Source organism: Cricetulus griseus, chromosome 7 (genome assembly GCF_003668045.3).
Source record: "Cricetulus griseus strain 17A/GY chromosome 7, alternate assembly CriGri-PICRH-1.0, whole genome shotgun sequence".
Taxonomy (NCBI): domain Eukaryota; kingdom Metazoa; phylum Chordata; class Mammalia; order Rodentia; family Cricetidae; genus Cricetulus; species Cricetulus griseus.
Window position 1 is genome coordinate 75,463,565 of NC_048600.1, and position 285,427 is coordinate 75,748,991.

The window sequence follows — 285,427 nt, forward strand, 5'->3', positions numbered from 1 at the left end:
CAGCCACAGGCTCCTTACTGAAATGGACACAGCCCAGGCCCCAGAGAGACACAACACCAGACAACACTCTAGGCTCAGTGGATGTGTGATGAAAAGGGCAGACAGGAAAGAGGGATGCCATATTTCCAAGTTGAGAAACTTCTGGAATCATGCCAAAACAGGATTATAGATACTGATGACTTGGGCTGATTTCAAAAGCTTGACTGGACCAAGAGATGTCTCGAATTGTAAAGCATAGCTCTTGGTATGTGCAAGGTTGTTTCCAGAGACATAAGGGCCCTGTCCTAATCAAAGGTTTCTTCCATTGATAGAATGTGTTAGAACTGCTGAAGGCAGGACCTGGTTGGAGGAAGTGTGTCACTGGTGGGGTGGCAATCTTGGGAGGTGTCACCTGCTCTTGCCCCTCCCTGTTGGCCTGTCTCATCAAGGACATAAAAACATGGAACTAGTTCACCTCAGAAACTGCGGGCCAAAATAAACCCTTCCTCCTGTAAGTCATTCTCACAGGTAATGAAAAATCTTACTAACACAGATGCTAAGAAATATTTTTAAGTTTAAAATACATGCCCTAAACAACAAAGAATTTATTGGCAACAAAAACTTATGGCTTAAGGTTGAGATCCTTGGTAATTGCCTTAAGACAGTCCTTGTCTAGGTCTCATCAGGCTGCCATAACACAGCACACCACAGGCTCTATTAAAGAAGAGATCCAAGTATACACATGCTTAGTTTCTTCTGTGGTCTTTTCTTGGCTTGTGGTGGCCATCCTTCTCCAGGGTCTTCCCATGGTCCTCGCTGTATATGTTTATGTCTTGGTGCCCTCATCTAATCTAATGCACACAACAGTCATAAAGGCATTGGACCCACGCTCATGACCTCATTTTAACTTCATTACTATAAAGCCCCTTTTTCAAACAGCAGTCTTCAGGGGTATCCGGAGTTGAGACTCAACATTCAACACTGAGGGAAACAATTTAGACAACTGGGAAACTGGTGTGTGAATGTGGAGACGCTAAGCCAAAGAGCTCAGAGTGGTTGGCATGGTCCTGAGGCTGGTTATTAGGCACACAAAACCAGACTCAGTCCCCTAAAAATAACCACAAAGGCAGAATTTGCAGCAGCTTTTAGACCTGGCTCTAACAGCTGGCATGGAGAGTGATCAGAAGGTAGAGAGGCAGGGGCCAGTCTAAGGGGTGGGGGAACTTAGAGACTGGACTCTCTTCTCATTAACCCTCAAACCCTGGAGGTTGCTATTCATCCCCCAATCCATTTCCATGAAAACACTAAGACTTGAAGAGGTTGGGTGACTTCCCTAATCTTCACAGCTTGTTTGCTTTTAGGGTTTTTTTGCTGTTATTACTTATTGTTTATAAGTCAGGATATTGTGGTTTAGAGGTGAAGTATTCCCATTGGATTCTATGTTGAACATTTGGTCCCAGCTCATAATGCTGTTTTGAAAAGTTATGGAACTTTTGGAAGTGGGGCCTAGCTTGAGGAAGTAGGTGACTGGAGATTGAGGACTTTGGGCTTTTTTTTTTTTTTTTAAGATTTTATTTATTTATTATGTATACCGTCTTCTGCCCACCATGCCAGCAGAGGGCACAAGATCGCATTCAAGGTGGTTTGTCTTGCCTACTTTCTTAAAACTTTGGCAAGTGTTTATTGGGTGCCCCAAGTCTGACTGTCATAGCTGCCAAAAGTTCCGTGTGGGGCAGGTGAGAGGGTTCCATGTGGTTGCCGGGAACTGAACTCAGGACCTCTGGAAGAACAGTCAGTGCTCTTAACCGCTGAGCCATGTCTCCAGCCCCAAGAACTTGGGGCTTTTATCCTAGTTCCTGCTGTGTACGGGAATGGATGAAGTTCTGAGTGGATGTATATGGATGTATATTGTTAACTTGAGCATGGCCATTTCGAGGACCCCAATACCTCAGACCCATGGGAGTGGCAAAGCCTTTCCCTAATCCATTCACATGTTGACTTGCACACAAAGTATCAACCACAGCTTCCTCCTCACCCCAAATGAGGCCTGAGATGGCTCCTTACAGAGACCCCTCTGTAGATACTTGCTAACCTGCCTCCTCATTCTGCTGTATAAATAAAACATGCCGAAGTTCCCAGGCTGCTGGTACATCTCCATCAGAGCACACGGCCCACCTGATTCCAGCTTTTCTGTACCTGCATCTGTGGTTCTCCATTCCTTTCATCCCAGTCTGGTCACCCTCAAAGCCGTACAGTACAGGTCTTAGCATCACTGCTTCCTAGTCTGCTGAGTGCCAGCAAGCTGTACTACCAGCTCCCATGCCACAGACAGGGCTGCCATGCCTTCCCTGTCAAGATGGACCACATTCCCCTCACCCACTAGCCACAACAGATTCTTTGTCCCTAAAGTTGTTTGGTCAAGTATGTGTCACAGCAAAGGAAAGGCATTACTACAGAGGAGCTCCCGAAGCTGCCCAGGTTGGTCTCTAACTCCTGAGTTGAAGTGATTTCCCCACCACCACCTCTCTGTTAACTGACACAAGTACGTGCCTCCGTGCCTGGCTTTCACAGCAATTTCTTAAGTGGAACTTAAAACAAAAACTTACCTGTATACATGTGTCTGTGTGAGTGTGATGCTCACAGATGTTTGTCAAGGCTGGAGTAGTGTGCCGTGTCCCCCAGAGCTGGTAAAGCTACCTGGTGTGAGTGTGGAAATCTTCTGGAAGAACAAGAGGTGTTCTTGACCACGGAACCATCTCACCTGCCCCACACGGAACTTTTGGCAGCTATGACAGTCAGACTTGGGGCACCCAATAAACACTTGCCAAAGTTTTAAGAAAGTAGGCAAGACAAAATTCAAGCATTCTCTGCCCACCTTCATAGCTATTGAGTCCAGAAGACCAGTTGTGGGGTAGGGAAGCAGAGGCTGAGAGGAGGGGCACTAATTGATGTTGGAGACAGCAGGAAAGGAAGAAGGAGGTGACAGTGGTGAAGCCAGAAGACAACTTAAGCATCCTTTTGGATATCCACACTGGCCAACCGCAGAGGGTGGGGTGGGGTTCCTGACTGCTGGCAGTCAACCCATTCTCACAGATCATCTCTACCCCCAAGTTAAAGTCAAAGCTTGGCTCCAGATGGCTCCCTTCCTCAGTACCAACTCCATGCCAACTCCCACACTGCCCACCATGACTCTGTCAAGAAAGTCCAAGCAGCCAGGAGGTTAAGAAACATGGTCTTCTGGTCCCTGTACTGAAACAACCCCACAGTTCCCAGCTGGACCCAGGCCCCTGAGACACCTCTGGAGTGAGAGGAGAGCGGATACAGCCGGTCTGAGGTCCAGACAGGCAGGAACAGAGTTGGGAGCTGGCTATGCTCCAGACCTCTGTACATGGCCCCCCTTTGACCAGCTGGCCTGTGCTCGCCTACACGAATCAGAGCAGCAGGACTGTGGGATTCCGGCAGCACCAGGCACTGGCACCAGACAGGCCTCTGTTCAGATACCGGTTCTGTCATCTCACTGGGTGGAGCCATTTCCCCGACTCAAGCTGTTTCCTTAGAGTAAGTGGCCAATGTGATTGCTCTTGCAGGACTGCAGAGAACTGAGCACAGCAGATACTCAACAAAAGCTGTTCTTCACAGCCTGGCAGGCAAAAGTGGCCGTCCCCCACTCACTGTGCCCAGACCTTCCCAGCACCGGTGAGCCTTGCCTTGACTCTCAGACCCCTCCCCATGGCTTCTCTTCTTCCTCTTTATCAAAGGAAAAGCTGAGCCCTAGTGAAGTAGGACCTTGAGGGACAGGCTTAAGGAGACCAGGAAGTCAATTTTCTATAGTTATTATGCAGTAATAACTGTTCTATATATTTACGGGCTCCTTCTAATATGCTGAGTCCTTCAGATGAGAATTTCTAACACCTACCCAGCTCCTCCGAAGGTAGAGATATGGGCTCCACTTTACAGATAAGAGAACTGAGACAGTCCACATAACTCCCAGCCAGGGCCACCTGACCTCACCTGCCTGCCCTCCCTCCCTCTCTCCTTCCCTCCCTCCCCCTCTCCCTCCCTTCTGTTTCTCTGACCACCTGCCCCCCAGTCAATTGCCAGACTCCTTTACGGCCTCCTAGTCCATGACAAGACAGGGTTAAACAGACCCAGCAGCTGTAGCAATCCATGCTGCAACATGCTTGTTGATGAAATCAATGTAGAGTCACTGTAGAGTGAGGTTAGGCAACCAGAAATGAACTCCTGACCCCAGAGGTCCGGAAGGTGGATGTCAAAAGGCTTACAACGTACTTCTGCTTGCAACAGTAGGGCTGGTGGCAGAGAGGGGCTTCCCTACCTGCATCTGGCCCAGCCAGTCCACTGCAGCTGATGACACATGGGCCTCAGAAGAAGGGCACAGCAGCCAAGATGCCTGAGAAGATTTGGATGTGACCCACAGAGTCTAGGCCATTCTCCCTGAGGAGTGGACAAAGGAGCCTGACAGCCCTGGCCACCACTTCCTCCCCAGCCACTCACCAACCTATTTGTAGCCAGCTGGACTTTTTTAGACATGAAAACACATCTCTTCTAGAACAAGAGAGCCTGCTGGAGTTTTCTCTGGGAGTGACTCTCGGGTACGCATGTATGGAAGGACTGGTGCACAGAACCATTTTATGATTGCTTAACTGGTTTCTGCTTGCAGGAAGGTAGAGTGATGTATTTCTTCATTCCATGAGCTAATGACACCTGGCTGGGGAGGTGGCTCAGTGGGTAAGAGCAATTGCTCTGCAAGCATGAAGACATGAGTTCAAACCCCCAGAACCTATGCAAAACACCAGATTTGGGGATACAGACAGGTGGATCCATCAGCTTGTTGGCCTGTCAGCATAGCTGAGATAGCAACTCAGTTCAGTGAGAGAACCTTTCTTAAAACTGAAGTCAAAACCGGGCGTTGGTGGTGCACACCTTTAATCCCAGCACTCGAGAGGCAGAGGCAGGTGAATCTCTGTGAGTTCGAGGCCAGCCTGGTCTCCAGAGCGAGTGTCAGGATAGGCTCCAAAGCTACACAGAGTAACCCTGTCTCAAAAAACAAAAACAAAACAAAATAAAAAAAAAAAACTGAAGTCAAACCCCACTGGGAATCCAAAGAAACAGAATGAGGAACATAGATTCCTACCCTTGTCGGACAGAAGGAAAGCAGTGTCATCCCCTTCTTCTGTGACAAGGGCATCAGAAGAAACTAACTAAAGTGGGTTTAAATAAAATGCATTTTCCTTAGGTCAGGCCGTGGTGGCACATGCCTTTAATCCCAGCACTTGTGAGGCAGAGGCAGATGGATCTCTGAGTTTGAGGCCAGTCTGATCTACAGAACTAGTTCCAAGACAATTGTTACGCAGAGAAACCCTGTCTCTAAAAAAACAAAATGCATTGCCTTAAGCATAGCATTCAATGTCCAGATTTCAATCAAAAAGTGTTTCTTATACCTAGAACCAATAAGATCTCAAACTAATTGACAGAGATTGACCTGAAAAAGACAGAGGTGTGTTAGGACAATCTAACAACAACAACAAAAAAAAAAAAAAATCAAAAATCAAAAGCAGCCATGAAGAACGCCTCAATGAGGAAGGAAACACATTTGAAACAGATGAAATACAGACAGCCTCGGCAAACCCTAGAAACTATATTAAAAAAAGAGTCAAATGGAACTAAAACTACAGTAATTAAATTAAAAGCTCAGTGGACTGGCTTACGAGCAGAACAGAGGGAAGAAAGAACACATTCAACTAGCAGGAGACAAAACAAAGTCATGACCTCACAGGCAGCACAGACAAAAGAGACTGGAGAATGGTATGAGCAGAGACCCATGGGACTGCAGCCAACGAGCAGACACTGGAGTCCAGACAGGAAAGTGGTCAAATCAAATATGGCTGCCACAGGGTAGAAACCTACAGATCCAAGAACGTGAGCACCTAAATAGGATAAAACCCAAAGAAATTTATGGCAAAACACATCAGGATTAAATATATGGAAACTAGACAAAGAAAAAAAATACCATAAAGACATCAGAGAAAAGCAATGCCTTACCTACATAAGTTCAATCATTAGTCCCCTCAAGAAAAAGAAGAGAAAGAAAGAATTATATGCTCTGACCAGTTAATTGGAGGAAGGAAAGACTGGCTTTATATTTGGAAAAGCCATCAATATAGAAACTGGTTAATGAAGAAAACCACAAATTATATAAATTGGTGCAGAAAAGTATTTGACAAAATTCAGTATCAATAAATGATGAGAAAACTGGGGATACTAGAGAAACTCAACTTGATAAAGAACTTCAAGGCCCTGCAACTAACACACAAGAAGGTGAAAGGCCAGATGCTTTCCCTCTGAGATAAGGAACAAGGCAAGGATGCCTGTGGTCCACACTCATATTCAACTCAGACTTGAAAGTGCTAGCCAGAGCCATAAGGCAGGAAAAGAAAAAGCATACAGACAGGAAGCTGTGAAATGAGCCTATTCCTACTTCTATATGGCATTCTAAAGGAATCTACAAAAACAAACGAAACAAAACAAACTGACACGCCTCCAATGTAATTACAGGTTGTCAGAATACAGTCCATGAATGAAACTGTGTGAGATTTCTGAAAGTTTGTGAAGTCCAAGCAAACAAGACAAGGGTCTTGTAACTTCTGTTCCTCCATCTCGTGGGTTGTTCTTGAAGTGTGCTTTCATGCCCTCCCAGGTGTAGTAAATAGGAGTGGGTTTCCTTCAGATTACACACCATCTTACTTCTGTTATTCAAAGATGTTTCCAAGCACGGGGGCCTATTTAACACATCAAAGTGGACCTGACTCCCAGCATCCCTCAGTCCCTATGACTGGCATACCCCACCCTCTACCCTGAACTCTCCAGCCCAGGGCTGCTCTTCCCCCCAGAGGATTTCCCCTATATAATCCAGACATTTTGGTTGTTCTTCCCTTTTGTATCTTCGGCCTCCTGGCTGCTGCACCTGGTTCCCCTCTCTTCCCTCTCCCTTCCCCTCCATCCCTCTGTCCATATGGCCCAGCTCAGGCTGGTCATGTCCAATCTGGACTCTCCCAGATGCCTCTGTCTCCCTCTTTTTCTACAATAAATCACCCCTTCACACACACCATACCTAGGAGCAGGTCTTTTCCGTTTCTTTTCTTCATTCAATGATTCTTTTAAAGGAAGCCTTCAGAACATCAGACTAGGCCACATGTTTTTGGATGTGACACCAAAAGCACAATTCTAAAAGTAATTAGAATTTAAAATGTTTAAAACACAGCTGGGCATAGTGGCACATTCTTTAATCCCAGTAGCAGAAGCAGGTGAATCTGTGAGTCTGAGGCCAGCCTGGTCTACATAGTGAGTTCCAGGACAGCCAGAACTACATAATGAGAACCTGTCTCAAAAAGAAGAAGAAGAAGAAGAAGAAGAAGAAGAAGAAGAAGAAGAAGAAGAAGAAGAAGAAGAAGAAGAGGAGGAGGAGGAGGAGGAGGAGGAGGAGGAGGAGGAGGAGAGGAGGAGGAGGAGGAGGAGGAGGAGGAGGAGGAGGAGAAAGGAAAAGGGGAGAAAGAAAAAAGAAGAGAAAGAAAGAAAAATAAAGTTTAAAACACCTGTTACAAGTGAAAAAAAGCCATCTGGAAAGCCATCTATATGCCAGATTCCAACTGCATGGCGTTCTGCAAAGAGCAGGGTCACAGGAACAGCAAAACACCAGTGGTGTCAGGGAGTGTGGGATGAACAGAAAACACAGTGGATTTCTATGGTGGTGACTCTGATCTTACATTTTTGCAGATTCATAGAGTGTACAATATTGTGATGGTTAATTTTTGGTTTTGGTTTTGTTTTTCCAGGTAGTTTCTCAGTGTAACAGTCCTGGCTGTCCTGGATCTTACTCTCTATACCAGGCTGGTTTTGAAATCACAGAGATCTGGCCACCTCTGCTGGGATTAAAAGTGTGTGCCACCACTGCCTGGCATGATGGTTAATCTTGACTGCCAACTTGACTAGATCTGTAATAAATTAGATTTTTTGGGCAGGCCTGGAAGGGTATTTCTTGGAAGGACTGATTTGGAAGTGAAGATCTTTTCCCATAGTGGGCAGTGCTTTCCATAGGGCACCCCAAATATGAGCAGCTCTGAGGGAAGCTGTTGTTTTTACCTGCCTGTCTTCCCTGCCTGCTGGTGAGCACACCTCCTCTGCAGCTGCTGCCACCACCTTCCATCCTGCCATCAGAGCCCAGCATCTTCAGCCTTCCAGGGATGCTGCAGCCCTTCATTACCACACGGGACTGCTGAGGCTTCCAGCCTCGGGGACTGAGCAGATCCTGGATTCCCAGCCTCTCCAGTGCAGATGGCTACTGTTGACCTACCCAGCCACAATGATGTAAGTTGATCTCATAAATCCTGGAGTGATATATTTGTAGTATCTCCATTCTGTTCTGTTAAACCTGAGAATCACAAGAATCGCCAGTCCCACAATTTTGAAGTCAAATTTGAAGCAAGCTTAATTTAATTAAATAGTGGCCAGGATGATGGGCTCTGGCCAGTACATTCCAGGGTTTCCAGGAAATGGCTGTAAGTCACTTTTTGCAGAACCACAAGGCCACCACATTTCCCATCAGGTCGAATCAGAGACAAGCATATATCCTGATGTACTTCCCACCTACATCCAATAAGTGGCAAGGGTACATCAGGATGTATTCCCTGCCCACATGTGATCAAGTACATCCCAAGCAGTTAAGTCAAAAAATTTGTTTAGGGCAGCAAAAACATGTGATTTGCTATGGCCCATAAACAATAGCCTCCAGCATTCCAGGAACTTATCTGTCCTTGGGCAAATGGGGCTTACAGGTTAACTTTGGCCCTTACAGATCCTCTAGAGCAGCAGTTCTCCACCTGTGGGTGCCAACCCCTTTGGGGTCAAATGACCTTTTCACAAGGGTCACATATCAGATATCCTGCATATCAGATATCCTACATAACATATATTTACATTAGGATTCCTAACAGTAGCAAAATTACAGTTATGAATTGGCAACGGAAATAATTTTATAGTTGGGGGTCACTACAACAAGAGGCACACTGTATTTAAAGGGTTGTAGCATTAGGAAGGTTGAAAACCTCTAGAGAGCACTGACTAATACAAATTCCAAGAGTGAGCCCACAGCGAACAGTGGAGGTTTGGTGATGAAGATGTGTCAGAACAGACACGCTGAGTATAACAAATGTAACCGTGGTGTGATGCCGGTAGTGAGAAAGGCTGTTCATGTGTCTGGCTGGATACGTGGAAAACCCATGTACCTTCTGTTCCCTTTTGCTGTAAACCAAAAAATTCTTTAAAAACAGTCTGTCCTTCTTGAAAAGGAACAGTTTTCAAGTACACTTAAAATGGGTAGATTTTACGATATGTAAAGTGTACCTGTTGGATGGAATTTTTCTGTAAATTGCAACATTTCCTCCAAATTGGAAACAATTGCTCCAGAAAGGAAGGAGATGCTCCATGAGTTAAGTAATAGAAGGCCACAGCTTGAAAGATTCCTGAAGGCTCCTATCCATTGACAAAAAAGGAGTAAATGGTTGCTGGGATAGATACTGACCAGGCAGACTGTGGGGAAGAGAGATGGGTGAATCTACTGCTTAGAGTTGGACAGCTGCAGTTTTTCTGAGTCATCAACTAACGAGAGCCTTTGGGTTCAGCCCCAAGACTCTCTTCAGCGTTCAGACAGGATGCTACAGCAAGCAAAAGGAACTTTTCCTTCTTAGGATATCTGTGGGGCAAAGAGACTCTCTCACACCGTTCTGTTCCAAACACGTCTCTTTATTCTTCTGTTTCTATTCTGATTCTCCTGTCCTAATTCTAATTCCTCCTAGCTTCTTCCCCTTTAGCCTCAGAACTCTTCTTACAGGAGCCTTGAAGCAATAAAATAATTACAAGAGTTACCTCTCATTGGTCAAAAGCACATTCCTAGGGTAAGTGACAGGGAGCTGAGCAATTACCATGGTAACACATGGTTCCAAGATTACAAGAGTAAGACCATGACCAAACAGGAGGCGGGGGGCACAGTGCCCAGTAACAAATCTTGAGACATAGGTCTGTTGTAAACAGACTTGGCAAGCAAAGAATTGGCATGTGTTTCTTAGGGTGCTTTATGTAGCAACCTGGTTAGACATCTGTGACTCTGATCTTGTGCATAGCTGTAAAATTTTAAACTTATGATCCATTTACAAAAAGCCCATAGTCTAGTTTGAACTTGCTTTGAGGTGAAAGTGAGCTAATAATGTGGAGTTAGTCTGAGTGAAAGAACAAAGCAGGCTTTTAAGTGTCTACAGTACTCATGGGACAAATAGATATAGTTATGAAGTATGTCCCAGTATATATTCTGTATATCAAAACTATACAGATAAATGAAAACTTATCTTCCTGATCACCCACAGACATAAAAGCTCATAAGATCGAGACGCAATCTGAGATTGCATTTACACATTACACGAAAATGCATGGTAATAAGAAGACATGATAGCTGTTATTGCCCAAGTAAAATTACAGATGAAATAAACAGTTTTCAGAGTCAGTGATCTGCAGGCCTCGAAGATGGGATACCCCATTAGGGAACACTACCTCTGGTGAGTTGACAACTGAATTATCAATTGCTATAAGCTGTAATTGTGTCGTGACAACCTCTCCTGACAACCATGCATTCTGAAGGGGGCTTTCTGGTGACACAGCTGCTTTTGAGTCATTCCTTCTTCTTGTAAGTAACCCCTCACCCATACTCACGTTAGTAACCCCAGTTAAACAAACAAAAAACCCTCATTGGCTCACCAAAGTGAACACTGATGCAATCATTACTTTGGCCTCTCATGGGCTCCCTTTCTGAGGTGAGTAGATGTGTGTATTGCTTCTCTCCAGGAAAAGTCTGTCACACAACAGTACTCCAAGAAAGTCATTACAAAGCAGCAAGTAGAAAATCAAAATCATATCTACCTTTGTGAGTGTGCACATTCGTGTATGCGTGTGGAGGCCAGGGACCCATATCAGGTATCTCCTTCCACTAAATCTGGAAGTCAAGGATTTTGGAAGAGTGGAGTCCTTCCAACTCAGGGTTTCTCTGTCTCTGTCTCTCTCTCTGTCTCTGTCTCTGTCTCTCTCTCTCTCTCTCTCTCTCTCTCTCTCTCTCTCTCTCACACACACACACACACACACACACACACACACACACCACACTGTGATCACAGGTGCATACCACCAGCCTGACATTTACAGTGCTGGGTGTCCAAGCTCCAGTCCTTGGGTTTGTGGAGCAAGCACTTTGCCATTGCAGTGGTCCATTGCACTATCCCCTTAATGTTTTAGAGAGTAGAAATAATTAGGCATTACACATATGCTCCAGAAACTAGAATTTAAAGCAAAATGATGGAAAATATCAGAGGAAAAATAAAGGGCTATTCAGCATGTCCAACATAAAGTCACCTTACAGAGAACAGAGAAAATGCAGGGAAGAAATACCCATAGAAGTAACGAGCAGTTTTCTCAGAAGTCAGGGACACAAGCCTCTACTGAGTGCCTAACAGGATAATAGGATACAAATCAAGGTTCACCTGGCCCCAGGAAGACGCCTCTGAGTACCCCATTTCCTCAAAAACTATGTATGTATATTTATTTGACCATTGACCCCCATATATTCCTTTTAACTTCACGCCCCCAAGCAGCTACACTTCTGAAGTTAAGTCAAGCACCTAGACTTCACATGTCAACATACCCCACCCCAACACGTACAGGATCAAGTTCATACATCTTAGCCTGACATTCAATCCTGTTTCCCAGCTCCAACGTCTCATTTCTCTAGCTCCAAAAGTTAAACTTGCCCCAGCAGAAGAAGGGGGGAGGAATTGGAGAGAGTACCAAATCCTCCTTCCCCACTTAAGGGAAGGGGGAAAAGTGTGGTCCCAGGGCTAGAGAGATGGCTTATCAGTTAAGAATAATGCTCTTGGGGTTAGGGACTTAGCTCAGTGGTAGAGTACTTGCCTAGAAAGTGCAAGGCCCTGGGTTTTGGTCCTCCTGGGTTGAAAAAAAAAAAAAAAAGAATACTGCTCTTGCAGAAAACTAGGATTCAGTTACCAGCACCCACATCAGACAGTTCACAACCTTTGGTAACTTCAGTTACATCTTCTGGCCCCTGTGGGTACTGCATGTATCTGGTACATGTACAGACAAGCAGGCGCACACACACACACACACACTCACACACACACACACACACACACACACACACACACGCACACACACACACACACACTCAATAAATAAATAAATACATGTTTAAAGAATATAAAAGAATAATGTATCTACTATCCAGAAGCTGGAGCTAGGCCTGAACCACTGCGCTGGCCAGCACTGCCTCCTCAGGGTGGGCCTCTTGCTGCCCCTACCCCATCTTTAGGTTATCACTGTTATTGTTATTGCTCAGCACTTCAGTATCTTGCATTTCCTTGCTAGCTCTTGGAGCATGGAAGAGCCTGCCACTGTTGCCACACACAGGTTAAAGGGCACCAGATGCATCACTGGTCCTTGTTATGGGCTGACTTGGGTCTCCAAACTTTACATCGAAGCTCCAACCCCTACTGCAGAATAAAGTTATTCACAGGGCTTTAAAGAGGTGATAAGGTAAAATGAGGTCACAAAGATGGTCCCTAATCTGATCTGGATTGATAGTCCCCAGTGTCCACTTGGCTCCAAGGGTCACCATATCCCTGCCCTGACAAATGATGGCAATACAGGTGTCTGGCCCCTCTCACACTTACCCCCTCAGGTAGCCCCAATGTTCATGACTGTTTTCCAGCCTGCCACTGTACTGTAGGGTGTTGTGGGATAATTGTTCACACTGACACTCCACTGTGGCAATAAAGTTATACCTTGAACTAAAGGGTAGAGTCAGCAATTGGCTGACTGGAATTAGCCATAGATGTGTTGGAGGACTGAGGAAGTTGGATAGAGAGAGACAGGAAGAGATAAGGGGCCTGATTTTGGCAGCTCTGCCAAAGTTTCTCCTGCTGACAGATGGCCCCCACCTCTCTTTCAGACCCTTCACCATCCACAAGGTGGCTACGTATCCTTCAAGAGCGTCCTCTTCAGCCTTCCTCCATGCATCATAAAAGGGAAGTTTGGCCACCACAGGCAAACCTCTGAGAGCTCTTGGCAACTGTGGAGAGGCCTTATTATCATGCTGTTTTGGTTTTAACCTTTATTTTTTTGTCAGGGTTTCAGTTTTAATTCTAGCTGGCTCCAAACTCAGAGATCCACCTGCCCCTGCTCCTGCCTCCTGAGTGCTGGGATTAAAGGGATTGTACCTTGGTTTTACTCTTTTTTTTTTGTTTTGTTTTAAGATTTATTTTATTATGTATACAGTGTTCTGTATGCAGGTTAAAAGAAGGCACCAGATCTCATTACAGATGGTTGTGAGCCATCATGTGGTTGCTAGGAATTGAACTCAGGATCTCTGGAAGAGCAACCAGTGTTCTTAACCTCTGAGCCATCTCTCCAGACCCTTTATTTTATTTTATTTTTTAAGATTTGGTTTTATTTTTTATTTTATTTATTTACTTATATTAATTAATTAATTAATTAATTATTAATTTTTTGGGGGGGGGTTTGAGACTGGGTTTCTCTGTGGCTTTGGAGGCTGTCCTGGTACTAGCTCTTATAGACCTGGCTAGTCGAACTCACAGAGATCCGCCTGCCTTTGCCTCCTGAGTGTTGGGATTAAAGACGTGCACCACCACCACCTGGCATTGGTTTTACTTTTTAAAAGAGAATTTTACAAAGGCACTGTTGACTTATGTTAAGGAAACCAACATGGGTGTTATGCCATCCTGAGTGTAGTACAGTGGAAGCCCATTACCCTTCACTGGAGGGACTGGTATTCAGCACAAGACACCCCAAGACCAAGTTCTCAGCACAAATGAGATTTATTTACTCCAGAGGGACAAGAGGCAGGGAATACCAGATACAGATGGGAGATAAAGGATAAGGGAGGGGGGAAATTTGGAGTGGGGCACAAAGGACTGACTGGATAGAGAGAAGACTGCTATGGCCTATAGGAAAACGGCAGTTTATAAAATACAAGAGGAACCCCATGTTAGGATGAGGTGTTATGTTAGTTAGGGCAGCCAAAAGGGGGCTTGTGATTGCTAGACTTCAATAGTTGATGGCCAGAACTTGGTAGTCAGCCTTAGGAGGAGGAAGTGGCCAAATAAGGGAATAGACCTTGGTGGCTAGCTTCAGGAATGTAATCTAACAGTTTTTGTTTGTTTGTTTTTTGTTTTGTTTTGTTTTGCTTTTAGCAAGGCAGAGGGAATAGGAGAAGGGCAAGGCCTGCCAAAGCCATGTTTACCATGCTTGGGCTGCCCAGAGACCATTCAGTTACAGGTTGTCAGAGCTAGGGAAGAACACAAGGTCATGGCTGAGCTGTAACCATGAAGCAGTATGGGTAAAGGCACAGCTATTGTTAATGGTGCAGTGCCTGGGAGGTCAGGAGCCAGAAAGAAATCACCCGCACCACCTCTCCTCCCATCTCTGCCAGTACCCTCTGTCACAGAGACCCAGCTATGCCCTTCATGAATCCCAGCACCTGGTACAGAGCAGGATGGAGCATGGACCAGGGAAGGCAGGCATCAACAGAGGCAGGACCAGTCCAGAGACAGGAAACATCCTGCTTAGAAAGGATCCTATCAAAATGCTATGCAGGAAAGCAGGGAGTCCTCAGAATTTACTTAACTTCAGGGCATGGCACCATTATTGTATAGCCAGCATGTTCTTCAGAGGACATTAGTGAACAATTTTGCATGTCCTCCAAATCCTGAACAATCTCCAGCGTTGCAAATGTATGGCATACAGGGTCCCCTGAGCACTCACACCAAACAATGTGAGCAGCATTTAAAGGAAGGACCCGTATCCCCAGGATTACAATGCCATTTCAGTTACACTTGTGACCCAGGGAGGAAGTAGATGCCCACTTTGCTTCATGCCCTGCATTAGCTTGCAGGGACCCAAGCAGAAAAGTGTCCTCGGTGCATTCTCCTGGTTCCCCTCAAATCTCACTGAGGCTGCTCTCCCAAAGGCCAAGCCATGAAGAAAGGCATAGCAGCCATTAAATGTCTGGGTGCTTCCCAGACCTGGAGTGACCTCAGCTCCCACCAGCAGGTCCCAAGTCTCAGTAAAGAGTCAGAGTGAGGGTTTGCCAACTTGCAAGAGACTAAAATCCCAATTAAACCTGATAGAAACCCTGATATAAAAATCTTCTGCGGCTAGAGAGATGGCTCAGCAGTTAAGAGCACTGGCTGCCCTTCTGGAGGACCCAGATTCAATTCCCAGCACCCATATGGCTACTCACAATCATCCATAACATCCCACACTGTCTGTGTTGTTTTGCATAGGTCAATCAAGGAAAGAGCACCACTCCAAAATACAATTCAGGCTCAGCAAAAGCAGCAGGAGGAATTGGTCTAGATGGATTGACAGGCCAGGAGCTCTGCAGAAGCTATTATTGATACACAAAAGGCTGTTTAGCAAGTCAGTTCCCACATACCAAAATCTCTTATCTGAACTAGGAGTTATCTTAAACTAAGCAAACACTGTCATTATAAGAATTCCAGGTTTGCTAGGAAAGTCTTCTGACTAAGGTTATGCTAATAAGGTTCTGAAATTCCCAAGAAAGAGTAACCCCATAAATCTCAGATAACAATCACTGATATTTACAAGAGATGATTCCAAGGCCTAAGTAACCATCATGCCAGAGTAAATGCCAGATGCACTGGTCCACTAAACCCTCTTCTAGCCTCCATGGGCATTACACATACAAGATGCATGACATTACATGCAATCAAAACACCCATACACATAAAATAATATTAATTTTTGTTTTGCCTTTTTATGAGACAGGGTTTCTCTGTGTAGCCATAGTTTTCCTGGAACTTACTCTGTAGATCAGGCTGGCCTTGAACTCACAGAGATTCCCCTGTCTCTGCCTCCCAAGTGCTGGATTAAAGGTGTTCACCACCACAGCCTGATGAGGGATATCCTTCTGAATATATGCTTCTCTTATTTGTTGATGAATAAAACACTGTTTGGCCAACAGAGGCAGGAAGATAGGCGGGGCTAGGAGACCAGGAGAATTCTGGTGAGTGAAGGCAGAGGGAGGCTGCAAGAAAAGATGCCATGTAGCAGTCAAAGTAGTAACAGGTCCAGACATTCTCCAGTAAGCCAAGACCATGTGGAAATACTTAGATTAATAGAAATGAGTTAATACTTAAGACAGAGGTAGCCAATAAGAAGCCCTAGCCATCAGCCAACAGTTTAATAATTAATATAAGTCTCTGTGTGCTTATTCGGGGCAAATCAGCAGTGGGACCAAGGCAGAAAAGAAAAACCAGCAACAACACCCAGCAACATTTTGTTTTTTAATTTAAAAAACCTCAGAAGCTGTCCATGGCGGTGTGTGACTTTAATCTCAGCATTTGGGAGACAGGGGCAAGTGAATCTCTATGAGTTCAAAACCAGCCTGGTCTATATAGCAAATTCCAGGACATCAAGAGCTACATAGTGAGACCCTGTCTCAAAAGAAAGAAAACCTCCTCAGAGCTGAGGCCTTCCCTCAGCAGTAGAGCATCCTCAGGTTTGAGACTCAGGAGCTTTCTTCAAAATGTCTGCATGCATATGAGTCAAGGTCTGAGTTAGGCATTTGTCAGGAGGACTGAGAACGAAGCTTGGGTTCTGTAATCTGAGCCAGCCAGGATCACTTAGCACTGCACTACAAGGCCATCACCAACCAGTGAGAGAGTTTAGGAGTCCCCATGCCCTAAGGATAGATTCACCCTGTTCCCGCTGCCCCTCCTTTTTAACTTGCAAAGTTCTGTGAGTATTCATTGTACAAAACAATGGGTTTCAGAGTGACACACGTTCAAGTTTGCCCTTGACTATACTCACCTCCATTCTCTCTCTTATCTTCCTTCCCCACTTCCCCCAGTTCCCTCCTCTTCCCAAATACTTCCATGGCATAAAATCTAGGTTCTATATAGGAGGGAAAACATGCAATAATTTTCTTTTTTATCCTGACTTATTTTATATAATATGATTATCTTCACTTCTATCCATTGTCTTGCAAATGACATAACTTTATCCTGTTAAATGTCTAAATAACATTCCATTGTGTGGATATGAAACACATTTTCTTTATCCATTTATCTATGGGTGGATGCCTAGCTGGAGTCCTCAACTTGGATACTTCGAGCAACACATTAATAAATATGGACCTGTAGGTATTTCTGTAGTGCTCAGAAGCTGATCCCTTTGGGTGTATTCCCAGAAGCAGTGTAGCTGGACTGTATGATGATGTGGTTTTATTTATTTTTTTTTTGAGGAAATTCCATGCTGATTTCCATAGTGGTGATAAAAGATGTCAAAAGACTATTTAACATTTATTGTCAAGCAAAATCCATGTACAAATATCACAAGACAAATGGAGAATCTGAATTGAGTCACCAGTCACCACTTGAACTCTGCCGCAGCTCCTTCCTCACTGGAAATGGCTTCGAAATCCTCCACTCTACCTTTTTCTGTCACATCCACCCCCCCCCCATGGAAACCCCACCTCTTGGACCAAAACACTCCTATCAACTGGTTAGCAGACCAGTGACAGAATTTCCAAAGTATTTCCCCCTTTTTGTCTAATTAAGAAGGACAAATTCTAATTCTAGCATAATAAAACTATATACAATAAGAATTATTATCAGCCGGGCGTTGGTGGCACATGCCTTTAATCCCAGCACTCGGGAGGCAGAGGCAGGTGGATCTCTGTGAGTTCGAGACCAGCCTGGTCTACAAGAGCTAGTTCCAGGACAGCCTCCAAAGCCACAGAGAAACCCTGTCTTGAACAAACCAAAAAAAAAAAAAAAAAAAAAAAAAAAAAAGAATTATCAAGTTTTGTCCAAATAGAAAGGAAAGGTAATAACCTTAACAGAACAAAACTACATACAAAAAGAACAATTATCAAGTAAGACATACATTCTCAATGTCCAGTCCATAAGTAATTGGCAAATTTATAAAGATAACTCCATTGGCTGTCCTCTTCTGAAGAGTCTAAAATTTTGTATCTAATATGACTTTTGCCAAAATTCCAGAGAACTGTAACTAACTGTCTAGTCTTCAACCCCATCAAAGACCTGAGAAAGATATAATATTACCCGAGTAAGCAGGAACTGCAAGCAAGCGATTTCCAAAAAATTGTGAGAAATGACAGAGACAGCTGACTGCCTGTACAGTCACCCAAGATTCCTCTGAACATTGGGGCATCCATCTTTGGCCTACAGACCTAGAGTATTTGACAGACTTTTTTCAGAAGCAGGAATTTTTGAAGCACTGTCCTACCCTGTCTTGGCAAAGTTCAGCAGTCACCTTTCTTTGTGTCCTGCTTGTCCAGTTTGGGCAGCATACTGTCAGTAGTCAAGATAAGGTCAGTTTCCTGCCCTAATGGCCAGCTTTTACCACAAAGAAAGCAGACTCCACATGGAGCTTTTTCAATGCCATCATCCTCTTTAGAAGTAGACCTGTGCCACAAGGAGCAGACATGTCTCATGTCAAGGAAAGTCTAGGTTATTAAAACATTTTAAATGACATATTCTGTAGGTCTTTAAAGTGTTTGAAGATTATCTATTTGAAATATATCTCTGTATACCTAGAAAACCTAACTAACATGACTATAAGTTTGATAGTCATGGGTGACTATTAACCTGTATTTCTGTCTTATCCTGTATAGCTGTCTGGGGGGCCAGGCTCCAGCAGTGCAGGGCTTTGAGAGGAATCCATAGACTTGGCATAAACTAGACTTTTCTATCTGAGGGGTCTTAGGGGAAAAGTATATTTCTTGATGGCTTCCTTCTTTATTCTCTGTTCTCTCGTGTTCTTTCTATGTTCTTTCCTTCTGCTGTATACTTTTTTCCTACAGCTTACATATTCCAACAGTTTTTCAGTTAGTATGTGAGTTTCAATGTGGTTACATTCTGTTTTTCAAGTGAATGATTATAATGAATACAGGTAGAAACATGTTTTTCCTCTCCTTTATGTGATTAAGGATTTTATGTATTACAGATGAAAAACAAATTATCCCCAAAACCCACATACATTCATAACTAAGCAACTTGTTATAGATTAACTGTGTGGGCAAGCAAGCTATACTTGTCAGGTCTTTTACTGTAAGGCTTCATTTTGCAATTACCAAGAAAGGGCCAATTACTTTACTACTTATCTTGAAAGGTAATCTTATAAGGAATTTTAAAGGACTCACTGTGGTGATATATTATTTATGATTTATTAAAGCTTGCTAGAGGATTCAGAAAGCAAAGTCAGCCACAAGCCATAGAAGCCAGGGACACACCTTTAATCCCAGCAGCCAGAGGCTAGGAGGTAGTGGTACACACCTTTAATCCTAGGACTCAGGATTAAGAGGTAGATGGGATGGATCACCCGGTGTTGGTAGCGTGTGCCTTTAATCCCAGCACTCGGGAGGCAGAGGCAGGTGGATCTCTGTGAGTTCGAGGCCAGCCTGGTCTGCAGAGCAAGTGCCAGGGTAGGCTCCAAAGCTACACAGAGAAACCCTGTCTCGAAAAAAACAGCAGAAAAAAAAGAAAAAAAAGAAAAAAAAAAGAGGTAAGATGGATCTCTCTGAGTTCAAGGCCACCCAGAAATACACAAGATTGAATCAGTCTAAAAGAGTAACAGATCACACACCTTTAATCCCAACACTATATCGGTATAAAAGACAGGAGCAAGGAGTCAGTATGAGAAATTCATTCTCCAGCCACACTGAGGAGAGTTTATAGTCTGAGTTTTGGTGAGAGCTCCTGGAGACGGGACCAGCTCATTCAGCCTGAGGTAGAGGTAAGAAGCTAGTAGCCAGCTGCTTTGCATTTCTGATATTCAGCTTGAATTTTGAACCCAATGTCAGTCTCTGGGTCTTTATTAATTTGTGTTACAAATCACAAACCTAAACTTTTATATATGAAAAAAGAATCAGTCACTTCTACTTTAAATTTTAGGGTACAAAAAAAATCTTTAGGGTACATATCCACTCATCAATAGTTTTTTTATATCAGGAGATTGAGGGCAGAAATGGGTATAAGGAATTAATTATCACTAGACCTAGCAAGGGGAGCTAGCAACAATCAGGCTGTTTTGTATTTGCAATCTTAGCCTAATGAGTCAGACAGCTCAGCTGTGTGTCCTTGTGAACTTTAGCTTGTTTTCTGGGGTTATATATCTTAAAACTATTAGTAAGGTATCTGGTCTAACCTGGAGTTATTTTGAAGCTTTCTTTTAGCTAGTGGTATGTGATTGCCTCTTTTCAGCATTAAGAGAATTAGAGCTTGCCTGGCTCCTGGACTCAGGTGCTTTCCTTTTAATCATTAACTTGAGCATCTCCTAAAGTGGAACTCATAAGCCTTAGCTGTGAAACATATGCTTGTATTTATTTTTAATCTATCCAAACTCTGTATAGGCTATTACTATTGTTATCAAATTAGGCAATACAGCTTAGGGAGAGGTCATCTTCTTGACAATCTACCGGTAAAAATGCCCAGTAGAATGTGATGTTTCCAAGAGATAAACACACTATGTTACAAGCAATGGAGATCTCCCCATATCCACTCACATTCATACCAGAGAAAGAGCTGCAGCTGGGCCTGAAGAATCAGCTGTGATTAACAAGATATCAGAACTACTAAAGCGAATCTTTGCTTTGCTGGGATACTTGATGGTTGAATAGAGCTAAGAAATGAGCAGTGATTAAGAAGAGACCAGCGCCAGGCAGTGGTGGCGCATGCCTTTAATTGTAGCACTTGAGAGGCAGAGGCGTGTGGATCTCTGTGAGTTCAAGGCCAGCCTGTTCTACAAGAGTAGAACCAAGACAGGCTCCAAAGCTACACAGGGAAACTCTGTCTCAAAAAACAGAGAGAGAGAGAGAGAGAGAGAGAGAGAGAGAGAGAGAGAGAGAGAGAGCAGCCTCACTGAGGTGAAATCTTCTGGGAAGTGTTTTCTGAGAGCACAGAGATGCTGTGTTCCAGAAAGGCGGCCAAGGTTTTGTACCTTGCACTAACAACTGGACTTGGTAATGTGTAAGGGTCACCCAGGTGGTGCTGCTTTTGAAGACATGAAGAAGTCATGGAGAGCAGCTGAGGCTTGGCACTGTGAGAGACCAGGAGAGGCCACTGGTGAAGGTGCAGCCACAGTGGCAGTTGAAGGCCCAGGACTGAAGAGATCATGCAAAGAAGTTGAGTTTGGCACCATGAAGAGAGCCTGTGAGAAGCTATTGGTGAAAGTGCAGCCCAGTTGCAACAGAAGACCCCAGAATTTGAGATGCCAGTATCATGGGATGACCACCAAGAACAGCAGCAGTGGTGGAGTGGAGCCAGCTGGAGCCTAGAAGACAAGTTGTGTGTGTGGCGGAGGGCAGAGCTGGAGAAATGACCCAAGAACCTTGGAGAGTTTAGAAGATTATGAGTGGATCCCAGTCATTGATTGGTTGGAATTTTGGTTTGATTTGGTTTGATTGTGACTGTGCCCTGATTATTCCCTCTCAAAGTAAGCAAGTATCTTACTGGAGCCTGTAGTTGAGAGATTTTGATTTTTAAAAGACTTTATTTGGATTTTAAAAAAGATTGTCTTTATTAAGGGGACCGAAATTCTAATGTTTGAATTTGTAAAGACTGGGCTTTTAAAGGTATTTCTGTTTTTAATGTGAGATCTTGGGGACGAATAAGAAAGGAAGGATTGTGGCTTAATAGAGATGTGTTTGTCAAGTTGACGAGGGGTCAGCTGTTCTGGCTAGTTTTGTGTGTCAACTTGACACAAGCTAGAGTCATCGGAGAAGAAGCCTCAGTTGAGGAAATGCTTCTATGAGATCCAGTTGTAAGAAAGGCATTTTCTCATTTAGTGATCAATGGGGGAGGGCCCAGCCCATTATGGGTGGGGCCATCCCTGGGCTGGCCCTGGGTTCTATAAGAAAGCAGGCTGAGCAAGCAGAGGAAGCAAGCCAATAAGTGGCATCCCCATGGCCTCTGCATCGGCTCCTGCCTCCAGGTTCCAGCCCGCTCGACTTCCTCCAGTGATGAACTAAGACCTGGAAGTTTAAGCCAAATGAACCCTTTCCTCCCCAACTTGCTTTTTGGTCATGGTGTTTTGACTCGGCAATTGGAACCCTAACTAAAATACCTTCTGAAACTGTAACCAAGACCCCAATCAAATGTTTTCTATTATAATTTGTGATGGCCACGGTGTTTCGTTACACAATAGAAACCAAACTAAAACACACACTAACAGGCCACAAAATGATGTGCAGTCACTATGCAGCCTCTGATGAGTTGGAGTGATTTTTTTTTTTTGGCATTTCTTTTTTGTTTTGTTTTTAATTGAGAGGCATAGTGACTTACTTTATTTTTATTTTCTTATTTTGATGTGTATGGGTGTTTTGCCTGCACGTATGTTTGTACTCCATGTGTGTGCCTGGTACCCATGGAGGCCAGAGAAAGCATCAAATTCCCTGGGACTGGAGTTACAGACAGCTGGGAGCAGGGAATTGAATCTGTAGCCTCTAGAAGATCGGCCAGTGCTACTAACTACTGAGTTATCACTCCGGTCCTCTTTCTTTCTTTTTTTTTTTTTTTTTTTTTGAGACAGGGTTAAACAGCCATAGCTCTTCTGGAACTCTCTGTAAACCAGGCTGGCCTCCAATTCATAGTGATCTGCCTGCCTCCGCCATTATTCTCGAGTGCTGGGATTAAAGGCCTAGACCACCACGCTCAGCTTCATTTCTTATTTTTACTTTAATATTTTTATCAGTTGAAAGTTTCATACATTCATACACTATACATTGGCCATGCTTACCTACTACTACGTCACTCCCACTCTCCCTAGTTTGCCTCTGTCTGTCTCCCAACTTCATGTCATCTTTTTTCTTTTCTTTTTTTTTTTAAGATTTATTTATTATGTACACAGTTTTCTGTCCGAATGTATCCCTGAAGGCCAGAAGAGGGCACCAGATCTCATTACAGATGGTTGTGAGCCACCATGTGGTTGCTGGGAATTGAACTCAGGACCTCTGGAAGAGCAGACAGTGCTCTTAACCTCTGAGCCATCTCTCAGCCCCTTTTTTCTTTTTCTTTTTTTTTTTTTTTTAAGCCATCATTAGTAATCAGAGTCCAATTAGTCCTGCACATATGGGCTTGGGACCATCTACTCTGGCATGTGAACCTGCCAGTGGCTGGGTAATTCTTCAGACTATCTTCAGAGGAAGGGTACCTCAAATGTGCTCTCAAATTTCTTTTCAGAAGAAGTTAAACTAATTCCTAAAGCTAATCCTTAGCATTTGCTTGGAAGGACACCTGCCAGGAGAGTGCCGGCATGGATACCACCAGTGCATATTATCATCAGAAAAAAACTACACTGATTTCCTTATTTCTGCTCCTATGTTAGTTATATTCTCAAAATTCTCTTACTTAACTTTGGACATGTTATATTTGTTGTAATGATGTGTCCCCTCCCCATTATTTTCCTTTTTGTAGCTTTGTGCTAGTGTTTGCTGGAGGAAGAGATTAGGCTTAGAAACAGCTGTGTTACAGGAACAATCCAGAGGCTTAAATTGGATGAAGGTTTCTCTCTCTTTCACATAAGGTTTAAGAGTAGGCAGTGCAGGACTGGCCTCCACCCACTCCACAGAGCAGGGAGAGACTAGGCTTCTCTTGGTCTCTCCCCATCCCACCCTAGCCCCATGAGGCCTCATTCCCATGTCTATGGTAGCAGCTAGGTCCCCAGCCATCACCTTCAGAGAAACAAAAGGGAAAATGAAGATCCATCTATCCTCTTTTTGCATCATATTGGCCAAAATTCAGACATGTGACCTCACCCAGCCACAAGGGAGTCTGGACAATGAGCCAGCTAAAAATCTGGACTAATGTAAGAATGATTAGCATGGAGTGGCCAACTCTGTCTTCCACAGACAAGGGTGAAAACTGTTGAATACGACCCACTCATCTGAGAGCAATCATGATGTTTATGATGATGATGAGCTAATAATCTGGGCTAAATCATTACTGCAGTCCACTAGATAGTGTTCATGGGAGGCCACTGGTTCAGCTTCAGCTCCTGTGATGAATCTGACTTCAGTTAACTGCAAGCGGCTCTGAAACCAATTACCCAACTAAGCTGGAACTAATTAAGCGGTCTCTGTGCACACTTGTTTCCTATAAGCACTGTCAGATCGTATTATTCCTGGGAGTTGTCTGACACTGCCTTGGACTGCCCAGTTCACAAATCACTTTTGTTTTGTGTTGCTTTGTTCTGTGTTGTTTATAATCGCTTGAATAAACGAGAATTTAATCAGGTTAAGATTTCTCCTTTTGACAAGTAGGTGTGGGCACTGTTCCTGATACTTGTTATGTGGTACTTGAACCTCCAAGTAGATATGATCATCTTCATTCCACAGAGGAAGAAACTGGGGCACAGAGGGATCTGCCCAAGTTAGCCCAACTTCACAGATATGGCATATAGGTTTCAACGCTGGCAGCTAGCTCTGGAACCCCAGGGCTCAACACAACTAGACATAGAGAGGTCTCTAACTAACAGTCACACACCATGTCAAGGAGGCCCAGTGGGGTCTGTCCTGGGTCTAAAAGAGGATCTAAGCCAGAGATTCCTCTTTACTCTGGACATCTCACGTGCTTACCTGTTTAATTTGTGTCTTTCCAGGCATAAGTGATATTTGTGGTTCATTGTCCAAAACACGTTGGCCATTCCAGGGGCTGATTTTGCATCTCCGGCAGCCAACACATTGTATAACACATAGTAGGTGCTCAAAAAACTTGTCCTTTGTGAGTGTTTTGTATGGGCTTTGTGATGGGAGCTGAGTGTGGAGAAATGGGAGATAGGAACTTTGCCCACTAGCACTCATGGGAAGAAGAAAGACTGGTGGGTACAAGGAATAGCCCAGGCAAAGGCCCAGGAACCGGCTAGCCAGAAGTCTGGCTAGCTAGACACAGTTTAAGAGTCTCAAGCAGCAAGGAACATGGTCTTGAAGGGAGGCTGAGACAGACTGATAATTCCCTTCAAGTCCCAGGGGGAAATGTTGGCCTCGGCCTGGAGGCCATGGAGAGCCACAGGAAGCTTAACCAAGAGAACACAGACCAGGCACCTGGAACAACTCTTCCAGAGGATGGAAGGAGAGAAAAACAAAAGCAGGAGGGGCTGGGTGATAAGGATGGCAGGAGGGACACAGATACCAGGCATGCTGGGGACAAGGGAAGCAGCAGTGGGCTCAGTCAAGACAGAAAAGGAGAAACTGGTTGAGCTATGAGAGCAGATGGGGTTGGAAGGGAGGAGGGGCAGGACAAGGAGAAACAAAAGCAATCCAGATGGACCAGGGAACTGTGGGAGAAAGAAGGGTGGGGGTATAGACACCCAGCAGGGGAGGGGGCCAGGAAGGAGAGGGCCCTGGCTCCAGTCGAGGCAGACAGAACTGTTGGCCGCCTGTAACTTTGTGCTCATGACTCAGAAATGTCCCAGGCTTGCCAAAAGACTGCCTGGCCCCTGCTGGCCCTGTCTCCTACCAGGCCAGGAGGCTCCCACATCAGGAGCTTTGGGGCTGCCTACCCTACCTAGCCTTCCCAAGTAGGGACCCCTCTCTTGGGCCTGTGGACATCTCCACCCCATACCCTCCCCAAATGGCTGATTAAACAGACTAGACAGGAATGGGAGAGAAGCAGACATCTGCAGAGGGCCTGTCAGAAAGCAGAGGGTGGGTAGAGGCCAGCTGGGGTTGCCAGGGGGCCCACAGTCCAGCAGGGAGGGAGGTGGAATGGGGTTCAGGGAGCAGTCACAGCTGGTAAGGAGTTAATGTCTGGTCCACGCTGCTTCCCTGACAGGCCTAATGAGACCCAGGTGGTCGCCTGGCCCCCTGACAGTGTAAGTTGATGCTGGGGGCTGGTTATGGGGGTGGGGGGGCATTCTTCAGTTCCAGGAGGCGGGGCTGGGTCTGTGGGCTCAGACCCAACACATAACTGTGGGCGGTTGCAGTCTGGGGCCCCAGACAGCCTGCCTCTCTGAACTGAGCTGACAGCATGAAGGTACTGGCCTGGGAGACCAAGACCTTTTGTGGAGACAAGCCACTTGCCAGATAGGGGACAGAGAGAGACACATAGGGGGGAATTGCTTGAAACCTAAGCTCTGGGGATACTGAGCCTCTCCCAGAGAATAGAAAGGGGAAAAAGACAGAGGGCAGGGTTTCAGGCAGGGGGAACCCTGGGAGGTACCTGGCCCATGCTGGGGGCTACATTCAGCCCATCTCCCAACCCCAGGCTCTCCTGGCTGTGCCACTGCTGCTGCTCCTGCTCTCTGCACCTCCCTGTGCCCCACAGGCCTCCGGGATACGGGGAGATGGTAAGTAGCCCCCATCCACATGAGGTCATTTAAGCCAGGCTCTGCAGGACTATTTTCCCCTCTACAAATTGGCAGGTGGCCCCTAGAGAAATCTCCAGATTTCTCATGACAGGGTCCCTTAGTCCTGGGGGAAAACTGGGGTGCCAAGGTGTCCTTTATGCTTTAGTTTTTCTCCTTGCTGTCCCCACATTGTCATTCTCAGCTCTGGAGAAGTCCTGCCTTCAGCAGCCCCTAGACTGTGATGATATCTACGCTCAGGGCTATCAGACAGATGGTGTGTACCTCATCTACCCCTCTGGCCCCAGTGTACCAGTGCCTGTCTTTTGTGACATGACAACTGAGGGTGGCAAATGGACGGTGAGTAGGCAAAAGGACCTCAGGCCAGATGTGGTCCAGGCAGCTGCATGACTCTGAGTGTCACCTCTGCAAACTGGGTTCCTCGTCTTTATAGGGACTGGACCCAGGACTGCTAACACTTACACACACTTGAGGACTAGTGCATGCTGTCCTCACAGTGGTCCTATTAGGTAGATGCCTTTTCTAAATGAGGAACTGCAGACCCAGAGAAGTAGCGTTGCTCACAGCCAGGTATTCTAGATCCCCCTGCTCCCTTTTATCACGAAGTGCTGGGATGGAATCCAGGGCCTCTAAGCTAGGTTGGCACTTTGCCACTAAGCTATGTCCCCAGCCCCCAAATTTCCCTTAATCTTTCCCCCTTCTTGTCTCTCAGTGGACAAGAGGCCAGGTAGGTACCCCCTTTTCAGCAGCAGATGTTCAATGAGAGGCCTGGAGGTGGTGTGTGTTCTGTTTTAGCAACTCCCCAATACTCACTATAGTCCTTACTAAACTGGCTCCGCAGTGCCAGGCCTGGGGGGCAGGGCAGGACCATGCAGAGCCCCTGAGGGTACTGAGCCTTCATCATCCAGTCCCTTATCCTCTTGCTTCTAGGTTTTCCAGAAAAGATTTAACGGCTCAGTGAGTTTCTTCCGGGGCTGGAACGACTACAAGCTGGGCTTTGGCCGTGCTGATGGGGAGTACTGGCTGGGTAAGGTGGGGCCACAGGGTAGGGGCTGCCCCTCAGCCAAGTTTTTGCTAACCAGCTGCTACCCATCCCTAGGGCTGCAGAACCTGCACCTCCTGACGCTGAAGCAGAAGTATGAGTTGCGAGTGGACTTGGAAGACTTTGAGAACAATACAGCCTATGCCAAGTATGTTGACTTCTCCATCTCCCCCAACGCCGTCAGTGCTGAGGAGGATGGCTATACCCTCTACGTGGCTGGCTTCGAGGATGGCGGGGCAGGTACCCCTATCAGCTTCTTCAGAGGCAGTGGCAGGGCAGGGGGCGGGGCACAATAACATAGGATTGGCCCCTGCCCCATTGGCTCCTTAAAGATCCTCCTTCAACCCTTCTGGACTTGGAAGAGCCACAGCTCTCTCCAGACTAACTCCAGCCACCTGAACCCCAGCCCTAGGGAACAGCCACCCTGGCCTTGCTCCAGAACAGCTGTTTCTCTTTGTGGCTCAGGGAGGGTGCCTCCATCCCAACAGGATGCCACATGATGTTGTTCTGTCCCCCAGTGTCATCCATCAACTGCTGTCACTTAGACTGCCAGCACAAGGCTCTGCTCCTGGCCTCAGTAGTTCTATCCTCTCTCCCTCCTGCCAGGTGACTCACTGTCCTACCACAGTGGCCAGAAGTTCTCCACCTTCGACAGAGACCAGGACCTCTTCGTGCAGAACTGTGCAGCCCTCTCCTCAGGGGCCTTCTGGTTCAGAAGCTGCCACTTCGCCAATCTCAACGGCTTCTACCTGGGTGGTTCCCACCTCTCCTATGCCAATGGCATCAACTGGGCCCAGTGGAAAGGCTTCTACTACTCCCTCAAGCGTACTGAGATGAAAATTCGTCGGGCCTGAGGAGCTGGCTCAGGCAGGCCCCATCTCTCCCCTAGAAGCCCCAAGTCTCCAAGATATACCCACAAGACACTGCTTCTGCTGCTTTCTGAGCACCAGCAATGCCCTGGCAAATCCCTGTCCCATGTCCAGACCCTATTGCTTTCCTGAGGCTAGGCTGTCAGCAGCCCATTAGTCCTTTCTGTGGCCCAGCCATCCCAGCATGGATCTGGCTGCACCCTATAAAAACTCCAAGTTGCTTCTACTCCTTCCTGACAGCTGGAAGCCAAAAGCTACCTTCTAGTTGCCAGCTTTTGCATTCCACCACAGCCAATTCCCTTACTGCAGACCCATCTGTTTGGGGCTACCCTAGACGGCATAATGCAGCACCTATGGCATTTGCCACTATTACACCCCAGCACTCCCACCCAGAATACTTCCCACCCTTGGTCTCCCCCTCACCAATTCATTCCCTTATAGTGAGCACCATGGAGCCCAACTCCACCTGCCTTCACTAGTTATTCAGAGTTCAATGCCAAAACAACATTCACCACCACTACTCATCAACCCTGAAGTAGCCACCGGCAAGATAGGCATGTTAACTAGGTCCCTTACTTGCCCCAAGGATTGTCATGAAAGGCAGCAGCAGGGAATAATTTGTGGGGCTGGGAGTGGGTGGGAAGTGGAGGTCTCAATAAACCTTCAGGATCTGATGGAGTGACCTTGTGGACAAACACTTACTTGGCCCCAAATAATGCGGGCACCTGGCTCTTCCTTATACGCCTACTGCTGGTGTTCTTACCCCAGGTCCAGAAATGACACACAGTCAGCTTAAAAGAAACCTTATATTTCACAGACCTCATTTTGATGGCAAAACAAATGCATATTACAACAATAAAAATACAATACTGGAGAAGACTGCTCAGGGGGAGTAGTCTCCCAATCCTGTTATGGCTCGGTGGTGGCTCAGGTGGCTGCTTAAGGCTGAAAGGTGGGTCTGAGATGAACCTGCAGAGTAACTCAAGCTGAGCCTCACCTGCCAGTGCCAAGGCTGCAGGCCTCTGGATTGCATCCCTGGACCTTGAAGCTGGGTCTGTCCTGACAGCAAGGCACAAGCTGTGGGTTTCAGGGCTCCTGGAGGTCAGGCAGGTCAGCCAGCAGCATTGGGGAGTCCATCTGGATTTCACGCTGCAGAGACTCGATGTCAGCCGGGTTCATGCCGTGGCCCTCAAGCCAGTCAGCCAGGAGGGAGGCTGAGAGTGAAGCTGAGTCTGCCTGGCTGCAAGAAAAAGGAATTGGGATGGGTGTTCTCAGCCTGAGCCAGCTGGGCAGCCATCCAAGGACCCTGCCATAGCCCCATTCCAGGAGCTCAGTCCAACCATCTTACCCATCCTGTGGCCCATCAGCCACACCCATATCGAAAGATTGGTTTAAGAATTCCTCTAGGTCAAAGCCAACACCGTAGCCAGCCCCACTGCCCTTTGGAGTGCCTGAAAACACAGGAGGCAGGGGGTCCTCCACCTGCAGGGACAATAACAGGTTACAACACAGGTTCCAGGAAGGACAAATTAAGGTCAGCAGGACACAGCCTGCTATTACTCACCACTCTGACCAATATCCCAGAACATGAACACGATCTCAAAATCAAAAATCAAGTACTAAGACAACTGGTGCTGTCTCTAGGCCACTTTCTAGAGTCTACTTCCCAACAACCTCTTCACTGTGATAAGAGGGCAGGCTCAAAGAGGTAACAATCCCTTTGCTACTTTTTTCCATCCAACATGGTAACCCAAACCCACCTTCCAGGACCCAGATCAAGGTACCCAGGCCTTTGTCTCTCTTCTCACCTGAGACTTAGACAGTTGCTGGGTCACCAGGTTGACATCTGGTGACTCTGATGTAGAAGGCTGAGGGGGGCCCCCAGGATCTGGAGGTGGTGGGCCAGATGGGAAGTAAGGCAGAACTTCTGGGGCACTGGAGCCAGGCAACCCACTAGTTGGCACAAGTGACTGAGAGGCCAGAAGGCTAGTGGAAGGGGCAGTTTGGAGTGGGGCAGGGATAGGTCCAGGAGGGCCAGAAGGCTGGGGAGCAGGGCCAGTGGGTGGGCAAACAGGCTGGGAGGCAGGACCAGGAATAGAGCCTGCAGGCTGTAGAGGAGGACCAGCAGACTGAGATACAGGGCCAGTGGGAGGACTAGCAGGTTGGGCAGGGGATGGAGCTGGGGCTGGGGCTGGAGTTGGGGCAGGAGGCCGAGCCATGCGAGTCCACCGCTCTAGCAGGCTTCGGTCATTGTCACTAAGCACCAGTCCAGCCAGAGGGTCAGTAGAGGGCCCCCCCAAGGCACCAGCTCCTCTCTCCTTGCGTTCCCTCTCTTGTCGTCGCTTCTCCCTCTCCTTGGCTCTCTCTTGTCGCCTCCTACGCTTCTCTTCTCGCTCTCGCTGGCGTTCCTGAGCTGTCACAGGCTTTCGAGGTTCAGGTGCCTCCAAGGGTGCACTGGGGCCATCTGCAGGGCAGTTGGACAGGGAAAGGTAAGGGCTTACAATTCTGTTCAAGAGTCCTTGTCTACCACTCCACTAGCCAGCCAGCTGCTAGACCCATGAAAGCACCTCTGAGTCGGCTCCTCAGGGACTTGAGCAGGGCAGCTTTGAGGGCTGCTTTGGTGTTGTCTGAGATGGCACCCTCTCTTTTTGGTGGGGCAAGCTCACTGGCTGGGGGCGCAGGCTTCAGAGTCAGATCAACAGTGTCAGGTGCAGGGCCAGAGCATGGTGGTGGTGCTGGAGGAGGTGACTCCATGGCACAGTCTCCACTTGGAGCCCAGGGACTGGGCATCTCAACATCTGGACACACAGGCTCACTAGCCACAGGCTGCAGAGAAGGCTGGAAGCGGATTTGTTGGCGGATGCCCTCCCGTCGTGCATGGAAGTCCTCAATCTCAGCCACAATGGCTTCCTTAATGCGCTCCCTAGTAAGGGCTTCACGGTCAAAAGCAAAGTCAAAAGGTGGGGCACAATCAGGCTCATCATCAGGGTCATGGTACTTAGCCAGGAAGGGGTGACGAAGGGCAGCAGCAGCTGAGATCCGGGCACTGGGTTCAAATCGCAACATGCGGCCCAGCAGTGAGAGGGCCTGGCGGTCAGCACCTGGGTATACTGTCTCCCAGGGTACAGGCTGCCGTGGTGGCAGGCTCTGGATATATGCCCGCACCCTTTCAGCCCCCACAGCCTGAATCACAGCTGGTGATGGGGTTCCCAACACCATCATGATCAGCTGTAACTGGTGCACATAGTTTTTGCCTGGGAAGAGTTGTCGCCGAGCCAGCATCTCACCAAAGATGCAGCCCACAGACCAGAGGTCAATAGCCTGTGTGTACTCATGCAGGGAAAGCATGAGTTCAGGGGCACGGTACCAGCGAGTGGCCACGTACTCAGTCATGAAGTACTGGTGTTCAGCAGGGGAGGTACACAGCCCACGGGCCATTCCAAAGTCACCAATCTTGAGCTCACAGTTCTCATTCACCAAAAGGTTAGAGGGTTTAAGGTCACGGTGGATGACCTGAGCAGAGTGCATATACTTGAGGCCCCGAAGCAGCTGGTACAAGAAGTATCGCACATGCTCCAGTGTGAGTGGCTGTGAGGAGTGGATGATCTGGTGTAGGTCACTCTCCATGAGGTCCAGTACTACATAGCTGGAAATGGTGACAAAAGGTGTGAGCTGGTCTCATATTACAGGGACAAGCACAATCCTCACTAGCCCTCCTCTCAATTCTAGATATTATGGCCTTACACTGAAACCCTAAAGGACTAGCAGATGATATAAAAAAAAATAGCATCAGGTTCTAGATTTTTCTACATCACAAAAAGCTTAAAAGTTGGCTGGGCGTTGGTGGCACACGCCTTTAGTCCCAGCCCTTGGGAAGCAGAGGCAGGCGGATCTCTGTAAGTTCGAGGCCAGCCTGGTCTACAGAGCAAGTGCCAGGATAGGCTCCAAAGGTACACAGAGAAACCCTGTCTCAAAAAACAAACAAACAAACAAATAAAAAAGTATTTTGTGACTAATTAGTTATATCTGCCATAAGAATAGGAAGGTATCATGACACAACAATGTCCTGTGTCTGCTATCTTATAAAATCTGGACCTGTTCTGTTTCTCTCACTCTCTTGTTGTTGTCTGGGTCTTTTGTTTTGTCTTATGAGATAGGGTCTCATGTAGTCCAAGCTAGCCTTAAACTTACTACATAGGCAAAATTGGCATGCCCAAATAAAGAAATATATCCCCTCCCTTTTTTTATTCCAATACAGAAGAGTCAACCTGAAACCTCAAAGATGTGGGCCAGGTGGTAGTGGCACTCGGGAGGCAGAGGCAGGTGCATTGCTGTTTGAGGCCAGCCTGGTCTACAGAGTGAGTTCCAGGACAACAAGAGTTACACAGAGAAACCCTGTCTTGAAAAACAACAACAAAACCCCCTCAAAGATGCTCATGATTCTACCACTTAGCTACATCCCCAGCCCTTGTACTCTTCTTGAGAAACAAGAACCATCCCTACCAATGTTCTACAGGAACACTCACTGGTCCTTGAGTCATGGGACTCTTCCCAGCCTGTCTCACATTAGGTTCAGATGCCCTTCCAGAACATCAGTATTGGCCCTGGGCTTCTAAACTGGCCCCAACAATGTCTCCTTCTCCTTCCCCACTCCTTACACAGATTTGAACTCTCCATAGGGCACAGTGGGCCTCAGGATGTCCTTGATGGCGATGATATTGTCATGTTTGAAGTGTTTGAGGATCTTCAGTTCCCTGAGGGTCCGTTTGGCATTGGTCACCACATCAAAAGCATTGGGTATCTTTTTGATGGCCACCTGCTGGCCTGGAGAGCATGAGAAAGACATATACCAGAGAGTACCTTGAAGTAATTGCAGGCCCCTTTTAACACCGCTCTTCTAGAACCCAAGTAACAACAGGTACCTACGATGTGCAAGACCCTGTGTGTAACATATACCAAACTTTAATTTCACAACTACCTCATGAGGCAGGTACTAATAGCTCACATACAGAGGAGACACAGATAGTTAGCAGTGGCCTTGACTGTACTACCTGAGCTCACTCTCCCTCCTCACATATGCTCTCCATCCCAGATCTTCCCCATTCCATCACCAAGCCATTGTGCCAATCTCTGGCTCTAAAAGTTATCTTTCTGGACACCAAGGAGCACCTCTCTATTCTGGCTTATAGGGATATCATTATCCTAAGGAGGAAGTATAGGCTGACTGGGAGAAGCAGGGTCCCTGAGAAGGGTACCTAGCGGGGAGCTGGCACCTAGTCGGTAAGTGATGAGTGGAACCAGAGTCCCCGGCGCAGCTGACCCTCCTGGGACCCCTCCTGGGACCGTGCGGGTTCCTCACCGCCTCTGGAAAGCAGTCCACACATGCTGAGCCTCAGGAAGCCAGCTCACCCGTGAGGCGGCGGCGCGCCGAGGACACCACCCCATAGGCCCCATTGCCTATGGTCTCGATGATCTCGTACTCGTCCCCCACGTCAAAGGTCACGTCGAAGGAGCGGGCTTTGAGCAGGGCCAGGTTCTTGGCCACGACAGAGGCCGTCGTGTGGACGGGTTCTGCCTTCACCCGCCCAGGGGGCTCCCCAGAGCCGTCTTCGCCGTCCTCCTCCTTCAGCGGTTCAGCCATGGTGTATGTGGAGACCCTGGTGAGGGGACCGCCCTGACGGCCTCAGTTTCCCCTCTGTGAGCTAGGAGGCAGAACCTGCTCAGCAGGCGAAAGGGGGCGGCTGGCGCGGCGAACCCTGTGTCCCGAGAGTAGGGGCTCAAGGGGGTGCGGCGCGGCCCCGGAAGAAAGGGAGGGGCGGGGCCCTGGGGCTCCCGGGACCGCACTCACCGACCCGCCGGCACCTCGCCGCCACGCCTGCCGCCTGCTCGGGGACTTGGGGTTCCCAGGTGTTGCCAACGTAGCGACGAGAGTGTTCCCCTGGCCTCGGTCACTTATCAAGGGCCACAGCTACCACCTCAGCCTCGCGCGCGCCGGGCCAGACCACCCCGCCGGCCACCCCGGGACCACGCTCCTCCAGTCTCTGGCCAATCATTGAGCGATCCCCGTAGAGGTTCCCGCCTCTTCATTTTACTCTATCCAATCGGAATTCACCGGACGAGGAAGCCGCGCCCTTGTCTCGCACGCACGCGCGCGCGCGCGCGTTCCTCGCTGTCCAGCTCGCGGCGGGAGCCGCCCAAGGGGTGATGCGCGCACCTCAGGGATGCGCGCGCATCCCCGCAACACTGACGCATGCGTGCTAGCAGCCTCTGGAGCTGGGAGAAGGGAGGGCAAAACACTGCTACGTTTGCCTGGACGTCAGGGCCTACGGGCTCCATAAACCCGAAAGGGTGGAGATACGGGAAGGGGCGGGGGGGGGGAGCTGTTACCTAGACAACAAGCTCCGCACCCCTCCCTTTCCTTTCGGCTCCTCTTGTTAGCCTCATCTCCTAAGGGATTTGCATCGTACTCTTTTGGCGCCGGAAGTTCTGGACGCCCGGTCCCGGAGTAGTAGCCACGGAGACCCAAGTCCTCCGGATTCTAGAGCGTCCCAGGCCTGGATGCACACGCCCTCTGGACCGCGACAGAGCCCTCACCCTATGATTCCTTTCCTCGCCATCCCGCTACGGATGGGTCATCCGGAGAAGGCAAAAGTGAGCGCTGTTAACCCCAGCGCTGGAAAGGTTCTCGGTAGCAGCTCGGGTGTTGCCCACTCCAAAGAGGTCTGGGTTTCTCAGTGAGACAAGAAAAATGTGGAGGGAGAAACTGGGATGAAACTAAGTAAATTCTGAGTGCCCGGTTAACATATATTACGCAGTTCTCAACTAAAAGCTGAAGGTTGGGTCCCGACCAGAAATGAATTTTGGCAAGTGTACATACATAGGTGTTTATGTTTGTACTTTGTAACAAAATACATGCAGAAAGTTTCCCACATCAATACATTTTCACAAACTTATTCCACGCATGTTTGATTTAAATTAAATGTTTTTAAAAAGTTGGGCATGATGGCTTACACCCTTAGTCCCAGCACTGGAGATGCAGAGGCTGGCGAATCTCTGTGAAGACTAGCATGGTCTACATACTGGGTTCCAGGCCAGCCATGGCTACACGGTGAACCCTGTTTCAAAACAGTAAGTCCTTTCGGTTTCTAGGACAGATTTTTGGGTCTGTGGCTGTTGTTACTCATTATCTATACTTAGGGGTTTCAGGAGTTTTATTATGAAATGTACATCAAAATAGAAAAGTAGGCATTGCATTTTGTTTTACTACACCCATGGATATTGAGGAGGAAGCTGGGGAGACAGTGCTTGTGTTCTGATCCCCAGCACCCATAAAAAAGCCCAGCATAACTGCACTGGTATAATACTCACTTCTGGGAAGTAGAAACAGGAGGATCCCAGAGGCTCTCTGGCTGGACAGTATAGCCAAACTAGTGAGCTCCAGGTTCAGTAAGAGACCCTATTGCAGAAATTAGGTGGTAATCGATGGAGGAATACACCCAGTGTCAACCTCAGGCCTCTGCATATACGTGCATGGGTATGCACACACGTATGAGAAAAATAAACAATAGAAAAAAACTATAGTTAGGTATATTGGTATAAGCTCCAGGACGAATACAAATTTAGAATGTGTAGACATATAATCATAGACACTTGCTATAAATTTATTTCTAATTTTCTTGACAGCATAACCCAGACTAGATGCTTTTAAATGATTTGCATTGATCATTAATTAGTGAATCATATTTGTGGAAAATGGGCATTCTGTCTCTGAGGTCTAAGTTCCTTGGTGAACTTTTTCTAGGTAACAAGGCAAACAACCTTTCCTGCCTCTGAAGCATATGCAGGACAAGTCAGAGTGTCCATGAACAGACCCCCAGCAATTCTACCCTCTGTATATACTAGAACTAAAGGTCTATGTCCTTGCAAAAATCAGTACACAAATCTTAGGAATATCCATTCATAACACCAAAAAATGAAGCTCAAATACCAATCAACTGATGAATGGACAAAAAAAAAAAGAAAAATTATTTAGAAAACTTTTAAAAAGCTGGGCATAGTGGCACACGCCTTAAATTCCAACATGGGAGCAGAAGCAGGTGGATCTCTATGAGTTTGAGGCCAGTCTGATAGAGTAAATTCTAGGCTCGGAGAGATCCTGTCTCAAAAATACAAAACTAAATAAAATAATTGGCATATTAATGCATAACACAATGTGAGGAGACCTTTAAAACATATTGCTAAGTGAAAAAAGTCAGGTACAAAAGACTACTTATTACATGACTTTTTTTTTCCCTAGGTAAAGCTTTTCTTTATGTAGCCCTGACTATCCCAAAACTTGCTCTGTAGACTAGGCTGGCCTTGAACGCAGAGATCCAGTTGTCTCTGCCTCCTGTGTGCTAGGATTAAAGGTGTGCATCACTACTGCTTGGCTACATGACTCCATTTTTACAGCATGTCCAGAGTAGGTAAATCCATAGTGTCACAGGTCAGTGTTACCCAGGGCATGGGAAAGGAAGTGGAGAAGATGCAAATGGTTCCTCTAGGGATGTAGGGTTCCTCTTAAATTCAGCATGTTCAGCTGAGACCCTACAGGTCAACTTTGGTTGAAATGCTCTGTTCAAGCAGTGTTGCGGTAGATTTGCTGTGCACCACACGCATATCTGCAGGAGAGAAGCCCTGAAGCAGCAGAGCTGAGAGAGGACTGTATCTCATGTTGCCAGATTCTTATCTGTAGGAGCTGTCCAGGATAGTCAGCACTGGTAGTGTGGAAGAATAATTCGGGCAGTGGTTTGCCTGTGTTTCAGATGGGAGATTTCCCATCAATCAGCTCTGTCACTGTCAGGCCAACATTTCCACTCAGCAGCCATGGGCTGGAACCCACCCCTGAAGGATGTAGTTTCTTCAGTTCATCACGGCCTTCACCACTCTGTCACGCCTCCCAGCCCAGGCTCAATGAACGATATCACTTTGGTGCTTGTACCTCTGTGTTCTGCATCTTATGGAAGCCAGGAAAATGAACCAGCTGAGAGGATTATGGTTTCAAAACAACAGTGAGCCCAAGCACATTGGGAGTTGGTAATGAAGACTGTAAGTGCAGCATTACACAAAGCTCACCTCTCTTGGCTACTCTCTCCTGGTTGGCTACTGGGGCATTTAGCTCAGAATTCCCAGGCTGCAGCAAGTCACTAGGAAGTTTGTGTGGGAAAAATGGCTCTTTTGAGCTGTGGTTCTGAAAGATGCTTCTGACAAACAGCTTGGGGAGCGAGTGGGATGGAAAGGCTGGAGACAAGGACGTGGTGTTCAGTGGCAGGTCAGCCCCCATGGGAGTGTGGACTGGGTAGGTAGAGAAAGTGTGAGTACAGAGCATGGCTCCATAAAAAACGTACGTGGGGAGTAGAGAGGTTCTTAGTTAGCTGACGGAAATGTCCCCAAGACAGATTCTTGGGAAGAGGAACCCACTAAGGGTGACAATGAGCAAGGAGCTTCATAGTGGAGGCCCAAGGCTGCTTACTGTCTCTGGTAATGAATCCAGGCTACTCTGAGCCTTGTCCTGCCAGCTCTTCCGAGGCTTGAGACCAGTGTGATCCCCGACTGGACACTTACCTGCCATCCTTCAGGGGCTCCCAGTGGCAGATAGTCTGCAGCCCTGGAGTCTGCTGTTTTTCCAATGGGCTTCCATTTCTGTCAGTGTGACACACCTAGAACAACATGCCCTAACTCAGGAATAAAAGTTTATCAAACAGAATTAATGTAAACTTTTTAAGTAAAGAATAGACACTGTGGACAGAAACACAGTACTTGAATTTTGAGAGCGGGCAGTGGAGGGAATATAAAACAGATACACACACACACACACACACACACACACACACACACACACACACACACACACTCAGGGAGAGTGGGACCTTTTAGAGTTAAACTTGGTATTGTGATGGTTTAAATGAAAATGGCCCTCATAGGCTCATATACTTGAATTCTTGGTCCCTAGTTGGTGGAACTATTTAGGAAGGATCAGGATCAGCCTTGTTGGAGAAAGTGTGTCACTGGGGGTGGTCTTTGAAGTTTCAAAAGTCCATGTCATTCCCAGTTCTGTCTTCCTGTCTATCTGTCTCTGTCTCTCTCTCTTTGTCTCTCTCTCTCTCTCTCTCTCTCTCTCTCTCTCTCTCTCTCTCTCTCTCTCTCTCTCTCTCTCTCTGTGTGTGTGTGTGTGTGTGTGCGCGTCTACCATTTGTGTTTGTCTCTGTTTCTCTGGGCTCCCTTGCCTGCTACCTTTACAGGAAAGCTGAAACCTCAGAGGTAAATGCTTGTTCTAAATGCGTTGTAAAAGAGGAACTAAATCTAAATTATATTTATGAGGGAACTGATACACAGGGATCATCTATAGACTGTAGGTTGTCTTTGTAGGCATTTAAGCAAATCAAACAGATTTTAAAATGACTTTTTGCTTCTTCTAGTCTGAAACCTTTAGAGTTAAATCTTATCTAGGCTTGGCTAAGAAAATAACTTTTTAAAAACCTGTTTTTCAAAAGAGACAATATCAGTCAAAGTCATCTGTGACATGCTTACACTTATACACACATAACACCTTAAGTTGGCATGCTAAGTGTGATGGCTAATGTTGACTGCCAACTGACAGGAGCTACAATCACCTAGGAGACAAGCCTCCAGGCACACCGAGTGATTATCTAGATTAAATTAGCCTCTGACCATCTATGAAAGATTGTCTAAATTACATTCATTGAAGTGGGAATATCCACCCCCAAAATGGCAGCATCATTCCCTGGGCTTGAGTACTGGCTGGACTACACACAAAGGAGAAAGCTTGCTGATTCTGCCATAGTAGTCATTCTCTGTTTCCTGACTGGATGCAGTGTGGCTAACTGCTTCCAGCTTCTACCACCCCCCCTCCCCCCCCATGGTCATGGAATAAACCCTTTAAATTGCTTTGGGCTGGTACTTTTGCTGCAGCAACAAGGAAAATAACTACAGCAAGTAACTACACAAATATAAGTCAACAATGAAATTAACAAACTAAACACCAGAAAACAAAAAATAAATAGAATGACTAAAATAAAAGTGGGTATCTTAAAACCAAATGCTCTGAAATCACAACACAGTATCCAAATAAAATCCTCAGTCAGCTAAAAATGAACCAGTGGGGTCCAAGAGATGACACAGCAGTTAAAAGCATCTGCTACTCTTTCAGAGGACTGGAGTTCTGTTCCCAGCTTACAGATGCCTGTAACTCCATTTCCAGGGGACCTAACACCCTCTTTCTGGCTCCCAAGGGTTCAAATATGCACAAACCCCTCCACACCCTCAGGAAGCCATCAACCAAACTAAGGGAGGTATGAACCCCAGAATCACCAGCACCCCTCAAGAAGGCAACACCCAATGTTTGGACACAGGGGACCTGTGCTTGCACATGGTGCTGATCCAGGTGACTTCTCCGTGATCCTTGATATCCCATGTTGGGTATAAAAACACAGCGCTCACCTTAGAATTAAATTTATTCTAGAACCATGGCCCAGTTACACAGATTTAGGTCACCCCAAATACTGTGTTCTAATGTAGTAACACTTTCCTGAAGTTTTTATAGTAATGTAAATATCTGGTATGCAGGTTATCTGATACATGATGCCTGTAAAAAGGTTGTTAATCCCCCAAAGGGGTCACAGCCCACAGGTTGAGACTGCAGGGCAGTCTCTTCTGTAGACATCAGGTGTCATCTGATAACACTCTTGACCTTTGGGTCAGTGGATGGATATACTTGATAGAAGGACAGATGTTAGGTGTCACAGCTGGACCATGAATGGCTGTTACGACTTAAAGCTAGCCTAAGATAGTTTGTCTCAGGATCTACACCCCAGCTCTCTATAAGCACAGACACTCTAACCAATCAGCCGGCATGTAGAATTTTTATACAGGTGCAGCTTTCTCCTAGGGACTTCAATTCACAACAGTTTAGGGAGGAGAGTTTAGAACCAAAAGAACCACCCTCCACCATGACCCTGCTATACAGGCAATGCCTGAACTGTAAACCTCTTAGCTGGTGCTCTTGGCCAGTCCTCACCCTATCAGCCTGGCTCTTACTGGCTACATACTGTTGCCTGTCATATAAGAAAGAATCACTCAAGACTGAAAATGGGGGCTTAAACTAAATCTGACTCCAGCTGAGATTCAAACAAGGGCCCTACTATTAACCATGCAAATGCTAGGGAGCAGGGGTACAGACCTCAGAGATGGTGTGAGAGGGGCTTCCCAAGACTGCAGTTCCTCTAGCCCTGCACTGAGAGGACCAGTCAGGACTGCATCGGGATGCAAGTGACAGAACCCCACCAACCATGGCTTAAAGGCTAGATTGAAGATCGTCATAAGAAGGCCGACCCTAAGCATGATGTCATTCACCCCCTTCCAGCTCTCAGGGAGCAGAGGCAGAAGTGATGGGGATGTCTTCTGTACATGTTTCTGCTGGGCCAGAAAACTCATGTTTGCACAGGAGGATCTCTTAAGTTTGAGGCCAGTCTAGAACTGGTGATGAAATGGCTCAGCAGTAGTGGTGCTTGCCCATAGGCCTGCCAACTTGAATTCTATCCTCAGATCCCAGGAGATGGCAAGAGAGAAACAAATTCCAAGAGTTGTTCTCTGGTTTCCACATGTGATATGCATATGCCTGTACTCATATACACATACATAAAAAGGTAACATAAGGTGACGAATTTGCTGGCCCAGCTGCTCTGGTGGAGTGCCTCGGTTGTAAGACAGGATCCTGTAAGATTACAATGGCCTTGCTCAGGCATTAACAGTCAGCCCAGAAATGAATGTCTGTGGGACAGTCTGTCTCACCTTGAGCAAAAACAATTTTGGGAAAGAGTGACTTGAGGAGAGAAATGTAGGCTATGGCTGCAGCAATTTCCTCATTCCCAAGCCCTTCTCCTAGCCCCTATACAGGGTCCCAGCCAGCCTTTTTCCCTCACAGGCATCCCTTTGCTCTTGGGAGAGTATCCAACACTGTTTGAAATCAACAATTCCATCTACCAAGGTCAGAGTCTGGTCTCTGTCCTCCTCCTGTCTCTTTACTCTGCCTCAGAAATCTAATACACTTAACAGAGTTTGTGAGGGACTAAGGCTGTCTTCCCACTTTGCTGTCATTCTCCCTTCATTTTACCTGTCTGAACTCATGGCTGCTGCATCCAGCCATCACATTCTTGCTTCTGGCAGAATACAGGTACAAGGAGATGGGCTGGAGAGATAGCTCAGGCTGTTCTTCCAGAAGTCCTGAGTCCAATTCCTAGAACCCCAAATGGCATCTCACAACTGTCTCCTGTTGCAGGGGATCCGACACACTCACACACAGCTTCTGTATGCAGATTCTCAGGAAACACCAGAAGAGTCCACCTCATTGATGCTGACCTCAGTCACAGCTGATTCTTCAGCCCCAGCTGACCAGCATCCACTGTCCCAGCAAAGCAAAGGTTTTACTTTGTGGTTCTGGTCTCTTGTTAATCAGAGCTGATTCTTCAGCTCCTGCTGAGCAGATTCCACAGATTCTTCATACAAAAGGCCTGTTACAGTCTTTACTTCCCTCTGAAACTTCTTCACAAGCCAGGCCTTCATCATCTGCATTGGTCTCAAAAACATTGTTTGTTTGTTTTTCAAGACAGGGTTTTTCTGTGTAGCCCTGGCTTTACCAGAACTCACTCTGTAGACCAGGCTGGCCTCCAACTCAGGGATCTGCCTGCCTCTGCCTCTGCCTCTGCCTCTGTCTCCTGAGTGCTGGGACTAAAGGTGTGCACGTCTACCACCCAGTGCTCTCAACATTATCTACCACCAAACTCCTACAGAACAGCTCACTGAACAATCAACACTCAGTGGCTTTTCTGGCCTAAAGTTCCAAAGTCTTTCCACAATCCTCCCCAAAACAATATGATCATGTCTGTCACAGAAATATCCCCACAGTCCTGGTACTAGCTTGTCTTAGTTAGGGTTTCTATTGTTATGATGAAACACCATGACCAAGCAAGTTATGAAGGAAAGGGTTTATTCAGCTTACACTTCCATCTTACTGTTCATCATCAAAGCAAGTCAGGACAGGGACTCTAACAGGGCAGAGTCTGGAAGCAGTAGCTGATGCAGAAGCCATAGAGGAGTGCAGCTTGCTTCCCATAGTTTGCTCAGCCTGCTTTCTTACAGAACTCAGGATCACCTGCTCCGGTGGTCTCACCCACAATGGGCTGGGCCCTCCCCCATCAATCACCAATTAACAAAAAGCTCTGACAGGCTTGCCACAGCAGATCTTATGAAGTGTCATCCCCTTCTCTGATCATGGCTGAGTCTGTAACTTTCCAACTCTTCCAGTTGAGACCAGCAGGTGGCAGCCACCAGCAAGGGGAGAGGGGCCCAGAGCCATCGGTTTTATGACTCTTGGCTGAAAGCTAAAGAATTCGGCAGCTGGGAGGCTATGACCGCACACCTTCCCTCTTCCGTACAGGTGACTGTGGAACTTCTGAGAGTCTTCCAGGCTGGCAGCTGCTGTGATGACCAGGACTCCACACTGCAGGCTGAGTGCCCTGAAGTGTACACCTCTGCATTCATTTGTTTCTAGGCTCTCCAATACTTAATGTGGTCTCTAATGATTCCTTGTGAAGTTCTGCAATGCGAAGCCTAAACTGCTGCAATGAATATGACCCCTCTGGTTCTGAATTTTCAGACTCTTCCTCTAGCAAACGGAGATGTATTCAAGTAGTAGTTCCCAAGTACACTTGGGAACTCAGGCAAAGGCTAGCTAGCATTAAGCCACCTTGCATTGGGCAGTGGTGAGAGAAAGAACGATTGGATCGAAGTGAGGACAGCGGCGTCTACTGGGGAGAATGCTGGTGGCTTGGGGCGGAGCTCTAACATCTCCGAGCTGCCAGTAAGTCTCCAAAATTGGATGACTGGTAAGTGGGTGGCATCCTCTTCGTGGGCCCCAGATTCACACACGGGGGTTTGGACGGAAGGATTCTTGGGGTTTCGAGGACCAGAGTCTCAAAGGCCTGAAGGGCGTACCCTTCCTCCGGGGAAGGGCGCTGGGCCACTGCAAACCAGGCCTCCAGCTGAGCCGCCTGTGGCCACAGCGTCCCCTTCTGGCTAGAGGTAACTATAGCACGTGACTTTGCGCGGGTCTGAGTCCCGCAGCTGCTTCTCATCAGCCAGCTCTCCAGCCTGCGAGCTTCAAGTATGGTCAGACTAGTGCAGTCACACGAGGACCCGGCCCTGGAAGTTAGTTTCACGCGACGGGAACGAAAAATGGTTTCATAGCCGGCCAAAACTACTGCGCCTGCGCGCTCTAGTTCTTGCGCGAAATCGTCGCCGCCCAGAAATTTGTCCCAGATGGCTTGCCATCCGTTTCCAAGGCAACCCGGGAGTCTCCTGGCAACGGCGCGCGGCCTGCGCCGGTCTCCTGGTCCAGTCGTGCCATGGCTGCTGCAAGTCCCAGCGTCTTCCTGCTCATGGTCAACGGGCAGGTGGAGAGCGCCCAGGTGAGCTGCCGTGGGCCCTGACCAGGATTAGCCCGTTCCCTTCCCCGGATTCTTCCCTCAGTTCCTAGAGAGCCAAGCTATTGATTGCCCTGACCTCTCAATTCGCTGGAAAGGAGAACCAGCGTTTGAAAGCCTTGGCGCCTGGTTGCTGGGCCAGGACAAGCAGGCGTGAAAACAGAACTCGAGACCTTGAGCTGGTACCAAAATCACACTATGGCCTCCAGCTTGGATCCTGTCTACTTGGTTGAGTGATGGGCTGGAAAGGCTCAGCTGACCCATTTAATACCTAGGAAAACTTACCAGAAGGCAGTGGCCAAGTGGGATTCGAACCCAGATCTGACAGAACTTTGTTACATTATTTTTCTGAGCTGCTTACTGAAAATGCTCATTATTCCTACCTATTCTGTTTGGCTAGATGATTTGCATTCTGCCAGGCTCTAGGTTCAGTAGGTGTTCTGCCTTCCATCTTCATCAGGTACTGCATCCTCTCCTGTTTTCCTCTATCCAATAGAAGGATGCCCAGCTGAGCTGAGTATTCTAGCCACCTCCCTCCAGCTTCTGCTCCAGGCCTCCCTTCTCCCAGGCCCTCACTTCTAGCCATAGAACTGTAGCTTCCTAGGTTTCACGTCGGCATGATTCCTGTAGAATCTAATTTGTGCCCAGCACTGGGGACCCACAGAGGCATAAAACCTGTTCCTTCCTTAGTCAGATAGGGTTGTCAGTCATAGGCATTTGTACCTGGATGCAGAAATACAGAGGATGAAAGAAGCCAAACAATGATCCTTAACCAGCTAAGGAGTGTGAAGAACAAGCTCCCAGAGGGTGGATTCTGAAGGATGGGCAAGGGGCTTGCTAGGTGATGGACTGGAAAAGACAGACAGAAAGCAGACCCTGAGCAAAGCAGCCAATGAGTCCTGGCAGTCTGGAACTAAAGGGTTAGTACTCATTTCTGTCCCCTGCTCCTGCCGAAATTCAGACCGTCCATCCCTGGTGCCTCATGTTGCTAATTCCTACTGCACCTGGCTAGCTAATGTGTGGGCTCAGTTTGCATTCACTAAACAGGATCCTGCTTGCTTTTCCCTCAGTTTCCAGAGTATGATGACCTCTACTGCAAGTACTGCTTTGTGTATGGCCAGGACTGGGCCCCCACGGCGGTAAGTTGAACTCACGGGCCTCCCCTCCTTAGAGCTTTAGCGATTCCTAAACTATCTGTCACACCCTTCTATTCCAGACCCAAGAGGTAGCCACTAAGGTCGGAGAGGACCCAAACGTGAGTTTGTTCCTGGCAAAGCTAGTTTACCGAATACAGCACCACTGGGCTCACTGATGCAACCCTGAAGCCTGTGCTGGTGGCAGCCAAGAGGGACAAATGGCAGCATAAGCTGCAGGCCCTGAAAAACTGCCTGCTAGTGGCTGCAAATGCTATCAGCCAGTAGTCCCTCCCCACAGAGAACACCCAGAATCCAGGACAAAATGAAGGATCTCCTCTTCACGGGAAGGGGCTATGGTGCAGACCACCACCACAGCATGCTTTTTGTTAGCACAGCACTTATGTAACACAATAGTTTAAAAGGGGGAAGCTAGCCAAACATGGTAGCATATGCCTATGATCCAGCACAGAGGCTGAGGCAGGAACATCTCTGGGAGTTGAAGGTTAACCTGGGCTAACATACAAGACCCAAACAAATGGGAAAAATAAAAAACACAGAAGCCCAATTTCTTTGAGCCTGAGTTTCTTCATTTGTGCCACAGACATATTAGTACTTTTCTGTTTTCTTTTCCCCTTTATATTTTAAAAAAGATACTTCAATGTTTATTTGAGATTTTAAGCTGTGTATGTATATATATATATATATATATATATATATATATATATATATATATTTATGTTTGGGTGTGACTGCAAGTAGTTGTGGAGACCAGAGGTCAGATCCCCTAGAACTAGAGTTGCAGGTGGTTGTGAGCTACCCTTGGGGCTGGAGAGACAACTAAGCAATTGAGTGGATACTCTTGCAGAGGACCCCAATTTGATGCCCAGCACCCATATGGCAGCTGACAACCATCTGTGACTCCAGTCCCAGGGGATCTGATGCCCTTTCTGGCCTCCATGGATACCAGGCACACACATAGTACACAAGAATGCATGCAGGCAAAACACCTTAAAATGAAAAATGGGGGGGGGTAGTTTTGAGACAAGAATTCTTTATGTAGCCCTGGCTATCCTGAAACTCCCCTTGTAGCCCAGGCTGGCCTCAAATTCATAGAGATCCAGCTGCCTCTGCTTCTGCCTCCCAAGTGCTGGGATTAAATTCATGGGCCACCACTGCCCACATATAAAATTTTAAAAACTAAGAGGCAGGTGGATCTCTGTGAGTTCGAGACCAGCCTGGTCTACAAGAGGTAGTTCCAGGACAGCCTATGAAGCCACAGAGAAACCCTGTCTCGAAAAACTAAAACCAAAACAACAAAAAAAATTTTTTTTAAATATTTTAGACAGTGATGGCGCATGCACGCCTTTATTCCCAGTTTGGGAATATTCCCTCCCTACTTGGGAGGTAGGGGCAGGTAGATCTCAGTGAGTTTAAGGCCAGCCTGGTCTACACAGTGAGTTCCAGGACAGCCAGGGCTGTTACACAGAGAAACCCTGTCTCAAGAAACAAAAACAAAAAAGATTTCGTGTATACAAGCACATGCACACACATGCTATATTCCACATATTGGGGGACAGAGGACAACTTTTCTGGAGTTAGTTCTCATCTCCCACCTTGTTTTAAGGCAGAGACTATCTTGTTTCTTGCTGCTGTGATTTGTACTTGAAGGTCGATAGTTCAAGAGCACCTGGCATTCTCCTGTCTCCATCCCCCTTTCACACCACCACACCAAGGTTGTTTATAGGTTTGAGTTCCCATGGTTCTGGGGATGGAGCTTGGGTTGTCAGTTTGTCCAGCAAGTGTTTTCACCCACTGAGTTATTTTGCTGGCCCAGCGTTTTCATTATGTATTATTGAGTCCTCTGGGAGTGACCAATGCCTGACACAAGTCCCCATCTTTGTGGAGTCGATATTCTTGTAGAGGAAGCCCATACAATAAGTAGAACACATTCTAGTCTGCTAGCCAAAGATGCATGGAATGAAGAGGGCAGTACATCAGGAGCTAGAGTGCACAGGCATCGGGAGGGTGAGTGCAATCTAGACCAAGGCACTTTTGGATAAATATCTAACATGCCACACAGAAAGAATGTAAATGGCCTTCCTAACCTGCCTATATAAGTGAAAGGGGCATGAGTATCTGGAACTCAGACCAGCTGTCTCTGTCAATGTCTATACAGGGTCTGGAGGAGGGGATCTCACAGATCGCATCCAAGAGCCAAGATGTACGGCAAGCACTGGTGTGGAACTTCCCCATCGATGTCACCTTTAAAAGTACCAACCCCTATGGCTGTGAGTCTGTGGGCCATGATGGGAGGGGCGGATCCTCTCTCTGCTGCACCTACCACTCTCCTTCAGGTGGCCACTACCAGTGTCTCGGTTTGTGCCCCAGCCCTTGATGCTGCCTGTTTTGTTGATTGCCATTTGCACACGGAGCCTGGTGTACAGTGCTGCAGCCACCTGGCTGGAGGGTCTGACCCCAAGTTGCTCAACTTCCCGTTGCATAGTGTTCCAGTAAGCTCCAGTACCTGCTCATCCTGTGCTGGTTGCCTGGGACGCTCTTCTGAGTCTTGCTCTCTACAAAGCCTCCTCGTCATCCCACAGCCACCCTTCTAATTGCGAGCTCTCGAAAAGCTAGCAGAGCAATGGAGGCTGACCAGTCAGGTTAAGACTGATCTGCCAAAGGTTGACAAGTGTGTAGTGTAGAGAACACTGCTGACGGAAGCACCCACTGAGGAGTGCAATGGAAAACTGTAGAAGGGAATGGAGACCTCCCTGTCAGTTTGAGTCCCTTCCTGAGCACATCCCCAGCAGTGTGCTCAGGAATGAGGACACAAGTGTGTCAAGAACCTGTATGTGGGTAATCTAAGATTCACTGCAACATTCTCCAAGGAGGAACAGCCCATGTGTCCACAACCACGAACAGTTGGCTTCAGGAGACTATGGTGATCAGGTATTTAGTGTTGAGAATGAACAAACCACTATATAGGACTACCCGAGTCACTCACAGGTAACTTTTGGTGGCAAAGTAGTAGTGGGAAGGGCACAGACTTCATTTACCTTTACTGAGTGTCTCTTGTACTTGGTACTATTCTATGGCTTTTAGACACAGGAAAGCTGAGGGCAAATTAGTTGGGAAACTTGTCTGAGGCCATTCAGCAGTAACCATAGAGCCAGCTTCCAGTCCTCACCTGTCATCTGGAGCTGCAGTAGGTCTGTCTGCTACAAATAGAGGTCAGACACTAAGGAGGTAGAGGCCTGGCTGGATGTGATCAGGAAGCATATGTAACTATCAGTATGTTAAGGAGAAATACATGGAAGGCCATGATTTCTTTAACTGCGCTCAGAACCCTTAGGACAAGCCCCTCCCACAGGGCATCACAGCCTGGTAAGACTGAAGCCATCAGAGAGGAAGAAAGCAGGGGCCCAGGGTTGGCACAGAACCTCCAAAGGACTTTCTGTATCTACCAAATGTCTTGGCTCTATCTCCCCAGCTATGAGCAGAGATATGGAGAGTACCCCCGGGGCACCAGCAGATAGAAGAGGACAGAAGCCTTGGGTGCTCAGGGCTTTGGCCATCATCCTGAGTCCCTGCTCCAGTCCTCACCTAGGCACATCATATACTATACCCCTTCCCTTGTTCCCCCACATGCCACCCTTGTCCCTCTCAAGGGCCACAGATCGTGCTCAGTGTTTATGGACCAGACGTGTTTGGGAATGATGTGGTCCGAGGCTATGGAGCGGTGCATGTACCCTTCTCTCCTGGACGGTAGGTGCCCACTCTGACCTGGTCTCTGGCCTGAAGTCTGCCCCTTACTGGGCAGGCAAACCTTGGGGACAGCACTTTTAGACAGCAGGCTTTCTGGTCAATGCTCCTTCCTTGGACTTGGGCAAGATATATTCAGGGGCCTGGGTGGCCTGGGTGGCCTGGGTATAATCTGCACCTTGAGAGAGACTCACATACGTGGACAACTCGTGCTACTTGAGCAGAAAGGAAGTGGGTGTAGAAAGAAAAGGTTCTATGTGCATCCACACACCTGCATCTGTGAAGGCTTGCACCCTGGCCTGTAGGTTTCCACAGGGCTAGTACTGTTCCTCAGCACATATCTGTATGAAAACTGTTTCAGGCACAAGAGGACCATCCCCATGTTTGTGCCAGAGTCTACATCTACACTGCAGAAGTTCACAAGGTGGGTTTTCTGATTGCGGCCCTGCTGCCTCTTGAGCTAATGGGTGACTAACTTGCTAGCACCTTCCATCCTCCTGAGACCTGGAAACCTCACAGGTCTTCAAGTAGCTGCACCTAGAGACAGGTATGCAAGCAGGAGCATTGCCGGGTCCTTGGGCTCCCATGGGCCACTTTCTGGCAGCTTAAGGCTGAGGCTTTCTTCTGTGCCATCAGTCTTTGTCACATGGAAATGATGCTTGTTGGGCTGCAGCAGCATGAGGCAAACTTATGACAGTCACAGTGATCCTGTATTATGAGCATCTACTAAACGCCTTCACATGTGGGTGCCTCAGGGAGACCATTTTAGGTAGGAACAAGAGCAGAGGCAAGTAGCAGCCATGAAGAATCTGGGAAGTGCGTTCCACACACAGGGCCCTGAGAGCTCTTGCAGGCCCCAGGAAGACTTAAGAATTAGGAGCAGCCAGAAAACTGTGGCTGCCAATTGGTGTGAAGGGATTGGGGTGGGGGACAGGACACGGCAGCAAGGTCCCAGAAAACAGAAGCCTTGGAGATGACTCGGAGGGAAGGCCTTCTCGACATCCATGTAGGTGTTTGAAGGGTCTGCTAGCCCAGGTCTGCTGTGTGCCACCTCTGCCTCAGTAGGTTGACAAGGATGAAAGGAAGTGAAGGGACACTGGGTTCCCCCTTGCAAGCTAGTATGAGGCAGAGAGAGGGACCTAGTCTGAGTCCTGTAGCCCTGGAGAAGGGAGCCTGGACCCCAGTTTCAAGAGGGCTGAAGAAAAGGTTCTGGGCTGTAGGAGGATGGACTTAAGGCTGGCTGCCTTGGCAGCACCTTGTCTATGCCTACCTGGGTAATCCAGGCTAAGCCCCACCTTGCAGCATTCTTAGTAACTCCTACAAACGAAGCCATCTTCAGTGTCTTCGGTCCTTGCTCAGTATCCCTAGAGTTGTTACTCAGCCCATTGCAGCCTCTTCACCCTCATCTTTGCAAAGACCGCAAGATGAAGTCACTTCACTTCTGGAAGCTGCCTTGGCACACCCTCTGCCTTTAGGAGTCACTTGAGCCTCTTGAGCTAGGATGCCAGTAGCCTCATTTTTTCTTGCTTCTCATTTGCCTGGCCTTAGATTTTTGAGCCCACTAGGTTCTATTCTGGAACCTCAGCCCTTGCCTGGTACATTCTCCCTCAACAGTCTGTCTCTTCTCAGATGAGAAAACCACCCATAGATTAGAAGAGAACTGGAAACCCGATGAGGGTGGGATGTGCCTTTACTGCCAGGGATTACTCTCTGAGACTCCTCACAGAACTGAGATGAATACAGTTAGAGCTTGCTCTATGATAGGGAAACAGGAAGAGGCACATGCACACACACTTCCAGATTTTTCTGGAATGCATAAGTACAGGGATCCTGGTTTCCCTAGCCCCCACCTTTGGTTGTCTGAACAGCACTCCTCACTGTTGTCCCTTCAGGACCTCCTGCCCAGCAGTCCAATAGCCTGGAAGCCCAAATATCCATCCCACCATGTCCTCAGCATAGTTATGGGTGGTGGATGTGTAGTCATGGGTGGTAGATGCGTAGTCATGATTACCTTTCAAGCCTGCCACAAACTGCCCAGGGAAAAGACAAAAGAGTCACCTCCACAGGCTAACAGGAATGCTGGTGGTGTTCCACAAAGTCTATGTTAGTCCTGGGTGTTTTGCTTAGGCAAACCCTGTCTGCCTCAAACCCATGGTTTCCAGCAAGATGCTGGGCCTGTACATCCTGTCCATGTGCCTTAGAGCCCTGGGTGGGGCCCAAGATCTGAAGTTAGGGTGCAGTGGGATTGTAGCCTGTGAGTCACAGTACATTTGTAAGAAGTGCTTCTGAGTTTGCCAGCCAGAGCCTGGGGGCTGAATGGTACCCTTAGCTAAGTAAGACAAAAAATCAGATGACCTGTTTGCCCAGAGTCTCCCAGGGCCAGATCCTCCCTAGAAAGGGTAATGCTATGTGGCAGCTGATAGGGTCCCATGAGGTAGGTGCTATTATCTTTTACAGTAGACAAACAGGTTCAGTGACAGGGTGTGGCTTGTTCTGGATCCCATACAAGGAGGCAAAGCTTGAGGAGCTAAGTCTGACACTTCTTAAGATTGGCTTCTCCCTCCTGAGGACACTAAGGGTCACACTGTCTTCTTGCTTCTCCTCTCCTGACGCGTCTGTTTCTTTGGGGGGTTTCCATGGGGTCAGGTTGGACTTGGCTGGGCAGGTTGGACATTGCTTGGAGAGCCTGGCAGAGGCACTGCCTAGGACTGTTGGCCACAGAACCAAACGGGACATCTGGCACCCTGCCTGGCCTGCCTAGCCCTTAGAGGAAGGACGGTAGGAGGAGTACTTTAAGCCAGGAGCACTCTTGTTCAGTGTCTGAAGCCAGCAAGTTCCAAGTATTCCTCACTGGTGTTTTCCTTTGTCCTCAGCTGGTTCATGGGACGGCGGCCTGAGTATACAGACCCCAAGGTGGTGGCCCAGGGTGAAGGCCGGGAAGGTAAAGCTGACATTCCCAACCCCAGTTGAAGGGAAGAGGTGGGCACCAATCCCCAGGAATCCAGGAAACATGTGGGTGAAGGCTAGCAAGCTGCCTGACAACTAGAACCCAAACAAGCCACCCAAAGAATTTTCTAGAACACCACCTACACAAGGGCTTCAGCAGGTGGTTTGCCATGTCTATCCCTGACAAACCCAACTAATGCTCACCTCATGTCTCCAGTGACCCGTGTCCGCTCTCAGGGATTTGTCACCCTCCTCTTCAATGTGGTGACCAAGGACATGAAGAAGCTGGGCTATGACACTGGGCCTGTGGACACACAAGGAGTCCTGGGTCCCAGCCTGCCACAGGTCAACCCACAATGAAAGTATCAGCCTTTCTGCCTGCCACTGGGCCCCAGGTGCCCCACAACCCACACACAATCAAGGACTCAAGCAGCCTGGCTGGGAAATGAGAGAGCTGAAGGTAGTTTTATATAATAAAGCATCAACATCTTTTTCAGAAATCCTGGGGCCTGGATTTCTTGCTTTCTCCATTAGCACTTCCCCAGCAGGAACTGGGGCTCAACCTCCCAGGACATGCTCCCAGAAGTGTGCCATGCTGGAGCAGAGGCCTCCCCAGGATTGCTAACCAACTTGCTCAAAGCTGAAATCCTATTAAGGATCTAAAACTTGTCTTCTTCCGCATCAGGAAGTTAGTCCCTTGCTCCATGGCTGGCACTGACTGTCACCATATTGTTCACATAATTTGCAAGAAGTGTCCTGGGGTACACCTGTCTCCCATCTTCCATTCCTATCTCTCACTTCCACCCTAACTCTAGTGTGTTGCCAGGAGCCTGTGGATAGTTTAAGAACCATCCCAGGCAGGAGGCTGTGCCACCAGTGCAACTTTCTGGCAAGCCCTACAGCCCAGCACCCCAGTATCCGAGGGAGAGCAACTGGGCCTCCAGTTTCCCCATGCATGCATATTGGTGGCACACAGCCTGGCATATACTGAGGCAGCTCCATCTAACCTCTTCTGCCCAGCAGACAAGCTGACCAAGGACTTCACCATGTTCAAACCACAGGCACATTGCTGCAAATGGCTGAGTTACTGGAACAAATGAGTCTTCACTTGGGCCAAGCCGCCTTTTACAACCCCTGCAACCCCCGCCCCAGCTGGGCTTTTGGAATATTTCACCTGTCAACAAAACTCCATGAATGGCAACCTCCCCTTGCCTTCTGAAGCTGGTCTGTCTCTTTACAACTCTATCCTTTCCTCGTACAGGGCCCACATCAGCTTTCCAGAGACTTTCTTTGCATCTCGACACTTCCCAAGGCTTGCTGGTGATACTTGGTCTCCACCAGCTGTTCTTGTGGATAGCCTCTTCCACAGCCTCCACACTTACAGTGATATTGACATCTGCACCCCAGGCATAGTTGCAGCAACTGCATCACCCAAGCATCTTTCTCTCACCAGTACCTCCCTCACGTGGTCTTCCTTTTGTCACCCACATGTACCCCCCATCTTAAATGCCTCCTCTTATCCCTGGGGATGCCACCTTCCAGAGGCCACACCACAAAAACCCTGCACGGTCTTTTCCCTGATATCTCATTCACAAGGAGCAGTCTGTCCTTCCTCAAGCTCACTGGTCTCTCTCAGCCTTCACTAAGCTCTTAGTTCAGGAGCCCCTCATGTCCCTCTAGATCTAACCCTATTTCATTACAGGTCTCTTGTTCAACACCCATGTCACTGGCCTTTTCCACCTCAGAAGCTCTGTCCCTTTCTAGTCCATTTCTGGCCTCAGACACTATGCGTTCCTCTGCCAAAACTTTTGACACAGCGGGCTGCCTTCTCGTGTGCAAATGTCCCTTTCTCCAATACTATGAAGCTACTTAAACACAGAAAAGTTGAAGTGACTTTACAATGCATAACATAACCAGCATCTAAAAATTGTGGACATTTTCCTGCAGTCAGGGTTCTGTGTCTGCAGGTTCCACAAATAGAAATATGCAGACTCTTCTTGCCCCCACCCCTTAGTGATCATAGCAATCATGCATCATTTTCACTGTGTTTGGTGTTACTAGAGGTGACTTAAAGTACAGGAGGACATGGGGTAAGCACAATGCAACAGGGCATTTGAGTGTCCTCACATTTTGGTGCCCTGGTAGGGCTCTAACCACCAGGGCACCAAAGGGCAGAGACTGTATTTGCATTTTCACATTGGTCCATCCGACCTCTCCTCCACTTGGCATATCACCTGCAGCATGTATATCATTAGCCAGAGTTCTGTACTAGTTATTAATCTTTCAAGTGAACATTTACATTCAACAAGATGCATACATATCTGTGCTGTATGAACATTTTCAACAAATGCATACCCCAACCCTAATCAATGTCCCGCGCGCTCTGTATTTCTCGCCAGCAAGAAATCATACACGGGACACTCGGATCCTTCTGCAGACAAGCTTTACTGCATCTTGAGTGTGGAGAGCATAAGCTTCCCAGAGCGGAGACACTGAGCCAAGAATCCCGTCCCCTAATAAAGGCTGGCAGCCGCCGCCTGGGACGTGTCACCCTATGATTGGCTGTAGCTCATCCGGCCATATGACGCCACGGAATAGGCAGAGATCAAGGAATGGAAAATTACCCAGCGCCTGCACAATAATCTTGTTTACATTCGGTGCCTGCCGGATGCAGGCGCCATCTTGTAATGGAGAATGCAGGGACGGCTCCCTACAAATCAAGAAAGGTAGCATCACCTAAGAGCCTCTGGCACACATGCCATCAAGTTGAGAAACCAAGCAGTGAAGAACTTCGAAGGCCAATGGCTGGAGCATGTCTGAAATGTGGGAGGGTGCCAGCCATGAGACCTTTATGTGTTGTGTTGTCTCCCTGCCCCCAGTGTTTCTCTGCATAGCCTGGGCTGTCCTGGAACTTGCTATGTAGACCAGGCTGGCCTTGAACTCAAGAGATCTGCCTGCCTCTGCCTCCTGAGTACTAGAATTAAAGGTGTGCACCACCGCCACCACCCAGCAACATGTGACTGTTAAGATACATGAAACCCAGGTTTTTCCTCCACTCACTGTCACACAGTGTGTTTACCAGATTGTAAACTTTTTCACAGTCAAACCATTAGCTACATCTCCTAGGTTTCTTGTGTCCCACTGGTAAGCTCACAAAATGCTGAAAGCTTGTTCACCATATAGGAAGCCTGACCCCTTAAACCTCCAGAGTGCCCTGCTCTTGTCCATGAAGCCCTTGGAGGCCCACAATGAAGGTAGCCGCATGATGAGGGAACAATCTGGTGTCAGATTCCAGCCAGAAGGGGTACTGCAAGGACATCCCTGTTGGGCATTTGTGGGGGAATTTTATTGTGTTCTATCCTGAACAGAAGGGAGGCAGGGAACCTATTCCTGAATAGTCTTTGACCCAGAAATTGTTACAAGGAATGAGTTTATGCTGTGATTAAAAACCAGAAACTGCTGGGCATTGGTGGTGCACACCTTTAATCCTAGCACCCAGGAGGCAGAGGCAGGTGGATCTCTTTGAGTTCGAGGCCAGCCTGGTCTACAGAGCGAGTTCCAGAACAGCCTCCAAAGCTACAGAGAAACCGTGTCTTGGGAAACAAACAAACAAATAACAACAAAAAAAAACCAACAACAACCAGAAATTACTGTGTATGGCACAGGCAAGAAGAGTGCAGAACACAGAGTGAATAGCAAAGAGCCACTGGCAAAGCTCAAGGCAGGTTCTGTGGCTGAACCAACAGCTCTGGGGGAGGAGGTAGGATGTGCCAGAAAAGTGTTGTTTGGGAAAGAACAGGCCAGTCTGCAAAAGCAGAAATGAACAGGAACAATAACAGGTGAAAACTTAGCATCATAAGATGAGGAAAGGACAGGGAGACAGCTCAGCAGAGAAACACCGGCTGTTCTTCCATAGGACCAGGACTCGATTCCTGATGGCTCACAGCCGTCAGTAACTGTAGTCTGAGGAGACAGAACACTATCTTTTGGCCTCCAAGGGTAGCAGACATGCACGTTGTGTAGACATACATTCAAACAAAATACCCAAACACAATGAAAATAGTTAAAAAAAGAAAAAAAGATTAGTAAGAGAATTCTAAACTCATGCTAAGACTGAAAATTAAACCATAAAAGCCCAGTCTTGTAAAGAACAAATAAAAGGCTGGGTCTGTGGTGGTGCGCAACTTTAAATCCAGCACTCTGGAGGCAGAGACAGGCAGATCTGTGAGTTCAAGGCCATCCTGATCTATAGAGTGAACTACAGGACAGTCGGGGCTACACAGAGAAACCCTGTCTTGAGGTGGAGGTGAGGTTGGGTGAGAAGCAGTATCTATGAAGCTAATTGAAGCAAAGATCTAAAAGCCTACTAAGGTTCTGAGGTAAGTAGCCTCCTATCAGGTTTTCTATTGCTGTAATAAACAAGTTGGGGAAGAAAGGGCTATTGGCTTAGAATTCCACATCCCAGTCCATCACTGAAAGAAATCTGGGCAGGAACCTGGAGGCAGAAGTCATGGAGGGAGGGGTGCTGCTTACTGGCTTGCTCAACCTGCTTTGTTATAGCACCCAGGACCAATATCCTAGTAATGGCAGCACCCACAAAAGGGGACCTCCCCCATTGATTACCAGATTTAAAAAATGCTAGAGGCCTGCCTAAAGCCCAATCCTACAGAGGCATTTTCTCAATTGAGACTCCCTCATCTCCCAATGACTCTTGTGTTAAGCTGATTCAAAACAAGCACAGCACCACAGGATCAAAAACAAGTCTAGGCTGGCAACAGCCTGTGCAGGCAGAAAACTGGCTCCCAGCTGTTCAAAGGGTGGGCCACCTGCAGAGTAGAGCTTGACGCCATCCCAGGCCCCTTCCTGTACCTCCCAAACTACTCATTAACAGCAGTGTCACTCAACCCACCATGCTGCTGGCTATCAAGAGACACAGGAGCCTGCCTTACTAGAAAAGACTCTGCCCCCATAAACCCTAGATTCTTGGCTGAACACTAAAAGGACCAATGCAACCTCTTGGTCTGAGAGGTAAGATAGGCCTTGGTGCCTAGAGGACTAGCTGCGACAATAACCAGTAAACTGCTAACCAAGCCTGTTTCCTACTATGCAGGACACAGAGGATCTGTGCCCATCTGACAGCCTGAAGCTTCTATGACACAGCATTTCTGGGGGCGGAGATGTGAAAAGTGTGCTGGCTAGTTTTATGTCAATTTAACACAAGAGACTCTTGTGCGGAGGGGGCCTCAACTGAAGGATTTAAAAAGAAGAGGAAAGAAAAGAAAAAAAACCCGGCCTCCATAAGGTCAGGCTGTGGGCAGAAATAGATGGGGAGGGCCTAGCTCAGCATGGGTGGTATCACCCTTAGGCTGATAGTCCTGAGTTCTCTTAAAGCAGGCTGAGCAAGCCAGTAAACAGTATTCCTCTAACCTCTGCATTAGTTCCTGCCTCCAAGTTCCTGCTAGGACTTTCTTTAATGATGAACAGTGAAAGCTGGGCAATCCCAGCTCTTGGGAAGCAGAGGCAGGTTGATGTCTGATTTCTTTTGAGGACAGCCTGGACTAGAGTAAGTTCTAAGATGGCCAGGGCTACACAGAGAAACCCTTGGGGGAGGGTGGTGGTGGATGAGACTGGTGGAACAGTGATGTGTGTGGTTAAGTTTCAAACCCAGGACAAAAGGCTAAGGTGCCTATTTAACATATCAAAGCAGACCTGGCTGCCTGGTTCTCCCAGCATCCCTCAGTCCCTATGTGCTACAGGGTGTGGCTGGCATACTCCACCCTCTACCCTGAACTCTCCAGCCCAAGCTCCTTCCCCTAGAAGCTCTTCCCAATATAATCCAGACTCTCCTCCTCTTGTACCGTTGGCCTCCTGGCTGCTGTACCTGGTTCCCCTCTCCCACTCCTCTCCCTCTCCCTACATGGCCCAGCTCAGCCTGGTCATGTCCTCTGGATTCTCCCAGATGTCCATCTCTGGCGATGCTCTCCCACATATCTATAATAAACTTTCTCCTCCAGCATACTAAGAGCAGTCATGTCCTTCCCTTCCCTTTCCACTCCTTTTTTTATTTAATGTGGAAGCATAAACCAAATAACCCCTTTCAAACCCCAAGTTGCTTTTTGGTCATGGTGTTTCATCACAGCAAAAGTGACCTAAGACAGAAATGAATGGGAAACCACTAAAGCACACTGAGAACTGGCCTCAGAATTGAAAGCCACCTGGGCAATGGACTTGGGCCAACATTTGCCCACCCCAGCCCTCAGACAAGCCACAGCAACATCCACCAAGAGCAGATGCTAGGTGAGGGTGGTAGCCTGGCTGAAGGCCACACTGCTTCCCTAGACAGCCCTGGCATCTTGTCACATTGGATAGGTAAAGACAGGATGGGGAAAGGACACAGCCAGAAACCACATCATGATACAAATGATAAATTATATTTATACAGTAAATAAGTATCAACAGTCAACACAAATCCAAAACCAACCACCAGCCCTGGGACTGAGAAACAGCTGGATGACTTCCTTAGGGTACTCATCGGGAAGGGCATGGTGGCATGTGTGCAACACACATGGCAGTGGCCAGTGGCTTCATGATCAGTGCAACAGGTAACAGGGACATGCGCTGGATGGCCTGTGGGAGGAGGGAACCCAGTGGCTAGTAGGGTGGGGCCTCAGTCAGAAGGGCTCTCATCTTCTGCAGCAGAATCACCGGCCCCCAGCAGGCAGATCTGGACCTGGCCTGTACAATCTGAAGGAAGTACAATCTGAAACACTGCCCCGCCTCCCCTGTCCCATGATGTCTCTACCTCTCCCAGGCAGGAGCCTAGTCATCAGCCTTCCTGATTAGCAGAGCCCAAACCTACCTCTAGGCCTCTAGTCCTGGGGGAAGTAGGTAGTTAGGAAGGGCCCTTGGCTTGTGGAGCCTAGGAGCAGCATGTGGACTCTCAGACTCAAGAGGGGCTTGAGTATAGTTTGAGTATAGTTTGACTACTGAGTCAAACGTGGGTGTTGAGGACCAAAATTCTCTCTGGATGCAGAGAGGGGCTGGCAGGCAGTTGGGTGCCCTTGGAGCTGACGGCTAAATTCATACTGCAAGACAAGGCAGAAAGGCCAACCACACAGACTGCCAGGACCAAGAAGGGGAGGTCCTTTCTCTGAAGAAAAGCAAGTCTGTGGTTTCTAATTCAGGATTTAATACTTTCCTTAACAGTGAGTAGAGTGAGGGTTCAGGAGGTTGGGTGAGAAAAGAGCATCAGTGCACGTCTGTTAAAAATTGATGCCATGTGAGGATTCTTTTGTCTCCAAAGTAAGATATGATCACTTCCTGGTCAACGGCCTGAGCTGGAGCTGGCAACAGACACATCAGGGTCAGTCTCTCTCCTAACTCAGCTTGGGGACCAACCTGGTGACCTATGAGCCCAGAAGAGGACAGCCACCCCCATTTTCACACAATCTCATTAGCCTGAGCATGATAATAGGGCAGCCAGCTGCACTTCTGGTGTGCAGTAAACACAAGTTCCTGGCAATCCCTATGTGCCAGGTACAAAGAAAGGAAGTAGTAGTTGATAAAAACTGGCAAGTCACAATCATGCGTTGTTCGTTTTTCCTTTTAACATTAAGATGTCAATATACTAGTAGCAAAAAGCCTCTCAGGATCTAGGCAAAAAGGCTGAAGGGTCAATAGATTTGGTAATTCATCAAAGAGCTGAAGAAAGGAAAAAGGCAACTAGAGGCTGCAGGTTTTCGTTCCTGTTGGAAGTTTTTGTTGTTTTAATAAAATTGGTTTTGTGTAATCAAATTCTGAATTTTTTTTTTTACTATAAAGAATTTGCTTAGTTTTCCATAAGGCATATTTTTGTCATCCAAATATCTCTTCTTTTAAAGTTTTCTTACAGTTAAAACCATAAATAAGAGAAATTAGACCACTAAAATAATACATGCCAAGACCTTAATTCAGCCAGACTTGGTCAATTCTATCAAAACTAGACAGTTAAATAAGAACCACATTATAAAAATATTAGCCAAAAAAAGACTATTAGATAATTCTGCAAACTCAAATATGAAACTGTACTCAACAAAATGTGCAAACGTGCACAAGCACAGAGCCACAGGGCAGGGCTGTGCTCTGGTCAGCTTGAAGCCCCACACTAGTGGTGTTTACCTTAGACTCCCACGAGTCAAAGGAAAATAAAATATGCACAACCACTTCTCAACAGTCATTGTGGAGTGGGGCCAGAGCTTCACCTTGTCCACACCCTGAGGACACTGGGGGTGGGGCACACATGTGACTGCCCCAAGTCCTGGGCTAGACAGCATCCCAGAATCTTGAGCAACACTGGTAACACCTCCTTGTTCAAGACCTCAATGGAGTACGGCCAGAGCTGAGCACTTAGGAAGAGACACAGGGGCCTGGCTAGGACTGTGAGGCCATCCCACCTGCGCTCCAGTCTGAAGGTCTGGACTATAACAACCACCCTTTCACCAGGAAGCTGGACCTGAAGCTCTAACACCCCTACCACCATATTCTCATCCACTACACAAACCAGAGTGAGACCCCACTTGACGTCCTTGGGCTTGGCACTCTGGGTGTTCACTCAGGCAAGTCCCAGCCTGGGCACTAGAGAAGGAAAGGGTTGGTAGTGCCCGTGGCCTGTGCTGCTGACGGGGGAATGCCAACACTGCCTACCATGTTCATTGCTGTAGGGCCTAGTGGTGTCAATGAAGAGCCACTGGCCCCCAATGCTGAGGGTGGGGCTACTGAGGTCACGGGTGCCACAGGCTCCATCCCTGGACCAGACCCAAAGGATGCACTGCTCCCAAGGACAGGGCTTCCCCGAAGCTGGTTCAGTGTCAGTGGCTGGGGCTGGTTGACCTGGAAGGGGTTGACAGGGGTTGAGGTGGCAGCACCTGATAAAAGAGCAAGGAGAACACAAGATGAGTTCATTGAAAGGGACTATCCCTCTCAAGACAGGTGTACACACACACACACACACACACACACACACACACACGCGCGCGCGCGCGCGCGCGCGCGCGCGCCACTCCAGCATTGATCAGTAGGGTAGACTCCACAGGAAACACTAGAAAACATCTACAGATTGCGTAGGCCAAAAAGACTATGGCTATGAGTTGTGTGGGACCTGCCCAGTGCTATAGAGATAAACAAGGCAGAGCCAGGGGACACAGGCTTGGGTATTCTAGTTCCTCTGAGGGGTGGGTTCCCTGGATGCTGTCAGCTGCCCTGCTCCCTCATTTTGTCTGTCAGTTATGGCTATAGGTGACTGGAAAAGGCCATGCAGCATCCCGGAATGTACACATTGACACTGCATAGGCTTGAGAAGGAAGGGCCTGCTGCTGAGAAAATCAGCTCACCCAGCTTCTCTAAACTCCCCTCAACCAAAAGGCCATTCTAACTGCTGGGTCTTCCCAGCATACATGGCACTGCTGTCAGAAAGTCTCTGTGCTTGTTCGGCCTCACTAACATGGCCTGCTCACAAAGGAACCATGACAAGAGGAAGTTGCTGTACTCTGACCCACTCTGGGGATATACTTCTACCAGGACTGTTATGTGACCCCAAGTTCACAGAAGACAAAGGTCATCTGCAGCCCCTACTCAGGAGTGGCAGATCCAGGTCTACCCGTGTAGCCCAGAATGACCCAAGTCTACCACATCTGCCAAAGCTTCCTCAATCTGGCCATGGCCCCTGAAGTCCATAATACGTTCATAGGCAAGGCCCACCACACTGTTGGAGCCCCTCACAGCTCTTGGACTCTGGCACTGGGCACAAGCGTCTCTTGGCCAACAACGGACACCAGATTAGCCGAGGACTGGGTTCTGCCCAGCTCCATCCATGGGGAAACTTTTCTCTAGAGATACCATGCCTTCAAACATTAGGACCCTCAGGGTGGAGTGGGACCTAGAAATCCCACATATCCCATTTCTGCCTGAAGGCCCCAAACCTCAGCTTCTAGAGACCATACTCCTCTGCTAGGACCTGTAGGAACAGAGAACTAAAGTCCTCTAATCCCTGAGACACAGAGTCAGGTCAGGGTTGACACTACTAGAAATACATTTCTCCTCTTGGGAGGCTTAAGTCTTGAATCTATGCAGAGCAAGGGCGAGAGGACATGCTAGATGAAGAGCAAAGCTGAGGGTATGTGGAAGGGGGTGTGCAAACAGGGTGAGTAGGGAATGTCATAGCTGGAGCTAAAGAGCGGACTCCTAAGATCCTGAGGACTGTTACCCAGCTTAGTATAGTTGAGTGTGATGCACATGGGAATGGAAGAGGGTAAAAATGGGATAGAAGGTTGGAGGTCAGAGCCAGTTCCAGGCTGTGGGGACCACAAGTAGTGGGTCAAGTGACTGGGCCTATCCTCTGGCAGTGCAGGACCTGGAACATGCTGTGTAGAATACTGTGCCAGGCACTATGACAAGGGCCCTTCAGCCTGGAGGAGCAGTTCATGCTAAAGCGCTAAGGCACTCCTTCTCCTATAGATATAGCGATAGATATAGGGCAGCAAACAGCCTCTGTTAGACCCAAAGCTAGCACTAGTAAGAGCATCCCTGCAGGCACAGTTGTCAGACAGCTTCTACATCGTACTCTCTTCCAGGAAGAGGCTGATTTCTTCCCTAGCCTTACCCCTCTTTAAACAGCAGCATCTATACCCATCCCACCAGGCCTAGAGATAAACTGCAGTATGGAATTCCTGAGGGCTCCACCCCTTCCCAGCCATAGGTCAGCAGTCCCTGAAAGGAAAGAGGCAGAGACCAACCGTGGACAGTACAGCCATTGATGAAGCCCAGCATATACCTACCTGGTGCCAGGAAGGGATTGAGGGACTGGGCTGGTGGAGCAGGCTTGGTCACCAGTGAGTCCAGGTTCACCAGGGCTGCATTGGGGCCCAGAAAGGACTCAGGTGTTTTCCGGGCACTGCTGGGCTTGCTTGAGGCAGAAGTCAGGGGTTGAGACTCGAAGAGGTCAGGGCTCGTGGTTCTGCTGTCTTGGGGTGGTACTGAGGCCCCCGACTCTGCTGCAAGACAAGGACAAAGCAAGTTTTGTAAACAGTGCACACACACACAAAACCACTGAACAAATAAATGTAATTTTAAAACACTAAGTGGAAAAGCAAGATTCACACAAATACACACAGCACAATCCTCCAAAAAAATTAAGATGTTATTTGAGGCTGATGGCAGAGCATAGATGTATACTTATTTACATTATTTTTGTTTGTTTGTTTTTTCCAGACAGAGTTTCTCTGTGTAACAACCCTGGTTGTCCGGGAACTCACTTTGTATGTAGACCTGGCTAGAGTTGAACTCAGAGATCCGCCTACCTCTGCCTATTGAGAGCTGGGATTAAAGGCGTGCGTCACCATCACGCAGCTACATTAATTTTCTAATTATTTTCTAACTATTGAGCCAGTGAGATATCTCCATAGGTAAAGCATTTGCTGTACAAGCCTGAAGCTTCAATCACTAGAACCCAAACAAAAAAGCCAATGGCTCACTTCTATAATCCCAACATTCCAACAGCAGACAGGAGGCAGAGAGAACAGAATTTTCTGGAAGCTCACACTGAGATGACAGGAAAGAACCACCTCCCCAAAGACAGATGACTGACAGACAGACACACACATACACACACATACACACACATACACACATACACATACACATACACACACACACACACACACACACACACACACACACCCTGAAAAGTTTGTTCAACCAGGTGGTCAAATGCACAAAATGCTATATAGAAAACATCTTTAACCTACCTGGCTTTTTTGAAGCTCGAAGGTTGTCAAATTCAGAAAAATCATCTTTAACTGTACCATTGAAATTACTGAAGAGTTCAAAGGACCCTGAGGGAACATTTAAGCTTGTGACTGAGGGCATGCATCTCTTTCCACTCCCCAGTAAAACAGGTACCAAATTTGCATGGGGATAGTGGATCAACACAGGCCATAGCGGCTTCTCCCAAGTACCCCACATCATAGTGTAAACTCAGGGCCAAGCTTTATTCAGTCGCTTGGACTAGAAAGGAAGCAGGTGGGATCAGAGACACGACTGCCTACCACTTCCTTTACCATCTTATGTAGGAAGGGCCAGCAGTGTGGGCAAATGTGTACAGGGTCTGGACACTGGGACAGAGTTGTGGGAAGTGCCCCCAGGGAGATAAGAGATCAGCCTGCCACCCAGGGAGAAGGCCAGAACTCATGTTTGGGGCCCAGTGGGAACAGAAATGGTCAGTCAGCTAGCTACTGCCAGTGTAGCAGAAGGGAGGGAAAAGTGATGCTACAGGGACCAGGCTGAGCAAAGTGATCACCTGAGGCAGAGCTGGGCTTGGCAGCTCCCCAGGCATCTGCTGTTTTCCCAGCATTGGAGGCAGGCTGCTGGGAGGCTGCCCAGGGGTCTGGGTTCTTGGGGACAGACTGTGTGCTGGCTGTGGTAGGCACTCCCCATGGGTCCACAGAAGCAGCTGGCTTGGTACCTGCAGAGGTCAGAGTCAGAATTCAGAACAGGAGCTGGAGAGTGTTAATAAAGTTTCCACTACTTCTGCAGAGGCCCAAGGTGTGGTTCCCACCACTCACAACAGCATGCTCATGGTAGTCTGTAAGTCCAGTTCCAGGGAATTTGACACCCTCAGGCCACCTCAGGCATATGCACAAAAATGGTACCCATAAACTCACACAGTTTCACACGCATATACATGAACTTTTAAAAAATCTGCTAAATGCAATAATGAACTATAAACTGGAATTGTAAGCTAAATAAACTCCTTCACCCCAGAAAAAAAAAAAAAAAACAAATAACTTACAAGTAACTTCAGAAAGTTCTAGACAAATGGAGTGAGGGCAGAAGACACAGTGGCACACAGGTCTGTGCCCTGCCACTAAGGCACCTACTCATAGAGTGCTACAGCAGCATGCCAACCAGACTGGGCAGAGTCCAGGGCCTGCCAGACAAGAAGGACTGGAGACAGTCCTCTAGTAAATGCCACAGACAGCAAAGCTGAAAGACCTCCTAAACATTTCCCATTACACAAGAGCCCACAGGGGTCTCCAAAGACAAAAGAAGCTGTAAGGAACAAGTCTACTTCCCCTACAATGCAGGCTCCAACCCAATCAGGAAGCTTGGCAACCCTGTTACTCTGCTTGACTGCCCAGGGGCACTCTCCCATCAGCCTTGGGTGAGCCCTGCTCTGAAGGTTGAGTACCAAGGAAAGGGTAACAGAACAGGTGAATGCTTATCACCAGTTTCAGTGGCAGAATGTTTCCAAACTAGGAGCAACAAGGTCACCTTAGTGGTCACAACTGCCTTTTACAAAGGTCTGCTGGGATAACTCAACCAGTAAATATGCTTGGAACCAAGGTTGACAACATGAGCTTGATGCTCAGGACTCACGTGATAGAAGAGAACCAATTTCTACTAGTTGACCTCTGACCTGTACACATTAACTACCCTATATATACATACACACCATCCCCCACATACACATACACGCGTGCACGCGCGCAAAAAAAATACTTTTAAATGGGGGGTGGGAGAGAATATTTCTGTGTATATCTAATGTTAAATGTCAAGCTTGTGTGGATTTTTCAATAATCATCTTTCTTGTGGAAGACAAGAAATGTTTCAATACTGCTACTTTTTCAGGTCTACCGCAAAGTACCCTGAACCAAACTGAGCTGGGTAACCCCCATCTTGCTTTGCCTTTTAGTTTATCACACCTTGAAACAATGCAATGGATAGCTGTGCTGGACTTCACAATTCATTATATAAATAAGATGTGTATGTGGTCATTCTTTGGTGACTGGCTTTGTTTACTACACATTGTTGACATGTAGCTGAAACTTATCTATAAAAAGGTCACAAATGGTCACTGGGGTAGGTCCTGGGTATTCTTTGTGTAGCTGCCTATTCTTGTTTACAACCCTTTTGTTGTGTGCACAGATGACAGCTACTGGGCAACAGGTCCCTGCACTTTGAGCAAGTAATGCCACAACTCCTTCCACACTGGTTCTAATAGTCTATAATCCTCTAAGCAGGTACTATTGCCCTTGGAGTTACCTCTAACTGTCTAATGTAACCATTTTTTTCAATTTGTGCCAAAGTGGTACATATGAAGTCTATTTTGCAATAATTTTATGTTTCCTTGTTCTTTAATAAAAATGTACATCCCTTTACATATTCAAGGTCCTTTTCCTACAAGGTCCGTCTTTCATCAAGTGTCCTCTAGGGTTTATCTCTGTCTCACTAACTTACCTAAACCATGGATTAAAGTGCCCATTCATTCTTGGGATCTCAGTCAGATCTTCAGGTGTTTATTACTGGGCTCCCTAGTCTTTTCATTGGCCTACTTACTTCTCTGCATGATCTTAATTATCTTCACACATATTATGATAATGAACCAAGAAAGAGTCTCATGTAGCTCAGGCTGGCCTCAAACTATGTAGCTGAGGATGACCTTGAACCTTTTTTTTGAGGGGGTGGAGTAGTCCAAGACAAAGGGTTTCTTTGTGTAGCCTTTGCTGTCCTGTAACTCACTCTGTAGACTAGGTTATCCTGGAACTCAGAGATCCACCTGCCTCTGCCTCCCAAAGGCTGGAATTAAAAGCAAGCACCACCACCTCCATGGCCTTGAATTTCTGATCCTCTGGTCTCTCTGCTCTGAAGTACGAGGATGGTGATGATTCTTAATAACTGATATGACAAATCCTAGTCTGAGTCTGGCTGTCCCTGGCTCTTGCTTTTCCAAACTGATCATAAAAAATCATTTAGTTAGGGTAAAAGAAAGATCAGAGGAAATGTGTACACATTCCTCAACTTACTCTTCTTCTCTCAGAGCTGAATAGAAGCAAGAAGATCAGGAGTTTGAAGCCAACCTGGGCTACAGCAAACCCCTGTCCCAAAAATCAAACAACAAAATGTGGTGGGACTTTGACCAAAACTGCATTGAATTCCTGATCAATTTGGAAAGAATCATCACCACAGTAATAGGGAGTTTCCCAAATCAAAATGGTACCTGTGTATTTACATTTTTAATAAAATTCAATCATTCTTATTTAGAATTTATATAGCACTGTAAAAGATTTACTTTAGTATCATTGCTGGGAACCTGCATTTTTTTTTAAATTTAATTTTGTATACTATGCTTTTATCTAGCAATCTTGCTGAACTCTAAATTGTAGTAAATAGAAGGTATTATATTGAAAGAATTTGATTCTTGGCTGGCATATTGATGCATCCCTTTAATCTCAGCACATAGGAGTCAGATGGATCTCTGAGTTCAAGAACAGCCTGGTCTATATAGTGAGTTGTAGGAAAACCAGGGCTATGTAGAGAGAGACCCTGTCTCAAAAAGAACAAACAGGGAGAAAGAATGAATGAAAGGAATTGATTCTGATGGTTCTATTCTTTTTGTTTGTATGTTTTTGTTTCCTGAGACAGGGTTTCTCTGTAGCTTTGGAGCTGTCCTGGAACTTGCTCTGTATACCAGGCTGGCTTTGAACTCTCAGAGATCCACCTGCCTCTGCCTCCCAAGTGCTTGGGACTAAAGGCGTGTGCCACCACTGCCTGGACAATTCTGTTAATTCTTAATTCAGTTTATTACCTATAAAAGTTCTAAGCATCTGTAAAATGCTAATGTCTTTTAGCCCTCTACACTTTTTTGTCATCCTATGGCATTAGCTAGAACCACCACTCACAATGTAAAGTAGTGGGACAGATCATTGGCATGTCTTGTACTTGACCTGACAAAATCAATTTCCAACATCTTAGTATTTAGTTAGCTTAGAGGTTTCCCTCCATTATTTATCTACTTATTATTTATTTATTTCCTTTGAGTCTGACATCTGCTATCTTCAATTGCTCTTCGCCTTATTATTTTGAGGCAGGGTCTCTCTCTAAGCCTGGAGCTCACCGATTCATACAAACTAAATAATCAGCTCCATGGAGGTATCTCTACTTCCCTACTCCCCAGGGGCTGGATTATAGACATGAGCCGATATGCCTGGCTTTTAAGTGAGCATGTGTGGGAGGCTTGTCATAAAAGCAAAGTTGGTAAAGTATTTGCTGGTCAAAATTGAGTTTACTTTAAATTTAACTTTACCAACTAACGCATCTATCTCCCCAGTCTCAGGTTTCCTCCATTTAGAAGCCCTAAGTTATGGGCATTTCCCCATTATTCTAAGATTGCCAAAAATATTTCTAATAAAAGCTATTTATGCTTCTATCAGAATGGTCTTTAGTAGGGCCAGTTTCTAAGGACTTGGTTCTTACAGAGGAATTTCCACAATACACTATCTTTTAGAAAATTTTCCTGGTTTACATTTCTTTCCAATACATCCATATTCATAAGTGGCCCTGACCTAAAATAGTTGAACCCACACTGTACTCTGTCTAGTGTTGATGTCAAGGTTACCTCAATTTCTGGAAACTGAGTAGGTTCTTATGTTCTGTTCTTTGAAGGAATTTGGAAAAAGAGTAGAACTGCTTCTGAATGCGATTAGAATTTACCTATAAAATCCTCTAGGTGGGGCTGGAGAGATGACTCAGAGGTTAAGAGCACTGACTGCTCTTCCAGAGATCCTGAGTTCAATTCCCAGCAACCACATGGTGGCTCACAACCATCCACTATGAGATCTGGTGCCCTCTTCTGGTGTGCAGATATACATGGAAGCAGAATGTTGTATACATAATAAATAAAATCTTAAAAAAAAAAAAAATCCTCTGGGTGGACTTAGGGGGGAAAGGGTTAAGTACTCTTTTGATTGCTTTCATGGTTAGTAAGCCTTATCTCTACTTACATTTTCTTCCTTTAGGAAGGGGTACAGGGGTTCACGTTACCCTGGGTAGAACTCAATAGACCTTTAACTCTTTTTTGTTGCTTTACATTTTAAGACAGGGTTTCTCTGTGTAGCCTTGGCTGTCCTGGAACTCTAAACCAGGCTGGCCTTGATCTCAGAAATCTGCCTGCCTCTGCCTCCACAGTGCTGGGATTAAAGGCATGTACTACTACTGCCCACAAGATCCTGAACTCTTTAAATCCTGTTCTCTAACTCCCTCATGCAAGGATTATAGGTATGAGTCACCACACCCAGCCAGATTTTCTGTTTTCCATTGGCATTCTGAACATTAAAGTTTTCAGATTTGTAAGCAGAGGTGGCTGCAAGCCCTCACTGCATTAGCAGTGTTTCACAGCAGAAGTTGTTCTTAACTCTTCATTTCTTTTTTGTTTTTGTTTTTTTTTTTAAATTAGTAGAACCTGGCAGCACAGTAATCCCAATTATTTGGGAAGCTAAGGTAGGAGGACTGAAAAGTTAGGTGCCTGTCTGAGCTACAGAGTAAATTCAAAACCAGTTTGGGCACCTAGAAAGACCCTGTCTTGAAGGGAGAGAAAAAAAAAAAAAAAAAAAAAAAAGGTCAGAAAAACTAGTGAAGCACACAGTGGCAGAGTGTCTATCCTGTGTGCACATAGCGGTGAGAATGAATCTACCCAGTTAGGTCCTGTTCATTATCTTGTCTATTTATGTTCTACTTCAATAACTTCTCTTCCTGGGACTCCCTCCTCTTCTGCTTGGCTGCAATGCCATTCTATCCTCACTAACTGTTCATTTCCCCATTGCTAATGTGAACATTTAAAGTTATAAATTTTGTTCTTACTGTGTAATTGTCCCACAAAATCTGCTGTGCATCATTGCTGCCAATTCTCATTACATTCTGCCACTACAAGATGTAGCCCTCCCCCTCCACTTTTGAATTACATTTCACTGAATAAAGTTCGGGACTTTTGCGGATTTGGGAGGCACTTCGGAATTTCAAACATCTTGTTTCCACAATTATCCTCAGAAGAAAGAGGATTTTCTAGGAATAGCTGCTTAGGTATAGACAATGGTTTCTGCAAGCACACTGAAGTTTCTCCCACTGTCCTCAGCACTGTCATTGTCCAGCTCCTTCTGTGGACAGTACTGTTTGCTCACATAGGCTATCTAGACAAGCTGCCTTAGCATTCTTCAGCTTCCTAGACGTAAACAATGACTTTTACAATGCTCTCGGTCATCATCATCTTCAGACATGAACTCTTCAGGAACCCCAAAGAGATCTGAGCTACAGACATCCACACAGCGTCCACGCCTAGCCTGGCCACACTGACCCCTATACTCCTCAGACACACCAGAGAAACTCCCTGCCTTCTGTATCAGGAATCCATCTTCTGCCCCTCCTGTTCTATGCTATCATTGGTAAAGTATTTTCTGGTCACTTTTATGACAAGCCTCCCACACATGCTCACTTAAAAACCAGGCATAGTGGCTCATGTCTATAATCCAGCCTCTGGGAAGCAGGGAAGTAGAGATACCTCCCTGGAGCTGATTATTCAGTTTGTCAGGAATCCTCCACTTACCTTTTTTAGGCCATTTACCAAAACTACACATCTGAAATTTTTCTGGACTGAACTCCCTATCACAGAAAAGAGTGAACAATTCCAGCCCCAACTCTAGCCATGGGGTGGGGGAGGGACCACCCAACAAGGCTGTGACAATCAGGATGTGTCAGGAATCAGAGAAGAACAACAAAGACTTGTCAATCCTAGGAAGCCAAGGACTGTTCTCTGAGACCTGAAAAGGACTCCATTCCCCTGGACCCAACCCCACTTGTGCCCTTCTCCTCAAGTCTACCAGCACTCCTATGAGGCTGTATACTCCACAGGTGTTAAAGATAACCCCGCCATTAGTCTTTCTACCATGTGGTTTTATTCCTGCAAGAGTCTAAAATGCTAAAGAGCTTACTTGGATCCTACTAAGATACTGTAGGCACTATCCCCATGCCTCTCTAACTTCTGTCTAGTACAGTGACCCAGAATAGAGGGCTAGGAATGAATGCAGCCTTCACTTCTCCCAGGGCTTGCTGCAGTGACACACCCAAAAGCTGTGAGCTAGCTGACACCCATTGTCAAGAAGCACTCCCAAATGACACTTTTCCTGTCCTCATGGCCTGCCAACTCCTATTTGGACTTTCCACTTCTGATGCTGCCCCAGAATCATCAGGCTTTCAAAACCTGTCTCCCTGAGAAGTACCTCTGACCTCTTACCCCAGGTCTTCTAGTTTCTCTATGGGCCTGGACCTATGCTTCCAGGCCCTCTTCTGCCTATGTGATGCTTTGCCAGGATTGTGACCTGGCCTCATTTGGACTCACACTACAGGGACTAACCCTTACCCTGCTCACCAAGACGGTACACCTCATCAGGTTATGGCTCTGTCCTGACTGGGGAAGTGACATGGTAGAAATGGTTTGCCAGGGAGAAGGGCAGAAAGCCCAGAGAGCTGTGGTGTGATGACATGGAGATTCCAGGACCATTGTCATATGGGAGCCCTAGGGACATAGCATACTTTCCTGTCCTCTCCTTGCTCACAGGCCCACAAGGAATGTCCATTGCAAGGCTCACTCCCCTCAGCTAGCTGCAACTGAGGGACTCAGGCTGGGGAGACCTCCCTGTCCTGCAGTCCTTGACCATACTGAGCATCAGGCTCCTGGGAAGACTGCTGCTATCTTCCGTTTCTACGTGCCTACATAAGGAGACACACCCTATTATTTCCAACCTCTACTGCCTTTTCTACTACAAAGAAAACCTTACTGCTCCGTGGGAAAGTTTTTCCCCTCACCTACTCCAGACCACCAGAGAGAATCCTTATGGGCTAAAGTAAATCCCAATTCCCAAAAGTCATGCAGGAGCTGCATAGTGAGCTTCTTTATGTCCTAGGCCATGGGGTTAGAACATGCAGGGGCCTTCTAGGGAGCCACTGGGCTTGCAAGAGAACACAACCTTGAGCTCATGGTGATAGAGGTTGGGCCACAGGTAGACAACAGATAATGCAGGCCTGAGTACGCATGACAAGTCCACTTCTTGAGCCAGCAGGTCACACTGGTCTAAAGGCAGCAATCAGGTTCTTACTTCCTGAAGCTACCTGCTAACTCAAATCCTAACAACACTGCCTCAGATGCTACAGCACAGTTCCCACTCTACAGTTTTCATAACATTCCATCCATCATACAGCTCCCCACCAAACCTCCTGGGAATCCACTACAGGGCACTCATACACTGGCCTCACTTATAAGTGAAGGTGCATGCTTCATGTGCTCTGTCTCCACAGGCAGGGCTGGAGCAGCTTCCCATTCCAGACCTTGCTGGTACCATGGCTAATCCAGGACTTGAGAGATCAAGGAGACCAAGGGCTACAAGTACAAACATGAAAAGTCACTCTTACTGGTGTACTGAGAGTCCATCCCAACGGCTTGGCCTTAGAGGGGAGCTTGGGACGAGGGGTATGCAACCATGCTATCTGCCATACCTATCTCTAGGAATCCTCTGGGGGACTTTATCCCCCTAAGCACACAGATTCTGGGAAGACCCAATACAGGCATAGTGTAGGTCTGTGTGAGACAAATAGGGAGCCGGGATGCATACAAATCTGAGCTCCTGATGTACTTAGAGCCCTGCCCAAGCCCCTCTCAGGCAAGAACCACCTAGCTTGGGCACACAGCCCAGGCTTGCTGCATAGCTGCATTATTCTATTCTAACAATTTGCTCAGCAGTCCTCCAGCCAAGTCCCAGGATGGTGGTCCCTGTCTGTAACAAGTCATTGTACTAACCTGAAGATAACAGGTAGCTAAGAGCCAGAACGTAGGGCAGGAGGGGGTCCTGAGAACAAGATGACCACACCTCCAGAGTTAGACACCCAAGCCATGTCTTTAAGAAGAAGCAAGAAGCCAGGCGTTGGTGGCACATGCCTTTAATCTCAGCACTCGGGAGGCAGAGGCAGGGGGATCTCTATGAGTTAAAAGACCAGTCTGGTCTACAAGAGCTAGTTCCAGGACAGCCTCCAAAGCCACAGAGAAACCCTGTCTCGAAAAACCAAAAAAGAAGAAGAAGCAAGAGTGGGGATAGAGAGATAGCTCAGTGGTTAGGAGTGCTTGATGCTCTTCCAGAGGATCGAGTTTGGTTCCCAGCACCCACGTCAGGTGGCTCACAACAACCTGTATTTCCAGCTCCAGCTCTAGGAAATCCAATGCTTCTGGCTTCCATAGGCAACCCTACACTTGTGGCATACACAAACAAAAATGAAAAAAATCTGTGGAGAAATTTCTCATGCAGAGTAAGACAATACAAAGATTGGATATGTGAGGGGGGCAGGCTGCCCACACCTCACAATCCAAGTCCTGAAGCTTTTCCTGGACATCCTGGGTTTTGCAACCCCAAAACATTCCTCCTGAGCCAGCAGGGACAAAGTAATCAAAACTCAAAGCTCTGCAAAGGGAATGAAAAGCATGCTCAGCTCAAACCCTTGCCAATCCCAAATGAGGTACATCATCGGGGACATACTGTTGAGCCCAAATGAGCAGTTGAGTATCCATTCTGCAAGTGACACTGAGGTCCTAGGTATATGTATCTAAGACTCTGCAAGCTGATGGGCTGAATTTAGTGACAAATGAGTAGAACACCATAGACACAGTAGGAAGTCCTGTAGCTAGTACAGACTGCTTCAATCTCTCTGCAAAAACAGTGCCACCCCTTACCCTTGCTCCACAGGAAAATAGCAGATACAGAGATGGCCCAGCTGCCCTCAGGGAGGCCAGGGCTCCTCTGTGGATAGACAGGAGGAGACATTACAAGGCCCTTCTATACCTTCAGGGCCTGGCATCAGTTAAGTCCTGCCATGTTACACACCCAATATATAAAGGCTCATTTAAAGCTCAAATGAGTGAGAAAGGAGAATGGAACCAAGTTCAGAAAGCCAGCAGCTTCCTTCCGCTTCCTCAGTAGATCCATTCACAGGAGTTCAGTGGATAGATGAATATTCATGTGTACAGCCGGCAGTCACAGTCATACAGGGGTCACCAAGAAGCCAGAGCACACCTGCTACCGCCAGGCGGAAGTTAGGCTCAGTCCCAGCCCCAGCCCCAGCCTTGGCTCCAGTGGGTGGGTAGACAGTAAGGAGGAAAAGCCAGCCAAGGCCTTCTGAATTGCCAGGCTGTGAGGCCTCTTCAGACCAGGTGGCAGCTTTGTGTGTCTAGAACAGAGGAGGAAGTGCCCCGCTGACCTGGCAGGCTCCAACTTCCCTCCTCTGGGTTCTTAGCATTTCCTCCCAAGGCCACTTGGCTCAGCAGTCCCCAGTGCTGCTTGGAAAGAACTGGTAATAACAGGACCCACTACAAATGGTGGCTTTCAGAAAAGCATTCCTTTCATGCAGAGAGCAGCTCTGTGCTGTGGGAAGAGGCTTTAATAATTATGAGTGCCCTGGGACTGACAAGTGGCTCTTACACTTGCATTTTAGCAGAGACTAAGTCGTACCACATGCCTGCTCTGGAGTCAGCTCAAAGGTACAAGAAGCAAAACATCTGGCTGGCTCAGGTAGCTGGGATAAAGCTCTAAGAACATAGTGACTTCATATCATTTTCCAAAATCACCTTCACAGGACACAGAGTTACTGAAGAACTAGTGACCCAGCCACACAGTGCCAATGAGTACCACATGAGGTGAGTTCCAATGTACCTGGGCACATACATGGCACAAGCTAGAAAATTTGTGTGGGCCTGGGTGTAACTCTATACACAATGTGACCTCAATTAGGTCAAACAATGTTAGGGGAAAGGAAAGAGACACATAACTAAGATTTTACCAACAGCTGTCTCCATGCTGGAAGGATGCACAGCTTCCCAGCAATCCAGGGTGTACTATCACAAAATGAGCTGACCAGCTCTGAGACCAACCCTGGGAGAAGAACAATCGTTCTGGGCTTTGGTGATCTATGCATTAATCCAGTCCAAGAAACTTCATGTGCCAGGAGTGTCACCCAGAGAAAACCAACTCTGCCATGTTCATGTTTCAAAGCTGACTAAAATTTCTCTCACATTTACCAATAAGCAAAACTCAGAAATAAAACTCATTAAATACTTATACTTTAAATGCCAAATAAAGAGTGCAAAATTGGTGCGAGTGAGCAAGTACACAAAAAGTCACAGGGCTGGGCCCTCAGACAGTTATCCATGAGCAGCACCCATGTTCAGAATAGTTTTAATCCTCACCAACATTTAAACATTAATAGAAAACTTGTGATTCATAATAGCCAGAAACTAAACAAAATGCAAATTTACATGGGGGATGTGAATGATGAACCACATCCACAGGGGATATTTCTGGCCAGGAAAGGACTAAACTGTTGTCACACTGTACACAAAGGCTACAGCAATGTGATTTTGTTCACACAATTTGTCCACAACAAAGTCTTCATGAACAAAAGGCAGAATAGCACGTCAGTGGCTAGGAGCTGAGTACAGGTTCTTTCTGGGTAATAGAAATGTTCTATCTTGTAGCAACAGTTATACAGTTCTATGAATGCGTGGTTTTTATTGTTTTGTTTTAATTTTTTAAATACTCCTGTTTAAAACTGTCAGAATGGCAAATTCCATCTCCATTTAAAGAGTAGGCACAGAAAACATCCCAACAGAGTATCTGGTACCTGTCCCAGTACGCCATGTCCTACTTTATGCTTCCTGGCAAAGCTCCTAGAAGTGACCCTGATCCCACCCATCAGAATTCTTTAGCTGGACTTCCAAGAATGGTCATTTGACAAAGAGACTGTGTTTCAGATTTGGGGGGAAATATCAAAGCCATTATTACCTGAGGGGCTACTGACCCTTGGGGCACCTCAGCACTTCCACATCTGCCTTAGAGCCTATACTCTGCTCTTCAAGAGTACAATCAACACAGGTTTCCTGCTCTCCAGGGAATGAGAACTCAGGTGACACTACCTGGCCCCAGTAAGTGGGCAGGCTCCATGAGGTCACTGTGGCCAGCAATATGCCAAAGGGCATTTGAGGCTGACAAATCTTTTGAACCAAATACAAGCACTTGCACGGAAGAGGCCAGTACCTGAATAGCCTGATGCCACTCCTGTCCTCTCCCCTTCCTGCCTGTTGCCCACGTCACAATGCAAAGGTCGTGTCGGGATTCATTCCCCCTGCAGGACTCCTATGCTTTCTGACACTCTCTTCTACAGGAACTGTGCTTCTTGTTGGCACCCACCTCTAAGATGCTCGCCTCACTGCTCTGACCTGACAGGCCCTCAGAAAAGTCTGGCTCACACAGTACTGCTGCCAGCTATCCCCATCCTGCCCAGGACAGGAACCATTTATTATCTGTGTGTCCCAGAGTCTTCACATGGCAGGACAAAGCCTTGCACTTGGTATATTTTAACAAACATCCTGAAAATCGAGCTGAGTACAAAAGAAGGCCAGTGTAAGGAAACAAGAACCACAAGCCACAAAATACACACATCACAGGCATGTACAACAGGACTCAGACCACCAGGTCAGAAGCACAAAGACTATATAAGGCCAAGCTCTCCACTAGTGATGAAGTAACATCATGTGGTGGGCTGGAAGAGATGGCATCGTGGTTAAGAGCACTGACTGCTCTTCCAGAGGACACAGGTTCAATTCCCAGCAACCACATGGCAGCTTACAACTGTCTGTAATTCCAGATCCAAGAGAAATGACACCCATGTACATAAAAAATAAGTAAAATTAAAAAAAAAAGAAACCTCATGTGTCAGAAATGTCACCCATAGTAAAACAATTCTGCCATGTTCATGTTTCAAATCTCACTAAAAATTCCTTTACCAATTAAATTGCCTTTACCAATAAGCAAAACTCAGAAACAAAATACATCCAACAGACTTACTAAAGCTTTAAATAACAAGAATAGCAGCAAATATGTTCTCTCTTCATTAGTAGTGATGGTAAGCATATCTCAGCTCCAGCTCACTTTAGGTTGCTCTCTCTGCATATTTTATGACTACTTGAGCTTGAGCTAGGTACAACTCTAAGAACTGAAATATGTCCTAGAGTAGGGACAAGTCATTTCTGGTGCATGGATGAGATGGATGAGGCAGTAAGGAAGTCAGCTTTTCTTCTCCCAAAGCAGAAAACCAGTCAAAATAGGAAACTGTTCCTCTGTTCCCTGGGAGGATGAGCTCCTGCTCAGTGTCACACCAACCTTAACTTCCACAAGGAATGGGGGGAGGGGGTAGAAAGGGAGAAGCAAGTCTAGGAAACCAACAACAAGCTATTTACCAAATGATGGCCAGGGGTTGGAAATATTCACAGGAGCCGCTGTTCCACCCCAGGGGTTGGTCTGGTTAGCAGAGGTCCCTGGACCCCAGGGTTCAGTTTTCTGGGTAACAGGGCATGAGCTGGGGAGGGCATCCATTAAATCCAATAAAGTAGTCTGCTGTGAGTGGGAGCCCGGCTGTTAAGACAAACAGAAGGAATGGTTTCACTTGGTTAGTCATAGCAAATATCCACACAGTAAGCATAAATATTAGTTCTTACCTCAGCACAGGCCTTCTGGGCAGAAGTCCTGAAGGACTTGGAAATTGAGCTGAAGTTCCTGCTTCCCAGGGAAGCCAGGGATGTATTACACCAAGGTACTTATTGTTTGCCAGGTGCCCACAAATTTTAAGAGTCCTCAGGGCTCCCAAACTCTCTCAGGATAATGTTGGCAATGGCCCAGACTGTGACTACCCATAGTCATCCCTCTTCACCCACCTTGGATTCCTGACTACCAGCACTCAGTATCCAGACCACCTGCCCCACCCCCGGGCTTCCCACCCCTCCAGTTCCCACATCATCCTTATGGCAATAAGGACCCAGTGGCATCATAGCTAGGGGAGCCACTAGAATCCTGGCCTGAGGGAAATCTCTCTGACTGAAGGGTAGTAAGTTTGTCAGAAGAGAGTCACATCACAACCTAGCAAAGTAGGGGGGCTAAAGACCTGTATAACCAGTGGCTTCTCTGGGCCAAGGAATGTCCCCAAGTGCCACTGGGAGTCAGACCTGCTGCTGCCATCCTCCTTTTACAGGTGGCATCATCAAGTGTCTTCCCTTGGTTGCTGTGTGTTTTTTACTGTGTTCTCACTGATGTTCACCATGACATGAGTTCAGTGTCGAGGCTGGCATCCTACTACATGCCCCACCCTCCAACCATGTGTCCCACCCTCACTGTATGTCCCAGGGGAATGTGAAACAACCACCCTAGAACAACTTCAAACATTTACCTTGCAGCAAGTTTTCACCTCTTTCTTTTTTGGAACTTTAACTGTGTCTCTCCGGCTTTCTTCCAGAGCCATTTGCAATCTGAGGTCATCACCCCGCCTGAGGCGTTCTTCCTGGAGTGGGACAATGGAGCTTGAGGCTGAGGGTAATGTTGACAGCAACACAGCAGGGCATGAGGCCACACTGGCCAGCAACAGGAAAGGCCCTGCATCATGTGGTATTTCAAGGGAGAATATAGTTCAGCTAGAAACAATGGCTTTCCATTCCCAGAGGTTCCTCCTTCAGAGGCTGTCTGAGGTCATACCAGCAACACTCAGGAACCATCAAAATGGGGAAACAAAATACTTAATCTAAAATATTTTCTTGGGGCTGGAGAGATGGTTCAGTAATTAGGAGCACCTGCTCTTACAAAGGACCTAGAATCAATAAGCAGCACCCACATGGTGGCTCACAACCATCTGTAACTCCAGTTTCAAGGGATCCAACAGGCACGCATGTGGTACACATACATGCATGCAGGCAAACCACTCCACCACATAAAGTAAAAGCAGTGTCTCCTACAAAACACAAATCTGACCACCAGGAAAAAGATTAGAAAAGATGAAAATCATACATCATTCCAATCCCCAGAGTGGACAATCCCTGAACAACTGTCCAATTGTATGATTTCTAATAGAAACAATTCATCCTATTTATTTAAGGCAAAGTCACTTGGAAAAGACAGACCTGCCCTAACACCTATGTGATTAAAACACACTCTTGGGTTTTAGCTACAAAGGCTGAAGCCATCCACCCATCCCAGAAACTTGCAGTGAGACGTCCTGGACACCTTGATCCCCTGGAGCCATGCGCTTCCACATGGGCAGATTTAATTAATGGCTGCAGGTTCTCTACAGGGGTGGGGGGCAGAGGCCATGATCAAAACTGCCCCATTGTTGCTGTTACAGACATACCAACTATGCCGGCCAAACCTCTCTGTGTTCACATTTAACACCCAACATTCTTCTCTCCATACGAGGGGTGTACCTTGCTGCCTCTGGCTGTCTGCACGCTTTCTGATGACTGAAAGCAAAGGGACACTGTCTAAAGGTGTTTGAATCGCCCCTTTTGCTCCTCTATTTTAAAGTAATGCATGCTTATTAAAAACAAGGTATAGAGGAAAACAAAACCACACACAGGCTCAATATTAGAGCACTTCCTTACAAAGGGTCTGGGTTTCATCTTACACCACACACTTAAAAAAAAAATCTATGCTGCTTCTATCATGCCCGCATGCATTCTTTCCTGAAGCTTCCCTTCTAGACTTTTCCCACATATCTGCCACAGGATATACTGCCTTGGCAGGGACCAGGCCCACCCCACTTACCCTCTGCCCCCAACCCAGGCCTGTCCTGCCCATTGCCCTGTATGCTGGCTCCTCAAAGAGGCACAGAGCTCCCTCAGGAGTCCCTGGATGGTAAGTCTGCACTGGAACTTCCAGGAGGCACTTAAGGTTAGCTGCTTCTGACCCCCATGAAAACCTTTCCTAGACATAGATCTGCCTGGTCTAGGGGATAAGTATACACTGTGGCCACAAGACCAAACTCATCAAGTAAGTGCCTTAAAGACAGGGCTGTGTGTGTCATCCTCTCTGGGAGCCATGCCCCTCCCCCAGGAGCACCAGGGTGAAGATCCCATGGGCATGACCACACAACCACTGACCTGTTCTGCCACCTCTCTGCTCATGGCAAGTGCCAGTTGCAGCTGCAGCTCCTCTTCTCCACTCGTCTGTGGCCGGGCCTGCTCCAGTTCGGAGGACACTCGTGGGGAAGTAGCTGTGGGGTAGGGAGGCAAATCACCACATGCAAAGACAGGTTTGTCCCTCTCACTCCTAGCACAAGACAGTACTCCATTCTCATCTCAAACCCATGTGGCCGGGGGAGAGGACAGGATCAAGCTACAGGTATTTCAGAATTAAAGTCAAGTGCCAGTCAAACATGGCTGTATGCCTACAGGAGACACATGAAACCTTGGCTGGAGGTCATGCCTCAGGAGAAAGGAATCTCAGTCTTCAGAGCAGATCGCTGCTCCAGAGAAATGGACCATAGAAAACAGAGGTCCAAGGTAAGAGTTCTAGAAAAGCCTTCGATCATGTGAAAGAGCCCAGGGACCAAGGGCTCCAATCCAAACACCAACATCTGGAAAGCATGCTTAAGAAAATGAGGCCCACACAGTTCTGTGTAGACTCTGAGTGCTTGTGTAATACTGTACACAGGTGTGCTTTGCTCAGGTTCCTAGCAAGTTAACAGTGACAATCAGAGGTTCCTGTAAAGACTACTTTTACTGAAGGGGTGAAATATGGAGTCCTAGCTGAGATAACAAGCCCCAAATCTACATTCATACTAACCAGGAATTTTCAGAAGTTGAAATGCAACAGGAGTATGAGAGAGAATGAGCTTGAATGAATCCCTCCTCTGCACACTCTCAGTTTGAATAAAATCTGCAGGTGGAGGCCTACCTACTGAGGGAGCCACTGTACCTGATGGTTCCCGGCTCAGGTCTCCTCTGGGTTACTGTGTATCTCAGCACAACTTCCTGCCCCTGCACTAAGACCCACAGAGTAGTCTTTCCTCACACCCAGGCCAATAAACAATTATTCAGTGAATGGCTGCACTCATGAATAGATGGGGATGGGGGGGTACCCAGAAAGATGGACAAGTTTATTTCTAAGCTTGGGCTAATTGTGTTAAATGTTCTAATCTATATTAGACAAAGTCCTTCCCAAATAAAACCAGGCCTAATTCCATCCTAAAGCATTACCCCAATTATACTTTTCACAGGACCTCTTTAGAAATACAAGTGTATGGTAATAAAACCACCTCAAATCCATTATCATGATTAGATTTAACAGTACACTTTTTAAAAATATACCATTTGGTTGATTTGTTTCCAACCTCACTGATGCCAACCAGAACATTCAGGCCTCCACTTTCCCATGCTCGAGAAGGAAAGAAGGCATTAAATCAAGCTAACCGAGGCTGGACCCCTCAGGCAGTGAGACAGAGACAGCTCTATGGGGCAGACCTGGGGGATTCTAGCCCACTTAGTGAGGCTTCTTTGTTACAAACCGCTAGAACAGGAGCCTCCTGATGAAGAGTGGGGAGTGGTTCACAAACCCCCAATGAGATCAGAGACAGCACTGACATCCTGTTTACAATCAATCCGGAAGGAATAAACACAGAGGCGTCATCAGCATGGAGTGCTCAGAAAATGAGTCTTATCCTGCAGGGAAAGCTGCTCAGTGGCCATCAAGTCACAGTAGAGCCACCAGTCAGGAACAAATGGTGTAGGCTCCAGGCAGAATTGCTGTATGCAGCAACGAGACCTCTCAGGTTTTCAGGGCTGTTGAACACACCTGTGAGATCAGACTGCTTCAAATGTAAATGGAACAGACTACTGTTACCACCACCAAGGCAGTGAGAATGGTGAAGAGTCAGCACTACAAATATGCCTTACTGCATCGGTGTGGAACTCCAAGACAAAGAGCATTTATTAAAGGGTACTGTGGTTTTATAAAGGGATGCACAGCTCTCAGTTCCACAGGTGGCAGAATTCACAGCTACTGTCCGAACAATCAGCTGAGTATGTACAGCAGGCTTTGGCTTTCTTAGAGAAACGATTCTAGCAGAGACACTCTGGCCTCGTGATGGCATCTCAACCCCACAAAGACACTTTTGTACCCAGGCGCATGACAGGGAACACAGATGTTCCTGTGTGAGCCAGGCCTGAATGGATTCTTCTGACCAACTAACCTGACCCTACTCTAAGCATCTGAAGGCTCCCAACTTACAGAGACCCTAGGAAAAGCAAACATTTCCCTCAAAGTCTGTCCCTGAGGATTAGGACATGGGCTCAGTATTTGCTTGCTGAGCAAATACATGGATCTGAGTTCAAATCCTCAGCATTCAGTGGTATAGCTGTACCCTCAGGTAAAATCAACACTGGAGGTTGGGTCAACAAAACACCTGTCTCAACTGAATAAAGTGGAGAGTGATAGAGAGCAGGGCAGGGCACTCAAAGGTTCTTTTCTGGCCCCTGGAAGTTGGTTCCACAGGAAGCCACAGGAATTCTTCCCAACTTGTGCAAACCAGGGTGCCCCAACTTGATTGTGCTCTGCCCACTCCAGATGAAGCCAGGTGTAGTAACATACCTGTACTCTAAGCCCTGGGAAGGTAGACATAGGGGACAGTGTAAGCCACACCTGCTAGAAGCTGGCAACAGGTGTGCCTGACCACGCCTGTCAGGGCGTGGTCAAGGTGAGGTCAGGATGATGAGTGATAGGATTTTAAGGGGCTGCAAGGCACATGGGAGCCAGAGGTTAAGAGCACTGACTGCTCTTCCAGAGGTCCTGAGTTCAATTCCCAGCAACCACATGGTGGCTCACAACCATATATGAGATCTGGCACCCTCTTGGGGCATGCAGGCAGGCAGAATACTGTATATATAATAAATAAATCTTTAAAAAAACAAAAACCTGGCGTTGGTGGAGCGCCTCTTCAATCCCAGCATCTGGAGGCAGAGGCAGGCAGATCTCTGTGAGTGTGAGGCCAGCCTGGTCAACAGAGCGAGTTCCAGGACAGGCTCCAAAGAGAAATCCTATTTCAAAAAAACAAAACAAAACAAAACAAAATCTGGAGGCTCCCAAAAGCGCCCTCAGGTACAGCCCCCTACCTCCCCTCAACTGGGACCTTGCCACTGAAAATTGCTGAATTAGCTGGTGAGACAGTGACTAAGATAGGAATCTTTTTGTTTTGTTTTGAGATAGGCCTCTCTATGTAGTCTCAGCTGTACTGGAACTCACTGTGTAGACCAGGCTGGCCCAGAACTCAGACAGCTCCACCTGTGCCTGCTTCTGCCTCCCAGGTGCTAGGATTAAAGGCGTGTACTACCACACACACCAGCTTCAAATAGGAATCCTTAAGCAGACAAAGTTAGTCTTGTGTCTATAGCTTTTACATCTGTAACTGACAATCTTAGACTGCAAATATTTTGAAGGAAAGATGTACAGACTTTCTTGTCATTGCTCCCTGACAGATACATTAAAGCAATGGTTTCCTGGCATTCAAATCACCACAGTAATCACAAACAATGCTGGGCTATCTTACAGCAGCATTGATTATCAAACAGATACACAACTACTGCAAGCAAATCTTCCAAGTCGCTGGTGGTTCTGGATCCAATCCTAAGGATAACCAGGCACAACTATGATGTGTGCAGCTGTTAAAATGCTTACAGGCTTGTGTGGGAACCCAGAGAAATGCTTCTGTTAAGACATCATGAGATGGAAGCTACCATGAAGTTGCATATATAGAATGATTTGGAGAGATTGAAATTTTCATGAAAAAATTCAGTAAGAGCATATCAACTAAGCCAACAGCTGCCAGCAGCAGGGCTGCAGACATGCTGTCTTCATTCTCTATCAGAAAAAGACACACACCCACATACAGAAAACTGAGCAGACTAACTTACCTGGGCCCATATCACACCCACTAGTTACTACAGGAAAGATGAGCCTATGGGAAGGAGCTGACCTGAACAATGAAGGAGAGTGACCACCTGCAGCCCCTAACTCTCCAAAGGGCCTTGACTTGACACAACACAGGCCATCAGAGAAGAAACGTGCAGCTTTAGTGAAGCCTGACATGGACTCCAACCCACAGCTGAACTTTGCAGCCTGGCAGCACTCTCTCACAGCACTCTGACAGGGTTTCTGCTTTGGGACATTTGGGGCCATTTAAAAGTTCCTGAACAGGGGCTCAGTTTGGCAGTGTTTACCTGGCATGAAGGAAGGCCCTCAGTTTGAACCCTAGCACTACATAAACTGGGCACGGGTGGCACATGACTGTAACCCCAGCACTTGAGAAGTAGAGGCAGGAGGATCAGAGGTTCAAGGTTATCCTTGGCTACATACTGGTTTTTGTTTTGGGTTTTGTTTTTTGTTTTTTTTTTTTTTTTAAGGCCAGTCTGAGCTACATGAGACCCTGTCTATAAAGGGGTAGGGGTTGGGAGCTACAGAAACAGTGTAGCAGTTAAAAACACAGGCTGCTCTTCCAGAGGATCTAGGTTTGATTCCCAGCACCCACAAGATGACTCACAACCAACTGTAATTCCAGTTCTAGGGGATCCGATGCCTCTTCTGACCTTTGCTGGCATCAGGCATGAATATGGTGCACACACATGTACTCAGGTATACACATATGTATAAAATATTTAAAGCACACATGTTTAAAAAAGAGACATGCTCATTCAAACAGCTTTAATTATATTCACCCAATATGTCATGCCCCACCTCCTGAAATAACTGGAGGTAGAGTTGGGAGGAAGAAGGGACTTGGTAGAAGAAAATGAGAGGATATAGGGGAACTTTGATCAAGTGTGTCTGTGCGTACGTGCGCGTGCGTGCGTGCGTGCGTGCGTGCGTGCGTGCGTGTGTGTGTGTGTGTGTGTGTGTGTGAGAGAGAGAGATTATAAAATAATACATGCAGAATGACTGTGGAAGTGGGTGCGTACAGCTCAGGTTAGCTAACACTTGGGAGCTTAGCCCACAAGCCTGTTACTGCTTTCTATTGGATAGACACAGGTTCTAGGGACCACAAGCCCTGCCCCTAGCTGAGACTCAGAGGAAGAAGCTGCTGAGACCCTGCTATGCCTGTCCAGAGACAGAGATACTTGCATCAATCACTGAAAAAGAAGAACACTGTGGACTTCTAATTGAGGCTCACAACAAGTACATGAGAGTACTGGGATTTAAGATATGACATGATGGCCTACCCTGCTTATGAATAATCTCTGAAGAATGAAGAGTAAATATTCTGCAAGTTCTTTGATGAACTTTGAAAAGTAGATTAAGTATTTATAACCTATTACTGAAACAAAAAGGAACAGGAAAAAAAAAAGAATTATGTTGAAATCAAAGTTTCTGCACACCCAGTTTAAAAGCTGGTAGCACAGGGAGAAGAGAGAAGACAAAAGCAACAAGAGTCACACTGTCTCCTAACTCAACCTTGGTGAGTTTGGGTTTTGTTTTTTGAGACAGGGTTTCATGTAGCCCAGATGACCTCTAGTTCTCTATGTGGCTAAAAATGGCCTTTGAACCCCTGATCTTCCTGCCCATTATATCCCAATTAAAACCAAAATCCAACTAAGATCTACTTACATTTATGAAGTATGGGAGTTGAGTATATTAGACATGTCTTCTCTCTCTGTCTGTCTCTCTCTCTCCCTCTTTCCCTCCCTCCCTCCCTCTTTTTTTTTCCCTCCCTCTTTCTGCTGTGAGGGAAACTCAATGACCACACTGACCTCAAAAGAATCTGGACTCCCTTTGCACTCCTGCTGGGCCACCAGAGAGTAAAGAGACAGTTCAGAGAGTTTGCAAGACTCCAGGGTTGGCAGAGCTGTGTGGTGACAGCCATAGCTACAGAATGGCATTTCCACAAGGTGGTGCAGCGTCTAGGGCAGCTGCTCCCTAGCCCTGCCCTCCTACCTGCACAGGCACAGTAAACACCAGGTTTTCTTGGACTTCCTTTGAGTCCTGGACCCTTGTTCAGAAACCCAAGAGAGAATGCCCCCACTTGGTGACGGTGGCTAGGATGTTCAAAGCTAAAATTGGATCCAACTGTATGTCTCATTCTTATTTTCCTTTTCTCCCACTGTCTTCTAGTATCTAGCTAATCCTGTGGCTCTGCATGCGTTTTGAAAGCCAATTCAAATCCTCTGTGAGGTGGGCCCAGCAAAGACATGGAATAGCCATAATCTTCCATAATCACCTGGTAAGCCTGCCAGTGTATAGGAGAGCAGTCCGTCTCTACACAGACCGCTGAAGCTCAAGAATCCCCAACATTTCCTTGAGGCTTCCCTAGAATCACATCACAATCAGAGTACTAAAGGCCTCATCTAGACAGGAGGGGCTATCAGGTCATTCTGGGATGAGGTGAGTGACAGCACTCACCTAGGACAAGGCCCACCACCAACACTTTGGTTCCTGAGCTACAAAGTACTCTGAGGCACTACAGCAAACCCTGTGGGCCATGAGCTCCTCTTCTGCTTTCCTCTCCTCCCTTCCCTTCCTTTTTTTTTTTTTGGGGGGGGAGGTCAAGACAGGTTTTCTCTGTGGCTTTGGAGGCTGTCCTGGAACTAGCTCTTGTAGACCAGGCTGGCCTAGAATTCACAGAGGTCCGCCTGCCTCTGCCTCCTAGGTGCTGAGATTAAAGGCATGTGCCGCCACCACCCAGCTCCTTCCTTCCTTTTAAAGAACAGGAACTCTGGCAGTTAAACTCTCCCCAAGACACCAAGCACCAAGGAACCGCTTCCCAGCTTTTATTAGAATGCAGCAGTAGCTCTGGCTCCAGAGGCTGATTCAGGAGATCAGCAATGACACCAGTGGACTGGGAACCAGAGCAGGCAGGAGAAGGGAGGAACACTGGGTGTACATGAGCTGACACTATCAGATCAGAGGACAGCCGTATCTTCTTCCCCAGGCCTTGGCTTTGAATCAAGGAGGATTCTCCCATGGCCCTCTGACACCTTTGATGCAGATTCTCCACCCTCCCCCAACAACTTGCTCAATTTCTTCACAGCTGTAGCTTGGCAAGTCCCACCACACATTGTGGCTAATGCGTTAGGTAAGCCAGCAGTTGGGCTGCTCACATCTGCACTCCAATATAAGGAGGCTGTCATCTCTGTGGTGTGGACCAAACTCCAACCTTCTGAGCCTGAGACTCCTCTGGACTACACAGCTTCTGTTGGCACAGCAGTCTCAAGCACCAGCTGCATGCCTGGGCAGGTGAAAGTGGCCAACAGAGACAGGCAGAAACCCAGCCTTTGTTGGGGAACAGCCTTTACATGAATATGAACATGAGAGGATGCTAATAGTGCACAGCTGGGAGCACTATCTGGGATAGAACAGTAACTGCCTGTCCATCCAGAACTCTACCCACACCTGCACGACATTTCACTAAGCATTCCCTAGACTGCTGTACCCACAATCCTATTCCCCACTTCCTGAACATTGAGTTCTGAAGCCTCAAATCTACTTCATCTACTCCCCCACCTCAGTGTGATCCAGGCTTCCAGTAAGTCTTCTTGGCTCATCTCTAGAAAAACCCAAGGACTGGTTGCTTCCCACCTATCAAGCTACCAGTCACAGCATCTCCCACCTAGCCAGGCAGAGATGCTACCAACAGGCTCTGCCTGCCTCCAGCCAGAAGAATTCTCCCAACCCTTCTCAAATGCCTCAGGTTAGGGGCCTGACCACTGATCTCTTCCTCACTGTATAAAATGTCAAAGAAATTTTTAATACAGATGCCAGTCCACCAAGCCAGGTATGTGACCTATGACATTGTCGGTCAGCACAATGACAGTATTTAGAATTTCCTATCAGGAGTTAGGAAGACCCAGTCCTACAATCCCTCCAGGCCAACTCACTTTGCTCCATCCAGACTCCCCCAGGACCTCTCAAGGATATCAAAAACTCAGGAACTTTATGGAACTTTAAAACCCAGGACCAGAGTTTATAAGAATGAAGGGGGGGGGGGCTGGAGAGATGGCTCAGTGGTTAAGAGCACCGACTGCTCTTCCAGAGGTCCTGAGTTCAATTCCCAGCAACCACATGGTGGCTCACAACCATCCGTTATAAGATCTGGTGCCCTCTTCTGGTGTGCAGATATACATGGAAGCAGAATGTTGTATACATAATAAAAATAAATAAAATCTTAAAAAAAAAAAAAGAATGAAGGGTGGGTGGAAAAGAAGAGGTTGAGGGCAAAGAAACCAAACAGAAGCTAGCACTGAACACAAGCGATGGACAAGATAAAGAACAGAATTTCAGATTTCCAAGGTTTCATCTACAGATTTAATGACAGTGAGGAGAAAAGGAAAATCAAAGACAATTTGGCTTGTGAAAGAAAGCTAGCCTCAAACACCATCTTGCTACCATCCATCAGGACAACTATGCAAGGTCTTCCTTTGCCCTTGCAGGGTCTGGGGACCTAAGTATAACTCCTCATTTAAAAAAAAAAAAAAAAAAACCAAAACCACCTCACCTGAGTCACAGCCTAGGACAGAGGAAAAGAAGAGGAAGCTCCATGGAGCTCTAGGAGAACCTGCCAGAACAGATCCTAAGTAAGTGGTGGCAAAGAAATGAGTATGCAACTTCCATGTCACTGGGAAACCCCTCCAGACAATTTCTGACCTTGACATCAGTTACTGTGCAAAGCTAGACCCCTCCTTACCTTTTCAAAAGTCAGAAGAAGCCACCACCCCATATGAACTCTTAGAAGGCAGGACATAATGGAAAATATCCCAGAACTAAATATAGTGATCACCACATACACAAGTCAAACAAGCCGTAATATTAATGAGGCATGAATGAGCAGGAACTGTCTCCAGGGCTGAATAGAGGCTAGCCACCTTATCAGGGAAACTGCACAAAGGCTTGCTGTGGGTGCCCCTTGGGCAAGAGTAGAAGAGAGCTTTCTTCTCAAGTAGGGAACCCAATTATGACCAAAGGGAGATTAGACTGAGGGCATTTTCTTGTGAGCAACAGTGAAAATCTGTTTCCAGTTTAACCTGCAACAGTGTAGCTCTGACCAGGATGCATTATTAATTAGGCAAAAGAGAAGCCCCATTTTTAGTTACCCATTGAATTCAGCCTCTTCAAACACAGTGACCTAGAATTGACAGTACAGCTAACTCTCTGTTTATTGTGGCAATGGGGATTTCAGCAACGATAGCAGCCATTGGAAAGCAAAAATAATCCCACTGGATGCTCTACAAGGTATCTACTCCTACACTGGGAATAATGGCTTCCAGTGGCCACTGCTACTAGTCTAGCTTTCAGAAATTGAAAGCACACATTTCCATCTCAAAAAGCCAAGCACTTGGGTCCACTACCACTGGTGGCCTGGCAGGCAGCAGAGCACCCTCTACTCTGTAGAACAAGGGATTTGGGGAAGATAGGGTCATTGCCCATACCTACCCACTAAGCAGCTCCCCTTTAAGCAAGTGGGATATGACTGCAGGCAGGGGAGCACAGGGCAGCAAGCTCTGGGAAAGAGAGGCAGAAAGGAGTTCAGATACTGGAAGCTGGACAGGAAGTCCAGCAGGAGACAGGGAGAGAGTTGGCTGTACTGGCATGAAAAGCCCCACCCCTCAGCAAACTGCATGGCATTTCTAGGAAGAAAAAGCAAACCGCTGTCCCACCTCGGGCTGCACGGTCACAAGTGAGGCAGGGCTGGGCCCAGTCGCCATTTGGACGAGAGGCTAGCCCCAGGTGCGGCAGGCAGGGGTGGCGCTGGCTCAGTGGCTGCAGCTCCTCACTCTGACCCAGCATGGCCCCTGTGCGGTGCTGTGGGCACAGCGAGGCCTCTGGTGCTGTTGGGCAGGGACACACACACACACATACACAGAAAGAGACACACCATTAGAGGATGTGCAGCAGCATGTAAGGGAGATAGGCCAAAATCACCCAGGGTCCTGCCTTATCCTTGCAGTCAGTCCCCTGTGCTTGGAAATTACAAAGAGCCTGTGGCCACATTCTATCCCTGGAGTGCAGCTCAAGATCAAAGTAAAGGAAACAGGAGTATTCAGAGCTAGAGCATCAGAGCCTTAGAAGCAGGCAGGGTCTATGGCTAAAGAGCTCAAGCATGGCATAAGAAGAACCTGATGAAGCAACCAGGCTCCCACACTCCCATCTTGCCCCTGTACCGTGTTCTACCCTGTTCATCAACTATGGTGGCAGTAGCCCCTTTGTATCTGCCACAGGAGGGTGGCAGAGAAAATAAAACAATTCTCTAGTAGGCTTGTCTTTAATTTCATTTACTTATTTACTTTGGGATGGAACTTAATCCTTAATCCAGGGAGATTTCAAAAGGTTTAAGGGTATCTTTGGGTATAAGTGATCTCACAAAAGTCATCACCATTACTTAAGGAAAGCAACTCAAACTCAAAAAATAAAATTACAATAACCAGAAATATGACAAGGAAATGCTAACCAGCTCCAACCCTAGAGGTGGGAAGCCTGACTCTGATATGTAAGTCTCTCGAGTAATACATTTCTCAAAAATCTAACAGTAGTCCAAAGTCAGACTGAAATTTATTATACAAAAGCAGGAAATGCTGGCAAGTAGCAAAACTATTAAGAACAAAAAGTGTTCTGCCATAGTAGTCATGCAAATAGCACACACCTGTCACCCAGCACTCTGAAGGCTGCAGAAGGAAGACAGCAAATTTGCAGCCAGCCTGGCTACATAGGGAAACTCACCAACAGAAAACAAAATGCTGACATTCTGTACCAATTTCAAAAGGTATTGCTTTGGAAGCCTGTTTCTGTTGTCAAAAGATAAAGCTTATGCACCCAAGGGCTACCAGAGCCACCTTTCTCTCTTGAGTTCAGGGTCCTCAGGGCTACCCACCCCAAGAACAGAGAATTAATACTGTGCCTTGGATCACTTCCTGGCAGAGGCCAGGAGGCCAGCTGGATCAGAAACCAGCTTCTACAAGGCCCCAACATCACTTCCTCTCTCTGAAACCTCTTCAGAATACAGAACAAAGACCCAACGTGATCCATCACATACAATCAGAACATAGATCAGCCCTGTGTAGTGCAGACTCAGCCATGCAAATCCCGAAGACTTTTTCCATATGTGAGGAGGTCTTGCTGATGCTAACCTATGGAGTGTAAAACAGAAACATCCAACTCTGAATAATGAACAATAATGGTAAGCACTGAACCATTCCAGAGACCTGCAACTCAGTCAGCAGAAAGACACTTAGTGTAAGATTCTGAAGCAGATGATCAAGCCTAAGCCTGTTCCTAGCTACCAGGTATTTGGCTCCCTGCAGGTTTGAGCACCAGGACAATTGCTTTGCTGACAGACATTCTTCAAAGAGAAAAAAAAATCTGGTGAGACTGGCCTTAGAGTCCACTTTCTCCCAAGAACCTAAGAAGCATGGGCACAACCTTGCCTAGACCCACAGAGCAGCCTGAGTACCAAAAGCCCCCCTGTGACTTACTCAATTCAGATCAAAGCTATCACGTGGATTATCAGAAGCTGAGATCTGAGGACAGAATGGAACCTTGTGACAGCAACTATTTTCTCAGCCCCAGCACTTGCCACTTAGTGCTTGAGAAAAGGTGGGGTACTTTGATTACTCACAGCCATGGTAGGAGGCCGGTGAGCCCCCGGCCTTGCCATACTCCTGCTCCGAGTAGCTGGTAGAAAGGTTGGGCTGGCTGGAGCCACGGCCAAAGGTGATCTGGTTGCTGCCCACGCCAGTAGCCACCTGAGCCATGCGCTCTTTGGTTTTGAGAGCCTGGACCCTCTCAGCCTTCAGCCGCTCATCATCCTTGAGAAGGGCAACTAGCTGCTTTGATTTCTCTCGAACATTGATACCCTGGTCTTTGCCATCGCGGTCAATGTACTGGAAGTCCTTCAGAGTCTGAATGGCAAAGATGTTCTCACGGCACTGCTGGGCCACACGCTCAGAACCCGTTTTGATAAGGTAGTCCAGCAGTGTCAATGCCTTGTACACGTGCCGCCAGTTCTTGCCATGGTCATTAAGCCGCTTCCAAACCATGCTCATGATCTCTGAGAAGGCCACTACATTGTAGGTCAGGTCAGCAATCTCGGTCATCAGAGAACTGGACGGGCCCCACGGGTCATTGGAGGTGGCTTCCCGAACTTTGATTTCGGCCTCTGAGTAATTGTTCACAATGTTTTTCATCTGCCGTCTGATAGATGAAGTCGTCATTTTTATTGTTTGTTAGACATGTAAAGCCCTTCAAGAGAAACTTTCCTGTCCCCTAAGCCTGCACTCTAGAAAGTTTCAGTGCAGGTAATGCAGATGGGACAAAAAGATGCTCAACAGTCATTTCCTCCTGCAAAGCCTCAAGTCCCAGAAGCTGGAAGCCATGTCCTGGAAAGAAAAAGAAGACGTGTTGCTTTGGTAAGAGCACTGGTGAGGAGGGAAAGCCCAATATAAGCTGTGTGAGAGAACACACCCCAGTTCCATGGATGCAATACAGCCATCCTGCATTTAAAACTAAGGTCAGATCGCAAATGTCACTTGCTGAAGAATAAACCATAAAACAAGTTTAAACCTTAAGCAAACATCATGACCAATGTTTCATCTCCTAAGGCTTTCCCAGGGGTGGGTAGCTTGCAGACTACATGGTCACTAAAACCAAAAGCCAAATGTAGGAAGAGCAGGGCTGAAGGAGACATCCTGATAAATGTATTTTAACCTTTGGTGCTGGGTACTGAACTCTGGGCCACATAAACCTCACCACTGAGATGTATTCCTGTCCAGTCCTGAGAGTTTTACATGTGGGGGGCAAGAAAGTTTCATTTCAGGAATTAAATGAACATTAAAGTGCCTGTCCATGCCTTTAAAATTGGGTTTTGGCTCACAAGACCCTAACTGCCTGAAAAATTCTCCTTAAGGGCCATTTCTCTGTGACCCTCCCTGAATGTGGATCAGTGAAGTCCTGACTGCTCCTCTAGAGCAAGGCTAACAACCTATACCACCACCTCCACTTCCCATTGTTCTACCTACCCCAGCTTTCATGTGACTAGGATTAAAGCCTAACCCCTCTTTCTCTCACAGAGAAGCAGAGAGAGACCCAGAGCTATAGTCACAGGCTCCAAGTGCACCCATCTCCTTCCTCCAGGTGAGAAAGAGCTGGAGCAAGATCCACATCTCCAACATGGGGCTCTGGTCCTACAGTATGGTAACCAACATCTATCCCATCCACAGTGAATACCCAGCAACTAGCACTGTACCCAACATGGAATAAACACCTGAATGAATGAATGATACTACACTTAGAAACAGTATTCCCATCCTCAAAGCCACAATTCAGCAGGAGATAATTTCTCCATTTGTGAAATAAAGAAACGGAAACCCAGAAGATTCTCAGGACAACTGAAAACTGAAGAGAAAGCTAGGTCTCTAGCAAGCCCTGCTATACTCACTCAGTCCCTGTGGCCTTTGTCTATCCTGTGACAGTACAAATGGTTCTTCCATTACAGATGTAAAACATGAGCTATGGAGTCTTATAGTTGGCTGGCTACTGTTAACAGTCTGAGACCCACCTCCCTATATATCCTCATGCAGCCCAGAACCTGGCATCTGCAGTGGACCTTCCTCTCCCTGGATTGCTGAGGTTTCTGTCAGAGAAGCACCAGACAGCCCTACCTTCCTTCTCCAAGAAATTCAAACAGGCAATGGGTGCATCAAAAATAAGCAAACAAAACGGAAACATACAATGGTCAATCATCATATGCACCCACACGGGGCAAGGAGGAGACGGGACATTAAGCTTCAGGTGCCTTCTCTGCTCACTCATATATGCTGAGGAGTCTGCATGTGCTCTTTCTAACGGGTGGCATGTTCTACATCTCTACCCATCTGGTCAGCTTTCCTGAATCCCCCAAACCTGTCAGAAGACAGAGATAAAATCTCTGTGACTATAAGATCAGAGTGACTATACATCTAATTTAATTAAGTTTTTCATTCACAATGTGATATTCATTGCAGGAGAGGGGATAGGCCTCACACAAAATGAAAAAAAGAGACCTTTGATTTTCAGTGGGCATTTATTTCCCAGCTTAACCAGATGTGTCAAAGTCAGTAATCCTGTTCAGATCCACCAAATGCCCAGGGCTCTGGGATATGTCACTTGATTTGGGACTGGGCAAATATGCCTGGCCTTCACTTAAAGGACCCAGGTTTAATTCCCAGGACCCATATGACAACCCAGGAAACCTAAAGGTCTCTTCTAGTCTCTTCAGGTGTGTGCCTGAGAGAGAGAGAGAGAGAGAGAGAGAGAGAGAGAGAGAGAGAGAGAGAGAGAGAGAGAGAGAGAGAGAGAGAGTGTGTGTGTGTGTGTGTGTGTGTGTGTGTGTGTGTGTGTGTGTACAAATGTAGGCAAAACAGAGGCAATATTGGCATATACCTTTAATCCCAACACTTGGGATGCAAAGGCAGGCAGATTTCTGATACAGGCCAGACTGGTCTACAGAGTGAGTTCTAGGTCAGCCAAAACTACATAGTGAGCCCCTATCTCAAAAACAGTAAATAGCTGGAGAGATGGTTCAGCAGTTAAGAGCACTAGCTGCTCTTCCAGAGGTCCCAAGTTCAATTCCCAGCACCACATGGCAGCTCACAACTGTCTGTAAATCCAGTTCGAGGGGATCCAATACACTCACAGAGAATATAATATATACAGGCAAAAAACCAGTGTACATTAAATTAAAAACATTAAATAATAAATATTTAAAGAGAATAAAAGTTTCTAAAGCATGTGAAATAGCCACTATTATAGTCAAAGCAAATGGCTAAAATTCCAACCAACAGCAAAGCTGAACTCACCTGCAGGTCTGAAGAGCCATACCATGAGTTGTACAAACTTTAACCTGGGGCTAAAGTTCTGTGGCACAGGTTATTTAACCCATCCTGGATTCTATCTCTCATTCAATAAAGAAAGAAGGGGGGGGGCAGACATCATGGAATTGCAGCTACTAAGGAAGGGAGACTTGAGTGCCTGAGGCCAGCTTGGGCTACATAATAAGATTAAAACTAATGAGGGAAGGAAACCAGAAAGGGAGAAAAAAAGTACTCAGGTTGTGGGAATTTTAAAGCCCCCAGGACTCACCTGTGAGTAATGGAAAGGTAGGTACATCCCCTTTTTTACACAGACAGGCAATCTCAAAGCCCAGACTGGCCTCAAGCTCACAACTCTCCTGCCTCAGCCTCCCAAATTATGTATGCTAGCACACTTGGCTGCTGAAAACTTACTTTCTAGCCTGCAGCTGAAATATGTAAGCTTTACATGTGAAGAAATCATCCCCCAACTATCTTGAAAGCAGTCTATCAGTATTCTTTGGAAGTGGACAGATGGAGGACAGGGACAGAGGTAGGGCCAATCAGAGCACTGAAAACCAGACCGGACTACCTGGAGATCTCCAAATAGGACTTCAAACTAGTAAAAAAAAAAAAAAAAAAAACAAGAATGCGCTGGGCGTTGGTGGCGCACGCCTTTAATGACAAGGCTGGGACCAGAGACTGTTAAAGACAGAATCAAGAAGGCATTGTTTTTTGTTTTTTAAATACTTAGTCAACATCTAAGAAATTCACAAAAATCACTTTTTTGGGGGGGGGGGGTTAAACTGTGTCACATCAAAGGAAAGCAAATCTTAGAGACCGAAACAAATGTCATTATTCTTTAAGGAAAGGAGAACACAAGTCAAGACATCCCATCATGTGAATTTCTGGGTCCACCATGCCAGTGGCTCTGCTACATGGGAAGTACTTTGTACTCTGTGGGTATGTTGCTGTGAGCAACACCCAAGAACACACGAAGCGCAAAGCTGCCAACAGCAAGAGGTAGGGTATAGAGACCCTTGAACCTGAGAGGGGCCTCAAACAGAAGCCTAGCTTAGAGCCATACTAATGACATAACAATGCCAGGCTGACATCAAGAACAAAGTACTTCTCAAGAATGCAGCACAGCCAACAAAAATGGGGGCTTCTTACTCTTTTGTAAATGATGCACCAGGAAACAAAGTAACCACTACACCTGGGTAGACTGGGGAGGTGCAGTCTGAGATACCTAAAAAATAGCCAGAATTCAAGTGACAGTGGAGACTACAAAGAAACAGAAAAACCTCCATAAAAACTTTAAGGCTAGGATGATGTACCTGAAAGCAAAAATAATTCCATTAAAAAAAAATGAGCTTATTTGTGAAGCTGGGCAAGGAAATGCCTTCCAACCTTGAACTGCACAGCTCTGGGCAGCACAGCAAGGAATCTGTCAAAAATATAGACTGGAAAGATGACTCAGCAGTTAAGATTACTGGCTGTTGAGAGGATGGGGGCTCAGGTCCCAGCACCCACAAGGTAACCCCAAACCATCTGTAACTCCAACTCCCTTCTGGCCCTGTGGGCACCATACATGCTACACATATATACATATATATACACATATATACATAAGCAGGCTAAACGCCCATCTACAAAGAAAGAAAGAGAGAGAGAGAGAGAGAGAGAGAGAGAGAGAGAGAGAGAGAGAGAGAGAGAAAGCAAGCAGTGAGGAGATCCTCAACCACCAGCTGACACCAAAGTAACTCTGTGGGTTACTTTGGTGTATCAAGGACCAATACCTACTCTGAGGGACATAGCAACACCTGTCTGTCAACACTCCCTCCCCAAGACTAACAGACACAGGTCATTCCACAGTGACTCAGGCAATGCAGGCCCAGCTGATTTAATTTCTACATTGAGCATCCTCGCCTCAGATGAAAATTCAAATGGGGGCCTAGCAGCCTCCTGTGACTTTACACATACTTCATCTTTCTAAAAGCAGCTGACAGCCTGTGAAGTGGGTATGCCTACATTTCCACCAGTATTGTGCCAATGTGGTCCACATACTCTGCTTATCAGAAGTTTCTGGAAACCTATTCAAAATCCAAAAGCATAATTGGGGAGCAGAAGGTGGCACACTGAAGGGAAGACAAAGTGCCAATGGTCATGTGATGTGCAGAACTGGAAAGAGGTGTAACTTGGTAATCCTTAATTAACTGGCTATCTCCTGTATAGGGAATCCATAAGAGGAAAGACCTACATCTTCTTCAGAGACAAGTACCATGGTGTTCCTACAAGGAGGGTGCTGAGACCACACAGTTCATGTGACGGAGCCAAGCAGGCCCTCCAGAGGACAACAGCCCAGTCAGAACAATATGGACAGTGCGACATTCTTTTCAACAGTGATCATTTTAGTCTGAAGAGAAAGGGCTATTGTGGCTCTGCCTCAGCCAGGCTAGCTTTAACTTAAAGCCTCATAAACTGCTGCTCTCACAGAGGGGACAAGTGAAAAGGGAAGGTTCTTTATTCCTCTCACACACACACACACACACACACACACACACAAAAAAAAAAAAAAAAAAAAAAAAAAAGTGGAATTCAGCCACAAAGAAATGTCCTCTTCCCTAACAGAACCTACCCACCTTATTCCAGTAGTTTCTGACTGACTAAAAAGGTCAAATGTTTACATCCACAATAAGAAAATGGGCTTCAGAAAACCTTTACATTCATAATCTTGAAGGAGGGAAGACAAACATGTCTGGGCTGATTGGTGGCGGAGCAAATGAAGTCATAGTTTTAAATGTTCCTTCACAGAACCAGAGGGTGTCAGTCAGTCCACCTACACTAGCATGGAGACTGAGAGCTGACTGAGCAGGAAGAACCAACCCCATGTGGCTCAGCACTGTCCTTCAGGCAGACAGAAGGTCCTCCCACAGAGAACCAGACAGCATCACTGAGGATCTAACAAATGCTCTAACAAGCTCAGGAGAGCTGACAGGAGCTACACAGCCTCCTGTGACTTCCATGTCCATAACTTTTCTAAAAGCAGAAATCCAAAACGTGCGCGCATGCACATTCGTGTTTTGTTTTTGTTTTTGTTTTTTCTCTCTTCATTAACAGGTTCCACCTGTTCAGCCTTTAGGAAGAACAGTCAGTGGGCAGCACTTACACATGTAGTGAGACACAATCATGAACTGGGTCCAGAAACCTGGCTGGAGCTGTTGCTGTTGATCCAGCAGAGGATGAGAATATGATGAGCTGTGCCTCCCACTGGAGTCAAGGATAAAACACCCTGACCCCTGTACAAAATGGCCCCATACACACACCTCGACAAGAAACAAGTTCTCTCTTATCTTGTGCCTACACACCTCCCCAGATTCAAGAGTAGTTTTGCAAATACCCAATCCTGGGCAGTATTGTTAGAGCCATGTGAAAAGGCATGCCAGTGGCATGGTGGAGAACCAGGGAACAAGACACTAAGGTTGAAGGCTGTTCTGGCCCAGCAGCTCCAAGGTCAAGGACCAATAGTTCTTGAGTCTAAAACAATGGCATTAGACCAGATGCTCTCTGCCAAACCTCTGGCTAGGCAATGATCTTTTCTGTCAGCCCATAGGCTCCCTGTGGGACAAAGGTAAGACTTCTGCCTTCTGCGAGTACAAAGAGAAGCCCTCAAAACCTCATTTGTCCAGGCCAGCCTAGTCTAGCCAGTAGATTCCAAGACAGGCAAGGCTACACAGAAAAGTCCTGTGGGGGGAGGAGGGATGGATAGGGAGGCAGGATGGGATCACCTCATTCCTCTAAGAATGTGATCAGACTCTGCATTTGTAGCATGCTATGACTGACCCTGGCAATAGCCAGGAGGGATAAACATCCATATCATACACACTTGAACAGGCCTCTCCACCTAGGGGCAGGCTGTAGATGACCACTACTCATACTTCCACAATTGTCCCAAAGATGCTTGAGGAAATGCAGAGCAGCCTGGGAAAATCTCAAGTTCCCATGATTTTGTGCTTAATTTAGACCTGGCTGGTGACTGGGTGGTGCTAGTTTTTAGCTATTGGCATCTCCTGAGGAGCCAGAGCAAGGAAGCAAAATGGGTAAAAAGTAGAGCTCTCAGCCACAAGCCACAGCCTCTAGGCTTCTGGCCCTACAGTGATTTCACACTTTCCCAAAGGTAGCTGATGGTGGGTGCCTGCCCAACTGAGGAAAATGAGTGTTTGCCTCTCTGCTGCCCTGAAACTAGCGCGCACTTCTTGGGGTCAGCTTGGCCACTGCGCACAATGCTATGAGGAGGGGATGGATTCCTGTGGGTGCCAAGGGAGTTACTTACACAGACTGCTGGCATTGGTGGCTGGCATTCCGTGCCTGCAGCTGGCTATGTGCCACACTTCAGCAGCACTAGAGTGAGACAGAGAGACAGAGTCTGGGCTCTCCTCACCAAGTTTAAATGACCTAAAGAAACCATTCAAAAATAAATGTTATGGAGAATGGTCAGGTCTGAAGGTAGCTCTTCCAGTGCCACTGTGTTTAACACTCCCTCTTCTCCCAGCATTTTCCTCAAACAATAAACTGTCATCCAGAGAAACCTCCCTGCCAGACAGGCTCCTGCTTAGAGCCCTACCCATCAGCTGCTTCCCCAACCATCTTCATCCTTCTCAGTTACCACTGGGCTCTTTGTCATTTAGATGTTAGTCGAATAGAGTCCTCTCAAAACTCAAAGGGCTTTATTTATTTTTGTTTATTTATTTATTGGCTTTGAGGCAGGGTTTCTCTGTAACCCTGGATGTTCTGAAACTTGATTTGTAAACCAGGTTGGCCTCGAACTCAGAGAACCGCCTGTCTCAATGCATGTACCACCATGCCCAGCATCTCTTGACATTTTCTTGTTCCCAGACTGCTGAACCCATACCCTCCCTCTATACTGTTACAACAGAACCCCACCAATCTCAACACTGTCTCTCAGTGCCTAGTACAGCACCTGGTGCCTCAATCTCAGTAAGTAAACAACACAGAAGCCAAAAGAAAGTCTAGATGTCTTCATTCTGAAGACTCTTGCTTCTCCCTCGGCTCAATCAATCTGGCCCCTCTGAACTGCTGCACTGCCCAAAGATAAACTGCTTAGAGACAGTAACGCCATCTGTTGAGTATGTACTCACTACAAAACAAACACCTGCTATAACCCTGAGCCCAGGGTCTGAACCTGGGGTCACGCTGTACCCTCCTAGCGTATACTTGGTGGTCCTGCTAGCTGGTCTGTCTGGCAATGTACAGGCTCAGCCAGACAGTTCTTCCTCCCACAACGGACTATACATCTTGATATGTGGCCCAAGGACAGTGAATTTCTAGCTTCTCTGGTTAACAAAAGCAATACCAGCTGCTGCTGAAAGAGGCTAGCAAATGACAGGTATCCGCTGGCCCAGAGACACATGCAGGGTACAAGGAGGTGTTCACAGGTCCTGAAGACACTTGGCAGGAGGCAACATTGAAATTTCTCCCCCCAAAAAGGCAGAGGGAGGCAGCCTGGAGATACCTCCACCCAGACCTGGTATGGCGCATTCTCCTTGTTCTGACTGCAGTCAACAAAACTGGAAGAGTTCTAGAAAGGGTAAATAATTAGCCCCAAACTACATTGCCAGCACTAGCAGCACCAGCATGATCTCCAACCTCAGGTTTCTGGTCTTGTCTCTCCGTCTCTCCAGCCCTCCATCCCTCCATCCCTTCCTCCCCCCTCCCCTCTCTCTCTCCTAAGACAACATTTCTCTGTATAGCCCTGGTTGTCCTAGAACTCATTCTGTAGACCAGGCTGGCCTCAAACTCAGAGATCCACACCTGCCTCTGCCTCCCACCATGCCTGGCTTTCTGGTCTCATGTTTTTATTATTTGTGGCTTTAGACAAATCCACTACTCAGAGTCATAAGAACTAATTTCTCCTGGCTGAATCTGAACTTCAGGCCTAGGAAAAACAGTCTTGTTTGGGTGTTTGGAGGCTGTGGCTGGTGAGCAACTGTTTCCTGCCTAGCCAGGATCAGGACCTGGAATTCCCAGATCCATCCAGTATAGCCAGTCCTGGAAAAGCTCTGACCCTCTTCAGAGAATGCCTTCCCCTGAAGCCGATCAGGTCAGACTACAACACAGTGGGGTCTCAGACCACCACACAGGCTCTAAAAACAATCAAGAATTTTTGTCAAGCCCAGTATCATCTTCAGTTTGACACTACCTAGGCTATCTACTGAGATCATGTTTTTAAAATAATTTGTTTTCCCAAACTTACATTCTTAGGAAATGATTCTCTTTGGCTGTTGTGATTATCTTCTGCTAAAGCACCCACCTGGACTGTGAGGGCCTGAGAAGTCCACATGGCTCCTGTGAAGTTGTCTTTATCATCTAAACATCACAGGGAAACAGGAAGCTTCCAGATACCAGAATGTAAACTTCCCTTTCTGGTACCCAATTATTACTGTTCAGCACTGACTGGCATGCATGAGTTGAGTGCATGCACACATGCAGTGTGTGTCTGTGTCTAGGTCAGAGGACACCTTTTAAGAGTCAGTTCTCTCTACTTCTACAAAGTATGTTCCAAGATTTCAGATTGTCAGAGTTGGCTACAAGTGCATTTTACTTGTTCAACCATCTCATCAGCCCTTCTTTTTATTTATTCTTCTGCAAACAGGGTCTTACTTTTAGAACAGACTGACCTCAAACTGAAGAAATCTCTGCCTCTGCCTCCTAAGTGCCAGAATTAAAGGTTTGTGACACCATACATGGTCTCTCTTTCTTACTGTCAAATATCAGCACTGGTAGCCCCAAGAAAGGAGAGAACAAGCACTCTTATCTTCTTGCTGCTTTTCTGGTTACATAATGTTCTATTAGGTATGCTAGGTACAAACAAGAGCTTGTGGGCAAACCAGATGTGCAACACAAAGCAAGTGAGCCTGGGGTACCATGGCGCTCAAGGCCTAAAGAACAGATCGAAGGAAGACCTGCTTCTCTACCCACTTCTCCACTTTGAAGTAACAGCTTGGGGTCTGGGTCTTCAATCCCTTGCTGTTTATCTACTTTATTATTTGTATGTGTGAGTATATGGGCACACATGCAAAACACACAAGGAGGTCAAAGAACAACTTTTTGGAATTGATTCTCCCCTTATACCATTACATGGCTTCTAGATTATCTACTTGTCGTGCAGCCTTTACTAACTTAACTATCTTGACAAACATACTAAAAAAAAAAAAAAAAAAAAAAAAAAAAAAAGAACCCAGCGGTGGTGGCCTTTAATCTGTGTGAGTTCGAGGACAGCCTGGTCTACAGAGTGAATCCCAAGACAGCCAGAGCTACACAGAGAAACGCTACTGGGGGAAAGTGGAGAGTTTGTACTATGTCACCCAGGCTAATCTCAAATGCCTGTGCTCAAGCTAGATTCCTCAGTAGCTGGGACTATATGTAAGCAGTCCCCACCATGAATGTGACTAGTCCCTTGCTTTATTATAATAACAACTATACCTCACATGGAAAGCCTAAACAACCACTTGTTTGTGTCTAAGCTTCATCCCTGTCACTCCATACATGGTATATCCTTCAAGCAAGTAATTTGTGAGCCTAACACTCTCTCTCTCTCTCTCTCTCTCTCTCTCTCTCTCTCTCTCTCTCTCTCCACTTCTGTCTGTGGATGATACCTGGAGCACTTGGAGCACTTCCAGATCACCACTATCAGCACAGCGCTATACAGTGTGTCTCAAGGCACATCTATGCTGAACATTTATAGGGGCATGTTTCCAGAACTGTTCATTCCTAAGATACAAGTGATTTTGCACTGTATTTTAAACTATTTTTGCCATCCCATTTTACAACATGATGTCATGACATAGATATATTGACAGTTCAGCTGACAGTAGATGACAGACACCTTCTACAGTAGGAGGCAAGGCCACTAAATACAAGGGATTTTAGAGCACGTAAGACATGCCTTTTTCTGGGTTAAGGACAGCACCTCACACAAGACAACAGACTCAAGTAGGTACTCCAGATAGCTGGTGAGCAGACAAGCAGGCAGGGCTTCAAGTACCCCCCTTGTGGTCCTGCCCAAGAGAAAGGAGACTGAGCCACTGTCTCATGGAAGGAGAAGAGAGCTTTGGCAAGGCTTAGAGACAGTGGTGGAGAAAGCAGCCTGGCCAGCCAGCAAGCTAGCATACCAGGGCCCCATCAAGCAGGCTAACTAGTGCTGGCTCACTAGCCTACTATTTACCTTAAAGGACACTTGCCCATTTCCTCCCCTAACAATGCCAATGGCTAACAAAGCAGTCTTAGCCAGCACTGGTCCCTCTTCCAAATGAAAACTCAATACTGCTTAATATTTGAGGTTTTTTTTTTTTTGAGGAATTTTTTTAACAAGTTTTTTTTATATGTAGCAGTGTTTGCCTACATGTACATACATGAACCACACACATATGTGTTGCTCTCAGGGGCCAGAGGCATCGGGTAATCTGAAACTAAAGTTACAGACAGTTCTGAGCCACCATGTGAAAGCTAGGAACTGAAGCCAGGTTCTCTACAACAAGTACTCTTAATTACCAGGCAATCTTCTCCAGCTGTGGTTTTCTTTATTAAATAACTTGCTTTTAAATTCAGATGCCCATTTTGAGTAACAACATATGTGAAATCAGTTATCCCTAACTATGGTATGGAAAGGTGGTGTTTTTATTGAGATATAACTCACACACAATTCAGTTTTGTTTCTAGATTATTCACAATTTTGTGCAAGGAACACAATCTAATTTCAGATCATTTGCATCTTCCTCAAATCTCCTGCATTCATTATTAGTCATTGCCCTCACTGCCCCCTCTAGAATTCCTAGCAACTACAATTCTATTTCCTGTCACTATGGATTTGCTTATTCTGGTCCTTTGTTTCATATATATAAATGGAATCAGACAATATATGGCCTTTTATGTCTGTTATTTTTCACTTAGCATCCTATTTTCAAGACTCATGTAGTCAGGTGTGGTGGCACACACCTTTAATCTCAGCACTTGGGAGACAGAGGCAGAAGGATCACTGTGAGTTCAAGGCCAGTCTGGTCTATACCACAAGTTCCAGGACAGCCAGGGCTACAGAGACCTCATTCAATAAATACTCACCCATGCTGCATCAGTCAATGTAGGGAGTAACCCTGGTTACAGGTATGTAACAGAGGTTTAAGAGCAAGGGAGAGGCTCTCGCTAGGCTGAGCAGACTGGTAAGTATTTCTGGGTCCGTCCTTGCTTGAGTATTTTCCCCTAATAAACTACCATTATAAACTTATCTCTGGCTACACCTTGTATTCATTGATAAGTGGACCATTCTATTTTATGGCTAAATGATTTGCCGTTGCATGGATGTACAACATTTTGTTTATCTATTCATCAGATGATCAACATTTGGGGCCACTATGAAAAATGCTGCTATGAAAAAAAAAAGAAAGAAAGAAAGAAAGAAAAATGCTGCTATGAACATCTATGTTTTCTCCCTTCCGAATATATTCTAAAGGGTAGAATGGCTGGGTCCCCATGTTTACCATTTACCTCTGAGGAACCATCAAAGTACCAGTGCATTTTTAAGATAAAGAACTATTGAAACTACCACTGAACTGCCCAACAATAAAAAGTATTTTAGGAAATACTGCCAAAGACAAAGGTAATAAAGCTGGGCTTGCTTGGTTTAGTCAGAATGGTATTTCTGAAATTTTCATCAGGGAGTGTAAACAGAGGCCAAGTGGGGAAGATGAAGACAGGACACCACCACTTGACCACCACAATAAGAGCTGGATGGGTCAAGAAGTGAGAAAAGGCAGGGAAGCTATCAAAATGGTGAGGAAAGCCTCCTGATAACCAGATAACCATACGCAGTAAGGCCCAAGGCCCCTAACAGCAAATACAGATGGACAGGCTTCAGAGGAAGCAGAAGGTTAGTCTTCACATCAGACTTGCTAGCAATGGCAGGCCTGAAAACAGAGGTAGCAAGTGGTAGCTGGCACTGGGAGAGGCGAGAAAGGACCCTGGGGCCAGCATATTCACCTGGGAGGAACAAGGGAGGACTAAGAGAGAGTAAGGCACCAGGATGCAAGTGCAAAGGGACACACTTTATGTTACACACAGCAAGATATGGATGGAACCTGCCTTCTACTAAGGATCCCCAAGAACAGTGCACAGCAAAACTGCAGCCATTCACTATCCCTCCCTGACAGCCCAACACTGCCAGGGATTCCCTGCCTGGAATCGACCATCTGCTGCCCTGCTCTTCCAGGCCTGAGAAGATTGAGAGGCCCAGGAACTTCCCCAGACTTCCAGCACTGTCTGCATCCTCCCTCTTTCCTCCTGCAACTCCAAAACTGAGAGTATTAGAGGACAGTCTCCACACTGGTACAAACCAGGCCTAACAAAGTGCCTGGCATACATCTGCTACAAGAATGACACAAGACAACGAATCCAGCCTACCTATTCACACCCTTCCCATCCTCCCTCCTATGAGCCTCACCAAACCTCCGAAGCAAGGCCCATTAAAAGCCTAACCTGAGTACAAGGCAATGCCTCTCAAAAACAAAAAACTGGGTGTCTGTGCACATCTATAATCCCATCACTCAGGAGGCTTATGTAGTACTGTCATGCATGTGAGGTCAGGCTGCTCTATATAGAGAACTCCAGGCCAGTCTAGCCTAAGACACACAGATCCTGTCTCAAAAACAAAACAAAAAAGCCTACCATGGTATATGGGTATTTACAGCTTTAAAACAAACCAAGATTACGGTCTATCCACCACTAGTCACCACCAGGAAGATTAGGGGACTTGGAAGCTATGGGGGAGGGAAGACTTACAGCACCTGCTTCAGCTATAGGGATCCCCAGCACCCTGAAGGATTATGATTGGCCTCTTCTGTCCCTTGGCCACACCCCCTCCAGAAGAAATGCAAAACAGAGCAGGCTAACATGGAACAGAATTTTTTAGTCTATTTCACACTAAATTTAACAAGCATAAACAAACAGAAGTTTGCATACCATAATTTTTTTTGATTCTTAAAAGATTAGAAGTATGCTGCCAAATGTCAAAACAAAGTACCAAAAGGAAATGAAAGTTGTTGTTTTCCTTTTGGTTTTATATCCATTGGCCAAATGTTTCTATTCGGTGTTTACACTGCCATTGTCCCAATTTGTTTGGACAAATAATAATCTAGGGGTACATTTCCAGCACTGACAACTGCAAGTTACACAGATCTACACTACACGCCCAGTGGCTTCTTCCTGTGCCCAGAACAAACAAACTCTGCTTTAGAAACTCCAGCAATGAGGCCAACAAAAAAAGGTTGACTTGTCCTCAAAATGTGGATGGCTGCACATCAGCCTCTCTCACTCCAGCTTCCTCTCATTCTTGAGCCATGCTGGGGAAGAACAGGGCCATGAGAACTGAGCTGTCCAGAAGCATCTTCATACGCCCCCCAAGAGAGTGCGAGCCCAAGGCCTCAAGAGTCTATCTACAGCAAAGCCACAGCTCCTGCCGTTTACATGCACTTAGGTCAGTGTCTACTACTACCTGGATGAGTGCTAAACACTATGTGCCCAGAACTGACTCAAGTAGCTCCCAGTACTTCATCAACTAAAAGGAGCCACTGAGCTGGGTGAGGCTCTGTGCTCTTACTAATGAGCCAAGTACAGGATCACCAGTCTTCAACTCCAGTCCAGTACTGACAAAAATCTGTAACTCCTAACACAACCAGCCTACGATCCACAAGTAGAGAAACTGAATGGCTAGAGGTATGGCTTAATTGGTAGTCTGCACCTAGCATGCATGAAGCATAAAACTGGGTATAGTAGAAGTGCTAGGATCAGAAATCCAAAGGACTAAAGAGATGGCTCAGCAGTAAGAACACTTATGGGCTTTTTTTCTAGAGGACCCAGATTCAATTCTCTATACCCACATCGGGTTATCCACAACCACATTTAATTCCAGCTCCAAGGAACTTCAATGTCCAATGGCCTCTTTCGGACGCCACAGACACACATACATATACACAATTAAAAAAATAAATCTTAGGCAGGCATAGTGGCTCACTCCTTCAGTTCCTATACTTAGGAAACAGGGGCAAACAGATCTTTGTGAGTTTGAGCCAGTCTGGTCTATGTAGTGAGTTCCAGGACAGCCAGAGCTACATAGAGAGACTGTCTCCAAAAAGAACAAAAAGAAAAAAATAAATCTTTAAAAATTAAAAGTACATATACAGACAGTCCTTCAACATGTAATAGTATTATCAGCTCAATTTCAGAAAAATGCAATTTAAAACTATATTGGAATACTGTTTACACTTGTCAGGAATCTAAATATGTGATTACACCTGAGGCTGGCAAGGCTGTGGGGAAAATGAACAGCCACACTGCTGGTGGGAAGGCAATGTGGACAGTCTGGAGAAAAACTGGGCCATCTGTCAAATGCCTCAGTAGGTAAAGATGCCTGCCACCAGGCTTGATTTTCTGAGTTAAACTCCCAAGTTGTCTTCTGTCCTCCACAGATACAATCAATAGTAATTGAATAAATAAGGTAGAAAGTGAGGGAAAGACACCAGGTGCTGACCTCTAGCCTCCCTGAAGACATGAGCACACGACTGAGAGCGTGAGAGCGTGAGAGCATTAGAGCATGGACACTACGCAAGCCCTTGCTCCTATCTCATCTCCAGGCTATCCAAGGCTACATATGAGACCCTGTCCCAAAAATACAATGGGTGTGGGGAGTGAGAGGGGGGAAAGTGAGAATGTTGTTGAGGTTTATAAACAATATGCTATCTTTATTTAATAAGAAGGGAGAAAGAGCTGGGCTTAGTGGCACACATCTTTAATGCCATCTCACAGGAGGCAGAGAGGCATGCCTATCTCTATGAGACGAGTCAGCCACAAGGGCTACTCAGTGATATCCTGTCTCCAAACAAGAAAAAAGAATGAGGAAGAGAGAACCCACAAAAGCATGTTATATTTACATGGACATCACTGGAAGGATACTACACCACCAAGTAGTTACCAAGGAAAATAGCAGGCAGAACACAGGTGACCAGGAGTGAAAGAAAATACTTTCTAAAGTATATCTTTTTTTTTTAAATGACATTTATTTACTTATTTGGCAGGCACACAGGCCACAGTGCATATGTAGAAGTCAGAGGACAACTTACAAGTGCTTTTACCCACTCAGCCACCTCACCAGCCTCCTGATGTATTTTAATAACTTTTCAGTTTAGAACTGAGCATTTCATTTATAAAAAAAAAAGGGGGGGGGGCTGGAAAGATGGCTCAGTGGTTCAGAGCATTGGCTGTTCTTCCAGAGGACCCAGGTACCCTCCAGCACCCACATGACAGCTTACAGCCGTCTGTAACCCCAGTTCCAGGGGCTCTGACACCCTCACACAGACACACATGCAGCAAAACATCAGTCAATGTACATCAAATAAATTAATTAAAAAAATTAATCAATGTACATCAAATAAATTTAAAAAAAATTAAAAGCCCTATCTTTTTTGTTTGTTTTTGAGACAGGGTTTCCCTGTGTAGCCCTGGGCTGTCCTGGAACTCGCTCTGGAGACAGACCCACCTGCCTCTGCCTCCTGAGTGCTGGGACTAAAGTCAGGCATCATCACCATTTGACTCCATTTTTTTTTTATTATTGAAAAAAGAAATGTCAGAGCCACATCAAAACCTTTACCGAACAAACCTAGACTCCAGCCCAGACCCTACTGTTATCTCTGCACCCTGCTGTGAAGAGCAATCTAGGCACCAACAATGACTAGCCATGGCAAGAAATCCAGGCTTTCCTTGGCCTGTCTGTCCCTCTTCCCTTGGTGAGGCTCCCCTCCAAGCTCCCCTTCAGCTCCACATTCAGTGGTTTCCTGGCAGTCCACTACAGTCTAAGTCTTCCCTCTGTAGACCCATGAACAAACTCTCCTCAGTGTGTATCCTAAGTAGATCTGTGCCCCATCACAAGGTAACATCAGGTTTAGCCATTCATGTACCAGGTCTTACTTGGTACATATCCCTTATCAGGCCTGGGCACAAAACTGGAGGATGCAGACCAAACAGACACTGCCTACCTCTCCAAGAGCTCAGTAGACACAACACACAGGGAGCAGACAGGACAACAAGGACAACCAGCTTATCCTTCCTTTGAGCAGATGGGGAGGGGCTGCTACCAAGGGCTTATCTGGATACAAAGCCATCCCCATCTCAGACACCCCCTTAGGGAAAGCCCCTAGATAGCAAAAAGACCTGTGGCTAAGGTTCACAGGATGACAGGTCATCAAGCTACTGTAGTCAGTCACCATAAGGTACAACAAAATCATGTTTCCACATCAGTGACCACCAGAGGAGAAAACCTGAGACCAAGCTATTCCAAACTCTTTCCAAGGGCTTCAGAGGGCAGAGAGTAATCACAGCCTGGGCTTTCCTACTAAGGAGGGCATTTACTTCCCCTTTCTGGGCTCTAGATGGATTTGTTTTTCTAAATAAACTTTTATAAAGCTTTTTTATTATAGCTTTTATATGTCTAATGAAAGAGTTTCTGAAATAGTCAATGGGTTTCCAAATGTACCTTCTGCTGGACACACTGTCCATAAGTGCCTGCCATCTTCCTAGTGGTCAGTCTTGGGGAAGATCAGCATCTCTACCCTGGAAGTGGCTCTGTGACTAGTCCAGTGGGCCTAGCACCACTGAACAGTAAATCCAGAATTTCCCCACCACAAAGGCTATTCACAGGAATTCACACAACTCTCATCTATCCACATGCAGAATGAATGCCAAAGACCCCAGAAGGAAAAGACTAGGCACAGCATGTCATGGAGAGGCCTGGTTGGCCCAGAGCCTGCTCCAGCTCCTTGCTTGCACCACAGTTAGCCTCAGGCAAACACATTTCCTAAGCAACAGGCCTGTTTACTTCTGAGGACTCCTGGTTTTTTTGTTGTTGTTGTTTTGTTTTAAAAATTTTGTTTTTGTTTTTTGGGGTTTTTTTGTTTTTGTTTGTTTGTTTTTTAAAAAGACAAGTAGAAAGGACCAACCCCTGTCATCAAGCCTACCCAATGCTGCTCTTACTTGGGACTGGAAAGTCTTTGGATGTACTAGGCACTATGTGTCAAGTAACCTTTTCCTTCACACCATGGAGACAGAAAAAAACGAGTCCCAGTGACTATTTAGTAACCCCACCCAAAGAGCCAGTATGCCACAATCTGGAAGCCTCCAAAAAGTGTGCAGCAGTGCCAACAGTCTGGTTCTACAACCCAGCCTTCATCCTCCACACCCTACGGCTAGCAGCAACATGACAGTACTCCAAATTGCTGCTCATTCCTCCTACCATAACACTTCAAGGCGACTACCAAGTCCTCTGTCTCACCAAGCCTCTCTGCCCCAGGCGTCTCAACAAGGGAAAGGTGGGGCACACATCAGCTCTCCTGGAAAGAAGAAAAGCACTGCAGGCCTCCTCACAGACAGTGAGCCACCAGCACCCAGGGCTAGGAGGGTGGTGATAATAAACAGACTGGCAGAGTAAGCCAGAACTCAGCTAACAGTAGTCATAGTTGACAGCTATCACAGCTGACAGGCCTTTGGGTCAGGTTCTATGTCAGCCTTCCTCACTGTATGTACTTTCAAATGTCTCAAATAACCATTGGGGGCTCATAAAATGATACCACAAAATGTGGTGCTTTGGCATGGTGACCACTTTAAATTGAAGGGCAGCGGATAACCTCAAAACCCAGAGCCACCTGACATTTTCCTCCCTCCTGCCGGTTGTCTCTTTCCCAGAGCAAGTCATGGAAACTAGGATCCTCTTTCCTAAGTCAGATCACAAAAAACGAACCTCTTCTTCCCAATCAGACACACAACCAACCAGGAGGTCACGACTGTTCTGACCCCTTCCCTACTACCAACACTCTATCAAGAAGCTAGCCAAACAGACAATTTGACTTACCTTATCCAACAGAGGGTCCCATTCCAAACCTTGGACCAAGAAATGCCATTACTGAGAGAGCAGGGAAAAGCAGAAATAGGTCTCATTGATTTCACCTAGGTCTTTACTAAATACAAAGACCCCCAGGTTTGCTAAAATCAATACACCCCAGTCATTCTGAAAGCTCGTTGGCACTTAAAATGATGACTGCAGAAGTCAGCTACACTTTTATATGTCTTATTATGAGGATGCCAGCTATGATCCTATATAGGAAGACTCGGCCCCTACACCCTTAATAATCTTAGGGGACTTTGTAAAAAAAAAAAAAAAATACCTTGAGCTAAGAGTATACAGTTCAGTGGGAGAGTGGCTATCTGCCATGCACAAGTCCCTGAGTTCAGTCTCTAGTATAGTAATGGAAGGGGTGGGGTGGGGTGGGGTGGGGTGCTGTAGGGTGGAAGAAGAGGGAAGTAGGAGAGAAGACAGGCAGAGACAAAAGTGAGGGAGAGGAGACTGAAAAAAAAATATATTGAGTATAGAATAAATAAAGTCTATTTCAGCACTGCTGACTTTAATTGTTCCCTGGAAACAACTGATCAGATAGCAGAGAAGAAAAAAAGCAAGATACATGCTCAAAGGCAAAAGAACTAAATGAAGGCCTGTTGTAGTGGCACACGCCTTTAATTCCAGTGCTTGGAAGACAGGCACACCTCTGAGTTCAAGGCCACGATGGTCTACACAGTGAGTTCTAAGACAGTCTGGGCTACATAGAGAGACCCTGTTCTCAGAGAGGAGGAGAAAAAAAAAAGAACTAAGTGAAAACAATAATCTGGGTTTTGGTAGGAAGGGAAAGAAAAGGGGGTTGTTTGTTTAAAGATACATAAACTCTTTAAAGTTTAACTTCTACTTTACAGTCAGGTTACATAGTTAATTATGTTTTTTGCTTTCTCTTATACCAATACTATTTTCTTAATCAACAAAGTGTTTTCCTTGATAATTTATTTCTCTTTAAAGAAAAGAAAATGACTCGGGCGATGGTGTCAGGACAGCTAGGGCATTTGTTACACAGAGAAAGAAACACTGTCTTGAAAAAAAAAAAAAATAGAAAGAAAATGAGGGGTTTCTTTTTTTCCTGCACAATAGGGTTCAGATTAGTTGCAAAGATCATGAGTTTTTGTTGTTGTTTGTTTGTTTGTCTTTGTTTTTTTCGAGACAGGGTTTCTCTGTGGCTTTGGAGGCTGTCCTGGAACTAGCTCTTTGTAGACCAGGCTGGTCTCGAACTCAGAGATCCACCTGCCTCTGCCTCCTGAGTGCTGGGATTTAAAGGCATGCGCCACCAACGCCCGGCTGATCATGAGTTTTTAAAAAGTATTTTTTGTTCTTGTTCTGTTTTAAAGGTTCTGTTTTATTTTTTTGTTTTTTTGTTTTGTTTTGTTGTTTTTTGAGATGTGATAGTCTCCTGTGACTTAGACAGGTCTTAAAATTGATATGCAGTTGGGTGTGGTGGCACATGCTTTTAATCCAGAGAGATGGCTCTGCAGTTAAGAAAACTGGCTTCGGGGGCTGGAGAGATAGCTCAGAGGTTAAGAGCACCAACTGTTCTTCCAAGGGTCCTGAGTTCAATTCCCAGCAACCACATGGTGGCTCACAACCATCCATTATGAGATTTGGTGTCCTCTTCTGGTGTGCAGATATACATGGAAGCATAATGTTGTATAAATAAATAAAAATCTTTAAAAAGAACTACTCTTACTACTGGCTACTCTTACAAAGGGCCCCAGCATCCATGGCAGCTCAAAACTGTCCTTACCTCCAGTTCCTGAGGATCCAACACCCTCTTCTGGCCTCCTCTGGCACCAGACACACATGCAATCGGTGCAGCCAAACATGCAGACAAAACATCCACACATACGAAGTAAAAATAAATCTTTGTTTTTTTGTTTTTTTTATTTTGAGACAGGGTTTCTCTATGTAGCTCTGGCTGTCCTGGAACTCACTCTGTAGACTAGACTGGCCCCGAACGCACAGAGATCGGTCTGTCTCTGCCTCCCAAGTGCTGGGACTAAAGGTAAAGGTGTGCGCAACCACCACCCAGCAAAAAAAATTAAAAAAAAAAAAAAGATGCAGACTAGCCTAAAAAAAAAAAAAAAAAAAAAAAGAGTATGAAAATGACCTTTAACTGATCCTCCTGTCTCATTCTGCTAAGATTACATGTACAGGGTTACAGACTGTGTGCCACCATGTTTTAAATGTCCTTTATACATTAGCTATTCTCTACTAAGCATAAATTTGGCTCCAAGTACAACTCATGGGTCCTGAATAAGCAGGAAGGTCTTGAAACAAAAGCATGCTACCACTTGGGCAAGGACCAAGGATCTCAGAAATGACATGTACCCAACCACTAAGAAGGAGTTGAGCCGCCTATGCTGTCAAACAGACAACTCTTAGAGCTGCCCCACTGGAGCCACAGGCGGGAAATTAGGGTCCTCTTTTCCCAGCTTCTCAACTCAGTCCTTGGTCTGGCTATCCTCCAAACACCACTCTTAATTTGTTTCTCCCTATCCCTGAGAAGCAGCAATAGGCCTTGCTGGAGCAAGGAACAGCTCTCAACCTGGATGTATGTGTCTCAGGGGGCTCTGCAAACACTGCTGCTTAGGCCCCACCTCAGTACCATCAAAACAGGATATGGGAGCTGGGCAGTGGCTCCAGTCTAATCTTAACACTCAGGAATCTGAGGCAGGAGAATTGCAACAAATTCAAGTTCAACATAAACGAAATCAGGGCAGCTACATAATGAGTTCCTGTCTCAAAATAAACACAGCAAGGCATGGTGGCACTAGTTTATAATCCCAGCACTTGGAAGGCAGAAGGAAGAGAATTAAGAGTGCCAGGCCAGTCTCAGCTGCAAGTTCAAAGCCAACCTGGACTACAAGATGCTACCTTGTTGTGGTACACGCCTTTAATCCCAGCACTCGGGAGGTAGAGGCAGGTGGATCACTGTGAGTTCGAGACCAGCCTAGTCGACAAGAGCTAGTTCCAGGACAGCTTCCAAAGCCACAGAGAAACCCTGTCTCGAAACAAAACAAAACAAAACAAAACAAAAAGCCAAAAAGTAAAATATATATAAAGCAGAAGTTGAGGATGAGCATTAGCACTTACAAAAAACAATCTCCCCAGGCCAGTGTCTCTGACTAAATTAAACAAAAGCACTGACCACAAGGTTAAAGAATACTATAGAAGGGAAAACCTGGCTAACAAAAATGGAGGGGAAACACAGACTTTACCAAAAAGCAAGATTAGAAATCAAAGGCCAAATGACTCTGAACTGGGCTTCCTAGAAGCCTTAGGTCAAGCTCACACTGTGTACAAGTGAAAAAAAATCAATCAGATTCATTGGCAATTTTCCTTATCCTGAGGCCTGAGATAAATGAGCCTTTGAACCCTCCAAAAATAGACACATGGTCTGATGTGCTCCCCAACTTTATGAATGGAACTGAGTCCCCAGAGACAGAGCCTGGGGCTTCTGTCTCCCACTACAGCACATTGCTGCCCAATAACTCCTGTGAGAGAGAAGTGCCCACCCAGCATGCTGACCCACCAGCATCATACCCACTTAGCACACATGGAGCTGACAAAGACAGACTTGACCTATCTCTGGGACCCAGTATACAGACCAGGGAAACACAAACCTAAAACTTTGTGGGATATATAAATAAAGGCACTGCCTTGGTACCCAGGTATGCAAGCCTTACCATCACTGGATCTCATGAAAACACAAGTCTGTCCCCTTAAAATGCAAGAGCAGAGCAAAGTCTCAGGCAGCTGAGCATGTCTTCCACCCCAGTGCTGAGAAAGTCCTCACTCACCCTGACCCACAGCTGTGGCCTGAGCCAGGGAAGGGGAGAGAGGCTTTCTACCAGAGAAGCAATATGTTCAGCAATCCTCAGCTAACAAAGAAGCCTGTGCCCCCATGCACTGCCATGCATTTTTATGCACACTACACTTCAGACACAAGTTCCTCCTAATTGTGTTTGTTGAAACAAACAGAAACAAACCACTCCCTACCCTCTCATATGTGACACCTTCTTCTTGATCTATGCATCCTATCACCACATTTCAAATTAAGCAACATGTAGTTAAATTAAAATACCAACTATTTACAATAGCCAAAATTAACCCTTCAAATAACTATCAACAGGAAGGTAAACAAGTTGTCATCTATCCATACAGATATTACTCAATAATAATAGCAATAAAGCGCTGATCCATGCGACAACACAAAAAAACCTGGAAACAGGCCAACCAAAAGGCCACATGATATAAGATGCTAGGCACAGGGAATGTCTGAATCAGGCAAACTAGAGTTAGAAAAAAACTCGGTGATTAGGCAGAGTGACTGCAAGCCTCTATCCCCAGTCTAACATGGTTACAATGGTAAATTTTATAAATACTTTGCAGTAACAAAATTAAAATAGCAATACTCTTATTAATGTTTTACCTTAACAGAAGTGATAGCCAATTCAACCCAAATCAACATTTTTGTATAGAGATAATCATTATTTCACAACTGGAAAAAGTCAGCTTTGAACATGGAGCATACAAAAATCTGCCAGGCATGGTGGCACACACCTTTCATCACAGCACAGATCTCTAAGTTTGAGGCTAGCCTGGTCTAAGGAGTAAGCACCAGCAATGCCAGGGCTACACAAATAAAACCTGTCTCAAAAAAGAAAGGAAGGAAGGGAGGGAGGGAGGGAGGGAGGGAGGGAAGGAAGGAAGGAAGGAAAGAAAACAAAAAATCCAACATTAACTAGGCATGGTGGCATAGAACCTTTTTTACTTTAATTTTATTTATTTATGATTATTTTGAAATAGGGTCTCTCTACAGAGCCCTGGCTTTCCTAGGTTCTGTAGACCTAGAAATCACTATGTAGACCAGGCGGGCCCTGAACTCTCAAGAGCTCTGCCTGCCTGTTTCCTGAGTGCTGGGATTGGAGACATTTGCCAAGGAGCAGAGGCAGGCCAATGAATTTCTGTGAGTTCCAGGCCAGCCAGAGCTACTATAGTAATACTGTCACAAAATTTTTAAAAAATTAAAAAAAAAAATGTGGCTGGAGTGATGGTTTTATGGCTAAGAGCACTAGTTTTAATTCCAGAGAAGCCAGGTTTGGCCAGCTCACAATTGTCTGAGACTGTAGTCCAAGATCTGACACCCTCTTCTGGCTTACAAGGGCACTGCACACAGGTGATGCACAAACATATATGCAAGCAAAATACCCATACACAAAAAAACAATAAAATGAAATCTAAAATAATAGTAACAAATAAATAAATGGAACTGGCTTGAACATATGCCTTTAATCTTTAATCAGGACTACAGACACCAAGAAAGGTGAGTCTCTATGAATTTGAGGCCAATATGATCTACATATTAAGTTCTAGGACAGCCAGGACCACATAGAGAAAAAAAAAAATGAATGAATGAATGAATAAGCAAAAAATCAGCAGGCGTTGGTGGTGCACACCTTTAATCCCAGCACTCAGGAGGCAGAGGCAGGCGGATTTCTGGGAGTTTGAGGCCAGCCTGGTCTACAAAGTGAGTGCCAGGATAGCCAGAGCTATCAGCTGGAGAAACCCTGTCTTGAAAAACAAACAAAAAAAGTAAGAATTCACGGCCCAGCATTGATGGCGCAGCACTAGGGAAGCAGAGGCAGGTGGATCTCTGAGTTCAAGACCTACCTGGTCTTCACAGCAAGTTCCAGGACAGCCAGAGCTACACAGAGACACCCTGGGAGAGGGGAATTAAGAATTTTAAACAGGCCCATAGTGGAAACTGGGTACGGTTGTTCATACTTATAAACCCAGTTCAAACTGAGTGTTTGGATAATCACTGAGTCACAGGCAAGCCTGGGTTACAGAATAGACCCTGCTTCAAATAAAAAGAATGGTCAGTCTTTACCTAATAAGTTTGCAGAAAATCCAAATCCATTAAAAATATACAGCTAAGCTATTATCAATAAAGTTTAGGATTTGCTTTAAATCTAGATTTAAAATGTTGAAGCTGGGGGCTGGAGAGATGGCTCAAGGGTTAAGAGCACCAACTGCTCTTCCAGAGGTCCTGAGTTCAATTCCCAGCAACCACATGGTGGCTCACAACCATCCATTATGTGATCTGGTGCCCTCTCCTGGTGCAAAGATATACATGAAAGCAGAAATCTTTAAAAAAAAAAAAATGTTGAAGCTGACTGATGAGTTTCACTAAATTATGCTATTTTCCCAGCACAAGACGGAACTAGACTCCCTTAATATAGGTGACAATGGTGCGGCTGGGACAATAAATGAGGCCACTGGCAGTGGGTCCAAGATCTAACTCTAAAGCCCGTTCTATAGGGAGAGATACCTTGCCCAGCCTAGACACAGGGGTGTGGGGGTGGAGAAGTGCCTTGGTCCAGCCTCAATGAGATGATGGGACAGACTCAGTAGACTTCCTAGGGGAGGCCTTACCCTCTCCGTGGAGCAGATGGGAGGGGGGGAGGGGGAGTGAGAGGAAAGAAGGGAGGGGGGACTAGGATTGGAATGTAAAAAATAAATTTAAAAAATTATGATGTTTTCATTTACTGAATCCTCTATAATGAAACCAGATTTATAACCAAGTTTCTGGATTATCTAAATGGATAAAAGCATCAAGATGTCAAATGCCAAGGACTCTTGCCAAATGTCCCCACCCCAAGCCAAGAGTTCAGAGTTACTTAATGCTTGTCCCTCTACATGAGGCTCTTCAGAAGAAAATCAGAGTCCCAATTCAGATTGCCAAGCACAAATACAAGGAAGTGGCTAGCTTAAACCCTCTAGAGGCCTGTTGAAATTTCAGTTATCAGCTAGGTCCAGGCAATGTCTGGACACAAGGGGATCTTTGCCGGAAATGCCTTTAACGAGAGCTCCAGAAACAGCCTTTCAAAACAATATAAGCAGATGGGCCTCCAGCCTGGGGACTGAAGGAAGCAGACTCCACCCCCACACACACTAGCACCCTGATAATGTCATTGCCCATTCTCTTGGTTCTCTTCCTTTCTCTTTAGAACTAGTCTTACAAGGAAGGCAGTCTACTAGTTTCCTATCACATTCCCAGTATCTAGAAGAGTGCTTGGCACCAAGATGCCCAACCACAGGCTTGTTGTATAACTTTGACTTCTGGTAGAAGTGGCTCCAGAAGTACCTTATAAGGACTCGCTTTTCATGAACTCCAAGCACCATAACCAGAGGAAGATACCAGAATATACTACAGACTACAGTTGGGTGCCAAAAAAGGAGGGGATGGGAAACCAAGAGTCATAGCACAAACAATACCACCTAAAATAGCATCAGTGACAGTACAGAACACAGGGCTTTGGGTCAGGAGGATGTGGAACAGTAGGTGCCAGGTAGAAAGAGGAGAAACTTCAGAACAAGAGTCTAGGGACAGAAATGAGGTCAAGTGCAGGAGGTGAAGAGAAGAGCTAAAACGAGGTATTGGCAAGCTCAACCACCCAAACAGAGAACACCGTCATAACTGGACCTAATAAGTCCTTGTGTTCCCAGAATGGGAGAACAAGCAGAGAAAGAAAATGAGTGGGCACCATGAGAGAGCTGGGGCCTATAGAGAACTGGTACTCACAAACCCCATCTAGAGATGGCGCCCACACTGGCTCTGACCCAGTGTTGCCAAGCAACAATGTAGTCTCCAACTGCTGAGTGTTCTGATTTGTCCATGAAGCTGCAAGTGTGGAAAGCTGCACAGGATCTGATTTTGATGTTGGCAACTATAGTGAACAATTAATGGCCTCCCAAAGGCCTAATCCCAAAGCCATCCACAGCCTAGTCCAAGATCCTGTTAAATACTAGATTACTCTAGATAGAGAGACACTGAATCACCCAGTGGGTCCTTGAGAGTGGAGGTGAGAAGCAAGTGAGGCAGTGTCACTCTGATACTGTGAAATGGTCTGAATGACCACAGCTGCCTGAAATCAGGCCATGAGCAAAGAAACATGGAAGGTCTAAAAGCTGGTCAAGGTAAGGAAGTGGGTTCTCCTACTTGGCTGCCCCAGTTCACATCAGGACCATCAACACTGTGGCCTGAACCCCCAAACAGCCAGCAAACTGAGGTACCAACCAAAAGAAACACCATACATAGAGCCAGCTCGAACCATGGTTCAATCCTCCCCAATAGCTTTCCTCTTGTCCATACCAAGAACTGCAGGCCAGAATCATCCCTCCCCGATACCCTGAACCCAGTCAGAGGCAGTATCTTTCCAAAGACACTTGTCTCAAGCTTACCAGAAAGCTCCTTATTTTCACATGGTCATAAATGCAAGCTCCGTGCTTTCAACAGAAAGGGCTATTCAGGTAAGGAAGGGGGTAGAGACCTACAGCACTGCCCACTCACCACACCAAAAGACTGAAAATCGTACCAGTCCAATGGTATCCAGTTTTTGCCAGGCCTTCTTCCTCCACTCAACTGGACACCAGGTCCCCAGCCCTCTGCACAGCAGAGCACAGCACGGCACTACTGGCTCTGCCCTTCTCCTCTATCCCCATAACTCCATACTTCAAGATTCAACTTCCAGATGGTTTCCTCTAATGCTTTGTCTGACTCTCAAATTCCACCAAAACTTTTCTACCTGCTGATATACCCAGGGCCAACATTTCTCACTCTGTCAGGAACCAGCATCTAAAGACCCAAAGATATGTAATGTAGGCAGGGACTTGAATTTCAATCAATCACTCAGGCAGGTATCCTAGACCAGGAAACATAGTACATGTGTGTAATAAGCATCAAATAGGGGCATAAATTGAAGTATCTTTTTGTTCAGAACACCATAAATGATATGAAATTCGTTAAATACATTAGGTTAAAAACGTTACTTGTTATTTTATTAGTAACATTAAATATCAAAGTTACAGACTCTTTAGTACAACTATCTAGAACAGACTTATAAAAATATATAATTTGGGCCGGGCAGTGGTGGCTCATGCCTTTAATCCCAACACTCAGGAGGCAGGCGGATCTCTGTGAGTTCGAGACCAGCCTGGTCTACAAGAGCTAGTTCCAGGACAGCCTCCAAGCCACAGAGAAACCCTATCTCAAAAAACAAAGAACACAAAAAAACAAACATTTTATATATATATATATATATATATATATATATAAATAAAATTTGGGGGCTAGAGAGATGGCTCAATGGTTAAGAGAACTGGCTGCGCCGGGCGTTGGTAGCACATGCCTTTAATCCCAGCACTGGGGAAGCAGAGGCAGGCGGATCTCTATGAGTTCGAGGCCAGCCTGGTCTCCAGAGCGAGTGCCAAGATAGGCTCCAAAGCCACAAAGAAACCCTGTCTCGAAAAACCAAAAAAAAAAAAAAAAGAAGAAAAAAAGAAAAAAGAACTGGCTGCTCTTCCAGGAGACTCAGGTTCAATCCCACAACCCACATTAACAGCTAACAACTCTAACTACAGCTCCAAGAGATCTGACACCCTCTTCTGGCCTCCAGTGGCACCAGGCAAGCACAAGGTACACCAAGAAGCAGGCAAAACAGTCATATAAAATAAATAAATAAATTTTGCAAATATTGCCTGTCAAAATCATTAAAACAATCTGGAGCATGAGAAGGAACCCTTGATGGAGAGATAAGAACTGGCTCTGCCTGCTCCAGGCCTGGGGCTCAGGTGGAAGGGATTACCCAACAGGATCACAACCTCTCCCTCCCCCTGCACTCACTTTCTTTACCCTTTGCTAAACTACCCACTTCTCCAAGGTGGCTTGGAGACCATCTTCCTTTCTCCATCTGCCCCACCATTCTTCTGTAGCCCATTCCCAGTGACTAAGAAAGCTCAGGGCTCACTACTCACACCACCTTTAACACACAGGCTTCCTCTTTCTCTCTAGCTGCCATTTCTGGAATTTTCCAGACCCTGATACTACCAGGGGCTCACCTGAGCACAGGGCTCAGCTCTCTATCCATACAATTAGAATTGTTGGAGCACTTATAAAAATCACTGGTCCCTCCCTGATTAGTCTGGGAAGAAGCCCCATCAGATACATGAAAAAAATAAATAGCTAGGCATTGGTGGCACACACCTTTAATCCCAGCACTAGGGAGGCAGAAGCAGGTAGATCTCTGTGAGTTTGAGGCCAGCCTGGTCTCCAGAGCAAGTGCCAGGATAGGCTCCAAAGCAATACAGAGAAACCCTGTCTTGAAAAACCAAAAATAAATAAATAAATAAATAAATAAATAAATAAATAAAATAAAAAGCTTTCCAGACTTAATACTTGTAGGTGTACCAGGAATAAGAACTCCTGGGGCATCAAATCCAAACTCTTTAGCTACAAAGCGTCCTCCCCAGCAACAGAGCACACAACCAAGAGGCAGACACAGGGCACCACACCCAAGCCCACTTCAGGAATCCAATCCTACTGCCCCCATGGGAAATGCATTCCCGTTTGCTTTATAATGTTCCTTGTCCTTCAGGCCCACCTACCTTCTCTCTGACTCTTCTAGATTTTTTTATTCTATATAGTCTTTTTTTAGTAATTTATTTATTTTTATTTTATGTGCATTGGTGTTTTGCCTGCAAGTTTTGAGGATGTGTGTAGGATGTCGGATCCCCTGGAACTGTAGCTACAGACAGTTATGTGAGCTGCCATGTAGGTGCTGAGAATTGAACCCAGGGCCTCTGGAAGAGCAGCCATTGCTCTTAACCACTGAACCATCTCTCCAGCCCCATATTCTATGTTCTTAGCCTCCTGACAAAAATCAAAAATCACAGTTCACACACTGCTGGCTTCTAACTTTCTCACAAATATTAAGTTTGCCCTTTTGGTCAGACTAAGTGTGTCAGCAAAAAACAAAAAAACAAAAAAACCTTCACTTACACCCATCAATCTGATCCCAGACTTCAAATATCCTGCCTACTGTTACAAACTTTCAAATGTTCATACCTCTGCACCTCTTGGTTGCTACTCAAAAGGTAGTATAGTTTTGTTTTGTTTCGTTTTTCCTGAGTGGTGTAATGAAGTAAACTACTTCCATAAAAATGACTTCATAAAATTTCAAAATCAGACCAGTGTCAGACTAAACTCAAGCACATAGCCAAGCTCCCTCTTCCAGACTGAGAGCACTTAATAGGTGAAATGCCACTCTTAGGATTGCTATGAGGAAACAGCAAATTCATTAAACACACAACACACCTCAGAGTGAGAGAGGGAAAACAATATGGCTGAGTTCCACACGAGTGGCTTTAAAGTATCAGCTGGAGCCATTGCTCAGTGGACAAGAACATGTTCTACTAGCATGAAAACTCAAATCCAGAGCCCATGTAAAAAGCTGAACACAGTGAGTACAGATCCTTTCTCAAGACAAGGTGTAGAATAACAAAGAGACACCAGAAAAGTCCTGCTCTGGCCTCTATATGCACTCCCACCAGCACATCACATGCATGGACCACACCACCACCCTATACATACCAGTCACCCCACACACACATCATAGACAACACACACTCCACACACACAACAAAATGCCACTCATTCAGAGGACAGGTACAGGTTAACAAACCCTTCTGAGTCTTGGGTTTTGTTTTTTACTCAAAATGCAAGAGAAATGGTAATAGGAGGAAAAATTATTTTTTTCTCTCCAACTCTAAACACCAAAGAATATTAAATCAATCTGAATTGAGTGACTTTCATTAATTAACACCAGGACTGAGGGGTTCCACCCAGATAGACCAACAACAACCTCTCCAAGCTGCATTCCTAAAAGGTCTAAACAGCATCATGCCAGCCATGTAGGGATGATGAACCTGCTTTTCCAACAATATCTACGATTTACTGCCATTCTGAAGGCCACTGCCATCTCACATAACTGCCTGTTTAAAGAAAATGATCAACTAACTCACATAAGAAAAATGCCTGGGACCATAATCCAAATCATGATCAGGAAAAAACAAAGAACAGTGCTCAGAGAACCCAAGTTCCTTTCCAAATACCACACTACCATCTTCAAGAGCAGTATTTAGAAACATTTTGAGTTTCCTCTGCACGGCCATAGGGTGCAAGACACCTCACATGCCTTCCCTTTCAGCCCTCAGGCCAGGGCTCCAAAAGATTAGTCCCCAAACTGGCAGCATCAGTAATATACAGACACTGGTTAAAAATGTATAATCTGTGAGCTGATAGATAGATGACTCAGGAGATAAAGGCACTTACCACCAAGCCTGACAACCTGAGTTGTAGTCCCAGAACCCACATGGGAGAAAAGAACGGACTCCCAATAGTTGTCCCCCCTCCCCCTCCCTCTTTCTCCCTCTCCCTTCTCTCATGCACACACACTATGGTGTATGCACATAAACAAGTGAATAGGTGGGCGGACGGATGGACCGACAGGTGCTGCAGAGATGGCTTGGCAGTTAAGGGAACCATTTGATGCTCTCCCAAAGGATCTGAGTTTGGATTCCAGCACCCACGTCTGGTAGCTCACAACCACCTATCACTCCAGCTCCATGGGATTCAATGCTCTCTTCTGGCTACTGTGATAACCCACACAGCACACACACACACACATACACACAGAGAGAGATGCAAATGAATTTATATAAATTGTGTATATATAAATATAAGATTATACACATTTTTTTTTTAAGACCAAGCTGGCCTCGAACTCACAAAGATCCGCCTGCCTCTGACTCCCCAGTGCTGGGACAATAAGTGCGCACCACCACCACCCAGCCACAGACTTGACTTGCTTTTAAGAAAATAGTAATAGCTGGGCATGGAGACTCACTCAGGAGGCAGAGACAGATCTCCAAGTTAAGAAGCCAACCTAGTCTACCCAGCAAGTTCCAAGTCAGCCAGGACTACATGGTGAGACCCTGTCTCAAAAAGCAAAAGAAAACTAATAAAATAAATATACTTTTGGTTGTGAGCCTAGCCTTTAATGGCTGAGCTATCCCTCCAGCCCTAAAATAAATGTACTTTTAAAAAACTGGAATGTACACTTCTCACGGTTGTGTATGATATAGTTCAGTGTTTTGTCTAGCATACTCAAAGCCCTGCTGGGTTCAATTCCCAGCACCACATAAAATGGAGCATGATGGCACATGCCTATAATCCCAGAATTTTAGAAAGCAGAGGAAAGAAAATCATAATTTCAAAGTCATCCTTAACTACACTTCAAATTTAAGTCATCCCAGGCTACACAAGACCCTATCAAAAAAAAAGAAAAAAATACACACACACAAAAAAAGTGCTGTCAGGCTTTATCTACTGAATTGGAAACACTGGGGTGGAGCCTGGCAACCAGCTGAAACCAACCCTCTAGGGAATCCTGATACACAGCAAATTAGAGAGTCGATGAGTGTCTTTTCCATGGTCTCACTTTAGGAGCAGAGCAAATTCAAAGCTCAATGGTGGACAGCCCCCACCCAACCAAGTCAGGAAGCCCACTAGATCCCATGCCCAACTCCAAAGCAGTCTGCCACGAGGATGTGGCAGCCAAACTATGCCATTAGGTTCTCTCAGCCACTATGAGAGTGATGTGACAATGACATTACCTAAGAAGAGTGAGAGCAGAGGAAGGATGCGGCTTGCATTCAAAAGTGATTAATTATAAATGCTTTTAAATTCACATCATGCATTAGCCCTAGATGGCCAGCCATCCCTCAGGAAGAGCTTGTTTCTCTCAATTCCATTTGTCAGCTGAGTTACATGACCAAGAGCTAGAGCCCCTAAGGACCAACTCCTTGTTGTACTGCTTTGAACCGAGAGAGCTTGAGTTACCCGTTTCTTTCCCTAGAACACCCTTAAATGCACTGCCTGGACTAGGATCCAGAGGAAGGGAAACCAGGAAAAGGCCTTTCTGAACCCAGGAACAAAGCCCAATCCAGGACCCAAAAGAGCTGGGAAAGTCACCAGAAGAATCCAATGCACTCTAGGGAAATACAGACCTGGCTCAAGGAAGCATACTTTGGGTTTTGTTTGTTTGGTTTTGGTCTTTTTGTTTTTAATCAAACCTAAATAAAATACCTATCAAATAAAGTAGCTCATTCGAATACTGACATTTGAATCACAGTACTTCCACAGATCCAAAGGTTTGGAGAAAGAAAGCCAGGAACTTTAATTCATTCACAATTCCCAGCCTTTCAAGGAATCAGCAAGGTAACCTCCTCTATGGGACTTTTTACACTAGGGTAGCTAGAGTAAACAGAACCCAGGACTGGGACTCACATACCAGTGTGAAGACCAACTACCTGAGTCCTGTGGCTTAACTTAGCAGGTCTCAGTGTTTCCACTGATCAAAGAGGTTCTGTTTTTAAAGACTGCTCAAAGAGCTCACGATTTTAGGACCTGAACTTTCTCAATGATCAGACTAAAAACAGGTATGGTCAAACATACGTCTAGATAAATTGGCTAAATACACACCTTACTGCAGACATTTGTTTCTCTATACTTGCTTTTCTAAGTTTCTATTTTTAGGCACTATAAACAAACTAAGAAAGAAAAGGTCAGGCATGGTGGCATATACCTTTAATCTCAATACTTAAGAGGCAGAGGCAGGCAGATCTCTGTGACTTTAAGGCCAGTCTGGTCTACAAATCCCAGAACAGGCTCCAAAGCTACAGAGATAACCCTGTCTTGAAAAATGAAAGAGAGAGACAGAGAGACAGAGAGCGAGCGAGCACGAGCGCGCACGCATGTGTGCTCTTTCATAGCATTCAAGATCAGTTCTCAGTACCCATGTCCAGAAGCTCCTAGGTGCCCCTAACTCCAGCTCCAGATTATCCCACAGCCCCTCTGGCCTCTAAGAGCACTGCACCTACATGCACATAAAAACACACACACAAATAATAAAATAATAAACAATCATATAAATCTCTTTTTAAACTAAGAAAGCTTGTCATGGTGGCAAATGCCTTTAAACCCAGCACAAAGCCAAAGCATTCCAGGCCAGCCAAAGCTACATAACCACTGAATGACTTATCAGAAAGTTTGTCAGTTTTCAAAAACTCAATCAGCTGAAGGGCTGGGAATTTAACTCAATGGCAGAGTACTTTGCCAAGCATGTGTAAGGCCTTAAGTTCAATTCCCAACACTGCAGGGGAAAAAAAGAAAGAAAGAAATCAGCTGGACAGTCATTTCATGATACAGCTGGGCCAACAGTAGTGGTTTATACCAGAGCAAGGGTACACAGTGGAGCCTGTGGTACAGAATCATAAAAACTTTGTCCTGGCCAAAGGACTACTTATTACAGACCTTTACTGAATACTATTTTGCCACAGACTGAACTGGGCCCTTCAAAAAGTAGACAAGGCAACCATTGGTCTCAAAGATGTCAGTCTCAAAATGCCCAGAGTACTCTAACAGACTGTGTATGGTGAGGAGGCAGGGAGAGTAGAGGAAGGGCCTAAACATTGGTAGCTGGCCAAGGCTTGAGAGAAATTGCTTAAACCCAAATACACTTAAGTTCAAGGACCAGCAGAGCAAGGGCCATGCATGGTAGCCCAGCCCAGGCGGGAGTAAGGCAGGAGAATCAAATTCCAGGCCAACCTGGATAACACAGTGAGTCCCTTTGGGGAAAAAAATCCTCCGAATTCAGCACTCAGGGTCTCATGCCAGTCAATCACATCCTATCAACAAGACAGGAAGCTCTACAACCAGTGTGCAATTGAATGAAATTCATTCTTCCCATGCTTTAGTCCACAAAGAAATGAAAGTTACCACTACTAGTGAAATTAAAAACAATGTTCTTTTAATTTCCAGAAAGAAAAAAAAAAAGTCATTAAAATAAATCAGATTCTCCAAAACTTTTCAGCTACTTTCACAGGACTCTTATCAGTCTCCACTCTTGGGAAATCCACTCATTATGAAAGATTACGTAAGAGACGGCCATATTTCAACAGAGAGTTTCTACAATGATGGGCCATTTTTCAAGACTATAAACACCATGCCAGCCAGGTATAGTCACTTTGAAGCTTCAAATATATGGGCTGGAGAGAATGCTCAATGGTTAAGAGCACTCACAGTTCTTTCAAAGAACCAAAGCTACATACAGCTCACAATCAAATGTAACTCCAGCTCCAGGGGATCCAACCCCCTCTTCTGCACTCAAGGGGCACCACCACTCACAGGTGCACCACACACACACAATTTTTTTTTTTTTAAGTTTCACATTTCTTGGTAACCACATACCCTTCAGGGAAGAGAGATCTCAACAGAGCCCTCCAATCCTTCCATCTCAGGGCTCAGAATTCAAAACCCCACAAAATTACTCAAAGTTGGTCCTGATCCAGCAGCCCCATGCCGTACATTACTTTGCAACTAATGTTTACAAAACAAGAGCCCAGTCAGACAGTTACAGATAATTAGCCTAACTTTAAAACTGGGGAAACAAACTTTAAAGACATAAAAGCTGCGTGAGTGTGGTAGCCCACACCTTTAATCCCTCCACCCAGGAGACAGAAGCAGGTGGATCTCTGTGCGTTAAAGGCCAGACTAAACTAGTATGAGCCTGTCACAGAATATAACAAAAGCAAACATGCAAATAAAGATGAGACTTACAGGTGCTTCCCCAACACAATCATCAGTCACAAACACCCTTCAGAAGCAAACTGCAGTTTCTCCCATGTTCATTTAAATACAAATGAGAGCTTCATTACCAACGAAATACAGATGGAAAGCTTAATTACCAACGCACAGCCTATCACTGCTGGGTGGATCCAGTATCTACCGTTATCACTGTCTATCTAGAGTTACAAGACCTCAAAGTTCCCGCTAAATCTTCATTATATTATGTAATAACGTGGACGTCAATCATAGAAATTCACCTTATTCAATCATTTCGATCCCTTCTTCCACAGGGTATTTTCTTGGGTGTGCAAAAGAATTCACACGTCCTTCTCATCTTTCCCTGACCATTTTCTTGTGTGAATGTTAAAAATAACAGGCAAGCAATTTGGAGAAATCCTTATGCTACCTTTAAAGAAACCTTTAAGTGCTGTGGACTGTCCTGGAGATGGGGCTTTCAGCTGTGACACTGACACCCTATCGCTGGATGACCTTGGTCAAACTAACGCACCTTTGGGCCTCAGTTCTCCTTGTCAAAAATCACAAGAATGGCTAAATCCCATCCTTTCTCAAAACAGACTTCAAATGCGCCCCAAGGCAGTATGAAAGTGAAGAGGCCGAGGGGAGGGACTGAGGCCGGAGACTGAGGAACAGACTTACACCGGCCGCGCTGGGGTTTCTAGGGAGCTCCCGCTGCCGGACCCCCTGCAAAGCCACCGGGCCAACTTCAGGTTGCAAACAAAAACCTGTTGGCCGGGACTCCTCCAGGAATGGCCTGACTCTCCCAACGCGCTCGGCTCGCGCTGCGAAGAGAGCCGGCACACAGCAGAACGAGGGTCTCCCGGAAGAGGCCGGCCCCACGCGCGGTTCGCCCACCCGGACTCGCCCAACAGGGCCACCGGGTCTTTGCCATCCCACGCGGAACAAAAGGCAGCTGGAGCCTGGCTCCGCCGCCCCCGTCCCCGCTGTGCTGTAGAGTGGGGGCCGGGTAGGGGAACCCAGTCTCCGGGGCGAGGACTTGGGATAGGGGACCCCTCCCTGAAGGAGGCCGGCCGGCTCCGATGCGGGCGAGGGGAGAGCCGGGGGAAGAGCACACTCTGGGGAGGGGCGGGGTTGCTCCAAACTGAAGGCTCCATAGCTGAGGTGTGAGGCAAGGACAGGCGCCCAAGCCGGGAGGCAGATGTCCTCCCAGCCCAGAGCGGGCTCAGGTGGGGCGGAGCCTGGTTGAGCAGTCCAGCCGGGTGGGGTCCGGCTGGCCGCACAGTGCACGCCCCGGCCGGCGACGGGGAAGCCGGTGCTCCAGGGGCGTCCACGCACTGGAGGGAAGGAAGGTCCGCGCCCCGCCCCACCCGGTTCCAGAGCTAACCCCCTCCCAAGTCCCGCGAGTCTCGGCTCACCTCCGTTCCCGGCCCGCGCGTGTGCAAGGCTGCAGCCGCCGGCAACGCTGGAGAGGCGGGAGCGACCCGAGCCCGTGCAGCGTTTGACACCCACACGCCAGCCAACATGGCGGCCGAGAGGGGGCGCGCCGGCGGCGAGCGCGCGCGCGCAAGCCCCTCCCCTCCGAGCGCCGATGCCCCGCCCTGTATCCCCTGGCTCCGCCTTCTCCATGTCTTAGGCCCCGCCTCCACTCCTGTCCGCCACGCCCACCTATGCCCCTAAGGCCTCCTCTAAATAGCTCCTGCAATCACACAAATCCAAGCAAATTTATGCCGTCCTATATCAGAACCCTACACATCCCCCAACCTCAACAGTTCCCCAGGGCAAACACACTACCCCTAACTTCAATCCACACTCCTCCCTTGAGTCCACAAGCACAGAACCTTCCCTAGCCTGTTCAGAACCACGGCCTCTCAGTCTTTCCACTTGCACGTAAAATATATTGTTGTGAAGCAACGACCGGAAAGAGGCCAGGTGCCTGACAGGGTTGATTTATTTAGCTACAAATGTGTTCACTTCATGAGGCTCCACTTATGCATACTTCAAATTTGTGTGCTTTTCCATGTGTGCGTTACATTTCAATAAAAATATTGAGTCCAGAACCTTCAATAGGCAAACCATAGTGATTGAATCTACTACGACTCCCTGAGTCGCACGCTGCTCACCAGGACCCTGGGATTTAGCAATCCCAAGTGCAGGCCTGCAGTCTCACTCTTAGGCACCCAACAAAGCAATGTGAAGCACTTCTTCCACTTGGTACGGAAAGCTGCCTGCCAAGCTATGAGCTTCACACAGAGACAGACCAGAGATGAGAGCAGAGCCTTACACAAGGAGGCAAGCAGGGCCCTGCCTTCCCTGAGGAAGGTTCTCAGAAGGGCCAGGACTAGAGGCTGGACCTCAAAGAAAATAGCAGAGAGCCCTCACAACAAGGTCTAGGACATGAATCAGGGCTCAAGAGGAGGGCTGAGGGCACTACTTTTTTGGTTTGTTTTCTTTTTTGAGACAGTTTGTTTTCTTTTTCTGTGTAGTCCAAGCTGTCCTGAAACTCACTCTGTAGACCAGGCTGACCTGGAACTCAGAGATCATTATTATGCCTTTGCCTCCTGAGTGCTGGGATTAAGGGCATGAGCCACCATCGACCAACTAAGGCACCATTTCTGTTGCCAGTCTGTGCCCAGAAATCTCACTCTGCTTTTGTTCACTGAAGGGCAGTTCACAGGTTACTGTACTCCTCTGAGCCATAAATTCATTTTCCCTATTAAAGAGCCCATGATGTGGAAATTAAAAAAAAAAAAAAAAAAAAAAAAAAAAAAAAAACCTCACATGGTCCTGAAAAGCAGGGAATAACCAGGCAGTGGTAGAACACACCTTTAATCCTAGTATTTGGGAGGGAGGCAGAAGCAGAATGATGCCTAAATTCTGTGTAGCTGGGGTTACTCAGAAAAGCCCTGCCCAAAAATAAATAAATAAATAAAAAGTAGAGATTCTAAAGCTGGGAACCACCCCAACACATTTTCAAGCTCACAAGGTCACTTTTCTCTTGAAAGTCTAACAAGAGCAGGGCGTTGGTGGTGCACGCCTTTAGTCCCAGCACTCGGGAGGCAGAGGCAGGCGGATCTCTGTGAGTTCAAGATCAGCCTGGTCTACAAGAGCTAGTTCCAGGACAGCCTCCAAACCACAGAGAACCCCTGTCTCGGAAAAAAAAAAAAAAAAGAAAAGAAAGTCTAACGAGAAAGTTCTGGATGCTGGAAGTCCCTCCCCATAATTTACTGTTACGATGTCTCCCTGGATTGTTGAATGAATCATATATCATGTACCTGCTTTGCCCTGAGAACCACAGTTCCATTTTGAAGTGGTCCATCTGGTAGGGAAAGATGTGTTTGTGATTCCTTCCCTCCCTATCGCAAGGTAACAGCCAACTGCCCTGTAACAAAAGACCAGTTAACAACGAGAGGGTGGAAAAGAAAGCTTATGTGATCATTTATGTGGCAGGCTCCCTTCAGCAGTGAAAACTCAAAGAACCCAGAGAAAATTGTCTGCCTATATGCTTCCATTTGATGAAGAAGGAACAGTCATGTAGAGATGTAGTTAGACAGAAGGGTGAGCCTCCCTAATGTGAGAAGAGAGCTCTGGGAGGCTTATCTGTCTATCTGTTCAGATTCTTAAACTTGTTTTATGGCACGCCTTTCCAGATACTTGCAGAACCATTCTGAATGCAAGGTTTCATGACCTGTAGGCTAGATCAGGTCAGAGAAGTTCTCTGTGGCCAGCTCTTAAGATGAGATTTGTCTAGGATTTATGGCTGGCTTTAGTGGAGAGGATAATTTCTATGGCTTGCCTTGGAGGATGACAGCTAGTAGGAGAAAGAAGGCCAAGAAAAGGATCAGAAAGACACTTTGCCGTGACACCTTTCTAATGTCCTTCAGTTCAAAGTCCTGGGCATGTCAAATGCCACACTTTGAGGTGTCACTTTCTGAATCCTGAGAACTTCATTACGAAGAACGGAGTTCAGAGGACAAAAGAACTCTGCATGAAAATGATGACGGCCTGCCCTTTTCCACACCAAACTTACAGGGACAGCAGGGCAAGGTTGGAGACAGCACCACACTTAGTCTGAAACATCCTTAAAGATTCTCTTCTGGGGCTGGGAGATGGTGGTGCATGCCTGTAATCCCAGTACTCTGTCTCAAAACAACAAAACAAAACAAAAAAATTCTCCCCAGGGTTTTCCACACAGGTGAAGCTGAGACATGTGAGAAAGGGAAAGTTCTAAGTGGGGGACTGTGCTCTCCCCTGGGGGGGAGGGGGAAGTTCTGAGAAGAAAGGGAAAAGAAGAGCCCCTCACTCCCTCACTCCAGAGCCTGAATGAAACCTTTTGCCAGGTGAGAACCAAGAATTTCACCACAATTAATAATAATAACATTTGCTGTGGAGGTTCACTACATAGGATAAAAGTATTTATTTTATAAAGAAATATTTTCAAATACAAATATCAAATAAGACTGGGAGTGGTGGTAGGGATTGGGGGGGGGGTGGCACACGCCTTTAGTTCCAGCACTAGGGAGGCAGAGGCAGAGGCAGGTAGATCTCTGTGAGTTCGAGGCCAGCCTGGTCTACACAGCCAGTTCCAGGACAGGCTTCAAAGCTACAGAGAAACCCTGTCTCAAAGAAACAAAAAGACTGGGAGTAGTGGCCCATACCTTTAATCCCAGCACTTAGGAAGCAAAAGCAGATGGATCTCTGTGAGTTTGACGTCAGCCTGGTCTAGGTAGTGAGTTCCAGGCCACCAGAGCTATATCATGAGACCTTGTCTCAGAAGGGAAAGAAGGTGAGAGGGAAAAATTAGAGAATGCCTGAATGTACATGACCTTGGGCAAGGTCATACCTCTCCCAGACATAGTGTTTTGTATTTTAAATTTATTTATTTTTATTTTATGTGTATTGGTGTTTCACTTACATGTATGTCTGTGTCATGGTGCCAGAACTGGAGTTATAGACAGCTATGAGCTGTCATGTGAATGCTGGGAATTGAACCAGGTCCTCTGGAAGAGCAGCCAGTGCTCCTAACCTCTGAGACATCTCTTAGACATTGTTTAAAATGAAGATAATTGAACTATCTGCCTCACAGTGACCTAGCATTTACCTTATCATTTGCAATCCTATCTGATACTCTTCAGGAACCACCCTAGGATTTTATTCAGATTCCTTAGCAACTTTGTTTTGGTTTTGGTTTGTTTTTTTTTTGAGACAGGGTTTCTCTGTCTTGCAGTACTGGAACTCATTTTGTAGACTAGGCTGTCCTTGAACTCACAAAGATCTGCCTGCCTCTGCCTGCTGGGATTTCAGGGGTGCCTTAGCAAATTTTGAAGACAAAAAGCTTCAAAACAGACCAAAAGGTAACTAAGACTATTATAAACCAGGTGTTGGTGGTGCACAGTTAGTTCCAGCACTTAGGAGGCAGAGGCAGGCAGATCTCTGTGAGTTCAAGGCCAGCCTGGTCTACAGTGAGTTCTAGGACAGCTAAGACTGTTACACAGAAAAACCCCCTCTCAAAAAACAAAACAAACAAACAAATTAAAAAAAAACAAACCAACAACTCTAATTTAGGCTTCAAACTGGCTTATCCAGAAATTCTTTTCTGGTCCAAAGCCAAGAGTTTGGTTTTGCTTTTTGCTTTCTTTTTTGTTTGTTTGTTTGTTTGTTTGGTTGGTTGGTTTGATTTTTGTTTGTTTTGGATACAAGGTCTCCCTACATAGCTCTGGCTGTCCTGGGACTCACTAGCTAGACCAGGCCTGGAACTCAAAGAGATTCTCCTGCCTCTGCTTCCCAAGTGCTGTGATTAAAGGCATGCACCACCACCACCGGATTCAAATAAATATTTTTTTGTTTTTGTTTGTTTGTTTTTTGTTTTGTTTTTGTTTTGTTTTCTCGAGACAGGGTTTCTCTGTATTGCTTTGGAGGTTGTCCTGGAACTCACTCTGTAGACCAGGCTGGCCTCAAACTCACAGAGATCCACCTGCCTCTGCCTCCTAAGTGCTGGGACTAAAGGCATGAGCCACCAATGCCTGGAATAAATAAATCTTTTTAAAAACTATTTTTTTTATTTAATTAGGAAGCCAGACATGATGGCCCAGGACATTAATCATACCATTGGGAAGCTAAGACTGGAGCATCTTGAATTCATGGCCAGCTTGACCTATGTACTGAGAACCTGTCTAAACAAACAAAACTTAACAAACAAACAAAATTAGCTGTGGCCTGATGCCACAATGCTGAAGAGCACCGGCCTGACACGTGGTAACAATCTGACTTTTTCCTAGCTTTTTTTAAATTTACATTTATTTGCCTGTGTAGGTCTATATTTGGAGGTCAGAGGACAACTTATGGGAATCAGTTCTCTTCCTTCGACCATGTTGGACCAGGGTGGGAATTCAAGTTGCTACACTTGGCAGCAAGTACCATTCATTGCCTGAGGAGCCATCCTGCTGGCCTGAGACAGGGTCTGCAAAGGGAACTGGACACAGATAAAGACATAACAAGCTACCCTACAGGATAAGAAGTGAATTGGAAGCAAGAGACTGGGCAGTGCTGAGGAGACAGGGAGGCCCTTCCTATCGTGTGCAAGGTCAGAGGTGACATTCCTGTGTCAGTCCATGACATTCCTCATTCCCAATCCCACTTGGAAGCATACCACCCTTCCTCAAGTTCCTTCTCTAAAGCCATCTTCATGACAATACTTTGGGGTCAATGGCTTTCCTGTTTTACACAAGAGGAAAACCACGATCGAGACCACTCCAGATTTCTGTGCAAGTGGGGGAAACATCAAAAGCCTGAGGACAGGGACTCAAGCACACTGACTTCACCAAAGGGTTTGTTGTTATTGTTTTTAGAGAAGGGCCTCACTCTATAGCCCACACTGAGCTCACTATATAGATCAAGCTCAGCTCAAACTTGTGGCAGTTTTCCTGCGTCAGTCTCTTCAGCGCTGAGATTACAAGTGGAAGCTACCATTCCCAGTTTGCAAAGATTCTAACACCATGCCAAAATCATTCATTGTTCCGGGTCAGTGGGCAAAGCTCAACCCTGGACAAAGCACTGGGTGCTCTGAGCTCCATCCCAGAAACCGCTAAATAACTGAAGAAAGGGCTGCAGAAATGCTCAGCAGTTAGGAGCACTTGCTGTTCTTCCAGGGGACACTGGTTCCCAGCACCCGATTCCGCAGCTCACAACAGCCTATAATTCCAGCTCCAGGGATCCAATGTCCTCCAAGGGCATACATGTGGTATAGACAAAGAGGACACACACACACACACACACACACACACACACACACACACACACACAAATAAATAAAAAGAAACTTTTTTTTTCCGGTTTTTCGAGACAGGGTTTCTCTGTGTAGCTTTGGAGCCTATCCTGGCACTCGCTCTGGAGACCAGGCTGGCCTCGAACTCACAGAGATCTGCTTGCCTCTGCCTCCCAAGTGCTGGGATTAAAGGCGTGCACCATCAACGCCAGCTCCAGAAACATAACTTCTTGTCCACCAAATTTCTCTGGGCCTCATTTTCCCACCAGTGACAAGGAAATATAATCCTTCCTGTCATGGAAATTGCATTCTACCTCAGGGACAAAAACAGAGGAGGAAATACTTTGGAAACTGAAGTCTGGGAGACCACCATGGCTCTTACTAAACAGGGAAAGACTAGGCCCTCCAGAGACTTAGGGAAGGTCTCAAGTGCTTGGATTATAGGCCTAAGCCACCGTAACGTAACGGCTTGTACTCACATCTTCAACCTGTCAAGGTTCCAGGTGTAGTGGTGCATGCCTGTCATCCAAATGAGGCAAAAGAATCACAAATTCAAGGGCACCCTGAGCTAAATATCAAAACCTTGACTCAAAAACACAGCCAGGCCAGGTGGTAGTGGTGCATGCCTTTAGTCTGAGCACTCAGGAGACAGAGGCAGGTGGATCTCTGTGAGTTTGAGGCCATCCTGGTCTACAAGAGCAAGTTCCAGGACAGGCTCCAAAGCTACACAGAGAAACCCTGTCCCAAAAACCACCCCCCCCTAAAAAAAAAAGGGAAAACAAAGGCAAATAAAATAAACACAAACAAACCTGCACAGAAAAGAGTGCCAATTGAGAGACAGTCTTCCTCTTGCAGCCCTCTTCTGAGCAACTCTAGGCCTCTCTCCCTCCCTCCCTTCTTCTTTCCCTCCCTACCCACTCCCACCGTGTGTGTGTGTGTGTGTGTGTGTGTGTGTGTGTGTCCATTTTTTGTTTGTGTGCTGGGAATCTGAACACAGGCCTCACAGCTAAGCAATACTCTGGTCCAGCCTGTACAAACATCACAGCGCATGCTCATACAAGCTAAGAGTGTGAGGCTAAGATGCCACCTGGTGCTACAATCCTAAGAGGCCAAGGTCATATACGTGGTGTGGCTGGTGGAACAGTTGCGCCAGGATGACTGCATGGTCTGCTCCTCTACACATTCTGAGCAGTGCTATCTGGATGAGGCCTCCTCTTTCCAGAAGTGCATATCAGAGCTCTTCTGCACCCATGCATCAGTGTAAGAAGTACCTCACTTTCTGTTCTTGCCTTTTTTCCCCCTTTAGTCCCGATATGGAACCTAGAACCTTGCACATGCCTGAGCAGGTGAACTAGCCCTGAGCCACACCCCAGCCTTGTTCTTTTTTGCTGCTGTTTAATTTTTTTCTTTAATTACTACTCATATTTACATATCCATCTCCCCACTAGTCCCTTGCCCTCCCATCCTCCCATGTTCCCCACCAACCTCCCCCGATTGATTTTTTGTTTTTGAGACAGGGTTTCTCTGTATAACAGTCCTAGCTGTCCTGGAACCCAATTTGTAGATCAGGTTGGCTTCAAACTCACAGAGATCTGCCTGCCTCTGCCTCCCAAGTGCTGGGACTAAAGACGAGTGCCATCACCGCCCGGCTTACTGCCTTGTTCTTAATGCTTTCATATAGTTAAAAGTCCTATGGAACAAAAAACATTACCCACTGCATTCTCTCACCAGAAACAATGGGGCATTCGGTGTCTGTCTTCTTCCAGTTTCACCTTCACTTTCCTGTGCAGTTGTGTCTGCGAGGTAAGGTCCTCAAAGAAAAGTTCCGCCCAAGCCTGGTGGATCCCAGCATTTGAGAGGCCAGCTCAAGACCTGCCTGAGTACTCTGATGAATCCTTATCTCAAAATTAGAGAGTAGGAAACATAGCTGAGCTGTGGGGTGGGCCATGGCACTGAATCAGGGAAGCCAGGGAACAGAGCAACAATCTGGGGCTCTGCTCAGTTTGGATTTGTACCACCCCAGGTCCCAGTTCCTTGTGACAAAGTGCTTGACAGCCTAGCTCTTTTGCCTGTGTGTACTATGCACACTCAATCTGTCTCTCTCTCTCTCTGTCTCTCTCTGTCTCTCTGTCTCTGTCTCTGTCTCTGTCTCTGTCTCTGTCTGTCTCTCTCTCTCTTTCACACACACACACAAACACACACACACACACACACACACACACACACACACACACCGTTGTCTAAACAATGCATCTAGCAACTTTGGACCCCCATCTGCTTTGAGCTACAGTATACTTCTCTCTAAACCAGTGGCTCTTAACCTTCCTAATGCTGTGACCCTTAAATACAGTTTCTCATGTTGTGGTGACCCCTAACTATAAATTTATTTTTTGTTGTTACTTCATAACTGTAATTTTGCTAATGAGTCATAATATAAATATCGGCATTTTCTGGTGGTCTTAGGCAATCCTATGAAAGGGCTGTTCGACCTCAAAAGGGGTCTTGATTCACATGTGAAGAAATTTTGTTCTAAATAATAGTGTAAGTTTTTCCACCTGTAACAGTCAAACTTAGACAGTTTCTATTCAAATATGCTCCCAATGTATCCAGTACAAAACAGAGAAAGACCTATTGGGCCTCAACTGGTTTTGGTATATGTACTGCAAGGTCCTCATGTAAACGTTTAGGTTTTTTTTTTTTGTTTACCCCCTTACCATTTTTTATATATGCATAATTGGGCACGCATATAATTAAAATCAGATGCATTATGGAAAGGAACATGCTCAGTAGGAACAACAAAAAAAAGGAGAAACACAAACTACAGCCTTTGGCCACCTTACTCCTCCTCTTGAACTCCGTAAGAGGAAGCACCCTGAGTACACTCACCCATGTGGCCCACCATCACTGCCCAGCTTTTTAATATTTATTTATTATTAGTTTTTTTCCGAGACAGGCTTCCTCTGTGTAGCTTTGGAGCCTATCCTGGCACTCCCTCTGTAGACCAGGCTGGCCTCGAACTCACAGAGATCCATCTGCCACTGCCTCCCGAGTGCTGGGATTAAAGGCGTGCACCACCAACGCCCAGCCTTGATCTTACTTCTTTTGCAGATAGGTGTGAGCCCTTATTTTCAATTCTTTGGATGAGAAGCCAAGAGCCTGGAAACTCCTGCCGAAGAGGAAGGAAGATCAATTCCATAGTTATCTCTAGGTCCCTGTTAGGCAGCAACTTACACTGAGTTCTCAGACCCAAAGGTAGCGCTTGTGCCAGCCATCAATGACAGCTTGGGTGCTGTCAGACAACCTCCTACCCATATGGTCGTCCTCCATTGGATTAATTGTGACATCTATCCACTGTGTCAAGAATACGCTTGCCAGCCAGGCATGCGGGGCAGAAGCAGGTGGATCTTTGAGAGAGCTTAAGGCTAGCCTGGTCTACAGAATGAATTCCAGGATAGCTCTAAATACTAGATCCTGTTTCAAAACAAACAAGCAAAAAGAATTTGCCTGTAAACCCTCTCACTTCTGAGGTACTGGAGCAATCCGGGGTGGTGATCTTTCCCAGCCTTGCCTGAGATTCTCTGAGCTGTTCCAATTCTTTCCAAACTCCTCTCTCTCCCTTTCTTATATGGTTATTCAGAGAGAGGCACATGTACAGCCCCCGACAGGTGGGGCTCTGAGGACTGGATGCATTGTTTGGACATGGGTATGTGTTGCATAGTACATATTCCTCTCTCCCATTGGCTAACTAGATTCAATTTCTGTTCCTCCAGACCAAAGAACTTTACTTGATGTCCTCCTTCTCTAACCCTGGTTTAATCATGCACAAAAATAATACTCAGCTCTCCCAGCACCATGGTTCATTTACACCATTCATGAAAGACCCTGCACGATACTAACCCTGTGTTCCCACTCATGCCTCCCTTACTTCTCCAGATTGAATCAGCTCCAAATACTTAACTGAGTTCATGCTTAAATCTAGTTGGTTTTTACCCCAGGACCTTCCAACCATGTTTTATACAAAGTAACAAATCACTTCCTGCTTGTATTCAGAAAACTTTGTAGAGAGAAAGACCTTGCCACAAGCTGGGAACTGTCCCCAGTAGTCTGATGGCTCCTAGCCTGCATCACAGTCTATGCCAGCATCAGCTGATCATTTGGGACAAAACGTCCAAATCAAGACTGAGATGAGTTCTCTGGATATGTGGTCTCCTCTTATGCCATGGTCCAAATCCTAGCTTAGCCTCTAAAGAACTGATGTTGCTCCCCCAGGGCCTATACTTTCCAACCTGTTGAATAGAGCTAAAGACCACAATGTTAACATCCTGAGACTTCTGCCCCAGTCCCATGACAGGGTCAGGTCAGAAAGCTTCCACACTCTTCTTTCTCCATTTCCTGTCTGTGCCTCATTTTGCTTAGCTGTAAAACCTATAGAAGACCCCTGTTTCATTTGCATTACCTGTTGGACCGGAGACTCCTATTACATCTAAGATCTGAAAGTGTTATGTATACAAGGGGCTGCCCCAACTATGCAGTGCTACTTTGAGAATAGCCCCATAATCCTGATCTCCAGAAAAACATAAGAAGCCACTACCACCCTGAGACCAAGCCTTGCCCAAAATGCTCTCTCACAGACCAAGTAGGAAAGGGCCACGTGGTGGTGGTGGGTAGTTGTACCTTGTCACTGGTGAGAAAGTGAAAGCTATGGAGTAGACTGGAGAAACTGCTCCATCTCTCCAACCTTCCCAATTGGAAACTGTCCCCCAGTCTAGACACAGCCCCAGTTCTATATGCAGCTGTTGAAAACACACTTCCTGGCAACTAGGAGGCCCTGTCACACACCACTGCTGTGTGATAGATAGATAAACTGCTAACTCACAGCAGCAGAGAACAGTCCAGAGGGCTAGACTCCCTGCACAGGAAGCCAGTCAAAGCCAGGCTGATAGAGCTCAGCATCCACAGGGTAGTCTAGAAACCTTGAGACCTGCAGGTCAGTGCTCCTGCTGCCTTTGCCTGCGCTTCAACTTTGTAGTACTAGGTGGAAGGCCTGTCCCTAGGCCTTCAGGAAGAAGAATGATACTGACATAGCTACTGAAAAGTCAGGATGTAACACTCCAGAAAGAGGACAGAAGACCAGGGTCCCATAGAGTAGGAAAATGCAAGTCTAGCCACACATAAAAATATCCCCGAGGCGTGCACAAACATGCAAGTCTGTGTGTGTGTGTGTGTGTGTGTGTGTGTGTGTGTGTGTGTGTGTTTACTCATGCCAGGGTACAAGACTGGAAGTTAGAGGACAATGTATGGAAGTCAGTTCTGTCTACCACATGGGTGCCAGGGATTAAACTAGAGTCTTGGGTACCAGGCAGTGGTGGCTCATGCTTTAAATCCCAGCACTCGGGAAGCAGAGGCAGGTGGATCTCTCTGAGTTGGAGGCCAGCTTGGTCTACAGAGTTCCAGGACAGCCAGGACTGTTTCACAGAGAAACTCTGTCTCCAAAAACAAAAACAAAACAAACAAACAAAAATACCATAATAGAGTCTTCAGGCTTGATGGCTCTTTGTTTAATCCATTTTTGCCTTTTTGAGACAGAGTCTCACTATGTAAATCACGCTAGCCTCAGACTCACAGAAGTCTACTTGCCTCTATCTCTTGCTGCTATTATAGGTTGAGGACCAGCTTATAAAGTACAGGAGATCAAACCCGAGGTGCCATACATGCTCCCAAGCACTCTGTAGCTGAGCTACAGCCCCACCTCTCACCCAACTTTTCTTTCTTTTGCCTCTCTCTTAATTCTAAGTTCTTTCCCTCACACCCTACCCTCCTGAGCTCCTTCCCTCTTCCTTTCTTCTCTCCTTTAATCCAAAAGAAATTCGAGTTGGAAGTCTGGAGTGGTGGCGCGCGCGCGCGCGCGCGCGCGCACACACACACACACACACACACACACACACACACACACACACACACACACCTGTCTCTTATGAGGGGAAGGCAAGCCATGTGAGAGGGGCAGGAGCAGGCACCACCTCTAATTCCAGCACTCCAGAAGTTGTCAGGACAGCCAGGACTGCATAGAGAGACCCTGTCTCAAAAAAAAAAAAAAAAAGAAAAGAAAAGAAAGGAAGGAAGGAAGGAAGGAAGGAAGGAAGGAAGGAAGGAAGGAAGGAAAAGAAATGGTGGTAGTGGGGGAAGTAAAGCAGGAGAATCAGAAATCAGGAGTTCAAGGTTATCCTTGGCTACCTACTCCATTTCTTTAAAAAAGAAAGAAATGTAGATTGAAAATATATGGCAACAATCACTAATAATTTTTAAAAATCTGCTTAGCTGAGAGGCTCTGAGCAGAAACATGACAAATTGCACCCCCATTCTCTCCATCTGGGCTGCTAAGCACAAGCCTCCCACTCACACACCAGGCAAAGGCAGAGGGACAGGTTAACCAGCTGCCACCTGTCTGCCCCCATCCAGCACCTACTTTCACATCTCTGTGGCTACCCATCATACAGTGGGGAAACTAAGCTCCAGTATGGGACAGAACTGCCTTCTCCTTCATCCACTGGCCCTGTTCTTCAGGCATCTCACACCATGGTTTCTTAAGCATCTTTCATCTCTGAGATGTCTGCACCACCACTTCCAACCCCCCCCCACACACACACCCTTCTCATGTTTGGTCTGGCCTATGCTAACATGGTTGGGGGGGTCAGGGGTCACCATGCCCTGGGGGTCTTCTCTGGATGTTCATCCTGCTAATGTGAGTCCTCCAGATGGTGACATCCTGTTTAGGTTGTAATCTGTGGGACGGTTCTTGTTTACTTGTGGTTCTGACTTGTGTGAGGTCCTGGTCGCAGGCAGCAATGCCTGGGTATTTTTGTTGGGTTAAAAGAGGAGAGACCAGATGCCCCAGTGGAACTATCCCATAAGTTGTGTCTGGATGTGGGGAGTCTGGGTCTACATCTGCTGTCTAGTGAGATATTACAACTGAGTTCTATGTGAGACGTCAGGTCAGTGATAGGTTTGGGAGGGGGTGGCAGTTGGTCTTCCTGTGATCCCGCCAGCTGGGGACAGAGCCCCCAACTGTAGTAAGGGAACTGACACTCATGGCACATTTACGAGCATGTCTGAACTGAGAGAAATCCTTTGGCCGTTTCCCAGAAACGGAAGTAAGGTCTACACACGCATGGCTGGTGTGGGTAGAGCTGAGAAGCTCACACTGTGTACTGGAAATGGCTCCACACAGCCTACTCCACAAAGGCCATGGCGGTAAGAGTCAAATATACTGCCTAGGCCTAGGTAGGACTGTACATGCCCATAATCCCAGTGCTTTAGCGGCTGAGGCAAGAGGATGGAGCCTAGCCTATTGTTGTTTGACAAAACTTTTTCTAGAAGGCTCACTCACAACAGACCAAAGTACAAATACCACCAAAATCCAACTTAGTGAACCCATGAGTTTCACTGGGGTTACTGTTATGTGACAAAACTTTTCCTGGGGAAATGCAGCATACACATCAGCCCATATAAGGAACCCATATGGACCAAAGGATAGATACCACCAAAGTCCAATTTGGTGTACCAATGAGTTTTATTGGGGTTACTGACAGGAGCAGAAATGACTCAAAGACAGCTGCACCACCAAGGTCCACCCCAGCATGGTGACAAGCTCACAAATCTGGGAACCTGGAGCACACTGCACAGTCTGCAGGCAGCTCAACAGGCAGGAGCGTGTCCTTTCCAGGTGCCTCAATTGGTCTGAACGTCTTCTAGGAGGCTGGATTTGTCTTTTTTTCACAGTTTTGCTAGACAGAGCATCTTTGCCTCTAAGCTTCTGAGCCATCTTTGCAGCTTGTCTTGCCTTTGAGGGATTCTTAGCTTTTATTGCTTACTCGGGCAGGGAGAGGTCTAGTGAATCTGGTCAGTTTCAGGGACTTCCTGTATAGATTTGAGGTATTTACCATCCTATTTAAAGACCTTCCCTGCAGAATGGAATAGTTCTGTCTTGAAGGAAACTGTTACGCAGTAGCAGGATGCTGTCTCAAAAATGGCAGCAGGTGCTAGAGTCTGGGTTCTGCAGGGAAGAGCTCCTGTTCTTGTGGAAGACCAGAGAATTTGGTCTTCAACCCCCACATCTGACAGTCACAGTCCCCCCAACTCTAGTTCTGGAGGTCTGATTCCCCTTTCTAGGCTCTAGCACCTACATCCTGATAAACACATATTTCCTAATTTCAAAAAAATATTAGGTGTATTGATTTAAATGTGTATGTGTGGTTGTTTTGCCTGTATGCATGTATTGTGCTATATGAATGCTCAGTGTCTAAAAGGTCAGAAGAGATGATCACATCCTTTGAACTGGAGTTAAAGGTGTTTATGAACCACCATGAGAACCCAGGTCCTCTGCAAGAGCAACAAGTACTCTTTACTGCTCTGACATCTCTCTAGCTCTGACATCTTTTTGTTTGTTTGTTTTTCTTTTTGTTTTTTTGAGACAGGGTTTCTCTGTGACTTTGGAGCCTGCCCTGGAACTACTCTGTAGGCCAGGCTGGCCTTGAACTCACAGAGATCCTTCTGCCTCTGCCTCTGCCTCTGCCTCCTGAGGGCTGTGATTAAAGGTGCAAGCTACCACGACCCAGCCCAAACACATCTTTTAAAAAATTCCTACCACCTGTTTTATAGCAAAAACAGCTTCACTCTCCCTACACCCTACTGCTTTATACATTGCATCTCCCCTGTTGTCCTTTGCTGTTCCCTCTGCCCATCCCTCAGGTCCCTGAAATCCAGCCTCCATTCCCTTCAGCCCAATCTTAGGATACAGGCTCACTAGAACAGTGCCCTGACCTAACCTTAGTTTTACAGCATCCATTATCCCTGGCAGCAAGGTTTAAAAGAAAATGGCTCCCATATGAAATGGCACTATTAGGAGCTGTGGCTTTGTTAGAATAGGTGTAGCCTTGTTGGAGGAAGTGTGTATCTCTGTGGGGTGAGCTTTGAGGTCTCCTATGCTCAAGCTATACACAGTGTGGCACTCGGTTCTCTTCCTTTGAACTGCAGATATAGATATAGAACTCTCAACTTCTCTTACAACATTATGTCTTCGTGCGTGTCACCTGCCATGAAGATAATGAACTAAACCTCTGAACTTTAAGTTAGCCTCAATTTAAATGTTTTCCTTTATAAGAATTGCCACAGTCAGCTGGGCAGGGGTGGCACACGCCTTTAATCCCAGCACTTGGGAGGCAGAGGCAGGTGGATCTGTGAGTTTATGGCCAACCTGGTCTCCAGAGAGAGTGCCAGGACAGGCTCCAAAGCTATACAGAGAAACCCTGTCTCAGAGGGGGGGGGGGAGAAAGAAATTGCCACAGTCACGGTGTCTCTTCACAGCAATAGAAAACCTAAGAGATACTCACTCAGGATGTGGTGAAGCAATGGTTAGAAGCCCAGGCAGAAATCCAGCTGTGTGAAGAATAGTTCCCCTGGGCTTTGTGGAATGGGCCACATCCAACTTCTCACTCTGCCAGTCCTGGCCATCAGCCACGGGGGATGTAGATCTGACTTCTATTTCTGAGAAACAGAGCCAGGACTTCCCCTCAGCTCACCCCACACACAATGTTCTTGAAAACCTGAGTCACAGACACCCTGTCTGAGTCAGTCTGGCTAAGGTTCCAGTCTCCATACCATCCCTACCAGCTACCACACCCTGTACCCAGAGGAAGTCTCCAAACCTCTTTAGACCTCTGTTCATGAATGGCATGTAAGAGCAAAAGTACCAGCCTTTGGAATGACCCAATGATGATGAAGGGGGAGGGGTCCCACTCTCCCACAAAGAGACACAGCATGGCAACCAGTACCACCAACATTGTCCATCCAGAGGCCTCTACAGCAGCCCTGCTCCTTAGCACTCCTGTGCCCATATAGAGTGAGGACATGACCGCTCCAACGTATGGTTGAGGGGAAGGTTTTTAGTGTAGCTATGAGGGAGAGTACAGCCAGAGGCATCTGGAAGAGTCCAGAGCAGGGAGAGAAAGTAATGGACCAAACATGACCAGCAGAATGAATAGACCATGAGAGGGGAGGAGGCGAGGGGGGAAATGAAAGAGAGAGAGCAAAGAGAGGGGGGCAAGAGAGGGGACCAAGACAGTACATGGCCAAATGGCAGGGTTATACAGGAACATGAAGCTGGGAGAAAGGAAGCCCATGAGCTGGGGCTTAGGGTAGGGAGCTGAGCGAGAAGAGCTGAGGGGGCCACAGGTACTGAGTGAGCCTGGAGGCCAGCAGACACTTTGGCACGCTGACAGACACCAACCACAGTTAGCATCCTTTGGACTTGACAAGGCCATCATGCTTCAGAGCTATAAAGGAGGATACTGAGTCGAGGGAAAGTGAAGTCACTCACCTCTGGTCACAAGACAGCCAATAACCTGGAGCTAGAAACCTAGTGACTGCATTTTCATTCACACCCTCCACATTCCTCAGAGCTTGTGCTGCTGCTGTCAAGGATGCTGAGAACTCTCTCCTCAGCTTTGCCTGATACGAAATTCAGCCCAGAGAGGTGAAGATTAGGATGGACCCACTGTACACAAGGGCACCCACCTGTGTGAACCACTGTGACCCCTCCACTATAAAATCTGACTGCCATGTGGCCCTGTCAGGGGTAAGGTGTTAAAGATGGGCTTGGGTCACTAAGAGGAAAGGTGCCTATCAGGGGATGGGGTTAATACTCTGGGAGCCATAGAATCCTCCCTCAGCAGTAGAGGGGAGAGGGAGAGGAAGGGAGGAGGAGAGGGCGCTGTCACAGAATGAGTGAGGCAGCACCCACTTTGCCTCTTCTACCTTAACCCTGGTTCTCTACCTCTTGGCACTGGCTGAAGCTGCACCTGGCACTGTGACCATGAACTTCCTAGACCCCCAGAACCACAAGCCAATACATCTATGTTCTTTGTAGCTTTGTACTCCTCAGTGTCCTACCATAGCAACAAAAAGCAGAACATAGAGGACGTGGCTTGTCACAGGTTACATGGCTACTGTCATAATCAGAATTTCTTCTCATCTTCCACCCTGACCCAGAAGGACAGTTCTTAATCCCTCAGAGAAGCCATATACTTGGCTCTGTACCTCGCTATGATTTGGGGTGTTCTCTGCCCCAGCCCCGGGCTGTGCTAAGGATGAGAGTTGTTACTCAGAGCACCCCAGACTCCAAGGAGCAGAGCCAGGCCAGGGTATAATCACATTGTTAGAGGCAAAAGCCTGGGCTTAGGCAGTTCCAACAGGCTGTTGGCCATCTGTCCCAATACTGCTAGTTAAAGAGACATTGGGAATAGGAATAGATAAAGGGGTCCAGTGACCCACCCAAGTTCAAGTTCATCTTCAGGGTACTCACTTGTGTTAAAACAGAGAAAGAATTAAGAGGGGAAAAAGGTATGCATAATTAAACAGCCTGCTCAATCTGTTTGATCATCTCAGCTGTGGTTCTGCAAGGTGATCCAGTAATTGTTAGTCTGCTCATTGCTGTCATCCTATGATGGGACTAACCCAGTTCAGGGTGAGCTTCTCCAGGGTGCAGCCTCTCCATTCTAGGCCATCTGGGGGAATGGTCTGTCCCGAGAGACCCTGGTGTTTTTGGAATTCCAAATGAGCATCGACTTATGGCAATGATTTATCTCCTTGCTTTCAGCCTGAAAAGAGGGACATGGAAGACAGGTCAGAGAGGCACCATTAGTAACTGAGCTAAAGTAAAGGACACTGAAGCCAACACAGAGACCCACGCTTTCCTCCCATGTTTTGTTACCCTGGGGGCCCAAGTAAGAAGCCAGAGCTTCTTTTTCTTATTTTCTTTTCTTTTCTTTCTTTCTTTTTTCTTTTTTCTTCCTTTCTTTTTTCTTTCTTTGTTTTGTTTTGTTTTTTGAGACAGAGTTTCTCTGTATTGCTTTGGAGTCTGTCCTGGAGCTCGCTCTGTAGACCAGGCTGGCTTTGAACTCACAGAAATCCACCTGCCCTTGCCTCCTGAGTGCTGGGATTAAAGGCATGCCCCACCAACTCCCGGATTGAAGTCAGAGTTTCTTAGCAAAAGCAGATTCTGAGGCCCTGCTCTAGAAGAGCAATTTGGAGACTAGACTTGCAACTAAAGAACCTAGCCTCTAACCTAAGTGCTATCACCTACCAGCTGTGCCAAGATCCATGTCTTTATTTATCGCGGTCTTCAGGGTGTGGGGAACCTGTAGAAGGCAAGCAAGCTCCATGCCACCAAGGCTACTGTTCTAGCTGTCCAGGGTGGGCTAGCCTCATTTTCTGGGGTCTCTGGCAAGGCATGAGAGAATATTAAGCCTCCACACCTTCCCAGAGAAAGCAGGTTCCCTCAAGTCAAATCCTGCCCTTGCTCAAAAAGGTTCAGTGGCTACACAACACTTTGAGAGTCACCCTACCCTTACCTCAAGTTTAGGGGCAGTACATATGATTCCACCCATATCTCTAGGGACACCGTCCATCAGTCCTTCCTTCCTTCCACCCCAGGTCTCCCCAGGCTATTCTACATGCCAAAGATAAGACCTTACCCTAGCCACCATCCTGCTGGGAAATGCCTGCCAGGTCTTCAAAGTCAAATTGAAGTGCAACATCTCCCCAAAGGATCCAGATTTCACAGTGTGAGAAATGTTCTTTGCTCATTGTTGTTCTACCAAAGGTACCTAGTCCAGTCAGGGTTAATATGCCATAAATCTCCTGCCCCCTGTAAAACTTTTATAGAAATCTTTTACTCTTCCCCCACTTGGTAAATTTCTGTTCAAGTAAAGGCCCCGCTGCATTCCTGAAGCTTGATGGTCTGTAGCACAGAGCCCTTCCTCTTTCCTTCATTTCCTTTGCCCTGACTCTTTAAACTGGTCAGTTCTCAAAGACTGGGAGGTAGGACCCCGGCTGGTGAGAAGACACAGTCACCACCTTCATTGGCAACAAACAAACACCAAGAAAACCAAGTGAACTTCTTGCTCCTTGGTGCTTGCTATCACTGTCTGAATTCTGGCATTCCCTTTTATACAAAAAGAAATTTCCTTGCCAAGCTACCTTCTTTATGTGCTCCTTTGTGGACACCAAGATTACTCTCTGTTTCTAACACCAGGTGCTCTGGCCCCACATCAACCACACTGGATTACAAGATTCTGTCGCTCCTCTACTAGCTCCTCTGTCTGCTTCCTCTACTAGCAAAGGGGTCTGCAAGCTAAAGCAGCCTATGACTGAGGTCCCCAGGGCCTCCCCAGGCCATTCAGGGGAGCAGCCCAGCCAGCCAGCAGAGGCCTTGCTGAATGAATGACAGTCTTCACTAGGTGCCCTTGAGAGCCTGCCTTGAAACAATGGCCTCAGTGCCATCTCCTGGATATGATCTCAGGAAGAGCTTAGAGCATGGGACAAAACGGGAGGGAATCCAGGATGGAGTGTACAGGATCATCCTAAACAAACTGCAGGCAACTGAGAGCCAGCTTTGTGGGGGCACTGGGATGATGGTGGCCTGAGCTGATGGTAACTCTTTGATGTGGGAGTGCTGGGGAAAACACGGTCAAATTTTGAGGCAGGGGACTTCAGCCAGCTTCTTGATAAAGCCCCCAGGTTCATGGCTGGAAGTCTTTGGGTCAATGTACCTGAATAAGTGAACTTCTCGGGTAAATGAATGAAGAATGAATGGATGAAAACATGGAGTGTTACTCAACAACCCAGGCATCTCCAAGCAATTAGGCAGACCCAGTCCTTCTAATTGTGTGACCCTGGAATAGTCACAGTCCCTCTTTGAACCATGTATCTTCTTCAGTAAAGCAGAATGCCAGCCCTATCCTCACAAGAGACAAAAGGTAGGGTCTCCAGCAACGAGAAGGGTGACACTTGGGCTCTCAGCCCCAGCCTATCCTCACGAAGCAGAGCACGGGCTAGTGAGCACTATGTGGGTGAAGAAGCCACAGAAGGCAGGCTCAGTGCCCAGATTAGAACCACAGGAGCCCTACAAAAACCACATCAGGGCTACCACAGCCCCACCCGCCCACAGTGACTTCCGCTGCTGCCTCTCCCAGGCAAAGGTCTCCACAGACGGCCTCACTGGTGAACTGTGGCTGTCAGCGGAGGCTGTTCCCCAATCCGACTCTAAAGCCACCCAAGGTTCCTGCTTCTGTGGTCCTTAGCGCACACTCCTATATTACAGAGGCAAATCCCTGTGTCCTAGTGATCCTAGGCTAGTAGTCAGTTGATCAAAAACTGCACATCCTGCATGCCTCTGCCTTCAGGCCCTGGTACCTGTGGCTCCAGGATCTCCCTCCAGCCCTTCTCCCTCTGCTTGAGCAACACTTCTGTCGTTGTTCCAGCTGCTCTTAGGGAAGTCCTGACTGGTCAACTGGGACAACCTGACCTTTCCCCTACACCTGGTACTCTTTCCTGATAGCCTAATCCCATGCCCACCTCCTGTTTCCTCCACTGCAAAGTCCACAGAGATCTGCCTGCCTCTGCCTCCTAAATGCTGGGATTAAAGGTGTGCACAACTACATCTGACTTAGATACTTGTATATTTTGGTTTTGGGGGGGTTTTGTTGTTTTTTGTTTTTTGAGACAGAGTTTCTCTGATGCTTTGGAGGCTGTCCTGGAACTAGCTCTTTTAGACCAGGCTGGTCTCGAACTCACAGAGATTCGCCTGCCTCTGCCTCCCGAGTGCTGGGATTAAAGGCTGCGGCACCACCACCCGGCGCCACTTGTATATTTTATGTGAATTGTGTGTTGTGTCTGTATATGCACCACATGTTCGTGGGTGCCTTGGGAGGCTAGAGGGATATTGGATCCTATGGCACTGGAGTTACAGGCTGTTGTAAGCCACCTAGTGTTGGTACTGGAAGCCAAATCCAGGTTCTCTGAAAGAGCAGCAAGTGCTCATAACTGCTGAGCCATCTCTCCAGCCCCGGGCAGGACATTCTTTAAACATGCTTCATTAACATAGACACACATTCCTTCCTTCTTTCTTCTCCTTTTTTTTTTTTTTTTTTTTTTTTTTTGGTTTTTTTGAGACGGGTTTCTCTGTAGCTTTGGAGGCTGTCTTGGAACTCACTCAGTAGACCAGGCTGGCTTCAAACTCACAGAGGTCCACCTGTTTCTGCCTCCTGAGTGCTGGGATTAAAGGGGTACATCACCACCACCCGGCTACACAGACACTTTTTTCTATCACTTCTTATTGTTTATTATTTATTATTGCAGTGTAGAGGAACAAATGCAGGGGTCTGCACACACTAAGCAAGCACTCTGCCACTTTGCTACACGGTCAGCACTCTTGTTTCTACTGAAATATGAACAAGACTTAAGACTTATACATTATTCTGTGCTCACCCCCACCCCAATTAGAATACCTAGCAATATGTCTTGAGATTTTTTGTATTATTTTTTACATTCCAATCCTAGTTTCTCCTCCATCCTCTCCTCCTACTCCTCTACCTCCCATCTGCTCCTCAGAGAGGGTAAGGTCTCCCCAGGAAGTCTACTAAGTCTGTCCCATCATCTCTTTGAGACAGTTCCAAGACACCTCCCCACTCCCCACACCCCTGTGTCTAGGCTGAGCAAGGAATCTCTCCATATAGAATGGGCTCCACTAAGTCGGTTTGTGCATTAGAATTAGATCCACTTGGACCCACTCACTGCCAGTGGCCTCATATATTGTCCCAGCTACATCACTGTCACCTATATTAAGGGAGTCTAGTTTGGTCTTATGCAGGTTCCCCATTTGTCAGACTGAAGTCAGTGATCTCTCACTAGCTTGGGTCAGCTGATTTTGTGGGTTTCCCATCATGGTTTTTGACTCCTTTGTTCATATTATCATTCCTCCCTCACTTTGATTGTACTTCAGGAGCTTGGCCCAATGGTTAGTTGTGGATTTCTGCATCTGCTTCCATCTGTTTCTGGAAGAAGGTTCTAGCTTCTATGGGGTTGTGGATTGCAGGCTTTATCTTTTGCTTTATGTACAGTAGTCACTCTTTTTTTTTTTTTGGTGTTTCAGAGACAAGGGTTTCTCTGTATTGTTTTGGAGCCTGTCCTGGAATTCGCTCTGTAGACCAGGCTGGCCTAGAACACACAGAGATCTGCCTGCCTCTGTCTCCAGAGTTCTGGGATTAAAGACGTGCTCCATCAACCCCCAACCTGGTATCCACTTATGAGTGAGTACATACTACATTTGTCTTTCTGTGTGTGGGTTACCTCACTCAGGATGGTTCTACTGATTTGTCTGCAAATTTTAGGATGTCATTATTTTTTAATTCTGTTATGAACATTGCTGAGCAAATGTCCTTGTGGTGTGTGACTGTGCCTCCTTTGGGTATATGCCCAAAAGTGGTATTGCAGGGTCTTGAGGTAGATTGATCCCTAATTTTCTGAGAAGTCATACTGATTTCCACAGTGACTGTACAAGTTTGAACTCTCATCAGTAATAGAGGAGTGTTCCCCTTTCTCCACATTCTCCCCAGCATAAGCTGTCACTGGTGTTTTTGATCTTAGCCATTCTGATCAGTGTAAGATGGGAATCTCAGAGTTGTTTTGATTTGCATTTCCCTGATGACTAAGGATGTTGAACATTTCCTTAAGTGCCTTTCTGCCATTTGAGATTGCTCTGTTAAGAATTCTCTGTTTAGATCTGTACCCCATTTTTAAAATTAGATTATTTGGTATTTTGATGTCTAGTTTCTTGCGTAGATCAGCCCTCTGTCAGATGTGGGATTGGTTATTTCGTATCTGTACACAGAGACTGTTCCTTTGCCTGTCCAAGGGGGGTTTGACCGTGCAGTGTCTCCTCACCACCCTGTCACTGTGGTCGGGTTGTTTCTAACACACAGGTCTCTACTGAAGAACCTTGCTGAGTGTAACTGATGATTAGGAATCAAGCTCTGTAGGGTAAATTCAGGATTTCATTTGCAAATCACCCTTCCTGCCCCACCCCACTGAGCTAGTTTGAGTGCTATGATTTGTGCCTCCCCAATGTCTTTGCTATTGCTGTTGCTGCTGTTTATCTTATGTACATGAGAGTTTTGCCTACACGTGGGCACTTGCTGCTGGGAGAGGCCAGAAGAAAAAGGCATTGGATCTCTTCAGACTTGAGTTGCAGAACGCAGTGAGCCACCAGGTGGGTGCTGAGGAGTGAACCTGGGTCCTCTGGAAGAGCAGTCAGTGCTCTTAACTGCTGAGCCATCTCTGCAGCCCCACCCTTTGGAACTTTTTAGAGCATAATGTTGGGCTGTGATCTGTCTTCCCTGTTAGAGCCATGTTCCTCTTAAGCAGGGACCATATCTACTGTCTTTTAGCACACAGGGAGAATTTGGTTTAATTTTTTTCTCTTCAGCCTATTTTTCTTTTTTGTGTTGTTGCTTTGTTTTGCTTTGAGGTGCTGAGGTAGAACCAGACCCTTTACGAATGCTGAGCAACTGTCCCACCACGGAGCCATGCCCAAACCCATTCTCCTTGCTGATTCATTTACTTACATTTAAATTCATCTAGCCATTTGTTCATTCATTTCCTCATTCATCCACCTAAAAGTGATGAGGAATGGATGGATGCTTCCATGATGGTGAGCAGCTGAGGGTTGGTGCTGGGCATGTCACAGCCAGGAAGGTTGTCTGTGGAAAGTAATGTGACCTAGAAAGAGGAAAGTGGGGGAGAAGTATTGTGCTAGGACCACATAGCAGTGTGAAGGAGCCTGTGGAATAAAGCCCATTCATTCCTCCTGCTCCCAGAATATGAGCCACTAGCTCATCTTTCTCTGCCCAGCTTGGTGGACAGTACTTGCAATTGTTCTTGACCAGTGATTTTTCAGTTGCCAGTATTGTGTGGCTGTGGCTTAAAACCTTTGGTTCTTATACTTTCTCTCATTTAAAAATCTCTGTCTTGGGGGCTGGAGAGATGGATCAGAGGTTAAGAGCACTGACTACTCTTCCAGAGGTCCTGAATTCAATTTCCAGCAACCACATGGTGGCTCACAACCATCCATTATGAGATCTGGTGCCCTCTTCTGGTGTGCAGATATACATGGAAGCAGAATGTTGTATACATAATAAATAAATAAAAACTCTGTCTTGGAGCCAGGGGTAGTGGGGTACATCTTTAATCCCAGCACTCAGAGATAGGTGGATCTCTGAGTTAAAGGCCAACCTGGTCTACAGAACAAGTTCTAGGACAGCCAGGGCTTTTATACAGAGAGACCCTGTCTTGGGGGATCCCTCCCTCCCTCCGTGTCCATGTTCGTGTGTGTGTGTGTGTGTGTGTGTGTGTGTGTGTGTGTGTGTGTGTGTGTGTGTGTGTGTGTGTTCTATGTCTGTGTGTCTATGTGTCTGTGGATAGATCAGAAGATGTTTGTTGGTTTTGGTTCTCTTTATCTATCATGTGAGGTCAGGAGCTGAATTTAGGTTGTCAGGCTGGGCTGTAAGGGCCTCACCAGGGGAGCCACCTCCCTGGCTTCTTGTTTGTTTTTGACATAGTTTCATCTGTAGCCCAAGCTGGCCTGGAATTCACTATGTAGCCAAGATTGGCCTCAAACAGCAATTCTCCTCAACCTCTTGAGGGCCAGAATTATAGGTATATATCACCATACTATGCTCTTAGTAAAATGATGACAATTGTAATCATAAACAGTTGACTCAAGCCAGGTATAGAGGGCCATGCCTTTAATTCTAAGAGGAACAAGAGTTTGAGACAAGTGTGGTCTACAAAGTGAGCGTCAGGCCAGGCATCTGAGAAGCAGCTTTGTTGTATTTTCATTTTATTTACTTATTTATTTGGTTTTTTCAAGACAGGGTTTCTCTGTGTAACAGCCCTGGATGTCCTGGAACTCACTTTATAGATCAGGTTGCCCTGAACTCACAGATCCATCTGCCTCTGCCTCTTGAGTGCTGGGATCAAAGGTGTGTGCCACCAGTGCCAGGCTCAGGACATTCTTGAGACTTGACTCTCTATCACACCCTTCCTTTGGGTATCAATTAATAATTAAACTCAGATTTGAGGTCAAGCTCCCACCAGTGGGGTGAGACACAGTCATGAACCTGAGCTAGAATAAAAACTAAGTGAACTATCCACTCAGGGGTGAGCTTGCTAGCCCTGTTTGGGTCATGCACATGCTTTTTAAAAATAAATATTGCTTTTCTGGGTTACTTTCACTACGTGTGTGACATTAAGAATTTTTTTTATTTATTATGTATACAACATTCTGCTTCCATGTATATCTACACATTAGAAGAAGGCACCAGATCTCATAACGGATGGTTGTGAGCCACCATGAGGTTGCTGGGAATTGAACTCAGGACCTCTGGAAGAGCAGTCAGTGCTCTTAACCTCTGAGCCATCTCTCCAGCCCCACATTAAGAATTTTTTCCCCCCAGCAGCGGAGGTTATGTAGTGAGACCCTGTGTCTTGGTTACTTGTCTATTGCAGTTGCAAAACATGATGGCGAAGGCAATTTATAAAAGGAAGACATTATTGGGGTTTACAGTTCCAGAGGGATAGGAGTCTGTCACCATCATGGCAGGGAACATGGCAGCAGGCAGGCAGGTAGGTTGGGCATCGGAGCAGCTGAGACTTCACATCCTGACCCAAAAGCAGAAAGCAGAGAGAGGCACACAAGGAATAAACACCTCTTCCAACAATGCCACCATTCCTAATCTTTCCCAAATAGTTTCACGAGAATTTAAATTTACTAGTTTATGGGGACTTTTGTTTTTTGTTTTTTCAAGACAGCGTTTCTCTGTGATGTAGCTTTGAAGCTGTCCTGCCTCCTGAGTCCTGGGATTAAAGGTGTGCACCACTACTGCCCAGCGTGTGCCACCACTGTCCTGCTTGCTGCCTTTTTTTTTTTTTCAAGACAGGGTTTCTCTGTGTAGCTTTGGAGCCTATCCTGGCACTCACTCTGGAGACCAGGCTGGCCTCTAACTCACAGAGATCCACCTGCCTCTGCCTCCCAAGTGCCGAGGGCTGAGATTAAAGGCGTGCGCCACCAACGCCTGGCTGTTGTTGCCTTTTAAGAGCAGAAAATTACTGGCCAGGTAGTGATAGCACCTACCTTTAATCCCAGCACTTGGGAGGCAGAGGCAGGTGGATCTCTGAGTTTGAGGTCAGCCTGGTCTACAGAGAGAGTTCCAGGATAGTCAGGGCTACACAGAGAAACCCTGTCTCAAAATATCAAAATGCAAAAAACAAACAAACAAAAAAAGAAAGCCAGGCGTTGGTGGTGCACGCCTTTAATCCCAGTACTCGGGAGGCAGAGGCAGGTGGATCTGTGAGTTCGAGGCCAGCCTGGTCTCCAGAGCAAGTGCCAGGATAGGCTCCAAAACCACACAGAGAAACCCTGTCTCGGGGGGAAAAAAAAAGAAAAGAAAATAATTAATTGGGATTATAGTTTCAGAGGGTTAGAGTCCGTGGTGGGCTTTGGTGGGCAAAGGCATGCTGGCAGGAACAGCTGGGATCTCACATCTTGATCCACAAGCATAAGGCAGAGAGCCGCTAACTGGGAATGACGTGTGGATCGAAACCTCAGAGCCCACCCCAGTGACACACCTTCTCCATCAAGATTCCACCTCCTTGTAAGGGTTTTTCCTGAGCAAGGGCATCTTGGCAGCCAGGAGCCAAGGAATACCACACAACAAACCTCATGAAAGAGATTTATTGGACAGAACAGAATGGTATCTGCCTCTGAATGGGGAAGAGAAACAGCAGAAGTCAGGTGGAGAAAAGGGCTTTTATAGGTTGTTTTTTATTTTGAATATGCAAAGTGAGCTAGTAGAAAAATGCATCATGACTGGGGGCTGGCAGTATTGTTTTGCTAATAACACTGAGTCACAGGAAAAGAGAATTTCCAAGTCACAGGAACTCCAGGTCAGGTCAGTGACAGGGTGTTTCCCCCTTGACCCTGGGTTTGGGCTTGCGGTCAAGTCAGGGGCATGGTGTTCTTTCCCTGACCCCTTTTCTCTATACTCTTTTTTTTTTTTTTAATGTGGTGATGTAAGCTGTGTTGACTTTTTAAAAAGGTTTTATTTATTTATTATGTGTACAACATTCTGCTTCCATCTGCACACCAGAAGAGGGCACCAGATCTCATAATGGATGGTTGTGAGCCACAATGTGGTTGCTGGGAATTGAACTCAGGACCTCTGGAAGAGCAGTCGGTGCTCTTAACCTCTGAGCCATCTCTCCAGCCCCCTTTCTCTATATTCTTAATCTTATCCAAACAGTGCCACCAATTGGGGATCAAGTGTTCAATGAAGTATGAGCCAATGGGGACCATTCTCATTCAAACCACCACAGCCCATCTTAAAAAACAGAAAGAAGGAAATAAAAGAAAAATAAGCATGGGTTCAAGACCTAAGAGCTCCAGAGTGTGGCCATGGTCATAAACACTAGCACTTAAGAGGACCAAGCAGAAGGATTACTATGTGTTTGAGGCCAATCTGGACTACACAGTACATTCTAGATCAGGACATTCTAGATCACAGTACATTCTAGATCAAGACACTGGCTAAATCACCAACTAACAATCTAAGCAACAGAGGAGAAGCTACCTTAAATGCCCTGTCCTGATAATGAGATTGATGACTGACTTATATGCCATCCTATAGCCTTCATCCAGCAGCTGGTGGAAATCGAAACAGACACCCACAGCTAAACACTGAACTGAACTGGAATCCAGTTGCAGAGAAGGAGGACTGATGAGCAAAGGGGTCAAGACCAAGCTGGTAAAACCCACAGAAACAGCTGACCTGAACAATGGGGAGCTCTTGGTCCCCAGACTGATAGCTAGGAAACCAGCATGGGATTGATCCAGACCCCCTGAACATGAGTGTCACTGAGGAGACCTCAGAAATCTGTGGGGCCTCTTGTAGTAGATCAGTACTTATCCCTAGCATAGGAATGGACTTTGGGAGCCCATTTCACATAGAGGGATACTCCCTGAGCCTAGACACATGGGGGTGGGCATAGGCCCTATCCCAAAGGATATGACAGACTCTGAAGACACCCCCTATGGAAGGCCTCACCCTCCCTGGGGAGCAGAAAGGGTATGGGATAGGTAGGATGTTAGTTGGGCAGGGGGCAGGGAACTGGGATTGACATGTAAAACAATCTTGTTTCTAATTCAAATTAAAAATGGAGAAAAAAACAAAACAAAACAAAATAATAGATGAGAACAATATTTTGTTAAAATTTCACTTAATTAAGGAAACACAAAGAGGCTATGATCAGTTGGAATGTTCTGCATGATAACTTTGATTAAAAAAAAGAAAAGAAAAACAAAAGAGCTCCCATTGCACCCCCTATGACTACTATGTTCTTGTATAACACAATATCCTCCCTACCCGCCCACCCCCAACTCCTGCCAACTCAGCAGCTTAACACAAGTTATTTAAGTCTCTCTGATATACTGTAGGGGGAATGAGAGTCACTGGTCTTGGCTGGTGTGTCTGGGTACCTCTGCTTCAGGGAGTTCTTCAATATAGACTGTGTGGAGGGTTGTGGATGTCCTATGTGTCTTACTCTAGGGCCAGATAAATAGCACAGAGCTGGTCAGAGGAGCATCCTTCTTCAAGAAAACCTCAAGAAGGTACCCGCTAAGTCAGCATACTGGAGCTTGTAGTTTTATCACATCTTCTATTACTGAAGTCAGTCAGTTGGGTAAGTCCAGCATAGAGGAGTAGTGTACTACATTCACTGTAAGCTGCATTCTCAGCATGATATATTATCCACATTATCCAGTGGATGCCTATTTGCATTTCTTATAAGGGAACTCTAGTATCCAGGAAGAAGTGATCCATAGTGGGCTAGCTAGGACCTGGCTGATCTCTCAGCCTTTTCTATAACCAAGGCCATCTTACCAGTGACCTACTAATATCCTTAGGGCTTTTGCTGTGTGACAAAACTTTTCCTGGGGAGATGCAACACATGTGTCTATTCACCCCAGATGGGAATCCACAATGAACCAAAGTCTGGAATCTGGATACCACCAAAGTCCAACCTGGTGAAACAATGCGTTTTTTGCTCATTTTCGAGACAGGGTCTCTCCCCACTTTCCCTCTCCCCCTCCCCTTCCCCTTTCTCTCCCTCCCCCACTCTCTGTAGCCCTGGCCATCCTGGAACTCACTTTGTAGACCAGGCTAGTCTTGAACTTAGAGATCCACTTGCCTCTGCCTCCTGAGTGCTGGGATTAATGGAGTGCAGCACCACCACCCAGTTGAACCAATGAGATTTTGTTGTTGTTGTTCGAGACAGCGTTTTTCTGTGGCTTTGGATGAACCAATGAGTTTTACTTGGGTTACTTACAGGAATGTGGGTGAGGGGTTACTTCCAGAAACAGAAATGAATCAAAGGCAGCTGCATCACCAAGACTCACTCTAGTACCTGTGACCATTCACAGCCCACAAGCAGCGCAACCAATTGAAGTATGTTCTTTCCAAGTAACTCTGGTCTAAACCTCTCCCAAACAGCTGGTCTGGTCTGGATCTTAGCAGCTCAGTGTTGCTCCTCTGAGGGGAACTCTCAGAATTTTCTGATTGCTCTAGTGGGGAGGGGGATAGTGAATCTGATCAGTTTCAGGAACTTCCTAAGCATTTGAGTTGTTCACCTTCCTGCTTAAAGAGCTTCCTGGCAGGGCTGGGTGGTAGTGACACATGCCTTTAATCTAGCACTCAGGAGGCAGAGGTAGGAGGTTCTATGTAAGTTTGAGGACAGCCTAATCTACAAAGTTGAGTTCCAGGACAGCCAGGACTGTTACACAGAGAAACCCTGTTTCTGAAAACAGACAAACAAAAACCAACAACAACAAAAAAATCATCTTCCTGCCAGGATGTAATATTCCAGTCTTAGAGAAAACAATTACTCAGTCCTTTGGACTCTCACAGACCTGAGCTCTCTCCCTGCTGCTCATGGCAAGCCGTGGCCTCTGTCTGAGCCTCAGTTCCCTTTGTTATACACTGAAGCTCATAATTACACCAACTTCAGAAGACCAAGAAGAAGTCTGGTAATATTGTCCTATGACAACCTCCAGTCTGGGTGTGATAGTCAGTGCCAATTTGACTAGACAGAGACACTTAGAAAATTAGCACACTTGTTCATGGGCTCGTGAAGACATTGCAGATGTGAAGTCTCTGGCTTGAGCAATGGTTTAATCTATTGATGGATTTTTATAAAATAGTCCTTACAGGAGAAGGTAGAACTATGAACGGTGTGCCGTGGTTGGAGAAAGGATGTCTTCAGGAGCATGTCTTAGGGTTACATCTTGCTATGACCCCTCTGCCTGTCTGTCATGAGTTGAATAGCCCTGTTCTATTGCATTCTGCCCTGATGCTTTGTTTCACCACAGGCCTAGAAACATGGAGTTAACCTACCACAGGCTGAAACTGTAGCCAAAATAAATCTTTCCTCCTTATAAAATAATTGTCAGGGTGGGGCTGGAGAGATGACTCAGAGGCTAAGAACACTGGCTGTTCTTCCAGAGGACCTGGGGAGATTCCCAGCACTCACAACCTTCTGTGTAGCTCCAGTCCCACAGGATGCCATATTCTATTCTGCCCCCAGGCACCTGGCATAAACACGATGCAGAGATATACATGCAAACAAATACTCATACACATGAAATAAAACTAATGGGGGAAAATGACAGGGTCTCATTATGTAGTCCTGGCTGGTCTGGAACTCTACATGAAAACCAGCAGAGCTTTGAATTTAAGGAGATCAACCTGCTTCTGTCTCCCAAGTGTAGTGAACAATTCAAAAGACACACCCCAAACATAAGTGTAATTCCATGTCTTCTCCCTCTGAGAAACTGGGAGACTTCGGGTCAGGTTTGGGGATTGGAAGAGAGCAAACAGACACAGGATGTGTGACTGTCCAATACTGCATTGGACCATGTGCTCCCAGGTCTTTCTTTACTAACTGTATAAAAGTGTCACACAATGCTTTTTATTTTTTAGTTCTTTATTTTTTTGCTGAGATTGTAAACTAGAGTTAGCTATTTGTTGTTGTTGTTATTTTTTCGAGACAGGGTTTCTCTGTGGCTTTGGAGGCTGTCCTGGAACTAGCTCTTGTAGACCAGGCTGGTCTTGAACTCACAGCAATCCACCTGCCTCTGCCTCCCAAGTGCTGGGATTAAAGGCATATGCCACCAACGCCCCGCCTAGAGTTAGCTATTTTAGTATAAGTGTTGCCGAAGCGAGCACGAGTTAGCTATTTTAACAAGTTGGTTTCTAAGAGACATAAAATCCAGCCAACATGGAAGGTCACAGATCAATCTGATCTCCATCCAAGCTGTGCTCTCAAGAGTCACAGCACCTCCTGTTCTGTGGGAGGTAGGTACACCTCCCCATCCCTTCTCCACCAAGAGCTTGCACAGAGGAGTCCAGGGAAGACCTCAACAAGCTCCAGATGACATTACAGGTGCTCCCAGTTACAACTGCAGTAAGACAGATGGACTCTTTACTTCCTTGCTTTGAGACCATGGAATTCCTTCCTTTGTTTCTTGACTTTTCTGTTTTGTGCCTACATATGCAAGGGTAATTCTTCTCTTATATTCTTGCTAATCTAGTATGAATGCTTGTTTGAAAAAAAATAGATTAAAATCTGTATGATTTGTGGATCCACACAGACTTGTGCCCTGTTGAGGGATGGTCTTATTTTATTGTTGGGCTGAGTTCACCATAAGCAAATGGTTACTACGTGGTTTGTTATCATTTTTTTTTGCCAATGACATCATCAGGACATTGAGAGCCTTGTGACTTTACCACCACTGTGGTTCATGCTATCAAAATTGCAGCACCTGTAAAACTTTCCAATACCATCATCAGGGGATAATCATAGCCCTAGAATTCCCTGCACCACAGACACTCAGTTCCATACTCCAACCTTCTTCTTTTGAGTTTTCACCTTCCTGGGTGTGTAATTGGATCATGGGAATGGAAGAGCCAGAGGAAACTCCAGCATCAGCTATATTGCCTAGTAATCACCTTGATTCTTTTTTTTTTTTTAATCTTTTTTCCCAGGCAGGGTTTCTTTGTGCAGACTTGGTTGTCCTGGAACTCTCTCTGTAGACCAGGCTGGCCTTGAACTCACAGAGATCACCTGTCTCTGACTCTTGAGTGTTCTGGGATTAAAGGCATGTGCCGCCACCAACACCCAGCCGATGCAGGGTTGTTTAAAAAAAAAGTGATTTATTTAGGATTGGAGAGGTGACTCAGCCATTAAAGGATAGGCTCATAAACAAAAATAAAATTATTTATTTATGTGCATTGGTGTTTCGCTTGCATGTATGTCTGTGTGAGGGTGTCAGGTCCTGGAGTTACAGACAGTTGTGAGCTGCCATGTGAGTGTTGGGAATTGAACCTGGTCCTCTGGAAGAGCAGTCAGTGCTCTTAACTACTGAGCCATCTCTCCAACCCCATGGATGTGTATTGCTCACATGAGCATAGCTACAAGAGTGCCAATGTTGCCAGGTGGTGGTGGTGCACACCTTTAATCCCAATACTCTGGGAGACAGAGGTGGGCAAATCTCTGTGATTTCAAGGCCAGCCTGGTCTACAGAGCCAGTTCCAGGACAGCCAAGGATACACAGAGAAATCCTGTCTCGAAAATACGAAAAAAACAAACAAGATTGCCAACATCTGGCACTAATGGAAATGTCAAGGCTTTCCTTTCCCTGGGTCAGGCTCATGAGGAGGACAAGGCTTCCCTCAGGTCCAGTATGGATGTTTACTAAAGGCTGACCTTTAGCTAAAACAGTTCTTGCACAAAGTATTGACCGTGGCTTCCTTGTTTCAGATGACTGCATGATCACACCCCCATCTCCAGGCTGCTCCCCCACAAAGACACCCTACTGAATTAGTAACCGGCCTCCTCATTTGTTACATTACATAACAAATTCACTGAGCATTCAACCTAGCTTTACCCTACTTGTGTCTGTCTTTCCTAATCTCTCGTCACTCCCAGTCAGGTTTCCAGGACCCAGTCACACAGCTGCAGCAGCCAAGTGCTAGACAAGTTGCTGCCAGTAGGCAGCTACAACAGCCAGAGGCAAAGAGAAATCCATCTTCGTGTGTGGGAGGCTGGAGGAGATGCAGGCTCCACTGGGTCTTAAGAGCACTCTTTCTGCTGGGTGTCTCTGAGACCATTTTTTCTCTAATTAAGATAGAATTTCCTCTCCCTTCTTGACACTCCTTTGCTCCAGTCTTGTCTGCTTTTGTTCCTGCCACAATGAGCCCTGAGTACCACTTTCCAATTATAGTGACATAGACAGATGAGAACAAGAACAAGCTAGTATTATCCTTTCCTCAGGTTCTTTTGGATGCTATTGTGTTCTGTGCTTCATATTCTCTAGATTACAGGCAGTAAATCGATGCCATTGATAAAGTAGAAGACTGTTGGCAGGCAATGAAGAGGATAGAGAGGGCCCTCTGCCTAAAGGTATCTCAGCAGTAAGTTCTGCATCATAGTTTTGCGGGGCTTTCTTAGTTGAATTCTGCTGGATCTTTTAACACCAATCTGATGATGTCCTACTGTGTGCTGGTGCTTGCTTTCTTTCCTATGAGCTACTTATATTCATCCAAAACCAAAAGCACAGCTATAGTAGATCATTCCCTGGACTGTGCAAAGGGGGTTGGAGGGGGGGAGACTTCAGAAAGATTTATTTTAAATTATGTATGGTTTGTGTGGGGAATATGCATGTGTGAGTGTCAGATCCTCTGGAACTGGAGTTACAGGCAATTGAGAGGCATCAGATACAATGGTCAGGTCCTCCGCAAGAGCAATATGCATTGCGCTTAACCACTAAGCAGTTTCTTCAGTAATTCATCCCCCAAAAAAGATTTTGACTGCTTTGTGTTTTACCTTGACACTTAAAGTTCCAAAGTTTAAGTATGTGCTTACGTAATACCTTTTTTTTTGGGGGGGGGAGAAGGTTCTGAGACACGGTTTCTCTGTGTAGCTTTGGAGCCTGTCCTGGAACTTGCTCTATAGACCAACTAGGTTCCAGGTGACTGATGGGTATCTCTCAAAAATGCCCTATAATTGTGGGGAGTCACTTGTTTTCTTTTTCAGGGAAGTTATGGAGACCCCACCCAGAAGACTCTAACCAGTGTCCAGTCTACAAAGAGGGAAGTCAATACAGAGGGAAAATATTCCTCACTGCTTCCCAATGAAGCCATGGACAAGGAAGGCTTTTTGACTTACCCTCACATAGATGGAACAACAGGTAAAAGGAGGGTAGGGGAGCTGGAGGTCAGGAACCTGGAGGCAGGAGCTGATGCAGAGGCCATCGGGAAGAGAATGCTGCCTACTGGCCTGCTCAACCTGCTGTCTTATAGAGCCCAGGGATGGCACCACCCACAATGGCTGGGCCCTCCCCCATTGATCACTAATTAAGAAAATGCCTTACAGCTGGATCTTACAGAGGCATTTTCTCAAATAAGGTTCTCCTGTCAGTTAACTCTAGCTGTGTCAAGCTGACATAAAGGACAGGAACATAGCAATAAAATAAGTCCTAATAATACTCTGCTACACCCACAGATCAGTGCATCACTCAATCCTCATCAGAGAAGCTTTGTCTCGAAGTAGATGGGAACTAACACAGAGGTCCACAACTAGACAGGGTGCAGAATGAGAGATTTTGGAGCACTCGGCCCTAAATGGGATGCCCTCATTAAACCCTTCCTCCAAGACTCAGGGATCTATGTGGAAGAGCTAGAAAGACTGTAAGAGTCAGAGGCAGTAGATGGCCAAGGAAACAGTGTCATCCAGATACAACAGGACGGATACACACATGAACTCACAAGGACTATGGCAGCATGCACAGGTCTGCACAAGTTCCAGCCAGATGGGGTCTCTAAACTGAGAAAGGAAGTGGGCATGGGCTCCCACCCCTAACCAGGAAGCTATCAGCTTCTCCAATGGAGTCTCACTGGGTGTATTATCCACACCTCAGGGCAAGCCCCAGGCCCAGGAGTAGTTAGCCAACATAAAACAAACTCAGTTGTATTTTGTACATTGTTTCATCTTGCTTTGTTTGGACTTTTTTTGTCTTTAGCTTGTTTATTTTGAATTTTGTTTTCATGATTGTATTCTGTTTCTGCATTTTTGATTGTTTTTATTTATTTTAGAGAGAGAGAAAAAGTTGGGTGGGTAGGATCTATGAGGAACCGGGAAAGGGAAAACATGATCAAAATATATTGTATGGCTTGTTTTTCGTTTTCTTTTCCTTTTATTATTTATTTATTTTGAGATGGGGTTTCTCTGTGTAGCTCTGGAACTCAGAGATCTGCCTGCTTCTGCCTCCCCGGTGCTGGGATTAAAGGTGTGTGCCACTACCACCAACCAGAGACTTGTTTCTCAATTTAAAAGGTTTTTTAAAAATATGAATTCAAGACAGGCATTGGTGGCGCACACCTTTAGTCCCTGCACTCAGGAGGCAGAGGCAGGAGGATCTCTGGGAGTTCGAGGCCAGCCTGGTATACAGAGTGCCAGAATAGGCTCCAAAGCTACACAGAAAAACCCTGTATCAAAAAACAAAACAAAACAAAAAAGGATTCAGGAATGGAGAAATGGCTCAGCTCCTCTAGAGAACCCGGATTCAATTCCCACATGGTGGCTCACAAGAGTCTATAACTCCAGTTCCAGGGGATCCATGTCATGCCTATGGTACACATATATATGCATGCAGGCAAAATACCCATACACATAAAATAAAAAATCGTTTACATATATATATATATATATATATATATATTTAAAAACAAAATACATAAATAAATACAAGTGCCTAGGGCTCGTAATGCTAATGACTCTTAACGTTTGTTCCTCCCCCACATCTCTTCCCAGGCACCAGTCAAGGACTTCCTTTCATCTCTACTCCTGGCTGTTATAAATGGAACTACTGATGTACTTCTGGGTCTTTTAGATAGGTCCACTGGAGCGCTACTCTGACTACCAGACCGGATGTCCTGCTCAGCCGGAAGATGCCAGATGGGTAATGACAGCTGGGGAAATAGGAAGTCAAGATTTGGAGAGGCAGTCCCAGGGCAAGAAGACTCCAAAGACAGTAGCCAGTTTCTCTCGGGTGAAAGCTTCTTGGCTGCCTGGTTCTTACTAGAAGCAGAGATGTCAAAAGTGTTTTTGGGGGCTCTGATTTCTGCTCTGGCTCCTAAATGATTCCGGGTTACCTCTTTAGAGATGATAAATTAGCAATGAAGGGCTGGCTATTAAAACTTCTGGCCAAGAGAATAGACTCCCTGAACCAGCTGGTGGTGACTCATGCCTTTAATCCCAGCAGTCTGGGAGGCACAGCCAGGCGCATCTCTGTGAGTTTGAGACCAGCCTGATCTACAAGAGCTAGTTTCAGGACAGCCTCCAAAGCCACAGAGAAACCCTGTCTCGAACCACCCCCACCCCCCACCCCCGGAAAAAAAAAGGAGAGAATAGAATCCCTGGCCTGGGTGGAGACTTAATCTTCCAGTTGGGGAAGGTCCATTGCCTGGCCAAGGGGTCACCTATAGAAAGACGGGCTCACCTTAAATCATGATAAAGAGGTAGATGAGATAATCCCTGCATTCAGGTCTGCTCCAGAGGGCCATGGGGTCTGTTTTCACCAAATAAACTCTAGTCAATATCACTACAGACATCAGAAAGTGGGCACATGCTGGCTGAGTTCAAAGGGGGAAAAAAGGAAAATGTGTGTCAAAAGGGGGACATTATGAGGAAGTTTTTGTTTTTGTTTTTTCTCTCAAGGGAGGCTAGCCTGACAATGGCCAAGAGTTCATAAATCTCCCCCACCTTGTAAACCTTTAAGTAGACCTTTTAATCTCCCCCATTTGGTGAAACTCAGTTGATGCAAAGACCCTGCAGCTTTCTAAGAACTTGATGAGTTGGAGGGGCCAATCCCTTCCCCTTTTCCCTTTCGGCTGCTGTCCAAATAACCCATCAGGATCAGACTGAGTGGTTGCCCCTCAGCCAATGAGGAACCACTGGGCTCCTCCTGGCCCTGGACGTTAGAAGTAAGTTCAGGGTCGAAAAGGAGGAGACCACCATTCCAAATGAAGTGTTTGGACAAGGCAGATGTTGCTCTTGACCTACAGGGTGGGCTCGGGAAGAGCAAAGACACCCAGATAGGAAGTGCATTTGGTTTTTTATTCTTTTGTTGTTGATGGTGGCGGGGTTTTTGTTTGTTTGCTTTGCTTTTTTGAGACAGGGTTTCTCGGTGCAATTTTTTGGAGCCTGTCCTGGCACTGGCTCTGTAGACCAAGCTGCCCTTGAACTCGCAGAGATCCACCTGCCTCTGCTTCCCCAGTGCCAGGATTAAAGGAGTGTGCCACCAATGCCTGACTTGGTTTTTTATTCTAACTCAGGTGCTGGCTATGTGTTTTCCCCATTGGCTAGGGTCCAACTTCACAGTCTTATTCAATTGACTAGTCTGAGAAGAATTCTTACACAGGAAATGAGGAAGAAAATGTAGTTGTTTCTTTTTACTCTTTGGTGGGGACTGCCACCCAGCTCCCAAATAAATACACAGAGACTTATTCTTACTTACGAATGTCCTGCCTTATCTTGGCTTGTTCCTAGCCAGCTTTTCTTAAATTATCTTGCCTCTGGGCTTTTACCTTTATTCTATATACCTTTTTTTTTTCCTTCTTACTCCTTTTCTTGTTCCTCTCTCTTCTCTTTTTCTCCTATTTATTCTCTCTGCTTGGCAGCCCTGCCTATCCCCTTTCCTGCCTAGCTATTGGCTGTTCAGCTATTTATTAGACCAATCAAGTGTTTGAGGTAGGTAAAAGTAACACAGCTTCACAGAGTTAAACACATGCAACATAAACGAATGCAACATAGTTGGGCAGTGGTGGTACATGCCTTTAATCCCAGAACTCAGGAGCCAGAGGCAGGTGGATTTCTGTAAGTTTGAGGCCAGCCTGGTCTACAGAGTGAGTTTCCAGGACAGCTAGGGCTGAAAAACCCTGTCTCCAAACAAAAACAACACAATACATCTTTGCATCATCAAACAAATATTCCACAGTATAAGCGAATGTAACACATTCTCAACTAATATTCCACGTCAGGAAGGGACACTGCTCCAAGGAGAAAAGGGTCACTTACTCCAGACCATTAAATTCCTAGAATAGAGCAGCGGGCCTTTGTGAAATCATAGATTTTACAGGGTGGTGCGATTAAAATATAAAAGGCGAAAGAAATCCTGTCTCAAAACAACAACAACAGAATCAATAAAATGTGGGGAAATAAAACAATTCTCATTTCTTGTCCTAAACACAAGTTTTATAATATGTGACAGAAAAGTAATTTTTCCTACAGGGATGTAATTAGAGGCCATCTTGACCACTATATGCGATGCTTGCTAGCCTGGTTTAAGTCATGGCACACCCTTTTTGGGAAAAGAAATGCCTTGCCATGTTAATTTGCTTTGTTTGGGTGTTTCTTTGTGTGACACCGAGAACATTCTTTTCCAGCATTGAGGTGCAGTATTTCACACCAGGGGCAGCATGACTGAGCCATGAGGTGGGAGAGCAATATGGAAACATTAAGAAAGTCAGCTTAGGGTGTTAAGGCTCTTGCCACCAAGCCCAGTGACCTAAGATTGAATTCCAGAACCCAGATGGTAGAGTGAGAACTGACTCCTTCAAGTGGTCCTCTGACCTCCACACATGTACCACACACACACACACACACACACACACACACACACACACACACACTATGTAAAATGTAATTTAAAACTAACAATGCTAGGGCTGGAGAAATGGCTCAGAGGTTAAGAGCACTGACTGTTCTTCCAGAGGTCCTGAGTTCAATTCCCAGCAACAACATGGTGGCTCACAACCATCCGTTATGAGATCTGGTGCCCTCTTCTGGTGTGCAGATATACATGGAAGCAGAATGTTGTATACATAATAAATAAATGAAATTTAAAAAAAAAGTAAGAATGCTAGCTTAAGATGGAGGGGTAAAAGGCTGCTGTGGACAATATGGCCAGAAGCAGAAGAAGGAAGAGTTGGAGGGTGGAGAGTGTGAGAGAGTGAGCCATCGGAAGACAGAAGCTGATAGAGTGCCACAAACAGAAACCCTCTACTTTATAAGGTTTCTATCCAGGGTGGGGAGCCTGGTTATAGCTCAAAACCAATCTTGGGGTGGGCAGTGAGCTGTAGAGATTATGAAACACATTTGCTAACAAATTCCTCTTACATTCTTAGGTGACAGGAACCAGAGCAGGGACAGGCTTTGTCTCAAGGGACACAGCAAAAAGGGGTGGGAGGAAGGCCTATCTGGTCTTAAAGCCACAGGCCTGCAGATCTCCTGTGGTCCTTGTATTTGCTGTCCCCAACCCATCCCAAGTGTCACCTTCCTCAGGTTTTTTTAGAGTATAGTTTAAAACCCACCTGGGAAACCCAAGTTCATCCAGCTGGGGAAAGTCCTGCAGTCTCTGCATTCTGCACCCACCTCTCACCTACAACTTTCTCTTTGGAGTTCAGCCTGGCAGCCCCTAATTGCCCTCCCCAATCCCTGTCTTTTCTTGTGACCCCAGGAAAGTCACTGCCTCTTTCTGAGTCCATTTCCACTCCTGTAAGTGGGGAATATTTGTCCCACAACTCCCAAGTGACATTATGAGCTAGATACAGCCCAGAGCTATGTAGTCCCCTCTTTTTTATCTGACTCAGGCTATGAGCTAGATATAGCCCAGAGCTGTGTAGTCCCCTCTTGTTTATCTGACTCAGATGCTACTGGCTAAGTAGATGCATAGCATCAGATGGTGGCCCTTGGCAAGTGCTGGAGGAGGGATGGAGGTGCAGGAGGCCTCTGGAGAGGTGGACACCAGCCTCCTGCCCGTGGTGGGGACACCTTGCATGCACTGTCCAGGGCTGCCTCCTTCCCCTGTCCTTGAGGCTCTTCCTCCTTTCTTTGGTTTCGGAGGTCTGGGGGACCCCAGCACTCACAGTCTTCCTGCCTGTCCACACTAACCCTGGGATGGCTTCAGCCACTCCTGCCATTGCCATTCTGGAAACAAGCTCCCTATTTCCCACTCACTCCCCACTCACTTGGTAGGCTTATCACCACAAAACCCCACTACTGTGTTCAATGGGTGTAAAAACCCTTTCCCTCAGGGCCTGAAACTTCCCCACCTGTGTATCTACTGCAGAAAGGGCCCAGGAACCTGCCACTTCCACCTGCCCCCACCTTCACTCTGTCCCCCAACCTTCACTCTGCCCCACCCACCTCTGCCTGCTGGAGAGGCATGGAAGGAACCTTGCTATGATCCCTATCTTTGCTGAGGACAAGGTCGAAGCTTGCCCACAGCCACAGCTACCACCATCCACTTCAGAGGCTGATCCGGGTTCACCGGGCCTGAAGCTTCCCGACTATACAAGGCCTTTTTTGTTATTGTTGTGGCTTTTCTGAGAAAGAGCCTTGCTATGTTCCCATGCTTAGCCTCCTGCTGTAGCTTCTCTAGGTACTGGGATTACAGGCCTGTGGCACCACCCTTGGCAACAAGGCCCTTCTTTGAGCAAAAGAGTACAACCTGAAGAATCCATAACAAGACAAGCTGCCAAGAAGGTGAGGTCAGAATGGAAGTCTGAGGGAAGACAGTCTAAGCCACTGCAATGGAAATAGGTTATAGGCACCAGCAGCCACGCTCAACGGGGCATTCCTGTAATCCAGCACTCCAGGTCACCAGTTCTAGGACAGCTTGGGCTTTGTAGTCAGAACCTGCTCCCCACCCCACCCACCAAAAAAGCTTACAGGTATTCAGGATGTGCCACAAAAATAAACTGAAAGTTGAAAAAGATTTGCTTGTCTTATGCAATCACTTGGCAGTGGTGAGGGAAATCTACTCTGTAGGGCCTCACAGCCACCCCACGTGGGTGTGAGCATCAAGTAATGTGCCAGAATGTTCCCCCACGGTTGATAATAGCTCCAAAACGGTGCGTGATTCAGAAAATGGCGCCCCAAAGTAAAGAAGAACCTCTGACCTGCCCTCCTATCTCCTACCTCCTCCTCCTCTTGGCCATGGATCCTGCAAACGTTGAGTCATTTGGCCTCTGCTTCATGTTCTTCTCATGGAAAATGGGCTTAATGATTCTGCAGAAGGTGCTAGAAAGGAATGAGTTACCACACCCGAAACATTAGTCTAGAAAGTGCACAGTGAACCTGAGTCCTGACTGCTGCTTCCTCCTCTCAAGGTGGGCTCTTCTCAGACCATGAGACAGGAGTTTGGTGTAAGGAGTTTCTCAGGGAAGTGGCCATATGAAGCCAGTGGAGACCAAGGGAGCAAGGCAGGAAGGGGGACTGGAACTGATCACTGAAGTGGGACTTGTCCCTGCTGTCAGCCTGACACTGGAGCACACTGAGACCAACACACAGGACTGCCCCCTAGCAGAAGAGTGAGTGAGCAGCCCAGGCCTTTGCCTTTCACCTGGGCTGAGTACACTGCAGCCAGAGAAAACTGTGTGCTGAAGGCTGCAAAGCAAGATAGGGCACTCAGTTAAATTAGAAATCAGTGAAGGTTGTTTTCTGTTTTTTTTGGGGGGGGGGTTGTTTTTTGTTTTGTTTTGTTTTGAGTAGGAACATTCCAGAAATTTGTCACATACTTCTATTTAAAAAACCATCTATTGGCTGGGTGGTCATTGCAGGTGCCTTTAATCCCAGCACTTGAGAGGCAGAGGCAGGCGGATCTCTGAGTTCGAGGCCAGCCTGGTAAATAGAGCGAGTTCCAGGACAGTCTTTGAGAAACCCTGTCTTGACACCCCCCTCCTCAAAAAAGAATCCATTGTTTGTGTGAAAATAAGTTTAACTGTGTTCCTATGCTTTTGAGATGGGAGTAGATAGGAAACATTTGTTGACAGCTGGAAGCTCAGCTGGAGCTGTGAACTGGGAGCCTCGGTCCCTGCATCACATGGGTGTTTCTGCCTTGCATCTTGGAGATGCTCCTCCCAATGTGGCATCTCTTTCCAGAAGCCGCTGATTGTCTTGAGGTTTCTGTTTGTGGATGTTTTGTTGTTTGTTTGTTTTTAGACTTAGACAGGCTTTCCTGATTCCCAGGGTGGGAATCACTATATCTATGTGGCCCAGGATGAAATACACACACACACACACACACACACACACACACACACACACACACACACACACACACGGCCTCTACTGACCAATTGCTGTGAATATGAGTGTCTGCTGCCATGCCTGGATCTCTTGAGGTTTGGAGACTCATATTGCTCTAAACAGCCACAGTATGGCCAGTGGGGATTCTAGGGGAGGTGTAATTAGTTTCACTTCCTGTAGACTCTGGGACCTGCAATGTTTCCCCAAAGCCCTTATGTGGAAGGTTCCCAGACTATAGTGCTTTGGGGAGGTTTAGAACCTTTAGGGGCACACTCTTGAAAGGAATATTGGAATCTTAGTCCTTCTCTGTCTTTGCTTCCTGGCTGCCATGGGATCAGCAGTTTTATCCACTACACTTCTGGCTGTGATATACTCTGCCACCACTGGTCCTCCGAAACTGAGCCAAAATTAACTTCTTCTTCTTCTTCTTCTTCTTCTTCTTCTTCTTCTTCTTCTTCTTCTTCTTCTTCTTCTCCTCCACCACCTCCTCCTCCTCCTCCTTTCCTCCTCCTCCTCCTCCTCTTCCTCCTCCTCCTCCTCCTCCTTCTCCTCCTCCTCCTCCTTCCCAGATAGGGTCTCTCTGTGTAGCTCTAACTATCCTGGAACTCACTTTGTAGACCAGGCTGGCCTTGAACTCACCGAGATCTGCTTACCTCTGTTTCCCAAATGCTAGGATTAAAGGCGTGGGCCACCACCCAGCATCCTTCCTCTTTTTAAGTAGATTTTTCTCAGGTTATTTTGTCACAGTGACCAAAAGCTAACACATTTATTAATGTAGGGATGATGATGGTGATGATGATGATGATGATGATGATGGTGTGTGTGTGTGTGTGTGTGTGTGTGTGTGTGTGTGTGTGTGCTCGTACAAAGGGAAAGGGGGTACAGATAGTGACCATCTTGGGAGCGACTAGACTGAGAAAGCAGTTCCCTTTTTTGAGGGGTCACTGGGCAACTAGGGATAAAGCCAAGGGTCCCATGTGTATAAAGCACTTGCTCTACCATTCAACACGTGCCAGCCTGGGAACTCCTTACTGCTCCTTCAGTCTGTCAGTTACAGCATGGTGTGTGGACAACTTTCATTCTTTTCTAAACACTGCTTTGTCTCCTACAGATCGTGTCTCCTTATATGAACTGTAAAGTTAATGCACTGGATACAGAGACTCAGTATGTAGCCCTCCCTGGCTGGCCTTCAACTTGCATCAGTCTTCACACCATGGCCACCTGGGTGGTGGGGTTACAAGTGTAAAGTGTGTGCTTCCATGCCAGGCTAAATTCTATTTTATTAGCAGTTTCTAAGCATGCACAGAGTAGAAAGTGTGAGTCCCACACAGCCTCAACCCCACCAACATGTGTTTCAATGTTTTTTGTTGTGCCTTTTTTTTTTTTTTTAAAGGCAGGGTCTCTGCTGGGCGTTGGTGGCGCAAGCCTTTAATCCCAGCACTCAGGAGGCAGAGGCAGGTGGATCTCTGTGAGTTTGAGGCCAGCCTGGTCTACAGAGGGAGTGCCAGGATAGGCTACAAAGCTACACAGAGAAACTCTGTCTCAAAAAAACCAAAAAATAAAAATAAAATAAAATTAAAATTAAAATTAAAAAATAAATAAATAAAAGGTAGGGTCTCATTATGTAGCTCTGGTTAGCCTTGAACTCAGAGATGCCACTATTTTCCCAGGGCTGGAATTAAAGGCACAGGCTACCATGCACAACTGCATCTGCCTACTTTTCAATGAGGAGGAGGAAGAGGAGGAGAGGAGGAAGAGACGAAGGAAGAGGTGGAGGGGGAGGAGGAAGAGAGAGAAGGAGGGGGAGGAGGAGGAAGAAGAAAAACTATTGTAAAAGTAAGGGGAATGTAAAATTTTGTTTCATCTATATGTGTCCTTTGCTTTGTTTGAAACAGGGCCTCATTATGGAGTCATTGCCCATCTTTATGTGCATTTGAATTAGAATTTAGGTCTTGGAAAACTGCCATCTTTGGTTGGGATGCAGTTCAGCGGCAGAGACTTAACCCTCCCCCCCCCCAAAAAAAAACCAAACCTGCCCATTTCGCTTCCTAGGCTCTGCGGCCAAGCTCCTTAACCCTTGGCATCGTTCTTGGTTGGTAGTGCTTGTTTGTATTGTTACCTCAGTGAACTTGACTTATCAGAGCTCTTCTTTTTAATAGATCCATTCATATTTTGTTTTAAATCAGATAATGAAAGAACACTATAGGAGTTCCGGGGGTGGAAAAAATTCCTGAGCTGCACGAACCGCAAGACAGAGGCGCCCCCAGCTGGCCGTGCCTGGCCCACTTCCCTCGCGACCGCGCCCTATGGGCTGGGGTCGGGGAGCAGAGATAGGGGAGTGCTGAGAAGGGGACTAGGGAGATGCGGGGATGAGAGCTAGGGGATTGGAGAGTCAGGGACTGGGGAACTAGGGGACAGAGAAACTGGAAGCGACCTGTGGGACTGGGGAGCTGGGTTTGCGGGTTAGGGAGCTAGGAAAGGAAGCGGCGCGGGCGGGGTGGGAGGCGGTTGCGGGAAGCCGGGGAGCTGGGTCGGTAGAGCTTAGGGGCTGGCGTGTTGGGAGCTGGGCCTGCGGGGGTAATTGGGGAGCCTGGAGGCTGGGTCTCTGGGGTGCTGTGGGCTGGGGAGCTGAGATTCTGTGTGTGTGTGTGTGTGTGTGAAGAGAGAGAGAGAGAGAGAGAGAGAGAGAGAGAGAGAGAGAGAGAGAGAGAGAGAGAGAGAGAGAGAGAGAGAGAGAGAGAGAGAGAGAGAGAGAGAGAGAGAGAGAGAGAGAGAGAGAGAGAGAGAGAGAGAGAGAGAGATTCTGTGTGTGTGTGTGTGTGCGCGCGCGCGCAGAGCAGCCACCCCTACACTTTCTGTTTTCTGCGTCTGAGGAAACCCGGTCTGGGTGGCCAAGTGCCTGCGTGCCTGCGCTGGGCTGGGTCTTGGTGGCCTGGGCATTCTGAGCTGCGGCAGGAGGGAGGTCTGGAGTCGCTTAAGGTGCCTGCCACAAGAGGGCAGAAGGGCGATGGTTCCGTTTGCACGTCTCTGAGAAAGCGCTTAACCCTGGATTCCCACTGCACTCTGCCGGGTGAAACAGTCTGTGTGGACCAAGTACAGCGCACCCTAGCAAGCCTAGTTCTTCAGCCTGTAAAGAGATGGGGCTCTTTACCTAGTGAAACGAACTTAAGGAATTTTTATGTACCCGGTGCTTGATGAAGGTGATGATGTAATTAATAGTGGGGGAATGAACTGATTAGAAGGAGGGCTGGGCAGAAAGAAAACAGAATCAAAAAGCAAAGGGAAAGCAGGGTGTTTGAACTTGTCTAAAGTTTGTACAGCCTTGGGTTCCATTCCCAGAACTTTTTTTTTTTTTTTTTTTTTTTTTTGATTTTGGAAACAGGGTTTTTCTGTGTAACAGCCCTGTCTGTCCTGAAACTTGCCTTGTGTACCCAAGATCTGCCTTCCTCTGCCTCCCAAGTGCTGGGATTTAAGTTCACTTAGCAAAAGAAGTCAGGCTGGAGAGATGGCTCAGTGACATTGCTTGGTGAGGAAAGGTACTTGCTGCCAAGCCTGATGACCCCAGGATCCATACTATAGAAGGAGAAAACAAACAGACCCCAGGATTGTCTTCTGACCACATACACAAACACACATGTGCTCACATGCTCCCACGCCAGGGATAGATGTGTGAAAGAAAGAGAGAATGAATGAATGAATTGGAGAGCCAGGTGTGGTTGTGCATGCTTTTAATCACAGCACTCAGAGGCTGAGGCAGGCTGAACACATCAGCCTGGTCTATATACATAGAGTGACCCTTTCTCAAAAACAAAGAAGAAATAAAATGGGGGGAAAAATTCATGTGTCCTCACCCTCTGGCTTCTGTACTTGGAGTTTTTTGTATTTTTTCTCAGAGTACACTCACACATGCACTTATAAATCACAAATATTTACCCTAAATATAGTTATGTGCAAGAAGTGTTACATAACTTTAAAATGGGTTAATAAATTTTGTTTTGTTTATGTGTGTGCATGTGAAGGCCAGAGGTCAATGTTGGGTGTTTTCCTTAGTCACTCTCCACCTTATTTTTTAATTTATTTTATTTTTAATTATGTGTGTCTTAGTTTGGTTTCTATTGCTATGACTAAACGTCATAGCCAAAAGCAAATTGGGGAAGCAAGGATTTATTTGATTTGCACTTCCATGTCATATTTCATCATTGATTTAAGCCAGGGCAGGCATTCAAGATAGGAACCCAGAGACAGAAACTGAAGCAGAGACCATGGATGGGTGCTGCCTACTGGCTTGTTCCCCATGGCTTGCTCAGCTTGCTTTCTTTTGCTGCTGTGACCACTAGCCTAGTGTTAGCACTGTCCATAGAAGCCTGGGCTCTCCCACATCAATCATTAATCAAGAATACCCCCCTCCCAACTTTCCTACAGGCCAATATGACAGAGGCATTTTCTCAACTGAGGCTCTCCTCAGACAGAACTAGCTTGCCAAGGGAAAACTCACCAGAGTGCATATGTGTGTCTGTGTTTTTTGTTTTGTTTTGTTTTTTTGAGACAGGGTTTTTCTTTGTAACAGCTCTGGTTGTCCTGGAACTCACTCTGTAGACCAGGCTGGCCTCGAACTCATGGAGATTCACCTGCCTCTGCCTTCTGGGTGCTAGGAGTAAAGGCATGCACCACCACACCTGGCTCATAGCTGATTTATTATTTTTTTTACAAAGAAGTCTTTTTATTTATTTATTTATTTATTTATTTATTTATTTATTTATTTATTTATTTATTATGTATACAGTCTTGTGCCTGCATGCCAGCAGAGGGCAGCAGATCTCATTCAAGGTGGTTGTGAGCCACTGTTTGGTTGCTGGGAATTGAATTCAGGACCTCTGGAAGAACAGTCAGTGCTCTTAACCGCTGAGCCATCTCTCCAGCCCATACCTGATCTTTTTAAATAAATATGTTTGACAACAGGGGTTGGAGAGATGGCTCAATGGTTCAGAGGATCTGGGTTCAGAGGACCTGGATTCAGTTTCTTGCACCCACATTGTGGCTCACAATTACCTGTAATTCTAGTTCCAAGGGGCCCAGTGCCTTCTTCTGGCTTCTTCAGACACCAGGCATGTGTGTGGTACACATGCATACATGCAGGCAAACACTCATACATATATAAGAAAAATTAACTGAAGGGAACAGGCAAAATGCCTTGGCCCGAGTACTGCCATTTTGACTTCAGACTCCATTTTACCTGTAGGGTGAATTAAGTTCAGGTTCCCAAGGCCTAGGGGAGTTGAGAACTTTCCAATGGCTGATCAACCTCTTCCCTAAACCATAGGAACAGTTGTTATGCATCTTTAGTTCTCTAGAAACATCATGGCTGTTCCTTTTCTTTTTTTTTTTTTTTAACTTTCATTGTTTCTTTGTGTATTTCACATCATGCATTGTGATCCCACTTATCTCCTTGTCCCCTCACATCTGCCCTCTGCCCTTGCAACCTCCCCCCAAGAAAAAACCAAACTTAAAAGAAAAAATTAAAAACCAAACCAAAAAAAAAAAAGAAAGAAAGAAACAAACAAACAAAAAGAAGAAGAAGAATTTTGTCATGGTAGCTGTAGTATGACTCATTGAGACACAAGTTTACCTTTTAGTCCATTCATCTTTACTTGTAATTGTTCATTACCACAAGGCATTGGTCTGGTTTCTGCTATACAACCACTGATAATGGGCTCTCCCTGGGGCTCCTCTTGGATATCCCATTGTTGTTCTGTGTCATGGAGATCCTGCTGTTTTGGATCAGTAGTTTCATCTCCTTCACATGCTCCAACAGTTCACAGATGAGGTGGATATTGGGGTGAGCCAACTCATAGCCCTGGCTCTGGGCCTGGGTTGGTCAGCTTGATAGCTTCCTCTCATTGTCATTACCAGGCTAGCTCTCCAGCAATGCCCTGGTTAGCTCCCCTGATGCAGCCTACAGGAACGAGTGGGCTAATTCTCCTGCTTTCAGGCCCTCAGATCCAGGTACCCTCTCTCATATCACCGATCACCAGGTCCAGCTCTACTGTTTTGCCTAGGCAAGGTACAGGGCCCCCCCAGAGCGGGGGAGGGAGGGTCAGTTCTCCTGCTTTCAGGGCGACCCACAACAGGGTGTGTTGTGAGATATTTGATTACACTGTATAAAGATATGTCACTCTGTTTGGTTTAATAAAAAGCTGAACAGCCAATAGTTAGGCAGGATTTCCAGGCATAGAGGACACTGGGAAGAAAGAAAGGCAGAGTCACCAGCCAGAGGCAGAAGAAGCAGGATACTCAAGAGAAGTAACAGTCACGACCCATGTGGCGGGACAAAGATTAATAGAAATGGGTTAACTAGGGCTGGAGAGATGGCTCAGAGGTTAAGAACGCCGATTGATCTTCCAGAGGTCCTGAGTTCAATTCCTAGCAACCACATGGTGGCTCACAACCATCCATTATGAGATCTGGTGCCCTCTTCTGGTGTGCAGACATACACGGAAGCAGAATGTTGTATACATAATAAATAAATAAATAAATAAATAAATAAATAAATAAATAAATAAGAAATGGGTTTACTAATAAGAATTAGTTAGGGGGCTGGAGAGATGGCTCAGAGGTTAAGAGCACTGACTGCTCTTCCAGGGATCCTGAGTTCAATTCCGAGCAACCATATGGTGGCTCACAACCATCTGTAATGAGATCTGGTGCCCTCTTCTGACCTGCAGGCATACAAGCAGATGGAACACTGTATACATAATAAATAAGTAAATCTTAAAAAAAAAAAAGAACTAGTTATGAAAGACTTAAGAATTAGCAAGGAAATATAGCTCAGATAAGGAAACTCTCCAAACAGAATGTAGGGCGACCTAACCCAGAAACTGACTAAGGCCACTACTATGACTTAGTGCCTGGAATTTACCAGCTGCCAGCAATTACTCCCTTACAAGGCCATAAGATAACTGGGTACCAAGAATTCCCAGATGGCCACCCTCCCTGAGGGGCTCATGAAAGAAACAGATTGCCCCATTGGCCAATGTGTCAATAATTAACAATTAAGAGTCCCTATGAAACAAAGAGATAGCTACCATTTGCTCAGGCAAGATTAGTTAGCATATCCTGAGGTCTGCAGGTTTTACAACTGGTGGGTCAGGAGGCCATCCGATTCCCAGCCCTCTCCTCAAGACAAAGGGCCTCTCCTAGGAACCTATGACTCTGGTCACGTATTCAACTTCAACGTACTCAACGGACAGAGAGTCGAGGCCCCTCCTTAAGCTTGTGGTTTTTGCCTTTAAAATCACCTGTGCCTGGGGGACAGGGCTGCTCTCTAGCCTGCATGCTGAGAGAGCCCGTTTGTACAAACGTCCACCTTTCATTAAAGCCTCTTGCTGTTTGCATCAAGTTTCCACCTCTGCATGGTGATTGGGGTGGCTGCGGTCCTGGGAAAAGATCCTGGAGGCCTGAGCTTCGGGGGGGCGGGGGGGGAGGGGGTCTTACAATTAGGAACTAGCCTAAGTTATAGGCCAAGCCTTCATAGCTAATAAGTCTCTGTGACATTATTTGGTAGCTGGCTGGCAGGACAGAGAAAGACTTGTTACAAGGGTTAGCTTTAGTGTGCTGATTATGGCTGTTCCTAACACAGAAGGAATAAATGAATCTGATTGATTGGACTGAAAAGCTTGTTTTGTATGTCGGTTAACAATGATGGGAAACTCAAGAAAAGTCCCTAATCTTCAACTTCTGACTGGTGAAAATTGTAACTGTTACTTGGCAACAACAGTTATTATTTTTATGCTTATAAGCCTTGCTTCTGCCCCTGTTTAGGGCAATCAGGAGAAACAAGGCTCCCAAGTCCTTATCCCATAGCCCTGATCCATCAATGACTGGCTTGTATGGTGAATTATTAAAGTCTTTGAAACCTAGCCTTTAATCCCAGCTCTTGGGAAGCAGAGGCAGGCAGATCTCTGTGAGTTCGAGGCCAGTGTGATCTACAAAGTGAGTTCCAAGAAGCCAGGTCTGTTGTATAGAGAAACCCTGCCTTGAAAAACAACAACAACAAAATCTTTGAAACCCATTTGTTATCTCTCTCCTTCCTCTTATAACATAGCGAGTGAATCTAAAACAAATGACCAACAACAAAATGTAAGAATGGAGAGATGATTAACTTTGTAATGCGCCTGCTGCACTCGAGTGAGAACATGCCTGTAGATCTCAAGCATCTATCTAAAAGTCCAGAGGGTGGAGGGATGGCTGAAAGTTAAGTGCACTGGCTGCTCTAACAGAGGCTCCAAGTACAGTTCCCAGCACCCACGGCAGCTCACAACTGCCTGCAACTCTAATTCGAGGGGATCCAGTGCTTCTTCTGACCTCCATGGAATCTTGCATGCACATGGCGGACATACATACACATACAATAAAATAAATATATTTTTAAAAAATCCCAGATTGGTGGTTTTATGTCTGTAACTCCAGTACTGGGAGAGGCAACGACACACAGAACCCAGCCAGTCTGCTAGACTGCCCAGCCAGTCTAGCAGAATCTGGGAGCTCCAGGTTCAATAGGAAACCTTATTTCAAAAAATAAAGTAGAAGTCAGGCAGTGGTGGCTCATGCCTTTAATCCCAGCAGTTGGGAGGCAGAGGCAGTGGATCTCTGTGAGTTCAAGGCCAGCCTGGCCTAGAGTGCTAGTTCCAGTTCCAGGATAGCCAGGATTGTTACACAGAGAAACTCTGTCTGCAAGAGGAAAAAAAAAGGTGGAGAGTTATAGAGGAGACGCTGGCCTTCCATATATTCACACATGGGTTTTTACATCTCATACACATACATATCACACACACACACACACACACACACACACACACACACACACACACAGGGTCTCTATGACAAAGTGGCAAGCTGCAGGAGGCAAGAAGGCTGTTCAGCACAACACAACTCAGTAGACAGCCTTGGGTCAAACTTCAGGAGTTAATTTTAGGCATATTTGACCAGCACAATCTGGTGAAAACTATTCTTGTGATGACTAATTCAATCCCACCTGCAAAAACAAGCATACTCAAATCTCTTTGGGGGAACAAAGTAAGCTAAATACAGATGTGGCTACATTGAGACTCTTCGGAAAGTCCATGTGACACTTTCCATAAAGATAGGTTCTATACATTGGCTGAGAAAAACAAGCTGATGAGGAAGGGTCTGGGAGAGGTGGGGGAGGGCCTGGGGAAGGAGGGGGAGGGTCTGGAGGAGATGGGGGAGGGCCTGGAGAAGGAAGGGGAGGGTCTGGAGAGATGGGGGAGGGTCTGGGGAAGGAGGGGAAGGGCCTAGAGGTGAGGGAGGGACTTGGAGGGTAAGGAAGGGCCTTCGGAGGTGAGGAAGGGCCTGGTGCAGGAGAGTCTCCAGCCACACAGATCATTCAAAGGTCACCAGGCTAGAAAGCATGTCAAGCTCCAGCCTTCTGGGTAGAAAATAGGTTTTGCATTCCTTCCCTTGAAGGAACAACATTCCAACTCCCCCTAGTGCAGTGGTTCTCAACCTTTCTAATGCTGTGACCCTTTAATACAGTTCCTCATGTTATGGTGACCCCGTCCCAACCACAAAATTATTTCATTGCTATTTTGTAACTATAATTTTGCTACTGTTATGAATCGTAATGTAAATATCTGATATATAGAATATCTAATATATGACACCCCCCAAAGGGGTTGTGGACCTGTTAGACCCCCGGAAAACTCAGGCCTCTGGGGTCTCAGCCCAGGACCCCGGTCACCCCAATCATCAGGCAGATTCGAAAGCTTGCTGCAAACTGCATGAGGCTTTATTGTTGTTTGGCGAGCTAACCCCATGTTAGCTCTGGTCTTTCACCCACCCGCCATGGCAGATGGCTAGCAAAGACAGCTCGAAGGGGCTGCATAGAGATCTTATAGGGCAGGGTAAGGGGAGTGTCTAGGGGTACGCACAGGCTCAGGATTGGTGTGCCTCCAGGCTTGCCCTGTGTTGCCCTGTGTTGATTGGCCAACTGGTTGTTATGGCCCATAGGCCCTTCCAGGGTGGTTGCTATGTTCTGCGAGTCGTTGCTGTGCATTTGTCCGTAAAGCACGCCCAGAGCCGTAAAGCATAGCGCTACCAGCTAACTTCTGATTGGTTCCTTGCCACGAGGCAGGCACCTAACCTCTAGTGACCAAGGCAAGGTCAGAAAAGCACGTGTTACTGTCACAGCTGCCGAAATGGGGAGCTGGTCCCTTCAGACCACAGGTTGAGAACCACTGCCCTACTGTATGTCTGTAAGCACAAAGGTCTCTGTGTCATCCCCACCCCCAAATCTAAAACTCTTAGAAAATACACAGAAAAAAAAAAAAAAGACTCAAAAATCAGCCAGCCAGTTATTTCCTTATTGTATAGTAACAGTTAAAATTCTGGGAAGGAGGGGCCTTGTGAGCCCTGCCTCCCACAAGAGACTGTCATTTGGCCTGATCTCCTGTGGGATGCCAACAAGCTGTCACAACTATTCTGCTTCAATGTGGTGCCTTGATGCTGTAGAACCTGGAGGGAAGAGCTGTATTAAACGTTCAGATGCATTGCGAGTAACTGTCCTCTGGGCCAAGTGACCACCATCCTGGGGAGTTCAGCTGTGTCCCCTTGCAAAAGGTTATCTCAGCTGGGCTTGTTGACTGTTTACATCCCCTCATGGAGGGATGGGAAGGGTCACAAGCCCCTTACCTGGGTATCCAGTCATGCCCTACCACCTGTTGTATGTAACTCTTGATTACACTTAATTGCACATGGCCTCAGGGAGGGGCTAGAGTGTATAGGAGAAGTGTTTAGGAGAAGGAGCTTATCTATGCAGCTAGCTATTGGGAAGTCCTCAAGCCAGCTGAGTAAAGGCTTTCCAGGTGTGGCCTGTTGGGGGGAGGAGCAGTCACACCTCTGTAAGTCACCCCTTACCTATGCTCTGTAAGGAAGCCCGATAAACTCATTGGTTCCCTAGAGTGAACTCAGATGGGATAGGCCTGAGACTGTCATTGGCACCTTAGGAGAAAGGGTAATACTGCTTATGTTCCCCATTGGGAAAGGATTTAGGAACAATCTGTAATTGTTATATTAGAGTTCTTTCCTGCAGTACATTCTGGGGGTGCAGAGTGACAGGTGTCCATCACTGCAGTCCACAGAGCAATTAATTCTACTATAGTACAAGTCTGCCTGTCCCTTCCTCCCTCTAACCTCTGGTGACCACTGGTCTTTTAGAATATATATATATATATATATATATATATATATATATATATATATATTTCTATTGTTATTTGAAAGACAGAAATTGTATGTACTTCTAAGGAATTGTGTGACATTTAACACATGTTCACATGTAGGTTATGTACTGATCAGATGACCATTGATCTTGTTACTATCTCTGTAATTTCATATTTTCCAGAATATTCTGTTGTTGGAATCATCAGAATACAGCCTTTCAGAAATGCTTCTCTCACATGGCGATGTGTATATTGGTTTCCTTATGTCTCCTCCTGGCATGCTGGCACATATCTCGTTAGCACTGAATAATTCCCATTGTCTGGATGTACCAGTTTTGGGATTTTTTTTTTTTTAACTTATGCTCTTTCTAGTGGACATCTTGGTTGTTCCTCCATTTGGCAAATGTGGATGTAGCTACTATAAACATCCATGTGCAGGTTCTTGTGTGGGCATACATTTTCAATGTAGACATACATTTTCAGCTCATTTGGGCAGATACCAAGGGTTGAGCTTGCTGGACCATATGGTAGGAGTGTTTAGTTAGTGTTGATCTGCCTGTCTTTCATGGACTGCATAGCAAACCCCACACTGGGCAGGTTAAACAACAGACACTGTTTCTCACAGTTCTGGGTTCTAGCTTTCCAGTGTCAAAGGACTGGCAAAGCAGGTTTTTCATGCTGATTCTTTTCTTTTAGCTTAGAGATGACTGCCTGGTCCACGCATGCTCCCATGGGAGGAAGAGGGGAAGGGAGGCAACAGGGAAGCAATGGGGAGGGGAGAGAGGGGCAGCACTAATCCCACCATCATTTGACTTTGTTTTACCTTAATTGACTCCCATAAAATCCCTCTCTCCAAAAATAGAGGGAGGCGATTCTGCATGTTAATCTTGAGGACACAGAAATGTTCAGTTTAGCACTGTAAAACTGCCCTCCAAAGCAGTTACACCACCTCCAACAAAGACCTCTGCTCAATGCCTCCTCAGCACTGGTGTCAGTGCTCACTGTTTTGGGCCTCCTCCACATCTTCCTTTTTTTTTTTTTTTTCCTTCTTCTTCTGTTTGTTTTCTTGAAACCCAAATTTCAATACAATTTTTTTTTTTTTTTTTTTTTGGTTTTTTGAGACTGGGTTTCTCTGTGTAGCTTTGGAGCCTGTCCTGGAACTAGGTTTTGTAGACCAGGATGGTCTCAAACTCACAGAGATCTGCCTGCCTCCGCCTCCCAAGTGCTGGGATTACAGGCATATGCCACCACTGCCCGGCACAATCTTATTTCTTATTTTGTTTCTTCTTGCTAGGCTTGACATTCTGCCCCAGGGCCTTGGCCTCTGCAGTGGGGAGGGGCTGTAATAGAAGACAACCCACAGGGTAGGGCATGGAGTAAAAACTACCCAGTCAAAGCATGTCCCACCCACTCAGGAATTATTGTTTTTATTGTTCTTGTTTTGAGAGAGTTTCACTGTGTATCTCTGGCTAGCATGTCACTTGCTAGTATAGACCAGGCTGGCCAGAAACTCAGATCTGCCTGCCCATCTTTAGAGTGATGAAATAAAGGCATATATCACCATACCCTGCTGATGTATTTTTTAAAGATATTTTGTTCTTATGTATGTATGTGTACATATGCTTTTGAGTGCAGGTGCCTGCAGAGGTCAGAAGAGAACATCAAATCCCCTGGTGTTATAGATGGTTGTGAGCCTATCAATATGGATGCTAGGAACCCAACCCAGATCCTCTGCAAGAGCAGCAAGTGCTCTTAACTTCTGAGCCATCTCTCCAGCCCACAATGTACCTTTTTAAATGATTGTATTCCATCGTTTGTTTTTTTACATAGTTCTTACTCAGCTGCTAACAGCTATGAATGTGGTAGTGGGGTAAAATATGGAGGTGTCTACTCCCAACCCCCAGTTTAACTTGGGCTAGTCTTCATGCCCATATTTGAATAAATAGTGTAAAATAATAGGATTTTATTTTCCTATTAGGTCATCTATTACCTTGGTCATCTATTAGCTCTTTACATCACCCTATCAGGGTTAAAACATCATAATAAGGAACAAACACGCTGCCTTAGGGTTTCTATTGCTGTGATGAGACACCATGACCAAAAAAGTGTTGTGCCCGACTCACAAGGATCCCTAAAGAGACCAGGGAGACAGACCACTGATGCTAATGCTAATGCATGGGGTTTATTAAATTGTCTATCCTTCTGCAGGAGGGACCCTGTGGTCTAGCAAGCTGACACAGCAGCCTCCAAAGGGGGTGAAGTTCCCTGTCTACTGCTAGGTTTTAAAGACAAAACTTACAGGATTACATCAGTAGGTACAGGTTGGTTTCTGATTGGTTGACATTTGGGAACAATCAGGAGAATTTCTTAAAGTCATATTTTGGCATGAAATACCTGTATACCAGGTATTCTCATTGGTCAGTGCTGAGAGGGAACAACGTTCTGTGGTTTCTATGTCTTTGTCTTGTTACTTGCAAGTGGCCTGCTGTTCATAGATACCAATACTTTTTAGAACTGTATCCTGGAGACTATAGTGGAAGTTTTGGTCTTCCCTAGAGTTTGTTTTGTGGTCAAACAGTTCCCAGGAACCAAGTACCTAGGAGGCTAGGGGGTGGGGGTCTGGAGTTTCTTTGTGTTCAGTTTTGGCCCTAGGCTCCAGGAGGCCAGAGGATCTGGAGTTTCCTTGTGTTGGAGGCCTACGTGTCTTTTCTGTATCCTGTCATGGCTGCTAAAGCAGGGGCTGAGTGAGGGTCTGGTCCCTTCATTTCTAGAAGTGAAGCCTTTTAGTTTAGCTTACCCCTTTCAAAAAGCAAGTTAGGGAGGAAAGGATTTATATGGCTTACACTTCCACAGCACTGTTTATCATCAAAAGAAGCCAGGACAAGAACTCAAACAGGGCAGGAACCTGGAGGCAGGAGCTGATGCAGTGGCTACTAAGGAGAGCTGCTTACTGGTTTGCTCCTCCTGACTTTCTTTCTTTTGTTTTTAAAGATTTATTTATTTATGTATATGAATGCTCTGTCTTTCTGGGCATCAGATCCCATTACAGATGGTTCGGAGTCACCATGTGTTTGCCGGGAATGGAACTCAGGCAGGACCCCTGGAAGAGCAACTGGTGCTCTCAACCACTGAGCCATCTCTCCAGTCCAAGACTTATTTTCTTACAGAACCAAGAACCACCAGCCGAGGGATAGCACCACCCATAATGGACTGGACCCTCCTCATCATTCACTAATTAAGAAAATGCCCTTCAACCTACAGGCTTTCCTACAGCCTGGTTTTTATTTATTTATTTGTTTGTTTGTTTGTTTTATTTTGGTTTGTTAAGACAGGGTTTCTCTGCGTTGCCCTGGCTGTCCTGGAACTTGCTCTGTAGAGCATGTCGGCCTCGAACTCATAAAGATTCGCCTATCTTTGCCTCCTGAGTGCTGGGACTAAAGGCGTGTGCCACCACTGCCTGGCTAGAGGCATTTTCTTTTCTTTCTTTTTTTTTATTTTTTATTTTTCAAATTAGGATTTCTCTGTGTAGCTTTGTAGACTGTCCTTGAACTCATGGAGATTGTATTGAATTGGATTTCAGGCAAACAAACAAGGGGGAAAAGGAATTTAGTCCCCTCCCGAGTGCTGGGACTAAAGGCATGCACCACCACCACCCGATTGGAGTCATTTTCTTAATTGAGGTTCCCTCCTCTCAAATGACTTTAGCTTGTGTCGAATTGACATAAAACTATCCAGTATATATGCCCATAGGGCAGAGCCTGGCCCCGTTTCTAGTGTCACTGAGTCCCCACTCTGAATCCCTGACCCATGTGAAAGGCTATGTTTAGTGTATAATTTGCAGCTGTCCCTTGCTCTAACTGAACCCCAAAGAGCAGAAGGTTTCCAGTGTGGAGCCAGGGATTCAGGAAGAAGGAGCCAGGGCATATGGCCACCCCTACCTTCTGCTGTATACACCTCTATGTGAGCATCAGGTCCCAGGATAGAGGAGCAAAGTGTCCATGGCTTTGGAAAGGAGGCTACCCCAGCTACCTGACACTATTGTACACAACAGGAATGTAAGTTAATACCTTCCCCCCTTTTGGACAAGGTCTGACTATGTAGCCCAGGATGGCCTCAAACTCATGATCCCCCCGCCTTCCAAGTTCTGTGATTATAAGTACCTGCCACCACACCGGGTCATTCAGCTTTCTTTAGCTTATAGGGTCCAGTATGTTAATAACACATTCTGAACCACAAACCGTAATTCATCCTACACCATGTCAAAAACATGTGTTAAAATGAATTGATTTTGGGCTGGAGAGGTGGCTCAGAGGTTAAGAGCATTGGCAGCTCTTCCAGAGATCCAGAGTTCAAGTCCCAGCAACCACATGGTGGCTCACAACCATCTATAATGAGATCTGATTCCTTCTTCTGGCATGCAGGCAGAATACTGTATGCATAATAAATAAATAAATCTTTAAAATAAAAAATGAATTGATTTTATTGAAATTAAGAAGATGAAGCACACACACACATACACACACACACACACATACACACACACACGAGAGAGAGAGAGAGAGAGAGAGAGAGAGAGAGAGAGAGAGAGAGAGAGAGTTATGTATTTGAACACTTGTTCCCCGGATGGTGGCACTGTTTGGGGGTGGTTAGGAGGTGTGGATTTGTTGGAGGAAGTATGTCACTGGAGATGGGCCTTGAGAGTTTGAAGATTTGCATCATTCCCAGTTCTCTCCACTCCATGCTTGTGGTTCAAGCTCTCAGTATCCTTGCTGCAGTCACCATGCCTGCTTGCTACTAGGATGGTTCTACTATGATGGTGATGGACTCTTACCCTTCTGGAACTGTAAGCACAAATAAATAAATCTATAGGTTGCTTGGTTATAGTGTTTTATCACAGCAACAGAAAAGTAACTAATACAATTCTTTAAGTGAAAAAACTGATTTGGGATTTTTGTTGTTTTAATCATGTGTAGCCTGGTAAGGCTCCTATCTCCTGAGCCTTCTCCTTCTCTTTTGTATTGATTAGCTAATTGCATCAGATGGGTTCCTATCAACTGGATGAGACACAATCTCCACCTACATCAGGGATAAAGGAGCTACATTGACCCCTGTGTGTTGCTACCCTGGTTTGGGTCCTGACACACTCATTTTTCAAAAAAAAAAAGAATTGCTTTGCCAAGATATTTTTGCTGTTTGTGTATGTTCCTTTGACATGGGGATTATTCCTAACACTTAGGAGCTGTGTGCTATAGCAGAAGTCTGTATATCCCAGCACAGGAAATGCAGAGCCAGGAGAATCAGTGGGTTTTGAGCCAGTTTGAGTTATATGAGAGCTTATTTAAAACTAACAGACAAACAAAATTTGGTGACTTTAAATAATCTGTATATGGTTGAGACACACTAAAACTCAGCAATACCTCGAAGTGTTTTGTCTTGTTTTCAAACTGTTTCAAATTTAGATTATTGTTAGTGACCATGAAAAACAAATGAACAAACAAAAATGAAACCTCAAGAAACAGGACTGGCTTCTTACACTGTCTTTCATTTCGGGAGCATCTGACCACACTGTGGTCTGTGGATGTAAGTTTTGGGTTTTGGTGAGACTTGCCATGAGTTCAATACTTAAAACTCCAGTCCTGTTAACATGGAGTTTCTGTTTCTGAGCTTTTTGTTTGGATTTGGTCTGGGTGACTTTATGACTGAGAGCTGTTTTTTCCAGAAGGTCTGGGGATAGACTGCTTCTTGAGGATGGCAGTCACAGAAACCAGGCGACAACAGGAAATAGAAATGTTAAAAGCAAAGGAGCAGCTGTCAGCCAGGCCACCAGTAGAGGGTGCACTTGTGTGAGACATGAACTTCAATCGCCTGGGCACCTGCATGAACAACTATGATTAAAGAATAACAGCTGTAAGATGTAAGGAAAGGCTCTGTGACACCTGCCATCACCAGCTTTATGACAAGAGAGAAACTAGCTGTAAGATATAAGGGAGTCCGTGCGGTACCCCCCATTATGAACCAGATAAAAGATTAATTAGCTATAAGATGTCAGGGAAGCCTCTGTGATACACACCCCATTAACCAACTACGATAAAAGAGCAAGTAGGTGTAAGATATAAGGGGATACACTATGATACCCTCCACGATGAACTATGATAACAGTTAACTATAAGATATAATGGAAGAGCTGGGCGAGATGGTACATGCCTTTAAACCCAGCATTTGGAAGGCAGAGGCAGGTGGATCTCTGTAGGTGGCCAGACTGGTGGTCTACAAATTGAGTTCCAGGAGAGACGGGGCTATGTAGAGAGGCCCTGTCTAAAAACAACAACAAAATAATAAATAAATATAAAAGATGTAAGGAAACATGGTGGCAACTGCTCCCCTCTCCTTGCTTCCCAGGCCCCGTGACCATGCTCTATGTGAACAAACATCTGTTCACCCCAAATAGGACATCAGTAGCAAACAACACACAACCACACATACAATTTCATGAAAGTAGCTTGGGGAATTATTGAGTTTAATTGGGACTACTTATAGTAGCGTGGGCAAAGAGTCATTTACAGGAGTGTAGGCGACTTATAGGCGACCATACCATTGAAGAAAAAAATCTCTCAACAACTGTTAACTACCTATATAACCCTTGAGGAGGAGTGAAGGGGAACCTCACGAGTCCCTCCCACACCCATGGTAGAAAATTAATGGGCCCAGTCGTGTGCAGGTCTGTGGGTAGTCACAGCTGTTGACAGTAGCTGAGGATAAACATTAACTTTTGGTGGTAAATGTCTGATGCCCAAGGGCTTAGATGGCTTCACTGCCTCCAACACACTTTTTTCTCTTGGGCTGGTTCCACTCCCTGGGCCAAGCTATCCTTGGCAGATGTTTCATTGCTCTGATATCTTCAGCATCCTGGGGTCTCAAACTCAGGGCCTCCATGCAGAGACTCCCCTGCTACACACTTGGCCTCAGAGGCTTTGAAATTGTGGGGGAAGATTCAACAGCCAGTTTACTCCTGTGTCTTTCCCGACTCTAAAACCAGAAGCACTTGATACTGCCAAGCTCAGCAGCCAGCTTGGGATAGAGTCTGCCAGCCAATCACCTTTGCAGCTGCTTTTGTCTGCTGTGGCTTTTTAGGAGCAGGGAGTTCCTCAGGCCTAAATTTTCACATGTAGGGAGTTTACCAGGGTACCCCTCTCTTAATTCCTGCTAAAGACCAGTCCTCTCCTTAATCTCCTTATTCCTTTCATACAAGCAGTGTCTCTAACATTAAATTTCCTGGTGCTCAGAGATCACTGACTACGGTCTGACAAATGGGGAACCTGCATAAGACCAAACTAGACTCCCTTAATATATAGGTGACAATGGTGACTGGGACAACATATGAGGCCACTGGCAGTGGGTCCAAGACCTAACACTAATGCACAACCTGACTTAGTGGAGCCCATTCTATATGGAAAGATACCTTGCTCAGCTTAGACACAGGAGTGTGGGGAGTGGGGAGGTGCCTTGGACATGCCTCAAGGAGATGATGGGACAGACTTAGTAGACTTCCTAGGGGAGACCTTACCCTCTCTGAGGAGCAGATGGGAGGTAGAGGGGGCATAGGAGGAACAGGAGGAGAGGAGGGAGGGGGAACTAGCATTGGAATGTAAAAAATAAATAAATAAAAAAGGAAAAAATTTCCTGGTGCTGTTTTACCCTTCAAACTAGACATTTTGTATGTCTTTCTGTTCCGTTTACTCTTTTACATGTAAACCTGCATAAGAATGGTTACTAACTACATGACAGAGTCAATTTAAAATAATGTAAGGGACAATTTCCTTGTCAGAGGAGATTCAGGTCAGCCTAATATTGACTCTGTCATGCTGTTGAGGTCTTAACAATGGTCTAGTCTCTAGTGTGAGAGACTATGGTAGTCAGCGAATAGTCAATGCTGGAATTAGGGAAAAAGCTTTAAACAAGCAATGAAAGAATCTCTCAGGGCCTGGCTTGTGAGGTTATGGGATGTGGGGGCAGATAGGATCAGTTTGAGTGTTGTAGACGCAGAGCAATATAGCCAGACATTTCTCCTTGAGACACAGGCTGCATAGCCTGAGGCAGTACAAGGGGAACCAGTCCCTGACGGACTGGCTCATGGAAGCCATTAGAGATGCTTGCTCATCAAGCAGCTAAGGTTTCCATAGATATCAGAGCCTGGAGGACAACAGAGGAGGGACAGGAACAACAAAGGAGGGACAGGCACCACTGAGGGAACTGGGTTTGAGGGAAGAGAGGTGTGGGGCCCAAGTGACAGGGCCTGAGAGGACGGCGTTCACCAGAGACTCAAGGAAGACTTGACTAGCAAGGGCCTGGAGACCGTCATGGGGCTTCAGCAGCTTTGCTGAGCCCTTTGGTGGAGTAGAAAAGGCTTTGGAGGATTAAGGAGGACTTTGGAGGACTTAGGCCAGCATGTAAAAAGTGAGAGCCGCCTAGAGATAAGAGAAATGTAAAGCAGAGAAAGAGGTCTGTCTTTATTACCTGAAGGTAAATGTGGCAAAATTTGTGTCAAGCTCAAATTCCTGAAGGGGGAAAAATGACAGAAAACAAGATTCTGTGCCAATGAACTCCTGGAAGCCTTTAAAGCCAGAAGAGCAGAAGGCATACATGATAAAACAACACAGAAGGTCAGGCTGCCCCAGGGCTGGGCTGTAATTCCTCCAAATGAAGAAGACTACCTTTCTCACCTGAAAAAAGGATGTACTATGAGTGAAAATAGTTTGCCTAGCCAGAAACTCTCCCAGCAGCAAGGTATGTGGGGTGGAGAAGCAACAGCCTTACCTACACCCACAATGCCAACCCAGAGACTCTGACCCAAGAAACCAGTCTGAGCAGCAGGTACAGCAGGCACAGCAGGGGACAGCCAGATCTCATTTGCCATTAGCCCTGAGCAGGGCTGAGCTCTCTAGCCAGCCCCACCAAGCTGATGGGACTGGGGAAATACAGGGAGGTTCCATGAAAGAGCTCCAGGGTGTGGAAGTGAAATGGCTCAGAGAGAGTGTGTGCTACTGAGAGTTGTGGAGAGCCAACTAAGTGCCTCCTGTCCATGCTGTGAATCTGTGGGGGTAACCAATGATACTAATGGATAACCCCCCACCATTATTAGACTCTGCTTATGACTGACTTTAGTATCTCCTGAGTAGTGAACGTGTGTGATCACCTGACAGCCCAAAACAGATGACAAGGGACTTCCACGTGCTTCACTCACGTTTCATTATGAGACAGTGACTCAGGACTTTGGATCACTGCTCCATCCTGTGAAGAATGGTTTTATTACATATGGCCAGCACAAGGCTAACCCTAGTGTTGTGGAGATTTGGAGACTCATTTAAGAGACATGTGAGTGTACTTGAAGAAGCCAGCTTGGGGCATTAGTTCACAAAGGGAGGGAAGATCAGGTGTTTCTGTGGAATTCTTGGGAGCTTTGTGGCTGGATAAGGCACAAGTGATACCCACCAAAGAGATAGGGGAACGTTTGCAATGCCCTGTGCCTAGAAATGTTAAAGAGTACACAAAAGGTGAAAACAGAGGCACTCGGAAGCCATAAGGTGATTAATTGGCAACCCCAGTGTTAAGAATGGGTAATTTCTCTAGGAGTTATTGGCCATGGAGGCCCTAGAAGTCCTTAAAACAATAAAGGCCAGCCTGGCGTTGGTGGCGCACGCCTTTAATGCCAGCACTCGGGAGGCAAAGGCAGGTGGCTCTCTGTGAGTTCGAGGCCAGCCTGGTCTCCAGAGCGAGTGCCAGGATAGGTTCCACAGCTACAGAGAAACCCTGTCTTTCACTGAGGCTCCCCTCGCTGTGAGAAACCCTTCAGACTCTACTTGCTTCACTTGACTCTCCATCATGTGCCATTGCTTGAAAGAAACAAAGGAAGTGGGTAGTAACACTTTCTCTAGGTTTAGCCTCTTGCTGATGCCAAGGTTGGAGTGACTAGAGGCTTAACTGCCATTTGTAGATCATTGTTTTAATCAGCCACTCCGGCACTCTCCCTCTCCCAGCTCATCTGACCCTAACATTCAAGGTCCACTAACTGGGGCCCAAGTATTCACATATTTGAGCCTACAGGGTTCATTCTGGTTCAAACCACCATGCAGAGACTAGGTGTGGGGCCAGATTCTCAGCTGACTTCCTGACCTAGTAGAGCAATCTCTAAAGTAGAGCACTTTCTCTAGGTGGTAACTGGAGTTTGACCCAAAGTCTCAGTGAGTTCTTTACTTCAGATGATGACTGGATGGAACTGGGTCCTTTACAATTTTTTCTCATGTGTGTGCACATGGGCACGCATATGCTTGTGTGGAGGTTCAGAGGAAGACTTTCAAGACTTGGTTCTTTCTTTCCACCCCATGGGCTCTAGGCTCAAACTCAGGTTGTCAGACTTGGTGGCAAGTACCTTTACCTGCTGAGGGTGACAAGAACCCAGATCTGTCAGCAGCAGCTAGAGCAGGAGCAGGAGACACAGCTCCACAGAGCCTCAGTAGCCTGAGGAGCCGGGGTCAGAAGCCTCCCCTCAGGGGGAGTTCTTTCTGACTGCGTAGCAGAAAAGGGTTTCAGGCCCAGCCAGGGTGAAGCGGAGTTGGAGTCTGTTAAGAAAGAGTTTGTTAACGGGTGGTGGCGGCACACACCTTTAATCCCAGCACCCAGGAAGTACAGGCAGGTAGATCTCTGTGAGTTTGAGGCCAGACTGGTCTACAGATCAAGTTCCAGGACAGGCTTCAAAGCTACACAGAGAAACCCTATCTCAAAAAACAACAAAACAAAACAAAACCTCCCAAAAAGAAAAGAAAAAAGGGGAGGACGGGTGGGAGAAGGGAACTGGGATTGTCATGTAAATCAATCCTGTTTCTAATTCAAATAAAAAAAATTTTTAAAAAATTTAAAAAAAAGAAAAGAAAAAAGAAAAATATGGGATTGTTGGTGGAAGTGTTGTTGTTGCTGTGTGTGGCATTGCGCACACATTCCTGTGTGTGTGTGTGTGTGTGTGTGTGTGTGTGTGTGTGTGTGTGTGTATGTATGTATGTGTGTGTGTATATATGTGTATGTGTACACATGTATTTGTGTGTGTGTGTATTTGTGTATGTGTACATATGTATTTGTGTGTGTGCATGTGTATTTGTGTTTGTGTGTGTGTGTGCGTGTGTGTGTTGGTCCTTACTTTCTGCTTCCTTTGAGGCAGGGTCTTTGTTGTCAGGGTTTTTGTTGTTGGCAGCAGTGCTGTGTACTCCAGACTAACTGGCTGGAGAGTTTCCCACATTATCCTGTCTGCCTCCCACCTCAATGTAGGAATGCTAAGGTTACACACTACAACAAATGTGAGTATGGACTCCTCAAGAGAGAACCCACTTAAATGTCTTAACCAGTAGCACATAAGTGATTTTAGAGGCTTCTGAAGTTATAGTCTTTAAAGGGGTCTCTTCCTTTTCCTTTCCTTCCTAACTTCCTTCCTTCCTTCCTTCCTTCCTTCCTTCCTTCCTTCCTTCCTTCCTTTCTTTTTTGAAGTGGGGCTTCATGTAGACCATGAAGATTCAAGCCAGCCTTGAACCCTGAGGATGACCTTAACCCTCTGCCTCCCGAGTGCTGGGATTACAGGGATGCACTACCTCGCCCAGTTAAGTGGTGCTGGGGCTGAAGTCTAGAACTCCATGCATGCTAGGCAAGCATTGTACCCACTAAACTATACTTCCAGTCCTGTTGAAAGGGTTTTCTTTTCTCTTTATTTTATTATTATTGTTTGTTTTTTTCTGGAAAGGGTTTCTCTGTGTAGCCCTGGATGTCCTGGAACTCTACTTGTAGATCAGGCTGGTCTCAAACTCAGGGATCTGCCTGCCTCTGCCTCCTGAGGATTGGGATTATAGGTGTGTGCTATCATGCCTTGCTAATTATTTATTTTATTTTACTTTAATTGAGATAGATAGCTCAGGCTTGCCTGGAACTCACCCTGTAGACGAGGCTGCCCTCGAACTCAGGAATCCACCTGCTTCTGCCTCCAGAGTGCTGGGATTAAAGACATGTGCTTTAATCTACTGGGCTTCTCTCTCTCTCTCTCTCTCTCTCTCTCTCTCTCTCTCTTTCTCTCTCTCTTCCTTTCTTTTTTTTCTTCCTTCCTTCTCTCTCTTTCTTTTCAGTAAATGAGATCCTAGGTTTTTTTTTTTTTTTCAGAGTTGTGCTGAACAGAAATACAGCCTGATAAAATCAAACCATAGGATATAAGAACTGAGGGAATGCTTCCCATACTAGTTTCAAGGGAGTGAGGATGTATGCTGTGACTATAAACAAGTTCATAATTTCATTTGTAAAAGTCTCAGAAAGCTGCAGGCTTCAAACTGGGAAAGGAGTGAGGCTAACACAAATATCCTAGTTTGACCTAGGCATGATTCATTGCTATGTAAGATACTTATGTGAAATATCTCTGCATAAAAGAATGTTGTTTCTCTGGGAGATCCTCATAGCAAATTCTGTCAATGGTGATGAATTCTTGACTCTTAGAGGACAAGAGTCACAGGCGAAGGCCTCCTTTTCCTTCTATGTTCCCTTTGTTTTTTTTCCTCTGGCTAGAGGCCTGTCTGCTCCCTCCAAGGCTTCCCAGCCTTTGCCTTCTGGTGCTGGGTGTCACTCCTAAGAGGGAGCTCTGACACAGGACAGGAGAGATGACAGGAACAGATGTTCTGGCTGGAAGCTCCAGGTGGTGGGAGAGCTGAGGAATTCGGGAGTGGCTAGAGGCTGGAGGAGGCAGCACTCCACAGATCAGCACCACCCCCACCCTGACTTTCCAGAGAAACAACCTCAGGCTCTAGAGCTGGTAAACCGCTGTGCTGGTGCGAGAAGCATAGGAAGCCAGGGTGCTCTGAGTCAGGAAGGGCTGTGTGAGAGGAGGGCATCATGAGGAAGGAGTCAGAGCAAGGAAACTCAACCCAGCTTCCATCCCAGAAGAAGCTGGGCTGACCTGTGGGGAACAGGCTGCAAGTTCATGAGGTTGGAAGCTCTGAGGTCACTAGACTAGATGACGAGCTGTGCAGAGGTCACCTTGGGGCCTTTATCATCCAGATTGGCAGAAACATGGGATCTCTCTGGAGAGTTCATCCCAAGTACCACAGAAGACAGCAGTGATAAGTCAGAGGGGGTGAGGTAATGACAGACACAAACATTTTTTTACTGTGTGTATGTATGACGTGTGTGATGTGTGGGAGCATGTGTGTGTGTGTGTGTGTGTGTGTGTGTGTGTGTGTGTGTGTATGAGTGTCATAACATGTACATGGAGATCAGAGGACAATTTTTAGGAGTTGGTCTCTCCTTTCTCTGTGGGTTCTGAGGATGGAGCCCAGGATATCCATCAGACCTGAGCAGCAATAACTTATACCTGCTGAGCCATCTCACCAGGCCAGAGATTTTTTTTTAAATGTGTGTGCATGTTTGTATGTATACGTATTTTGTGCATGCAAGTATTCATGAGCATACATGTGGAGGCTAGAGGTCAAACCCTGGTATCTCTCTCAATGTCTCTCACCTTGTTTCTGGAGTAGGGTGTAGAATTACTTGTCTCGCCGAAGCAATAACATACCTGATAAGATCATTGTAGTGAAGAGTTTGTTTTGGATCACAGTTCCAGGAGATACCATCCTGTCTGTCACGATGCTGGGTAAGGTTTGGTGGCAGGAACAGAAGTGGCTGACCACACTGCATCCAAAGTGAGAAAGTAGAGAGTAATGAATGCTCTCTCTCTCTCTCTCTCTTTCTCTCTCTGTTGCATTTGGTCCAACAGTTATGGTGGATCTCCCCATTTCTTGGAGATTAGATCTGGGATCCAAGGTTGCAATCGATGCTACAACACATGTGCAAAGTGAAAGTAAGTTGGCAAAGTAGCATTGACTATTGCTAAAACGTGCACTGCTTCGTTCAGGCAGCAAGCACACTGAACAGGAAATAAATGTGCTAGATTTTTATCCTTGAGGGCACTGTGTCTTTTCCCCACTGGCTGGGGTTTGAACTCACAGTGTTTGAAGGTTGGCTGATTGAAAAAAATTGGTGTTAAGAAAACAAAGAAGCTGGGCGTTGGTGGCACAGGCCTTTAATCCCAGCACTCGGGAGGCAGAGCCAGGCGGATCTCTGTGAGTTTGCGGACAGCCTGGTCTCCAGAGCGAGTGCCAGGATAGGCTCCAAAGCTACACAGAGAAACCCTGTCTCGAAAAACCAAAAAAAAAAAAAAAAAAAAGAAAAGAAAAGAAAAAGAAAGAAAACGAAACTGGGGTAAAGGGTCTCCTGTCTTGGCCCACTGAGTTTTGAGAATGCCACAGACTTCTGTGTAAACAACGTTTTTTCAGGAGTCACATTGTGAAGGTTCCATTCCTATGATCAGTCCTTTGCTAGAAAAGACTTGGATTCCTTCCGACTATTTCCTTCACTACCTCAGTGTACCCAACCTAGAAAATTCCGTGTAGCAGCCCAGGCACCAGCACCAGTTACTCGGCAACCTGTCAAGCTGTTCAATATTAGATAGCAACCACAACCTGAGCTCAACAGTTCATTTAGATTAGCTGGCCAGCAACCCTTAGGGATCCTCCTGTCTCTGCTTCCTGGGCACTGGAATTACAAGTGTGTGCCACTGTGTCCAACTGTTTTATGTGGGCCCTGGGGATAGAACTCGGGTTCTCATGCTTGTGCAGTAAGCCACTTACTGATTGAACCATCTCCTTACCCAGAGAGTTCTTAAGACTAAATTATATCCCAGGTTCTAAGTGAAATGTTGTGTTTACAACAGTAAACAAGCAAACAAGCCAAAGACTAAAACTAGAGTATTCTGAGGTCCACTTCTGGCATGGCACCAATGAGGACCTCTGTAGATCTGTCTCCCTTCGAAACTGGGGAAAACCAATGCAAACAAGTACACTTTTAAAGTCTTAGGGAATTATCGTCATTGTGAACAAAAAATGAAGGATCATCTACAAATGCTCCTTGGCTTATGATAGTGTTCCAACCAGATAAACTCATGGTAAGTTTAAAATACCTTAAGTGAGAAAAGCATTAAATCCACCTAAATTGCCTTAAACGTGCTTCGAACAGTTAGCAGGCAGTTGGGCAGAATCATCTAACTCATACTATCTTGCAGTGAATGTTGACTTTGCAGGATTCTGATGAAACACCACCAACAAAGCACACTGTGTGTGGGTAGTCTCACCTTGACTGTGGGATGGCTGGGAACAGCTCAGAGAGGGCTTTGGGCAGCAATCCAGGAAGAATACAAAGCCCAAACTCAAAGAGTGGTTTCTACTGGGCAAATGTCATTCTCACATACCGTAAAGTTTCAAAAACCATGAAAACCATTCTAAGTCTAGGACTGTCTGCATTCTAGGGGCTGGAGATGTGCTTAACGATAGGGCACTTGCCTAGCATGTGTGAAGTGAGGAGAGGAGGGGGAGGGGAAGAGGAACCAAGAACGGACCTCACACACTCTTCCTTCAGAGGATCAGAGTTAATCTGACTCATCTGTAGAGTGGTTTATGACTCAGAGAATTCTAGAAATGGCAGTTAGTGGGGGCTTAACAGCTGTGTGTAGTCAGGGAAAGAGACAGAGGCAACTCTGACGAAATCACCTTTATCCTGGGCCACTGTGAAATCACCTTTATCCTGGGTCACTGTGGGTATACCCAAAGCTGTGCCTGCTGAGGAACAAGTAATTCACTCACTAAATCATTAAACAAAGTTTATCTAACAAACTAAATCCAAACAAAGAGTTGGAGAAGGTAACAAATACCTAGAATTATTGCTTCTAACAAAATTATGAAGTGCACAAAACAAAGCAACAGGAAAGCATGACCCAAACACAGACATCGGAAACTTCCGTGACATAGAATGAATGTTGGATTTTTCAGGAACAGAGCTCCAAGTAGCCACCAGCCAGTGTATGTTTCTAGAACTGAAGGGTTCTCTAGCAAAGCATAAGTAAGTAAAGGAACACATGAAGAGGGTATCATGTCACACGGAGAACAGCAGTGGAAGGGAAGAACGTGTGTAAAAGAGACAAGTGGAAATGTGAAGATAAGAAGTAAAATGAAATAAAACTCACCTTGAATGGCTGGTAAGGAGACTTGATCAAGCAGAAGGGACAATGTGTGATTTAAGCATAGGCTGGTGAGCTAGGAGCAGTGGTGCATACTGAGAATCCTATGGACAACCGAGAGAGACAGAGACAGAGAGAGACAGAGACACAGAGACAGACAGATTCAGTGACATACAGAGAGAACACAATTTAAAGAACAGAAGAAATGAATGAAAAAGTGCAGATAGCTTTAGACAAACATGGGGCATCATTGACGGCATCATCCGCCATCCCATCCCTAATTAGATTATCAGAAGAAAGGGTGGAAAAGGGAGAAGGGGAAATAGTCAAGAAATAATGGCAGAAAACTTCCCAAATGTATTGGAGAAATGGGAACCTTTATATCCAGGAATCACAACAAAGTCCAAGAACAACATAAGCTACAGAGAAATGACAGCAAAAATGCTGAAAGTCAGAGGTGATGAGACTCACACCTGAGAGCCAGGCAGTGGTGATGCACACCTTTAATCCCAGCACTCGGGAGGCAGAGGCAGGCAGATCTCTGTGAGTTTGAGAACAGCCTGGTCTACAAGAGCTATTTCCAGGACATCCTCCAAAGCCACAGAGAAACCCTGTCTCGAAAAACCAATAATAATAATAATAATAATAATAATAATAATAATAATAATAAATTGAATTAAATTAAAAAGACTTGCCATTTCCAATCTATCTCTTGCTCTTTGCTTCCAATTTATCAAATTGTAAGCTCTCAGCTGTTCCTACTGCCATGCCTTTGCTCTGTCATCATGAACTCTAACCGGCTAAAACCATAAGGCCAAATTAAATGCTTTCTTTTATCTTTATTTATTTATTTATTTATTTATTTTTGGTTTTCCAAGGCAGGGTTTCTCTCTATTGCTTTGGAGGTTGTCCCCGAACTCGCTCTTGTAGACAAGTCTGGTCTTGAATTCACAGAGATCGCCTGGCTGTGCCTCCTGAGTGCTGGGATTAAAGGTGTGCGACACCAATGCCCGGCTTCAAAGTCTCTTTTCACCACTTCAACTCAGCATTGTGCTGGAAGGTCTAGCCATGGCAGTTAAACAAGAGAAATAATTTCATGCATTAACACTTAAAAAGAAGTAAACTTATCTCTAGACATAGATGCTATTCACTTGTGACTAGAAAATTCCGAGGAATTCTTTGCTGATGGAGCATGTCCTTCTGTATGCTGTGAATATATGTTTCTCTTATTGGTTGATGAATAAATGCTGATTGGCCAGTAGCCAAGCAGGAAGTATAGGCAGGGCTATCAGACTAAGAGAAGGCTGGAAAGAGGGAAGCACAGAGGAGTTACCAGAGAGAGATACCATGTAGCCACCAAAGGAGTAACACACTGGAACATTAAGAGTAAGCCACAGCCTCATGTCAATACATAGTTTAACGGAAATGGGTTAATAATTTAGAGCTAGCCAATAAGAAGCCTGAGCCATTGGCCAAACAGCTTATCATTAATATAAGCTTCTGTGTGTTTATTTGGGACTAAACAGCTATGGGACCAGGTGGGACAGAAGTTCCATCTATACTTCCCAGATATGGGGACAAATGAGTACATTCAGCAAGGTCATGGACTACAAGATCAATATACAAAAGTCAATTTTATCTCTATACACCTGCAATGAGTAACCTGAGCAGGAAGTTGAGAGCTAGATGGTTTGGTTTTTTGTTTGGTTTTTGCTTTTGTTTTTCGAGATAGGGCTTCTCTGTGTAACAGCCCTAGCTGCCCTGGATCTTGCTTTGTAGACCAGCCTGGCCTAGAACTCACAGAGATCCACCTGTCTCTGACTCCTGAGTGCTGGGATTAAAGGCCTGTGTCATCATTCCTAGTGAGAAAATTCTGTTTGTAATGGTGAGAATAAAATACTTATGAATACATCTAGCAAATTCAACATAAAAATTATACTCTAAAACCTACAAAAAGTACTGAAATTCAAGAAGGTTGAGTAACGGGACAAACATCCTAGCTCACAGGCAAGAAGACTTAACAAGAGGTGAATACCTTGCAGGAAGACATGCTCCCCAGACCCTTCTCCATCTTTGGGGAAGCCGGTGAACTGATTTTAAAATCCTATGGAATTAGAGGCTAGAGAGAGAGTCAGTCAGTAACGTGTTTGCAGAACAAGCAGGAGGGCCTATGTAAAAAGCTGGGCATGGGTAAGTGTGTTTCTACTCCCAGTGCTGGGAAAGTGGACACAAGAAGATGTTGATGGTGTCACAGAGGACCCAGAAGAGCCACAACAAGATAAAAATGAACAGCACTTTAGGAAGACATACTTCTTCTGATTTTTAAAAGTAACTACAAAACTATAGTAATTAGAGCAGCATGATACTGGCTGGCACAGAGCACACAGATCAGCAAGGACAAAGTGGAGGCTGCTATGTATGGCTGGACCTTAGAAGCATCCCCAAAGGTCTCATGTGTTGAAGACTTTGTTATAGCCCATGGTGCTACATGAGGTGGAAGGAAATTATGTTAATGGAGACAACCCCTATGCTTAAATCCATGTTAAAAAGATGGCTCAGGCTGGGCGTTGGTGGCGTATGCCTTTAATCCCAGCACTTGGGAGGCAGAGGCAGGCAGATCTCCATGAGTTCCAGGCCAGCCTGGTCTACAGAGCGAGTGCCAGGATAGGCTCCAAAGCTACACAGAGAAACCCTGTCTCGAAAAACAAACAAAACAAAACAAAACAAACAAACAAAAAAGATGGCTCAGTGGTTAAGAACAGAGAATCTCAGTTCTGTAACTAGTACCTATAACTCCAACTCCAGGAGATCCGACTCCCTCTTCTGAATTCCAAGGGCACCTACGCTCATGTGTATAAACACACATGCACAAGTGCACATGCGCTTAAAAATAAATAATTAAAACAAAACAAAATCCTTTTCCTGGGCCAGGGAGATGGCTCAGTGGTAAAGGTCCTTGCCACTCAAGCTTGGTGACGTGAGTTCAGATCCCAGGACCTTGTGTGAAAGTCATACATGCTGTTGTCCTGTGTCTGAAAATCCAGTACTCCTATGGAGATAAGGAACAGATAGCCCGCCCCCCCCCCAGGAAATTCATGGGCCAACTAGTCTGGAACACACACAGTGCATCCAGGTGCAACTGCAAGAGAGATCCCGGTTTCAAACAAAGCAGAAGAGCAAGGATCAACACCTGAGGCTATCCCCTGACCTCCATGCATGTTCTGTGGCACATCTGTGTCCCCACACATGAATGTATACACACACAGACACACACATACAAAACTACAACAACAAACCCATTCTCAAACTCCAGATCTGTTTCACACTGACTGGTTCTGAAACCCTTTTCTGCTATGCAGAGGCCTGTGGGGAAGCCTCTGACTGGCTCCTCAGGTCACTGAGGTGGCCCTGTGGAGTTGTGTCTCTGGCTCCAGCTGCGGCTGGTATGTCTGGGTTCTTGCCTCAGTCAAATAATTCAGAGACAAACAAAATAAGGAATCCAAATGAAGTTTATTACCAAGATGAGGTACATACCTGAGTGTGTGTGTGGGGGGGGGGGGACGGGACAGACAGTCTTTCCAGGGTCAAGAGGCCTCTTGGGATCCTAGACAGCTCATATTATAGATAAGCTTAAATGGAAGGGGATTATGCATGATTTAAGATGGGGAACTCCAAGAATCGGTTGGGCTTTCCCCAGTGGGGTTTGCTCCCCATTTATAGTCTTACATGGGGTTTTCCAGATGCTTCATGGGTAAGATATGTGTAGGGAGCAGGGTTTTTTGTAGTTTTACTCTGTGTTCTTTTGGAGACAGAGTTTCAAATAACCTAGGCTGACCTTGAACTCCTGATCCTCCTGCAGCTTCCACCTCCTACTGTTGGAATTACCAGCACGTACCTTGAGGCCCGGTTAGTTCTTGTCAAGACACTTTGATAGTCCAGACGCTCTTGAACTCACTATGATGATCATCTTGCTTCAGCCTCCTGAGTGCTTACCACAGGGTGCGGTCGGGATGGGCAGGCTGTTTTGCAAGGCTAAAGACACTGGGATGGTAGTAAAATGAGGCAAAGGACAGCCAGCAGCCAGAGGCCATGTGGGCCTAAGCCAGCTCTGTGGTTACATCACCTTCCAGCTGCCTTGCGTCTATGTGCTTGTCTAGCCAACCTCATGTGTCACAGGTGCTTTCTTTCCTGGTTCCAGTAAGGAAGCTGGCAGTTCTGGCTCCTTTTTTAAGCTCTCAGTGGTGGTCGCAGAGACTAGAGTGGGGCAGGGGAAGGTGCTACAAGAAGGGGAGCCAGTACTTGCTTGTTAGTTGCCTGTGGAGCACCTGGCAGTCTTAGGGCTCTCTTGTGCAGGTATACTGGTGTTTGGGGCCTCCTTCTAGTCGCATGTTCTTTTGTTATGTCCTGGGAAGTGGAGTTTGAGTTGTGACATCACAGGGCCACTGACTGGGCTAGTGGGTTTCTGTACATATCCATTCTTAGTAAGATGGTGCCAAACTGTCCTGGAGTGGATTCTGGGGCATTTCCTGAAGGATAGGTTAAACATTTTGTCTTTAAAGAATCGATGATCAAGCCCTGGTCATCGAATCTGTGGGAGGCAAACTTAACCCCACATACCATGGGAAGTTGTAACTAGAATTTTCAGGGCAAAAAACGTGAACTCAGGCAGCCTCAGAAAGTCAGGTTGACCACATGGACCTAATATGACAAAAGGGGATAACAGTGAAAAGCAGAGATTTATTCCCTGTGGCCACGTTTGAAAGAGGAAATAAAGAGCCCAGTAGCCCCATCTGTCTTCAGGGGCTGACATGAGATTGGGGGCTAAACAGGAAGCAAGGAGACAGGAAACGAGACCCACGCTTAACTATGCCATCCTGGTCCGGGTGTGCCATGGCTGATCAGCTCAGGTCTGGTTCTGCAAAGTAGTCGGGGAAGTCTATTTTGCTCAATTGGATGGTCATCCATGGTATAACTGCCCTCCTCTGGTGTGTGGGTGGGGGTGGGGGTGGTGTTTGTCCTGAGGGCTCCTGGTTGCTGGGGGTTGTTTCAGTTCGTTTTTATAATGATGTTCACTAACTAGTTCTGTTGTTTGAGGAATCCAAGTGATCCTCACACACTGGCTGTGTGAGCCAGTGACTCGGAGGGAAAGGAAGACAGACAGTAGGAAACAGAGCTGAGGGCTGGTAAATGAGTCTGGGCCTGTAGCTGCCACCCCTTTCACCAGCTCCTGACCTCCTCCCCCATTCTAAGCCATGCCAGTCAAAGGGTTCTACAGTATCTCAGAGAGCTGAGCTGTGCTCACCCTCCTGTGAAGAGCAGATGCTTAGACCACACACTGTCCTGGCCAGGGGCAGTCAGCAGTCTGAGACTGTAGTCTTCGACACCCGAGTTCAGAGGGGCAAGCATTTCCTATATCAGATTGGGGTGGTGTGTGCCAACCCTCAGCTCTACCATTCTGAGGCTCAAAAGCCTTGGCTGAGACTGAAGCAGAAAGAGGCAGCTTAATTTCCTGCCACCTTGAGTCTGTGACAGGGTGGGCAAGGGCAGAGAGCAGAAGCAGAGGCCCTGAGGAGGCCTGGATGGGTCACTTGGTCCTCAAGAGCAGGCCACCACATTGCTGTTCTCCTGTTTTGCTCTTCCCTCAACTGTTTTTGTTTGTTTTTTTTAAATATGTCGTGTGTGTGTGTGTGTGTGTGTGTGTGTGTGTGTGTGTGTGTGTATGTGTGTGTGTGTGTGTGTGTGAGAAGTGTAAACTGGCATACATCTCACATTTCATAAACCTTCAGAATATAAGCTATAAGAACGGACTGAGCTACTCAAACTTCTTCAACCTGTTCACCAATGCACACTGGTTGTATTTGTGGCCTTCCAACTGTCACCTGCAGCTATGTTGTCAGACAAAGAAATAAATACAGAAGCCACACACAAAATAGTTCTGCTCAACAAATGGTGCTAGCAAAACTAGATATCCATCTCAGAACAAAATCAGATCCATTATATTTCATCCCACACAAGATCAATTTAATCAAAGACCTTGATTAAATTTAAAACCTGAAACATCAAAACTTCTAGAGGAAAGCTGCAATGTCTAGCTGTAAGTAAGAACCCATAAGTGGCCAGGCAGTGGTGGCATGCACCTTTAACCCAGCACTCGGGAGGCAGAGGCAAGAGGATCTTTGAGTTTGAAGCCAGCCTGGTCTACAGAGTGAGTACCAGTACAGCCAGGGCTACTAGAGAAACCTTGTCTAGAAAAAACAAAACAAACAAACAAAACCCCAAAACAAACAAAAAAGAAAAAAACGAAGGAAGAAAGAAAGAAAGAAAGAAAGAAAGGAAGGAAGGAAGGAAGGAAGGAAGGAAGGAAGGAAGGAAGGACCAGTGAGTGCTGAACAGGGTGACTCCTGCTGCCAGGGTGCAGTGGTCCCATGGTGGGTTAACTGCCTTCCTCTGCAAGGAGGTGTGCCCTGCTGGCATCTGGTTGCTGGTTGGGGGAGGTAGTTTCCATCGCTTGCCATAAGGATGTTTATTTGTCTATCCTATCATACAAAGAAGATACACAAATGGCCAATAAACATTTTTTTTTAAAAATAAGAGGCAAGCAGATTTCTGAGTTTGAAATCAGCTTGGTCTACAAAGTGAGTTTTAGGACAGCCAAGGTTACACAGAGAAATCCCATCTTGAAAAAGCTACAAAAAATCAATAAATAAAAGATTTTATCAAGGCATAGTGGTACACACCTTTAATACCAGGACTTGGGAGGAAGAGGCAGGTGGATCTCTGTGAGTTGGAGACCTGGTCTACATAGTGAGTTCCAGGACAGCCATAGCTACACAGTAAGACTCTGTCTTGAAAAAACAAAACAAAACAACAACAAAAGTTGTTCAATGCTTACAAAAAATACTAAAACTTCTTTGCTAACTTTCATCACCATAATGGTCACCATCAAGGAACCTGATAACAAATACTGGCACGGATATGGGGAAAGGGGAATCCCTATTCACTGCTCGTGGGAGTATAAACTGGTATGGCCACTAAGAAAACCAGTATGGAGGTTTCGAAGCTAAGATTCGAACTACCATATGACCTAACTATAACATCCCAAGGCATGTACCCAAAGGACTGCAGCCTACCACAGAGACACTTGCATATCCACGATCATTGCTGCTGTAACACAGTAGCTAGGAGACGCTTTCAGCCCAGGCGTCCGTCAACTGACACCTGCATCGGGACAAGGTGGTGCATCCACAGTGGAAACCTGTTCAGCTGCAAAGAAAAGTGAAAACTTCAGGAAAATGGGTGGAGCTGGAAAGTATTCTATTAAACAATGTGGTCCAAGCCTGGAAAGAAAAGGCCTCCTTCTTTTTCATACGTGGATGTTGGTTTGTAATGTACACTTGTGCGGGAAGAAGGGTAAATGTGGGTGGAACACTAGAAAGGAGATTAAGAGAGAGTAAAAAGAGGTTCTGAGGAAGGGGGCATGGGACATGAAAGCAGAAAGCAGGGGTGGGGACTGGAGAAGAGGGGGAGGGTGGAGATAAAGGAGGGGTGAGAATTATCTGTCATGTGCTTTATTAGGCAATGCCACCGTGATGCATAGTTGTTTGCATTCTGAATGAAAGAACTAATTAAATTTTAGACGTGTTCTTTAAAAGAATATCAAATCATGGCTAGGTATAATGGAGCTCAACTTTAATCCCAGCACTTTAGAGAAAGAGGCAGGTATGGATCTCTGAATTCAAGGCCATTTTGGTCTACACAGTGAGTCTAGGACAGTCAGGGACACATAGAGAGCCTTGCTTTAAAAAATTACACACACACACACACACACACACACACACACACACACACACACACCATCTCTGTCTGCTAAAACATTGATGATTGATCAGGACATGTCCACAGAACTAAGAGGATATGGAGCTGAGCCCACTGTAGTCCAAATGAGAGCCAAGTTGAGCACCACATAGATAATGACAGTAATGATTATAATCACTGACAAGAACATGCAGCTGAGAGCCAAACTCCCATACAGTGAAGAGGAAAACGTCTTTTTAGATAGACTCTTTCTGTGTAGCTCAGGCTGGCCCATGTCTCAAGAGCCTCTTGCCTCTGCCTCCTGAATGCTACTGTGCCAGGCTAGGAAAATACCTTTCTCACCTGGCATGATGGTGCGAGCCTTTTAATCCCAGTGCTGGGGAGGCAGAGGCAGATGGATCTCTGAGTTGTAGGTCATTCTGGTCTACACAGAGTTCCAAGACAGGCAGGGCTGATAGTGAGACCCTAGATGAAAAAAAAAGTTTACCTTTCTTTCTCAAGATTTATTTTTTTTGTGTGTGTTTATGAGTGCTTTCATTGCATGTATATCTGTTCTTGATGCTCACAGAAGCCAGAAGAGGGTGACAGACCCTCTGGAACTGGAGTCACAGATGCCTGTGAACCACTATGTAGATCCTGGGAATCAAACTCTGGTCCTCTGGAAGAGTAGCCAGTGCCCTTGCCCAATCATACCAAAACAACAACAACAACAACAACAACAACAAAATCTGGCCTCATTTAGATCCATCCAGTTCCCATCCCATAGCCTGGGTTCTCTGTTGCTGTTCTTGTGTGTTTGGAGAATACTGGTTCACTGTGGTTCCCATGGAGAACTCTGGTTCCAAACACACAGCTGTGTTTCTCCACATAGTTAGAATCTATCCTCTGATACTCACGAAACTGCTGTCCGCACCAATGTCATGGCCCTTAACTGTCTCACCAAAGAGGTTTAGTTATATTCTTGCAGACCATAGTCTCCATGTAGCTCAGGTGGTACCAAATATTTAAAGCAGAACAGGGGCCTTTTAAGTGAGGTTTTGATAGGTGAATAGGAGTTTCCTGGAGCAGAAGGAAGACAAGGGGTGGCAAGAAGGAAAAGGTGGTGTGCCCTCCACAGTGACTTGAGCCTGTTGTTTGTTCACAGTGGAGGGAATAAGAGGACACACGTGGGCAGTGGTGGTACACACCTTTAATCCTAGCGCTTGGGAAACAGAGGCCAGTCTGGTCTACAGAGTGCCAGGACATTTCCAAAGCTACACAGAGAAACTCTGTCTCCAAAAACCAACCAACCAAGCAAACAAACAAATTAAAAAACAAAACAAAAAACAGAGGGTACACGTGGGAGCTGTGTAGAGTGGGTGAGAGGAGATGGTTGGGCGGGTCTTGAACAGGGGCTGGAACTTGGGTTTGACATGGCAGGTGCTTAGGAATCTCTAGAAGTATCAGTCATGTTCTGGTTAGATTTTTTTTTTTTTTTTGTCAGCTTGACATAAGTCAAGGTCATCTGGGAAGAGGCAACTGAAGTTGAGAAATTGGCCTATAGACAAGTCTGTGGAGCATTTTCTTGATTAATGATTAATGTGGGAGAGTCTAGTTCACTGTGGGCAGTGTTTCCCCTGGGCAGGTGATTCTGGGTGCCCATTGTGTAAGAAAGTGGGCTGAGCAGACCATGGGAAGCAAGCCAGTAAGTAGTATTCCTCCATGGTCTCTGCTTCAGTTCCTGCATTGGCTTCCATGATGGACTATATGACCTGTAAGCCAAACAATCCCTTTCCTCCCAAGTTGCTCTTGGTCATGGTATTTATCACAGCCATAGAAACCCTATATAAGACAAAAGTAAGAAATGTGGAGACTGGGTGACAGAGCCCAGGCACGAGGCAGTTCTGCACCACCCATAGTGGAGACACTGGGACTCCCCCACAGCCAAAGTAGGTATGTGAGCACACCCTCCCTGAGCTGTGACATGGGTGACAGGTCTCTGCTTCCTGTTTCTCCCCCCTCAAGGGCAGTTTCCGGCTCCAGCTTCAAAAGAACAAATACTCAAAACAAAGGAAGTGGTCCTCAACCACAGGAAGCAGGAAGTGTCTGCTAGGTCCTCAGCTGAAGCCCAGGGACAGTGGGATGGAGTCCGTGGCCCTGTACAGCTTCCAGGCCACAGAGAGTGATGAGCTGGCCTTCAACAAGGGGGACACACTCAAGGTACAGAGGGCTGGAGCCGGGCTGAGTGGGCTAACAGGGGTGGTGGGGTTGGAATCAGGGACCAGGAGAGCCCTGGTAATCTGGGCTGTGAGTGACAGACTCAGTTTAGCCACCTCTGTCTTACTTCAGTTTCCCCATCTAGGAAACGGGAATAGTACTGGTGATCCTTTCTTTGGGGTCATGTGAGTTTGAGGCAGCTACTGCCACAGTGTCTGGCAGGACTTCGTTCAATTCCCGTTTTCTAGGTATGGTGTGTGTGTGTGTGTGTGTGTGTGTGTGTGAGAGAGAGAGAGAGAGAGAGAGAGAGAGAGAGAGAGAGAGAGAGAGAGAGAGAGAGAGAGAGAAAGGTGGTCTAGAATAAGCAGACATCCTAACCTAATGGGGCTAAGATAGCTGGGATTTAAGTGTCCAGCAGTAATGTAGGGAAAGGGAAAACAGAATAATATACTTCATTTGCTCTCACCTGGGCCCCTCTGGATCGAAATGGTGCCCTTCCAAGTCATTAGATAGATGAGTGTGTGAAACTTCTAGTGGGAATGCCCTTCCGTAGGCTTTTGCATATGATGGGAGAGCCCAGGGGCCACAGTCAAAATTTGAGGAGTGGTCATGCTAGAACAGGAGCACTAGAATGCTAGTAGCATGGGGACAACCTCTTTGAAGCCATGTTTTGCATGGACCCCAGGCTCAGTGTAGAGTTCCTGGGTGTGGAAGACCATTGCCTGGCTGCAGTGAAGCGAGGCATGGGGAGGTATCTGCATGTGTTAGTGTAAACTGGAGTCTCAACCTCCATTGCTTTAACTCTTGAGCCTTAGTTCAGTCCCTTGGGTGTCTGAAACTCTAAGTGGAAGTTCTAAGGTTGGTATGGGTGTAAAGAAGACACATATATTTGTGACATCGCCTTCATCAAGGCAAGGTGCTGGCATCTGTATCTGCCTATGCTGTTGGCCCTGGGTCCTGAGCACACTCAATCACTTTGGCTTGGGAAGTGCCTGGAGGTGGTGTCAGGGGCATGGGGGGACTCTGTGGGGATCTAACTTTACTTCAGAGGCCTTGGCTACTCTGGAGACCAGCCCAGGGTATATCCTCACACACACTTGAGGCTGAAGGGTAGCTGGCCTACGGGAAGTCGGAATGTGTAGAAGACTCTGGCCCCGGCTCAGAGGTCCCCAGAGTAACTCTATGAAGACTGACAGCCTCCTGCTTCACAGACTCCCAAGATGAGCAGGAATCACTTTGCGAAGAGTCTACTGAGACACAGGGATGGGAGGTAGGGGGGTGGGGAGAAGGGAAGTCCATCTACCCATTAGAAGCCCATGAGAATGGGGACCTGGAAGCCCAAGGCAGAAGCAGCTTGCACAGTTGGCTTTCAGTGAAGGGGTGGAAGGAAAGCAGAAGAGACTTATGGCAAGCTGGGGGTGGGGGTGGGGCTATGGGCAGTCAGCAGACCTAGGGGAGCTGCCTCCCCCTTTATTGATTTGACAAGCACTGGGCTACTTAGCCAAGCAAGGACACAGGCAGGGAGGCAGGAGGCTGGGGGTTGGGAGGGTTGCTATAGGCGGGGAAGACAGAGCAACTTCTCAAAAGAGGTGTGGAAACCTGGGCATAGAAAGAGCCTGGGGAAGAGAGAGCACCCAGCCCAGACAAAATCCCTGAGGAGGCAGGACCTTGACCTGTTTGAAGAGTCTGACAAAAGTATGAGAGGGACGGGAGGAGTCCTGGCCTGTTGGGTGAGCCGGAGACACAAAGGTAGCTCAGACAAAGAAAAAAATTCGTGACCAAAACGACAGTAATTTATAAAGAGCTCTTTTGTCTTGTTTTGAGACAGGGTCTCACTATATAGCTCTGGCTGTTCTGGAATTCACTATGTAGACCAGGTGGGCCTTGAACTCAGATATCAGCCTGCCTCTGTCTCTCCATTGCTGGACTTAAAGGCATTTGACCCCACACCACAAGTGGGGAAACAGACAAGGGACACAAACAGAAACTTGCCAGAGAAACAATGTGAGCAGGCAGCTGCCCAGATGCGTGAATGACAGAAGCTGTATGGCTGGCGCCTCTGCCCATTCTGCATGACTTCACTGTATTTTAATTGATTTATTATTTTGAGACAGAATATCACTATGTCACCCTGGCTGTCCTGGAACACACAGAGATATGTCTTCCTTTGCTTCTTCTCCCTCCAGAGTGCTGTAACTAAACATGTTCGCCACCATACCCAGGATTTTACTTTAAAAACTTTCTTTTGCCAGGCAGTGGTGACACCTTTAATCCCATCACTCAGGAGGCAGAGGCAGGAGGCCAGCCTGGTCTACAGAGAGAGTTCTCGGACAGCCTCCAAAGCTATTCAGAGAAACTCTGTCTTGAAAAACCGAAATAGTAACAATAACAAAATAAAAACTTCATTTTGAAAAAACCAATCAAATAAACCAAATCTCTTAAATTGTTGAGAGTGTGGAGAGGTGTGTACTTCCTTGTGGAGTGACAGACAGGTGAAGTGACAGATGGACATCTGGGAAACATATAAAAAGCTTTAAATTTGGCCGGGCATTGGTGGCACGCGCTTTTAATCCCAGCACTTGGGAAGCAGAGGCAGGTGGATCTCTGTGAGTTCGAGGCCAGCCTGGTCTCCAGAGCGAGTGCCAGGATAGGCTCCCAAGCTACACAGAGAAACCCTGTCTCGAAAAATCACTTGGTCTGGTGGCACTTAAAAGTAGTGTTAAGGCAGGAGGATTTTGATTGAGCCTAGGAGTTTACCTGGATAGCACTGAGAGTCCTGTTTCAAAATGAATAAATAAAAAATAAAATAATCTGTTGTAGGGCCCAGAAATGCCCTTTATAACCAGACAGAGACCTTTCTTCTATCAGTCAGGACTCTGGGGCAACTGGCAGATCCTAGGTACTAGCCTAGGGTCCAGCTAATCTTCAGAAAGCATGCAGCCAGGCAGGCAGGGTTGCTGTGTTCAGGCAACTGGTGCTCTGGTGGTGGACACAGCACAAATTAGATACAGAAGTAAACGTGAGTGGGTGTGGTGGCACAGCCAGTGATCCCAGCACTCGGGAGGCTGAGGGTGTAGCCCCACCACTCATGTAAGAATTCGGAGCCAGCCGCCAGCCGGGTGCAGGGTTAGGATTAGGCAGAGACCTGTCCTTCCCTGCCCAGAGCACAGGAAATCACTAGGGTGCAGAGTTGCCAGGACTGTTCCAGTACAAAGTCACATTATTTTTGTTTATTTGCTCGTTTTCTTCCTTTTTGTAAAATTGTACTTATTTATTGTGTGCGTGTTGGGGGGGGGTTGTGTGTGCAGGTGCCACAGTACACTTGTAGAGGTCAGAGAACAACTGGAAGTCAGTTCTCCCCTGCCACCGTGTGTGTCCCAGGGACTGAACCTAGGTCATCAAGCTTGGCAACAACCCTGTCCCTCTTTCTTGTTTTTGAGACAAGGTCTCCCTGTGAAGCCCGGGCAGCCTTGAATTCACTATGTAGCCCAGGCTAGCCTCAAACCTTCAGTGATCCTCTTGCCCCACCTCCTCAGTGCTAGAATAGAGACTCATGCACTACAGCCCGCCCCCCTTTTCTCTTGCAGAGCTAGGGATACACTCAGGATTTGTGCATATTAGGCAAACAAGCTACCTCTGGGTCCCACTTCAGAGTCCTTGCAGGGCTGTTTCTGAAATCCTTTTTGCATTGATTTTCACCAGCTATGCTTTAGGCCTGTCTTAGACTAGCAGGAAAACCACACAGATAAAAGGGTGCATTGCATCCTCACTGGTGCAACCAGCCACCATCTGTGGTTATGATGAACTGGATTGCTATGTGCACACTGACCACCACACATCTAGATTTCCTATTCATTTCAGCCTGTTAACATATCGCGTTTAACATTACTCAGTATCTTCATTCTCAGATTTTTTTTGGCATCGCTTTGAATTTGACCCCAGAGTGCTTCCTCTGCTGTCTGTAACTTAAAAACATTACAACCATGTATACAGCAGCTGCGCTTCCTGTCTGGCCAGGACTACACTGTGTGCTGGTGTCCAGCCCCACCCCTATTGGGCTCTAATGGGTGTCACCATGTCATGCCAAGCTTGCAGGTGAAACACAACTTCCTCTCTAGGTGCTGCTCAAAAAATCTAGGTGGAAACCCCATGGCCCGTAGTCTCACTCAGGACATGTGGCCCTAAGTGACTCTTCTTTTCTTTTCTTTCTTTCTTTTGGGTGGGGTGTTTTGAGACAGGGTTTTTCTGTGTAGCTTTGTAGACCAGGCTGGCCTCGAACTCACAGAGATCTGCCTGCCTCTACCTCCTGAGTGCTGGGATTAAAGGTGTGCACCACCACCATCTGACACCTGAGTGACTCTTACCAGGGATGAAGGTCCTCTTTGGCAATGCTTCTAGGTAGACAGCACCATGTCACTGTTTGCTGGAGGAAGAACATGGCACTTCTCTCTCTCTCTCTCTCTCTCTCTCTCTCTCTCTCTCTCTCTCTCTCTCACACACACACACACACACACACACACACACTAGTCTCTCCATGATTAGCTTGCCCCAAAGACCAGACTGATTGCTATCCCCTGGGAAGCTGATAGCACCCATGCGCCTGGCCCTGAGTCCTTCCAACTCTGGACTCCTACCCTGCTGAATCTGAGCATCTCTCCCTGTCCCCAGCTCCTCTTCTCTGGTCATGGAGCTAGTGCAGTGCTTTTCAGTACATGCTGTTCTCCCTGCATTTTGCCACAGCCAGACACACTAGCCTCCTTTTAAGGGGACAAAGTTGGGCTCATCTCAGAGCCTGTGTTCTGTCTATTCCCCTATTCCCTCTATCTTTTCACCATTGGTTTCTTTTTCTCCCCCCCTCCTTTATTTTGTTGTTGTTGCCGTTGGGGGGTGGAGAACTACAAAAACATGGTCTTACTATATAGCCCAAACAGGCTTAGAACTCTGCAATCCTCCCACCTTAGCCTTCTAAGTGCTAGGGTGGCAAGCATGGACCACCAAATTAGCTGGTTCCTTCTTATAAACTGGGGCATCTCTGGAGAGGCCTTTGAGTGCCACTCTGTGTGTCCCTTTGGCAGCTCCTTGTCCAAACAACAGTTCCCACAGCACTCCCACTGCATGAAGCTGCTGCTCCTTTATCTTTTTGCTTCTTCACAGCATTACTGCCCCTGGGGCACAAGCTCCTATTGCTTACTGCATCTCTAGGACTCCTTCTGCTGTCTGCACCCAGTAGGTGCTCATCAGAAAGCTGTCAGTGACTGCAGTAAGGAAGGATGGGCTTGTGCTTAGGCCCCTTACTGTCTGGGGACAGTAAGGAAGACCTGCAGCAGTTAGGGCCAGGGGTGGGGCAGACAGGCTCTGTGCTTGAACTAGGAAGCAGTAGTACCCTGAAGTGTGTTCTCCGGGGGAATTTCCAAAGCTCCAAAGGTCTGGGGCTCCATCAAGAATTCAGCAAGGTAAGCACAGAAGCATCCCTGGTCTCTATAAAGAGATGGTTACAAGCAGGACAGCAGGGGTAACAGACACAGTGGCTACATAGTACTACATCATAAGACATTGTATGGTGTTGGCCAAATCTATACCCATTTAACAGACAAGGATGCTGAAGCCAAAACTCTAGAGATAGCAGAAGTGACCAGAGCTCAAGAGCATTGGCTAGGACTTCTATCTCAAGCTGTGGCCACATCTGGGAAATTTTGTTTCATTTTGAATGAAAGTGGTTCTGAGCCAGCTACCTGCTTCTGTCTGTCCACTGCTGCTGACCTGGTTCAGGCCAGGAAGAAAGGAAGAAAGAGCTCAGCTTGGCTCCAGTGCCTTGGGGATGGGGGGGCCTAAGCACAAGCCCATCCTTTCAGGTGGATCATACTTAAACATGTCTGTGTCCCTGTTTCTATCATTCTGGTATGGGGGATCCAGCTTTGCAGCAGTTCCTAGCCAGAGAGGGGCCTCAGTTTTGGCTCGAGTACAAAGTAGGAGTAGAGTCGGGTGAAAGCCAGTAGTGGGCCAAGGCCCCCAAGACCAGCATTTCCAAAGCCCCAGGCCAACTGTTTGCTGTGCTGCATTGGCCAAGTTCACTCCTTCTCTAAGCCTGTCTGTGAAACAGCACTTGGTGATGTCAACTTCTTCAGGTTGCTTGAGAATTGGGGTGACACGGGACAAATGTACCCACTGGCGAAGTGTGCTGTCCCCTCCCTAGGCCCAATTTCCATCCTTCAGTTGTTTACCCAGTGACTCTCTATCCAGCTCTGGCTAGTCCACCTGGGGTGACAGGGCTTTATCAGAACACCGGCTCTTTTGCTTTTTCCCCTATTCCTGACTCTCACTGTCATCCCAAACACTAGATACATGTGACCCAAAATAGCCATCTGTTGGGGCTTGCCAACTCATTTGGGGGCCTCCAACTTCATGTCACATCTCAGTGGTCATTGATTGGCTGCTCTGGGCTCCTGCAATCAAAAGAGCTAAGGATCACAAGTCTACTACTCCCTTTCCCTGAGGCCTCTGGTGGGCCAAGATGGAAGAGCATAGAAGCCGCAATGCCCTATTCCATAACCACAAACCTGCATGGGTTAGTTGCCTCACCGGGAGGCACAGGCCTCCCAAGGATGACCATCTGCCTGTAGGCTGCCTTGGCCTGTGGGATGTAACAGGTCCTCATCCAGGGCTCTGCTCTCTGTGAAAGGCCTGGGAACTGCTGCATACAGCAAGACCTCGGCAGGTGGCTAAGTGGCCATGTTGCTTCTGCCTACAGATCCTGAACATGGAAGATGACCAGAACTGGTACAAGGCAGAGCTCCGAGGAGCTGAAGGTTTTGTTCCCAAGAACTACATCCGTGTAAAGCCACACCCGTGAGTAGTCACCACTGCCACCATCTACCTGAAGGCTATGCAACCCCACCTTGCCCTGTCAGAGCCAAGCTGCTTGGGATGGCCCTGGGTACAGCACAGTCCAAGGAGAGGGACACTGGCTGATCAGTCTAGGACTTGGGGAGGCTAGAGTTACAGTACATTGTGGCCCAGATGTCTTGGGACTGGGACCTAGGTCAGTTCTTAGGAGGTGGCATTGAGCATTGCTCTCAGAATGTCTGAGTAGCTAAAAAGTCCCTGATCACCAATTGGATATACCTTAAGTGGCATCTGGGTCATTGGTTTGGTTCCAGGGAGTTGGGAGACACAGGGCACAGAAAGTATATGTGGGTTGGCAGGCAGCATCAGGGTACCTCTCAAAGGGGTGCCAAGGAGTGAGATGCTGAGGGATGTATCGGAGTTGGCTGTATAGACAAAGGCAATGACTTATGGCATTTTCAGGGGAAGATGGAAAGTGGGAGGAAGCCAGAATGAGCCAAGGAGAACAATGAGCAGAACCTTTAGTACAGGGGACTGGCAGAAGAGCCTCAGGTGCTGAGCCAAGGGAGCAGGGAGCCATGGGGGTGCTGGGATGCTGGGAGCTCAATTAGCAGGTGGGAGCTGTGCTGTGTGTCTGGGTGGAAGGGAAGGAGGTGCAGGGTGGGGCCCAAAGGGTATTTCCTCTTTGTCTTTTTTCTGCTTGTTTCCAAAACTGCTGCTCCCTCACTGCCACCTCCGGCTTCCTGTACCGAGCATGGCCCTGTTTGGGGTCCCCATCCCCAACCACTCTGTTGGGTTGCAGGCCTTCCTGCCAGGTGCACCCCTCCCCACCAAGGCGGACATAGGGGAAGAGAGAAAAATATAACACATAGCTCAGGTGCTAGACAGGAGAGGTCTAGGGCATGAGTAAGATAAGGCTGTGGTCATCTGGGTGGCCTCAGGGAGGGCTTAAGGCAAAGGTTGACAGGCTGTATGCAGACTCTGAACTGCTGAGCAGCCCTGAAGCAGGGCCAGGAGAGGGATTACAAGGGCTGAAGTCCTAGGTCAGGCTGTCATGGAGGCCAGGAAGAAGGAGGGTCCAATGGGGTACTCAGAGTCCAGGAACCCAAGCTTCTGGTAGCCTGGAGGACATTCTGGCCACCTGTGTTTATGCCAAGCAGGGTCATGATCAGGTGCTAGCCAGATCCTAAGGAGCCTGCTGAGTAGCTGGCCCAGTTTGGTAATCTTAGACCCTGCCCTAGCCAGAAACAGCTGTAGGGGACATCCCTTCTTGGGTGTGAAGACCCTGAAGGTGAGGGTGGGTAGAGAGAACTTTAATCCTAGAAGGTCTTTGCCAGACCCACTGTTTCCCAGAGCCCCAGGGTTCCCTCTGCCTCTGGACCCAGAGGCACAGACCCTGTACTCTCAGTGGAGTTGGAGTGGCTCTCAGGAAAAGCATAGGCCCCCTGGGCCTTCAGGTTAGAATAGAAATTTGCCAAGGAAGACAGAGACAGTCCCAGAGATGTGTGGGAGGTGAGGAATGAGCCATGTTATTGTAGTGGCAGCTGGAATGCCTCCAGATAGCTGTTCCTCCAGCTGCCCAACTGCCTAAATAGGAACTATTGACATAGTCTTACAGACCAGCAAAGGCACACAAAGACTGTGTGCCTTGTCCAGAATCACTTAGCTGGCAAGAGGAAGGCTGGGATGGCAGCTAGATGGTAGGGGCTCTTCATGACTGCAGAGAGGGACAGAAAGCCTGTGAGAGCAGCTGTGTGTCTGGGAGTGGAGGGGTGGGTGGTGAACCTCAGACTTGCTATGCAGCCTCTCAGGAGACCCCAGCCCTCCCGGAGTTTCAGTTTCCTCGTCAGTACAGGAAGCAACATAATGTAGTAAAAAATGGAGTGATGAGACCTGAGTTTTAGAACTTGGGGGTGGGGGTGGGGTTCCCTGTCCTTCAAGCAAGGGAACCCCTTCCTCCATAACTCACAGCTCACTAGACCCATGTCCTATGACCCTGTCACCCCAGTGGTCCCACCTCTCAGCTCTGCTGCTTGGAGACTATATTTGTCAGGGTTCTCTAGAGTAACAGAACTTGTAAATCTCTTTCTCCCTTCCTCAGTGTGTGTGTGTGTGTGTGTGTGTGTGTGTGTGTGTGTGTGTGTGTGTATACAGGCACACATGTGTGTATCTGTATGATTTATTAGAACAAGCTGTAGGCTGTGGTTCAGTTAGTCCAATAATGGCTGGCTATGAATTGAAAATCCAAGAATCCAGTAGTTGTTCAGTTCACCAGGCTGGATGTCTTAATTTGTCTTCCCAAAGTAGGCTCTAATATCAGTGAAGCAAGAAAAGAGCAACAGGTTCCTTCTTCCATGTTCTTATATAGGCTTCCAGCAGAGGCATGGCCCAGATTAGAGGTGGGTCTTCCCAGCTCAAAAGGTCTGGACTAAAGGTGTTATCTTTCTACCTCAGCATATAAATCAGAGTAGATCTTCCTTCTTCAAATTAAGCAAAAATCCCTAACAGGTGTTTCCTCTGTTTAGTTAATTCCAGATGTAGTCAAGTTGAAAACCAAGAATAGTCATCATAGAAACCCAGTTCCAATGTGTGGGTTTTGGAGTCACAGTCAGGGATGGCAGGCAGTCTCCCATTCCTGAGGACTCCTCATTTCGCAGGGAATCCTCTCTCTGGATCTCAGCACACTAGCCCAGGATTTGATGCAATGCCCTGGGGTCGGTAAACTGGGAGCAGCTGGCTGGACAGGCTGTGGAATCTGCTGGCCAGCCCAACAGACAGGAAGGACCCCAGGAGAGCCTGCCCCGCCTTGCAAGAGTCAAAGACTTAACAGGTGCAATCCTGAACCAAGTCCGCTCCTATGTGGGAGGGGCAGAAAGAAGGAAGGCCACTATTATTGATGTCATCCATATTTATTTGTGGTGTGAGGACAGACATGGAGCCTAGCACACACTAGGCCAGCACTCCACCACTGACCCACACCCTAGCACAGTTTTACACTTTTTAACATTTTAATATCTGTCCTTGGCCAGTGAAATGCCTCAGTAGTTAAAGGCACTTGCTGCCAAGTCTCATAACTTGAGTTCAGTCTCCAGGACTCAAATGCTGGAGAGAACTGGTTGTCTCTGGTGTGTGTGTGTGTGTGTGTGTGTGTGTGTGTGTGTGTGTGTGTGTGTGTGTGTGTGTTATGTACATTCCTGCGTATGTGTGTGCCCATGTAGAAATAAATAAATCTTTTTTGGGGGGCGGGGGTGGTTTGAGACAGGGTTTCTCTCTGGCTTTGGAGGCTGTCCTGGAACTCATTCTGTAGACCAGGCTGGCTTCTAACTCATAGAGATCCGCTTGCCTCTGTCTCTTGAGTGCTGGAATTAAAGGAGTGCGCTGCTGCCGCTGCCGCTGCCACCACCACCACCACCCGGCAAGAAATAAATAAATCTTAATGTAAAAAAAAAAAAAAAAATCAAGGCTAGTTCAGTGGTTAAGAGTGCATACTGGCTGGCATTGGTGGCACACGCCTTTAATCCCCAGCACTTGGGAGGCAGAGGCAGGTGGGTCTCTGTGAGTTCAGGGCCAGCCTGGTCTACAGAGCTGGTTCCAGGACAGCCAAGGAAACGCAGAGAAAGGCTGTCTCAAAAAACAAAAAACAAAACAGAACAAAACAACAAAAAAGAGTGCATACTGCTCTTGCAAGAAACCCATGTTTGGTTCTAAGCACCTACATCAGGCAGTTCACAATCGCCTGTAACTCCAGCTCCAGGGGATCTGACACCCTCTTCTGGACTCATGTGCACACCCCCTCCATATATATATATGTGTGTGTGTGTGTGTGTGTGTGTGTGTGTGTGTGTGTGTGTGTGTTACATATAACTTTAAAATAATAATAATAATAATAATAATAATAATAATAATAATAATAATAATAAATCTTAAAGAGGAAAGGGCCGGGGTGTGCAGACTGGCGAAGCACTGGAGCCTGGTTTTTGTTTGTCTTGGGTGTGGGTTTGTCTGGCCTGGTAGGAGGCAGCAGGGACAGGTTGTCTCAGTTCTTTTTTGCCTCTGCTGTGTGACCTTGATTTTCTTCCCCATTTCTCAATTTCCCCATGTGTATAATGAGACAATGATACCAGGGACAGAGGGCCAGCCCTGCCCAGCGCTAACAGATACCTGTTGACACTGTCCCCTCTCTGCACAGGTGGTACTCGGGCCGGATTTCTCGGCAGCTTGCTGAAGAGACTCTGATGAAACGGAACCACTTAGGAGCCTTCCTGATCAGGGAGAGCGAGAGCTCCCCTGGCGAGTTCTCCGTCTCTGTGAAGTGAGCTCCTGGGTGGGAGGGTCCAAGAGGAGGGCAGGCCTAGCAGGGCCACTGGCTGGGTGAAGGAAGAACTTAGCAGCAAGCCTGGTCTGATCCCTGGAAAGCACCAGGAAGTGCCGAGAGCAGATGGGGTGCACCCTCAGCTGGCAGTCTGAGAAGGAAGGCCAGACCTTCTTGCCTGATCAGCATGCAAGCTGTGGAGGCTCCTTGGTTAGAGGAAGACTGATGCCCAATGGTGCCCCAGACTGGTGCTCAGAGAGTGTTTCTGACAGGGTTCCCCTTCTATGACAATGTTGTTGAGAGGCCAGACCTTGAGACCAGACACTTTCTGATTCTGATACTGTCATTGTGTGGCTGTGTGGCATAGGAGCAGTTATTTAACCTCTCTGGGTCTGTTTCCTCATAGGTAAAATAGGTCATTGCAAGAATGAGTGAGTCAGCATTTTTAAAACAGAAGGTTGTGTTTACTCCATAGAGAGGAACTCACACCTTTTAGGATAGGGCCTGGCATTAGATGCTAAAGCAAGGTTGCTGAACTGGGAACTATGTGGCTTATTAAGATGAACACAGTAGCTCTTCAGACTGGTATAGCAGAGTAGGACTGAGAGCAGCAGGGTCAGCCCCTGGCTGCCAGCTCTGGCAGGTTATTGACTTCTAAGTTGGGCCGGGTTTGCTGGGAACTGGGAAACGACACCAAAGGGGACAAAGGTGGCAGCGCTGTGGAGACAGAAACAAGGAAACACATGCACCAGGAGGTTAATCGGGGAAGACTGCTGGGGTCTCTGAGCTGGGAGGGACTCTTCTGTCTGGTACCCAGGGGAAGCTTTCAGGCAGAGAGAGTTGCAGAGCAAACCCCCCCTCCGCCCCCTCCCCACCGTGAGATGTGCTAGAACCCTGAAGCCAGGTGATGGGAGGATCGGAAACAAGTGGCATGGCCTGGCTCACACTTAAAGAGAGGGGGTCACATGGCGGAGGGCAGGTACACAGCCTGGGTTTTCTCTCAGAGCCATTGAGGGATTTTGAGTGGGAAAAGTTCCATCTGTAGCAGGTCCCCCTGGTGGCTGTGAGAAGGAAGGACTTTTGGGGTGAGGCAGCCGGAAGCAAGCAGCAGATAGTGTGCTAGGGGAGGAAGGGGTGTCAAGGTCTCAGAGGTGACATGGCTTAGGACAGCAGGCCTACCAACAGGATCTGCTCCGTTGCCTGGCTGCTCCTAGAGTACTGGAATGAGACATGCTACTTACTGTACTAAAGGGACAGAGGAAGGTGTGGCCTGTGTGTGGCTCTTCAAGGATGCTTGCTCCCAGGCCAGGCTTGACCTCGGGCCAGTGGCTTTCCACAATAGGCCTACCAAGGATCATAGCAATATGTGAAGGCCCTGTGGGCTATGGTCCCTCCCTTATGCTCTGATTGCCTGTGAGAGCAGCAAAACCCACTACAGGGGGAAGCTACTGCCCTGGGGACACAGCCTGGCTGTGTCACATGTTCTGTCTACTGCAGCTGCTTAGCAGCCACCCCAATTGTGCGGCAGCCAGGAGGGTCCCCCACACCTTCTCCAGCCTTCTTGCCCATCTGACACTCTTGGTGCAGGGGGGTCCTGAGGCTGTCCTGTATATCCCGGCCCCTTGACTCCCCTGCAAGCCACAGCAGGAAGTGTCTCCTAGGGATGACACCCACCAGGCAGATAGCCCAACCTCAGTTAACTCCTGAAAGCTACCCCAAGTCCCAAGGTCATCTAGCCAAGCAGGGGCACCCAGACACAGATTAAGCCTGGAGCAGGAGCAAAGAGGAAGCTGTCCTGCCACATCCATCTTGAGCTTCCCAGAGACCCAGGCTGCCTTGGCAGATCTTGGAGAGTGGCCCTGACTAGCCACCCTGGGACAGAGGCAGAAAGGCAGAAGCCAGGGAGTATGATGGGATACACATAGACCCAGAACTTCCTCCATGAGCAGGTGCTGGAGGAAGTCCAAAAACAGAGGACACACTCCAAGAGGGGAAGGGATAGTAAAGCCAGGCCTAAAACATGTGTGTGAGCTCTGCCAGGGGCTGGGGGAGTCAGGCAGAAGAAACAGCATATGCGACCTTCCAGAGATTGTACAATGAGGGCTATTTGGGTGGTAACATTCCTGACTGGAAGGAGAGACGGCAATGCGCTGGGGCAGTTTTCCAGTAGGAGAGCTGGGCCAGTGCGCGGTGCTGAAAGAAACCCTGGCACACACCACACCTGCTTCCCAAGGACTCCTGGCCAAGTGCCCATGTTAGGCCCTGCCAATGCTTCCCCAGCTTGGACCACCAGGTGGCCATCTCCACCCTTGATTCCTCCTAGACTGGGTCAGGGATCCTGAGACCAATGTGTAGTTAAGGATCCCAGAATGGGAGTGAGTCCCCATTCTGACACCTCCTAGCCCTGAAATCCAGGCAAGTTATCCTGGGAGCCTCAGCTTCCCCGTCTGTAAAGTAGATATTGGTATAAACAGAACTGTGTTCTGGATGCACACTACACAACAACGGCCGGAGGTGGACAAGGGGTGGGGGGCACCTGCTCAGAGACTGCTTCTGGCTCCATTGCGCATGGCCAAGGCTTCCCGGAAGACAAACTGGTTGGAGAGGCTGGGAGCCCTGGTCTCAGCCTGGCTTTGCCTGGGACTGGTGTAGGACTTCAGGCAAGCTCTGGTCCTCTCTTGGTGGTCACAACCTCACCTGTGACTCTGAGGTCAACCTGACAGTCCACCGTTCCTGGCATGGGTCTCCCACAAGTTCATGCCAAGCACATAAATTGGTCACAGGTGGCTTTATGGGCCTTGGGTGCTGTGCAGGGCCATGGCCACAGCTAGTTTCAGAGAACTGACTCCCTTGAATCTACTGGCTGGCACCTGTCTGCCTAACTGCCCCCACATACTCCTATCCAGGTCACTGGGGACTGTTCTGTCATAGATGATGGGAGATAGTCCCCAGTTAAGGTGTCTTGCTTCCTTTCTGACCAGGGGTACCTTGGGGTTAGTATATACTTGTCTATATCACGAGATTGGTGCTACACTGAGCACCTACTGTGAACCAAGCCCTGTTCCTGGGGTGGCCACTAAATAGGGCAAAGACCCTTGTCCCCTGCATACCTGTGTCCTGCTAGAATGATGACGAACACATGACCAGCAAATAATGGCACCTGAAGAAAATGAGGCAGGGCTGTAGATCCCAGTGTGGAGGTAAAAAAACAAAACAAAACAAAAACAATGTTGGGAGGGGTGAGAAACTTGCTACTGACCTCCAGTGTCCTGACAGACCATTTCCTGAAACACAAAGACCCAGGAGGCCTCTTCTCCCTGTGTGATGCAGTGAGGATGTTCCACTACCTTCCCTTGTTCCCAAGTGGACAGAGCAGTGAGTGCCCAGACCTGACCCAGGTGAGCCCCAACTGGGAACAGGGGAACATGGGCTCCTGCCCACCCAACCTCAGTTCCCCTCTCAGCTGCCACTGCTGCTCCAACTAGGCAGGAAAAACTTGACAAGCAAGACTGTCTAGACTAAGACTGTGAGCTTTCTGAAAGCACAGTCTCTGTGGGGGTTGGGGTCAGGGTCACAAAGTGGTGCCCAGCAAGGGACACAGGCAGCTACCTCCACAGAGGTGGAGATCAAGACAGTGTGCCAGGGAATACTGCAAACCCCAGAGACCAGGCCATGCCACCTCTTCTCCAGAACCCAGCTCTGGGGCTCAGGAGCAGGGTGGGGTCCTGATGAACAGTGACATGAGGGACCGACCCCCTTCCAGACAGCCTAGCCCTCCTCAGCTGGGAAACAGGAAAAGCTGTAGGTCAAGTGGCTGAATGGACAAGACATGTCACATACAGACCGGACTGTCACATTTCCCAGCCCTAAGAATTTCCCAGCTGCCAGGTTGGAAAGTTCTAGAACTCCTGGCCCCATGCCCTGTCCCCTAGCTCTCCCATGGGATCTAAAAGCAGTCCTCTGCAAAATTCTCCAAGCCTGGGGCTCTGAGCTGCTTTCTGAAAAGCAAGGATTTAGTCTGGAGCCTGCCCTGCCCCACCCCATCTTGCCTTACTGGGTCCCTGCACTCCTGGCCACACCAAGTCACTCTGCTGTTCACAGTGATTTCTCCCCATGCAGCTACACCTGAGGCCAGAGAGGGGGCCCACTGTCCCTTGCTCACCCTCGGCATCCACAGCTTAGTCTCTGTGAACACTATGCTATCAGTTTTGTCTGAGGTGTGGGAGTTGTGGCATCCCTGACAGAAGCTTCTTCTTGGGGAAACTGGTCCTTCCAAAGGTGCATAGCAGTGCTATAACTGCTGGTAGGGGCTGGCCTGTGGCCAGGTCACCTGGTGGCTACAGCCCCCATGGAAAAGCCCTCAGCAAAGCCTGTGGTGAGGGGCCACCAGGATGGCTCTGTGGTACGAGAAGTCCTCAAGGGTGGCTCTGTGGTGAAGGCTGAAGGCTGAAGTGGGCTGTGGGGACTCTCAGGGCAGCTCTATCCCTAGGTGTTGGTGACTGTATATGAGAATTTGCGAGTTTTGTGAGCAATAAGGCTGCATAAGGACATAGGGACCCAAGTTGAACCCTGACCCTGATGAGGCGTGAGAGGTTAGCTCTCCAGAGGTGGGCAGTTTATCAGAGACTTGAACATGAGTGGGAATGCAGAAATACTTTTTTCTACTGGGAGGCCAAGGCTTAGAGAGAGATTTGTTTATGTAGTCCAGGTTGACTTCAAACTGGACTCTGGGGTTACAGATGTGAGCTGACACCCTCTCCAGACTTTAGTTAGGGCTGGGCAGGGAGCGTCCCCGGATTCCTAATGCTGTCTTCATCCTAAACCTTCAGCCCATCCCTGGGGCTGGTGAGAGAAAGAGCAGTGGAGGGCAAGGTGGGGCTACAAAATTTGGGAGGAGGATGGTCTCTCTGGAGGGCGCAGCCCAGGGAGTAGGTCGGATTTGGAATAATATCTGGGACATAATGTCTCAGTGGGAGTGACAGCTGCCATTGTTACCACCAATAATCAATCAGAGAGCTCCTCCGAGCATTTGTGATGAGAGGCAGCCGCACCCAGCCTTTCTTCTGTGGATTTCTGGATAGGCTGTAGCTGCACTCGGGTCTGTTTCCCTACTGTGCAGAGGGTCAGGAGGCAGGACTAGCCACCCTGTGACAGGAAAGGGGTCCCAAAATCAACAGCTGCCACTGTGCCACTCACACCAGCACCTCTGAAGCTGCCTGGCTGTTCTGGCGTGTGGCAGATGGCAGGCTAGACCCAGGCAGGTCCCTGGACACAATTCCTAACAGGACTGGGATGGACTTGGTACAGTTTGGTGGCATTGGTCTGAAAGGATGAACAAAGAATTAGAAAGAAAGGGGCCATTGGTGTCAGAGAAGCCAGCAAAGACAAGAAGCCAGCTCTTGAATCTGAAGACCTGGGTTTATCATGAGGGCACTGGCAGCCATGGAAGGCTCTTGAAGGGAAAGAAAGGACATGGGATGAATGTTCAAAACACCTGAGTATCTCTCATGGGCACAGAGTTTGGTTGGAGTCTGGATGATCTTGGGACTCACTCCCAGAGTACTGTGAGGACTGGGCGGGGCAGGGGAAGAAGGAGAATGTCCAAGTGGAGAGGATGCTGAAGCGGTATGAAAGGCACCCAGAGGTACCCAGTGGTGATGCCAACGAGCCAGTCAAAGTTGTTTTTCAACTTTCTTATCCTAATGAAGTGTTTTTCCCTATAAGAAAACTGAGGTTCAGAGAAGTTAAATGACTTGCCTGAAGTCACACAGCAAGGAAGTGGCCTTGTCTATAGCCCACACCCTGAATCCCATATTCTACTGCTAAAATGGTGCCCAGTATCTTTGCCTCCTTTGACTCCAGATAACCTCAGAGCAGGGCTTGGCTCCAGAGGTGGGGGCAGGTCTGAGGCCCTGGGTCTTCCCTTCAGTTATGGTGACCAGGTGCAGCACTTCAAAGTGCTTCGAGAGGCCTCAGGGAAGTACTTCCTGTGGGAAGAGAAGTTCAACTCCCTCAACGAGCTGGTCGACTTCTACCGGACCACCACCATTGCCAAGAGGCGGCAGATCTTCCTGTGTGATGAGCAGCCGCTGCTCCAGGTAAAGATGGGACAAGGAGCCCTGAGTCTCAGGGGCACCTCCTTGCCCTCCCCAGAAGCCCAGGGCCCCAAAGTGGCATGAGTGTGGTCCCTACAGGAGTTAAGCAAGGATGGGGCAGGGAAGGGGGAAAGACGGTGTAGAAGGTAGGAACAGTGCGGAAACTCCACCTTGCCAAGGCAGACCGAAATCATCTAGAGTGTGCGATAGGTGAAATTGAATGCTTGTTGATAATGAATGCATGGACACCTGCTGGGTCCCATACTCTGAGCTGCACTGTGCACTCTGATTTGGGTTTTGGCAGGAGTTTTGTTTGTTTTGAGGCAGGATCTTTCTGTGTATCCCTGGCTGGCCTGAGATGCACTGTGTAGAACAGATTGACCTTGAAGTCTCAGGTCAATCCTCCTACCTCAGCCTCCCAAGCACCGGGATGAGCCTGGCATGCTGCATTATGACCACCTCGCCATTCCCGTTATACAGATGAGGAAACAGAGGCCGAGAGTGGGCCAGCTCAATGAGAGGCTCCTCTTGGTCTCTACTCTCCAAGGAGGAGCTGAGCTTGGACAGGATGTGGGCAGTGTGACCCCTCAGGGACAAGGCCTGGCTGGGCTCAGTGTGTAGGGAGATCCAGCCAACCCTAGTCCTCACAATAACAGCAATTTTCCCCCAGCCAGTCCTTTCATCAAGGAGCCAGGAGCAGCTCTCACTCTCATTAGGAGTGATGACATCAGCCGACCGGGTTATTAATGCAGCATGGTGCTTTGCTTAGGGGCCAGGACAAATCAAGACCTGGGCATATGTGAACTTAAGCACTACAGAGGTGGAGTGTGTGACTCTAGCCAAAGCTTGGGGAGGAGTGCCCAACTTTGTGCAGTCTGACTTTGTGTTTTTTCTCCTCTTCTCTGATACCTTGCTATGAGGCCTGAGGATTATTTCAATCCTTAGCTGGGCCTGGGTTTCCCCTCCATTCAGTAGGATGAGCTAGGGGTTTGCTATACCAGAAGAGATAACATGTGACTTCAGAGAACCCAGTGGTGCCGATATGGCTCTACTACCTGACCTGGTGGCTGTGGTGGCTGGAAGCTCCTACTTTCTGGGACCCAGTATTCCAAACCTCACTTTCCTCTGCTCACCACCTAGGTCAGCCCTGCCTGGTAGAAGAAAGGGGCTGACCTAACCTGTGTTCCTCTGTTACTGGCTCTGCCAGAGCCCTGGGGTCACCATTGGCAGGGAGCAGGGTGAGCCTTTCCTTCCTGGGCAGAGCCCACTGATCCTATCGTGTTTTGAAGTTCTGCAGGCTCAGCAGAGGCAGAGTGGAGGGCCTGTACTTAGCATGAGTAGGGAAGACACTAGGACCCAGGAGGCAGAGAGGAGCTGAAGCCACACCTGGGGCCCAAACTTGAGAGCAGGGAGCAGAAGCAGGGGTTCCACTCCCCCAAGTCTGAGGGGACTGTGGAAGAAACTGCTCCTTAGTGGTTTCCAAGCCATGGAGTACTTCCATGCCTGGCATCAATTACCATGTTTATGTGGGCCCAGAGGTAGGGAATAGGACCCTGAGAAAGTTGGGCCTAACCATGTCCCACTTCAGGCACAGGGCTATGCAGCAGGGCTGTGAGCTGTGAGCAGCACAGGGACTGCCTGGCCCATGTCCCCCAACAGTACCTCAGTTCTTCCATGAGGCTCCCGGGGAAGACAGCTCACCACCCCCAAAGACCACTAACTATTCTGCCCCCTACTCCTCCACAGCCGACCCGGGCCTGCTTTGTCCAGGCCCAATTTGACTTCTCAGCACAGGACCCATCTCAGCTCAGCCTCCGCCGAGGTGACATCGTGGAAGTCGTGGAGTGTGGGGACCTACACTGGTGGCGGGGCCGGGCCAGAGGGCGCCTGGGTTTTTTCCCACGGAGCTATGTGCAACCAGTACACCTGTGACCCCACAAGACCAGAGGAGTGGATGCTCCAGGCTCAGCCTCTTCACACTAACCAGGACCGACATTGGTCATCCCCAGGCTGGTTGCTGGGTTCATGACATCACCTGCTACTGACAAGGGTCAGCCTTTCCAGGCTTGAGGACCGACTGTTAATGGCTAGGGCCCAGCTCAGAGAGTACTCCCTTGAGCAGCCACCTGCTGCCTGTCTTCCAAAAGCACCTTTCAGGTTGTGCAAGTTGCTGGGAACATGGGCTTAGCCCTGAGTGACCTGGACTTCCATGAGGGTGCAGGGTAGTTTTTCCTACTCCAACAACTTGGGGCCCCCTGGCCTTATCCCACCAGCACTAGATGAGGCTATATAGAGGTGAGTCCCATTGGAAGAGGCCCATTGGAAGAAGCCACATAATGAGTCCCCTCCTGTTGGCCACAGAGAGAGCCCAGCCTGGAGGCCTGGGCTATGCTGGTCCTAGAGGAACAAACACCTATGGTCAGCACTGAGTGGATGTGAAGTCCAAGGGAGTGATGCCTGCCATCAGAGGAACCCTGAGCTGTCTCTGCCCGGAGTCAGAGCACCTTCAGGTTGGGAAAAACTGAGCTAGACTTGTCAAGGCCTGGCATGGTTGTAGGCTTTGGTGTGTGTGTGGGCAGACAGACAGAAAGACAGACAGACAGAGAACGTGCCTCTATAGTTGTCTTTCATTCCTTAAAGAGCCCAGGTTGCAGGGGTTCTCCCTGAGCTCAGGCCAGCCCAAGACCCTTCAAGCTCTGAGCCTAGCATGCCCTATACTCTGAACCCATACCTACATAGTAAAAATAAAACATTAACCAGTACATCCAATAGAGTCTTCCTCCCCATACCTGACTTCTTTTTTTATTTATTTACATTTAAATTAGTTTTTTATTTATTTTTGTTTTTACATCCCAAATGAAGTTTCCCGTGTCTACTTTCTTCCCAGCCTACCCCCCATATCTGACTTTTTTAGTGTTGTTTTTGAAATGATTCTCCAGTATATTTTCAGAGCTCCAGTTCTTCTGGCTTAGCCAGACACTTGGTACTGATACACTGTATAGCTGTAGACACATTCTGTTTCCTTGGGCCTCCGTGTCCAACCTAGGAAGGAGGGTGGCCCCAAGGACTTGAAGCTTTCATATTTCCCCTGGGGTGGCAGCATCATGCAAAGTAGGCATAGAAAAATATGTTGACACACATGAGGAAGATGGCGTTGAAATTGCACACACGGGTCCAGAAAGCATGTTTCTGGGGTGTCTGGCCATTGCCTACAGGAGGTTAAGGTAGGACAGTGAGGGATGCAGGCTATACTCGGGTGTCCATATCCCTAGCCCCAGCATGGGGGCGGGATGAGGAGCAATCCCAGGGACACCCACTTACCTTCTTTGGTTCCTAAGGACTGGTCCAGAGCCAGAGTCCACCAGGTGAGGTTTTCTACCTGCAGAGAAGAGGTGTGGCAGAACAGAGTGGCCCTTGAGAGTATGAGGGACAGTTACAGAAGGAGCTTAGTTCAAAGACAGAGAGGTCTGGGCCAGGAAGGGTTAGGAGTCAACAGTGGGAATGTCTGGAGTCAGACACGGGCAGAGATCTGCATGTTAGCAGAGACAGGAATCCATAAATCAATCAGGTCAGGAATGGGGCCTGTGGTAACTGGGGTCAGGGGACGGGACTGCCTCACCTGTCTTTGCTGAGGGGGTGGACTCAGTAGGCTCCCAGCGGCCACTACAGCACAAGTGAGGAGGAACAGGGCGATGGCAAAATGCAAGTAGTGCACACTGCGGAGGAGGGCTGGCCGCTCATCTGTCTGACCGCAGGGGGGCTCCGGGTACAGGAATTCCAGGACCAGCCTCAGAGCACCCACCAGAAGCCCGGCCATCAGACCCCAAAAGGCTCCCTGGGGAAAAGAGAGACAGAGGAAGACCTCAGAGGACTCGTGGGGGCACCCTTAAGGGGAACCCCGCCCGACCTGCCTGTGCCACCCACCTGCTCATTGGCCCTCCTCCAGAAGATGCCCAGGACGAAGATGGCGGTGACAGGGGGCGCCAACGAGCTGGTCACCGACTGCATGTAGATAAAGAGCTGTCCGCTGTTGGAACCCTGCAGGACTGGGATCCAGGCCACGCTCACGCCTATGAGCACCACGATGACCAGCCTGCGGGCGGCGGCGACCAGCCCTGTCTCAGCCCTGAACTTCCCCTGCTCCCCAAGACCTGCCTCTGGTTCCCTCTGCCCATCTCAGCGCAGGCTACCAGGAACCAGGCGCTCCTGATCCATCTCCTGCCGTGGCTCCCTGTGGCCTTTGGGGCCAGTTGCTCAACCCTGCTCTTGCCTTCTCCGCTACGTGTGCCTCTTCTGCAGGCACGCATGTGCTTGGGTGGCTGTGTATTTCTGAGCTCGCTAGGCATTTGGAGTCAGAAAATGACACAGTGGCCCTCGCACCTGAGCCAGCCTAGTGGGACTCAAAATACCCGCGGATCTTCTGACTCCTTGGCGTACGGACGTTGCACTACCCCAGCCAGCATACCCTTGGCCCTACCTAGCCCTCAGCACTAGGCGGGTGACCACCCCCCCGTGCCCCCTCCGCATCTACCCGCTGCCCGCAGGCGCTTTGATCCTCCCGAGGCCTTGCTGAAAGTTCGCCTGCTTTGAGGCTGGCCTTACAAACAGATCCACACGTACTAGGCCCAAGGGAACCCAGGGGCAGTGTGGGTCTGGGGGCTTCAGGGGAGAACTCTGAAAACTCAGAGGTTGAAACACCTTGCTAGGGCCGGAATCCCTCCTGGCTGAGTCCTCTCCCCTTCTCACTCAGGTGTATTGTAGGCGAGCGCCATGCAAGACCAACCGGTAGGTCCTTCCCCCACCTTGCTTCCAGCCAGGCCCGGGGCAGAGGGTGGCAGAAGGAGGAGGTGCTGCTTTGATTGAGGCTAATTAACCCTTAGACTGGAGCACAGCTGGGCGCGGCCTCTTCAAAGCCAGGCGGTCTCCACCAACACGCCCTCCACCATCCAGCCGGAGGGCTTAGGAGGGCTTAGCAGCTCCTGGGCCTCATCTCACTCATGGCCTTCGGTCCAAGCCAGGCCCCTGGATGAGGAGGCGGCTGCCTCTTCCTTAAACAGCCTCCAGGGGGCGCGCACACCCCCAATCTCCGGAGTGGCTGGCACTGAAAGCGTTGTATTGTGCTGTGTGAGAGTTTGAGGGGGGAGAGGGGAGAGTCCTCCGAATTGCTCAGCTGGGCATAGAACCCCAAGGGAAGAGACGGAATGGGGCAGCTGCGAGAGGGCAGCTAGAGTCCCAGAACAGAGAGCGGGACACCCACTGCGAGGCACAGAGGTGTCCAGGCCCAGCGCCTAGGAGGTGGGAGTCTGAAGAGCTTCTTTCAGGGAAAAAGCTATCTCAGAGGGACTGGCCTCTGGTCACACGACAGCTGCAGAGAGCACACAGGTGGTCAGGTGTCATGTGACCAGGTCTGATAGATAAGAACCTGAACTGCTACAGAGGCCAGAGGCTCCCTTCCTGCAGATGAGCTCATGACACCCCGGCTCCGAGGCATGTTCTAACAGGGCTCTTCTCACAGAAGCTGGCTGCTTTGCATCACTGGGGACAACTCAGGGGAGAGCCCCTGCCCCAGGCTCTAGGAGGAAGGCTGCAGTCAGCCCTTGTTACTGCTAAGGGAGCAGGCACACGAGACCACTCTCAATTGCCCTGGCCAGTCCCTCCCAGGGTCACAGTCAAGCACAGGGGTAGGGCAGAAGTGTTCTGCAGGGAGGCTCATTTTGAATTATTGTTGCTGCACACTCAGGGAGGGATCTGGTAGTGATCTGGGGTACAGTGGGGAGTGTCCACTCCTTGCGGGGAAGTATCTGGAGGGCTGTACAGAGGACAGAGATGAGGCTGAGTGCTGGGCTGAGTAAGGAAAGGATAAGCCAGCCAGAGGAAACAGCAGATCCTCAGGTGGCCCAGGGTGTTGTAGGCCTAAGACTAGGGGCATCATTATGGTCTGGGTGTGGCCAGTTTGAGGATTAGCTCTGGGATCCCAGGGTAGCTGGAGCAAACCACAAGGCTCAGAAAGATCTTAGGCGTAGTTGGGGAAGCAGAACTGATCCCAGTTGAAGGACTCTGCTCAGGAATGACAAGTGTACCCCAGCTACTCTGGGCTCTTCCCTTCTTTCTCTGCTTAGCAAATTCCTATGCATCCTTCAAAATCCAAATCTGGTGAGGACGATGGTGCTGCAGAGGCCCCTCCCCAGCCCTCCCATACCGTCCCACCAGCAACAGCTCCCGCTCTCCTGCGCAGGGCCTCAGCCGCCTCCAGATGTCCATGGTGAAGAGTGTGCTGCTGCTGTTAAAGATGGAGGTGAGCGATGACATGAGTGCAGCCATCATTACGGCTATCATCAACCCTCGAAGACCTGGGGGCAGAACAGGGCCCCCCACTGTGATCCTGCACTGCTGGGAGGGAGACAAGCTGAGGATATTAGAAGTGAGCAGAGCTCAAAAGGACAGCCTGTGGCCCAGGCTGTGGAGTAACTATCCACATGATAGGACTGTCTTCAGCCCTGGTGTCTACCTTCTGCAGAGTCGGAGCTGACAAAGCACTTTCCCTGGCTTGATCCAACCTGCCTCAGAGTGAGGAGCCCAAGACAGCTTCAGGGACAGAGGCAGAATGGTGGGATGGGGCGGGGGCGGTGGCAAGCAAGGGACCCTTGGCAGGGAGGTCACACCTGGGCAGACAGTGGTCTATTATCTGGAACTCCCTGCCACATCACTTCCTGTACACAGCAAGTCCCAGCAGGCATGGTGGATCCCTTGTTGGCTCTGGGAAAGAGCCTTGGTGGAGGTGAAGGTTTAAGAAATCCACCCTATTTCCGTGAGTGAAAGGTCCCTAGCTAGGCAAGGCAACATTTGGGGAGTTGGGCTTCAAAGGGCCCAAATGACTCAGTGTGTGGTGTTTCAGTCCGGTCACCTCCTGTGTGTTCCCTCCTCTTTAGCAGACAGACTCCTTGCCTCTGCCTTCCACTCCTAGAAAGGGGTGTTGATACAGCCTGAACTCAATTCTGTAGCATGACTTCTAGGCATCCCATGACTCTGCTCTGTTTACTCCTCAAGCTGACTAGAGTGGGGCCCAAAGGAAAGCAAGTTAAGTCATGGTTCCTCCAAACATTTATCTACCCTCCTTGGTGCTTGGAAAGTGGTTGACTTGGTCCTTATTGTACCCATTTCTCAGACAGGCATCTCAAGGCCTAGAAAAGGCTGGAGGCCTAACAAGTGTATGTCAGTGCTAGGCTGAGTCTTTAGCTCAGTATGGAAGGGGAGGCACAGCCTGAGGTGGGAGTCCACAATGTGGTCAGGCCCTGTGCCAGGCAGTGTCCATGTGTCATTAGGCTTAATCCTGGCAACAACCCTCAGGTTGGGTAGACTCATTATTCCCATTTACATAGGAGGACATCAGGCTTCAAACGCAGAAGTGATGTGCTCTAAATAACTCCACTGGCACACAACAGAGCCAATGTCTATTCCCAGGTATGTGTACATCTGGGCTTGGCCCTATGGGAAGGAAGGAGGGAAGCAGAGAAGAGCCTTGGCTTCCAGATGAGTCAAGACTGCAGGGCTCAGAGAACTGGCTTTTCTTTTTGCTTAGGGTGGGACTTCACCTAGCCCTGGACCACTGCTTCTGCTTGCATACCTCCTTGGCTGGGGAACTCACCACCCAATACTAGAATAACAGGGCTACCACAAGCACCATGGGGAGAGCCAAAACCTGAGCCATGGCTCTTCTTACTGACAACAGTATCTTTGTGGAACTCACTCTTACAAATATGGGTACTGAGGGTCCTGGACTTCTGATCTCAAAGGAGTAAGCAGTAGACTTCAGTTTGCATGTCATCCTGGGCCTCAGTTCCCCCCTTTCTCCAGAAGTGATCCATGTGGTCAGGTCTGTAGTAGCTGGCATGCCTGTGACCTTGGCAAGGTCATCTCACCTGTCTAGGGCTTTCTTTCTTTGTTTTTTAGATTGATTGATTTATTTTATGTGTATGTGTATTATGTGTATGTGTATTTGCTTGCATGAGTTTATGTGTATCACACGTGTGTGCAGGAACCCTCAGAGGCCAGTCCAGGGATTCAGATCAACTAAGCTGCCACATGGGTACTGGAAACCAAACCCAAGTCCTCTGCAAGAGCAGCAAGTGCTCTTAGCCACTAAGTCATCTCTCCAGCTCCAAGTTCTCCATCTTTAAATAACGATGAGCCCAGCTGAGCAGTCTGGGAAGAAAAAAGAACTAACATGTGGGAAGCCTGAGTTTTTACTTATGGTCACTTCTGTCTGGCCAATCGGATGGCACAGGGACTCATACAGGAGCCAGAGCAGTCCTCAAAATTCCAACCCTCATTCACAAGGACCTTTCACCTGCAAATGACATAGTGACTCACCTGTGGGCATCAGCTCCATGACCAGTTTTGGGTAGGCAATGTTGGAACAGCCAATCTCAGCCCCACAGGCCCGCAGACACTCAGATGGCACCACACAGCCCACATCATCTGTGAGAAATAATACTGGCACATCACACACACACATCAGACTAGCCTGAGCTGCTTGCTTGGTGGCCCCTCTGATTCCTTACCTGTTTCCCAGAGCTATTCCTTGGGGTTCTGACCCCTGCTTCTCCTCCCTACTCCTACCTCCATCACTGGTTGTTTCCAGCTCCAAGCCAAGGGTTACTGGTGATGTGCCCTACATGTGACCCTGTGCAGGTGCGTGTCTCTACACCCACCCACCTATCACCAGTCTCAACCATCCTCCTTAATGTGGGAAGTAGAAGCAGGAGAAAGGAGGCCTGTACCCAGCCTTCCTGCCCACTCAGCAGCATGTCACATATGCATAGCCCATTGGGTGGCTGGTCCCATAACCTCTGTCTACCACCCCAGCACCCAAGACCATCTTATTTGCTTGTGCTTTTTCTGTATACACCCAGCACTTGGATGCTTCCATGTATCTGAAGACACAGGCCCTCCTCCCTAGTGTGCTACTGTCCTATTGACACCCATGGCTACCTTTGCTTATCTCGGGCTCCTCTGAGGCTCCTGACTGCCCCTACCTGTCCACCTGCCTAGAGCTCCTGAGGCCCAGGATCAGTTCCTGTTGTTTGTTTACTATGCCACCTTCCTCACCAGCCCTGGAGCACCCCAGGGGCAGACACCAGCTTGAATCATCCTAAATTCCAGGCATGGCCCAGCCCAGCCCAGGGCTGGGCCCAGAGGAGACTGTCTGAACTTTTGCTGAATGAAGGAATGAGTAAGTGAGAGGAGGGAGGTAGGAGGAGGGTGGGAGGGTTGAAGAAGAGAAGGGAAAAAGGTCCGCAGGAAGAGCCCCATGCCATCCAGGTAATTTCTCCCACCTCCTAACCCAAGGGGTTTTACAGTCCTGAGGAAGACATAATTGCTGAGACACACAGACAAACCCAGAACTGAACCTGGGACTCTGTGGCAGGCTCCTGAGACCTCATGGGCTAGAATCTTAGAGACTGATTTGTATCCTGGGCCCAGCCCTCCTGGGGGGACAGATTCCAGCACAATGACTCTCAATGATCTCCCAAGTTCACTGTGCCTGAACCAGACTCCTCACATGAGTTCTGCTTTGGACACCTGAGGCTGGACAGCAGCAGGGAGCTCCTGCCAGGCTCTGGCTTTACAGGGCACCTGCCAGGTGTTATACCTGAGCCTGGGACCACCTCTCTCTACCTCACATCCTCCTTCCCCACCGTCAGTGCCAAGTACTGCTTGGTTCCTAGCGAGAGGGTGTCACTTTCTCACTGCCCCTTCATCTACCAGTCTGCCTGTGGTCTGTCCTGCTCACCACCCTGGGAGGTGCCCCATATTCCACAGAGGGTCACAAGGCTCAGACTGTGCCAAACCTTGACCCTTTGACCCCCTTCATTCCCCCTCCCCCGCAGGCAGCACCCAGGCTTTCACAGGCATCTTTGAGCCTCTGCATCTCCTGTACCCTTTCCTTGGAAAGGAAAGCCCTCCCTCATAAACCCAAGGAATTTAAACTCAGTCCTCTGATCTCACAGATGTTTGGCTTCCCCCAGGTCCTCAGCACCAGTAACCTTACAACTTCTGTCAGCCCTGCTCCCCATCACACTAAGGCTGTGGGGTACCAGAGAGAATCCTGGGTTTCAGTCATGTCTAGCACAGCCAATATATGGCAAATTCTGCCCAAGTTTGTTGACCAACTGACTGACCCTTTCCTAAGGGACACACTGCTTTAAAGGGCAGTTAAGGTTCTCACTACATTCCATCTGGCACATCCTAGCCCACCTCTGGGAGTCAGCTCAAATGCTGTTTGGCTAGTAATTGCTGGAAACAGGCACATCAGCCCCAGTTGGAAACCGGTTTCCCAAGACCCTTGTTGTATGATACAGAGTGATCCTTTAATGTCTCCAAGGCTGTTTCTTCCTGTATAGGACAAAAACTTAACCTCAACTCAACCATCAAACCTTATGTAAACTTAGCTCAAAATTGATCACAGATTTTTTTTTTTCAAGACAGGGTTTCTCTGTGTAACAATGCTAGCTGTCCTCAAACTGGCTTTGTAGACCAGGCTGGCTTTGAACTCACAGAGATCTACCTGCCTCTGCTTCCCAAGTGCTGGGATTAAAGGCAAGTGACACCACCATCTGACTGATCACAGATTTTAATGTGGAATATTAACAAGTGATTGAATGTTTGGGACTAGGTCAAAAGTGATGCTGCACCAAAAGCATGAGTAAAACTGATGAAGTGACACTTCATCAAAATGCACACCTTCTGCTCAGTGTAAAGATGATGAAGATACATGCTGCAGACTAGGAAAGACTACACACCCTCCACATGCCAAACAAAGACTCTGCATCTATAATATATAAAGAGTGCTAGAAACTCAGCAAAAAAAAAAAAAAAAAGGAATCCATCAAGAAATGGGGAGACCTACAAAAAGAACCTCACTGAGGACATACACATAGCAAACAAACACCTGAGAGGTTCGATGACTGTACTGGCTAGTTTTTTTGTCAACTTGCCATAAGCTAGAATCATATGAGAAGAGGGAACACCAATTGAGAAATGTCTCCATAAGATCAGGCTGTAGGCAAACTTGCAGGGCGTTTTCTTAATTAGTGGCTGATGGGGGAAAGACCAGACCATTGTGAGTGGGGCCACTCTTGGGATAGTGGTCTTGGGCTCTATAAGAGAGCAGACAGACAAAGCCATGGAGAGCAAGACAGTACACACCACTTTTCCATGACTTCTGCTTCCCGGTTCTTGCCTCAAGTTCCTACCCTGACTTTCCTGGAGGATGAACTGTTACCTGGAAGTATAAGGAAAATACTCTCCTTTCCAAGTTGTTATTGGTCATGGTGTTTCATCAGAGCAGTAGGAACTCTAAGACATCAACAAAAGCCATCAAGAGTACAGTTTATAGCACAATAATACTACAGAGGCTAGGTAGTGGTGGCACATGCCTTTAATCCCAGCACTTGGGAGTCAGAGGCAGGTGGATCTCTCTGACTTTGAGGCCAGTCTGGTCTACAGAGCTAGTTTCAGGAAAGCCAAGCCTACACAAAGAAATCCTGTCTCGGGAAAAAAAAAGAAAGAAGAAAAAAGAAAAAAAAAAGACTACTGAGGTGTAGAGTGTTTGCATGAAAAGCCAGGCTCCATCCTTGGCAGCACAAAATAAATAAATAAATAATAACCACAGTAAAATACTACACAATTATGCAAATGGACAAGCATGTGTTGGCCAGATGAGAAACATTCACATTGTTGGTGGGGCTAGAAGATGGCCCAGAGCTCTAGGCTGTACTCTGTAAGTTTATTAATGACATTGTCATTTTCACAGGACCAGGAAATAGAAAATGGCAGCCAGGATTAGGGTGGGAACCTAGACACCTAGTTCTCTAGGTGTAAGGTCTCTACAGTGGTATAGTTCTGCTAGTCCAGGCTAGCCTCAAGCCTGCAACCCTGCAATCCTCCTGCCCCAGCATCCCAAGTGTGCACTGCCTTGCACATCTTGATGGTTGTTTTTGGGTTTTTTTGTTTGTTTGTTTTTTGAGACAGGGTTTCTCTGTGTAGCTTTGGAGCCTATCCTGGCACTCGAGCTGGGACCAAGCTGGCCTCGAACTCAGAGATCCGCCTGCCTCTGCCTCCCGAGTTCTGGGATTAAAGGCGTGCGCCACCAACACCTGGCAGATGGTAATGGTTGTTACACAAATCTATACATATGACAAGGCTGTATACCTCTTCCCAGCACACATACTCAGGTACTAGTGAGATCTGATGCGAGTGTGTATGATACCATCTTTTCTGGCCGACACAGTTATGTCAGATGATATACTACTGTGGGGGGTGGGAGGAATAGCCAAAGGTACCAACAGCCCCCCTGTTCACTTTTTACAACTTCTTGTGACTTGACCAAGAGACAGATAAAGAGCCTTCAACCTGAGGGCCAAGTTCCTTAATGAAACCAGGAACTCTGCAGTGGTAAGAACAAGAGGATAAACTGAAGACTAGCACAGTTTTGCAGGGAGTCCAAGCCTCTCAGCACTGCCTCTGTCTGCTCCTTGGGAATGGGAGGTAAGGGGGTGATTCAGATACCTTAGAGGGGGAAAGGGTGCAAACAGGTATGGGAACAGGGACAGGTATGGAAACACAGTGTTCACATGGTATAAGGCCTGCTGTGAATGAGGGCAGGGCTTGGACTTGGTGATCCATGATGAGACTTGGAGGCCTCATAGGATGACGAACAGTGGCAATGTGTCTGGAGGTATACAAGAATGCCATAAGACAGTCCTCAGTTGGACAAGGCCAGGGTCCATTGGGACTCAAACAAGCTCCATCTTGGCCCAGAGCTGGTGGGTGGGTTGGCCTGGGGCCCTGGAGCTAAAAGTTTCATGGAAGAAGCCATTTGTCTGCAGGGATTAATGGGTTTTGCCAAGTTGCCCCTGACACCCTGCCCTCAGATGTGGACCCAACATTCTCTATTGCTGGGGTACACCTAGCCAAGAGCTGGGTCTGAGCACAGCCTGGTCCTCTCCACCCTTCCCTGCCAGAGGGCTTAGGCAAGTGGTGTGCACCGGGACATGACAAGTGGGACTCTCAGCAGGCAGGAAGGCTAAGGACTGATTGATCTACACCAGTTCTGCACATATCAAAAGAGAGTGTGGGAGCAGCGGAAGGTGGACCCATGACCCAACTCTCAACAACTGGATAGCCGAGCATCCCACCTGCGAGACGACAGAACTGGGCTAGAACTGGATCCGGATCACCAGTAGAAGTGGGGGGGGCGGAGGAAGGTATCTTGTGAGGCCTGAGGCAGCAAACTGTCCAACCTTGCACTGTCTGAGGAGATGAATCAGCTTCCGGCCCCGCCCCCGGGGCCGCACGTGACCCCAGGTGAGAGCGGAGGGGATGGGCGGGTCCGCCCTTAGTCACCGGCCGTCCAGCCCGCTGCCACTACCACTGCCAGTCGTTCCTCGCGTCGCCCGCTCTGCACGGCGCCACCTGCCCGGTAAGCGACTCCCTCCTCCGGGCAGGCCTCCGGGTTTGTGAGCCGTCCTTCCCGAAACCCGACCCGGGCTTGGGCCCCTGCTTTTGCTCCAAACTGGGACGGGGTTCCCTGGCAGCCCCAGCTTATTGCCAGGGCTCCGCAAACCTCAGGCGGATCCCAAGGCGCGGAGGCGCTCGGCCGCACCTAGACACTCAGGCTCCCTCCCCACGCCCCGCCCACACGGCCCGCCCCGCCCACACCGCCCTCTGACCCGGTCCGCGGTCTTCTGCTGGTTCCCTCAGGTGGGTTTCGCAGAGGCGCTGAGACCGTGAAGCCCGAGAGCGCGGTGCCCGTCGGGCCGCGTTCCCACATCGAGGGCCGCCATGGCCTTCTCCCAGGTGCAGTGTCTGGATGACAACCACGTGAACTGGCGTTCTAGCGAGTCGAAGCCCGAGTTCTTCTACAGCGAGGAGCAGCGGCTGGCCCTGGAGGCCCTGGTGGCCCGCGGTCGCGACGCCTTTTACGAGGTGCTGAAGCGCGAGAACATCCGCGACTTTCTATCGGAGCTGGAGCTCGCGCGCATCGTGGAGACCATCGAGGTGTACGACCCGGGCTCCGAGGACCCGCGGGGCTCGGGCCGCCGTCCCGAGCCCCAGGACAACGGAGGCGTGGATGCCAGCGAGGATGCCAGCGCTGCGGGAGGACCCCCAGCCACGGCCGAGCCATTGCCCTCGCTGGAGTACTGGCCCCAGAAGTCGGACCGCTCCATCCCGCAGCTGGACCTAGGCTGGCCTGACACCATCGCCTACAGAGGTGTGACCCGGGCCAGTGTCTACATGCAGCCACCCATCGACGGACAGCCGCATATCAAGGAAGTGGTACGCAAGATGATCAGCCAGGCGCAGAAGGTGAGGCGCCAAGGAGGGACCCCATTCACCCAGCACGCATGGGGACCCAGATGGCTCTGGGACCACTGACCGGCTTCTTAGTTGCCTCCTTCCGTGGGCAGCAGCCGAATGCCCACCTCCTCTCTAGCAGGCGGCACTGGGCTTCCAGACTCTAAGGTGCCTTACTGGAGTGTTTCTGAGCTTCTCAAATTGCAATGCTTGAGTGGGGTGGGAGGAATCTGAGCTTTCTCTCTCACCCACTCTTCCTTGCCTTGCCTCAGACATGCTAGAAGATAGAAGCTCGCACACATACATGAGATTGCAGGAAGGGGACTTGGGGAGAGGCATGGAGGCTGGTCTGGGGCCCTGAGAAAATCTGCCTGCTTCCTAGCTACGCTGAGTGGCTGGCCACGAGCTGCTCAGCTTCACTTGGAGTAGCAGCCTCTGTCCAGGCCAGGGTGTCTGAATGAACAGGGTGCCACCTGTTGAAGGTTCCCACCAGTGGAAGAAGTGACAATGTCTACTTGGTTAGTGGTTTGTCATTAGGAGGCTTCTAGGGCCTTGTTTGGATCCTCTTACCTGACATCCACTGGGCTACACAGTGCCCAGGCTATGGGTGACTGCTCCACACTGACACACTGACACACATCCTGAGAAGCAGTGTACATTGCTTGTACACACAGCCAAACCATAACTGGGTGGCTGGCCGTGGCTGTGAGTGGAGGCGTGCCTGATTTGACAGGCAAGGTAGTCCAGCAAACTGTTCTATCTGGAGCAGGTCTGGTAGTAGTGAGAGTGTTCCTAGCTGGGTCTGACCCCTTTACTGTTCAGGTTCAGAATGGAGCAGTGTACATGACAGATGTTCGCCCTGGGGACTGTCCTGGCTGACAGGTCCTGGGGAGCTCTTGGGCAGAGAGAGACCAGAAGTAGGTCAGCAGCTGAGAAGGTGGCCTGGCTGGTTTCCAGCAGGGTGGAGGCTCCGTCCACAGGGCCACTAGCTGAGGGTTTTTAGTCTGTAGATGCAAACTGCATCTCTGGCCATTGTGATGATGGAGTATTGGGTAACAGGAATGAGGAAGGACTGGATAATCCTCTGGATATTTGACAATAGCTGAGAATCTGTTGCTCCTAAAAGGGCCTGGGGTGACTTCCACTTGTGGCAGAGCCCAGTCCCTTGAGAGGAGGAATAAAGACTCTGAATGGGGCCTGCCCTGCTGTGCCAGCCCTCTCACAGCAGGTAGGAGGCAGCTGCCACCTTCCAGCTTGGCTTGGGAACAGCCACAGGCTCTAATCTTCTGCAGACAGAATGACATAGGGCCAGCCAGTGATAGGGACAGATAGGGGTGCCTGGGGCCACAGTGTACCCTTAGGGCTTCCTGTCCACATCCTTGTGACCACAGCTAAGATGTATACACCCTCCGCACACCTATAGCTTCATATTCATCCATTCCCGCTTCTCCAAGGTTATTGGTGACACCTGTCAAGGGTGACAGTCAGGAAGACATTGATCTTAATGTGAGCCCCGTCTATGTGGCACTGTAGTGGGTTACTTCTGACTGCCTATCATGGGGAGGTATTGCCTTCTGTTTCCCACACTTGGAGTCTGTTCCCCACAACAGGGAGTCCCCAGGGGTCCTTAGAGTTGACAGAGGCCACGGCCATCTTACAGAGATCAAGGATTTGTTCACAGCCCTACTGTGCTGTCTTGAGCCCTACAGGCCACTCCCTGTGGACCTGTGTGAGTCCTTGTACCCCCATCTCTGTCCTGTGGCCCACACAATACGTGGGAAGGCTGTAATAATAGCTTCAGTGGAGTGCGAGCACTTTATAATCTCAGGTAGTGTTATCTGCCTCTTTTTTCACATGTAAAAACTGAGGCCCGACTGATTAGTCCTTCCTGCCCAAGATCTCTTAGGCCTGTTGTACTCCAGGACCTACTCTGGTGTGGCACCTGGTAGTAGAGCAGTGACAAGTAGGACCTGGGAGAGGCAGCTGACCTCAGTAGTCTGAGTCTTCACCTCCTTATTGCTGCTTCCCAGCCTCCTCAGGCAGGCCCAGACGCCAATGGATGCTGACAGAGCGCTTTGCCCGCCCTCTCCTTGCTCCTCCCTGTAGGAGCTCTTCGGTCTTATCTCTCACCATGAGTCACCTCTTGCCCCTGTCACCCACCTCCCCTTTTTACCCTATGCCAGTGCTAGGGGAACCCCAGCTTCCTAGGGTTGTAATGAGGGTTTTGCTGATTAGACCTTTTCCATGGGGGCTTCTGCATCATGGCTGCTGGCATTGAGTCACCCTGCCAGTAGTCAGTGCAACTGACAGACCCTGGGGCAAGGAAATGACACAGCACACACTCAGCTCACGCCACCTCAGCCACCCCCTAGTGGCCATGTCCCTGTCAGGATTACTCTTCTGCATCCTCCCTTCCCTGAAGACTGAAATGGTCTGACCTGGAAGGCTGGAGTGTGGGAGCAGGCTCTAGCACTGCCTCTCTGTGAGACTGGAAGCCCTGGTTCCTCCCTAGGCCCTGACCATTCTGTCTGTGAGGCGGGTAGAGGCATTGAGACTGTGGAGGGTCCCCTTGGTCCTCCTGCCACCTGCTGCCCAGGATCCTAGACTCATCAGGAACAGTGGGGTTCCCCCATCATACTCTTTGGTTGTGTGGCCCTGAGCTACAGCTTATGCTCTGCACTGCTGTCCAGTTGCAGTGAGCTCCCCTCTGAGATAGCCCCTGTCTGCCCTCCCCCACCCCTCTTCCAGCCTTAGGCTGGGAGGAACCTCCCCTGGGCTCCAGCCGCATACCAGAGGCCTGTAGCATCACGCCTGGGAGGGATGAGAGTAAGTGTGGCCTCCAGAGGGTGAGGCTGGGTGGGGTTGGGCCTCAGTCAGAGGATCTTCCAGCAGACCCCAGCGCCCACCCCAACAAGGACTAACCCCTATATTCCCCTAACTAGCCCCATGGGCATCATGAGTCTATCTTCCCCAAGTTACTGTGAAGGACACAGAGGGAAACTGAGGTATCAGGAGCTGGCCCTCAACTAGGCCCAGATTTATGTCTTCTAGCCAGGGTTTAGGAAAGGAGACCCAGAGAAGTTGTGTTTTGTGCCCAGGGCCACACAGAAGGAAGAAAGTGGAGCCAAGTTTCATGATGCACACTTGATCCTACATCTCTCCTGTCAGATCCCTGCTTTCACATTCTGGAGTCCTGGCCTCCAACTTGGCTTCAGGAGAATAAAGGCAGCTTAATGAGGCATTTATTAAATACCAACTATATGCCAAATGCTGAACAGTCACTTTACCTGCTCTGTGCAATCCTTGTTACAGCTCCATAAAGTGGGTGTTGCCTCCATTGTCCACAGAAGGAATCCAAGGTTTGGTGGGGCTCAGAGAGGACAAGCGATTTGCCCAAAGCCTCAGAACTGAGAACTGGAGGTTCTGGGCTGCAGGCTCTATGCAACCACATCCCATAATGGGCCCATTAGGCCTTGTTCCCTGCCTACTTGGCTCAGGTCAGTGAAAGCATGTTCACAGACCAGACTCCTGGGCCCCTAGACACTGTTGAACCTGAAATGGGGAGCGACAGCTATGCCCGGTCCCCCTGGGGAACCATATCCCTCAGCACTGCAGGCTAGCTACACACCACATTGTGAAGGTTCAGTTAACACTGGCCTGCATGCCTTCCACAGTATCCTAAGTGCATTGCATGTAAGCCATCTAGTTGCTGTCCAAGTTTGTGAGCATACTGACGTCTGCAGACAACATCTAACAGTGTATGCCTCAGGATGTGTCCTATTTATTCCATGGCACATGACTGCACCAAAATAGCCCCCAACACAGAGGCTTCTGTGGGCCAGGAGCTGCCTTCTGCTTGCTGTGGCAGCTCCCGCCTCGGGCCAGGCCGCACCTGTTGGGGTGGGAGCCATCAGATAGCATAATCCCAGGTGTTGGGTGCAGACTTCTCCAAAGTTCCCCACCCTGTGGCAAGCACCTGCATCTTAATGGAGAGCTGAGATGTGCCCTGTGGAAGGAGCCCTTCTGCTATTCCAGGATGGGACCCTGCACCTGCTCATATTGCAGATGAGACCAAAGCATAGAATGGGATGGCTTTGGGTCTTTGGGATGGCTGGGCCTGGACTTGATTCCGTGGAGCTCTAGGTCATGGTAGTTTGAAAGGTCACCCTGAAACTGAAGGTCACCCTATGGGCTGAGAGAGGCCCTAGATTGCCTCCCATTTGGCCACTGCTAGGGTTCACAGCTGGCCCCTGATGGACAGGCCCCCAGACAGGCTGGTACCTTCCAGGATACACGCCATGTGGAATGTGGGGAGGACTGGCTTCAGTGTCAGGCAGGCTCAGGTCCAAGCCCAGTTCTGTCTTGTCTCTGGCAACTCCTGAGAGTTCCTCACTTCTGTATTGGGCTGATCTCAGTAAGACTGACACCTGCTCGTCAAAGTCCGGGTGAGATTTAAATGACCATAAGAGAGCATGAGTTGTCCTTCAGCGTGTTATGTGGTCCCAGGGTATGTGGTGCCAAGCTGTGTCCAGTGAATGCCAGGTCTCTTCTTCACTCCCCTCTATCTTCATATTCACCAAGAGCCACACAGGGCAGTCCTGTCAATGCCACCTTCTTGGCTCTACAACCCTGTTTTCAGCTTCACTGAGCTCCAGGGAGGGAGAGAAGGCTGGTCTTCCTGGGGTGCAGGGACTCTCAGAACAACACCCACACCCCTGACCAGCGCCTGTGGAGTGGCCAGCAGGGCTTCTTGTCTGTGACTTGCTGGCTGCAGCCCTCCTCTAATTGGCTTTAATGAGGCTTCCTTCTAGTAGGAGGCATGTTCCCAAGCAGCAACTGGATTTCGGACTGCAGCGTGAAGTACTTGGAGGTCCATCTTTTCTTTATACCACTATAGCGAGCAGAGAAAATGAGCCTTGGAGTGGGAAGGTGACCCAGGAAGGCATGGCAGGGCAAGGCTGGACAGGATAAGGTGGGCTCTGGGAGATGGTGGTATGGAGTCAGAGCTAGGGACAATACATGGCCCTGACAATGGGAGACGTGTGCAACCCTGGGCTGTGACTGTGTCTCTGGGAAGTGCAGCACTCTGGTTCCCTGCATATGAATGTTGGTGGCCTGCTATTCTTCCTGTGGCTTGGGTCAGATCTCTCTACTCCAAGAAGTAAGTGTCCCACCCTACTACTAGAACACAGATAGGGCAGGAAAGTCATTCTTCTGCTCTATTCTATACTTTGACTGAGAAAGGGAAACATCTGGGCCCCCACCATGAACTTGAGTTGGCTGTAGTCCCCCAGCCTCAGGTCTCTAATCTGTACAAGGGGTGATGGCTGCAGTGCACAGCCTGGCAGGAATGAATTCTTACAGTTTTGTGCACCAGTTTTTATGTTATCTTTGATTTTGAATGTTACTTTCCCTCGCCATCTACTTCTAGGTGGACAGTTTGTTTTTTTCATGTAATGCTTAAAAGACGTTGCTCACTGCCTCTTCTCTGGCTGGCTCTGGGATGTCGGCTTGGCTCAGTTACTCCATATGCAATGATCTGTTTTCCTTCTGGCTTTTCTTCAGATTCTGTTTTTCTGGTTTTGAGATGTGCTACAACAGTTTTCCTTCCATCTCTTCTGCGTGTGTCATTGAGTCTGTGGACTTCTATTCTTATCAAGTGAAGACGTTTAGTGGTTATTTAGTCACGTGTGTTTCTAATCTCTCTCCCACTCCACCCCCTGCAGTGAGCTGAGGCTCCAGCTCCCCCTGTTAGACTTCTTGAAGCTAAGATGATGGCATGCTGTTCTTCAGTCTCTTTCTCTCTGTATGGCATTCTGATACTTGGTGCTGCTAGGTCTTCAACTTCACTGTTCTTCCACAATATCTAACCTACTATTAATGTCATCCAGTATATATTTTCATTTTGTGTTAGATTTTTTTATTCTTCCATACCTTTATTTATTTACTTATTTTGGCAGGATCTCTCTACATAGTTCTGGCAGTCCTGAAACTTATTCTGTAGACCAGGCCGGCCTCAGACTTACACAGAAATAGATCTGCCTGCCTCTGTGCGCCACCTCACCCTGCCTCTTCAGTGAGTCCTATTTCCCATTTCTTTGTATACTAATTCTCTATTGAAGATCAAAAACAGTGGATTTTATGTTGTAGCCTGCTAGTGTGTGTTCTTTTTAAATGCTTTAGAGCTCTGTTGTAGAATGCAGTGAAGTTTCTTAGAAATAAACACTTTTTTGGGGTAACGTGTAGACTGTGGATGGAACCCAGGTACTCAGCATGTCAGACAAGCCTCTGTCACTGCTGTACCAGGCCCCAGATGAATGCTGAAAAGTCTTGCTCCTAAACCTTTTTAGGAAGGCGCAGAAAAGACTTTAGGATAGAAGCAGGTCCACTAGCCACTGACCACACCAACTTCCCTGACAGTTTCACCAATTCTGGGATACAGATGCATTCCCTGACATCCATGCCACTTGTCTGCCACACTGACAGATTCAAGCATTTGGAATAGGGGACCGAGCTGTTTGCAGAGGTTTGCCTGTACTTGGTTCAAGACTTCCTTGCTCACTACCTAAGCCGTGTCCTTTTGTGGACTGTCTACAGGCCCCATGTGTCTGGATGACTTCTGCTCTAGCTAGGGAGACATGAGCCTCCTGTGGCCCTGTATGAGGACCATCTGTTGATTTTAGCTGCTCCTTTGGGGATTTTCCCAGCCTTGGATGTTTCCTTGCATGAGTGAGCTGCCCTGCTATCAGTTCACTGCTGGAAGGGCCCTGAACAGCTCTTCAGAGATGGGCAAAATCAGCTAATGGCCTTGGAGACAGCCTGTATTGAATGCTCAAGGCAGGATGCTTTTGGAAAGAGGTACCTAGCATTCTCAGGAGAGGTATGTCAGAGCTGGGCCTATACTCCGGTAGTTTTCAATTATGTTAGACCAGCCGCTGCCTCACCTGCCCCTCCTCTCTGGCACTTGTGGGGAAACCTGTCCATCCACTGTCCCATGAGGACATTCTGCTCTACTGGGTGAGATTTAGAAGCTCAAGAGGCCTAGAAGAAACTGCTGTGGGTGTTGGGTGCTCTGGGTTAGTGTCAGCACCTGGCAAGGCTGCAGCCTATGACACTTTTTGAGGAGCAGCTACCAAAATGTCCTTTTCACTGACCCTGTTAGCACGGCAGGATACTCTAGCCAGCCCACTGGACTGTGAGCAGGGCTCTCGGGTGCATAAAGGCTGCTGCTGCAGCAAAGAAAGGACAGGCTTGGCTAGCTTGTCCACCACCCCATTTCATAGATGTGGAAACTGAGGGACCTAAGACAGGAGATGGCTAGTACCAGGCCTTGAGTGCTGCAGGAACTCTGGGGCCACACTGCCTGTCTCACTAATAGATGAAAACTCCCCCAGAACCGCCCAGTCAGGATTGTGATAAGCTCACAGTGTCACAGATGAGCTAGGCTATCCAAACAGGTAATTAGGTGGTCTTGAGGCACAGGGCTTCAGTGTCCTCTCCTGCAAAAGGGAGGGAAAACTGCTGGTTGCAGCATTTGTGATGATGTTAGAGGTAATGGTGTTGGTGTCAGGAGCTGTGAACCCTAAATATCCTGGGCTGAGAGGAGGGAAGCAAGGCAGGAGCAGTCTTGTTTCAGTCTCTGTCACCGACTACCTCCACATTCCCATCTACAAAGTCTATATATCCTAATGTGTCCCAAGAGCTCTCAGGGAACCTTTGTGGACTGACTATGGACAGACCAAGAGGTAAGGTTGCTGGGCAATAGCAAGAAGGCTTCTCCTAGCATTACCTCACATAGCAGAGCACTGTGAGCACCTCCATTTCCAACATTACCTCAGACTCTAGAAGCACCAGGCAGTCCTCCTCTCCAGCATCACCTCAGATCCCAGGAGCACCTGGCAGTCCTCCCCCTCCAGCATCACCTCAGATCCCAGGAGCATCTGGCAGTCCTCCCCTCCAGCATCACCTCAAATCCCGGAGCACCTGGTAGTCCTCCCCTCCAGTATTAGCTGATAGCTTTGTAGTCTTTCTTTCACCATCCTAGGGATAGAATCCAACACCTAAAGAAAGCCAGCCAGCCATGGGACCCTGTCCGGGATCCACCTTGGGGCATAGGTCCCAACAAGTCCATATTGGCAGCCTGTGATTCCTGGATCAGGTCCCCTGTCCTGCTGGGGCACATCTCAATCTGCTGTGGTGCCCACAGCTTGGAACCAACCGTGACGGATCTGGGGTGTAGTGGGCTGGAGAGCCTCCAGGGAGCTGTGTGCCAGCCAGGTCAGGCCTCTTTCCAGGGCAGTACATGAAGCTGTTGGCCTGCTCAGGAGTAGTCTAACCAAGGGGACATCATAGGTAGAGTGGCTTACAGCCTGTGGGATCTCAGGCAAGGAGATTCCTGCAGCACCTCCCCTGTCCAGCCCCAACTCATACACTCCCATGGTCTGTCAGTCTGCCAAGGTCTTTGGGAGCCCACCTGCTGGAGGCTTACCCAGCAGTCTCTGGCTTTTGCCAAGCACATGCTGGTGGGAAGCTCTCCGGTCCTCCTCTATCTCATCTCTCCCACTCTGCAACGGAAAGTGCTTCCTCATCTAGTGTTGACATTGTCCTCTAGTTTACCCCTGCCAGTGTCAGTCCTGTGCCCACTCTACCACCGGATAGCCCCTAATAGATGACAAGTAGCTCTTCTCTGAAGACTGAGGGATTCCTAGGGCCCAGCCTTCTTTTCCCCTTCATTCTGAGCAGATGAGCACTCTCAGGCCTTGCAGATCACAGGGTCAAAGGAGGGTCAGACAACAGCTCCGCACATCTGGGAGTGGGTAGTATTTCCTCTGCTTCAACTTGACTTCACCAGCCTCAGTTTGCCCAGTTATGTGCTGGTATCTCACCTGGCTGTTCATGAGAGATTGGAGTGGAGCAGTCACAGGCACGGCTGCCTGGGGAAAAGACATCTCTTGGATTGGGGTCTTGGACATGCATTGCCCTGAGTGTGCTTGCTTTTCATGAATGGAACTATTTTTCGGATGAGAAAACAAGAGCCCAGAGTTGTTTAAGGGTTTAACTTAGGGTCACTCAGCAAGTTCACTACAGGGCAGGCTTAGAGCTTCCTCCTACTGAGGAGTTTGGACTTTTGTGCCAGATGAGCAGCAGTCATCAGCAGAGGCCAGAGGTTTGGGAGGAGCCCACGTGGGCCTGCAGGGGCTAGCCCAGTGAGCTCACTGTGGGCATGAGGACATGTCACCAGCAGGCCTCTTGTCACCTCACCTTGTGTGTACAGATCTCACTGAAGGAAGATGCTGAGCTTCGCTCATGAGCTCAGCCCTCAGGTAGTTCCGTGTAGGTTCCAGCCCCACTGTCCCAGCTCTTCAGGCAATGTTAGGCAGTAGGGAAGGGGCAGTGGAGGGAACTGGCAGCTGAGTTGGGAACATCCCTTTTCTAACTATTACCATGCTCTACTGGGGCCAGGGAGCTAAGGTAGGTGGTTGCAGGGGGTGGGCCAGGTGTGGATATACTTTGACCTTAGGTTCAGGGGAGTGGAAATCACTTGTGGTGGGCATAGGTTTTGGCACATGATGATGTGGGTACTGTCTGGTCTAGATAGGCATCCTGTTGAAGTTTACAGATGCCCAGGATTCAAGGAAGGTCCCAAGTTGGTGGCCATGCCACCTGTTGGCATCTTCCCCATGTGGCTATATCTGGTTTGTCTCAGCATCTCCTGGAATTAGGAAGTGGCATGTGTAGCTGATTTTGAATCTGATCCAGGAGGGTACCAATACAGATTCCTGGGCTGAGCCCCTGGCTGCGCTCAGGGCCTCCTTGGACATTCCTAGTGTCAGCATCAGTCAGAGAATTCCCAGCCTGGCTGAGGAAAGAGGCCCTGGGAGCCAGTCTGAACACGTGGAACTGTGACATAGACCTTGCCCTACTCTTAGGTCACCAGCCTTCCTGCACCCTCCTGACATGTCTACACTCCTCCCTACACCAACCTTGAGGAGTACTGGAGCTGGGTTTTTCGCAGGCGTGTGTCTTGGGTGCAGCAGGGGTCCTGTTCCCATTGTTGTACTGGTAAACCACCCCATCTTTCCCTGTCCCCAGGTGATAGCTGTGGTCATGGACATGTTCACTGATGTGGATATCTTCAAAGACCTGCTGGATGCTGGCTTCAAGAGGAAGGTGGCTGTGTACATCATTGTGGATGAGAGTAATGTCAAGTACTTCTTGCACATGTGTGAGCGGGCCCGCATGCACCTGGGACACCTCAAGGTGAGCCGTCCTCCCTTGCTTGGGCAACTGGAGGGCAGAAGTCATTCAGTCAGTCAACAAACATGCTGCCTTGTAGACAGTGCCTTATACCAAACAGAGTTCAGTCATCCTGAAGCTTTCTGCCAGGTGGTCACACAACTTGAAGGCCCTGAGGGATAAGATACTTACCACCTCCAAAGGCAGATAAGATAAACACAAATCTAATGCCTTCAACCAGCTGCCAGAACGCCTGCCAGGTACTGTGTTAACCATTCCATATAGGTTTCCTGTCTGCCTACATACCTCTGGTGACAGGTGTGTGCTCATGGCCTCCACAGGCAACTCATACCTCACCTGGAGAGCTCTGACACCCCAAGAAGTCCTTTACTGTGCTAAGCTGAAATTTGTCTCATTAGTTCTACTGGCTGGCATTAGGATCTGGCTCAGGCATAGGAAACACCCTTACGCTAGTCAGGGTTGAAATGTTCGTGAGATGCCTAAACAGAGTAGGATAGATCTTTGGGGCAAGGAGGCATAGTGGAATGGAGTTAGAGAAGAGAAAGCCAATACCTGGATTCCCAGCTTCATTTTGCTCTGTCTGAGATCTTGTTGCCTACTGCTCTAGGCTGTAGGATTTCATTGGTCTGATGGGTAGATAAATTGGTGTTGCCAGGCTCCTCCACTAAGAACCCCTAGCATTTGGTGGTTTGCTCAACCGTTGTTCAGCACTTATGTACAGCACATGTCCATGGTATAGAGAAGTCTGCAGAAGCAGCTGCTGCTCTCATAGCATGTGATTGTCCAAGGCACTTTCCATAGTTTAACTTACTTAAGCCTGGTGACAACCCAAGTGGCATGGATCTGTCATTCCCATTTTGCAGATGAAGCAGTAAAAGCTGCCTGGTGTCACTGTCAATAAATTAGAGATGAGGGCCAAGTGCCCCAGGCTGGAGGCCTGTGATGGAATACAGATTCCAGATGGCCGTCATACAGGGCTGGTGACAGTGGCAGGGCTTGGAACCTGTAATTTGTCAGCATTTGTCAAGGCCCCCTGCGGAGCCTTTCAAGTGGGTGTGAGCTCTCTACTGTGCTACCAGCCTCTAATTTCTGGGACTTCTTCATGTGGTCTCCAGGTAGGCTGACCCCAAGCCTCACACCTTTCTGGCACATAATTAGCACCTAGAAATGGCTCTGGGGTAGCAGACAGCTCATGCCAGCCAGAAAGAGCCATTGTGTGGAAGTTCAGAAAAGGTGACTTGGCTGCTCTGTGGGCGGGTGGCAGGTCCAGGAGCTCCAGGAAGGTCCCTATTCCATGCATTTGCCACACGCTGGTTGTGCTTAACATGTGTAACACTCCACCCATCACGCGGATAATGGAGGCAGACAAAGGCTGGGACGTGTAGTTGCCAAGGGGTATCCTTACCCAAGCTGGCTGTTTGGAGGCCCTGGCCTCACAGTGTCTGAGGGCCCTTCTTAGTAGAGAATTCTTGACGGCTCCTCACCCTGGGGTTTTCTGAACTCAGACATGGGAAGCAGTGGGACTTGGCCCTGTAGTTATAAAGCTCTGCCTGTGGCTTTATGGGGGTGTCTGAATCCAGACACATGTAGCTGTTCAGACTAGGTTCCCACAAGAAAGATGGGGAAACTAAGGCCTAAAAGCCAGTAAGAAATTGGCTTGACAAGGAGAGTGCAGACCTGTCTCTCAGAAATCTTTGTGCTGCCCACATGGACTCTCTGTCCATTGACCACTGTGGGACTTGGCTCCCACAGTTTCCTGTGGGTGAAACTAAAGGATAGTAGCTGTGCAGACACTAAGGCTGAGCAGGTGTGCGGCTGCCAACCTAGGGTTAGGATAGGGGCACGGGAGGTTTGCCTCATCTCACTATTAGCTTTCACCTGTCCCAGGACCATCAGGGCAGGAGGGCAGCTTGCAGGATTCAGTAGCTGCCCTCTCCCATCCTTCTTGGTTTTCTCTCTGGGAAGGTGAAAAGGTCTAAAGGGCATGATCCCAGGAGTCAGACATCGTCATGGGCAAGAAGTGACCCCAGCTTCTTAGTTCTCATCTGTAGCAGTCTCACCACAGCCCTGGGTTAATGGTCAGAGGTCTCTGAACACAGCCCTGCCAGATGTCACCGTGTGGAGAGCCTGCCTTCCTGGCCAACTTCCCTGCCCTGGGCTGGCTAGGTCTGGGCCTGTTTTAGGAGCACTTCCTGTGCTGGTAAACCATGGGCTGCTCTCAGCCACCCACTGCCCTGTCCCAACCCTGCTCCAACCTGCCCCAGAGTCTGTAGGCCCAAGTTACGGGTAGCCCTGGCAGGGTCACATTTGTAACAATGGGGTATCAGATACTAGACTGGGAAGATACCAGTTGCCATGCCATCACACCATAGGTAGTTACTGGCTGTGGCTTCCATTGGTCATGTGAAAAATGGGACCATCTTCATGCCTTCCCTCTGGCAGGGCTGTTGTGCAGAGCACAGGAGACTGTGATGGGCATAGAATGAGTTGGGGGTTCCTTTGTCCTGTGTGGTTAAGGACAAAACTCATAACATCTCCTGGCTCTGTTCTGAGTGACACGGGCTTCCAGTTTTCTCAAAATAGTGTTCTGGTAGGAGCCATCCTCTCTTGCCAGCACTTACGTTAGTGCCAGGGCCAACCCTGTTCCCAGTCCCCACATGAAGGGGAATGACATACATAGCTTATTCCAAAGTGTGGGTCCCAGGGGCTCCTGGCACCACAGTCTACTGGCCCTGTAGGCAGTAAGGAAATGAACTTCTAGATTACAAGTGGGAAATAGGCCTTGAAAAGAGTACCCAGCTTTTTTACCTTATCCTTTCTCAGGGTCACAATGACTAAGTCATATATGGGGTGACCCTAGTGCTGAGAGGTACCCATGAGCAGTGGGAGCCAGGCCAGAGCTATGAAAGACCTAGCAATGTGAAAAGCTCTTTGGCCTGTGCAGGCGAACTGGAAAAACAAGCAGCCACCTGAGCTGACTGTGTAGCCAACAAGCAAGGAAGCACCAGCTATCTGACAGCCATGGGAAGGCACATGGCGAGGATACATGACTGGGTCCAGGTTCCCACTGGGCCAGAGAAGGACAGAAGAGCCTCAACCTGTATCCTGCCAGGCTCCAGCTGGGATTATTGGGGAGAGTAGAGGAGGAAGTAGGCTGCACCCCAGCCCCTGTCCCTTCCTGAATAACCTCATGTCCTACCTCCTATGGTTGCGTCTGGGCCACTGATAGATAAGGATAATATATGCCAGAGGCTTGTATCTGAGGGCAAAGGGGCTCACTTCACTGGGTGGTCATGAATCATTAATGCTGGCATTAAATGGGTAGAGGCAAGGCCACGATGGCCTACCCTACATGTCAATCGTTCTAGGGGAAGGGCCAGGAGCACTAACACCAGGGCTTGGGGTTGGGAAAGCTCACATGTGTCTGAGCCCCAGCTCACAAGGGACTTCCCATTGAATATCATGTCTGTCCATGAGTCAGGGTAAGAGGCACAGGGTAAGCTACAGCTCTGCCTCCCACCCCAGCTCTTCTCCTTATCTTCTTCTGGTCCAAGCATGACTGACTGATGCCTTCACCCTGCCCAGGCCCGGAGTGTGACCTGCTACATCCTATCAAGAGACAAAAATTCATGACCTTCCTTGCTAAATCCTTAGGCTGGCCACAAAGTGGGTCTGACAGATCTGGTTTCCCTGAACCATCCAGGCTATCAAAGATGTGCTACCAAGTTTGTATCCCAATGTGTCCCCAGTGAAAAACTCAGTTCCTTCTACAATCCCTGCAGGTCACTAAGCCCTTAAGTTGCAGGTGGCCCAGGTAGACAGGTACATGCTGCAGGTGAGGGAGCTAAGCCATAGAAAGGCCTAGTCAGTGTCTGGCACCATGGCTGGAGTCACATAGACCAGAGTTCTAGAATGCCCAGGCCAGCCTGGTGGAGATCAGCATAGTATACTCCTGCTCTGTGTCCTGAGCCAGAGTAACCTGACTCACCTCCACTTCCTGCCGTTCCCCACCCAACTCCACTGAACCTTATGGAGGTCTGAAAGAGACTAAGGACCCTCCGCCTGCCTGCCCATCCCCAACCAGGGGCACCCCAGGACCTGAGACAATACAGCTTTGTGGGTTCCTCCACCTCTGCTCACGCGAGCCCAGACACCTGAGACATTACCTCATCTGGGCCAGGCCCATGGGGCGAGGCTACCAGGAACAGGGAGGCAGAGGGTGGGGGGCCTGATGCAAGCCCCTGCCTGCTGCTCAGCTCCAGTGGATGAGCCGATGGGTTCAGTGCCAACCCCCTCTATGCAGACAGGAAAACTATAGCCCAGAGAGGGTCAGAGGCTTGCTTAGAATCACACAGCAGGTCAGTGGCACAACCCAGCCCTGAGTTACTACAAGATGTAAGCAATACTTTCTGAGCCCTTCATAAAGACAGTTTGGGGTGAATAGAGACAGACACCCTCAAGAGAAGTGTGCAGGCTGGTTGCCTAGGTGGGGCGCATGGCTCCAGCATACAGAGTGTTGGACCGTGAGACCACAGGATACCACAGAGCTGGGCTGTGGTTGGCACAGGTGATAGGGAAGGCCTCTAAGATCTTTGTTCTAACCTCTGGTCCTTGAGTGTGCAGTGTGTTAGGTACAAAGTCACGAGTGCTAATTGTCCTGGGCGCTGGCCAGCTTCCTGCTGAGCTGGCTTTGGGCAGGCCTGTGGGCAGGCGGGGCCAGAGTGAGGTTGGCCCTGGAAACAGCTTATCTACCTTCTGGGTCGGGCCCAACAGCAAGACAATTGTTCACCCCACAGCTGGGTGGACATCATGTAGGGGCCCACCCAGGGGCCATCCCTGTCAACTTCTGTGGATAGTACTCTGGGCCACCAGGGGAGTCTGGGAATAGGAGACTGCCATGGATGGTACCTTCACTCAGGCCTCCTCCCTGTATGCACCAGCCTCCCCGTTCTCTGCCTCCTGTCTGCCCATTCATTCATGCACCCTCCCCACATGCTAGTTCTGCTTTTGACATCCAGGTCTAGCTTGCACTCTAACTCTCCATGGCTCCTGCTGCCCACAGCAGAAGCAGGTGAGGCCTCTTTCCCCAGAGTCAAGTCCAGTTGTGCAGACAGCCTGCTCTTCTGCTGCCCAGCCTCTGCATCCTTCCTCAGGGTGCTTGCCCTCCTACCTTGCCCCACGTCATCCTTTCCCGGGAACCTCCCAGCCTCTACCTCCATTCACTCCTCTGCTTCTGGACATTCCGGATTGTTGTTTTGACTCACCTGCCTCACTGCCACCTCCACAGTAGCACCCTTGTCACTGTCATCTTTGTCTGCCACTAGGGGCCTCAGCAGGGGTCAGTGAACAAATGAACATGTGGGCAGTTAATAACCTGGACCCACTGAGTGGGTGAGGGAACAGACAGGCACATCACAGCTCAGTCTGACAAAGACTTTGTCACCAACCAGTGTCTGAATCCAGAGCTCTGACAAGAGTGAGAAGAATTCTGTCATAGGAGGGAGGTGTGTACGTAGACCAGTCAGAAAGCTCTGGTGAGACTTAGATCCCTTACATGTTGTTCTACTTTGTGAGCCTCAGCAGTCCCTTTATGCTTAGATTTCAGTCAGGCTTTCCTTGCCCCTGGGTCACTGTAGCCCCCGGGCCCTGGATGGGTCTGGAGGTGCTGCACTAGAGAGAAAGGCCCTTTATGTATTCAGAACCAAGGAAAGACAGCCATTTGTGGTTCCACTTTGTCTTGACTCTTTCCTTTATAGGCCCTGTGAGCTTTTCTGGGCTCTGAGAGCCTTCCCCTGCTGGCTGTAAACCAGGTCTTGTGGGAGGGACTGAAGTTGAACATTTATGAGGTCAGACTTCATCCCATCTCCAAAGAGAGTTTTCTCTGAGTGCCCGCAAGGGAGCCTGCTCAGCACGCGATGACATGTGATGTCAGGAGTGGGGAAAGGCCTGTGGTCAGTCACCCTGGAAGACCCTGGATGTGTCAGAGTATAAGTCCCAGGTTCCTTAGGGTGGCCTTTTCCTGCTTCCACTCCCCTCCCTCACCTGCCAACCAGATGTCCATAGGACCTCTCTAAAAGTTAACCGACCCACTCAAGACTGTACAACACCCTGGACAACAGCATTTCTCAAATTGGCCTTGTCACTGAGGTCTCATCTTGCCCCATGCTACTCTTTGGGTGCTCTTAGGGACAAGCTGGGACCGTCCTGGCCCTGCAGCAGCTTCAGCATCCCCCTTGCCTGTCCCAACAGCCCAGATACACTGCCCTTCTCCACACCTTCCAACTCACTCCCGACCTTCACTCCACACAAACTGTCTACGGGCTCTGGGCTCTCTGCCGCCTCTGCCTGTGAAAGCGGTGCCTATGGTTGTCTAATTCTGCCTCCCTGTCTCCCAACACAGAATCTCAGGGTACGCAGCAGCGGGGGAACAGAGTTCTTCACACGGTCAGCCACCAAGTTCAAGGGTGCCCTGGCCCAGAAGTTCATGTTTGTGGATGGAGATCGGGCTGTGTGTGGCTCCTACAGGTGATTCTCCTCCGGGACTTGGGGAGGAGTTGCCTCTGGTTCCCAGTTGGTTCCTGCCCTTAATCCCTGCATGTGACACGCTGGTTATTCCAGTTCATTGCTCCCCAAACTGCTGAGCTGTGTGCAGGCCTGGGTCCACCCACTGTCTCTAGAGGCAGGCAGGGAAGACTTTTGTCCAAGCAGGCTGTTGTTCCATCCCACACAGTCACTGGCCCAGGGGTAGGGTGGGCTCGGTCATGGTGAACTTGCCCGAGCCCTCTGGGAAGTCATTCTGAGAGCCATCTTCAGGGACAGAGCCAATTCTGCATCCTCATGAGGCAGGGCAGACTTGCCACAGTCATTCTGGGATTGATGACACCAAAGACACCAGTGACGGCCACTGCAGTAGCTATCCCCATGCTGTCTTCACGAGTCCAGTAGAACCTCAGGAGTTTGCTGGGGAAAGGCTAGACATAGGCTCCCAGACTCCGGTTTGACACCCTTCCCCAGCTGTGCCCCATCCCCAGTGCCACTTAGGTTTTTATCCTAGGGCTCAGTGGCCATCTGTCAAACCCCAGCTGGAGTATACACTGTAGATGCCCCTTTCCTCAGGGGTCAGGGACTCTTGCTAAATCAGGGCACTAGGGCTTCAGGGAGGCACATAGACTCGGTGCCTGACTTGCTACCCTTCTTTGTGTTGTAGCTTCACATGGTCAGCTGCAAGGACGGACCGGAATGTGATCTCTGTGCTGTCTGGTCAGGTGGTAGAGATGTTCGATCGGCAGTTCCAGGAGCTGTACCTCATGTCTCAGGGTGTCAGCCTCAAGGACATCCCCATGGAGAAGGAGCCAGAACCAGAGCCCATTGTGCTACCATCTGTGGTGCCCCTGGTACCCACGGGCACCATGGCCAAGAAGCTTGTCAACCCTAAGTATGCACTGGTCAAGGCCAAGAGTGTGGATGAGATTGCCAAGACGTCCTCTGAGAAACAGGAGGTCACAAGACCCCCAGGGCTGAAGGGTCCTGCAGTGGCTGAACGCCCAGGGGACCTCTCTGAACTGCTACCACCTATCCACCCTGGGCTGCTCAACCTGGAGAGGGCCAACATGTTTGAGTACTTGCCCACATGGGTGGAGCCAGACCCAGAGCCTGGCAGTGACATCCTGGGCTACATCAACATCATTGATCCCAACATCTGGAATCCTCAGCCCAACCAGATGAACCGTATCAAGATTCGTGACACGGCCCATGCCAGCACCCAGCACCAGCTATGGAAGCAGAGCCAAGAGGCCCGTCCCTGCCCAGAACCCTGCCCTCCTCCAGCATCCAAGGACTCCCAGAATGTGGTCCCAGCCGAGAATGGCTTCCCCCAGGGGAACCCTGAACCACAAGCTCCTATACCTAAGCCCCGGACAGTCCCTGTGGCAAATGTACTTGCTCAGGATGGTAACGATATTGACTGGGCCCTGGAGACCCCAGAAAAGGAGACACCCCCAAATGGGATAGACTCCAGGCTACCCAGGACAACCAACCAAAGCCAGGTACCCCTACAGCGACAGTTATCTGTTACCCAGGATGACCCTGATGGTCTGGAGACAGGACTCCCCAATGGGCTGGATGAGGAGGAAGAGGAAGATGATGATGACTATGTGACCCTCAGTGACCAGGACAGCCTCTCAGGCAGCTCTGGCCCTGGCCTCAGCCACCGGCGACCCTCAGTGGCCTCATCCATGTCAGATGAGTACTTTGAAGTGAGGGAGCGTTCAGTACCTCTCCAGAGGCGTCACTCAGAGCAGATGGCCAATGGGCCAGGCCGCCCACCCCAGCGACAGCTGAGTGCCCCTCATGTAACCCGAGGAACCTTTGGTGGTCCCCTGAGTGGCCCCCTGTGGGCCCAGGGGCGGGGCAGAGAAGATGTAAATACATCAAGGATGCAAGCACAACACCCTGTGGACAGGCAGGCTCAGGTGGGTCTGCTCCCTTATCCCACGAGTCCAAAATGCCCATGCCCTGGACCATTGTGTCCCTGGTGCCAATAACACCCCTTGTTACATAAAGAGGTGATGAATGGGGGAAAGTGGAATCACACAGGGCCATGTGGTTGACCATTACTATGCTGGGACTCCCAGTCCGAGAGTCCTAGAGTCCTCTCCAAAACAACCTTACAAATCACACATTGCCACATACCCAGAGTCACAGGTCGGATACATCATACCAGGTAGAAAGTACAGTCCCTGGTTTGCAGACAAGGCTCAAGTAAGTGGTCACAGAGCTGTTCCTTTACACTCACAAGGTCACACAGTTGTAAGTACTGCTCCTCTGGACTTTATCTAAGCCACCTCTTTGTGATTCCTTTGTGTTCCTAAGGACAGCCCCTCCCTCTTCCATGTTGGGCAACAGGAGATCCCTCCTTTGTCACCTAGCATGTGGCTTTTATAGACTAAATCCTTTGAGGTGTGGGTGCCCTGTCACTGACGCCAGAGCCCATCCTACCTGGGAACAGTGCTCGGCTGATCATGCCCGGCATGATCATCAGGCCCATGGGCAGCATCTTCAAGTAGCTGGCTAGGATGGAGCCTGCCTTGGCATGGTTCAGGTTCCTGGCAGACAGGGACCGCTGCACGATGACCTGGGGTACAGGGGGGGAGAGAAATGAGGCTCAGCCTTGGGCATACCTGTATCAGCATCTCCTTAGTGGGCCTTGTTAGGTAACGCAGTAGACACAACGTGACTATCCCTAGACTCACCTAAGATGAGCAGCCAGAATGTCAGCACAGCAGATACCACAGGGGTATTCGTCTGTTCAGCTGCACTTATCCCAGGGAGCCAATCTCCCTGCCCATCCAACAGGGAAGCCTGGGTCCCTGGTGTTTGTCAGAGCCAAAGGGGGCCCCGGTGTGTTGGACTCCCTGACTCCCCACCTCCTGGACCCTCATAAACACAGACATTCACATAAATCCTGGGAGCAGAAGTTGATACTGACTACATGACAGGGCAGAGGGAAGCGTGCACCTTGGTAGTAATGGTTGCTAGGTAAATCCTGATGGCCCCGGTTGCCGGGTCTGCAGTGTGAGAGTATGCACATAAACAGATGGCATTTGAGGTCTGCTATTTGATTCTGCTGCTAGCTAGAGCTTCTCCCCACCCTTTTTTCTTCTGTTTTTGAGACAGGGTCTTACTCTGTAACTCAGGATAGCTTGGAATTTAACTGTACCTATGCTTGCCTTGAATTCACAACCATCCCCCCTGACTCAGTCTCACAAATGGGATTTAAAGCATAAGTGACCACATCTGGATTTGATTCTGGAAGAAGTGGGAGGCTGGGGGTGTATCCCTGTGAGAGTGCCTTGCTTCACAAAGGTTCCGGGCAGCCTTGTGGGGCCAGCACTTGTAGTGTGTGTGGGTCACTGATTAGAACAGCTGTTCTGATGGCACTGCTTGTTCATAGGGTTATAGAAGTGTAACTCTGATGTGTGTTTTTCCTGTTATCCTGTTGATTGTCACCACCTGTTACTCACAGATAGGAAGTAGCTGTAATATTCGCTTCCTTTACATGGGCCTGCTAACACTGACACTTCAGTGCAGGACAGCAGACCCTGTCCCTCTCCTCCCCATTGCTCCCCTGCAGGCCTATTTCTTATCTGTGCAGAAGGGTATTGTGGGGAGGCCCTGATGGTGACTTGCCCTCTACTGACCTGAAATTATCACAGCCCCCTGACTCCAGCTATTGTGAGCGAGAAGCCCCATTTTCCTGAGCCTGTAATCTGTGCTCTTCTTTCATTGATAGGGCACATTTGACTCCATTATTTTAACCTGAGCAGTTGGCCCTGTGACAGATGCCCTAGGTGACTCAGAGTATGTGTGAAATGGGAACAGTACAGGGGTGCCCCCCACTACCCAGCTTCCTGCTGGGGAGGCCTGCACTCCCACCGCTGGCTTGGCCACTTCACCTTCCAGGGCTGTGTCTCCTCATCTGAACATGGGTCACTGCCACCCAAGCAAGTATTGCTTCAAGGATGAAAGCTGGTCGCTTTGTGTAGGAGCAGGCTGGACCTGGCTCCTGGGTTGCCATGCACTTGCTGAGGTTCTTAGCTACTTTCATAGTCATGACTGTGGTGGAGGATGTTGCTGACCAGTAGGAAGGCAGCCCACCTCTTGCCACACATCACCTGGGTACATATCTGCCTGCCTAAAGGCATGTGCTGCCATGCCTAGCCTATTGGTTTTCTAGCGACAAAATGGTCAGTTACTGTGGGTGGACCTGTAGCTAGGGAAAAGCATGTAGTTCAGCATGCAGAGTAGAGTTCAGTCAGACCCTCAGGTGCCAGTGAGGGCTGTCTGATGCCCAGGGTCTGGGATACCAAGACCTGGCCTGGCATCCTGCAGCAGACCCAGCCCAAGGTAAGGCCAGGGAGGCAGGGCTGGTACTGTGACCACTGGGGTCTGCAGGAACCATCCTCTGTATCCCTGGTGACCCTCTCTAGGCCTCTTGGGCTCCTTATCTGCCCTCATCCAGCCATAAGGCAGGATGGTGCTGACTCATTGGCCTTCATGGGAAATGCTTCCAAATGACATTCTGCCCAGAGATGTGGGGCTGGGCCAGGCCTGCCTGGTGGGAGGAAACAAGAGTGGCAGGGATTAGGAGCCCATCTACTCCTCTGGCAGCCCTCCAGGCTGCCTTCACCCTCGGGGGTTGACCCTTAGTCCTCAAAGGGAAAGTGTAGAGCCTGCTTCAAGCCACCTGAAAGGCCTGGGCAGGAGGGAAGGCCAGATGGGAATCTCAGGCATCTGGGGTCCCAGAGGAGAGCAACCCTGCTAGAGAGCAACAGGTTACTGAGGGGAAATGAAGGCCTAGCCTCCCAGTGCCTGTCACCTCCCAGCCCATATGGATTCCCACTACTGGAAATCTATGTGAAATCCTTCTCCAGTTGGTGTGCATCAGGTCTGTCTCTAGACCTTGATGTGAACAGAGCTGGCCCTGCTGGACTCACAAGGAAGCAGGTGTATGTGCATAAGATACTCTGTAAACTGTCACAGCCCTCACTAGCTATTGGCCATGGCCTGGTTCATTTATCCTATAGTGGGCTTTGTGTGAGTGGGGCTCTAGGTACCAGTGATCAGTGGGCCTATGCCCATCCCATCACAAGACCCTCACCTGCTCCTCTTCTCTAGGGCTGCCTACAGCCTGCAGAATAGGCTGGGCAGGTATTGATCCCTTATGTCAGAGAAGGGAAGTACCTTGTCTGAAGTTATTTATCTTCAGGGTTCATGATCAAGGGAGATCAGAATTACCTCAGTCCTCGTTAGAAATCCAGGCTCAGATGGAGGCACTGCCACCAACAATCCCCTCTGGTCCCTCCATCCATACCTAACCCTATTTGCAGATGGATGGGCCAGGGCACAAACCACAAAGGGAAGAATCAGTCTATAGTACAGATGAGAAAACTGAGGTACAGCGTAGTTAACCCTCTGGGGAGTGGCAGAGGCAGACTAGGTAGAGCCTGGTCTATGCAGCGGGAATCCTTTTGCCCTCCCACATGTCATCCAGACCTCACTGTCCTTTGTCTCTCCAGGGCCAGCAGTTCCACCGACATGGAGGCACTACATCAAGGACCCCAGGGCCTCCCCGTTACCGGCCTGCTGTTGATGACACCCAGAGCTCTCCCAAGAAAGCAAGCCCAGCCACAGCAGGCCCCCACCACTGGCAGCCCAAGGGTGGCCCAGCACCCCGATTGCTACCAGGTCCCGGAAGTCCAAGGCCAACCCGAAACACTCGCCTCCGAGCAGAGCTTAGGGCCACCGAGGAGCATCCAAGTCCCTTTGGAATCCCATACTCAAAATTGTCCCAGTCAAAGCATCTAAAGGCCAGGGCAGGTGGCAGTCAGTGGGCCCCATCTGACTCTAAGCGCAGGGCCCGAGACCACAAGGAACCCTAGCAGCCGAGCTGGACCCCAACCCATTCCAGAGAGCAGCACTTGGGAGGTGGGCAATGTTGGTGCTCACCTGGTCAGTGCACCAGTACCAGGTAGCCATGATGGTCAGACCAAAGGTCATCCCAGTCCATGGGAGGTCTCCTGTGGAAGGGTCCCGAAACATGTGCATGGCGTCTGCTCGCGGCAGGTGGCAGGTGGTATTGGGGATGGTCCTGGAGGGGATGGCCTGGGCATATGCCGCCTCCAGCTGCTCATAACCACCGATCTGGTTGAAAGCTGGAGGGTTGGACAGAATGGGTTGGTGTTGGGTGGCCCTGACTCCCTGGCTCCTACTGCCCTCATCTCACAGATAACTTCATGCATCAAACTGGAGTCCCTACCTCACCTTGCCTGCTCTAGGAGGGGCTGAGGTTTAAAAAAAGAAAAAAGGTGAAATAGAGTATTTTATTTGTATTTAAGCTAACTATTAAATGAGCATTTTGCACATAGGCCCACAGTTTCCTGTTGGCCAGCAGGAGTCATGGCTAGTCTCTGGAGCCTGCTGACCTCAGGCTGGGGTTCTCTGCCAGTCTTAGACTGGCCCTTCAAGGAGATAGAAGTGGTTTTCTCGGTATTTGAGTCATCTAGTATTGAAGCCATGACCTGGGCTTCTGAAGGCTGTGACTTCAAAAGAACTGGACCACTGCTGGCATTGTGGCCCCTTCCTTCACAGGGAAGGGAGGCAGAGGCTCCTCTGGGCCTCTTGGTCAACCTAGCATGTAGGGCTCAGGCCAGGGTCTTTCCTCAGTCCAGAGAATGTCCTGTCTACCTCAGGGTTGGTGGTGCAAGGCCAAGTCCTGGCCTGGCTGTGTCTCTACCCTCTTGTCTAGCCTGTGCCTGGCCATTAGGTCCCTTCACCTGCAGTAGGTTCTAGAGACAGGGGCTGCTACCTGGGAGGAGCACACCTGGATATAGGACAGCTTCTGGCTTCACCCCAGACCCTCTTTCCCAGCAGGGTATAGAGCTAGGAGCCTAGGTAGGCCAGGGCCTGTTTCCCCAGAAATCTCTGTAAGGAGACCCAGGGGTAGCCTCTGCCACCGGGTCTCAGACCCTTAGCTGAGACTTCACCTTGAAAGATGCCCACCTTAAGACCTATCATTCCTCCCTTTCCCTCCCAGGACATCAGTAAAACTTCCTTGTCTGTTTCTAGACTAGTGTTACCTATCCAGCCTACCTCCCTCCCTGCAGGCTTTTGTCTGGCAGGGGACTGCATCACTTCCTAGGACTCTGTACATGACTCTAAGCACTGGATGAAACACCTCAGCAGTTTTGTGGTCTGTTAATTGTTGCCTGCATAGCTGCCTGCCATGGGGCCTGCCTCGCCCTGAGGGAGCCTAGTCAGCGCCTCACCACTAGCCCCTATAGGCAGGAGAAAGCAGAGCCCATCAGCCTAGCAAGCCAGCAGCAGGGCAGATCCACCGAGGCTTAACCTAAAGAGCTCTTCAGGTGCTGGGACAGCCCATCCTTGTCCAGCCCCCAGACCTTACCTTTGATTGCCAGAATGACAGCGCCCACCACCATGATGACCGTCTGCAGGGCATCTGTGTATATGACAGTGGCCAGGCCCCCTGCCAGGAACAAGGTTGCTGGAATAAGTGTCCCATCCCTGAGCCAGGAGAGTCTGATCATCGTCACCAGAGCTACTGGTGGTCTGCTGCCCTTGGAGATGGGTGGGCTGTGCACTGAAGTACCTAAGCCATTAGCCAAGCCCTAAATCCCCATTTGATCACCGGTGAACTGGCCACTCCCAGAGGCTCCCCATGCTGTGGGACGGTTTCCCCTGCATGTATCCCTGGCTCCTTGTTTCTGGTGGGCACCCAGGAACCGTACCTGCGATGGTGTACACGGCTGTGATGGCGAGCGTGAGGATGGTGGACAGGTAGAAGTTCCAGCCCAGGCAGATGTGAACAAACAGGGCTCCTGCGTACAGGTCAATCTGGGGAAAGCAGAGTTGGGAAGAAGTCAGACATTATAGTGAGACACAGGGCTCAAGAGTCCCAGTGCTGTACTCACTGGCTTTGTGACCCAGCCTCACCATCCACCATCTTTGAATGTGGGTGTCCCAGGGAAAAGGAATAGAGATGCTCCCCACACAAGCTGTTCATTATCCGGTAGGGTGGTTGAGGGTGGGAGAGAGAACTGGCTGTGGACAGCTGTGTGTTGTGTTCAGATGTATGGTGGATGTTACTGTCACAATAAAATTCAAAGTGGCCCTAGCCCACCAGATAGTAGTGTTGTCATTGAATTTGGCCCTTACCCAGGGGATATAAAAGAGACTTGTCCCCTCAGTTCCATTAGGGACCATGACAAGGAGGCATCCAAGAGGAACGCCTCCAGAGACTCAAACTAACAGGCCTAGGAAATAGCTGGAAACAGTGCAGAAGACAGGCAGATCTGTTGCCCTTCAGGGGACTTCACCTGATGATAGGCATGCCAAAGGCTGCTCCCAGAGCTTGGCTATACCCGAAGCCTAGGGGAGGCCCTTCCACCAACTGTGGGGCCTAAGCAAGTAGAGCCCAGGCTTTAGGACCAAGCCTGAGAGAATGGCCCCATTGTTTCCAAACCTGCCATTCCGTGTTGAATGAGCCATAGGAGACAGCTCAAGTACAACCTTTGGGACCAATAGGTCCCCGAGAAGGTGCAAGCCATGGGTCACCCTAGCCCTGGTTGTATGGATCAAGTTGGCACAAAGCCCAGCCTTCCTGAGGCTCAGGAGATGTGGATCCCAGAGCCTTTGAGCAGCCAGCCTGGTCCTAGTCTTCAGGATCTAGGCCCCAGGGTGGTACAGGGTGTGGGAGGGGAATCCAGTTCCTTAACACCTCTCCCCTCAACACTTCCCCTATGTCTCTCCCAAAGCCTTTTCCCACATGCTCCTCTCCCCATCCATGCCTCTATCTCTATCTCTATCTCTCCCCTGCCATGTAACACTCTACACACCCAGCACCAGCACCATAGCTTCTTTTTCTTATGCCCATCCCCCTCACACCTCTCCCTGCTGGCTCCTTCCTGCATTTGAGAGGTCCACCCGTCTGGAAACTCTTTCGGGTGACCACCTACGCTTTTATTTGGGCCCCTGGCTTTGGGTGTGTGTGTGTGTGTAGTGGGAGCAGAGTGGTATAGATAAAGACACCCACTAGCTTAGCATTGAAGGTCCAGAAGGTGGGGACCTTCCCTGGGACTTCCTGTCTTCCTGATCTGCTGGAAGCTGAAGAGTATAACCTAATGCACCAAAGACACACATTGGGAGACGGAGGCCAAGAGATTGTAGGAACTTGTCTATCATGGCAAAACCCAGAGACACAGCCAAAAGGACAGCACTGGGCATCCTCATCTCAAAGGAAGGACCACTCTCAGGCCTGAGGCAAGCCAGGCCTCTGCTGGGGCTGCTGCTGCTGCTGCAGTGGGCTCACAGGCCTCCTCTTCTCCTCTTCCCCAGAAACACTGCCACACCCTATCAACTTCTCCACAGGGGTTCCTTGCCTACCCTTCCCCAGCAACATTGCCACACCCTGCCAAGCTCTCTACAAGAGCTCCTTGCCTACTCTTGTAGTTCCCTGGGCCCTGTGGTCCCAGAAAGCCCTTACCATCTTGCCTGCCTTGATAATGGAAACATGTTTGTGTGCCAGGCACCATCCTGAGTGTCACGTATTTCTTCCTCAGCTCCTGTGACGCTCACAGCCCCTAACAGATGTTTGTCAACACGGGACAGTGGTTGCCTTGCTTAATGTCCCATGGTCCCAGGAAGCAGATGAAGCCATCTTTTCCTGCTGTGGGACCCTGGGCCTTCAAGCCTCTGGGGTTCCCCAAGGAGCTTGGCATTGAGCTCAGCCCCAGTCTGCCTCACAACTCACCCTGAAGTCGATGGATAGGAGGGTGAGAAAGGGGAGGGAGACACCTGCAAGGGGCAGTGGCACAGGGCTCTCAGCTCTAAGCTGAAGCACTAGTGTTTCCAAAGGATTCTCACTCCATCTCCGCCTGATGGAAATTGGCCCTTCATGCTGTGTCATAGGAGCTGAAGGAGGCTGGGGGTCTATGCCCTCTGCTTGCCATCCTTCCCCCTTTCTCTCTTGTGTTCGTTCCTCTGTGGAATAGCACAGTATTTCTGTGACCCCTCCAGTGATCGCCTCTGTTCCCTATAGGGCTCCGCCCATTTTGTGGGGGCTGTCACAGCTAAGGATAAGGTGGCTCAGAGTGGACCTGCATGTCTTTGCCACAGTCTGCCTCTCACTATCCCTGCCACTGAGGACTCTTTCCAAATGCCCATTTTCCCTTCCTGCCTCTGGCCAGCCCTGCAGGGGCTGTGCTTGCCTGTACAGGGAGAATGAGAGGATGTCCATCACTGCTGGGCAAGGGCTAGGCTTCCAGGCCCTGCTGACTGGCTCCCTGATTCTTTTTCTGTCTATTTTATTTTTGTTTTTTCAAGACAGAGTTTCTCTGTGTAGACCCAGCAGTCCTGGAACTCACTATGTAGACCAGGGTGGCCTCGAACTCACATAGTTCTGCCTGCCTCTGCCTCCCAAGTGCTGGGATTAACAGCATGTGCCACCACCGCTGCCACTGGCTCTCCTGTTTCTATTGCCACTTTTATGATTGTTTCCTCACTAGGATTCTGGTGCTCTGTCTCTGTGCTGGGGCTGTCTGGAAAGTGCTTTTGGGGCTGGCCTGTTCATCCACACCCTAGCACATGGTGGGCACCTGGTAAGTGGATGTTTCCCTAGATCAGGGAATGGCTTTGCAGCCTGCAGGCCAAACCTATCCCATCCCATGGCACTGTTGTCCATAGTTGGCAGAGCTGGGTCAGGACAGAGACTGCAATGTCCCAGGCTGAAGTAATTTACTCTCTAGACCCCATAGGATTTTTTTTCTTTTAAAGAACCAACTCCTGGCTGCTATCTCATTTCATCCTAAGGGCAGAATGGACACACAATAGCATATCACTGAAGAGAGAAAATGGGATGGAGAATATACTCTTTTCTTTTTTTATTTTGGTTTGTTTGAGACAGGGTTTCTTGGTGTAGCCCTGCTATCCTGGAACTCCCTCTGTAGACTCGGCTGGCCTCAAACTCAGAGATCTGCCTTACCTCTACCTCCTGAGTGCTGAGATTAAATGCATGTGAAACCACCACCTGATGAGAATATACTCTCTCTGTTTGATTTATTGAGACAGAGTCTCACTCTGTAACCCAGCTGGTCTTGAATTCATAGCAGTCCTCATGCCTCAGCCTCTCAGATGCTGGGATTCTAGGGATGAGTCTCTGCACTCAGCTATAACTTTCTAAGTCAATTATTCATAATCCCAGAAAAGGGTATGAAGAAAGAGGGAGAGAAAATAAGGGGGGTTAGACCTGAAGGGACAGGAGTGAAAGAGGAGAGACCTGAGTCCAGAGAGGTAAAGGTGTAACATGCATGCCCAGGGAAGAGCATTTGGTGGAGGACCGGAGCAAGTGCCGAGACCCTGAGGCCCTGGTGTTTGTGGAAGTGCTTGGAAGCCAACATGGCTGGTGTGCAGTGTGCAACTCTAGGGGAGAGGTAAAGTCAGTGAGGTAGCATGAGTGTATGATGGATCACCCTGTGGGCCATGGTTAGCCTTTATTGAGGGGCATGTGGTGTCATGCTCACTTCCTTGTCTCCCAGAGCCCCACAGGGATGGAACTGCACTCGGACTCTTGGCTCTGAGCACTGGTTGTGATTTTCCACACCTGCCATGGTAGATCTGCATGCTGATGCTCCTCTCTGAACAATAGCAGCAGGAGGGCCCTGTGACCTCTGCCTGGACAAGCTGTACAGACAGGCAGGGCGTTGCTGGGCTCTGTGTCTGGGCCTACTGTGGCCCACGCACTTCAAATAGCTCCACTCTGAAGCCAAGACCCAGGGCGGGCCTAGCCTCTCCCAAACCAAGCACAGCAATTAGTGCCTCCTCCCGCGTCCCCCCAGCCTCAGCAGGCAGCCGGCCTGGTGCTGAGGCAAGGCCTTGGTGTGACTGCTCCCCGTTTACAGCCAGTCCCTCAGAGTCACCCACAAGGCAGAGTCTGAAGCCACATCCTGGCTGTTGTGGTTCTGACAGACCTGAATCTTAGCTGACCTTGGCCTAGTCACCATAACCTTGGTGAAGCACTCATCACTGCTAGATGAGCTTGTCTCTAAAGCTCCCTCCTATGTACACTGCTTCTCTCTGCCCTCTGAAGTCCTGCCCAGTAGCCCACTTGGAGTCCCCAGTGTGAGGTCTTAGGTGGGGGAGGAAGCACCCTGATTTGGTTCACTTCCTTCTTCCTTCTCCCCCAGCTCAGCTGAGAGGGCCTGCAAAACTGGCCCTGGCACCCCTGCTTGATAACCCACTAATTCTGGACTCATTGACCTCTCCCTCACCTAAGGCTGCAGCCTCCTGTCCCTTCAGAGCAATCTGTCTGTCCCAGAGCCAGATGTGGCACTTGGCTGTTGTTGTGAATGTTAGAATATGCCTGCCAGTATGCCTGTGTCCCACCACTTCTCATGGCCAGCCTAGCTTAGCCTCACCGGCTCCTACCCCAAAGGCGTCCTTAGTGATGGCCCCCATTTCCTCTCCCTTGGCAGCCCCCTGACTATCACACCCCTTTCCCAATCAGGCCCAATCCCATCTCTCTCACTGGAGCCCCAGGGTTGCCTGTCTTGTGTACACATACAACACACACACACACACACACACACACACACACACACACACACACACCTCTCTCTCTCTCTCTCTCTCTCTCTCTCTCTCTCTCTCTCTCTCCCTCTCTCTCTCTCTCTCACACACACACATACTCATGCACACTCACACACACCACTCACACACTCTCACACACACACCACTCACACACTCTTACACTCTCACACACACACACTCACTTACACACACTCACACTTACACACACTCATACACACACTCTCTCATACACACACACTCATGCACACTCACACAACACTCTCTCACACACTCTCACACTCTCACACACACACTCTCACACACTTACACTCACACACACACACTCACTAACTCACTCACTCACACACAGCCCTGGGCAGGCCAGGACCAGGCCCTCTAGGAGGTGGATTTTGGGAGAAAGGGGTGGGGGTCAGAGGAAGAGTAGGAGAGGGACAGTGAAACTCAAGGCAAGTCCCTCCAGATTGGAATCCCCAGAGAGAGAAAATCCATTATGATTCTCTGGGAACATCTGGACAAGACTGTAGTATGATGTCGCTGATGCCATGGGAAATAGCATCTGCCTCTCCAGGTCCTGAGAGCTGTCTATGCTGCCTCTATAGGAGGCAGAAGTCGGTGCTGGGCAAGCTCCCTCAGTCACTGACTTGAAGAGATCACTGACTCATGTTCAAGCTCCTCTCAGGAGCCTGCAGCCTACAGAAGCAAGGCAATCCTGAGGAACTGTAATAGGCCTGCCACAAAACCACTGACCTTCCCCACAACCTCAGGTTTCCTATCTGTAAAACCAGGTGCTTGCACCAGGCAGGCACTGGAAGCAGGCTTCCTGCTTTAAATATTTCCAGGGCCAGGTCCTAAAAGAAAGGAGACCCAGTAAGACTTAGAGCATGGAGCTGTCAAGCACCACGAGGCCTTTGGCTCCCTCTAGTGGTAAGCCCTATCTCCCCACTCCCTCCCTGAGACAGTGTTTGTATAACAGCTCTGACCTGGAACTCACTCTGTAGAACAGTCTAGCCTTGAACTCAGATCTGCCTGCCTCTGCCTCCCAGATACTGAGATTAAAGGTGTGTGCCACCACCACCCGGCTCCTGCCTCACTTTGAATAGCCCATATCTCACCCCCCACCCTCCCCTAGCTGTCCCAGACTTGTGAAATTCTGCCCAGGTCGCTGCCTCTCCCTGGCCCTCGATCTCCCTAGCTGGTGTAACTACTGGTGCCAGATTAGCTAGTCTCTAAGGCCCCTCCCATGCACGGTGCTTCCTTAGATACTGGAAGTTTCCAGGCAGAAGCGGGTTCGGGGCAGCTCACCGATATCTTGGTGAAGACGGACAGCAACAGGGACAGGACAGACAGGTACATGCGTATGCGCTGGCCGCCAAAGCGCTTCTGGATGTATTCAGGCAAGGTGACAATCTGGGGAGGCAGAGGATATGAGGGCTAAGTGTTCTCAAAGGGGGTGAGGTGACTATCAGGGGAGGGCCAGCTCCATCCCGAGGCTCTCCTGCACAAGGCCAAGCCCTGCACCTACAGGCACAGAAGCTTCGGGAAAAGGGATTGCCAAGACTCTCGGCAAATGCAGGGCTGAGGCTGGGGACAGGACAGCCTCAGAATGCAGACATGTGTACCACCAAGGGGATGCCTGGAGCAACAGCCCCAAGAGGCATTGTGTTGGCCATGGTGGACCAGTTGCATGTGACAGTAAGGGCCAAAGGGATCAGCCTTAATGGTTTGACAGAAATGTTAGTCAAACCTAGCCCTGTGACATGAGGCCCCAGAAGTTCTGCCTGCCCCTGCTAGCTTGGTGAGGGTCCAGCCTCTGCCATGGCCCCAGGAAAAGACTCACCTCTGAAGATATGTAGATGGGTACAAACACCCATGCCAGTGCCAAAAGCACATATGTGGCCTGTGGGGACAGAGATAGGAGAGGGCTGTGGGCACAGCTTCCAAAAGTCCTGCCCTGGCACATAGCCAAATGTGACAGAGGCTAGAGGTGCTGGGGCCACCCCAGCCCCTCCTGCTTTGCTGTAAGAGCTGGGCACTTCTCCCTCCTATGGGCCTTTCTGGACAGTGGGACCACCCAGCATGTCTGTGTCTACAGACTAGTGTGCCTTGGAATGCTGTGCCCCCCCAGCCTGGCAGACCCTCGCTGATCCACATTGCTGGAAACCACCATATCCAGGGGCCAGTTAGTGTGGCTATGCCCTCTGCCCTGGCCCTCCCACGGGTTGTATCCATCTTCTGAGGCTCACATTCCACTCGAAACCTGCCACAGCCACGCCTCCAGCAGCACCTGAGCCTGCCAGTCCTACGAAGAGGCCAGAGCCTTCACTGCTTGCAAAGAGTGAGGCTCCAATCTGTAGAGGGAAGAAAAGCGATCATTGCGAGCCCATGACATCAGCCCCACCTAACCCAGAAATACCTCCTCCCACCTGGCAGGCCTAAGGGGGGGGTAGGGCACACCCTTTTCACATACAAAAAGCCCAAGCTTAGGGGTACAAGTTGGGGTACCCATAGGCTAAGAAATAGACAGTTTTCAGACTCCGAAGCCATTTACAGAACTTCGAGCAGTTTGTCCCTACACAACCAACTGGAGTCTCCTCCAGCCCAGGCCTATCCTATTGAGCTGGTCTTAAACAGGGACCTTGAATGAGGCACAGGAAGTGATCTCAGGAATTCAGATGCTCATTGAAAGCAGCCCTGTGAACAAAGGATAGGTGAACTCACCGGCCACCAAGCCATGTCCCGGCCTGCCAGGAAGTAGCCACTCACTGTGTTCCTGCTGGCTCTGCAGGCAGTCTGCAAGAGCAACAAAGGGAAGAAACTGCAACAAATGCAGGATTCTACTGCCTGCAGCCAAACACCTTGCAGCTCCTCCATTGTCTGAGTGATGCCATGCGACCCGCAAAGAAGTGAGAACATACCCACACACAGGCTCACAGAATGTTCTCGGCAGCATTATCCAAATAGTCCCAAATGGAAACAATGCAAAGTCCAACAATTGATGAATACACAAAATGAGGTATATCCATACAATGGAATATTATTCAGCCAGAAAAAGAGACACAATTCCCAAGCTCCCCGTTTATTTTCTTTGTCATATTTGGGCTGTCAAATTCCTTTCCTAAGACAGAATGACTATTGGTCAAGCAAGTGGAATTGTTTTTACAGACAGGCTAAAAAGACAACAAACTCTCTAAGCAAGTTGTCAACTCCAAAGTGACTGTCCTTGTAAGGCAGACAATAGAGACAGGGCAGAAAAACAATGGAGTGGGGACCTCGAGTTATTTTAGGTTTCTGGTGGGGGAGAGACTGTATTATTGCGATTGAAATGTGCCTATTTGGGCAGGCAGCAGTGCCTCATCCATCCTGCTGTCTTGGAGGGTCAGGGGAGCAGCTACTTTCACACTGGGGAAGCAAAACTGTAGTGTGACTGATTCCATTTTTTAGGATTTCTATTTTTATGTGTATGGGTGTTTTGCCTGCATGTATGTCTGTGATCCATGTGCCATAGTGCGTGTGCAGAGGTCGGAGGACAACCTCTGGTGTCCATCCTCATCTTCCACTCTGTTTCAGACAGGGTCTCTTGCTGTTTAGCATTACATACACCAGCTAGCTGGTCCACGAACTGCTGGGCTTCTCCTACTTGCCTCCCATCTCCTTGCCACAGAAGCCCTGTCTTCCAGATATGTGCTTAAATGGGCTCTGGGGTTTTGAACCCAGGACCTCATGCTTACACAGCACATACTTCACATATCAAGCTATCTCCACAGCCTGTCATTTTTACTCATTCCAAGTGATGCTCAGTGCACGGCTCCGTGCAAATGCTTGGAACATTTAGAAAGCACAGAGACCACAAGTGTGACTCTCAGGAGAACAGCAGCAAGATGTGTGCACTTTAGCCAAAGCCTGGGCTTCAAGAACCAAATCAAAGAGGCTGGTAGGGAGTCTGTTCATTGCAACCACTGCTTGGCTCCTTCACCTAGACCTCTGAGCCTCTACAATCCCCAGCACAGGAGCCTAAGCACAGAAACTGTGGGCACCAGTTGTGGATTCCTTTCTGCTTGGGTGGTAGGCAGAGAGCCCATTGCAGTGCCAGGACCTGGTGAGCTTGAAGGAGGGGCTGGCTTCACAGAGCCCTGTGCACCGTTGTTAGAGAGCTGCTCAGGGTAGTCGCTGGGGCTGAAGGTGCTAAGGTCGTCTGCACAGGGTGGGCTGAAAGGCTGTTCTGGATGGCTTGATTTGGCCAGAGAGGCTGTTTTCCTTGCTGTTCTTCAGCTCACTGGAGTCACACCAGCTCCCTCCTCCAGCAGTCTTTCCTAGGATCTATAGTCTTCCAGGCACAGCTTAATCATTTCTAGCTTTTGATTTGGAGGAGAGACCAGCAACTTGTCTGTTTACTAGAACACTTACAGGCCACGGCAAGTTACTAATTAGCCTCATTTCAGCACCTTGTCTCAGGAAATAGGGAGGCCTGAGGGGAGGAGAGACACCAGGAACATCCAGGCATTGGAGCAGTCAGAGTATAAGCTCCCTGTCATATATGGATGTGGCGTGCCCAAATGGTTACCTTGGTAATACCAAAGGTTACAGATCTCCACAGAAGGTATAATACTGATAAGAAAGTTGGAGATATTATGCCAATTAGCAAAATGTGACAGAGTTAGAGCATGCAGTTGGAAAACTGGCACCAACGATATGCTCAGTGCAGGGTTGTTAAAATATCACCTTGTAAAACACACACTTGTGCAAGTACACACACACACACACACACACACACACACACACACACACACACACCATGGGGCGGCTCAGTGGTGAAGAGCACTGACTGTTTTCCCAGAAGAGCAATACCACACAGTTGGTCACAAGCATCTGTAACCCCAGTTCCAGAGGATCTAACACCATCTTCTGGCCTCCATGGGCACCGACCAGGCACACACATGGTGCAGACACACATACAGGCAAAACACCCTTACATATAAAATAAAATGAAAATGAAAACCAAACCAATGCAGGATCCGAGAAGTAAAAAAAAAAAAAAAAAAAAAAAAAAAAAAAAAAAAAAAAAAAAATGAGCAGAGCCCAGCTCTGCTGATGGCCATTGTCATTTGGTATTTGACATAATTAATTGTATTAGTGCTGCCACTACCACCACCACCACCACCACCACCATGGCACTGGTGGGTTTTTGTCGACTAGACATACTGGGAAGAGGGAATTTTAACTGACAAAATACCTCCATAAGACTGGCCTATGTGCAAGCCTGCGGGGCGTTTTCTTAATTAGCGGCTGATATGGGAGGGCAGCCCATTGTGGGAGGAGCCCTTACTGGGCTGGTGGTCCTGGGCTCTATCAGAAAGCAGGCTGAGTAAGCCACGGGCGGCAAGCCAGTAAGCAGCTCTCCTCCACGGCCTCTGCATCAGCTCCTGCCTCCAGGTGCCTGTCCTGCTGGAGTCCCTGCCTTGACTTCCTCAGTACTAGGTTATGACGTCAGGGCTAAACAATGAAATAAACCCTTTCCTCCCAAGTTGCTTTTGGTCATAGTGTTTTGCCAAAGCAATAGAAACTCCAATTAAGACAGCCACCATCACCATCACCACCATCACCACCACCACCACCACCACCACCACCACCAACACCACCAACACCACCACACCACCACCACCACCACCACCACCATCACCACCATCACCACCATCACCACCACCACCACCACCACCATCACCACCACCATCACCACCATCACCACCATCATCACCATCACCACCATCATCACCATCACCACCATCACCACCATCACCACCATCACCATCACCATCACCACCATTGTTATCATCACCATTACTGCCATTATCAGCAACACCATCACCACCTTTAAAACCTCACCATTGCTATCGCTACCATTGCCACCACCAACACTATGTCCATCATCACTAACCATACAGTCCTACTGGCACTACCACTACTGTAGATCCAATGGTGGCAATGGGGCTGCATCCTTCCCAGGCCTCACTGGTAGTTCTCACCCTGAGAAGTAGGCACTGTCACCACCCTATAATCCTGAGTGGACATGACCAGTCTCCTGTTCCCCAGGCTCCTGTCTTGGGCCAGGAGTTATGGAAGGAAAGCAAGGATAATGACTCTCCTATGGAGCGCCTCAGGGCTCCAAGGCTGAGGCAAGGAATTGACCTAAACATGGTATTGTGAGGTGGGACAGAGCTGGCCTGTTGCACTCCCTCCCATTTAGGTGTGCTTTGAAGGCTGGCACTGAGATGACACCAAGGAGGGCCCACTTCCACTCTTGGACCCCTCGGTAAGTCTAAAACCCATTGCTTTGGCTTCTTATCCGCACACAAGCCTGGCCTTCCCCGGGGACTGGGACACTGGAAAGAGCCTGAAAACTACACAGCAATGTCAGTGGCCCTGCTGCTGGGTGGAATCGTCTGCCTGACATATCAAAGGAGGGAAATGGAACTCAGGAGTTACCGAGCAGGGCAGTGCTATCAGGAGCTTCCAGGTCCCAGACACCCTCCCAACTCCAGATTCTGCACCAAGACTTTGGGCACAGCTAGGGAATCGCCACAATTCTGGCACTGAGGCAGCAGGCCACCAAATAAGATGTCTGCAGACACCCAGGGATGTGCTGGCCCCAGTGGGTCACTGCAGGCTCTTACCCATATGCCCACGGCCACATTCAAGGCAAAATATACAGCGATGACAATGATGTCAGTGACACTCAGCTGGGTTCCTGGAGCATGGAGGTCTCCGGTAGAGTTGTCAGCTGCCATCCTGCAGCAATACCACTCTGAGTCCAGGGACTGAGGACAAGTGGGGTCACTCAGGCCTTTCTGGGCAGAATTAATTGATCATTAAACCAACAGAGAAAGTGGCATCTCCAGCCCATGATGGAGCTGCGTGCAGAGGGACTGTCTCAGAGTGCAGATACAGCCCTCGTGTGCCCCACAGGGGCTGCCTCAGGGTGCAGATACAGCCCTCGTGTACCCCAGAGGCAGGTGAACCCCAGAGGGTAGAAACCGGGGTGATCTGCGAGAAGTGAGGGCAGGGGGAAAGGAACTTCTTCAACTCTGAGTGCGTTGCAGGAGAGAGGGAATGGAATGCCAGTGCCCCAGTTTGGCTTCACCTAGATTTAATTTATATAAGAAGTATGGAGCAGTGGGATGGCTGCCTTGCCCCTAGGGACATCTCCCTGAGGGACAGGTATGTCCCCAGTGGCTCCTGACAATGCCAGGACTGCCCCTATCTCAGGCCCTAAATCCTGTTGCCATTATTTCTCCTGCTTTTCTAGCAAGTAAGACAGGCCTGACCCTTCCACACAGCCATCCATTTACCTACCACTCCGGCCTGGGCCAATACCTGTCAAATACCAAGGACCCTTTCCCATTCTGTGGTTGCTCCCACATCATGATCAAGGCCACCATGCAGTGTAGGTGACATCTCAGTCTAGCCAAGGACACAGAGCCGAAGGCTAAGTCATCTGTCCCCATCATTCAAGGGGCAAACTTAGACCTGGACCTCAGTATGGTGGCAGTGGTGACTCTAGTTTCACTGTGACTCCAAGACCTGCCACCCATTCATCAGTGACATCAGTGGCATCAGTGTTCAGCAGGTCACAGTCACCTCATGCTCCGCTCAATAGCTTGGCTCGTGCCCTGTGCTCTGTGAAGTGTTTAGAGTTTAACTGTACCCTTCCAGAAGTGTTAATGAGTAGGTGGCCGCCACCAGGAACACACTACAATTCCACATAGTCTGCTACTTGGCAACCCTGAGCAGAGACTAAAGGTTAACTCTTCTGTATGGAACAAGACCAAAACAGGAAAGTGAGTCTCTATTGAGCACAGGCTTCAGCAGGCTTAAATGGCTCTGTCCCCACTACACTTGCCTGCAAGCTGGTCTCAGTGCACATAAATGTGTGCAATGTCTGTGAACCAAATACTCACTTGTACGAAAGATCCACTGGGTGACATCTAGATTTATTGAGTTGGTGGTTTGGATAAGAATGGTTCCTATGTTGGGTGGTGTTGGCACATGCCTTTAATCCCAGCAATCAGGCAGATCTCTGTGAGTTCAAGGCCAGCCTGATCTACAGAGTAAGTTCCAGGACAGCCAGGGCTACATACACACACACAAAAAAACCCTGTCTGTCTCAAAAGACAAACAAAAAAGAATATCCCCTATAAGCTCATATATCTGAATGGTGTGTCACTAGGGGATAGCACTATTTGAAAGGATTAGGAGGTACGGCCTTGTTGGAGGAAGTGTATCACTGAGGAGGGTGGGCTTTAAGGTTTCTTTCTTTTTTTTAAGTTTATTTTTATTTTATGTACATTGGTGTTGGGTCCCCTGGAACTGGAATTAGACAGTCAATGAGCTGTCATGTGGGTGCTGGGAATTGAACCCAGGTCCTCTGGAAGAGCAGTCAGTGCTCTTAACCGCTGAGCCATCTCTCCAGCCCCAGACTTTGAGGTTTCGAAAGCCCATGCCAGGCCCAGTCTCTGTCCCCCTGTTTGTGGATCAGGATGTAGTTCTCAGCTACTGCTCCAGTGCTACACTGACCACCATGCTCCCTGCCATGATAGCAATGGACTGGCCCTCTGAAACTGTGTGCAAGCCCCGGATTAAATGCTTTCTTTTTTTTTAATTTATTTATTATGTATACAACTTTCTGCTTCCATGTATATCTGCACACCAGAAGAGGGCACCAGATCTCATAAGGAATGGTTGTGAGCCACCATGTGGTTGCTGGGAATTGAACTCAGGACCTCTGGAAGAGCAGTCAGTACTCTTAACCTCTGAGCCATCTCTCCAGCCCCCCCCCCATTAAATGCTTTCTTGTAGAAGAGTTGCCTTGGCCATGGTGTCTCTTCATAGCAATAGAACAGTGACTGAGACATTGAGCCTGTTTCATCAAGTTGAGTGTCTGAACCAACAGTCATTGAGGCCTCTGCACAACAGGAAGTAATGTACTGACAGATTATGTTGCCACCTTCCAATCCAAGGTCCTACAAAAAGAAAACCGATTTTCCAGTTCTGCCCTAAAGGATGGGAACATGGGAGAAATGACATCCCTCCCCTGTGCCCAGCCATACTCTCATTTACATACATGACACAGGACATAACCCTTCTGGTCAACTCAGCCGAAGAGAGATTAGGACTCCCCACCTTGTCAAGAAGCCATATATGGCCAGTGTTATGCTGTTATGCCATATGTTATGCCAAGTTCTTGAAACCCCCCAAAAAAGACCACCAAGGAGCTGACTCACTGATATAAATGCATAAGGCTTAATGTTAAGTTACAAGCCCTGGCAAGGACCCTGTCCAGCAAACTGGTACAGCATCTTGCAGGAAAAGGGTGCCTGGCCTCAATTGCAAGAAAAAAACACAAGCCAGGTGGTATGTGCCTTGGCTGTTCAGGATTGGCTAAGAGTAGGTGACCTTTGGATTCATTGACATGAGGGCTAGGGGAATTTCAAAATTGTTACTAACAGTTCCCCACAAGGATAGTTTGGTGAGAAGATGTTATTTACCAAAATTAGTCATTGCCTGACCACCCAGATGGGGTCACTTTCTCTCAGGTGGGCACAGTTTGGGTGCTCCTTGGAACTGTTTATGGTTCCTTGGCTGGAGCTGAATCAGCCTTGTGCCATGCATGGAATTTCTCAAGGTGGCCTTTTCTGAGGATGGAGTAACTCCATCCTCTCCCCATCCTCTTCAGTTTACCTTGCTCTTACAGCCAGGTGGTGGTGGTGGTGTTGGCGGCAGCAGTGGCACACACCTTTAATCCCAGCACTCGGGAAGCAGAGGCAGGCAGATCTCTAAGTTCAAAGAGTGAGTTCCAGGACAACCAAGGCTACACAGAGAAATCCTGTCTCCAAAACCAAAAAAAGAAAAGAAAAGAAGGAAGCTATCTGTTTCTCAGTCTATTTTCTGTTACTATAACCGAATACCACAGACTGGGTAGTTTATAAAGACTAAAGATTCATGCAGCCTACTGTTCTGGAAACTGGTCAGAGACACATCTGGAATGGCACTTTTTTTTTGGTGGGGATCCTAAAGTCCAGAAGCAGGGCAGAGAAGCATGTATGCAGGAGATGACAGACAGCCTTGAAAACAGACCCACTGGAGCTACAACCCAATGATCAGGCACTTAGAGCCCAATCACCTCCCAGTCTCCACATGACTGTAGTTGCCATTTCCAGTAAGTGAGATTTGGGGACACCTTCAAACCATAGAGCATCCATCCAAAGAGAAAGTCCCTGGACTCATGAGACCCACTTTCTGAATAAGTCGGTCATCAGTGTGGAGGGTGGGACCAGAGCAAGACAAATGTGTAACCACTGACCCAGCAAGCCCGATGCTGAAAAGCATAGCAAGGTCAAAGACTGTGTCAGGCCAGGAGTGGCTTCTAGAACTCACTTCGGAGGCTTATTCCTGTGGGAGGAGGAGTGCACGATGAACTGAACACTGAGCGCCATAGGTCACTTTCGGGGATGATAAGGAGGAGCCCCTCCGTTAGAGAATTGAGATCAGAGTGAGAGGTTCCTTCTGGTTCTTCTCAGAGATGGGTTGGGTGGCTTTGGCCACTTTAACCAGGCTTTCTCAGGAGCTACAGCTTTTGTGAGGAGACCTCTGAAGGATTTTCCCTGGGCCTGGGACTGTGGCACAGGGCTGACTAGAACACTGTGTGGATGAGCAGGAAAGAGCTGGAAGCCCCGCACTAATGAGTCCCATATGCTCTGACAGCTGGTAAGCTAAGTGCAAGGCCAGGGTGTGTTTCATCTATGGATGTATTGTTTGTCCCTGCTACCCTGCTATCAACAGCCCTCTGTACCTACAGGGGACAGTCACACAGAGTTACCAGTGCAAGACCAAGCACAACAGCAGGACTCTGGAAATGCCCTCCACAGCCTCCCAGACAATGAGATGTGGGAATAAAGGGGCCTCCAAGCTGGGGATGCCACATCCAGGGAAAGGGCCAGGCAGCTGGCTTCATGCAGTGGAATGGAAGATAGTGGCTCTGAATGCTAAAAAGAAAATGGCAGAGCTACATGACAAAAGACCAACAATAGAGGCTTGGAATCGAGGGGGACACTGAGGTGGATTATCTTTGGGGGCAAGAGATTAGAAGTGTTATTAACATCACATTAACACAGGCCAATCGGCAGTGGCACGGCAGGTGCTTTGAGGAGAGTTCAGAGTCACAAGGCAGAGGACGGGTCCCCTTCTTACAGGTCTCAGGAAGGAGGTTTTATGTCATCAGGCTGTTTCTGATACCTGTGTGGGTGGCAGAGGAGAGGGAGAGAGAGGTATTGGTTTGTCAAGAAGGAAGGTGTGACTCTGTAGGTGGAAAATGAGAAAGAGGGGGCCACATCTAGTTGAGGCGTGCTAGTATCCTTGTGTGGGGGATGGGCTGCCACTGTAGCCATCCAATGTCCTCAAGCCTGGCAACCTGAGGTCGGTAAACTTCCTTGGTGATGTGAGATGGCCCTGTTATTCTCCTGAAAACAGAGCACCTGAGGTGTCTGTCAGGGAGTCACAAACAGGCTCTGGAGGGGGCTGACATTTCCAGAACAGAGGCTGCTGCAGGTGAGCTTGGATTCTGACAAACAAGTGGATGTTAGGTGGCTACATCCATAGACAGGCAGACAGACAGACAGATGATGGATAATGGATAGATAGATGATAATGGATGGCAGATGGATAGATTAATAATTAATAGGTTATAAGCAGGTAGACGATAGATGGTGGGTGGATAGATCATAGATAACAGATGGGAGGGAGCTGGATAGATTAATAATTAATAGCTAGGCAGATGATAGGTGATAGAAGACAACAGGTGGATGGTAGAGAGCCTCTCACTAGACACAGAAGTTATGTATCTGAACTGCTGAAGTGTTTAAGACTCAAAGCAAGCTTGTAAGAGAAGGGGGAGACAAAGGGGAGAAGAGAATCGTCACTTTTCATGCTCCAATATGGCTTGAGCTTTTTTTGTTTGCTTTGTTGTTTTGAGACAGGGTTTCTCTGTGTAGCCCTGGCTGTCCTGGAACTCACTCTATAGACCATGCTGGCCTTGAACTCACAAAGATCCGCCTACCTCTGCCTCCTGAGTGCTGGAATTAAAGGCGTGCTCCACCACCACTGGGCTTACTGAGCATTTTCTTCAGACTGCAGCTTTGCCTTAGCTCAGCTGGGAAACCCTTGATCATGCTGGAGCCGGTTCAGGCTGGTTCTAAGTTCTTAAAAGCCCAAGAAGAGTCTTGTGAGGGCTTGATGAAAGGAGTGGAGATAAATCCATCCCTTTCAGTCTCTCATCAATCCCAGAGAGGTGGCACTTCCTGGATGCCACTGCCCACCTGTGTGCACCTGCATCTGCTGGGCCCTGTAACCTCTTGGTGGCCCTTTCTGCCTGGCTTCCCTCTCCTTCTGTTTGCTGATTCCATGGCCGAGTTTTTGGGTGCTTATGTCCAGGCAGCCACTTGACAGCTCCTCTCAAGCACCCCACTGAACCATCCAGCCCTCAGCCCTCATCATCCTTGCCTGTTCTCCAGAACTGCGTGAGCTCAGTAGGAACCCCAGGGGCCAGCTCAGGTCCCTGTTGTCCTGATCACCATCACTAATACTGAGTGCTCACCTTGCACCCAGGCACCATCTCACTCTGCTCCCAACTCTCTGAGAGATGTCACTGTAACCAAATACCTGATGTGGTAGCTTGAATGTAATTGCCCCCATAAGCTCATAGGGAGTGGCACTATTAGGAGATGTGGCTTTGTTGGAGTGAGCTTGGCCTTGTTGGGGGAAGTGTGTCACTGTGGGTGCTGGCTTTGAGGTCTCTTTTGCTTAAGCCTGACTCAGTGACACAGACCACTTCCCGTCGCTTGCAAGATGTAGGACTGTCCACTCCTTCTCCAGCACCACATCTGTCCCACCATGATGATAATTGACTGAACCTCTGAAACCGTAAGCCAGCCCCAATGAAATGTTTTCCTTTATGAGTTGCTGTGGTCATGATGTCTCTTCAGAGCAATAGAACTGTAACTAAGACACCTGACAAGAAGGAACTTAGAGGAAGGACTTATTTCAGTTTAGGCACATGGTAGGTGAGGCATGATGACTCTAGCTTTGGCATGGCAGTTCAAGGCTGGTCACATTGTAGTGGTAGATGGCAAGCAGAGTGTCCTCTAAGCCTGCCCCTTTGTCCAGCAGCCAGACCTCACCCCTTCCTTTATGGTTCTACAACTTCCCAAGATGGCACCACCAGCTAACACATGTGAGGACATTTCACAATCAAACCACAGCACCAATTAACCAAAGCAGAGACATTAAGGAACCCACTAAGGGTCACACAGTAACTAAAAGGGAAAGACCCAGCTGTCTACCCACCCTGCTTTCCTCCACAGCCTGCTATGGACCTCTACAGGCTTTCAGTGTATGTATGAACAAAGGATCCTGTTGTAATGCTGCATGCTGGGATTTTCCAATGAGTCTCATGCTGAGTAATGGAAAAGGATGAAGCCTGGTGCCAAACAGAAGAGAGAGACACCACACCATTCTGACAACTCATCACAACCAGACAATGGGTCAGTGATGGACATGACCACACCTTGACCAGGATTATCTCTCAATCTCTTTTTAAACCTAAACCTGCCAGGCCCTCTGGGAAATGGACTTGGGCCAGGAAGTGTCACAGGTCCTTTTGTTCTTTCTCCCAGTGTGGCCACATTAAATACACTTTCTCTACTTTCTTTGTTTAATTGGCACACTGACGATGAGTGGCCAAGCCTAGCTTGTTAGGTCTGCCCAGAATCAAGAATGTCAACACAACTTTCAAATTTATGCATGGTGGCACACACCTTTAATCCCAGCATTTGTGAGCTGGCAAGCAGAGGCAGGAGGATCTGTGTGAATTTGAGGCTAGCTTGGTATACATAGTGAGCTCCAGGCCAGCAAGAGCCACATAGAAAGACCGTGAAGACTGCCTGGAGACAGCACTTTTTCCATGGAGATGTTTCAAATAAAAATGTCACAATCTCAGTTAAGTGCTGTGTGGACTATAGGACAGATTGGTGATGACGTACATGCTCTCAGTGAATTTACCAGGATGGCAGGAAAGGCAGGAACGTGTTTATTAATTACATCAGTTCAACTGAAATGGGAGGAACTGTGTGGCAGAGAGGGGCCGGAAGTAAGAAATCTATAGCAGCTGGAGGGCTGTTACTTAGTCACCTCATAGGCCATTTTTGTGGGGTCCATATCTAAGAGGACAGGCTACTCTTGTTGGGTTGTTAAAAAAATTATTATTATTACATGTGGATGTATGATGGGGGGTGTGGGCATGTCACAGAATACATGTGGAGGTCAGAGGACAACGTTGTGGAGTTGGTTCTCTCCTTCCACGTTTACATGAGTTCTAGGGATCAAATTCAGGTCATCAGGCTTGCCTGGTTTGGTGGTTTGAAAGAAAATGGCTCCCAAAGAGGATGGCACTATTAGGAGGCATGGCCTTGTTGGAGTAGGTGTGGCCTTGCTGAAGGAAGTGTGTCACTGTGGAGGCGGGCTTTGAGGTCCTATATATGCTCAAACTACTCCCAGTGTGACAGACCACTTCCTGTTGCCTGTGGATGGAAGATGTAGGACTCTCAACTCCTTCTCCAGTACCATGCCTGCCTGCATGCCACCATGATGATAACGGACTAAACCTCTGAACTGTAAGAGAATCGCCCCAATTAAATGTTTTTCCTTTTTAAGAGTTGCTGTGGTCATGGTGTCTCTTCACAATAGGTTCCTAAGATAGCTGACAAGTGCTTTTACCCACCATGCCATCTCACCAGCAGCTCCCACTATTTCTGCTAATTAATACTTTCTTTCAGGTTATTAAGCTACTAGTGATTATTTATGTATTTATTTTTGACTGTTTCATACATGTTACTTTGGTTTTCTACTGCCATGAAAATACCATGACCAAGGCAACTTATAAAAGAGTGCATTTACTTTGGGATTCACAGTTCCAGATGTTAATCAATGACCATCATAGCAGGGAGTGTGTCCGCTGGCATGCATGACACTGAACTAGTAGCTGAGAGCTTGCATCTTATCTATAGGCACAGGCCGGGGAAGGGGTGTGCATGGGATGCGATGACAAATGGGGCCTGGCATGAGCTTTTGAAACCTCAAAGCCCTCCCCCAATGACACACTTCCTCCAGCAAGGCCATATGTCCTAATCATTCCTAAACAGTTCCACCAACTGGGGACTGCATGTGGCTATGAGGGCTGTTCTCACTCACACCACCACACGTGCATGGTGTTTAGTCATCGACACCTCCGTTGCCCTCTCACCGTCTCTTCTTCCTTGAAGGTCCTTTTCATCCCAAGAAACGTCCCTCCAATGTCCATGTCTTTCTCGTGTGTCCCATTCAATTTAGTTGGGACTGTTGTAGGAGTGTGGGTGGCAGGTTATTTATTGGAGCATGCTAACTCACCAGTGGGAACTCCACTGGAGATGGACACACTTCCCCTGGAATCTTCCTCAGTTGCACCTTTTGGTGCGGGAGGGAGGAAGCTTCCAGCTCAGCTCCAGCTGATCCCTGTGTTCTGTAACCATGTGGTTGGTGACTTCACAACAGTATCTTACTATTAATGCAGGTGGGCAACAAAGAGCTTGCATTGTTTGGGAGCCTCTGAGGTTTTCCTGACCCATAAGGTCCCCCCAAAACTATCAGATTATTGAGACAATGGGCCCCAAGAAACTGCAGGTTTCCTCAGGAATCTCCCTCTGAGAGAAGGAGAAGGCTGAAGCCTGGGCTGGGAAAGTTGTCCTCCTGAAAGATTTCCTTCGAGGCCACCTTGGAGGAAAGACTAGCGGGGAGACAGAGTGAGACACCTTGACCAGGACTGCTGAGCTAGGCGTGTCTGAAGATGGACTGGGATGGAGGAGGGGTCACTGGCTCTTTTGGCTTCTGTTCCCAAAGTGGCCATGTGGAATATATGTCCTTTTGGTTTTTCTAATTGTCCTATTGCTGGTGGGGTGCACAGCCTAAGTTGTTGGGGCTGCCAGCACCTTACTCTGACCCTAACAACTTCAGTACCACTTTCATGCATATGCAGGCACAATGGGTGTTTGGTTAATGCTTGGTGTCAAAGCCCTTCACCCCTCTGAGCTGCCTTCCTTGTACCTAAGACAGGAAGGGGTGAAAAGGCTAATGGGTTGGCATCTGGTGGCGGTCAATAACGGCAGTAATTTCCATTACACTTATCACAGAAGTTAGCAAGTTTTAAACTTTTAAGTATAAATATCAGTTACCACCTAAAGGCTAGGTAGGCAGTCAGCTGCTTAACAAAATTCAGATTCAGCTCAAGGCAGACAAGCCAAGTGAGGCCAGGAGGGTCTGCTGAGTACACTCCCCTCTGCCACACTCGGGGTCAGCGTATGTGGATCTGTGGTTTGAGTGTTGGGTACTTGCCATTCAGAGCCATTGATATTTTACAGACCCCATGGTGGGGATTGGAAGGAGACTGAAGTCATTAAAATTACCTTGATTTATGCATTTATTTATTTTGTGTGTATGTGTGAGTATGCCATGGCATGCATGCAGAGGTTAGAGGACAATTTGTGGAAGTTAGTTCTTTTTGTCATGTGGGGGCCAGGGATCAAACTCAGCTTTGACAACAAGCACCTTTACCAACTGAGCCATCTTGCTGGCTCAGGACTGATCATTTTTAAACACACAGTGGACCAACCTACTAAGGAAACCACTTGTCTTATGCTCCCTTAATCCAGCTGGAGAGTTGCTTGCCCATTCAAGGGGAGTGTTCCATTTGTCACTGACTTAAATTTCCAACCCACCATGAGCCCCACCCTTAGTGCCTACGGGGAGCTTAATCACCATCTCAT

At 47.8% G+C, this 285,427-nt stretch overlaps 7 protein-coding genes and 2 long non-coding RNA genes across 21 annotated transcripts; 4 read left to right on the forward strand and 5 right to left on the reverse strand.

The window, feature by feature from the left end:
• Nucleotides 1-25,914: 25,914 nt before the first annotated feature.
• On the forward strand, nucleotides 25,915-28,693 carry Mfap4 (microfibril associated protein 4). The gene is made up of 6 exons (XM_035448119.1): nucleotides 25,915-25,983; nucleotides 26,376-26,457; nucleotides 26,660-26,814; nucleotides 27,406-27,502; nucleotides 27,575-27,757; nucleotides 28,124-28,693. The coding sequence occupies exons 1-6, from the start codon at nucleotides 25,915-25,917 to the stop codon at nucleotides 28,369-28,371; spliced, it is 834 nt and encodes a 277-aa protein (XP_035304010.1). The 3' UTR covers nucleotides 28,372-28,693.
• Nucleotides 28,694-29,173: 480 nt separating this feature from the next.
• Nucleotides 29,174-34,428, reverse strand: Mapk7 (mitogen-activated protein kinase 7). 6 transcript variants are annotated; one of them, XM_027427246.2, is made up of 7 exons: nucleotides 34,235-34,428; nucleotides 33,796-34,043; nucleotides 33,045-33,210; nucleotides 30,954-32,032; nucleotides 30,195-30,850; nucleotides 29,735-29,868; nucleotides 29,174-29,626 (listed from the first exon to the last, which is right to left on the reverse strand). In XM_027427246.2, the coding sequence occupies exons 2-7, from the start codon at nucleotides 34,025-34,027 to the stop codon at nucleotides 29,473-29,475; spliced, it is 2,421 nt and encodes an 806-aa protein (XP_027283047.1). In that variant the 5' UTR covers nucleotides 34,028-34,043; nucleotides 34,235-34,428; the 3' UTR covers nucleotides 29,174-29,472. The 6 variants fall into 6 exon arrangements, with proteins under 6 accessions (XP_027283047.1, XP_027283046.1, XP_035303791.1 ...); XM_027427245.2 differs by having other exon boundaries at nucleotides 33,796-34,088; XM_035447900.1 differs by lacking the exon at nucleotides 33,796-34,043.
• Nucleotides 34,429-35,256: 828 nt separating this feature from the next.
• Nucleotides 35,257-42,847, reverse strand: LOC118239169. The gene is made up of 2 exons (XR_004770811.1): nucleotides 41,558-42,847; nucleotides 35,257-38,084 (listed from the first exon to the last, which is right to left on the reverse strand). It is a non-coding gene; the product is annotated as an uncharacterized LOC118239169 (long non-coding RNA).
• Nucleotides 42,848-43,637: 790 nt separating this feature from the next.
• Nucleotides 43,638-52,269, forward strand: B9d1 (B9 domain containing 1). 2 transcript variants are annotated; one of them, XM_027427242.2, is made up of 7 exons: nucleotides 43,638-43,910; nucleotides 44,996-45,064; nucleotides 47,238-47,349; nucleotides 48,738-48,826; nucleotides 49,185-49,247; nucleotides 51,697-51,764; nucleotides 51,987-52,269. In XM_027427242.2, exons 1-7 carry the CDS (start codon nucleotides 43,762-43,764, stop codon nucleotides 52,127-52,129), a joined length of 693 nt encoding a protein of 230 aa, XP_027283043.1. In that variant the 5' UTR covers nucleotides 43,638-43,761; the 3' UTR covers nucleotides 52,130-52,269. The 2 variants fall into 2 exon arrangements, with proteins under 2 accessions (XP_027283043.1, XP_027283044.1); XM_027427243.2 differs by having other exon boundaries at nucleotides 43,756-43,910; nucleotides 48,730-48,826.
• A 5,909-nt stretch (nucleotides 52,270-58,178) lies between these two features.
• Nucleotides 58,179-128,361, reverse strand: Epn2 (epsin 2). 5 transcript variants are annotated; one of them, XM_035447700.1, is made up of 12 exons: nucleotides 128,227-128,352; nucleotides 98,623-98,744; nucleotides 91,082-91,841; nucleotides 79,590-79,702; nucleotides 78,915-78,950; nucleotides 77,891-78,001; nucleotides 76,908-77,082; nucleotides 64,101-64,265; nucleotides 63,550-63,636; nucleotides 62,581-62,796; nucleotides 60,452-60,672; nucleotides 58,179-58,513 (listed from the first exon to the last, which is right to left on the reverse strand). In XM_035447700.1, exons 3-12 carry the CDS (start codon nucleotides 91,674-91,676, stop codon nucleotides 58,421-58,423), a joined length of 1,812 nt encoding a protein of 603 aa, XP_035303591.1. In that variant the 5' UTR covers nucleotides 91,677-91,841; nucleotides 98,623-98,744; nucleotides 128,227-128,352; the 3' UTR covers nucleotides 58,179-58,420. The 5 variants fall into 5 exon arrangements, with proteins under 5 accessions (XP_035303591.1, XP_035303590.1, XP_035303592.1 ...); XM_035447699.1 differs by lacking the exon at nucleotides 98,623-98,744 and having other exon boundaries at nucleotides 128,227-128,361; XM_035447701.1 differs by lacking the exons at nucleotides 78,915-78,950; nucleotides 98,623-98,744 and having other exon boundaries at nucleotides 128,227-128,361.
• Nucleotides 128,362-185,997: 57,636 nt separating this feature from the next.
• On the reverse strand, nucleotides 185,998-201,584 carry LOC118239171. The gene is made up of 3 exons (XR_004770835.1): nucleotides 201,385-201,584; nucleotides 194,994-195,254; nucleotides 185,998-186,243 (listed from the first exon to the last, which is right to left on the reverse strand). It is a non-coding gene; the product is annotated as an uncharacterized LOC118239171 (long non-coding RNA).
• On the forward strand, nucleotides 194,274-227,519 carry LOC100750533 (GRB2 related adaptor protein). The gene is made up of 6 exons (XM_027427236.2): nucleotides 194,274-194,560; nucleotides 207,309-207,503; nucleotides 214,249-214,346; nucleotides 218,533-218,655; nucleotides 224,585-224,753; nucleotides 226,497-227,519. Exons 2-6 carry the CDS (start codon nucleotides 207,426-207,428, stop codon nucleotides 226,680-226,682), a joined length of 654 nt encoding a protein of 217 aa, XP_027283037.1. The 5' UTR covers nucleotides 194,274-194,560; nucleotides 207,309-207,425; the 3' UTR covers nucleotides 226,683-227,519.
• Nucleotides 227,520-227,539: 20 nt separating this feature from the next.
• Slc5a10 (solute carrier family 5 member 10) lies at nucleotides 227,540-275,308 on the reverse strand. Of its 3 annotated transcripts, XM_027427234.2 has the most exons (15): nucleotides 275,195-275,308; nucleotides 271,245-271,316; nucleotides 270,770-270,874; nucleotides 270,364-270,423; nucleotides 269,829-269,933; nucleotides 263,672-263,777; nucleotides 263,329-263,409; nucleotides 261,873-262,078; nucleotides 258,363-258,498; nucleotides 233,121-233,228; nucleotides 230,950-231,100; nucleotides 228,675-228,843; nucleotides 228,370-228,585; nucleotides 228,072-228,129; nucleotides 227,540-227,959 (listed from the first exon to the last, which is right to left on the reverse strand). In XM_027427234.2, exons 1-15 carry the CDS (start codon nucleotides 275,306-275,308, stop codon nucleotides 227,853-227,855), a joined length of 1,794 nt encoding a protein of 597 aa, XP_027283035.1. In that variant the 3' UTR covers nucleotides 227,540-227,852. The 3 variants fall into 3 exon arrangements, with proteins under 3 accessions (XP_027283035.1, XP_035303876.1, XP_035303877.1); XM_035447985.1 differs by lacking the exon at nucleotides 263,329-263,409; XM_035447986.1 differs by lacking the exon at nucleotides 233,121-233,228.
• Nucleotides 238,521-263,970, forward strand: LOC113836800 (protein FAM83G). Its single transcript, XM_035447984.1, has 5 exons — nucleotides 238,521-239,120; nucleotides 249,201-249,368; nucleotides 255,766-255,890; nucleotides 256,573-257,836; nucleotides 261,443-263,970. Exons 1-5 carry the CDS (start codon nucleotides 238,596-238,598, stop codon nucleotides 261,803-261,805), a joined length of 2,445 nt encoding a protein of 814 aa, XP_035303875.1. The 5' UTR covers nucleotides 238,521-238,595; the 3' UTR covers nucleotides 261,806-263,970.
• Nucleotides 275,309-285,427: the final 10,119 nt, after the last annotated feature.

Coding starts and splice junctions, on each gene's coding strand:
- Mfap4 (XM_035448119.1), top strand. CDS start 25,915: ATGTCTGGTCCACGCTGCTTCCCTGACAGGCCTAATGAGACCCAGGTG. Junction 26,815..27,405: donor CTGAGGGTGGCAAATGGACG/GTGAGTAGGCAA, acceptor TCTTGCTTCTAG/GTTTTCCAGAAAAGATTTAA. Junction 27,758..28,123: donor CTTCGAGGATGGCGGGGCAG/GTACCCCTATCA, acceptor CCCTCCTGCCAG/GTGACTCACTGTCCTACCAC.
- Mapk7 (XM_027427246.2), bottom strand. CDS start 34,027: ATGGCTGAACCGCTGAAGGAGGAGGACGGCGAAGACGGCTCTGGGGAG. Junction 33,211..33,795: donor GGCGCGCCGCCGCCTCACGG/GTGAGCTGGCTT, acceptor CATGCTCTCCAG/GCCAGCAGGTGGCCATCAAA. Junction 32,033..33,044: donor TATGGAGAGTTCAAATCTGT/GTAAGGAGTGGG, acceptor CACCATTTCCAG/CTATGTAGTACTGGACCTCA.
- B9d1 (XM_027427242.2), top strand. CDS start 43,762: ATGGCTTGCCATCCGTTTCCAAGGCAACCCGGGAGTCTCCTGGCAACG. Junction 47,350..48,737: donor AAGTACCAACCCCTATGGCT/GTGAGTCTGTGG, acceptor CAAGGGCCACAG/ATCGTGCTCAGTGTTTATGG. Junction 48,827..49,184: donor GTACCCTTCTCTCCTGGACG/GTAGGTGCCCAC, acceptor AAACTGTTTCAG/GCACAAGAGGACCATCCCCA.
- Epn2 (XM_035447699.1), bottom strand. CDS start 91,676: ATGACGACTTCATCTATCAGACGGCAGATGAAAAACATTGTGAACAAT. Junction 63,637..64,100: donor CAAGCCCAGCTCTGCCTCAG/GTGATCACTTTG, acceptor ATGTTCCCTCAG/GGTCCTTTGAACTCTTCAGT. Junction 58,514..60,451: donor GCCCTACAGCAATGAACATG/GTAGGCAGTGTT, acceptor TACTTCCTTCAG/ATTGTACAGGCCAGGTCCAG.
- LOC100750533 (XM_027427236.2), top strand. CDS start 207,426: ATGGAGTCCGTGGCCCTGTACAGCTTCCAGGCCACAGAGAGTGATGAG. Junction 207,504..214,248: donor ACAAGGGGGACACACTCAAG/GTACAGAGGGCT, acceptor TTCTGCCTACAG/ATCCTGAACATGGAAGATGA. Junction 224,754..226,496: donor ATGAGCAGCCGCTGCTCCAG/GTAAAGATGGGA, acceptor ACTCCTCCACAG/CCGACCCGGGCCTGCTTTGT.
- LOC113836800 (XM_035447984.1), top strand. CDS start 238,596: ATGGCCTTCTCCCAGGTGCAGTGTCTGGATGACAACCACGTGAACTGG. Junction 239,121..249,200: donor TGATCAGCCAGGCGCAGAAG/GTGAGGCGCCAA, acceptor CCCTGTCCCCAG/GTGATAGCTGTGGTCATGGA. Junction 257,837..261,442: donor CTGTGGACAGGCAGGCTCAG/GTGGGTCTGCTC, acceptor TTGTCTCTCCAG/GGCCAGCAGTTCCACCGACA.
- Slc5a10 (XM_027427234.2), bottom strand. CDS start 275,308: ATGGCAGCTGACAACTCTACCGGAGACCTCCATGCTCCAGGAACCCAG. Junction 263,778..269,828: donor CCGTCTTCACCAAGATATCG/GTGAGCTGCCCC, acceptor TGCTTTCCCCAG/ATTGACCTGTACGCAGGAGC. Junction 227,960..228,071: donor GTCCTTAGGAACCAAAGAAG/GTAAGTGGGTGT, acceptor AACCTCCTGTAG/GCAATGGCCAGACACCCCAG.